The sequence below is a fragment of the Cygnus atratus genome, chromosome 14 (assembly GCF_013377495.2).
Source record: "Cygnus atratus isolate AKBS03 ecotype Queensland, Australia chromosome 14, CAtr_DNAZoo_HiC_assembly, whole genome shotgun sequence".
Classification (NCBI taxonomy): domain Eukaryota; kingdom Metazoa; phylum Chordata; class Aves; order Anseriformes; family Anatidae; genus Cygnus; species Cygnus atratus.
In genome coordinates this window covers 2,109,660-2,398,017 of record NC_066375.1, presented here as the reverse complement: position 1 = coordinate 2,398,017, position 288,358 = coordinate 2,109,660, and the positions used below count along the sequence as shown (strand labels likewise).

At 43.8% G+C, this 288,358-nt stretch overlaps 3 protein-coding genes across 14 annotated transcripts; all 3 read right to left on the bottom strand.

Moving 5' to 3' along the window:
* Nucleotides 1-65,697: 65,697 nt before the first annotated feature.
* On the bottom strand, nucleotides 65,698-190,882 carry RAPGEF6 (Rap guanine nucleotide exchange factor 6). 4 transcript variants are annotated; one of them, XM_035560757.2, is made up of 31 exons: nucleotides 190,604-190,751; nucleotides 166,970-167,040; nucleotides 166,303-166,359; nucleotides 164,853-164,936; nucleotides 153,179-153,248; nucleotides 147,524-147,667; nucleotides 116,294-116,425; nucleotides 108,765-108,948; nucleotides 107,790-107,926; nucleotides 106,634-106,792; nucleotides 105,924-106,076; nucleotides 105,239-105,403; nucleotides 103,794-103,901; nucleotides 103,233-103,436; nucleotides 102,381-102,489; nucleotides 100,216-100,459; nucleotides 99,752-99,909; nucleotides 98,689-98,703; nucleotides 96,416-96,656; nucleotides 94,871-95,254; nucleotides 92,635-92,846; nucleotides 91,619-91,742; nucleotides 89,575-89,598; nucleotides 86,743-86,963; nucleotides 84,207-84,398; nucleotides 82,823-82,957; nucleotides 81,319-81,432; nucleotides 78,008-78,233; nucleotides 75,537-76,048; nucleotides 71,414-71,725; nucleotides 65,698-69,816 (listed from the first exon to the last, which is right to left on the bottom strand). In XM_035560757.2, exons 1-31 carry the CDS (start codon nucleotides 190,670-190,672, stop codon nucleotides 69,791-69,793), a joined length of 4,986 nt encoding a protein of 1,661 aa, XP_035416650.1. In that variant the 5' UTR covers nucleotides 190,673-190,751; the 3' UTR covers nucleotides 65,698-69,790. The 4 variants fall into 4 exon arrangements, with proteins under 4 accessions (XP_035416650.1, XP_035416653.1, XP_035416651.1 ...); XM_035560760.2 differs by lacking the exon at nucleotides 89,575-89,598; XM_035560758.2 differs by lacking the exon at nucleotides 98,689-98,703.
* An 11,844-nt stretch (nucleotides 190,883-202,726) lies between these two features.
* On the bottom strand, nucleotides 202,727-269,213 carry FNIP1 (folliculin interacting protein 1). Of its 6 annotated transcripts, XM_050713631.1 has the most exons (19): nucleotides 256,344-256,693; nucleotides 255,790-255,941; nucleotides 240,032-240,158; nucleotides 230,994-231,137; nucleotides 226,717-226,817; nucleotides 226,390-226,464; nucleotides 225,835-225,926; nucleotides 223,286-223,369; nucleotides 222,215-222,286; nucleotides 221,335-221,470; nucleotides 220,587-220,788; nucleotides 219,693-219,778; nucleotides 214,040-214,186; nucleotides 211,860-212,029; nucleotides 209,468-210,893; nucleotides 208,938-209,106; nucleotides 207,520-207,717; nucleotides 206,996-207,111; nucleotides 202,727-206,058 (listed from the first exon to the last, which is right to left on the bottom strand). In XM_050713631.1, the coding sequence occupies exons 2-19, from the start codon at nucleotides 255,795-255,797 to the stop codon at nucleotides 205,980-205,982; spliced, it is 3,432 nt and encodes a 1,143-aa protein (XP_050569588.1). In that variant the 5' UTR covers nucleotides 255,798-255,941; nucleotides 256,344-256,693; the 3' UTR covers nucleotides 202,727-205,979. The 6 variants fall into 6 exon arrangements, with proteins under 6 accessions (XP_050569588.1, XP_035416655.1, XP_035416656.1 ...); XM_035560762.1 differs by lacking the exons at nucleotides 255,790-255,941; nucleotides 256,344-256,693 and adding an exon at nucleotides 269,053-269,213; XM_035560763.2 differs by lacking the exons at nucleotides 255,790-255,941; nucleotides 256,344-256,693 and adding an exon at nucleotides 247,432-247,573.
* Nucleotides 269,214-273,390: 4,177 nt separating this feature from the next.
* MEIKIN (meiotic kinetochore factor) lies at nucleotides 273,391-285,215 on the bottom strand. 4 transcript variants are annotated; one of them, XM_035560754.2, is made up of 13 exons: nucleotides 284,839-285,215; nucleotides 283,094-283,181; nucleotides 282,804-282,882; nucleotides 281,845-281,905; nucleotides 280,852-280,998; nucleotides 280,268-280,387; nucleotides 279,987-280,023; nucleotides 278,684-278,745; nucleotides 277,917-278,011; nucleotides 277,387-277,569; nucleotides 276,949-277,029; nucleotides 275,898-276,021; nucleotides 273,391-273,580 (listed from the first exon to the last, which is right to left on the bottom strand). In XM_035560754.2, the coding sequence occupies exons 1-13, from the start codon at nucleotides 284,996-284,998 to the stop codon at nucleotides 273,534-273,536; spliced, it is 1,284 nt and encodes a 427-aa protein (XP_035416647.1). In that variant the 5' UTR covers nucleotides 284,999-285,215; the 3' UTR covers nucleotides 273,391-273,533. The 4 variants fall into 4 exon arrangements, with proteins under 4 accessions (XP_035416647.1, XP_035416648.1, XP_035416649.1 ...); XM_035560755.2 differs by having other exon boundaries at nucleotides 276,949-277,026; XM_035560756.2 differs by lacking the exon at nucleotides 275,898-276,021.
* Between the last annotated feature and the right edge of the window lie 3,143 nt (nucleotides 285,216-288,358).

Sequence of the window (288,358 nt, the reverse complement as noted above, 5' to 3'; positions counted from 1 at the left end):
GGTGTTTAAATCTTCATTAAACAGATCATTCCTGTAATAAATATTCACAAACTATTTTAAATGCCTTAGTGGGTGAATTTTAAGCTATTTAATCATTTGTCCTATTTTATTTACTACATTTTTGGTTATATCATTACATGATTTAATCATTAAGTGACAGGGCAAGGCAGCAGCCCCCACCATGTGCTAATTGACCATAGAAATCACTGATATCAAAATGTATTAGTATTCCTACTAGGACTGTGCAAAAAAAAAAAAAATCATCCTGTGCTGACAAAACCACCAATAAGTTGTTATTCTTATTACAGAAGTAAAGACTGGACTATGGACTATGGTTGTACAGCACGGTTTGTGGTTACCCTTAGCCGTAATATTTGAGAGGCAGCCCCTGGTCCAGGATCACTAGTTAAAAATAGCCAGGTATGAATATAAGTAAATGCAGAAGTTACGAATATAAGTAAATGCAGACGTTACTATGGCAGCTGGAAGTGCTGCATATACAGATTATAAAGAGGTGTAATAAATACATTTCACAGCATTTTCAGTCTTATGCAATGATGTGTTTACTGCTTGATTATTTTTTTTAAGTATCCTCAGCAAAGCAGATGAGCTAACTTTTACTTCTGCTCCCTTCCTTTGGTGACCCTTTCAGATATGGCTCCCTGTGTCTTTTCCCTCCAAAGGTAAAGCATTTTGACTCCACAGGACGTGGCATAAGGGCATGCCACCTGCAGAGGCACATCCAAATGGCAGCAAGGAACGGAATACACTACTGCGCCTCCTTTCCAACTTGCCACATTGCAAGCTTGTCCTTTGATGCTGTGCTTTCCCTAATTCCTCCCCAGGCATGCCGAGGCTAACCTCTGCTCCTTCCCTCATGGAAAGCCTCATGGACAAGCAGGATGATGGCAAATGCGAAGCCCAGGAGCTGAAGACAGCTGTGGCTGCACAAGGTAACTCAATGAGAGCTCGACCAAAGGCATTGCCCATCACCTGAAAAGAAAGAAACGCACAAGAAAATGTTTTGGAAGTCTGATCCTTAGAGACTTTTTCCCTCACTTGGAAATAAATGGGAAAAAAATCCCTCTCACAGGGAAAGGAAGGAGACTCATAAACAAGGCTGCAGTCTCCGAGAGCCTCGTGCCTTCATGGTCTGGGCCCCAGGGGTGCCTTTTCCCAGCCAACCCTTATTATCTGAACTAATGCCCTGACTGGCTTCCAAGTAAATAAAAGCCTTATCTTACTCTCCGTGATATAGTGTGAATAGCTTTCTCCTTGGACTATCTGTTTCTTCTAAAATATAATGTGATCACTCTGTTCTGAATAATATTTGTTACAATAAAGTCACTGCAGATGAATTAGACCACCTCTAAACAACTCTGTGGCAGGACAGAGCTGCAGCCAATGTCCCTTTTCTTCAGCCTCCTTGGGATTCAGCAGCTGTTACTGCACCGTCCCATGAGACATGATAGTTTAGGGGAAAAAAAGAAAAAAAAAAAGTCCTTTGGGAAACAGCACTGAAAGCAGATAATTTAAGTTGGTCTGTGCTGTCACCCCCCACCCTCAGACTCTCTTCTTTTTGTATTTTTGCACATCTGCTGTTATTTAGCATTTTATTTACAGTACAGGAATGCCTAACCTGTACCTGCCAATGGCCAGCCCTGTAATAAATGGCGGCGTCCCCCTGGACTGATGGGTTCTGCAAGTAATGAGCAACGGGAACGGAAACACGAGCTCATTAGTGATCAAGAGAAAAGGGCTTCATTGCCATTTGTAGCAGGATAAAACAGGTGGGTATTTAAACCTGGCTTTGCACCTCGCCTCTCTACAGCCTCATGTGCAGGCCGACACGTCAGGCAGCACGGCCCTGCGGGTGCTCTGCTCCTCAGCCTGTCGGAGCCTCTCCCACCTCTGTTTTCTAATTAGCATCTTCTCACTGCACTTACAAACTTTTTAACCTTCTGGCAACGAAGCAAGTTCCCCTCCAAGTGTCATCCCCTAATTTGGCCAACATCGTTCTGGTTTTTGATGGAAAGGTACCAAGCTGGCACAGAGGTCTGTAACCGGGCCAGCAGAGGAGGGCACCACCAAGCTCCACCAGCCAGTGCTGACAGCACACAACCCGCCGTGGCAAACGTGGATGTACTCTGAAGGGCCTGAACCAACTGAACGCAATTCCTCTGCAATGCATTTTGAAATACTTGACATTAAAAATGCCAGGGGGTGCTGGATGCTAACACAGCCGTCACTGCGGACCCAGCAAGGAGCAGCACAGCCCTTCCCTGCCCAGCAGCTCCGGTCCCCACCATGCCCTTGCAGACCCAGCCAGGTGTTACCGAGGGTGGCCCTGTGGGTGCGAAGGGACTGGGAGCCCTCCTTCTGGTTCCACCCTGGCAGAGCAAGCCTCACCACGTTGACTTGATGTACGAGCGAACGGGGAGTGGGAAGAAGTAAGGAAATTTTAGTAAAGATAAATAGGATTTACAATGCTGTCATTTCTAGCAACTCTGGCGTTTCAATTCATTAAAAGTCCAGACAAATTAGGTGTTTGTATTCATTTAAAATAATTTCTCCTCTTTGACCTAGCTTAATTTATCATTTCACTTCTTTCTGCTGTGCTTAGGAAGGCTGCTGTTTAAGTGAACCCAAAGGAATCTATGAGTAAAATATTAAGCAGTTATCGCTAACAACATGGTACATTAAAACCCAGCACCATAGCTATAGCTTTCCTACAGCTTTTTTTTTTTTTTTTTTTTTCAAAGCCAAATAGGAAGTATTCTCCTACAGATGTCAGAGCTGTATTTCTTCAGGTATTAAAGCTCAGCCACCTTGTGAGTCTTTTCACAACTAACACATATCTCAGGAATTCAACTGTAGTCACTGCAGAGAAAAACCAGCAGCAAAGGGGAAATCCTGGACATCATCATAAATTAATACTGATTCAAATAATTTTTTTCAACTTCTCTAATAAAGATCTTCCTTGGCCTGTGGTTCTGCCATTTTATATATATTTGGCAATTTCATTTGCTTTTATGAGTTGCTACATTTTGTGATGAAAAGTGCTACCTTTAATGTTCTGCAAGCAAATTTGTTGAGAAAGGAGAGGCTGATTAATCAACACGCACCTGCATGAGTCTTCCGATCTTGGGACATGGAAATGAATTTCTCTCTGTGTCAGCGCTGGATGTACTCTGAGAGATCCAACACAGAGTAGCTCTATGCAGGCAGCCAAATGCAACATCCCTCTTGTCTCTATTTCAGACACAGACACAGACACAGATTTCTAGGTTGGAAGAGACCTCAAGATCATCGAGTCCAACCTCCGACCTAACACTAAGTACTCCACTAAACCATATCACTAAGCTCTACATCTAAACGTCTTTTAAAGACCTCCAGGGATGGCGACTCCACCACCTCCCTGGGCAGCCCATTCCAATGCTTAATAACCCTTTCGGTAAAGAAGTACTTCCTAACATCCAACCTAAAACTTCCCTGTCGCAACTTTCGCCCATTCCCCCTCGTCCTGTCACCAGGCACGTGTCCTGTCACCAGGCACATTTCCTTCTCCATCAGCAGAAATAGACACTCTCAATGAAGTCCAGTCTTAAGCAAAGGCATAAGGAATCCTGCTAAGTGTTGGTATCTTTTTCAACTGGTGTATTAATGTTGTTTTCAGGTGGAGAGAGGGATAAGGAAAAGGTATGAGACTTCCCCATTTGTTGTCCCTGAATAAATCAGAGACCAAATGGAATAAACTAGCAAAGTCAATACAGATAAGGTGATGGTACTAGTTTATTGCAGTGCTTTCTGCATAACAAAAATAAATTAAACATAAAATAAAAAAATAAAATAAAATAAAATAAAATAATATAAATTCTAAACTGCAACTAGCATCAGAAAAGAGGAAAAGTCTTCCACAAGTAGCTAATCTGGACTGCACGAGCATCATCTCAGAAGATTCTTTCCATGCTGATCCTCTCCTCAAGGCCAGCAAAAGCCATTACCACAGTTTAATAATAACAGAGCACATATAGACACGTACCCTGCACTGGAAAGCAATATGGCACTGCTATCCAAAGCAAAAGGAATCAGCACAAAGGAGCAAAAAAGGAAAAAAAAAAAAGTATGTACCCATACTGTGCTTTGGTAGGAGCTACAGCCCACGCACATTGCTCACTTGTGAGGTAGAAATACAGTGAGAAGTTCCAAAGAGAAAGAAGTTTTATATAAGGCATAATGAAGGTTCAAAGGTAAGATGACTGACAGCTAAAATCACTTCCTTAGTGTTGTGTTCCTTATGTATATACATTATATAATCAAGTGGTTCCCTGAAGATTATGTGGATTTTCATTACATTTAGTGGAGTCTGGACACAGTATCCCCTGTTCTTCCTACAGCACCAACGTCTGTGACATGGCATTGTCACTGTTTCAGCCTGTCCTTACTAGCTTTACTGTCCTTTTTAAAGAAGACTTTATTTAAATGTATGTTTCTGCTGTTCACGGCCATGAGTTTCCCAGGTGAGGAGGTTGACTCCTCGTGTCACAACTACCATCTGTTGACTGTCTGAGACGTTCAGGGGGCTCTTTCCATGTGGTCTGATTCCTGCCTGAAATCTGTGCTCCTTCCTTTGGATGGCATCCAGAAAACACCTGTGATTTTTCATTTTGAAATACCATTTGCAGCTTGCTACATGCTGACTTGGGAGTTAAGCGATCTGTGGGGAAATGAGTGACACCAGCATGAGCAATTTGTTATAATGACTCAGAAAATTACAGGATAAAATGTAGATATCAGCATTACAATAAAAGGAGGGCTCACCCGTTCTCCCGTCAAGTGTGTAAGACTTTCTGCTCAATGCCAGCACGCCTGCATGAACATGGAGCACATGGCGATGGGCCACACCACATTTCGCTGTGCCTTCCCCAGTGGGGGATGCAGCCCCTTTACCCCAGCTCAACAGCCTGCGAGGCTGAGGTCAAAGCTGTTAGCAAAAAGCCAGGACCTCAGGGAGCAGGAGGGAGGCGGCTTTTTATCAGATTTGGAAGCAAAATGGTCAATTAGGTGGAGAGGAGAGTTAAACAGGGATTAGTAAATAAACAATGTTTTGGCCATTAGCTAAGCCTATGAACCGCTTGGAGCGCTCCGCTTGGTTGGCACCATGGTGTCTCTGTGATGAAGGGACACGTCTGAGACGTCACATCAGAGCTGGGCTCTAGCCTGCAGAACAAGCTGCCAAGAGCTGCAGGAGGTGGGTGGGTGCCAGGAGGACAGGGAGAGCACCCAGCACCCGCAGAGCATCGCTGCACGCAGCCGACACCATCCCACAAGGCTCTCACGGCTGCTTTGGACGTGCCTGGGTGTGAATACTGGTTTCTTGTCATGCTCAGGGCTCAGAAAGGGACCTCTGGCACACTGGCTTGTAATATCAAAACATTTGTGTAATAACTGAAGATCAAGATCACCCCCCTATTAAATTAGATAGCAAATAATTAGATAATTTTAATTTACTTTATGAATCTTTTAGAGAGTAAACTGCTTACAGACAGCTAATGCAATAAACTTACTTTATAAGCAGAGAGCAACATCTGTTACAATGAAGAGTCTGCAGCACACATTAGGATTCTGTGCATGCCCAGCAGTAGTTAGAGTAAATGTATCATTAAGTTGGTATCCTTTCCCATTCAAAGCACACTTTTCAAGATTTATGTACTGCAGACAATAAGATAGCAGGAGAATCAACTTGGCTCTTCTTGCATTCCCCCCAGTCCCATGGCAAGATAACATCAGTAAAAAAGAGTAAGGCAGAATGTGGAAGTTAGGTCACTTCCACTCATGGAAATATATGTGTGTGTGTATCTATCTATCTATCATGTATGTATATTGTTTTCACCCCACATGCATACAAGGGCAAGGTAAAGCCAGACGCTGTGCTAAAAAGGCATCATTAAGGTCACAATATCAACATGTCAAAAATCTGTGGGGGTTTGTTTTTGTTTTCTGACAATACACTTTGATGTCAGAGATGCAATTAGAGGCAGTGGCCCAGGCCACTGCCTGCCCAATGTGGGCAAAATCCTTGACTAATGTGCCTCCTGAAAAATCTAAAATACCCCAGCTGACTGTATGTGAACTGCATTTTTTTCCAAATCTTTGTAAAATTAAACAAATAGATGTGACAGAAAGGGATGCGCTTGATACAGAAATCTTAGGCTACGTGCCTATGCCAGACCTGAGATGTGCTAGAAAAGATACTTGGATGAAGCAATGAATTTCAGGGAAAATGTTAATCCAAACATCCACCTATTCCTAAGGTACAACGTTACCACATTTTCAAAAATGACCATTGATTTCTTAGGTGCCCTCAGTGTTGGAATGTTAGAGGAACCTGTGTTTTGGAGGATGGATGCTTTAATGCCAATGGCACAGCCTGTCTGTATTTGTAATTGAACCAGCAGCACAATATAAAAAACAAAACTAAATCAGCCGAGAAATGCTATTGTGCATCTGAGCAGTAATAGAAAACCACATCGTCCCTTCGGGCAGATGAGCATGGCACTAAAGATATCTCCTGATGACATTTATGTGAAAGTTGCCTTTTTATTATAAAATTAATCTACCATGTCAGTCACACATACAAACCCTGCCAATGGTCATCACACTCCAAGAAAACAAGCCTTGCTTGCTGCTGGATTTTGCTGACTTTCTCTGTTGAAGGAGAAGCCAACAAGGCAGTACTGATGGGTTTGGTGATCAGTTTTTCTGCCTTTGTAGGAAAGAAAGACAGCCCCCAGCACAAGTGCTTGATGGGGATGAGACTGGGGGATGTCCACAGCAGGTCAGCTGTGCAGAAAGACCACTGCTTGTGTGCTTTCCCTGGAAGAAGTCACTCTTTTATTCCCTTTCTTCCTCCTTATAGGGTCTGGGACAAGTCCCAGTGAGGCTCACTGAGAGTATGGATGGTTTGTGTCACCACCTTCAACTTTTGTCAACTTCTTTGCCCTGAGAAGTTTAAGATTTGGGGAAGAATGAACGTGAACTGCATGAAATAAACTAATTTTAAAATTTAAACAAACAAAATAAAAACCACAGGAGACAACACATCACTGCATCACTGTCACTTAAAAACAAAATCCCCTCCCAATACTTTGTACATGTTGGAAAAATCCAGCAAAGGCAGCTGATTCACCCTTCCAGCGAGAGGTACGGGAGAGCTGCCCTCCCTGCTGAGCCCCAGGTAAGATGCAATCAAAGCTCCCTTGCTGCTGGAATACTTGCTCTGCCTGAGGACACAGAGATCCCGGAGTGATGGATGGCCAAGAAACTATTGTGACAGTGATACTAGTACAAGGTTACTGTACAAGTTGCTTTACACGACCTTTAACTGCTCCTTGAATGTAGAGCACCAGGCCCTGTGATGGCCAGGAGAGCAGGACACAAGGAGCTGCAGCCTTGCAGCCTTGCAGCCTTGCAGGAAACAGAGGCTTTATTTTGGGTCTCATTGTTCTTCCAGTCTTGAAAATGTGCCCCTTCCCAAGAAAACAAGCAAACAAACCTCTCAGGAAAGCTTACATCTGTCCCTCTGGAGTATGGCAGATACCTTCCTTCCTCTGTACTGAGGTTCCTCCACACTGTGGACGGATGTCAAAGGTTTGCTTGCGTGATCCAGAAACAAGGAGGCTGGAAGATACTGAGGTGTCCCTGACGCTCACCTGGGGAGCATTAGAGAAGGTGCATGTCCACAGCCCTAAGCACAGGCACATCTGCATGGACTTTGGACCTTTATCAGGTGCAGCTTTACAAAGTCCACACATTAGCCTAGGGACTCTGTGATCACAGTGCGCCGAGGGTAAAAACTGGGTTCGATGTGTGGCTTCACACTCCAGATTTTGATCCATTATCTGTGGTTAGGTCAAGCGGCATAAAAACATGCGTAAAGTAGCTGCCTCAAAATAGCTTTCAGATTCATGGGCCATCCAGAAAACTGCAGGCTCCCTGCAGTTTCTGTATGTGCAGAAAACCCTGCACGAGCCACGAGCTGTGACATGAGCTGCCACGTGGGCAGGAGGTATCGGTGTAAGACGCACTGAAAATTTGATAACTGGATTATGCACAAGAAAGAATTTCCGGAGGGGGTAGGGGGGTGGAAATCCACATCTTCTCTACTGAGAAAGATTTCTAGGCCAATCTCATTTATCTTGCATTCATCTGTTAAGTAAATATCCATAATATATAAATGCTAGTGTCACTTTAATATCCTGATTAGCATGGTACATCTTTTCCTCTGTCTAGGTAATGGTGAAAGTCATACTAATTGAAGTAATGTTGTGTGTCAAATGATATAGAGCTGATTTACTTAAGACTTGGATGTCTAGTCCAATTAACTTCCAAAGTATATTGCACCGAAGTTCCTTTTTCTGTCTTTTATGAAATATAACACATAAAATGTATGTGAGCTGCAAAGACAATCTGCCAGCCAAAGAAAATCTGCCAGCCTTCTCTTACATTACCTCTCCATACATTCACTGACCTTCTGCCAGTCATTTTCAAAGCCTGAAAAACTCAAAACAGTTATCCTCTGCTCCTGCAATAAATTCTTACCTATTTGCAAATACAAGACCAGGGCACTTTTTGCTTCAGATTTCAGGCTTTTCTGTACACTGCGCAGATGTTAGAGCAAGCAGCCATTCAAGAGGGAAAAACTGTACATGGAAAAAAGGATGCGAACCATATAAAGACCATATGGCTGAATGAAATAAGATCATTGTGCATGAATTGCTTGTTTAACTGTTCTTGGATGTGTTTATAAACTACCTTTACAAGTCACAAAAAAGCATCACTCAGGTGGATTACCATTGAAAGCCTGGCCTTATTAACATCCACTGTATCTTGTCATTTGGGCTAATATTGCTGTAATATATTGTACAAACCACTATATTATAATTTATACTATACTTTTTACTATAACTTTGTGGTTCAGAAGTGTATTTGAAGAGTGGTTTACGTGACAATCAAGTGTTTATTTCAGGCTGAGTGAGTGGGATGAATAATGCAATGAAAGGAAACATTAACTGGGCACCAACAGTAAAAAATTGAATTATTTTGGCCACAGCAGTTTCTGATGAAATAAAATAGAACAAAATATTCAGTGGTTGGATGGATATCACTTAAGGGTACAGAGGGAAAAAAAGGTATGGAAAGATTAGAATCTTATTTCATTTGATTCTTAAATAGCAATATTATTAGTTCAGTTGCCAGCATACTGCTCAGATCTCAAGCCTATAAAACTTAACTGTAGGAGACCTTATTCAGGCTCTGATTCGAAGCACTTTATCCCAAGGTGCAATTCCATGCTCAAGCACCAGCCCACTCCTACTCAGACCCACACTATCCCCAAAGCACCGAGCACTTGTCCACACGCTGTGCTGTGCAGCGAAGGCAGCACACGAGGGCTGTGCCGTGGTGGTGTGGGGGCTTGGCTGAGGACCGCTGCCACCACCCTGCCCCAGTTTTTGCCCCAGCCCCAGTGTTTGCCTGCTGCAGCCCAGCCGCCCTCAGTGTCTAGTGCCACTTGAAATTCTCCTGGTGAGCCACAAGAAGGAACAAGTAAATATTTAATCCACTGTCTAAGTCTTAACAGGTAGTTCTGACTAGAGGTATTGAATTTCTATCTGGGAAGACGATTTGTGTGCTGAGAATATCAGAATCTGATGTTCACACAGGGATGTTCAGAACTGCAAACTCTACCTGGAAAAATACTTGAATGACTAACATTTCAGCTCGCCTTTTAATGACTCTTGCCTAAGCTGATGGTGCTCTATCAGTATTCACACAAGGGACTGGGAATGCCAGGGAAGCTGCAGCCGTACCACGGCCTTGTCAAAGCCAGGAATGAAGTTGACTGGCACCGCTCAGCCACCAATAGCAATATAAAATACAAGTGGATCGATAGGAGCTGACAGAGCTGCAATAGCTTTGGAAGTGCAGACGTGCACCCATCCGGGTGCTCCAGCACAGCGCTGGGTATCAGGCTGGTCACGAACGGGACCGCACTCCCACCAGCAGCATAACCTTCTGCAGGACAGAGGTGAAGACCCTCAAGCCTGAAGTTTCCTATTTTTAATTAATTCTTTCCATTGCTTTAATTTAATAATTTGTACTTAATTACCTGTTCAAAGGGGGGGAAAAGAACGAGGAGAAGCAGATGTTGCCCCCTGCGGTGTGTGGAACAAAAAAAAGCCATGAAAACTCACCCGTCCATCTGATTGCTTTTTTATTAGGTAGCACAGATGCTGGGAAGGTGGTGAGAACTGAGGTATGTCAAAACATTAACTTCTGTTTTGTGTTGTTGCTTTCTTTCTTTTCCTTTTTTTCATCCGTATTTGAATTACACAGTTAAAAATAAGATGGAAACTAAGGTAGCAAGCCCTACTTCTCTTCCAGCCATTAAATACAGAGCAAACACCTGTTTTTGTCTTTTTTTCTAATATGAGAGAGGAATGTGACTAGTGACTTTCTGCAATAAAGCACTGACTTCTCTAAAGGACTTTTAAGCAAAGGTGTATTTATGTACTTTATCTGTAAAGGGTCACCGTTTCTACTTCATGTAGAAGTTCAAAGTCATAACTGCTAAAAAAGGTGCAGGACTGATTTAATGCATGTTGACATAAATTTAAGTTTTGCCCACAGTATCTGAAAACTTTTCAAGACATGCAGCATCTTCATGTATCCTCTAAGCAGCTAGGTATGGGTTGCAAATATAAAATTGTCATAAATTGCAAAACATGAAGCAGGAATGCTGTCACATCTGCCCTAGACAGGACAGTGAAGACTGGATAGGGAAAAGATCTGTTTGGTTTACGCATTTTTTTTCAGGTTTGTCAAGCAGATTAATAGATTTAGAAGGTGTGAGATGGTGTAGCAACAGATATATAGGTTAAATGAGGAATGGCCTCTTCTGAACTTGAAAACCTATCAATCCATTTCTAGAGCTCTCTGGTCACAATCAAACGAGTTTAATATGACACGAATGAAATTGCTATAACTGTCCTTTGATTGCAAGTCAAATCACTGCAAAATGAGGAAAGCTGAGAGCCTGATGGCTGAGCCTGGAGGAAATACCTGGGGCAACTCCAGAAACAAGAGCAGAGTAGCCTTGGCCATCATTTTGCTCTTAACCTCGTCTCCTTCTGCTCTGCCGAGAGAACTGCATCAGGCTCCTGGCTTTGCCTTATAACTTACAGGCTGTGATTTCCTCACTGGCTCAGCAATGTCTGTCTGAGAGATCACTGTCATCAGATTTGGCAGAGACCCTCTTGTCAGGACATTTATCCTGCAAAGCAGTTTGACTACTTCTGCTGCACTTTCCCATCTGGAAGGCACACCTATCCTACCTGTTGTCTATGTAAGCAGCTTTTCATCGACTTTGGTTTAACCAGTCAGAGAGCTGTGTGAGTGATATTCGCCCCCAGCTCCAGGCCATCAGGGATGCTCAGACCCAGAGGTTTGCAATAGATTTGTTTCTGGTACGGAGAAGAGCACATACTGAGGAGGCAGCCTGCAGGCATCAACTGGAAAGAGAAAAGTCATAGCTTTGCCCTGGGAAAGAATACAAGCATCACAGTTTTAGGGAAGAGATGTTCATTCTGCTGGAAGAAAATTATACTCCTTTCTTCACTACAGAAGTATTTCAGATCACTAAAATATGCAGACCATTTTTGTATATTCCACAGGCTCCAAACCATAAACATTTACAGCTGAATGCAGCTCCATGGCAGGCTGACACTGGTAAAGGAGGCTAGACCATGACTTCTTATGTAAATAAGCCTATAAAAGTCTTGATTTTTTACATGAAAATCAGATCTGCAACAACCGTTCTGCCTCAGCTTTGTGGATTGTTTAATTCCTATGTACACGATTATGCGGTGTTACCATACAGAGAAGGCATTTTATAAACCTTTAAATGATCAATCAGTTAAATAAAAAAGCATCTCTGGTGATGCCATACTAACTTTTTAGGAAGTGCCTCATCCTTCTGTCATTAACTTAATAAGCTTGAATAATGTTTTCACAGCAATTACCACCAGTGGGTCAATGTCTGCTATTAGCAACTTTCCTCCATGGATCATGAACATAATAAACCATGACAGCCCCAAAAGACAACATGTGTCATAAGACTTTCTCCAGTATCAGTGCCAGGCTGCTTTAATGTGGCACTTATTGTGACAATAGATTGTCGAGGATCATTCAGTGCAACAACAATTTATTGTCTCAGTGGGAGTTTTCTCATTTTGAGAAGTTCAGCAAGCTCTGTAAGTCTGTAAATTATATCAGATGTAAGAGGAAAGTACATCTATACCAAAGTGTTTTGTGGCAAATAAAAGTTGTACCTGCTCTGAAACTGCTTTTTCAGGCTGTTTTTCCTCACCCTGCATTGTTACCTTTTGGCATTAGTTCGCATGGGATCAGGTGGGCACAACATTTCAGGCTTTAAAGCATTGCCTCGCAGAGGAAGTGCCAGTGAAATGTTTCAGAACAAGCAGTACTTGGCGGCTAAACTTAATTAAAAGCAATGTGATTTAAACACAACACCTGGGGGTCACGTGGAGGTTGTGGAGGTTAATTGTAATTGTTACTGTATTACGATCCAAACTCAAATTTTCATTCGTTGTATGCAATAAATCCTACAAAGTCAGGTTATGAAAAAAAAAGCAGCTCTATATACAAGGCATGCATCATCTCTAATTCAAATATAGGAAAGAGTTCAACAAACAGCAGTTAAGCCTCTGAACACCTTTGTGCAGCTGGCAAATAACCCATTTTATAGGCTGGTTAAGCTGATAGTGCAGATGATGTGCCGGACACCCAGTGACTTCGGGGCAAGCAGGGGGCAGCCCCCACACAGGGCTCCAAGGAGCCAACCATGCGTACCCCCTGTCCAGCAGGGACACTTATTGTGAGTGTAAGGTGACTAGGAAACACAATGCTAAAAAATCTTTCATTGTAATAAAAATGAACATTTTTTCTCATAAATACATTGTTGAGCTTTTTATGTTCTTATGCAAAATATGTGCATGGACAAATCTGTCCAGAGAAGTCAAAACAAACTCTTCCTGAACAGTGACAGGTGGCCCTTATAGCCTGAATGTCCAGCCCGGAGGGTCTGATCCTCTGGTGGGTGGTTTGGAATAATATACTCACGTTTTTAACCACCAGCCCTTGCAGAGTGAAACTTAACCTTCTCCAGCTGGGGAAAGTGAGCCAGGGCTTTCAACAGGCAAAGGAGCTGCAAGGGATCAGGCCCCTTGAACACGATGCACCCTTTGTGACGGATCGCACTAAGCCCACAGCAAGCAATAATGATGGATTCCCTGAAAAATATAATTTTACTGAATAAACAAACAAACAAACAAAGTCACATTCCTACAGAGTGTGTGGATAGCATTTGAGGTATTGATTTGAAAATAGATTCTACGTTCATCTTTAAGTTCTTTTCTCCTGCCATTTTGAAGTACCAAAGTACCACGAAGTACCATACAAGTCCATGGTTGGTTGTGCAACACACAGAAAATTATTGTATTTCCTCTGCAGAACTTAACATGATTTGTGCAATCATGGGTTTGAAAAGCAAACCCCACCTCTGTCATCCCTTCTTGGAAACATTTCAGTTATTCCCAGTTTCAATTATTTTAAATTTCACCAGTGTGATCAGCATATTTAAAATTCAATCAGCCTTCTAGTTTAAAACATTTCATGTGTGTGTCACACTAACAATCAACAAGAGTCCTGAATTTAACATCTGTTCCTACTAGTAAATGGTTTTAATTTGAGAATTGAAAAAATATATAAAGTAATTACTAGGCACTCAATCACAATGAATAATGTGTTTGCTACCAGCAGTTCTGTCCTGTCAGCAGAAACTCTGGAGAGGCAGAGTGGCAGAAAAGTAGTATTGCTAGAAACTGGGGAAAAAAATCAAAATACCGGAGTTGGGAGCAGTCTCAAAACGGCTGCTTCGGTGTCTGCCACTCCTCAGCCCCCCCAACACCTCCTCAGCAAACACCACTCATTTTGCTAGATGCTGACCCTTGCGGGTTGCACCAATATTTACTCTGCAAGCAGTAAATCTGGTTGACTTGAGAATGAAAGGAAAATAAAACAGTGGTCAAAAGGTCTGTGAGCTATAGAGCAATCCTGCCCAGCCTCTGCCATGTAGGAGGATGTGATGCCTGCAGAAAAGCCGTGCCTCCATCCCGCAGGCAGGGAGAGCAGTTTGGCAGTCCTGCAGAGGCTCCGCTGCAGGGAGCCGGGTGCCTTCCAGCCCCTCGCTGTTGCTGCGGCTCCTGGGGAGATGCTCTCCTCCTGCCAGATCCACAAACAAAACACCATGCCTTGAAAAAGGGAATAAAAATACACGTTACAAACTTCAAAAGACAAATCAGTTTGTCTGATTTGTTTTGCATGTGACTATGCAGGTCATACCACTTGTGTTTCTTGTGGAAATCAAAATTCAAGCATAGAATTCTGTCCTGAGCACTGAAAGCTCTTATGCTGAAGATTGCAGCAGACCAGAGGCATTTTTACCCTAGGCTTTTGTGGAGAACATAGGAGTGGATGCCAACAGGTCTCTGGGAAAGCCTGGACCAAGAACACACAAGCCAGCAGATCAGACAGGAATGTGCTTTTTACCTAAAGCAAAGCAAGCACATTTTTATCTCCTGTTTTATATCACTGCAGGTAGCATTAGCACAGGTTGATGCAGTGGATTTATCCCCTGAAGAGCCTTACCCCACTGTTTAGTCTAGCAAACAGCACACGCCGCTGCCTGACACACACAGCTTGATTCATTTTACGTGTTTGTTCTTTCCCGAATCACTTACCGGGGAGGATTTATGACTGCACCGTGCACCAGACGGGGAGCAGCACGCACGTGGTGCTGGTTTAGCAGCTCTGCTGGCAGCTCCTCGAGTCGGGTGCATTGTGTGGGATGCAGAGCCAGCAGCGTCCACCACCACCTGAAATGCTTTGAGCAAAGCCCACGCGTCATCTCTGCCCTGATGCCCTGCCGGTGTGCATATTTGACACTGGCACTTGATGGGGATTGTGGTGGTTGCTGAACCTTGCGAAAATAGAAACCGCTTACATGAAGCTGGGGGCTGGCTCTCTGCTTAACTAATCTTCTAGCCATTAGAAATGATCCCTTGAAACCTGCAAATGGATAAAAGTGATATCAAAAGCCATTATGCCTGCCACATTTCTATTCCCTTCCTATAATGCTTTATTTCTGGTTCCTGACAGCCAGTCCCATGACAGCTCCAGGAGAACCAACCACCATGCACCTACAGGCGCTTACGGAGACAGGGAAACGTCCCCTTCACACTGTGTGCCAGTGAAGTGTCCATGAAATGCCTGTGGTATCTGGGGGGTTACCAAAAGGGCCATTTAATGTTGCTGCTAAATGCAAAGCACTCTACAAAGACGATATAGTCTGCGCAGCACCACTGACCTTGCTGGGATAAGGTACGTTCTTCTTCTTTTTCACGTCATCCTCAAAGCCTGAACACCAAACTGCAAAAAGAGGCTGCAAAAAATTCCCCATATGGAACTTCAGCACGCGATGCTGAGCTGGAAGCCCACTTACGGCCAGTGACACAACAGGGCAGGGTTCTGGCTGTTAGACCAGGCTGAATCACCTACCATGATCACGGCAGCTCATGAAATCAATCAGATTTTCACTCAAAGGCAGAAAGATACCTGCGTCATGGTGACCCAGCCCTTGGGGCTGCTCCACGGAAATGCCTTGTGTGTTAAACCCGTGCACACACCGCAGGACAGAAGGCGATGCGATGTGCACCGGAGCACAACTGATGGCACTTGTCAACTCATTCATCTTACAAGTGGTAATTTTAATAATTCGCGGTCCTTAGAGAAATTACCAAATCCTGTACAAAATTACCAGTTTTTAAATGACCACATCCCCCTCAACATTTCTGTTATTCCAGAAGTAATATTTTTCCTTGTAAATGCCTAATTCTTCCATTGCAATTATTTTTGTGATCATCGAGCAGCAATTAAATAATAAAGCATCATGCCCTATACATTCTCTCTGCCACGAACATTACTGATGCAAATTCCACTGAAGGCAGTGCAGAAAAAAAGTCATCACTGCTTCCAGCTCATTGGCTTTAACCCAGAAAAAAAAATACATATTTTATAGAAACATCTTCTGATGATTCAGTGTATATTGAGGAGGAAGGGGAAATTACAGAAGAAAATATGGGAGCAGTTCCAAATTACTGCCATTATACTGATGTCAAATTAAAGCTCCGAGCCAATAGATTGGTTTGGAGTGTCTAGAAACAATTTCTTTTTTTTTTCTGCCAAAATTCTGTTTTGTTGAGTTTAACACAGACATCTTTTACTCGTGCCTAGGGAAATTACAGAAATAAGCTTGCATGGGACTTGTTACCTAACAATTGGTGCTTGTGGAGCTGACAGAAGCGTGACTGGATGCCATCACACAGCATGATACCTGCATGAGACTAACCCCGTCTGCAGTGCTCCGTCAGCAGGTGCCCAGCCTTGGTGTGATGCTCATGCCTGCAAACCAAACCTCGGCTGTGCTGTAGGGGGGTGAGGCTGCTGCTAGCACAGTTATGTCCCCTGAGTGCACCCATGGGTGCAGCTACCCAGCACTGCACAGGCTTGGACATTTTCCCAATATCATTTGGACCCATATTTTAGCATTCTTTTTTATGTTTAGCACATTCGCAGATGTGGGGAAATAAATATAAAGAAAACAGCAATTATTTTGTAATACAGAGGTGGAGAAAACAGATTCACTTATTTTTGCCTCCGAAGTGAGGCAAGTATTTCGTGTCTCACTCTTGCTGGCAATGCTCCATTCAGTTCAGTTCATAATTTAGATGTATGATTTTGTGCTTCAGATCTGCTCAGTCAGACGCACGACACAATTCTTAATTATTTCAAAATTATTTAAATGGAATAACAAATCTAGTGTTTGATGTAACATGGCTGCCTGACCCAAAGAAATATACGGACTATTATCATGTTTCCCAAGTGGATTTTTTTGCCATAAATCAGTCCCTAATTATTGGCTAAACTTGAAATGATTGCTCAGTGTAATTGTGATGTTTTGCCACATTGTTTCAGACAAGAACAATACGATGCTCCTGATGAAAACAAATGTTCAGATTCTACTTCCAGGCCAAAATGCAAATGTTGTTGGTCTGATGGTTAGGATTATAACAAACAGAAGTGACTTAAAAAAAAAAAAAAAAAAAAGGCTGGGGAACTTGCACTACTTATTTTCTAAACAGGAAAACTCACTAAATGATTTGATCCAATTAATGCTTTCCCCATTTTCTAACTGTTAAAGGGAATGCTATAGAGATATGCTTCTGTTTGTTGTTGTTTTATTTTGTGTTTAACTGGGTGGGGAATTATTGTTGTTCTTTGAATGTATCTTCAGGTTTGTGTTTATATGTATCTCTGCAGAACCCATAACAAAGATCACGGTAAATGCAAGCAAATGTAGATAGGCCTGGTAATGAAATGGTATAGCCATGAGCATAGGTTTCTGGTTAGAGGAAAAAACAGTGCACCTTAAACATGGTTTTAAAACATTCCTCTATAACAATTCATCTCAAAAAAAAAAAAAAATGAAATAAAATAATAATTAAATAAAACAGAACTGCAAATCTGGCACCTTATAAGTCTAAGACAACATTCTAAATTCAAACTTAAAGTGGTGAAGTCCTCTTTAAAGACTCTAAATTAAAATTTAAAGTGAAGTCCTCTAAATTAAAAATAATGAGTGGTAGTATTACTGATTTATCATCTCTAGAAGTATATTTTTTCAAGTACCTAGTTAAACTTCAAGTAAGCTCCTCAATTAGAATGCCTTTACCCTCAGGGCAGTTCCCTAAATGCGTGTTTCAGTTGCTTTTAGGGATCTAGTCCGTGCTCTTTCTTTGATTGATCCGGGAAGCTAAACAAAGAATAGGCTGCTGCAGCATGAGCAAGGATGAAGAGAGCCAAGAAGAAGACATGAAACAAAAGCTCTGCCCTCAATCCTGCTCTATTTTGTATAGCCTTGTTTAAGTATCCGAAGGGAGGGTGTCAAGAGCATGGGGCCAGACTCTTTTTAGTGGTGCCCAGCGACAGGACCAGAGGCAACGGGCACAGATTGAAGTACAGGAGGTTCCAGCTGAATATGAGAAAACATTTCTTTACTGGGAGGGTAACAGAGCACCGGCACAGGTTGCCCGGAGAGGCTGTGGAGTCTCCTTCTGTGGAGATAATCAACACCCACCTGGATGCCATCCTGCGCAATGTGCTCTAGGTGACCATGCTTGGCAGGGGGATGGAGCAGATGATCTCCAGAGCTCCCTTCCCACCTCGGCCATTCTGTGATTCTGTGATAACCTCGAAAAAGCTCCTCAGACTTCTACAGTATTTGGGATGAAAAGAAGGGTTCCTTTTCACTTGCATTTTAATCTGCATACCACTTTTTTTCTTACTGTATTCTTATTAAATGTAAATGTAGCTTTGCCTACATAATATGGTAAAGCATGCCTCCTTTATTTGTATTATATAAATATGTACACATACACAAAAAGAAAGGGAAAGAGCAGCTCTTCACAAAGCCCTGCCTTTTTGTACTGGGCTTCCTGCCTGCTTAACCTGAAGCTATGGTCTTTGCAGAGCACCTGAATTACTGAGGTATGTAGCAATACACACTGTGACCCAGAGTGCAGGATGAAGCCCCTTCTTGCAAGTAATAGTCTGAGCTGTCCATTTTTAAAAATGGAAAAAAATATATATATATTATGTACTACCTTCAAAATAACTATGCTTGCTCTCTCTCTGACAAGTTTACCTATCTATCTAAAAAGAAGAGTATATCTTAACTATGGTCTCTTGAGTGGAATCCCTTCCAAAACATAACAAGCCATCAGTGAGCTACAGCCCGGGGATGTTACCTCCTGTGCTGGAGCCGTGAACTGAAGCCGTACGCAGTGACAAAGCAGCGATTCCTCCAGAGAATGCATTGCCAAACCAACACTGAAGCTCCCAATTCTGCCACTTAAATTGTGGAAGAAATAACCAAGTGACTTGCAGAAAATGCAGACTGACTAAGTCTGCAGTAGTTTATCTGTCGGCATTCTATAGGAAGTGAATGTTTGTAAACAGTTGCCAAAATGAATTCACCCCTCATTCTCTTAGATTTACTGTTTGCTTTCGGAAGTGTAGAGCGTGAACTAGTCACGGCAGCAATTATCAGCAGACTTAAAGAAGGAAAACACTTAGTGGGTGCAAATAAAAAAGGTTCTTTTTGTCACTATTGACCATAAGTTGTTTTTCTGAAATGTTCCTTAGTGAAGCTCCCCTGCAGCTGGGCCTCAGGGTTGTGCATCCCCAGTGCTTGTGCTCCTGGCCAGGACCTGCCTGCAGACCTCCCCACTAACTCCACACCGCCCAGCCCGAGCCCAGCCCTACATCTTTTTGCAATTCTGCCTCTGTTGAAGGCATTCACATAGAAATGATCCGTGCTAATCTCACTCATCAACAATTACCAGGGCATGGGACAGTAACTTTGAATTAGCATGAAGTGCCACTGTAATTAATTTCCAATTGCTGTCAGCAGTCCTTTTATTTATCGTGATTTTTCTACCCCTTATCCCCAGCCCTAATTTTGGCCTTTAGCCCATCAGTCGTGTGACAGTTGGTTCTATGCCATCCACAGCCCTCCTGAATTTCTATTACTCCCAGAGGCTGTGGTAGGAGTTGCTGTGTGACAACAGCTCTGGCTCCCCAACTTCTGGGCAGAGTGTTTCATATCAAATTATTTTTGGCATGTCTGCATCGACCAGCAATGCTGATACAGGGGAGGAATATGCCCCTGTGTGGGGGGGTGGGTTGGCCAACAGACTGACCTGCGGTGGACATGAACGCTGGAAATACAGGCGCACACAGAACTTAGCAGCCCTTCTCACACATGTGCACATTCACACAGGCAGAATTAAAGTCTTTACAATAGCAGACGCAGCCAGGGAGCTCAGCAGCTCAGCCTCGAGGCATCCTTGCTTGGCTGGCATAAGGGGCTCCTGTGCAAGTGACCACATTGAGCAACAAAAGCGTTTGCTGCGAGCAAACCCCTGTGTCTGCACTGCCATTTTGATGAATTTATCAAGCACAGTAAGCTTTAGTTCATTCTTTGCCTGTGCTCCATGACAGTGACAGTGCTTCATGGGCATGAGAAGTGAAGTGTCACCCTGCTGGCCCCAATGTGCCTGGCTTTGGGGACCGCTTGGCACCCACTGATGCCAGCGCTTGCCCTTTCCTGCACACCCCAGCAGGAGAGCTGATGGAAGTGAAGATCAGAAACTGCAACTGCTTTGACTCCTCTTTCACAGGTACATACTCCAGTCAAAATGGCTGGTTGTTTAGTTATTTCCCCATTACATATGATACAGATCTACTCATGGGTTACCTGTTTCAACTAATGTCAACCTGCTATGGAAAATGTGAGAGAAAACACTTCATTAATTGACTTGCCTGAGATCAGCAATCAACATGACTAACCTACCCTTCACGACCAGAAAAATACAAATTGAATCATTCCTGCAGCCTTCATTTATGCACTTCCATCCAGGTGCAGAGAAAACACATTTCATATTAAATCCAAACCACATAGTGGACACACATTTATATAAAAGTATTAAATTGTTCCTATTTATAACATAATTCTGGATGAGATTATAGATTCCTGGCTTGGATTGACTGCAAAGAAGAAATTCTCCATCCTGTGACTTGATTAAAATACATTATGAAAGGAAGATGGCAGCAAGGCAGCATTTTCAAGTTCGGAAAAAAGCAGCCGCCTTGCCCTGCTGAATGTCCTTTTGAGCAGCAGGAGCTGCTTTAGCAGACTGCAGCTTGTTTGCTGCTCACTCAGATAAGCCCAGCTCCAGAATGCCACATTTTCCATTCCACATTTCCATTTAAAATTCCTGTTTCATATGCTATTCTGAGACCCGTTACTTGCAATCTGGATCTTAATGCAAATATTTAAAGCTCAAGATAGAAACAGGAATAGCTAGCTTGAGAAACTGATAAAGCATTAGAAAGCCTTTTATCTTCCCAAGTTACCATTTCACATTTGATTCAGCATGGTAAGTAATTGTGCATGGGCCCGTATGTGTGTTCTCATTAATGAAAATAAGGACAACAAGAACAAACAGCTGAAATAAGTGTCAGATGAAAATCTAATTTTTAGTAAACAAGTATGAGAACATTTCCCACTGCTTGGCCCCAGGGGGCTATGAGTGACAAGAGGGGCTGATCCCTACCCTGAACCCAAGGGCTGCAGCATCCCTCAGCTTGCCTGGGGACTTGAGCCTGCTCCACCGCCTGCATTGCCCAGTTCAGGCTGGGTTGGATCCTGCACCTCCTGCTCGCCCTGCAGGCTCCTTCCCACTGCACTGCAGAGGGCTCTGGCTGCTGGAAGTTGGCTTTAAAGAAAGCAGCAGCAGCCTCGCTCCTCACAGCACTGGCCATGCTGGTTGGAAAGATTCATTGCCAACAAGCTGTTGTTACCTGCAGCATTTTACATCAGACTCCCCAAGCTCCTGGACTTGTCCTCTTCTCCCTCTTCCCTTTTCTCCCTTTCAATAGCACTCTCACAGACCACGGTTGTGTCTGTCTTCCCCCCATGCAATACTCTGCTTTGAGGAATAGTGATCGCCATCCGTTATTGGCAGCAGATAGAGACATGATAAGAAATTCAATTCAGGTGGCAAGCCAGGGCAGCAGAGTCAACACAAACACACCGCGGACAAAACACTAACCTGCAGATGATGCTGTCAGAGAGGAGACTGCCACAGCACGCTTCTGCCTGGAACCAGTAAAACAGAAACATATTTCAGCAGATGAAGACATTATGAGGCTCGGCCCCATCCTTTGCCACATGATCTGCAACATCTTTTCCCCTTGGGAAGTGGTTTTGTGTGTGAAGAGAGAACCCAGTGCTGACACCCACCAAAGCCAAAATGACCCAGCTCTGCCTTTGCTACTTGCTTTGCCCGGTGCCTCTATGGAAGCACGGACCTGCAGCGGCATCCAGAGAGCAGCGCCGAAGCCCAGCCGAAGACCCAGCAATGGGTCAGAGCAGACCTGCTTGCTCTGTCCTGGGGGTGCAGCAAGGCCGGGGCTCTCCTCCAGCAGCACACAGAACAGTCTTGCATCCTTTGCTAAGCACACCACGGTTCTGTGCATCTGTGACGGTTTTGCTACTGCTTCCTGTAGCTGTAGCACACAGAAACGCAAAACAGATCAGATAGAGGATTTCTCTTTATACCATATCTGACAGCAGCCAGACCTCGGTATCTCTCCTGAGAATATACAGACCCAAGCACTGCGCCTCATCCCCCGAACTTGACCTCCTGACACTTAAAACCACAGTACATGGCTTGAAACCTTTCCCAAGTGTTTGTCTCAACCAGTTGTAATTTTGGGCATCCCTTGTAGCCATCAGGATCATCTTCCTGGTATCCCTGGATTTTGCATTTCAGATCTATGAGAGAATTCAGAGGACTTTCCTGGGTTGTATTTTCAACTGCATCTTTCCTTACTGAGTTTACAGCCAAATGCCCCTAATGTTGCTTTTATAGGGATAATCAAAGATATGTACCGTAGCAAATATATCTCTAATAAAATGAAATGTCTGAATTGAATGAAATGAGATTCTGTTGATATCTTCAGCTGGAAAATCAACCCACTTCTTCCTAAATTAACCTGGCCTTCAGTCTCTTAACACCTAATTGTTACTTCACTGGTATCCACTAATGGGCTGTAAATCAAAGGAATGCGAATGATAATTGGAACTGTTTAAATTCCTTATTGATTTGGTTCAGTAGTTTTCAGCTTCCTGAGTCTGGTTCTGCCAATGCACTGTCTGTGTGCATGCATGCGTGTGTGTCAGTGTGTGTGTGTGTGTGTGTGTGTGCGTGCACATGAGTGTGCCTCTGAGCATGCATGCACATACATTTATGTTCCTGGCATACTTTTTATACTCATGCAATCTATGAAATTCAGCTGGGGAATATTCAACAAGTGCTAAATCTTAGTTTGGTGATCAAATCCTCCAGATCTATTAAAAATGGCATCTAAATATATCATTTCTTTGCAATTCAATATTCGATTTTAACATTCCAGCCATACCAGTCTCCTCATCTGGCTTCACTAATGCCAGCTAGGTTGAACTTATGTTCAGTGTAAGCACTGTACATAGCTAAGACCACAGGCTCTGACCTGGCATCATGCTGTGTCTGCAGAGGTACAGGTGCAAATTCTCCCTGCCCCAAATTTGAAGGGACACCTCCAAAGCAGGAGCTTCTGAAGTATTTTCTTCTCTGCTCACTGCCCGCACAGCATATGTTAATTCAGATTTTAAAATAGGTACCTTTTAAGAGAAAAATGAATTGCATGTTATAAGAGAATATGATACTCCCAGCAGCATCTCCAGGACCCACACAGGGTTGAGAAACAGAGGGTTTCTCTGCATAACTGCGCGTTGGATATGTTTATCTGCTGAAATGAAGAGAGACAGCTGAAACCAAAAGGTACCCAAAAAGGTAACACTCATAACACAGAGAGATAAAGGCAGTGTCATTTGCACATGCAGACATATTGGAAGGAATCGAAAAATTCCCACATTTTGTCTTGTTTGGCACACAGATGACAGCCGTGACCTGGTGAAGCTGCAGTGTGCATCTAGCCTCCAGCCACCCCACGCAGAGGTCGGTTCCCGTGGGCATTTCACCTCCCCAGTGCCGACCTGCCCCAGCTTCTTACCGCAAGGCACAATCAGCCACCACAGCCTGACCTGCTCCATGCTGGGCTGCTCCTTCCTGACTTCTAGAATGCCCCAAAGAATAGCAGCAAAAAGGAAAGGCATCCCTGTGCATTATCCTCTCTGTACATAAAGGTACATTTTATGTATTTTCAGACATGCTTCCAGCCCTGTCTCAATGCGAGTACTGATTGAACATTTAAGTAATCTCTGTTTTAACACACTCACTCCCTTTATCAAACACAGCACTTACCAGTGGCAGGTCAGAGCCAGCAGATGCTATGGAGACCTCTGTGAGCCTGAGCCCACACTGAGGCAGATCGCTTCATGCAGGGAGCAAATGCCCTTCAGCCAAGAGTAACAGGCGGTGTGCGAAATGACACAATGAGAGCTGAAACTGAAGCCAGAAAGTGCACTTTTACACTGGGCAAGGTGAGAAAAATTAAACATTTTTTAATGCTATCAGTAATTAGGTTTGATTTTTTTTTTTCCCAGAATGAGGATATATGAAATATGGATCATGTTTCTCGTGTGCTTTCATTTGAGAAGATAATAGAGCTAATATAGTGAAGCATACTTTGAAGCATAGTGTCTTGATCTCACCTGGTTTTAATTAAAAATATTGCAAATATGTCCTCTGAAGCATTTTGCATTAGTCCTGTCAGGTCTTCTGGCAAAGCCTTTATGCAATCAAAAGGTGCTAGGCAAGTTTAAAGTGAATTGGTGTCTCCATCCTTGGCAGGGTTTACTGAAAATAGTAACATTTTTATGCACTGAATATTTTCTCAGTCAAGGCAAGTTGGATATTTTCTATCAGATTATCAACAGGTGGTAATATGTTGATATTCTAATGCTGCTGAAATAAAGATATCATGAAAAGTGCAGTGTACGATTTTTATCTCAAGGAAATCTAATGCAATATGCCACTTCAAATTTTAGTTATATGGCCTTACACCATGAAGAACAGTAGGGATTTTGGCTGCATCATGGAGCATCTTCCAGGCACAGCTTTTTGCAGCTGCATGGCATTTCAACCTTACTTTTTCTTTTCTTTTTTTTTTTTTTTTTAATACAGCATTATAAGACAAGTATTATTAGTGCAAAGAGCTTTAAAATCAAAGTACTCGAAAGTTTAGAATACTGAGAAATACATGAGTCCCTAAAGACTGCACGCAGCACCAGGATGAGCAGCAGAGTGTGCCTTCCCTGCCATGTCAACAAGTATTTTCAATCCTTGGAGAGAAAGCTCCACAATTACATATGAGGGAAACCATCTAGGCAAGTAAATACTCAGAGATTTCCCCTGATGAAAGGGCATGCTGGCTGTGAGTTCCTGAGACAGTTCAACATCACTTTGCAGTTCAGGCAGGAGCTGATGAACAACTCATGATGGGTAACGAGGAAAAAAGTTCATTAATTAGAGAGTTTGGAAGCCTTCCAGTGGGAAAAGGGAACTTGGAGTTTTCCTGTTGATGTTACAAATGATCCCTTGCAGTGAGAGGGTTAAAGGAGACGAGACGAGACATGTGCAGCACATAGCAACACACTTTTGTTGCTGGCAGATTATCTATATAAAATGCCAAATATTAAAGTACCTATTCCCTGGGCTCTAAAGGGGAGGACTTCATCTCAGTTTGTTTGCAAAGATAAATGTTCCCTTACGTCACAGCTCAATCACAGAGCTAGCAAGTGGCCAGGTGAAAGGGAGAGCAGGTCTGCAGAGGGAGGGGAGCTGCACAGGACAACGCCGAGGAGCATGGGCACCAGGGGGTGGTCTACACCTTAGCACCAAAGCACTTCTCCAGCTGGGTGTTTTGCCACAGACCTTCCTGCCTGTCCGTAATGAGGGAGAATAAAGTTGGTATTCACCCATCAGCACTGCTGTAGCAGCGAGATGATTACAGGAATAAAACCTGCTCCGTCAAAAGAATGGATGGCCACCTACAACCTAATACCTACTGGTTTTACTGAGCAAAAACACTATTAAGGATGATAAGGCATGGAGACTTATGTTATTGATGTCTTTGCTGCCCGCCTGTTCCTCTGCAGTGGTGCAGCAGTACTGCTCCTTGCAGGAGGCAGAACAAGCAGCAAGCACTACCTGAAACAGCCTTCAATGTGCTTTTGCTGCTCTTAATCCAAGGAGATTAAATTAAAATAAAATAAAAGCAAACCAGTAACACAGCAGGATGAGAATCAATTTTGCTTTAAAATGATCACTGAAGCCTGATATAAGCAAAAATATGATCAGGTTTTGAGCTTTTCCTCCACAGCCCTCATTCCCTGCTAGGCCTCGTGGCTCTGAGAGCCCCACAGCTGGCCTCAGACAGGGCACAAGGAGCAAGGCTTCAGAGCAGACATAGGCAGGTAGCCAAAATTGTTCAAGCCACATCCATGTGCATGTGGCCGAGCCCCTTCCCAGCCTGGGGAAAGTACTCACGTCCTCTGAGCACACCCCGGTGTCCGCTCTGGCACCCCAGCGCCCATTACAGTGCCTGGGGTGAGGCCTCCTTGCTGCTGACGAGGACTTTGGAACAACCAAGGAGAAGCCGAGCTCCAAAGAACTCGTTACAAACGTTAAACTAATTTGCACCATCTGCATCTTTGTAGCATTTATTATCTGCCAGTTTTCTGGCAAAATTATGTGACAGATAAGCTCAAAGAAACAACATTTTGCGCTGAACATCCGCACAAACAAAGCTATGAAGCCAAATATGTGCAGCAGGAGTTTGTTTCCAAGCGGTATGCTCCGCCGAGGAATGGGGATCACCAGGAGCTCAGCTCGCCCCCCCTGCAGAAATGGCTGGTAATGAAACAACCCTGAGAAAGCCTATGCAGCTTTGAGGAATTATTTAAAATGAAGCAATACTTAAAATCAGCATCTTTTTTTGGTGGATAATTCACACACAATAAGGAGGACGGGATTTGTCAAGCAAATTGTTCACTCAATAGAAGCTGCTAAAAAGCTTTCCGAGGTCACCAAGCCATTTTTAGTCTCAGGATGCCTTACGAATATTTCTCTAAGCTGCCTGGCTTCCAACCAGCTGTACCAGCACATCGTTCCACTAGATGCGAGTTAAATTTGCATTGTGTCCTAAGATAATCGGAGTTGTGATCATTTGCATGAAACAAACACTACAAATATTTAAATAAATAAATACCCTGTAGTTTTATGGAAACATGATAACTGTGTAATTAATTCTTCTCAGGCACTGCGAATTTCTGCATGATTTGAACTGATGATTTTGGTGTGTAACATTCGAAAGAGACAGAAAAAAAAATCAGTTAAGGTGGAAAAGCCCAAAGAAGATTTCCTTTTGATGGTGCTGGTGTCTCACCACTGAAACCAGACGAGGTGGGCACTCAGATGGGCTCCTACCTTGTTCCTTGATGTCTTCTGAGTGTCCCCAGCCCACGTTGCTGACCAGGAAGGAAAGGTGTCCACATCTTGAGGTCCTCAGAGACCAAAGGTTGAAACATGCCCAATGGGCACCCCACCCTCCAGCTGGAATATCTCCTCTGCTGTCTTTCATTCAGTGAACCATTCTATGATTCTATGATTTTCTCCTCACTGATCCTCCTGAAATGATAAAATAAATGGCTTTGAGAAGTCTGCTGCAACGCTGTCCCACTGGAAGTTCCACCTGAAGACTCACTATTTCCTCAGCCGCTTCCACATGACCCAATCTCTGGGACAAAAAAGCCCCATTTGGATCTTGAATTCTCCTTATTAATAATATCTTACATTACATTTGACAGCCTCTAACTGATTCTCTGACGTTTATATGGCAAAAATTTCTGGCAGTGTTATTGGCTTTCCCTTTTTTATTAACTGCTCTGGCTGGCAGCAAAATCCCCAACAGAAATGGATGCTCCTGGGTGAATTTTTCAAAGGTTAGATCGTCTCATGCTGATGCAACGTTTTTGGCATTATTCAAGAAGACAGATTAATCACTTAGCTAGACCTATATCCTAAACACGGGGAGGGGGAGGGGAATTAGTCAGTTGCTTAAAAATAGGTTTAAGCTTTTAAATATACCTTACATAAATTTAGTCCCTGGTAATGAAGCACTGGAACAGGGAGAGCAGCAGAGAGGGAGAATGACGAAAAGAAATGGATGTCCATTACAAGCCCAAAGAGAATGAAGCAGCACAGAAATGAATGGAATGGAAAGGATTGCTGGTGAGATGGAGGAATTTTTTATTTTTTTTCTTGAGAAGAATGCAGAGGCTGGTATGAGAGGTACCAACCCTGCAATTGGTGGTAATTCACAGCTTCTGAGGATGCTGATGCTCACTAACAAGTGGATTCTGTATGTTATTCTACAAAGAGCTCCAGTTTCTCCCACAAACATACTGCTGTACTGCATCCCTACAGTGCCAACGCCCAAGCAGAAAGACATGGGCCAGGAAGAATCAGCATACGAACAATTCAGAAGAGTCACCATCTATTGTAACTCTGTGTCCAGTCCATTAGTCCAGCTTGCCCTTCTACATCCATGAAAATGTAAAACTGGGGTAATAGTTACTTTTTGCAGACATTTATAGAGAATCCAAGACACCATAAAAGAACTTAAGATTAATGGTCTGCACTGAGATAATTAACTACCTTGATAGTAGAGACCCTGGCGATGAGTGAGATATTCCTGAGAAATGTCTAATGAAATTAGTGTTGTTGAATATATTTAAGGTTAATGGAAAAAATGGAGCAAGAGTCATGACAGCCATCCAACTTGAGCATTTCTCTCCTGAAATAACAATGGGCCACAGAAGCCTTTTAACTACATACTAAATCCATTATCTGCTCCCATTCGAACCTCTCATTTTGAAGGTAGCAATGGCTATTGACAATCTGTCTTCCAAAATTTACACACTGAAACTGTTTGTCTTCTGTTTTATCGTTGTGTACTGGGGAGGCAGATGGTCAGACTGCTTCCCTGGGTGGGCAGTTTTATTGGCAACACAAAAAAACGCTCCTCACTGCACCTTCAGCAGGGCAGGTAAAATAAAGGAGCTTTTTTCATCTCTGATATCTCTTCTTGAAGAATTTCTACTACACTTCTGCTCCAGCAGTTCTGCCTTCAGAGTGATTTCTGTTGTCTCAACAAGCAAATGTTCCTAGCACACTGACTTAACCTGAGTTTCTTGAGATCCAGATGACATCATTTCTACAGGCAGATGCATGATTTCTTTTCCACAAGGTTACAGTGCCCCTGAGATGCCTGTGAGCAGGCAGAGTCGAGCATTGAGAAGACAGCTGAACATTTCCTCCAGCACAGGTGGTCTGCACCTGGCAGTGAAGGCACATACTTGGCCCCTTTCTGATGGCAAACTTCTGATGTGGGTCTGGGTCTTGGTTGTTGTATTCACACAGCTAAAGGACTGACTAAAGTGCCTAAGGAATACCCCAAAGAAAGAAGCCAGTTTTCACCTCCTATGACTGACAGCAAACTTTGCTACAATAAATAGGAAAAAACATCATACAGAAGTGTAGCAACAGCAGGCCAGTCTTTCACTTCAAATTGAAGAAGTAATAATATTCAGCGTGATGAGTTAGGACTTTAAGTGCTCCCCAATATCTTCCCCCCAGCAGCACATCGGCCCCAAGCATTCCGTTGTATCCAGACTGCACAGACAGCTACACAACAGCAAGGCTTAATGAGTGCTGTCCATGATATGAACAACTATTTGGGGAGAAGACAGAAAAAGGAGGATAGAAACACTGGACAAATTTGAAAGACTGTGCCCAGAACACTCTTCTGCAAGACAGTCACTTCAGCTGGTTTAGGGACAGACTGGAAAGTTTGGGTACACTTTTATTTTCTTTGTGCATTCACTCTAAACTCGAGGTTGGTGAGCTGAAATCTGTCGAGTGTAATGAAACCTCCTAGGATGGGCTGTGGGACGTAATACCATTGATTTGAAGCCTCAAGAGATATCCCTCAGAAAGAAGGGGGCTGAGTGGGTCTCTTACCTCTCAAAATGTAAGGAGCAGCTTAGTTAAGAGCTGGCTGGGGGCCTGCAGCCCTCTGGGCAGGATGCTCAGGCTTCTCCCATGCCCTTCCCTAAAAATGCAGTCTGTCAGCTTACAAAGTTCACCCAAACCCTGTACAGAAAAGCTCTTCTCTCTACCACAGTCTACAGTGCCCGAAGGGTGTCTGACCTCCCTATTTCCCACCGTTGAAGGGCAACCCCTCTTTTCCCTCCAACTGGCCTTTGGGGCAGAGGGGCACAAGTCCATCTCCTTCCCCTGGTTCCCTTCCAGCCCAGCTGTGGATCACAATCAAGGTCCACCTGGCTGAGCAGCACAGACTGGCCCCAGGTCCTTTGGCTCTTGGAGGTCAGATCATTGCTCCCTAACAAGTTTATCTTCCATCGCACTGAATGCTCTCAGCTCATAAATTGTGCAAAGGTATATCTTGACAGGTGAAGTATATTTTCTTGTTGCTGAGCCATGGTGGAGCTCATCTGTTCAAATCATCTCACAGATTGTTTACGTTCCCATGACAGGGTTCTGTTCATCACTAAGTCAATATGAGGTCCAATTATTACGGTCAAATGACTCTTAACTCTTCAGGCAAGTCAACCATTGATCTCTAAAAAAAAACCCTGACGCTACTTGAGTCTAGGCCTCCACATGACCTCCAAATGACTGGACAGAGCCGCTGTCCCCAGGGTCTCAGGCTGCACCTGTTCATGGAAAGTACCAACACCACTTTATCCAGCCCTGATCTGGGTTTTGTTGCAGGGCTCTTAGTTGAAATGAAATTTGGCTGAAAAAAAAATATATTTCAGCTCATGCACAAAACCAGTCAAGGCAGCATCCTGCAAAAATCTAAATAAAGCAATTCTCTTCTGTGAAGCAGCTCAGAGAGACAGAGCTGAGAAAAGAAAGCTTTTGCCTTTCCCTTCCATGTGCATAAAGAGACAGATAACGGGGTAGTTTTCTTTATAAACTTAGAAGAATCACAAGAAAAGTGCTGGGGCTTTGCTTAAATTACAGAGGTTTATTTCTATCACAGAACAAAGCTGACGTGGTTTGTCTTCCTTCCAGAAATTAGTAAAGTAGCCAGCAACTTAAACTAGATCATTCAGTATTTGTCAGATTAGTGTAAATCTCTTCCCAACATGCAGGACAGGACAAGAGTAAAATTAATAAAAAGAAGTGAGTGAATACCCAAAGTTATATATACTATATTTAGAGTTTGAAGACCTGGTATAGACTATACTGAAATGCTCCTATCAACTTGGTTAGATGCTGGACTACTCTTGGACTACTGCAAGGATATTTGTAAAAAAATAAATACAAACGAGCAGTTCACCTCCTATCTCTGATCACTACTCAGAACAGAGAGACTCACTTATTATGTGAAAGTATGTATTTTAGAGGAATTTATAAATCTTTTACACTCATAGGTTACTTCTAAAAAAGAGGAATTTATCACAATAAATGGAAAACCAAAATCTTAGTACCTTTTCATCAGAAGTAATGAAGAAATGCATTTATTCTTTACTCTGCAGATCTCTTTGTTTCAGAATAGACAGCCCTTTGAAAATGCTGTTGTATATTTGTTATGGCAAAGACATTTCTTTTTCAGATTCCCAAATATAAACTCTTCTATAATAAAAAAAAAAAAGGCTCTCCTCTTGTCCCTGGTGTATTTTGCACAGGATACAGACAAGGGGAAATGCATTCTCATTCTTCCCTGAGGTACTGAAGACTTTATGCTTCAATAATTAATTTTTTACCTTCCTGAAGCATACTTTGTTTCTGTACAGACCTTTGCTCAAGCACACTGTGCATTACAACAGAATTTAGAAAGCAGAATCTACCCTTCATTGAGGTGATAAAATATCATGCAAAGAGAAGAGTTATCCTGTGCACAACCATACTTCCAGATATAATCATAAAATTCAGCCAAGTACTCAGACTAACCAATAATTTGTCAAGTTTCATTTATTTGTCTTAAAAATGTTCAAGAGAAGATGTTGAATTTATTCTTGACATTTCCCCCCTGTAGATAATCGCTTGCATAAACATGGTATGAATATTCACTGTTCAAACCTTAAAATTTGGATTGTCAGTTAGTTATATAAATCATGGCATTATTGCTTTTCCTTCATGACATATGTAACTAAGCAACAAATTGAGAATTTAAATACTAAATTTAATACATTCTGCCCTTTTCATGGTGATAAGTGATACAGAGATCTCAGCTCAGCCGGAGGTGGGTCCTGCTGTCCTAAAGGTGGAGAATCAGACAAACTTGTCAGCTCAAAATCCAAATGATACCACCTATTCTGGTTCAGAATTCACAGAGCAAGAACCATTGTCCTGGCAAGGCTCAGTTTCTCAGTTATTCCTCAAAGTGAATTCAAAATATCAAGAGTGGTTTCAAGACTAAGCTTATTCTTGAACACAGAAGACCATGCAGGAAGACCTACGTGTTCGCAGACACCACTTTGGTGCTGGCTGTAAACTGCCATAGCAGCAGAAAGAATTTAGAACTGTTGCGGTTATTTGCGATCAGAAATAGGACGTGCTAAGACAAAGAGCTGGAAAAGCTGCAAAATGAGGAGCTCTCTTCAAAAAGGTTGGAAGAGACATTTGTCATTTAAAACAAAAATTGAAGACTTCTAAGGGAAAAAATGGCAGAATAACCTTAGAATAAGAGGTATTAAGGTACTAAAGGGAGTAACCTTTAAAGCCTGCCTACAGAATGGATCCCCAAAGTCCTGAATCATAATAGCAGAGGGGAGGAAGAGAGCCTTGAAATAAATGAACATTACTCCAGAAATCTCCCAGAGATGACAAAAAGTGCAGAAGTTTCATGCTAAACTATTTTATTTCTTTGATAAAACCTGAACTCTTAAGCAGCCTGGAGTGTGAGAGGAAAGAAGAAAGAAAGGATAATAGGAGGGGAAATAAATCTCTTCTGTTAAATGCATTCAGCAGTGTAGCGATAGGCATAGGATTACGCTCAATTTAATCTCAATAGATAACACAGTCCAGGATATTATCTGCAGTTTCCTCAAAAATCTCCTCTGAAACACAGCTTTTGCATTTCTTTCTGCAGCAGTAGCTCTGCCCTGGCTGACTTACCACAGCACTCTGCTGTTCGGTTTGGCCATCTACAAAATGGGCCTTGTGACACCACACAGGAAGAACAGTTTAATTTGGGGGACAAACAGAACTAATGAACAGGGAGGCAGGAGTTCAGAGCTGGTTAGTTTGCATGGAGTCCATCGATAAAAACCAGAAGGTGCTTGTTAACCAGACAAGAAGATATAGAAGGCAATGCAGGACAACCTACCCAAAAATCAGCTATTTGCCTTCACCTACTTTGTGAAATCTTTGCAAAGCTGAAAAACCACTCACAGTTTTGCAAAAACAGGTTGCAATACTGTATTTGTAAACTTGCGGATTAGCACACCTCAAAATGTGCAATTCAGAGGGATGGGGATAGGCTCCTGGCTGCTCTACCTGACGATGCTCACTGCATGCAGTCACTGGGAATGGGTGATCCTGGTGGAACTCAGGAGCTGTTTGATCTGAATTCACTTCTCTCACTCACATCAGTGAGTACTCCATGGCAGGGTTACGTCCCCTAATATCTCACCCCCAGCTGCCTCATGTTCCCAGCTTCTTCTAAAGTTACTACCCAGATACTGGACTAAGATTATTTTATGTGATCTAATAACACAGCACCAAGCATGGGATAGACAAAATAGATTAAGAAGATTAGTTTTAGTTTTATGGCAAACTTCCTACGGGTGCTTAATTAACAACATTATAACGGCTAATCACTTGGTGGTTCCTACCTCCACTCATTTTCTCGGTGACACAAGGGCATGCGATAGGGGTGAGTGGCTGTACCGTGTCTGCTTGCGATAATCTGTCACTTCGCAAAGGGCTGTGGTGCCATTAACTGGGTTAATTGGGTTCATAATTGTTGCCAATCTGGACATCTGTGCTCAGCTGCTGCCACTTAAGAAGAAAAAAGAAACTAAACATGAAATGCTGTGGATGAGAATTTTGCCCATGGATAGTTCTTACATCCCCAAGGAGTCTCGGAGGGAAAGAGGATGTGCAGAGGACGTGTATCACCCTCTTGGCTGGCGATATTTTCCTAGTTTCAGAAGTTATTTCCAGAAAACAAGTTTCCAGAATGTGAGCCCCCGGTTTCCCAGAACAGATGTGGGGAAATTTCTAGGTAAATAAACTGGACTGAAATGTAAATGAGGTTTGGAAAAATATATATATATCAAGGGAATTCTTTTAGCTGGTAAAATATATATTTTAAAGAAATCTTCAATATTGAAAACTTCTCAAGTTCACTACATTACCTTTCACCAAAAAAAACGCTGGGAGGAAGAAGTTATTGTTTTCTGGCTCACAGATCAAAAATGCTCTCTCCATCTTTCCAGCTAAAATGGGCATAGGATGAGGAAGCCTTAATTACTAAGCATAATAGCAGATTTACAGATAAATGGTAATTTAACTTAGTGTATGTATTGAATTAAACAGCATTCTGTGAAAACTCCCAACTAAAGTTAATATTATCAACAAAACAAAAAAAAAGAGAGGGGGTTTGGCTTTTTTTTCACTGTAGCTAACATTTAAAGTATAACTGTTCTCTGTGATTGACGTTACATTTTAGATTTTTTTTTTTTTATCTGCTTTAGAGAGTGACACTATGCTATTTCATGGGATTAGTGATTTAAGTAATGTGAGTAGGTTGGTTGTCATGATTAGCAGAAGCTAAAGCAAAGCAGCATTTGCTAACTGCAGAGAATTGAGACAGTGTGGCCAGCTGCAGCGGCTTATTAAATGCATAATGAGCTCAGGCAACTTATAAAAGGAATCAAAATTCTGTAACACAGGGAAGCAAAGTTCCTAAGTACCAGCATATTCCTACAAGACTTTGAGGTGACATGAGATTATTATGAAATATTTAGTGAACAGACACTTAACTGAACATGAGTATGGGAAAAGGAATTTAGGGCAGCAAGTTTTTCTGAGAAGAATTTCAAAGTTTGGCTCTCAACAAACCAATATTTGCACCGTGATGCTACTGGGGGGCTCTGCTTGGGAACCAGCCCCTCTTCTTTCATCACGAACCATTTTTTCCAGCCACCGAAGTATCACCATTTGAATCTGTATATTGCTTCTGGAGATCTTCTTTAGCTCTCTGTCATCTACTATACTTATATCTTATATTCCCCCAGCATCATAATATTCCCACTTTAATCAGACCCTGCTTTGATTTCAACTGCTATCCTCCTGACTTTGCCTTACAGACCTTTCTCTCTGCAGCTGCTGCCTCTCAAAGAGATCGCAGCACGCCTGCCTCCAGCCTGCCCGATTCATTTGATGAGCTTGCTACTGGTCTGCAATGTAAAACAATAATGTTTTCAGCAACTTTTCAGTTGTTGATTTCTGCAAAGCTTACCTGCATGGCAAGCTCTGATGGCTTACCTGCATCTTCCTGGACATGCATTGCTTCCAATAAAATTAGGCTTTGGTTATATGGGATTTACGTGGCATGTATCTAAAGAGATACAAATCATTATCTTTGGAAAATGAGGCACTGTTTAAATATCAACTATGTGGGCAGGGGTTGTAAATCTCATCAGACAGTGTAAGAAATTGGAAACAGCTGTAGGCAAGTGAGAGCACTGCCAGAGCAGCTTTATCAGGGTTATCTGTTTGGGGGTTTCCCTTGCAATCAGGCAAGAGACTCCCCATTTCCATCAGTTTGCCAATGCCTCGCTGTTTCTCAAGCACAACAGTACTTGTGTCATCCAGTCAACCAGAGAAACATCCCTGATGCCTGGGTGCTGCAGGGATCCTTCTGCTTTATGATCGGGCTTTACAACTCTAAAGTGCCTCCTGCCTCTCAAACTGCCTGTGGCTATCTGGGGGCACAGGGCGAGACTTTATAGAGCATGGCACAATGTTTAGATTATGCCATCCTCTGAGAAGGCAAAGAAGTAAAAGACAGTGTGATTGCTGCTGCAAACTCAGAGTTGCATAGAACCAGAGCTCTGGTCCCATTTCAGCAGTTAACTTGCATGGCACCGTCCCAGGAGCCTCGGATCATTTGCACAGTCTGTTGTGATCAAAACCCTCTAAAACATTGTGCTGAGAAAGTTGTCTCAGTACAGGGCAGAGAGGACACAGGGCAGCCATGACATAACAGCCATGCCAGCCAAGGCATGGGGGTGACAGGCACGGCACGTGAATCGGTGGAGAACAGCAAGCCTGCACTTAGCACTGAGTATTAACAAAACTCAGGCATCACCCCCTTTCCGCTCCTCACATATCTTTAAAAATCCTGTTCCCTAATGAAATTCAGATTCTGGAATTGCTGATGGTCTGCAAGCAAAAGGAAAATATTAATTTAGCCCAGACTCCGTAGCTTTGTGCTTGTTAGGCGATTCTCTGATTTGGGGAAATAAGTGCTATCTCAGGGTTTTTTAACCATGTTTCTCCAATAGCAATGAAAAAGTTTTTTTCATTTCCTTTTGTGGAGAAATATATACAAGCTAGGCTAGAGGAAGGCCTCAGTTCATGTAAAACGTAGGAAGATATAATGGAAGTTTCACAATACCTTTTCAAAGTACCCTAATCCACATTAGGCAGACTATTTCAGCTTCTGAATTCTTTCAACCTTTCCCTGACTTTCAGTTAGAAACTTGTGAAATATGCTGTTTTTATGATTAGAGCACTGTCATATATAGCTTTGACTTCAGTCATTCATTTAGCAAAAAACCCTTTGTCCAGCCAAAGAGAATAATCCCATCTCCACCTGCTTGGGGAACGTCTGCCTCCGCTCTTTGGCTGGCCAGCCGAAACTCAGGGAACAGCGTGCCACTGATCTTTCATTTTCATCCTATTCCTCCCAACTCAAAGTTAAACAAATTATTTTAAAATAACCAACCTGAAGAACTCATTCACCGGCAGCTGATGGAAGAAAATTTCCTGCTTACACTGAAGATATTATTCCAGAAGGAAAGTGGCAAAAGAGACATTACAATTCACTTAGAGACACGCTCACATGCCAACAAAGGCACTGCTGAGTGCAGTCTTGGATTTCCATGAAAAAGGGGAAACTGAGTGCTTTGGGGTACTGCGACAGGACAGTGCCTTGTCAGGGGCTTGAACGCAAGCCAGAATGGATCCCCCTGCAATGAGATAGCAGAAATGTTATCATAAAATGTGCACTGCACTCTCTCCAGATTTATAGGCCATTAGAAAGAAATCTTACATGTGCTGTTTTGTAATGGTGCCGGACTTCCATTATCTTGCTCCAAATACACAGGTCAGCCAGCAGCAGCATTCAAGGCAACAGGAAGCAGGCCTCAGCTCTTATCTCCAGAGGATTTGTGCCTTTCCTGCACACACAGTCCAATACACACTTGATTTTGAAAGAAAGCCTTTGGTTTAAGCTGAAAAGGGAAAAAAAATGTTTGGGTTAATAATTCTGGGCTTCTTCTCACAGTAAATTCTCCACTCAGAGGAAAAATAGTATGGTCAAAAGGTAGCGAATTAGCTGCAAAGGGCAGATTTTGACCTGATAAAATTGGCGTGGCTATTTAGGGAGCAAGATTTCATTAGAGTTGCTATAGCAATTGGAACAGTTTGGCAAAACCTAATGAAGGATTATGATAGAAATAGAGAAGGCTATAAGCCATCAAAGCTATAGAAACAGAAGCTTCAGAGGTTTCTGAGCAAAATCCCTCTGGAAGTACACTGATCTCCCTGGAAGATATCACACTCATTTCAAACATTTCTCTGGGGGATTCGCTAAGCAATGATTGCAATACAAAATGGAGTGCCCTCTCCACTGCAGTTATTCGTGGATTTTCTCCTCCGAGAGGCACACTTTATTATTAAATGCTTTATAATAAAAATACTTTGCACTTGCATGGCACCTCTCATCACAGAGCGGTGCAGAAGTTACTCCTGATGCTGTGTTAACGTCCTCAGCACAGTACTAGGTACGTCCTGTGGCTGAGCAAATGGAGCTGGAGACATGAAGTGGCTTCACTCCAGCCTCCCCAGGGACGAGGCAGGGATGTGCATGAAGGGGGGTTCCCGGGTGCCCAAATAAACCTCAGGTGTTTGAGCAGGGATACGGCAGAGCTCTCACCCATGCAAGGTGCCCCGATGCTGGGCACGCGCTGCAGAATGACCTCTGGCTCTGGCTGAGTTCCCGCTGTGCTGCGATGCCTCTCCACGGTGGAAAATCAAAGCTGCCATCCAGCAGGATGCTCTCACCCAAATGCTGTGCGGGGCCTGGAGTGTTGCTCAGCAGCTGCACAACAACAGGCATTTATTCCATTCTATGATGCTCAGCACAACCTCTCCCACCAGGGGAGAGGCTTTTCCCTCTGATCTGAGACTAAGAAGGAGACTTACCCCCGAGCCAGCAGAACGCACATGATGGGCAGCCACCCCAGCACGCACCGAGCTGCTCCGGCTGCTGCTGCTCACCCATGGCAGCAGCAAGGGAAGAATGTGCCCTGCAACTCCTCCAGCTCTCCGTCCATCCAAGTGCACATTGCTTTTGCCTCTGCTTTCACTCAGGGTCCTGGTTTCCTATAAAGGAAAAAACCGTAGTCAGCTTTTGGGATGAAGAACAGCACTGATTTTAGGTGCAGGATTTTAGGATCTTGTGTTGAGTAACCACATCAGTCAGCTGTTAGTGAGTGTGAATGTGCCTAAGCACCAAAAAAATGTGTTTTTTTTTGTTTGTTTTGTTTTGTTTTTTAACATTAACTTCATGGCTGTCAGGAAAAAAAAAAAAAGAAAAAAAAAGTTTGACACACTGGAGCCTTGACATGTCACGTCAGTATGCTAACTGCTGTGGTACCTTTACATCGCTTCTGAAAAATGACCCTGAGACTGCCTTTATCAAACAGATACAACAACAGGCAGAGAATCCGCTTGCTGGTGCCAGTACAGAGGGCACACAAAGCACAGTACTCTCAACAATTTGCTGATGGCTGTGCTGAAACTTTGGGTGATGTCCAACTTAAACCAAAGCCATGATTCTACCAGGTACTACGCCTTTAACTATAGTCAAGAAATAAAGCTCTTGTTTTCTGACTTGGAATGTGTCTGATGTTGGAGTCCTATCTTATTTTATCCTTCCTTAAATACTTCAGAGCTAGACAAAATAATGAAATTTTAATTTTTAAATTTTAATTTAATTTAATATGTATATATATTTTGCATTAGGGCCAGAACCAGCACAGCTGGGGAAACCAAAGCAACATCAAACTAGGCCAGTAATTCATTGGAAAAGCCTGTATGTGGATTGGCCATCATCACACATTTCCTAGCAAGATATGAAAATGTACATCTGATACTCTTGTCTCCTGGAAAAGCCTCCTGCGATCTGCAGTAAGAGCCACCTGGTTCAGTAGCACTTCCCAAGCCTCCTCCATGCAGCTGGTGAGGACGTCGCAGAGCTTGAGAAATGCTGGTTGAAATTCACAAGTATGAGCTTTTAATCTCCCTCCAGAAACTTTTTGTTGCTGTTACCTCTAATAACACCGGCTATTTCTCTTTGTCATATCAGACGTCTAATCCCTCTATCAGGTTTGAGTCCTCAGTCTAAATGCCATGCCATGGCATTCCCACTTAGCATTTAGGCTAAGGACTCAGCACTGATAGAGGGATTAGACATTTTGTATCACCGTGTTCCGTATTCTAATATGTTTGAGGTCAGAAAATGATTTCCTTTGTGCACTGTTGGTTCGCTGCCTTTCAGTTTCAGTGCAAGTTGCTTAGTGCTTGCACGAAGAGATCAGGAGAATGGCATTTCCCAGCTGATACAAAAACATAATGTACTCTCGAGCAGAAAATGGAGAGGAAAACACATGCTTTCCATTTTGCACAATTCATCCAACTTCATCTATTACTCCTAACAGCCACCATAAGCATGTGCACTGCCTCTCTATCCAGTTGCATCACAGTTGGTACAACAAGGCTCAGCACTGAATGTCACTTCTGGAAGTGAACATTGATAATTCATGTTTCACATCATGTCTCCCTTGTTCAAAAAGAATAACCTTAAAAGAGGTTCAGAATCTATAAATTCCTGCAGAAACAGACTTAATTCATGCAAGGGCATGAGCAAGCCCCGAAGAAGAAAATTGTGGTGGTGTGCATGTGAAACAGGGTTGTATGCTGATCATCTGCAACACTTTGTCCACCGAGATTACAGTTTTTTATCAGTTATAATATCCTTCTGGAATGATTGTTTTTTGTTTGTTTTCTGAGTTAAAATTCTTATGCAGCTATTACCAATGAAAGAGAAAAGAGCCACGTTTGTTGGAGAGGCTACAGTTCTGCATCATAATATATTTCACTTTTTCTTTCTAGTTGTTTCTTAAGTCATTTTAGTTTTGGTAAAAAGCCATTTCAGGTCATTTGCAAACAAAAATCTAACACTCAATACAATGCTATCCTGATAGCACAAACACGCTTCCTGAAGCGTGAGGCAGTCTGAAGAAACAAACCCAAAAACTAGTGAATTGGGAGAGAGAGATCTCGGTTGCTCTCCTTTGAAGGGGTGGAAAGGGGAGCCTTTCCAGTGCTCGAGGTTAGTGAACTCAGCATGGGAAGTTTTTAGCCTGTTTCAAGAATGTCAGTGGTGGTGATTGAAAAACATGTGCACTAACCTCTGCATTCATGTAAAAAATCACCGAGCTGGTCCCACATCTGCTCCAAGGGGCGACACGGCAGCAGGCTCCTGGTGGTGCAGTCAGGCCCAGTCTGCTCTGAGAAGGGTTGAAAGGAACATAAATGGTAACAATAAAAAGGAAAGCTGTGAATCCTCCCACAACTGGCCACTCTAACTTCAGAATAGGTAAATACCAAATATGTGCTATTTTAGGGATTCAGATCTAAGCAAATATTGTTATTTTCATTCATATGATCATGAAACTTCTCAAAATTTATGGTCTTAAGTAACAGAAGAGTAACCACATACCACATTATCATCTGAGAGCAAAAAATCTTTGTGGATTGAAAGCAAATTTGCGTGAATATTTGTTACAGGAAGAACTTTGAAAGCGTGAACAAAACAAATTCATTTGAATTCAAACAGCTAACACATATCTGCTACGGCTACAGGAACACTTTCTCTCTTCCACCAACCCAGAAACCAAAGGAAAGTCAAGGGGCCTCTGCTCCACCCCGTTTCTTCTGATGCTGAGCAGTGATTGATGAGAAGTTAGCTGCCTGCAGAAACAGCAATGTATCTCCCTGCTGATAAACTGCATGGGTGGGAAGCAGATGGACTGCCATGCAAGCAAGAAGACCTTGAGGTGACAACAGCTTTGGGCATGACGGGAACTACCCAAGCAGCTATTTTAAGACATTGAGCAATTCCTGTTGCCGGGAGCCGATGACATTGGGATTTGGAGTCGTTATGCATCAGCTTCTCTAGCAACTGTGTATGGCTTTTTTACATTGTAGTGGATTGATAGAGAGTTGTTATCATGAAAGCATTTAAAAAAAAAATAAAATACCTCTTCCATGGACTCCTGGCTTCATACGAAACTGTGCTAGCACCACTCACCACAGCCTTCATGTTTGCAAGCTGCTCTCACACCTCAATATCTCTGCTTTCTTGCAAGGTCACTGGTACAACCAGAAGTCTGAACACACCAAAGGAGCAGATGATTAAGGCAGGTATTCTTACGGGCCAGCATTAGCCCCATAACCCAATCTTTTCAGCCAGGCTCCATACTCCGTGAATGGCCGGCGTAAGTTGCCCACTTGAAGAACCTTTCTCACTCCACTGACCAGAGAGGTGCACTGGCAAAGCCAGACTCCCTTGGCAAAGCTTCTTCCATCTGGAGTGACTTGAAAAATACAAAGAAACAACAATAACAACAGGAAAAGAAGCAGGAAGCCTTGATTCACTTAGAAACGACAGTCAGAGCATCTCCCAAACACTGTTCTTCGTTCTCCTCCTGGCAGTCACTTGCCGAGTTTCACTGCTATTAATGTTTCCTACTACACTTTGTGTGTCGGGTCACCACCGAGTAACAGGTTACAATATGCTTGGCACAGGCTGGAGAATCTGGGGTTGCACCATCAGACAGCCATTTTCTTAGAACTTCAAAACAGCCAAAAATAAGAAAAAGTAGCATTTGGGGAAGTTTTCAACATATGGTTACATGAGCAAACTTAAAACATATGGACTATCAAATGTGCTCAAGATGTGTAAGAGCCCATTCAGTGATCACCAGTCAGTTATTACACGAGATTTCATGCAACTAGGATTTCCTTTTCAGTTTCACAAACAGTCCAGAGGCACTTCATCCACAGGAGAAAAATTAGAATTCACCTTCTCTAAAAGGTATTCATTAATATGTTGCCTGAGAATATGAACGGTAAGGAATTTACCATTGGAAGGATTTATTATCTTTGGTTCTGGTTCTAAATAATATCCATTTGCTACCAAATAGAAAAAAAAATCAAAATATGTATTTAATTTAACTTCATACAGGATGCACAGGAAAGCTGGTTCATCCATCCTCCCTTAAAAATGAAAGCGATAGTAGGTACTGTTGATTATATTGTTCCACTGGGAGACAGAAATAAACCTGAATGCAGAAACTTAAATCACCGCTTTCAATTTACTAAAACAAAACAACAACTGAAAGAAATGTTGAATCTTCTCTTTTTATAGCAATATGCAATGTAAAAATGCAATTCATAACTGTGAATAAATAACTGGTGATAGTAGATCTTTTGTAATGCCAAAAATTTGTTACATAAAGCTGCAACATTTTTACATCTGAGAACTAAAATGCTTCCTTTTGCCTTAAGTATTACAGTGAACCAAAAGAAATTATTATCTTGGAGGGTGAAACTAATGTGTAGCTTGTAAGAGGATAACGCTACACCTTACCTGTAACACAATCCAAAACAAAGATGTCCATGGTAACTTAGGCATCAGATACCAAGACAGCTGCAAGCAGATAGGTTAGCAACGTGGATTTTAATGTCATTTGTAGATTATGAACAACTTCTATGGGCAAGCCAGAACAGTTTCCAGCACAACTTGCTTAGCCTTATCATTTCAGCAATAAAATTCAAAATAGATCTTTTTTTTTTTTTTTTTTTTTTGCACATAAGTTTCACCCCTGTCCCTCCAGCTTTGTTTTTGCCGTTGTCCTAGGACTTGCCATCTTCTCCTGGGAGGAGGTGAATGCAGATGTTGTCCTTGCCCTTCAGCTTTGCTCAGCTCCAAGGGCTCTCTATGATCACTTCAAAAATGTCAGCTATGGTGTTTATGTCAGCACTAGTAAATCAAGAAATAGAAAAAAAACTGAATTTCTCCAGCCGCGCACCTGAGGTTCTCTGATCTCACTGCTGGAAATCTGACCCTGCCCTAGTAAAGGCTCACAAACGATTCACACAGAGCACCTCTCTGGTGGGTGCTCTGGATAAAATTGTTCCCTTCTGTTTCTCACCTGGAAATCAAAAATCATACCAGTGACCAGGTATCATGAGGGTTTGAAGGAGAAAATAATACCAGAAAAAAAAATATATATTTTTATAAGGAAAGCACAGCTGTGTTGGAAGGAGCCTAGCCCCCCTAGGGTAGCGATCCCTCTGCAAGCACGGATTAAACCATCTCCTGTATGTCTGCACCGGCTCCAGAAACTAGAGGTTCTTTCAGCAAATAGTGTGCAATTTCTGCCAGGTTGTCTTCCCTGGGGAGAACAGCTGGGACTTGATACCCTTCGGTGAGCCGTTGCTTACAAGGTTCATTAGCACTTAGAAAGAGTGCATAAAAGTTTGGGTCTTGCCTCTGACACCCTGCCCATGGGCACTGCCGGTCCCCACAGACCCCCGCTGGTCAGTGGCCGGTGTGGTGCTGGCCCCAGCCCAACGCTGCACAGTGCTGTGGTGAGAGCAGCATCAAATCTGGGCTGGAAACAGGCAATGAGAACAAGAGGTTATGCTGTTTGGAAGTGGCACGGCCAAATTGCACCTAGTGCACCTGTCTGTGATTGCCGTTTCCCCATTCTCACCTGTATGTGGGCCATGCATCCCTCATCACCCGGTTGCTCCCATTTTCGGACTCTCAGCTCCTCCAGGCAGTGACTTTTTCCACGTGCAGACCAAGACGGGGCCCAGCTCAGCTGCCCTCCAGCCACAAGCACAACACAGAGGAGTTTAATAAAGGCTGGCAACCTCTGATAGAGCACCTCTCCCCCAGATAGGCAGGGACTCGCACCGCCATGTGAAAGCACTGAAAAAAGAAACACAAACAGAAAGCTTTCAGGCAGGAGAAACCACGTCCCATATTCTTCGAATCTGCTTCATATTATAAATCACCGGTGAAGGTGATAAATGTGTGCACTTAAAACAAAATACACGCTCCGCGCAACGGGGCTGTTCAGCATAACAAAGCAGCCTGAGGGCAGCTGAGCTAAAACAAGCGTGTTGCTCTTACTGGCATTTCTCGGGGTCTAGGCAAGCGTGCAGCAGCAGGGTTTCCCAACCTGCTGCTCGGTTTCGGCTTCGCCCCACCGCGTGTGCCTGCAGAAGTGCACAGGGCAAGGCGCTGGGCGTGCGAGGCTTCCCCAGGACCCAGCCTACAAAGCTCGCTGCAGGCTGGCAGCAGTGCTTGTCCCTCTGCTACAGGCGCTCCCCACGAGCCCCTTCACCTCGTTCCCTGGAGGGTTACGTGATACGGGAGCGATAATTATCTGGTTCTGTCTGCTGCCGTTTGCTTTCTGTATTCCATTCCAGGGCTTTTCTTAATGACAACGTCTTTGCTAATGGACAGCCCTCCCTGCTGCCCGTGTAGAGCACCTCGCCCATTACACCTGCTAGATGGGGTCTGGCACCACACAGCAAACAAAATTGAATTAAACCTTAGCTGTAAAGTAAGCAAGTCTTATTACACCCAATTTTACAGTTGGGTAAACTTACATACTGGAGACATTTAAATGACTTTCTGCAGCATTACAGAATGAGCTGGCAAAGGCACAGAGCCTGGAAAAGTCCAGTGCTCAGTCACTGCTCTGCCCCCACCCCCTCCCCCCCCCGCCGTGAGAAAGCAAATTTATTAAGCATGTGGTTAATGTTAAGCTTACGAGCAAGGGGGCATTAAGCCATTACAAAGCTGCCTTCCTTAAGCGCGCCAAAACCCTGCTGCCAGCACCAACAGGATATTAATCGTGCCTTCCCCCAACCCTGCGGTCCGCAGGCAGAGGTGATTTATCACCTGGCACTGAAACGAAGTGACATTCACAGCTTCTGACACAGGTGGAGGAGAGCGCGCTGGGTCGGGGGACACCGGGGACCTGTTTGACCCCAAAACTTAAAGGAAAGCAACCGTAAAGCAAGTAAAGGAATAAAAAGTAGTGCTGTTGTTAGAAGAAAGACAGTGCTGCGAAATTCAGCTGTCCATTGTAGGGATACGAGACATCCCAGGCGGTGGCTTCCTTTACAAGTTGTCTCCAAAGCTTAGCTACTCTGTAAGCACCAGGAAGCCAACGGCTGGGAGATAACCCTATGGGGAGATGCAGAGGAGCACCGGGGAGCAGATGACCCTGTTTTCGAGGGGTAGAACTAGTCCTTTGATTGCTCATGGAGCATGGCTCATGGCTGTCTGTAAACAGCCGCATTTCCCTTTCTAACTGCCCAGTTCTTCCCCTGGTTCCATTCCATAGCTCTGTGGTCTCACCTGCTGTCACATCCCAGGTCACGAAGTTGCCACCAGGTTACAAACACTGGATTTCCATTGCTGCCAAAAGAAGCAGAGGGAGCTGGCCTGGTCAGAAAGGCAGCTGAGGAAAAGTCAGCAGTGGGGAGCTTTAAAGCCAGATTATTCCAAAACCAAGACACTGATCCACTGGTGCAGGTGGAAACTCCCTGAGATGGGAAAATGTTCTCCAGCTTAACCCGGAATTTGCAGAGTACGCAGCATGTGTGGAGCCAGGCTCTCATACCTCATTTCAGTAATAATTAAGAACTTATGACACTGGGAAAACAAGAACTAATTAAACGCTAAGAGAAGGGAGGCCACTGCGTAATTGGGCTACGGATATGAGGCCAGAGCCCATGCCCAGCTCTAGATGTAAAGCACTTGAATGGGGTCATGGCCGTGGAGCAGCGTTTGTTCCCACATGCTCTAGCTACTTCTGCCATCCTAATTGAGTTTTGTGCTGAAAACACACTTCTTCTGGAGGAACAAGAAAGGGGAAGGACAACTCCTGGCTGTCGTCCAGGAAGCTTGAGTCATTTCAACATCATCCTGAGATTTAGACACTAAAATGAATTATAAATGGACCAATTTTGCACTGCTTAATGGAGGTTTGTACAAGGTAGAGCAGGGATTCCAGGTCTCCTGCCAGCTGGGACAGAAGCCTTAGGGGTGCTGTGCATTTTATAACTCAGGAAAAACTCATTTGGGATTCCTTGCTGACAAATTCAAGGTGCCCATGAGCCAGATGATAGTCCTTTTACTTACAATGACATAAGCCTGAAGTAAGCCCACTAAAGCATGAGAAGAGAGGGAGGAAAAGGAGCAGCAAGAAACAGGTCACAGTGATAACTTTGGTGCTCTGTGGAGTGGGGGGGTGAACCCCACTTTGATTTTCAATCAAACCCAAATGTAGATAGGCAAAGGAGGCTTGTGCAAATATCATCTCGGAGCTTGAGCTCTCCATTCTTGTTCCATGTGAGGTGGATTTAACAAAAATCCCCATAATTTTGTCACCTAGCAGAGCCGTTTGGACTGGTGAGGGCACGGGTGATGTGTTAAATAGGGCTGCGCCTTGTGCTGGCCCCAAATCACTCAGCACTCATCATTCCCATCAACTTCTGCTGGAGCTGTGGGGCCAGCTCTTCGGAAATAATCACGCATAAGTTATTCTACCAAGGACAGCTGCACATCATGCTATTACAATTTTCCCCCCACTGACTTAATAAAGAGCGGATGAGGAAATGTCATATCATCTAAAGAACAACACCTACTGTTGTTTTTGGAAGCGTGGCCCATTTAGTTGGGCGCTCAGCCCGACACCCCAAAGTGCACTTTGAAGCCTGAGGTGACATCGCGTCCCGAATAGGACTTGTCGTTTAAATGCCTTCTCGATGCATATTACGCAGAGGCAAAGGAACGAGCTATTTCAGCACGTGAACTTTACAACTAGAAAAATCAAGCACATGTCAGTACCACTGCAATTTCATCTGCTCTCTGGTCTCCACAGCATATGGTCTGATGGTGCTATTCCATTTTCTGTCCCTGGGAGAGCAGTTTGAAACTGAGAGAAACAGCATGGTACATTTGAGTTTATGGGGTATTAAAAGGGCTACAGTGAATGGCAACCAAGGCACAGAAGTGAATTATTTATAGTGCAATTGCACTTTCTCCTAAACTACCCTTCAGACAGGTCAAGCCTCGGACATACACATTAAGACCTTGTTAAATCCAAAGTCAAGGCAGTATCCTACAATGGAGACATCCCAGTATTAAATTAGACTGTGTTCAGGTAAAAATCTTTCAAAATTAACACTCTGGGAAAGACATTACTCAGCTCCTGGCTTAAGGACACATATTTCATGTAAACCTCTCTTTTTGGGTGGGATCTCCTACATAACATGACCTAAGGAGAAGATCTCTCTATTTTTGCAATGTTAGGACAAAAAGATACTCCTTTATTTTTTTCCTGGTAATACTGAATGTACAAGTTAGCCAAGACATCCCTTTGAGCTCAGGTACCAGCGAGGTCCACAGAAATCTGTTTTGCACAAAAACTGGAGCCAGTTCTGCACTGCAGAGAGCTGCAGTGAATTGCTGCACTATTTTCGTGCTGCTATGACAGGGCTGTTGCAGGTAGCCCTCCCAGGCAGGCAGGGGGGGTCTGGGGCGAGAGGAGGTCTCCTGCTACCAACACAGAACCCAGACGCTGCTCAGCAGCCTGCAGAGCCTCTCTTTGTGGGTAGAGGCTACATTCGCCAGGCTGGCAGCGAGAACAAGAACTGCCTGGCCAATAAATCACGATCCCTATGATATAGGTACTACAGAAAAGGGGTAAGAAAAGACCAAAGCAGAGAGTTTGCCTTTCACAGGCTACAATTCTCCACGAAACGTTTATATAAGGAATTACTTCTCCGCCTACATTTTCTATCCAATTTCAGCCAGTCACGGCTTGTCTGCAGCCTGTGCGCAGGCAGGTGTTTCAGGCCCTGAGGTTAGATTTTGGAGCAGGGCTGGACACCACCACTGCCTTCGTTCCTTCACATCCTGAGACATCTTCACAAAACCCCATCCCAGCTGGTCTGTGCCCAGCTTGAAGGATGCAAGCGGGACATTGGCCACCCAGCCCCTTGTGCTACGGAAAGAAGGGGACCCGGCTATTCCCACGACGAGAGCCGGCACCGCGCACAGCCCTCCTCTGCCTTGGCCATAAGCAAGCAGAGCAGAAATACTGTCTCAGCAGTAAACTAATGAGTGCATATTTTTATGAGACTTGATAGCACATTAATTGATTTTATTGCAATTTATGGCATTTGCATAATGATGTGAGTCAATATGAAGATAGTGAAGCGGGAGGTTATAAAAAGCATCTCAGAGTCTCATTCTCAAGGAGCAGAGCCCAGTCCCAGTATTTTCACATCTCAGTTTTCTTATTTTGGTCATGCCGTTGTTTTGCATAACTTTCTGAAGCACGCAGCAGCATTGTGCCGATAGGCTGACTACAAATAGCATCTAACAATGCTACCTAGGAAATGTCTGATATCATCAACAGATAGATTAAATCTGTAATTACAGGATTTTAAAACCAAGATATCAAATTTGCATTATTAAATCCCTCTGTCTAGAGCCTCTCCATCAAACCAACAATCTTTCTTAGATAACAGCTACGGGAGAGGTGCCACTTGTTTAGGCCAGCTGATTGCATTGCTCTTTTTCTCTTTGCTTCCCATGTCTAAGCAGTTGCAGTGGCACACAGCGACGCAGCCCTGCTGCCTGCCTGCACCAGCTCTGCCATGAACCTTCGGTCGTGCTCTGGCACCAGAGGCCCAAACCATCTCAGCATTCAATTCACAAGCCACAAAGGTGATTAAAGGGATAACATTATGACTTAAATGCAACTAAAAATCTTGTTATCGGTGAGCAAGTCCTTAGGTTAAACAATAAGGAAGAGCTTATACGTTGAATCAATGCAGTGAGGTTCCATTTGAATGGAAGACGTTATTAGAGTATTTTTTTTCCAGCACTGATGGCACAGCAGCCCGGATCTATAACCGCATTAAAAGCAGTGCTCAGTAAGCACAGCCTGGCCAGCACGATGCAAAAGGACTGCTAACTGGGAGCGTTGCCCACAGACACCCCTTGTGAGAGGCATTTCTGGCTTGGCAAAAATCAAACAGCCCCACGCAGGAGGGGTTTCCAGTGTGCATTACAACCCCCGGTTCCATTCAGTTCTGAGTCAACAGGATTATGCCAGGACAGATTTCTTTTTCTCCTAATGGACTCCAACAAATGTGAATTGTTGGAATGAGAATTCTAATTATAACGAACAACAAAAAAAGCTGCAATTACTGCTTGTTAACAAACTTGTGGTACTAATTAGAATACCTTTCAGCATTATACCTTGATGTATTGTTATTACTATTATTACTATTCATCCTTTCTAGACTCTCTGGATCCTGTCCCACATACAAATATCCAACAGGTCAGAATTTTAGTAAACACACTCCCACAGTACTTCCATGCCACATTGCAGCCCAAGGATTGTTTCTAGAGTACCATCAATTAAAGTAATTAAAGTAATAAAACACAAAAGAAGATGTAGGAATTAATCAAGTCTAGATCAAATCCAAATAATTTGGTTGTTTTTCCAAGGGCGTAAATACTGTTTTGGTGCTAACACCACACTGGTACCTGGAATTTGGCTTTCCTTAAAAGTAAAAGCAGCAAGGGGCAGAGCCCTTGTCTCATACCTCAGTAGCTAGAAGGACACCCAGGAGAACAATGAGCAAGATCACCCCCAACATAACCAGCTCTCACGGCAAATATCATGTCACCGCATTGGTGAGGACTGCAGAGAACATCTTGTACCCAAGACCACGAGGGGACAGGCAGGGTCTGCCCAGTGAGCGATGGGCACATCTCGTCCTGCTCCGAGGGGACAGTGCTCAGCCACCGAGCACGCACCGGCATCCCAGCCAGCTCTCCAAATTCTTTGCTGGGAGCTTCATATGATCAAACAACTTTGTCCCAAATTAAGCTGCCATCTTAATTAAATACAGAAGTTGAGTGAAGCCCAGAACTACCATTAGTCAATACTTGGGCTTGCTCTTCCAACTGACAGTCCAAAAACACTTTTAATCTAACAACCCTCACAGCATCCATGTGACTTAAACAGGTTTCACTATACTCATCTCACAGATGAAAGGTGCAGGGGCAACAAAACAAAGTGACAATCCGCCATGAGCCCAACTTCAGGTTAGGTCATTTAGCAGAAGGGGTGCTGGGACAGAAAGCAGAAACCCTGAGCGAGGGGAGGAAAAACCCATCCCACAGCTCCAAGACGGGAGCACTTCTCCTTCCTCTCCCCTTGGAGAGGATGGGAGTCTCGAGTCACTACATGCTACGACTGGGTGTGCTTGTACTCTGCACGATAAAATTACATCTACAGATGGTCTAGACAAAAAACATAGCTAATTTTAGCTTAAATAGAACCTCGTGCATGTAGCTGGGGAAATAAAATTAGATGCACTTTATGTAATTTCTAAATTATCTAAAAGACCTTACTCTGTAAATAAATATCAGCCAAAACCTAATCTTATGTTTCATACGATGTGGTTTAGTCTTTAGTTCTTTCATGAAATACCACACCTAGGAAAGAAACATATTTTTTCTTTTTTGTACATCTACCCAGACACATTTAGAGTTGGGTATTTTTTGTCTACCTTGTAAAATCCCATTATCACACAGTAATGTGTCCCTAGTACCCTTTATAGATTATTTTTCTGCTTTTCCAATTCCATTAAATAATTAGTGGTAATTGCCCTAAGCAAATGGTTACCAAGCAATCCAATACTGTCAGTAAGCAATTTGTGCTTTTGAGATGCCCTTGTCTTCACACGCTTGTGTCAGCAGAGCCCGGAAGAGGACAGCCAATATGAACACACACTGCACCGCTCTCCAGATTCATGGAGGCAATTAGCAGCAGAATCCGCTTCAGTGCCTGCGGTTCTGGCACAGGTGAAAATACCGGAGAAAAATCTGTAATGCTCGCAAGCAGTTCTCAGAACTGCCAGGGTGGGAAGAGACTGTATCCGGAGAAAGATGCTTCACCTCCTCCAGCATGAGCAACAGCTGAATTTTCCAAAACAACCACGAAAGCTTCCAGCCTACACACTTATTGCTCAAAATACCAGAATCCCTATTAATAATTGAAAAAGCAGTGCTGTGATTCTCCTCTGCATATGAGTCTCCTGTTAGTCTGAACTTTTGGTTTAACATTTTATAGCACTTGCACAAGCTAAAAATAAAAACAAAGCGGTGACTCTGAGTGAGAGAGCCCAAATGGGCTGTGCTAGCCTCAAATACACTGAACCACCAAAATCCAGTACGTGAAAACAAAACCTGAGCTGTATTATGAGCGCAGCATTGCAATTCGGGACCGCGCAGCACAAGACTGACTACGCAGGCTGCTTTAAAGAGCCCAAATGGTGAACATCTGAGATTTTCAAGCCTGCTTCTTGTGGAAACAACAAAAAAATACACATTAAAGGCGATCAAGTCTTTATGCCATTGCATACAATGCCAGAAACCCAGGCTTACCTAGAATACCTCTTCTCTGGGATTAATTATTTTTATTATGGACAGTGAACCTCAAGATCACTGTTAGCAGTCGACAGGTGTGAATGGTAAGTGCAGTCTGTTACACTCCAGACAAGAGGCAATTTGCAGCTATTAAACAGCGGTTTGCAGAATAATGATATTGTTTGCATTATTCAGTACCTTCCATAAGAAGAATTCAAAGTTCTTTGCAAATAGGAACTCTTAAAAAATCCCGTGTGGGATTTTTTGCAGACAAGCCAAGAGAGGCAAAAACTGCATTCGACTTCTTTGGACAAGGCTGCACAAAGTGGCAGTGTCCCTGCTGTGACGAGGACTTGGGATGCCATACTGGGGCTCAGCACCCAGGACTGCTTTTAAAATAATGCATACCCTTCATTTATCACTACCGTATTATGACTTAATTCCCCCATGCTGCTCACCTATTGCATGATCACTTTTTTCCAGGTGTACAAATTCTCCACTGCATAAAATATGTTTTAGCAGTTTTCTGAAAGATATTATCACTGTTAGTCCTTAAATAGCATGGATTTTCAGCGCTGCCATGTGCTACTCTAATTTATGTTTTGACCCTTCAGCTCTTCAGAGATGAAAATCAGAACCTTCTAAATGTACTGAATAAATTACTGTCTTTATAATAAAGATATGACTAATATAATTCTAGTCAATTCAGAATATTCTGAAGCATTGCTCATGGCACCACTTCGAGATAAAAATAAATGTTCAAACAATTTCATACTTCAGCATAGTGATATCTCTGTGATGCATCATCCTGGATCCACACAATTATAAAGTAAAACTAAAGTGTATTTTAAAAGACCTTTTCCTCATTTCTCATATATGTAAAAGTCTCATCACTCATGCATGCACGATCCCTGTAATTGCAGAAGTGACGTTGTAGCACTGCTGTTTTGACAGCGTATTCTAAGTAATTTTTAATTCTTGAGGGATTATTTCTCTCTCTCTCTCTTGTTTACTTATTTTTATTGTTTTTAAAGGCAAACCTAATAACCCATGATGTGCTGCTCCTAGGAACACACATGGATCTTCCTAACCACCACGGGGCAGATCACCCTGCCCCGGCACTGTGATGTTCACCAGAGCTGAGCCCTGTGCCCCAGGGGGCTCCACCGTGCTCATGTCCCACCTCTAGGGCAAAGGAACTGCACTGAGAGACAAATTCAGAGCAGGCGACCTGCTCAGCAGGTGCTGTTGCCTCGGGTGGGGCTGATGGAGAATAAGAGGAACAAATCCTTTGAAATCATCAAAATACATGTACAGTGAGGGTAGTAACCAAAGACACCTACCCAGGTAGGTATCATCACTGCTCAGCACATAAGGCACAGAAAGTGGGCATTATTTCATGCTGATAAGCATTTTATAGTTATATGTCAAACCTCTCCTTTGGATTTCTGTAAAATCTTATCAAAATAAATAAGTCATTTATATGCGGGACCGTATAAACACTCTCCACTCTGTCTTTGTCTTCCTGTGAAACCGGCAGGCTGCACTTGCCTCTCAGCTGCCTGGGTAAACAGCTTGCTAATATAACCAATATATGTGATAATATTCCTAAAGCATCATTTTACAAAAGGGCAAAATTGTTTGACCCAAACAATTCCCAATATGTTTTATGTGTTACCATTGATAGAAATTTCTCCTGCCTTTCACTTCAGCGCAAATGAAAAAAAGCAACTGCAACAAAAGCCCTTTAAAATGCATGCAACAGGAAAGAAAAAAAAAAAAAAAAAAGCAAATCTCCAGCTCCAGAAATTACTTTCTCATTGGCATGGACAATTCTGAACACATCACAGCTCTGAGAAGTTCTGGTTCTCACTTCAGAAACTGCTCAGATCTGGGAACATCCGTTTTATCTGAAGGTTGATGTGCCAGATCAGTGCCCGGCTCAGAAAGCCCGACGGGGAGACGTGCAGAGGTACGTAGGTGCCTGGAAACGCAGATTGGCACCTCGAGGGATTTGAACCAAGCGAGAGCTAGGCTGGTTCTGTCAGCTGCTGTAAGATTCTTGTTGGGGCTTTGAGCAGCCAGCTGCAAAACCTCCGCGGAGCCCAGGGAGCCGGGCACGGGCTGGGGAGAGCAGCCGAGCTGAGCCCACCCTCGTCCCCGGCCCCGCTCACAGCCGTGCACCCCCGGCACAAGGACACCCCCAGCCCAGCTCACCTGCAAGTCCAGCACCATCCGCGCGTTGCAGCAGGTCCTGCAGCTGCATGGCCTGGGGAAAAAGCAGAAAAATATGTGAGTGACACATATCCAGTGGAGTCCTGGAGCTCCGTCATCTCTTCAGGAGATGCCCCCAAAGGCCACTTGCAAAGTGGAAGCTCTTGGAGATGCCCTCTGCATCCATGGGTCGTCAGCTCCTGTGGGCACTTTGCTAATGGGCTCTGCAGGCTGGCGTTAGTACACCTTAATGTCTTGGCCAAAGAGTGGGATTTGTGTCACTTCATCCACAGTTATGCAGACAGCATTTAACAAGTCTAGGTGGAGCGGAGCACTATCTGTGCTCCCCGTCATCCTTGGCCCTGCCATCCCACCCTGCCTCAGAAGCGGTGCGAGCAGCCGCCACATGGCACAGGTACCCCCTCAGGCTCCGCATGAGGCAGGAGGTGACACAAGACCTGAAAATCCCACTGGTGCTTCACACGTGTGTCAGCTGTAAGGAAATCCTGTGCAAATCTTCACCAAGGAACACATACATACCTGTGTAGCGATCCTAAAACTCCTTGCTGTTGAGTGGTGGTCCTGTTAGGGCTCCTGTTTTAGCAACAAGCCGTAAGCCCGCCACTGCCTTTCCACTCCAGCACATCAGCGGGACGTTGTCAGTCAAAATCAGTTCAAAGTAACGAAGTGCCTCTCTTGCGTTAGGAATACCAACTCAGCTCAGGAAGAGGCAAGGCTGTGCAATGACACCGTAGGGCAGGACAGCAGCAAGGGCACAGGGCAGCAGTGAGGCAGAGGCTGAGGGAGCCCTTCACATCCAGATTTGGGAGCTGGCACGTTCCCTGTTAGTTTGGGGCACAGACCAAGCAGCATCTCCTTTATTTCACACCGGGTTTTTTTCCTGCTCCACGTGACCAAGAGCAGCCTTGTGATATCTGGCTCGCTCTTAGGAAGCGCCTGCATCCGCAGCCCAGGACTCTGCTCCCCTCTCTAATTGTCAACAACGCGTCTGTGCCTAAATCCAGGGCCGGTGCCAAATGGCTCTGAGTTTGCATTACTTTCAGCTGGCCGAGAGATCTTTATTTCTGTTTTATCTTTCTCACAATGTGTGCCACAGCCCAGAGACAGAAGCCTGGCAGCGAGGAGCCCTGCATCCCAATCAAGGGTCTGGCACGGAGCAGCGATGTGCGGAGAATCCTGAAGAAGAAAACTATATAAATGCTAAGTACGGTTAACCTTCCTTCTCTCTACCCTGCAATCTCCACTGAGGCAAATTTTTACATGCTTAATTTTCATTAATAAAATCAATATGTATGCACTTGCACATGTACCATTACAAATTAGCTTTCAAAAAAAAAATAAAATAAAAGGTCTGCGTGTGAGTCTCTTCCCCACAAATATATCCTTGGAAAACATTTTCACTGGTTGCATTTTTCTGAAGATATTCAGCCACCCAAGACCTTGAAATATTCTAATTCAGGTGTTAAACACAGTCAGTTCATTTCCTGATTTATGTTTAAATAAATGGCCTCATCTTTTTAAAGCTAAAACCAAGAGATTGCAGTTATATTAAAGGGTAGTATTTAAGCGAGAAAACAGTTTCTCTTAGCATTTATTTTTGTCACTATTGTAAGCTTTCTGCCACAAGGTTTTTTGTCCTTGGCAGAATGAAATTTAATAAGCCATAATGTCACTGATTTGTCTAGGTTTCTAATGAGGCTGGTCTGAAAAGCTCTATTCCTTTATACTTGCATTTTCTTAATGAAATAAACTTTGTTCTCCTCCTGTCTTCTTTTCTGGGGTCTTTCATCCACTATTCAGCTATTCTTGAGCTTTTCAGCCAATTTCATAAACCACAGCATAGATGTTGCCAGATCAAAAAATGCTGCATTATCACCTCCAATTAAGCAATCGGGCTAAGTGAATTCACCAGAGAATAGGAGTGCCTTCAGATCCCTCAGCCCAGTGCCTCCACCCCCTTTCAGCATTAAATTTCCATTTCTTGGGTTGCTGCAGATGCTTACACAGATGTGATCCTGGGCTGCAACCCTGCTGTCAGCTGTCTGAGAGCTGCCAGGGCAGGAGGTTGCAACAGCCCTTCAAGGACAGCCCAGTTGCTTTGGAGGAAACCTGCACTGTGTCACAGCTTCTTCTCCCAAAAATCCGCACACCTTTACCACCCCAGTCCTCCACCAACATATCTTAAGTCTCCTAAAGCTACAGAGCTCTGTGTGTGCAGCAGTGTGCTTGTCCTGCAAAGGGTTAGCCCTCAGGAGCAGCGGGATAGGGAAACGTGATGCCTTCCGAAAACCATCACTGGCCTTCCAGGGTCTCCAGCCACTGGCGAGGGCAGCTGCCATCCGCTCTGCTGCAGGAGCTGGCCTCTGGGCAGGGTCCCAGCTGGGAACAGGCAGCCAGAAAATGCAATATTTTGGCCAATAGCAGTCTGGTGGGGGAAAAACAAATATGGTATTTTACATCTCTTTCTTAAAATGGCCTTCCCAAGGTATCTTGTTTCTGGGGCACATACACACGGCATGGGGGTACTCAGCCACGCGACTCCTCCAGAACAGCCGTGGTGGGCAGGGGGGCCCCGCGTCCTGCTCATTCCATGGGAAGGGGAAGGGCAGGCAAAGGGTAGCATCACAAACAATGGTAACACGCCGTGATCGAGTGCTTAAATCATGTTCTGATCCTAAATAATTCATCCGGCTGGGAGCTGGATAACCAGAGGCGAGGAACCACGGGAGCGGTGCCGGCTCTGGGGAAGGTCTTGGCCTTTTACGGAAAGGAAAAAACTTTTTACACTGGCCAGAGGGTCGAGAACCTTCTCCCTGCTTACACCTACTACCTACCTTGCCCAAAGTCTAAATTCCTTCATGTTAAGGGCTCGCAGGGCTGTGCTGGGGATGCTCTCACCAGGGCGCACCCGAAATGTGCCCCATGCCCCATGTCTCCACAGCGTGCAGTTCCCTTCCTTCCCATTAGCAGGGCTTTAAAATATCCCAGGGCTCGTCTTTGTAACATTTACAAAGTGCCCGTTGAAGTGCCATTCGTGTTGAAAAGCTGCCTCTCTCCGTCAAGGCTTCCTGGACTAAACACAACAATGTAACGAACATTGGCCATTAATAATTGAGAAAAACTCCTTCCCTGCGTGTTATTTTTCATCAGAATGGTGTGTTATTAGTTTATAGATATATATTTTTTAGCTGAAGGCTTTTTTGGCAGCAATTTGGCCTTCACAATAATGGACTTTACTGTATGTAAAGCCTTGGAAAAATAATGTTTTTGAGAGAGACTCAATAGTGAGTGAGTCTGGTTTGGAGAGGGAATTTGCTGCACAGTGCAATAGAAGCACAGTGCCATCTTTTGGGCTTACTGGCCGTGCCACAGCGTGGCTGGCTGTTGAGACACATGAAACTGCTTGCCTGCTCAACAGATAGATATAGGGTTGGCCTTTGCTATCTCAGAAAGTTTTATTTTTCCTAAAATCACAATAATTTGTGAATTCAGTAAACTGCAAAGGAAAGATCATTTATCCTGGAGGTCAGGGCTCTGCTCTTACCGTCCGTGCCATGCTCAGCTGCAACCACACATTCATCTTACACATATACTACTTATACATGTATTTCTTTGGGTACTTGAAAAGCATCGCAACAAAGAATATCAACAAAGAATATCCCTAGGATCTCACCTAGCTGAGACTGCAGCTGTAAACCAAACAAACACCACGAGTATCTGAGCAGCATTTCCAGCAATTTTACGAGTGTTTCAGCACAAAAGTTTTGCACAGAAGCATGTGAATTTAAAATTAATATCCTCTTTTAATTTTTAAGGAATGCTTCCATTCTATTGCCAGTTGTCTCACAGGGTACACCAGAAAAAAAAATCAGAATAGGTCACCTAGAAATAAAAAACATATTTTGTTTATTTTTTAAAGTATGTGCGGGGACTTGCAAGGATCCTCCATAAAAGCCATTTCCCTTCTTTTGAGAACAGGCTGCCTTTACCAAATTTACCAAAATTTCTTTATAAGAAATTGCACCTGCTGATTATTTTAGGCTGTTCCTGAGTCATGATTTAGAGCCCCCACTCTCACTGACCGGGGCCCCACACCGCTGCTCCTGCAGGCACCCAGCCGGGGGTGCCGCCTGCTCAAGGGGGGCAGCAGCCGAGCCTCCAGCCACGCGCTGCCCCCTCCCAAAAAATGGAGGAGGCAAAATCCCTGACTCTCAGGCCTGGCTTGACAAATTGCCAGGGTTAATTCCAGTGCAGGGCTCTGAAAATCAGGGAAGAGAACCTGAGCCTCAGCTCTACATTGAATTGCTGACTGATTAAGGGTAATAGGAGCTCAATAATCTACAGCATGAAGAGGTGAAACTCCCAAAGAGCAGCACAGGATCAAGTTATTATGCTTTCATTGCATAAGAGTGACTGTAGCTTTTAACCAATATTTCTGTATATATGTCACCTTTTCCTTTCTGGTCTCACAAATGGGAATGTTCAAATACTTTCCTTTTTATGCTATAAATCTGACTTATTCGAAGAACTTGGTAAATGTTTATCTCACTGAGAAAAGGACACACCTCAGAGCACTTTCTCCAGACCAATGAACATTATTCTACAGCACTGCAGTTCACTATGTTATTTTTGTTTACTAGGGTCATAGAGAAGAAAAAAAATCCAGTTTTGTTCAAAAGATTAGGAGTTATTTGACACAGAAAAAGTCGTAGGTGAGCCAGCATCCAGACATGTCCTGCAATTAAGATCTTGAGTTATTGACTTCACATTGACATCAGGAAGTCTATTAAATGCTGCTGTGGGCAGTATGTATTTGACATTGTACAGGTGCACAGCACATTGGCAAAGCATCCCAACGAACGAAAAAGCCCTACAAAGCTACAAAAATCCCCTCCAGCTACAAGAGCAGGACAAAGCCACATCTCGATCTGTCAGCACAGGCTGCTAACAGTGGTGATGGAGAGTCATCACCAAAGGAAAATCTCTGTCCAAAGGCAGATGAAATCTATTAAAAAGCCGCAAGAGCACCCCAAATAAATATGTATTGTATCATGCATAGATATAGCTTAAAGCCAAAACAAGGGAAGCAGTCAACAGACATTTACCAGTGTCATTTCAACCGCTAAGCTTTGTAGAGCTGCGTTTAGCAGTTCCTGTCCCATGGAGGAAAAATCATGGTCCTTCACAATTTAACTATCTGAATCTTCCCTCTTTACAGAGGTTTTTATTATGCTGCTTCTTTAGGCACCAGGGTTAGTTTGGTAGAGAGTTTTCTTTTTCCTTTTACACAGATAAGCTCATATGGGGAGTTTCCTCTGACCTTGGAGACATTACGACTAGCTTAGCAATCATCTAGGATTTTATTCAAGCTTTAAAAGCGAGCAAGAATGTTTGCACAGACATCACGGGTATATAGAGCCAGCTTCTGAAATGTTTGTCCTATAAAGACTCTAATGACATTGTGCTGGTTTTACTACTGCTGCAACACTAAACCGTATCACAACTGATACCAGACTTCTGTGTCTGTAATGAGTGGCATCTGCCAGCAATACCCAGCGCCTGATTATCTTGCTTAACCTTCACTTCCTAGCAATTAGAAAAAGCAATATTAAAATTCCTCCCTAGGCATTTGCTTCCCAGAGACAACAATGTGAAGCTTCAGAAATGCTGTTAGCTTTTAAAAGAACACAAACCAGAAAAAAAAAATAAAATGCAAAAAGAGAGAGGAAAAAAAAGCTACATCAATAATTTAACCATTTCAAATATTCCACTGTTTATTTGTTCTTTGGATAGAGCATGTCCAAGATCTTAAGTAGCCTTTAGAAGCGGCAGCTTTTAGAAACAAGCTCCCTTGAATTAAATGCAGCAGCTGGAATAGAATGGTAAACAACTCCCCCGTAAGCTCTACACAAACTTCATGCCACAGGATCTTTCTGTTTGACTCTCTGTTCATTTGAATTTCATAAACATGAGAGTGGGAGGTGTGTCTTCTGGGGGATGAAAAGAAAACCAGATAGGGATCAAATATTGCTCTGATGCACAGCAAACATCAGCCGACGTGGAAAAGGAGCTTAGTGCGGATCCTATCCATAAGGCAAGCAAATTCCCTGCAGCTCACAGAAGATGTTGCAATGTAAAAGGATTGCAACGGCTTATTTCTCTAAGAATAGAAAAGAAACCCTTAATAGATGCCAAGGTCCTCCGCCACATTCCAATCCCATATGTACAGCTTTCCCCCATGCGACCACTGGCATCAGCAGCAGGGAATGAGCAGTGGGGTCACTCAGCCCAGCCCCGGTTCCTTGCAGCCTCTTGGTGCCACACGTTCAAGCGGCTTCAGGAACCAGAATTCCCATCCTCAGGCGTGACTGGTCTTGCAGACCACAGGTGCTAAAGTGCCTTAGGATGCAGATAAGCAGTGATGGGGATGCAGAAACTGCCGTCCTCCCACTGAAATCAAAGATAGGCATAGGCCAGGGCCAAGTGCTTTTTGGAAATGTACCACAAGTACTGGCACCTCGATTTGGGAGCCTACATTCACTCAAGCACTATGGAGAAATCTGAGTTATTTGTTGTGCTGGGAAATATTCCCCGGCATCCGAGCCTGGCTGACCGGCCATGTGAAGCGGTGCTTGGGTGCTGGAACACCACGGCTGCCATCAGGGCCTGGGGTGGGAAGGCTGCTGGCAGCAGCGGAAGCCACCTCTCCCATGTCACCACAACATCCAGGCCTCCCAGCCCCACTGGTGCAACACGGACACCATGAGGATAGAGGTGCAGGCACCCGTGCAAGGCATGTGGAGCCGAGACAACACAGCGAGTTCAGATGAGCAGCTTGAAATTTTGTTCACATTTACTCCAAGTTTGGCCTCCCAGGAGGCTGACCAGTTTTAACACCAAAGCGGTGTCAGTTTGGGATTAGTGCTCCCAGTTCCAAAATCCTCATAAAACACAGCACATGACAAGCTGGGAAGGGCTCTCTCATTTTGCTGTGCCGTTCATTGCCATCATCCTCCCTGGCTGATGTCTGAAATTGAGACAACAAAATCAAATGAGTAGGAGGGGGATGGACACGACCTAAAACCATGAAGTGTGTCAAAGCGGATTTTATTTTGTCATTGAAGTGCTTGATTTTTGTGAGAACCAGAACCAGGATTTAAGGACGGTTGAATGATGTTGAATGGCGCTAATTCCCCTTGACAACTTCGCTAAGCATGTTACGGGCTCACCAGAAACCGGTACGACTCGGCCGCCCCTCCCTCCCCCTGCCAAAGCTGAGCTCAATCAGGAAAATCTTGGCGTATTTAGTACACCCTTGGCATATAAGGTATATTTGTACCTTATGCACTGCTGCTTCACTTGAGACATATGTGGAGCAAGGTTCCACAGCCAGAAGAGGCTGCTTTTCTTCAAAAAGATGTTAGCTGACAAACAAAAAACAAAAACAAAAGGTGAATATTAGAATCCTCCCAATTTTGTTAAAAATGGCTTTGCATCTGTTGCAATCCTGCAGGAGAAAGGCATGCTGAGCCCACAGGGAAAGCTTCTGCATGAGACCTTGCTGGAGGGGGGCAGGATGGGGACAGGGACAGGGCCATGGCACAGCCGGGCCCCTCAGCGCTTCCCTTTGCCCATCAGTGGCCACGCACAGAAATCTTTGCCAGGCCACAGTGGGGAAGAAGCGGCTCCATTCACCCACAGCACTTAAAATTCACCCAGCACCGACATGCTGCCAGAGCCCAGAGATCCACACCCCGGTGTTCCTTCGATCATTTGCAATAAGCGGAACAACTGTGTCGGGCTTCATGCTATTTCCAAGGGCTGCCTGTCAGGGGATTATCGATCCGAGGGGTTCTGGCTGGCCACACATCGTTTGCTCGGTGACGAAATGTGACGTCCCTGCACAGGCCCGGTGGTGGCTCGGCAAGGCCCGGGGGAGCGGCAGGCCCCGTCACAGGGCAGGGGGACATGGGGAGCAGAGGCAGCTGCAGAAAGAGCAGCAGGGCCGCGTTTAATCACTTCCCTTGGCTGACTTCTAATTGACCAGGTTTCTCTGCTTCTGAAGGCTGTACTGCCACAAAAGACCAGCTCTTTAGTTTTAAAATGTATAATTGGCTGACAATTACGTACTTTCAGTATGTGCTTCAGTCACTGAGGGCTCTTGGAGCAGCAGAGGCCCCACGGCGACGTCGCTCTGTGGCGGTGATGAAGCCGCTGCCTCCTCCTGCCCCCCGGGCAGTGGCACTGCAACAGCCCGATGCAGCAAAAGGGCAGCAGAAAGCCAAGAAATTTCTTACTTTCTGTCACTGCTATTATTTTTAAAAGCATTGCTTTGCTAATGGTACAGAAGGTGCTCCAGCACCAGCAGGTTTCCCATTACTGTCCAGCAGCATTGAATTAAGCTCGGGCACAAGCGTGCGATGAAATGGCTGAGCAAACCCAACAGAGAGAGGATAAAATAATGCCTCCACTCCACACCCTACTTCTGCATGTCCTTGCTTACTTGTTTGCTCTTTCTGATGTCAAATGTATTGTTGGAGAAACATACGGCCTTGTTTAGAAGTCACATCTCCAATTACATTTAATTACCACTGCTGTAAAATCGAGGGTGACTTCTATTAAATCTAATTACTTCCCCCTGCAGATGGCAAAGGCGAATGGCCGAGGTGCCTTGCAAGCAGCACAGCTGCTTGGCAAGGTTCTGAGCAATGCCAGGGGAAGGAGCAAGCAGGGAGAGCCCTTGCAGGGAGCACTCCTCATGGAGGGCTTCTGGCACCCCCCATGCCTGGGGGTCTTGCAGCACATCCAGGCACTTGTGCACAGCCAGCACCCCCAGGGGGAAGGCATTATCTTCTCCCCAAATCTCCCCTCTGCACAAGACCTTCCTCTCCAGTAGCTTTTTATTAGTACAGAAAATAAAAAGAGAGAGAGCAATGAAGGGAGGTGCAGGTTTCCAGCCCGCTCCCCTATAGCTGGGCACCAAAGAGGCTAATAGATAAGTTCATACAGGAAAACCCAGGACATTCACAACTAAATTCATCCCTGCAGTCACGCTTTCAGACAGCACATGACAGCTTTCTGTTGTACCAGCCCATGTCCTCAGCCTGCAAATCCTTCAGACAAGGAAGGGCTGGCTGTTCATCCGCCCTGACATCAGTGCTGTGCCCGTCCCAAAACACAAGGCACCGAGATGGAGATGAGGTGTGCTCACAGTCCTGAGCCAGCAGGTCACGGAGTCTCCCAGACCATTTTTTCCCTGTTTCACAGGCTTTCCCCACAACCATTAGCTGCAATTCCCAGAGGACAGGGACAACACTGGCGCCTGCCTTGGACAATGACTTTTGCTGGGTACGGGCATCGTCCCTGCCGCAAGGCAGATGTTGGCTGCTCCTAAAATCTCATGCACCTACCATCCCCAGGACCGTTGCCCTGTGGCTTTGTTTAACACGGGTCGTGTTTACTAATAGATGAGTTTGAATTTATAATAAACTTGATGGTGCCTAACTGATAGGTCTAAAAAAAAGCCAATTATCTGACACTGTCAGCTATGATCCTAAAACAGATGTTTGAGTATATAAAATTACGTCGTGAGGTTTGAAATTGCACATACAATTACAACCTTCATTTTTATGGCTGCTCATAAGTGTTAAATGCAACTAGATCTACAGTTGAAATTCAGTTATTAACATTTTTCTTCATCTCTCCCAAGCCAAGATTGACTTACAGAATTGGCGTACTGGTAATTACTCTCCTCCTCTGATGAATACAGAGGAACGACCGGAGATGTTTGTGGGACCTGCTTAACATTCGTCTCGTGCAAACAACTTGTTTCCTCCTGCACTGCCAACAGTGTCAGCTCAGCTACAACAACCAAAAAAAAAAAAAAAAAAGGAAAAAGAAACAGGATCAGCTCATGTCATCGTGTACCTCCAGGAAAGTTAAAAATACCGTGAATTCTGCCACAAACCACAAGAGCTGATGCCACAGGTCATGACATCGTGGGCTCTAAGTGCTCCTCCTGAATCGAGGTCAGCTGAAATATTTTTTCTCCAGCCTCAAAACCATGGGAATTAGATGCTGAGGAAGGGTGTGGTGCAGAGACTTGTTGTAGCGCTCCTTGTGCTCAGACACTGCCACTCTGGCACATTTCGCTCCCTTAATAAATGGTAAAGAGCTGAAAACCTCTGACCAAGCCTGGTCTGGCCTACCCCAGCCATGTTCCCTTCATTATTGAAATTTCCTCCTTTAAGCAAACAGAAAACAGTTTGCATGGAGGCAGCATCTGCTAAATGAGCAGTCGTTTGTGCTATGAGCGGGGATTAATCTCTTTTCCTATCGACTTTGGAGGGACAATTCTTGGCTTTTCCTTAAGCACATGATACATGACATTACTGCAAAATAACAAGCAGTTACTAATTCTTCCCAGTAAAATTGGACTGATACTTGCGCTCCAGCAGAAAACTAGAAAATACATTAGCTGAAGACACTGGGAATGCAACTCAAGCTTCACTCAGCAGCTGTTTGAGGCAGTGGCCGTTATTTCAGGTGATCTGGAGCAGATGAAAGGTGAAGCTCCATCAAGGCAAGAAGCTACACGCTGCTCCAGCAGGTGCTTGGGATCGGGCAGCTCTAATACAAATGTCTGGAAAGGGAACAGCGAGGACAGGGTGAGAGATGCAGTGCAGCACGTGCTGTGCGTTGGGCTTGGAAGGAGGCAAGAGAGGGATCGGGCCCCAGGTCGGGATCCCATTTGCTGCCCCACCTCTGCTTCTGCAGCCATACCTGGTCAAAGCGATTCTAGACAAACAGGCAACAAGACCGGGGCTTGCTTTTTTCTTTCAGAGCGACTAAAAGAAAGAAGAAAAACACGAAATTAAAATAACTTATTAAACAAGAGCGCTCACTAATGAAACTGCTGCTTCTTAATTTGATTTTACAAAACTAATTGCTCATTCAGTGTGGCCATAATGGCATTAGGCTTTCCAATAAAACCTGAGTGCTACCTGCTGCCTCTGCAGATTTCCCTAAGAGCTTGCTCATGTTCCTGCTGCACCGCCCTGCGGGAAGAGAGCTTCAAGCCGCGCTGCGCCCACGGCTGGAGGACAGAGCGATGGGATGGGACGGGAGTTACACGAGGACAGAGGGATGGGATGGGAGTTACAGGGTGAAGGCTCGTGGGGGCAAGTCGGGAGGAAAACCAGCCCCTGCAGAGGGAGCCGGGCTGGGCACCCCCAGCAGCTCGGGGGGCAAGGAAAAAAAACATATTTTCATCTCTGTGCTTCCAACCCCCCTTCACTGCCCACACCGTTTTATTCTACTCGTGTAACTGTTTGCAAGGCGAACTATGCAGCCCCATGGGGGTTCTGCACCAGGCTTTGTGCTGCACCCAGCATTTGGGGCTTGATGGGGCAGCAGCAGCTCTTCTGGGGAAAAGGGGGGGACATAAGGCCTGGCCCTGTGAGCAGAACCTCTCACCCCAGTGTCCCCAAAATGTCCCCACTGTGGCATCCCACCTGTGCTCCCATGGGACAGGAGGGGACGCTGACACTGCCGGGTGCACCCCCACGTACACGGGGTGCGCTTCCAGCCACTGCCCCCATGTACAATTTGAGAAGGGGGAGGCAGAGCCAAAACCTGGGGGCCAGCACTCACTGGAGGACAAAATCCCGTGGTGGCTGCTCCTCGGCGAGCCTGGGGGCAAGCGATGCTCCCCAGGCGCTTCACGGCTCCGCATCGCCAGCTGCCAAAAAAGACCTGCTGGAAACTATTAATGTATGTAGATTGTTTATTGATTCCAACATATTAATAGATTGGATAATAAACAGTACTTTTAAACATTCTCTTAACCAAAAATATAACAAATATTTACAATCACTCAGTAAAAATACAAAAAGCATACAGAGGCACTGTCTTTCTAAAAGACATAAGTGTAAGAGGTATCAAAAAATAGGAGACAAACATTGCTTGTTACAGAATACTTTACAATCACTGACTTGTGCAGTACAATTGCTATTGGAATATCATTACATCTGTGCAGTTTTGCCAATATGCTCACATATTTAGAATTTAATTAATACCAAGCTAAACTGCATTCCAGGTATATCAAAAATAAAGATAAAACAATAAAAAGCACAACATAAGCAAAGGCAGGATTGGGAATTCAAAGTAGATTGCCCTCTATACAAGCATCCTAAAATATAATGTGTAAAGCTTTTCTAAAGAGAGAGTATCCCTTTTTTCTTCTGTTTTTGCACAGGCAGTGGGAAGCTTATTCTTTAAAAAAAAAAAATCTAATGTTTTATAAAAACTTAAATGCCAGTTTCACGTTTCCACTGTTGCCTGCAATCAAGTGACTTGGGAGATGAGAGGCCCAGCCCTCGGGGAAAGGGACCCTCTTGGGGACACCCCGGGCAGTGGGGAACCACCGGGGCCTTGCGTCCCACCGCCCCAGCGCGGCACCGCTCACCTCTGGGCTGCAAATCCCGTGGCCACCGATGAGCCAAACGAGCTGGGAAGCAGCACGCAGCCAGCCCTGAGCCCATCCTGTCCCAAATGTGCACGCTGCAGAGATGTGCACTGCAAATAAATACCTGCACATTTCCATCTCACGCTTTATATCTGTGGGGGATGTCAGCAGCACTCAGGGGCTCAGTTATCTTCGTTTCCCCTTTCTGCAACTGGAGAGGCCAATTAAAGTTTTCAAAATTGCTTTGCTCTTTTTGTGATTTGCTTGGAAGATTAAGGTTTATACAGCATAATGAAATACTGTATGTTTAAATCACAAATAGCCGAAATAAGTCTTTCACCCACAAGCCACAAGCAAACAAACAGAAGAAAAGCAAGCAAACGGAGGTCTGAGAGTGGAAGAACGTGACAGTCGGCATTTCAGCTGATCATCAGAAGTCAGAGCAGGGATTAAAGGAAGCTGGCAGAGGCACTAAGCCAGGAGTCTGCGACCCAGAAGACATCACTTGAATAAAGCAGTGTACAACAGGTCCTGACCACGGTCTTACTTCCATTTTAGTTACAAAAAAAAAAAAGGGATAATGTCTCTTCAAATCCATACCAGACACACTACATTTGGCTATCGGCCCCGATCAATGTGATCGGTTGATTTTAAAACAAACAAACAAAAAAAATCACAGCAAGGACAAGCAGAAGCAAGCCACACTGTGCAAGTCAGGAGAAGCAGAAGTAGGAGCTCATTTGTCAATAGTTTATGCATGACTTATTTACACTAGCTGTATTGGATATTAGGAAAATATGATTAGCAAGAATTTCGCTCACTTTAAGAACTTCTCAGTGTCCTGAAAAGTCCTGCAGAACAGACTGAGGCTGTTGATGTGCAAACACCAAGGTTCAATGGGCGATTTATTCACCTGCTCTCGCTGGCTGCCAGAGGCGGCCCCAGCCCCACTCTCACCAAGGACCAGGAGCTCCCCGCAGCGTCGCAGAGAGCACTGCCAGGCTCTCCGGGGAAAGGGAAGCCGCTTGGACCACAGCCCTTTATCCCCTGAACTTTTGTTCAACAGGCTGAAATAAACGGCAGCTCAACATCCGAGGTCATGGAAACCACATGAGTTAGTTCACCTGGCACACAACGCGTGATTTCGGATGAAACACGAAGCATATTGCGCACTCCACGGAGAAGTTAACAAGCAACTACAGCTTGCAGTGGGATTACTAGGACTTGGATTTATATCCCACAAAATATCAATTTAACAGTTATATTATCGACGTTATATGTGCTGAAAATAATCACCCTACCCTGCATTGCTTTGACACTTACATTAATTCTTACTCATTAAGGCCTGTGCAGGTTCATTATATTCATTAAGGCCTCGAAAAAGCAAAATGCATTTTATTATGATATACCTCAACTAATTTTTAATATCGTTTTCCAACGACTTGCTCCTCAGATGCTTGTGCCAAAAGTTAACACAGCCAACCACTTAGCTGTGAGTTAGGCATCCCTTCCTCAGCGCTGCTGCTCCTGACCGACCGACGTCTCCAGAAGAACAACCCACGGGGGGGTACCTCCAGCCCCGCGGCAATATTCCGTCTGGCACAGTTACGGGCGCAGACGCAGGCGTGGCCATGCACATTCACCTGGTAGTATCAGTCCCAAGTTGCTATGGGGAAAGCACATCAAAGGCTTTGGGTTGTTTTTGGTACTTTTGTCGTTTTCTGAAAATGTTGCATTCACCTTGCACCCCCCTGCACACACACAAAAAAAATCTTAAAGCTTTTCACAACTATGGATATAGAAATAATTTTTGAGGCACTGTAAAAATGACAAACATCTTCTTTCTAGCTTAGGCTGTAAACATCACAACAAAGATTTACAATTAAATGTTTAAATATATATTATTCACACATTCATGTCCAATTTAACACTAGAATGGGGCATCATGTGCTCGAAGAAAGAAAGAAAATGCAGGTATTTCCAGTTTTACCCCTGTGCACTCTGGTTGGCTAAGTAAAATCAAAGATGCAATTTACTTGACCATAGTCAAACTAGAGGACTGCGCGTTAATACTGGCGGTATGTAAGTCAAATTTCATCAACATCAGTGCCACCAAGATTTTTACCTAAGTTTTTAAACAATATGTTTTGAGATCATCTCTATTTTCCAGATGAACACAACCCATCATAAAAGACATTATACTCACATCTAAGCACTAAAGTCATTTAAGGTTCAGTTTCAGAAATTTTAACGTGACTGGGGGGGGGGGGGGAGAGGAGGAGGATAACCTTTGTACCTAAATCCTCTGCAACTCTGGTAAAAGGCCAGAACACGTGGGATGATCTTAAAACCCACAACAAACAATTCAGTTTTGGATTACAGCAGCACACTTTGCATGCTGAACTCTGCAGGGCAAAACCTGGTTAAAGCTCTTTTGGAAAAGCTTCAAACTCACCTAATAGCTCACTGTGAGCTAAAGCTTCCACATTTCAAAAAGATTATTTAAATAAGGGAGGGGAATGCCAACTATTTCCTTAGTTGGCGGGCAGCTAAAAATTTCCTCCAAATACTTGAAGGGCTGAGGGGTTTTGTTGTGTTCGTTGCAGGCAGGACCAGCAGATGGCAGTGCTTCCATGGCTGACGCATAACTTTGCAAGGCTTTTAGCTATATTTACAAATCGTACATACCCCAAGCCATTCTAAAACATACGTATTTCTGCACCTGATAATGTCCCGTTTGGTAGGCCTCTAGTTTTGTGTTTATTTTGAGAGCACAATGGTTTACACTTAACTAGTTTACTATCACACTGATTTAATCTCTATATTAGCCAACCAGAGCACTCCCAACACGAAGGAAATTCCCATCAAAAAAATTTAAATTAATAAATTATTTTCAGATACTGCAGTAATGTCCTTCCATTTTGCTGACACTTTGAATTTTTTTTTTTTTTTTAAAGTTCATAAAATAACACTCTCCGATTTATATAATGGTCACGTAGAAAATAATGACAATGGAAAACTACCAAGGATTATATGGTATCATACAGAAGAATGCTTCCAATTTTCAAGTGGCCGTGACAACCAGTCCTCCCCAGCGCACGAAGCCTTGTCCATCTCAGGATACCAACGTCAGTACCCAGGTAGTCAGCACGCTCCTTGAAAATGGTTTGCTGTTTTCACAGGCAGAAATAGTTTTGTAGGCTGTGGTAGACTGAAGGAAGGTAGAGATCTATGACCCGACCAGTTTGATCTTGTCCGTGACAGAGGCAAACACAATGACTGAGGTTAGCAGCAGCAAGGCGTTAGCGTTCGCTAACAGATTCACGTGGTCCTTCTTCCCACGTCCCTCGTGTTCTGAAGTGGTTTACATAGATAGCCCGATGGTTAGACTGCTGATACTTGTTCATCTTCTGCAAAACAAGAAAAAACAGCAAGTTATTCCATCGGTCCCCTGCCTTGGATGCAGACAGAACAGAACAGTACCCGGTTATCTGACTAGAGCGGTTCTGTTAAGACTTCACTGCTTCACCGCAATGCTTTTGCTGTCTTAACAAGTGACCACAACGCACTAAGTATCGCCATTTAACAAATCCTCAAGCAGTCTGAGGTATTAGTCATATAATAAATATGTGTTACAAAACAGAAAATCCCATATGCTCCAAAAATTATTAGCATGCAACCCCCAATATCCCCAAAGCTACTGACTTGGGAGAAAAGCCAGTACGTTACTTCCCAACATGCAGTGATCACTGTAAAGGCTTTCCAAGTAAAATTAACCAGACACTTTAAAAACAGTAAGAGAAGCACATCTAAAAGTGCATGGTTAAATTTAGTTTAGAAAAGGTTGGATTACAATGTTTGAAGCAATTACTTCCTCATTTTTACATCAAAAACGTATAATATCACGACCGAATTGATGCTGGGCAATTTAAAAAGTTTTACCCTAAATGTGAATTGCAGTAATAATATATATGTTAAACATTGTTTACATGTTATGGAGGGCCAAGATAGGACTATTTTGCATCAGAAATTGTTTTAATCTAGATTCCACGTTCATTTTGAGTCAGACAGGTTGAAAGAAATGACCGCAACATCCTAATAAAAAATTAGTTCATTAGAAAGGGTGCAGAGAGATCATATCAGTAAGTATTAAAAGTAAATCAGCAGATAAACAATTAGGTGGTAATTCCTCTCACTTCAAGTTGGTTTTGACAAGAGCAGTCTTAAAAATCTCTTGCATTTTGATCACAAGATATACGCTGTGCTTGGCAGCATCAGCTCTTGCTTCAAACAAGATCGGGGAGACTTCAACCAGAAGAGACACTGGCAGGCCAAGGTGGGCTATAGTCAGGTTTTATTAAATACGCTTTTCAGAAAAAAAAATTTACTGCTATTTTCTTCAATGATTTTAAACTCATTCTCCAGAAATTGCTGTTGAGGATTAATGCAGCTAAGTGCCAGCATGTTAGAATACAAAGGCGAGACAAGTTGAGAATCATACAGAACACAATCAAATCTGAATTCAAAAGAATCGATTTGGGTCACCGTCCCAGTGCCATCCTAAAGCAGTGGGACATCAATTATTTAACCTAGGCAGGTTGGAGCTTTTCTGCATGCAATTTATAGCCTGACAGTGTCCCTTAAAGTCATCACCACCACTAAAAAGAAACACGTTTTAAAGCAAAAAGCGCATCTACATGTTCTTAAGCATCTCATTTGGATTTGGGAGGTCTCATACATATCAATTAAGTGTTTGGTATCAAGATGTTTTTTCTAAATAGAAGATTTTTTTAAACATGTGTATATACACACAGATATATATACCCACCGCATATATGCGTGCGTGTATATACACACATACAAACATATTTGTATATTCAGAGATCGATAAAGATTCAGTCTCAAAGAACAGCTACGAGAAAGCCCAGAACATCATTGTGAGGTACACACAGACCAGATTTACACGGCGGTTCACTTAACATCTACCGAGCCAGATGTTTCACCTACCATCCTCTTCACTATCTGCGTCAGTCATATCTGCTAGTTTAGGGTTGGACGGCTGCCGACTATGCCACTGAGGCATCTTCGATGAAATACAGGCCACCGGTTCGCTACTGAGAGATGCTGATGAAAGTCTAGAGAGGTCACTGGGCAGCATCTTTGACCTCTGCACTGCCACACTATAGTCGGGAGGTTTTAGGTGTGGGTGGTGGGGCGATCCTTCCTTTATGTCCGCTAAAGAAATCCCCATATATCCCGGAGGGGTGGGCGGAGGCTCCCTATACCTATCGTCCTTCTTAGGTGAGGTGACACAGTACACTGGCACGAGAAATAAGCAATGGAAATGTTAAAGGAGAAAACAAAGCAAACAAAACATTAAAAAATCATGAAATGTTACAATGGCAAAACAGAAACTGATAACAAAACGCAAATGCAGAAACACTAGTTATAACGACAGCAGCAGATATTTATGCTTTCATTTACGCTTTGTACTTATTTCGAGAAGTCAGAACAGAACCAGTGAGCTCATCAGGCAGGATGCCAGCGGAGCAGAGCAGGGCTGTAACCACCTCTGCACGCAGCCTGCAGTTACTGCGCTCCTCGTGCTCCCTGCTCCTGCGGCACCGCTCCTCCACAGGGTGCTGAAGAGCTTCAAGGTATCAAGGGAGAGCCAGCCCAGCAATACTACAGTCTGCTGTAACCCTTTTACAGGCCGGGAAACTGAAACATATGAAATTAAGGCAACTAGCCCAAAGTTATTTTGCACAGCGTGCTAATAGCTGGCAGTGAGGACTGCAGGTTGACTTTGACCAAAAGCCAGGTCAGCAGCTTAACAGAAATTCATTATAATAAAATATCAGTGTATTCACGGATGTGTAATAAGACATTAAGCTATCAAATCAGCTGTGCTATAGGAAGAAAAAAACTAGTATCATGTGAAACTCCTCCTATGAGGCAAACTGTAGATAGAGTCTGCATTCATTAGTTTGAATTTTGTAGTAGTAAATAATGGCTTATCATATACATACTTTAAATTATTTTAATCTATATCTTAAATTATGTTCTCTGTTTACAAGTGATGAATAACCAGGAATAGTCATGGAAACAAAAGCCTTTGGAAAGGCTCCGTTATACCTTCTGCAGTCAGACTACCAACAATAGTATTTAACTGTAATGTCCATCCCACATAACTCATCTTCCACCTTCCTTCCCCATTCACTGCTCGTTCAGATCCCACTGGCTCTCAAACAAAAACTTAACTTAGTAAATTACCTCCCCTCCCACCCACCCCCAGTTCAGGGGCTCATATGCATGTTAAATTGGGCTTTTTCCATGTGCGTGTTGCAACAGGATAGTTTCAAAGGTAGGATAATTTACAAATCTGTTAGTTCAGTGCATTTGCATTCTTCCTATGGATAGATTTAAATCAGCTCGCTTTCTTTACGGTTTCAATTATTTCATCAACTGTAATATTTTCTTATCTTACAACAAAGTGAAAGAATGAAAATAAAGCAGTACTTTGTGCTGGGGATATGTGAGATTCTGGGTGTTAGTAACAGGAATGAGCTGGTTTATACCTGATAGCTTTTACCTTCATGCTTAGATTATAGTAAAATATACAAAACTGAATTCATGTAGTATGAGGTTTAACAAATACACATGGGTAGAGGCAGAGATTTATACTACTGATTTACAGAAACCATTTTCAGGTAACTAGCGCTGAACTGGGTCCCTATGAAATAAATGGGAGGTGAAGGAGGCTTTGCTCTCCCTGGAGGGATGGGGAGTGGCTGGCCCTCCTAGCAAGCCCCTCTTTGGTCTTGAAGTAGTACTGACAGGTGGGTATATTCTCCTTCAAAGGAGAAAGCTACATCTGTTTCCTAGAGCTAATAAATAGTCTGCTGTAATAAGTAAAGTTGGAATAATGTGCACTTTTGCAAAGCTCTATATGATAATATTTTACAAATGTTATCAAAATAAAACATTCTAATAACACTTAATGTCCACAGCACTAAGTGTCGGTAGTTTCTGTCACCCACCCACAGCTCCTGGGGATTACAAAGCCCCTCCACAAGGAGCTGCATTGCTGGCTGCAGGTCCTCTTCCTGCAACTTCTTAATCCTCTCCTGTTCCCATTAAAATATTCCCTCCTTTAAAAAAAAAAATATTGAGTCTTTCATCTTTAAACAAAACAGACTCTCAAACATTCTCCTGCTGCCTGTACACTCCCAGAAATACAAAAAAAAAAAAAAAAAATTCTTTCTCCATGTGTGGTATCACCAGGTGAAACACTGGAGTGCAGAATGCAATCAACTGAAGCTTAGATCATTACTTGGGAAATCTGTTACAACATTAGGAACTGCTAAGAAAAATCATTTAATAATTACAACTAAACTTAGGCGATTAGAACAATAATGTTACGGTCCATGTTCCTCATCTTTTAAGCAAAACCTACTAGAGATGCAAAACTAAGTATATCATGGACCCCCTTCAAAGCAGCTGATCACCTTCTCAGATAATTCACTTTATAAAGAAACGTCACCATTCCACACTTTCTTGCTGGTAAAGCAAAGGTTGCAGCGAGACACGCTGGGTGCTGCACAACGTAGAGGTGTGCACGCAGTCAGCACGCTGGCTGTTCTGCCAAGACCACATTCTGGCAGCACTGTGTGGGCAGTGGCTTTCCAGCTCTGTTTCAAAGGTTTCAGGCAAGAACGTAATGTGCCAATTCTTTTGGGGGACTATCCAACACCAGCTCTCATTAAGCAAATGAACTGAAGATTCTTGTTTTGTTTACAATATTCTGAATGCACGTAGTCATTACAGACTCTAGTAACAAGCTGTGTATACAGAATAAGCAAATGGTGAAATAAAGCAAAAATATCTTTGGCATATTGTATGATGATGCATAGCTATCAGATTAGCATTTGCAAACCAGAAATCATATCCACCTGTATCAGGTCTCTGTTTAAGTAGGCATATGCATGCTCTACTGGAGCACACGGCTGAGAGTTTCTTACCAGCGTGCTACGACTGCATCAAGGAGACAAGCTATACGGTGCAATATACAGAGTTAAAACCAAGAGAAACAGCTGTGAGCTATTCAGGACATGCTGTCTTTGCTAACATGCCATGCCCTAAGACAGCTCAACAGCTCACGAGCAGTTCTGAAAGGCGACAAGAGCAAAGTCCATGCACAGGAGAAAGCTCAGGGCCAGCCTGCTGCAAGGCTCCCCCACGCTGCCTTTCTTCTGCAAAGCAAGGAGGAGGAATGCAATCCAAGACCTCCACCCTGTGTGCAATGTTTGTTCAGACAATTACCTTTGATAACATAAACCCTCTAGCAATCTAGGCAGTAATTAAATTGCATTTCAGCTGCACTCTTGGCTTAGAGTTTAGAGAGCTTTGCACTCCATGTTTTATCTTGTTCGTAACCCAGTTCCCTTTGTTTCGGCAGTTTGGCTGCTAAACTCACTAGGACAGTGGAAGAACATCTTGCTTGGTAAAACTGCACATCTTTGAAAAGACATTTTATAAGTTTTTCTCATTTTGTATGAAGCCAAACTGCAGCTGTGTGCCCAAATAAATGGCAGTTTAACATAGCAAGGATGGGAAGTGACTCTGCTTTTCCCTTGAGCCTCCGGGGACAGAAGTCCTGTGGATGAAACGTGCCCCAGCTCCAGAGGTGGAGGTGCTTTGTACCACTCAGCAATCACACTCTTCTCTCTTAGGATCATGGAAAGTCTGTATTGTAAGGACTCTTCAAGGAGCTGTGCTCATTGCTCTTTACCAGAGGAAAGTCTACAGTGATGAGGGCTTCCAAAAACACCCCAAAAAAAAAAAAGGTCTTACTACAGGGAGGAACTGCCTGACATTTTCACAAGGACAGTTCTCCTGCAGACCCATAAAGTGGCTGGGAAGTGTGCTGTTTTATTATTTCAATTTTCCTAATGCAAGGGAAGGTGGTTTGAAAACACGCTCTCTGAGTAGCATTCTGATTAAAACCACATGTAAAGCTGAATTTAACATGCAATCCAGCCCCCAGAACTGCTGATGTCATTTCTTAACAACTTAATATCAAAATGCAAAACAGATGTAGAAGCTTCCACAAGCCGTTGGCTTGGCTTACCTATCAGGCCTTTTTCTGTACTCGAAGTAACAGTTTTGTAAGTTGTGTCAGTGCCTGGTTTAGAGTCCAAAACCTCCGTCTGCTCTGACGTAGAGTTCTCCAGCCCCCTGCGCTTAATCGTCCCATAGTTTGTCTCATACGTGTCCGACAGAGAGCTCGAGGAGGCCCAGCTCTGCCGAGACTGATCGAGCTCCACGCTGGCTTTTGACTGCCTGTTGTTTTTGGAAAAGGCTTCGGAATATAAATAAGCCTCCTCTGAGTAACAGTTTGTGGGATCAACTTCAGCTATAGGTCCGTCCAGCTGGGTGTGGCGGTAGGAATTGAGGAGATCCCAGCTCTTCTGGTTTGGGATATTCTGGAAGTTGTCATGTGAGCTACTTGAGCATGAAGTCCAGCTTCCCCGGCCACTGTCTGCTGCCTCTACTGTGATGTGGTCGTGGGAGATCTCCTCGTTGCTCATGGACGAGGTGAAGGCCATCCCTCTGATCAGAGCGGGCCTTGTGATTGACCAGCTGCAGTTGGAAACAACAGGAATCAGAAACTCATTAGCATTTAAAACAACAGCGGTGTATGCAGACAATTACCTGGTTTTAGAGGCAACTGATCTCTGGTTTTAAAACCGGTATGCAGCAAGGCCAGGACACATGCAAGCCCAGCACAGAGGTGCTGTTGTTCCTGGCTTGTTAGTGCATGCTGCAGGAGGGCAGCTCCTCTTTGGAAGAAGGAGCAAGTCTGCAGCAAGCACTAAGAGGCTTGACCCCAGACTCCTAAAAGCCTGGTCCACAGCAGCTTTCCTCTATCAACTGCAGCAAGACAGCACTTGATAGAAAGCAGAGGTGTAATTACGTCTTGGTTCTACACCACTTTTTCTCTGTACTTGTAAAACAAAAACAAAATAATATACTTGTGTTCAGAATAAAAAAACGCCTTTGGTCAAAGCACGTCAGAGTGAGGTAGTTACATTTCAGTAGCATTTGGAAATACTGGGCATAAGTGACTTGTGGAAGGGATCTGGAGTGGCAGAAATTCTGAAACCTCAAAAACTAAATTTCTTGTTAAAAAAATGCCTTTTTGAAGCTCTAGTCATTGTCAATACATAATTAAGAAAAAATAAATAAAGCCAGGGTTGCACGAGTTTAGAAAACAAGAAGTTACAAGTGCTAGGCATTATTCAAGTCTCTTAACTATTTCAGGTTACGTTAACAAATGCATGGAAAGCACAACATGAAAATTCAACACTTTACCTCTCCCATTTATTGACACACTGGGAGACAGGAACATTTCTTAGATTATGTGCAAACAACTTTTTTTTTTCCCCTTGCTTTTCTATTTTTTAAATTCTAGCATAAAATCTGGTTTCTAACCTCCACAACCCCTTGAAACTAAGGCACAGAAGAGCAACCACAAACCTTGAACAATCTGCCTTTGATTTGCAAACAGAACACAGTTTACAGAGCAGCAACGTCCTTGGCGTTGCGCTCCAGTTCTGAAGGCGGCTTTGCACATCCAGAAGGCAAGGTGCCAGTGACCCAGTGCAAGGGGCATTTCGCTCAGCACACTGAGCTCTGCCTACACTCAGCATCTGTTATGCCTTGTAGAAAAGGGAATTACTTTAGGTTATGAAGCGCACTTTTTAATGCCCATTTTAGCACAATGGGATAAAACATAACAATTTCTTAAAGGCTGTATCACCATGGCAAAGCATACGCCAAGTTCTTTTTACAGGGGAGAGAACTCTGCAGAATACTGGTGTATTAAAATCAATCATACAGAAACAACACACAGCTCCTTATAGTGTTCGGTCATAAAAGGATTAGATTGCTTTTAAAACAAGCTGTAAAGACTAGAAACGTAAGGAGAATCTCTCATTGACTTGAAGCTGCAACATCTGAGGACAGAACATGCTATCCCAAGGAGATTCCCACATACTAAATTCTGTGGATCAAGGCTTAAAATGTAGTAAAACAAAACCAAAAAGCTTCAGTTTTAAGGGGCACCTCAGGATGCGTTTTCATTGCACTAAGGTAACAAGACCACATGTGCAAACTCTCAGGAAGACAGCGGCAGCAAGCTTCCACTCTGCCTAGGCAAAGAATAATAATAAAAAATCCTTAAAAATCATATTAGAGTACGTTAAGTGACTGGTACTGCTGACTGAGATACTGTTGGTATCCTGTTCTTGTTCTGCTCTCTCAGTACCTCACAGCGAGTGATTTGTTAGATGTCATACTAGCTTTTAATACATTTGCAGTCTCCTGCAGGAGACATCCATCTGAACCCCAGTGATGCGAGCAAGCTGTTGTTTATCCACGTAATACCATACGTTTCATGGGAAAATGTGCACTTCCTATACAGAGCAGCCAACACTCCAGCTTCTAACAGCTTAGAGTTTGTAACTGCGCCCTGCCAAAAGCTTCTTTCCCCTCTCTTACGCCACAGGACCATGTCCAGCCTGACGCAGCTTGTCTCACCCGGGGCAGGGCTGGCCGTAGTCCGTCAGCGGCTGCGGGTGCTCCTTTCTGTCCGCCCCCGTGGGGTCCACCACCGTCAGCGACTGGGACAATCCCCTCTCATCCTGCAGCGCTGCCGACATTGAGTCCACCGAGCAGTTGCTCACGATGCTGGATCGGGATGAAATCTCGCTGTGACTGGAGTCCGAGAAGTTATCGGATTTCGTGGAAGGTATGAGGGCGTAGCCTACGGGAGAGGAGGAGAGAACATCTCTGTCAACGAGATCACTGGGTATGTCAATGGAGCATTAACACACATATCATGGATATTTAAAGACAAAAAAACACGAAATTCTACTTGCATACAAACAGTCCAGTGAAGTTTTTACGGTACTAAAGCTTTTAGCATCTGCCAGCACCTAGTACTGCAATTTATTAATGCAAGCTGAGCACCCCCCATAACCTAGCTGCAACTCCACAGCCATCCAGACCATATGGTTAAACCAACGTCAACAGGATCAGCATTTGCAGCACGCACAGTGGGTGGATAGATCAGATCTTTCCAATCTTACAAGTACTCAGTCCCCTACTATAAAAGCCATGCATTCCCACAGTTTCCTCTGGCCTACTGTCATGAGAGACTCAAAAAAAGATTTTGGCAGAGGCTGAGGAGATGCTGAGTGAGGTAAAATTGAGCTATTAGCACTCAGGGATAAGCCATATGGTCCATTTCAGTTTTATTATCTGTTCCAGAATTAACAGATCAGGAAGCAAAAGTGGGAAACAACTTTGGCAGGAGCCGGACCAGACACCAGCACTCCTCACGCAGAAGGGAAACAGCTGAAGACCTCACCAGTTTCAGAGCAAAACATACCACACTTTTTTTCTGCTTGGCTTTGCCCTCAAATAACTTGTTTCAAATACAAATGATGTGTGTAGCCCCATACATCCAAAACCTTCCACTAGTACCAGTAGTAGACATAAAAAGTGCTGCTTTATTAGGGTCTTCCATGGGCTCTGGTTACACGTATCCTGTATACTCCTCTGCTGGCACAACTAAGGTGACTCAGCTTGGGATACCTGTCCCTAGACCATATTAGAAAAAGCATTCAGTATGGACAACTTGATTAAATCTTGTGATGACCTCAGAGAATGAGGGATAGAACTGAAATGACTTGAATTTGGCAAAGTGCATCTGTGCTGGTCTGAGGGCAACCACACTCTGAGGGCCTTCAGGTTTAGGGACTGACCCCGGTCCGGTGGGAAGGGGCTCGCAACTCAGGAAATGAGGCATTATGTTGTTTCATCTCTCTTTTACACCCCAAAATGTCAGATGCTCAGATTTCAAGACTGTTGGAGCATTTATTTATTTGGATAAGTCCATCTTATGGGCAGAGTGAAGCTCGTCCTCCTGTACCGTCAGGCGACAAATTCAGGAGATGTCTGGTAAAGCCATTTGCTTTGCTTTTTTTAAAAATATTTTGCCTCACATAACTCTGTCCCACACCTGTGGGTTGTTCCCATTTGTTTGAGGGCAACAGGTTCTAGATTAATAACTGTTTTGTTGTGTTGTTTTTTTGTTATTTTGTTTTGTTGTCTGTTGGTTGTTTTCTGTTTGTTTGTATTTAAATATTTTTTCCTTGAAGTTCCCACTGAGTTTCTCTATAGCAAATCCACTGCATGTCAAGTTATACATCCCTGCCTTATCCTGCCTTCACTGAGAAACAGACTACAATATGCCTTACATAACGTGCATAAAATTACAAAGTTAGAACCTTTATTTGAAAATACTGCATCAACAACTGCTTCATGTATAGTTAAATGAATGTATGTAAACTAATCAAAATATTGCCTGCCTTCTTTACAGGAGACCATATCAATACACAGTTGACAAAGTCCTCAGATTAGGATTTTTTTTTTTTTACACAATTTCCTGCCAATTGCTCAATTTTTCACTTCATTTTTACCTACCTGTGCCTTTGAGCTGGACTATCATATATTCACATCAATTGGATGAAAATGTGAAGTGATCAGGCAATTGAAAACCATGCCAGTGGTTCACACACCTTAATACAGAAGACCGACGCCATCAAGTCCACAAAAAATAACAAAGATCATATAACATGGCACCTAGAGCCACTGGCGTACATGCCACTGAGCATACAACTCATAGTTTGAGAGATTTCACAGTTTAAGCTTGCTTATTGCTGTACAATTGTAAGAGCTCTAAGAGCATTAAATATCATCAATATTATCCAACTAGAGAACTGACAAACTTATGAATAACAATAAATTTAAGACTAGCGTTTTTAATGTCAAATTTTAGTTTCCTTTCCTTTGGTAATATTACCTCATATTCTTTATTTTGCTCTCTATAATCAACACCGCTGTACTACAGTTAAGAAACGTTCTCACTGTGTCCCTTTTAAGACACTATTCTTCAAGTACCTCAAAGATCTGTAGAACAAAAGGTCTCCTCTGCGTTAAACAGATGAGCACTGTCTGAAAGCTGAGTCATTAAATAACGGCACACATACATAAACAGGCTAAATGCAAATCTTTGCCGGGCTAGAAAGCTTAGCAGAATAAGATGCGGCCAATGCAAATATACACAAACCCCACCAACGCTGGAAGTGATCATCTGTTTTACATAGTACAAAGCACTACTTTCAGTCAAATGTAAAGAACATTACAGAACTTTCTGTTTCACTGGCATTTGCAAAACAGTAAGCAACAGAACTCACTGTACCTGTTCCTTGATTTTCTAAACTTCACATTATTTCCTTCACTACACTGCAGGGGTGATTAGTTATACTGACACAAATATCTTCTATTTTTGAAAAGGTGAACAGAAGTACATTAAAAAGATGAAACATATTTTAACGAGCCTGTATGCCACTGCATAATGCTAACATAACTTAGGTTACATGAGTGTATCTCATATGAAATGGACATCATAGTCTTTCTTCTAAAAATACATCAGACAGTCTTCCTTCTCCTTCTAGGCCCCATCTGTAGACAGTCACATGTCAGTAGATTGCTGTTGCTATAGATACTTGCTGTGTTCAGAGCATCACTGTCTCTGTCCTTTTGTTTTTTGCTGCTTTCTGAGGCTTGACTGTGCTCTGTTTCCCTTTTTGCAGTAAAAGCTGTTCTTTCCCTGGAGAAGCTTCTTTCCCTAAGTCTTCCAAACAGCAGTCCCTTCTCTCTCCTGCGCTCATGCTCAGCTTCTGCCTTTTCACTCTCATCCTTTCCTTCTCCCTTTTCACTTATGTCAGAACTGCCTCTTGCTTTGACAATCATCTGAATTTTCTTTTGTAAGTAAGCCCCACCTATTCCGTAGCTGCGCTGTCCACTGTTCTTGTTGCTGGTTTCACTGGCGAGGGATGAGGAAGACCCAGAGAGATTCATCTGACTGCAGTTATCCGACCTCTGGATGTTACCAACTACAATGAAGTGCACACAGACAGATCTCGGTAAGTAACAACAAAAGCAATGTGTTGATTTAAAAAATAATTCTTCAGTCTTATTTGCACATGACTTGGGTACAACTTAAAAGAAAATTAAATCTCAGATTTAGTGAAATGTGTTTGTGCCTAAAATTATGTCTTCCAGCTGTCTGTGAAGCACCTAATTTTAGTTCAATAAGCCGTTAACACTACACACACAACAGGATACGGATTACCTTAATCAAATTAATTCAGTGCTAAAAATAGGCGAAAAGCAAGTTGAATTAATGAATAATCCCCAAAGAAATAAAACGTTATTTACAAAGAAACTCAGCAAAAATAACATGTTTATAAGAGAAATATAAGAGAATTGGAATCTCAGTGGAACCAGGTTTGGCAATCCAAGGAGTTAAGGCTCTTGTACATATGCTGTGTTTAAGTAAAACAAGTGACATTCTCCTAAGGGAAACAGATCTTGTGACAGCCAAAGTGGACGGGCCAGCACGATCTCACACTGCAACAGGTGAGAAGATGCAGCAAGTCACCATGCCATGCCATGCCATGCCAACCCAGTGGCTCTGGGCTGTCAGTGAGTCAAAAGCAGCGCAGCAGGGATGGAGAAATGCCTTACACTGTTCAACACTGACCACACTGGCTGACTAGAAAGTGGTGTTAAGAGATTTCAAATGAATTCCCATCCAAGCTTGACTAACGATGAAGTGATGCAGGTCTTTTAAGATGAAGATATCAGAAAAAGGGATTCTTGGGGCATCATGATAGACAGGGATATATACAAAGCCCTGTGCACAAGAACATAAATATGAATAACAACTCTGGGATTTCGACGAATGCACTTCTTTCACAGCTATCAAAACCATCTGTTGTGGAGAACTACAATGGTATTTTATCGCCAGCTCCATCTAATCACCCAATAATCCAGCTACCTTAAGCAAAAATGTAAGATGTCACAACCATTGCAGTTTGCATGCAACCTCGTTGTCTTCAGGAAATCCCCAGGTCTGAGAATCATGTTCACCTACGTGGTCACCTAGATCTGGACTGATGCACTGGTGGGTGTCAAAGCACCTAAGACCTATTGGGAATTCTGTCAGAAGCACTTAAGCTGTTTTATTGAAGTTATTCCACTCCTTACACATTAGGTCACTTTTAAGGCTAAAACATATAAACACTTTGGAAAATAATGTCTATTATTAATTGACAGAAATGCAGGGCTTTATTCTTGATATGAAATAACTTAATTGCTGTCTCTCTTACATGTAATTACCAAGGAATGTTCCACACACTGTCACACTGTTTTTTGTAGGGCACTGGCACAAGCTCCTCGGACAGATGCTGCACACTGTGAGCACTGATGAAGCACACGTACCTTTGCGTGGAGAGCCCTGAGGAGAAGCCGGTGGGCTGGAGTGCAAAGAAGATGCCATGGACATAGTGTCTTCTGTCTGCTTCTTAGTACTTACTTCCTCAGATAAGCTTAATGACTTCTGTGGAGAACCTGTACCTATAACAACAATGGAATCATTTACTACGTATTATTCTTTTTTCAAGTTAGCAATATCTGTGGCCACAAAAACATCATCGTGAACAATCACTGAAGTATTCAACAAAATGGGAACGGATGCTTGGATGAATTCTGCATGCCATGATCACCGATGCTGCTACTGCCAGCTGCTCAACTGAAATGTGTTGAAACATCCACAACTGGAACCATCCCAACAGATACTCTGGCTGTAGTTTTGACAAAGGACTGAGAACTGTGTAAAGCACAAAGCTTGGAGGAAAACCTTGCCCATGACACTGTTGGGACAGCACTAAAAACAATTTTCGTCATAGCCAACAAATGCATTCAAGATCTTCTAAATCAGAAGTTCTTAAATCAGTACTTGCAGGCACTATACAAAACACAGCACAATTAGCAAAATCAGTTTACCACAGTAATTAGCAAACTGATAATTCGGTATCTTTTGCTATCTTGCAGAGGACGGTGGTAAAGAGTTCATTAAAGTTCTCAGTTTGCTGTATTAACACTGAACACTTAACATAAGAGAATGAAGAAATACCTCTCAACAAAGCTTCTGGAATATATCAAGATGCACAGGCTTTCAAGACGAGACTTGAGAATAAACAGTAACTACAACCACTGTTGTAACACATATGCTGCAATACACTTTTTTCTAAAACTATTTTAATGAACATTGATGCTCAGTGTATCATAGAATCATTTCCTATCATTTACTAACTGCAACTAACTTTATTTAATAATCCACCATTTAAAATAACCTTACCTTTTAAATGACCCAACAGTTATGCAAATACACCAAAAGCATTTTAATTCATAATACTGCTTTGCAACTGGCAAACGTAGAAACAAAAGAGCTCACTAGGAACAACTAATAACAAGTGCTTCTCCTTTTGACAATAAGGTTGTTATAACTGTGTTCCAGAGCTTAAAATATTAAATGCATTTGACTTGTTCCAATAATTTCATCGAGAAGTATCATACTTCATTTTGTCATGAAAATAAACTAACTATGCTATTCTATTCAGCTGAAGCATGATCTCTTTAGAATGTAGGAAAACAGAGTAACAGACTTAATGCTGTATATCTGGCCTGTTCAAGAGAGATAGAAAGATCGCTTTAGTTAGAAGTCTAAGTCATTTTCTTAAACGATTAACTGAGATACATGCATAAAGAGGTCTCAAATAATCCACCCAGCTACAAACAGTTCCAGATAGCTGAAGATACTCACTGAATGTGACATGATCCTTTGTCAGTCCCTTCTTTCTACTGGGATATAAGTTCACAGTTGGAACCTGAAGAACTTGACTCATTCTGTTTTGCTGATGCTGATGTGCTTTAGTGGTTTGGCCGATTGATCTCATGGGTACTGGAGACATTTCGGAGGATTTCGCCCCTCTTCTCTCACTTAAATTCTTTGTCACTGTTATGGAAAAACTGGACATAAATATCTTGCACTTTGAACGGTAGGATTATTACAGTTATTCTAAGCACCAACAGTCAAAAGCAACCATTGTATGAAGCAGATAGAACGTTCAAAATGTTTTGTATTCCAAACATTCCTAGCTTGTTGCACTGAAGAGACAGGTGCATGAAATGACATTAAAAATACTGAACTCTCTGAAGTGTCATAGAAGTACTTCATCCAAAGACAAAAATATGATTTATTTCTACTACAATTAAATTCCATATTTTAAATGCTTGTACATAGGGCACAAAAGCTTAATAGCAACATCTCCTTCAAAATTACGTAATGCCACAGAAGGGAGAAGGAATGGTTGCTTTGCATCCAGCATCAAACCTTTCACTAGGTGGCACAATTGATTTACAACGCAGGAAACTGATTCAGTTTCTACTTTAATTACACAGCAATTAATAAACTCTGAAGTTTAGGCCATCTGACTTCCCCTTAAATTATCTTGGAAATGCGTGGATTGCAGATTAACCTCTGCTCATTGTTTCTGCTAGCAAAGGTAGCAGAATTTCACTTCTGAGATGAGTGGGCAGCTGTACACCTCCTACTTTTCTGAACGTGAGTAGAAAAAGTTATCTGCACAAAAACCATCTCCAAAACTACATACCAGGATCCCTGACTCAAATCTACCCCATCAGAATTTATATATATAATGTGGGCAAATACACCACGTGCAGAGCACCTCCCCCTGGAACATTATATTTCTCCAGCTCCAATGGAAAAAAAAAAATCACAAGGAGATGCTCCCCCATGCTCCACATCCATTCCCCATTCTTTCTGCTAGCTCTGCAAATTACGTACTTACCAACCTTCCCCCCCCCACCTTTTTTTAAATAGGTACTTTGATAATATGACATTCTTCTACATTTACTTGCAAGTACATTTAGCCTTCATTTTCCTTTTTTGAAGCTTAAGAAAAAAAAAAGGACTTGATTTGCTTAACTGCTGGGAGTAAAACAGTCAATATATATTCTCAGATTTTAACTTCCAAATATCTATGGCTAGCACTGTACAAACAATATTTATTTAAATCATATTTGCCTAATACAAAAGAATTGAAAAATAACCTCATAACATTTATATTCGTCTCCTGGGCGCAATACAACCACCTGTTATGTATTCACATATATCATCTATTAAGAATTCATCCTGGCATGCTTTGTTTTTTCTACAGCGGGAAAAAAAAGAGTGCATAAAAACACCATTACATATCTTCCATTACCTACGTAGCTGAACAGAGCACGAGAAGCATACCTCTATCAGCATATAGATGCCTTGCATCTGCCTGTGATGTCCTGCGACCTCAGGCATAAGATCCGTGTGAAAACACGATTTAACATTTTCAAAAAGGGAACTAAGTATGGCCTTTTCCTATATCACTGCTATTTAAGAAGAAATGCATAGGGAGGCACTTTGGGAAATAACAGGAATGCACTCCTAATACTGAATAATGGAAAGGACCTAAAACCTTATCTTCAAGATGTCGTCATCTATTCATGATCTTAACTTATCTCATCACAGATAAAATGGTATTTGAGGACAAAAAGGACTTAAAATGCTGCAGTTGTACATCGGACAAGCATGAAACATTATTTTGATTAGTAAGGTTATTACTGTTCTATTTTGAGACAACTCCATGGTTGGGGCATTTGAAAATCTCTAAGAACCAAAATAAAATGAAATTACCTCTTCTCAATTTGAAATAAGAATTTACTGCACTGTGTAAGAGAGCAGATAATAGTTTTAGTTGGACAGTTGCACAGGACTTCAAATTATGAAAACTTTCCTGCTGTAGTCCTCTATTTTTGACTGTCAAGCCATGTCAATCCCATCAGTCAATACTGACTTGACTTCTGCTTCTCAGCAATCTTTGTTTATTCTAAGCTGTAAGTCATTGCAGTTTATATTGATTTTGTCTCTTCATTTTCTTGCTGTTCATATGGTAAACGTTACTTTTATCCTTCCTAATTCTGTACAAGGACAGCAGGGCAAGAATATAGCTAATGTACTATTGAATTCCCTTCCAGACTGCTAAAAAGACATGGAGTTTAAGAACTAAAGGTCAAAATTAAAAAAATATCATTGAAGTTTTCTGAGCTCAACCAAGACCAGAATATAAATGCTGGCTTGCTGAAACCATATTAGTTAAGATATGAATTGACAAACAAGCTATTTCCTAGAGCAATTTTTCTTGAAGGGAGAAGAGAAAGATCTTAAATGAGTGTTTCTAGGGAAGGAACAACATTTTCACCAATTTGGTGGTAATGCCGCCCTTACACATCACTATACTTACGAGTGCTATACGCGGGCTCACACTGCAGTGACAGAATCTGGATCTTTTCTTCATCTGTCTCCACGTTCAGGTTGGACAAGTACTGCTTCACCTTCCTCGCCATCTGGGCATCCTCGTACAGCTTCTTGGCGTTGAGCAGCGAGCTGCGCCGGGCTCGCTTCTTGTGAGCGCCTCCCTGCACATCCAGCATGTTCGAGTTCGTGCTGCCCTGGCTCAGAGACCTAGAAAAGAAAAGAGCAAAGCGGTCAATTTTCGGCTCTCGACAGCAACGAGGAGCTTAAGTAGCACACCCCAAAGCAGATTAATAATCTTCAGTTAGGGCTAGTGCATGCTGATGCAAATGAGTTAAAAAGATGAACAGCATTAAAACAACAGTTGTCTTAAAATGTTCTGGTAAAACTGATAGCAGCAACTGGAGCCTAGGAAAGGACTGCACATGAAAGTGTGGAACTAGCAAGGACGAGGCGCAACACTGTGTAAAGTACCCATTTTGCTCTGCTAATGAATCACAGGCTTGTTCTGCAAAACCCACGCTATTTCTGCAGACGGTAATAGTGGATAAACTTGATAACTTTGTTGGTTTAAGGAAGCTGGTACCCACTGTATGCTTCAGGCTTACGTCAGAAACTTCTTACAATCCAGCTGACTACACAAGTGAGTGACTACTGTAATCCTCTTAGAAAACTGAGCTTCTGACTATGCTTAAGTAAGGAAAAACTGTGTTAAATATGCAAAGTACATTTTGTTGCGCACTTAATTTCTTTCTCCAATTAAGTAAAAACCCCACAGAAGAGCAGCTCATTAAAAATCGTATCCCAACAGAGGTCAGGAAGGCAGTGATGACACACATATACTCAGACATGTATAGACTCACAATTATGAAAGACAAAGCTCCTGAATACACCTAATTCTGAGCTGCCAATTCTATCAGCAACTGAAGCAAAACTAAATCAGTCAACTAAATCATTAATGCACATCAATCACTATTCATGGCTGTCACTCCTGTTTACACTGAATCAGTGACCAAACAATTGACCTTGATATAGTTAAATATACACATCAACTCTGCTTCAACTTTAAAAGTCATATGGCCACCTCTGTCCTAACCAATTTTATTTTATTTTATTTTAATAAATGGAGATCACAGAATTAACTTTATTTTCAAGGGCTAAATTCTTAGTAAGGTTACTTATCAAAATCTTGGGTGCATTTACAGAACCATAAGTGGCAGACTAAACAAACTCCAGCAGAGAAGAACTGTAATAGCTAAGAGTTAGAATTAAACATATTGTTTGAATAAGCCTGAAGTATCAAACACACTAAGTTTAAAAACAAAGAAATGGTGGACGACACCTGCCTGCAATACTTTGAGACATTCAATAAATTAAACTAAGAGAAAATATAAGCTTAAAAACAGAGTGGAAATGTATAGCTTAATTAAATAAAAAGCTACGACTATTGCAGGCAAAGAGCAAGAGATGTCACGATGGACTGTTGACACCCATTCGAACCAAGGAGTCACTGATCTCCCCTACAGGTAACTATTATCTGTTCTATAGGAAGATAAATTATCTTTCTGTTAACGATATATGTATTTTTTTATTTCATAAGTACACCATTTCTTTTAAATCTAGACTTGACTTTTTGAATCATTTTAATTCCATTTTCCTTAAAAATAATTTCTTATCACTGATTTGTGCTCACAGCAATCCCAAAGGCTAGAGATCACCAACCAAACTACTGGGAGGAAAGGCAGTGACAGCAGGACGGGGTGCTTAGAGGGGTCCAGGCACTCTCTTTGAGAGCGGCACTGGGTGCAGGTGATCGCTGACCACCGACCACTGCTAGCCCAGCTCCCCCTTGGGGGCATCTACAGGATGCTGAGCTCACTTCAGGGACTGGCATCCCAGCCTGCTCTCCCCTGTCCGCCTAGCACAGACACTGCTGCTGTCACCCTCACTGCTGGCAGGGTAAGTCTGAGCCTGGGTGCCCGCTGCTGCTGAACGGCTCTGCCACGCTAAGCTTCCTCTGAGGCTTGCAAGGCAACTGCAGCAAGAGCAAACCGCCGGGAGCATTCCTGCATCCGTCCTCCCTGCAAAATGCTGGCACGCTAAAGCAGAGCTGGCTTTAAACCAGATGCCCATAATAAGTAAAGTAGCAGAGTTTCAAAGTGCAGAGGCACATAGGCTGAGGAACACAGATAACAGGTCGTGTGCAAAAACACACATAAGAACACACAAAATATTGCTACCGTGTCATCTTAAAATCACTTGTTATGTGGAAGTGTCAGCTACTTCACTAGGCAATCTTTTTACTCCCATTTGTAGTCATTTCAAGAGTCAATCCTCACACATATAAAACTTCAGTGAGGATTCTGGTGTATGAAATGTGAAATACATTTTAATATATACTAAAAACAAATAATTTGAAGCTTAAATTCAAACTTCAGAAGGGGAATTTATATATTATTATCACAATTCATCTTTACAGTTTAAAGTGCGTAATGGCTTAAAACTTTGTTACATGTAAAGACCACGTTATTTATTTCCAAAAATAGTTCACCTTCCAGTATAACTGCACAGCAGCTTTTTTCTTTATGCAGTAAGCCAAAACGCAAAAAACTTATCCAACACACAGAAGCAACTCAGAATCTTTATAGCTGCAGTATAAAATTGACTGTAAATCCCTTATTCCTGTTTTCCAAAATATATGTATTGCAGGGTTAATAAAATGCATGCTGTATTTCAGGTGCATGCACTAACGAGGAGGATGCAGTATGTTAAGAGTTGCATAATCTTTATTTATCTTAGTTGCATTCATCTCTACACTTACCCCAAACTTCTCCACCTCTTCTTCCTGTAAGCAAGAGCCATATACATTGAAGCATGTATTTGAACAGAAAAGCACAGGAAAAAAATAAAACAGTTGAGAGTCAGGAAGAAAGATGTAGACAGGAAAGAACAGAAAAGAAAAGATCTCTATACAGCAAATTCTTCTCACACAACAACACAATGTTTTTATGGAATGCAAGGACAGGACTCGTTCAAACACTTCAACATGGAAGAACATCTATCAGTTTTTTGTTTATTTTTAAGTTTAAGCTCCGAATTTAAAAACCAAACTCACGTTAAATATTCTTGTTAAGTATGTCCCGTAAGTCAAACTCAATTTTGATGGAGCAAGCAAAGGCTTTTTAACTTATTCATATTGTAGAAAATGCAATTGCATTAACTTATTATATGCATTAGGACCACAGTAAATGTATGAGAAATCATCAGCATTCGAGTTTATGATGTTATTTTCTCTTGATTGCTTGCTGGAAAACAAGCTGTTTGCCAAATACCCGCTGAAAAACTAGATGCTCTATATTAATTGGTAATGAACTTGTTAGCAAGTCTCATGTTACCACTAACAAACATCTTTTCTTGTTCATTTTTAATCTTCTTCAAAAACATTTGTTGGTGCTTCATAACACAAACTGATAGATCAAACACCAGAGGCAATGAAAATGAATATAAATGATGAAAACATGGAATTATTTTCGTTTAATCTTTGGCACTATCGCTAGTATTAGATGCCTATGCATTTTATGTCAGTATATACATTTTAAATTATGGTCATTAAAATGTCTTCTGTAATTCTGAAAAAGATACTAAAGGGTAACTATTTATCTACTACTAAACTCAGCTAATGATTAGATTTCATTAGGTCTCAGAAGGTGGAAAGAGAATCAGGGAAGTCTATTTATAGATCAATTTCATCTGCAAACATCACGTTTTCTAAAAAGCAATCGTAATTTACTGATAAGGAACTTTATAATTTTATGTTAAAAGGGAAGTTTGGGTAGTTCAAATACAAGAGCATGAAGGTGACCCTCTGCTTTGAAGGGAATCCATCTCTAAACAGTGTTAACAAGGGATCTGTTATTTTTGTCTCATACTTCTATCTGACCAATCTTAATCAAAATTCTTATGTCTGCCGATAGCCAGCCCTGAAAACAAAAACCAAGCAGGATTCATTATCATCTGGGAATCCTGACCATTATAAGACCGCAGGGAAACTGCCTCTGTCTCCAGTGCAGACACGCTAAGAGGCTAACAGGCAACTCGAAAGGTTATCCTGCTGTTTTTCCACGCAGAAGCTGCAGCGATTCATGGTCCCCAGCTCCCCATTTGGGCTGCACACTGAGGCCACAGAGGTGGCATCGGGATCCTACACAGACACAATGGGGCCGCTGGTGCTTTTACTTCAGCCAGGAGGAAGCAAAACAGATCCAGGAAATTACTTAGTTCCACTAAATATAATCTAGAGCTAATCAACATCAGATTAGAAGTCGTGGTGCTTTTACTCTGCAGTTTGTTAACACAGAGCCTGATGATATCACGAATAAGGAAAAAAAGGAAAAATTAAGACAAGAAAACACTCTCCACCTGCTTACAGCCTCAAGATACAAAACGTTATGTAGGTGGAGCAAGCTGTGCTTCAAATAATTAAGTTACTTTTTTTTTTTTAGAAATACTTTATCATTGAAGTTTTTTTTTTTTTTTTTAAAGCAACACTTCAGATTTAGATATGGGTGATTTCTGTTTTGTTTATATATGATTTTCATCTGATACTACACCTCTCCCAAAATTCTACTGATTAATATTTTATTGAGCCTTTTCTCCTTTGCTTTATGAAGGCAAATTGTTTTAGTAGTCATTAAAAGTAACTCCTCGGAGCATCTATCAGCTATAACTTGATAGATTTTGGTTCTGATGGTCAGTGTCAATGGTATGTTACACAATGAAATACTAACAGAACAATGCACACGCAAACCCAGATCCCTACCCACTCTGAGACACCTTCAGTCCTACTAGCTTTCTAAATTGCACACCTTTGTCTGAACATTACGGCCGGATCCATGTTTGCTGAGGTCATTCTGACAACTTGGCGGATTTCTTTGGCAATCATCCTGAGTTTCTCGAAATTTACCAGGCCATCCACTTTAGAATCATTTCCTGCGTAATTAAACACACACAAAGAGTAAGAACACTTTTTTCTTTTTTTTTTTTTTTTTTTTTTTTTTTTTTTTTATGGGCAATGTGTTTCTGGTCCCCCACATCAGCCTTCCTCCCTCCCTGCCAACAAGACTGCTTTAGTCAAAAGAGCAGGAAAACAAGAAACTTTGGCAAAACACAAATGACAGTTAGGCCCACTCACACTATCCAGCATTGTTTTTGCTAATCTATTTCTGAAATAACACGTATTAGTGGGAGGAAAGAGGACCACATGACCTATGCCCAAATTCATTGACTGAGATGTTAAAATCATATAAATAAAACTGACATCAACAGCATTCACTTTATGCAATTAGTTAAAATAGTTCTGAAAGATCAAAACCAAGAATATGGTATAGTTGGGAATGCTTCACCTTAACCGATTGTGAACAGAACTCTCTGTAAGGAGCAAAAAACGAAATGTTTAAACAAAACCCCTTGAAAATGCTGAAAGCAAGAGTAGGAGGTGTTATATCATCGTAGCTGTCTGAAAGCCACAACATCGAATGAAAATCTAGAAACACTGCAGCAACAAGTTTTTGTTAGAGAAATACATTTCTTTGGTAGTGTGATTACTAGTCAGCACACTCACCAACTCCTTCATCTTAAACTTTATCATAGCGATTTAGCACTGCTTTCAAAATTTTAAAAACACAAAATTTTAATTTTTGCCTGGGATCAGTCTCTTCTATTATGCACGCAATTATATTTCATTTTACTCCTAAAAGGGATGCATCAAAAGCACCGCACCAACAGCACCTTTCTTTTAGGCATTTGTTGAATCAGGGAGCAGTGAAGAAAGGGCTAAATGCATTCAATACCTGGTTTATTATTTCTCCATGTTTGACATTACCTTCATGTAGAAATGTGATATCCTTCTTGACAACAGGGAAGAGTGGAATAATTGGAGGCTGCATGCTCTGACTGCTAAGGATGTTGCGGTATTTTGCCATGTTTCGAGATGGATCAAAAAGATCTTGAAGGTCTCTGAGGTGCTTTTCGTACTTGCTCGGTAACTTTTCCCAAGTACCTCTGAGACGAGCTACCGGAGCTAGATTTAACCCGCTGCAAGGCAGACACATTTCATTATTAGCTGGTAGTGGAATCATTCATTCCCTTTGGTAAGGAAGTGAAGGGTTGTGGGGGCTTTTTTAGAGATTAAAAACAGTTTTCACAAGGTTAACTGAAAGCTGGGTGGATGCCAGGTTGCAAGTTCATCACAAAAACACTGCTGCTCACTCTTGTGAGCAAGCAAAAAAGAGAACTGTAAAAAGTGTGACTGTTCCTTATTCACAAAGTACGACTTTCAAGTCAGCTTGCCAAAACAATCCCTCTATAACACAGCACCAATGCCCAGTTAATTTAAGAACCACTTCTCTCCTGTAAAAAACATATACCTCAAAATAAGGACAAAAAGGGTGAAAAATTAATGAGGTGAATACATGGCTGCTGTAGCAAGTGGAAACAGGGCACAGCTTATCCCAAGCAGAAGCTGAAAGATTTAAGAGGAAAATGTTTGGAGCATTTATAAATAAGCACTGATTGAAGGCATTATAACAAAGTGTAGCGTATCTGCTACTTTTAGTTCTCATTAAGTAATAACATCCACAATTCGCTTGCTCCAATAAAAAAAAGCTATATCCACCCCCACCATAATTTGTTACCAACTCTGCCCAAGAAATTTGGTAACGCTTGCAAAGTCCCTGTAGCTGCAGCACTGGAAAGTGACAGTCTCCAGCATTCATTATCAAACCTAGAATCATACAAATATTGAATTTACTGTTTTAAGATTCTTTTTTCTCATTTTGAAAGCTTCAAAAATTTATTTTGTAATTGTTTTTTTCCATAGAGTTCTCCCCGTGCTATTGTAAAGTCACAAAGCCTTCTCTCACATGAAAAATCTACCATACGCCCCCCACAGCTCCTCTTACTTATTAAGAAGGTATCTTCTTATTTCACAAAACACATGGCATCGCATTAACATGAAATGCCAGGCAGGAAAGACAATCCCTGTGGCAAACGCTAACAGAAACATATTCCTCTGGAAATATGGGCAAAACAAAAACCTAATCCATTTGCTGTTTTTTGACCAAAGACCACTTCAGTCACAGCATCACGAGGCTGAACTCAGGAGTAAGAACAGCCATTTCTCCACATAGAATAAACCACGACAGCTTAGGAAGCAGGGAACAGAAATTGCACTCAGTATCCACGTTTGCATTCACCAGGTAATGAGTAGCCACAGCCCTCGTGGTTGCTTGTACAGTACCTTTTAAGGGAATTTATTAATTCTTTACTGTATAACTAAACTAGCATCATTCATTACACTGGCTAGACATGGAAGAAGATATTATAAAATGGTATTTGCAAAGATAGTACTGGTGCTGGGATACAGCATGAATCCAGATCTCTGTCTGATGAATCACAGTGCTTTTCTTTTTTTTTTTTTTTTAAATACAATCTGGCTATCACATAATCGCAAATAAAGGAAATGTTGGACTCATGCTGTTAAAGTCAAAGCAGCAGCATCTAGCATAAATCAGAAGAGAAAGTCTAAGCGTGCAAATGAAGAGAAAAAATAGAGAAGCGAGCAGATGACTGGAAAGAATGAGAAGGAAAATTAAACTAAAACAAGACTGATTTGAGGAAGTCCTTACAATGAAAGGAAGAAATAAAATAAATCTCATCATTGCAGATATGACTCAGTGCACACTGAAAAGTAACAGTGAGAGAAAAAAGGGAAATTGGGTGCCAGAATCATAGAAAATGGCAGCAACTTTCAAGCAGGTCCCTGAAGTTCCTCAAACAGCACTTTTGTCCAAATCTTCTCTTTCCCTGCTACGTGATAGTTAAGGAAGAGACAGTCATGTGAGCCACCGCAATGAGCCTGACCTTCAGAGGTTGAGGAAGGAGAAGAATGCAGTGACAATACATCTTTTTGTCCAAGCATTTTGAAAAGCTTGGCAATTCTCTCAAAACTACCCAGCACCATCGGTAATATGTTCAAGATACACTTTTTTTTTCAGTTTAGATCAACAAAATTGCTTTTAACACCAGAAATCAGATCTGGCAAATGGGAAGTACTTTACCTTATAACCGCAAACATGGAATTGAAGTTCTTGCATTCTCGACAGTGGAGGGCGATTTTAATGAAATGCTTAATAATCTTCATTCGTTTGAGTTGGTTGGGCTCTGCGAGAATTTCCATGGCAACCCAGAATGTCTCTTGATTTATGACATCCTCAAACTGCTTCAGGTGAGCATTTCCTGTTTTGGAGTCCAGCTTATACAGGTCATCGATGTATTCCGTAGGCTCGATGTTACGAAATAATTCAAAGTCTCTCATGGAAAGCTGAGTGGCGACCTCGATGGTGCTGAGCTGGAGGAGGGAAATTTGACTCTCTCTCAATAGCTCTTGGGCATCCTCATCTGAGCATAAGGTCTCGGTCTCCATATTGTTTTTTAGATAATACCTATGAACAAATGAGTTGCAACAAAATGTTAGAGAGACTCTTCAGAGGGTTTGTGAGCACAACGACATTGAACTATAGCAATCAGCCTGGATATTACTGACACCACAGAGGTGTTCACGTGAGAGCATTTCCACCTCGCTGACGTTCGAGAATAAGAGGCAAAGACAGAGGCAGAAAGGGACAGCACAACCTTTGTATTTCAGCTTTTATAAAATACTACCATTTCTGAAGTAAAAACCTCATTCTCCAGCACTTCGAAAGCTGTTTTAGTCTACTTCCTTGCTAATGTTTTCTATGCCATACTCAGTAACACGCTGCAGTTTTCACCTTCAGAAAAAGGTCAGTTACTTTTCCATTTGTAAATTTAGCAGTAAAATAACATTTTAAATGCATGTTAGTCTTGAGAAATCTCTCATTAATGTATTTCTCCATTTCTTACACAAATTCAGTGTGGTTTCTCACATAAATTTGTATGACATATTAATATTTACATGAAGCTCACAGTATTCAGGAAATGAAAATGTCGCTGGAAAATTCATTTGCATGGTCCAAAGCAGTTCACTTTCAGACACACAGAAGTTTATTCCTCATAAATCTCTGTTGCCTAGCAAAGACAACTAAAGATTTTTTTTTTTTTTTTTTTTTTTACTGTAGTAAACCTTTTTCTGGTATGGATCAGGACATCAGATAAAGCTGAAGCACTTTACATTTCTGAAAACTTTCATAACAGTTTACATAAAAATGGAAGAATTTATCTCAGGTTATTATCAGTTCATTGCAACATGACATCATTGAGAAATTAATTGTATGCTTTAATCCTGAAGTACACATGGAAAGAGTCAGAAGAAATACAAGTTTTCTTTTTAAGTGTAAGCCACTATATTTGTTATCCTAACCTGTTGACCTCAGTTGTCATCAAGAGAGCTTGCTGTAAAGTCAGGGAGGGGTTTTTGCATATGGAGAAGGAACGTGAAACAGGAATGAAAGAGGTGAAGGGAGAGTAAGTTACTGACATTTACTTGTCTGTTCTTAATAGACACCTATTTTCATTAAAACGCTGTTCATTAAAACATCATTCCCCAATGTTTCTTTTGGATGTTTCAATTCTAAAAGGCAAAGTCAAATAAATCCAAACTGAAATCAAAACAAGGGTGCCTTTACCGTCCATTGAGTTGAATCCTGTCAGCTAATTTTGAGAATTGATCTGGAAGTCTCCGCTGTTTGATGACTCCCTCAGGGCTGACGGACACTTCGCAGAGGGAATAAGTCTCCGGGGCTCCCGTCAAGTTGAATTCGTGCACTGCGTGACTCACAACCTCCTTCGCTGTAGTGTCTTTGCTGATGATAATGTAACAGCTCTGCTGATCTGCTTTGAAAACTCTTATTACTTGGTCTGGAATGTCTAAAATAACAGAAAAGCACCTTTAACATATGAACCACTGTTCCCGTGAAAAGACAAAAGGTCATTTTCTCTATCGCTTGATAAATATTCATTTAAATAAACACTCTTTTCAACAAAATTTGAATGGAAAAAGAGGACTTCTCCTCTCTGCAATTCCACAAGTGAACTTACATATTAGCTTATTACCACAAAGCACAAGACATCCACATGTCATATTACTGTCCTGTACACTGTCCTTCCCAGCATGTCAAAAGATTTGGAAGCACTGTTCCTTTTTGGCTCTTTTGTCTTTGTGTGATCCAGGACTGACACAAGTGCCCCGAGTGCTCCTCCTGTGATTGGGAAGCTGTTGAGCACAGACGTGTGCTGTGGGCAAAGGAACGTGGAGGAGAAGGGAGATTTGGTTGCTTTTGCATCTAGCTGTAAACTTGCTCTCTCAACCTGAAGACGCTAAACTAAGCTGCTGCCAGCAGTTAATTCTTTTGCTAGAGCACTTATTTATAACACATTTTATGAATTATAAATGCTTCAGAGAACAGCTTTATCTGGGGCATCCTACATCAGGAAACAAATATCTAAAGAAACACACATTTAGTTTACAACTTGATGCTTGGAAATAGTTATCTCCATTAGAGTTATTACAGAAGATTTGATTCTTAAAATCCAGCTGACCAGGGGAGAACAAGTTGTCAAAAGTCAGGGTGCACGCTAAGTAAAAGCTCATGGGAACGCCATTTTTTCCCTCCATAAAATCTGACAACTAGACATTCATGGGTTTTCTGCAGAACTGAAAAGGAGGAAGGCTCTCACCAAGCCCTCAGCCACATCCTCCAAGCTTGCAGCTATCCAAAAATCTATGTCTGATGTGAACGTGTCATTAAGTCCCGTATCAGAGATGCCCAGGGCTATTGTAGAGGTCTTGGCTGTAATAACCTTCTCCCTGTTATTTGACCAGCCTTTAATAACCTCAGTGGTAAGTGCCATGCCCACAGACTGTGGCTAGCCAGGCAGGGTACCAGATGCCTTGGGGAAGGCGGTGGGAAGGCAGACCCTGCCCGAGGGGACCAGCATCCTGGGGCACACTGTCCTGTGCTGGTGTCAAGCTTTACACTGAAAAAAAAAATCTGACTGAAAACTAATTCTACTGTTTCGTTATTGTGACTACCACATATGGTCATACCAGAATAGTCACATTAATGGTTTGGGGTTAGCTGACGTGAATGGGGGCAATAAAAGGGGAAAATAAGCGTTACACGCTCATTTCAGAGTGAAAGTGGTGAGTGATACACTGAATAATTTGGGAAATGCCGACACTCGTAAAAACCATCAAAAATTAACAGAGAGCCAAAGCATGTATATCATGGTATTAACATACCTAAAAATCAGAACACACTCAAGTTTAATGCCAAAACTGCAACATAATATGCAATTGGGAAAAAGAAAAAAAAGAAATCACCATGCAACCAAATCATAGAGTATCTTATAAGTACCAGTTTATAGAAACTCGTATGACAATCACGTGACAATCACAATCTTTAGGGTCTTTTCTTTTAAGCAGGTAAATATTAGTACAACTTTCTTTTCTACACATGATTCAAGTCATGGCTACAATACAAAACACATTTCCAGTTTGCATGCAGAAAGTTTTAGTTATACAGAGTCCAACAAAACAACAAACTAAACCTCAAGCTACATTATCATCCAAAACTTCAATTTCTATAAAAGGGATGTAAGCAATTTCATTCTTGTAAAGCAAGGTCCCAGCGAGGTAACCTGCCAAAGGTCATTCAGTGGTTCAGTGGCAGAAATGGGAATAAAATGCAGGTATTCACAGCCTCAGTCCAGCAGCCTGACATGAGACTACAGCGCCCGTAAGGTGAACCTACAGACTCCTTTTATTAAAGGGAAGGCTACAGGGCACATGACTACCTAATGTCCTGACAGTATAACTACATCAATGCAACATGTTAGGTCTAATAGGCAAGCCATGCAATATTAAGGTCTTCAGGATGCCATACATCAGGATACTTACAGTAAAACCCAACAGCTGCAGGCAGAAAAGAAGAAAAAAATTGTGTCAACACCAAATCGAGACTTAGATGTTTACAAAACTTATCAAGTATGTATTACATGGTCAGAAATAATTTGGTTTTCTCTGCTGTTCAAAAATGACTGTATACTTGTTCTAGGAAATTTGAAGTAAAGGTAAGGACCAGTTATCCACAGCTCATATTATGCAGTAACTTATATAGCATTAAATGAATATTCTTAGAGAACACATGAGTAGCTCACTCATGCAGACAGCAAGAAACTGGATTTGCAGGAAAAAAAGGAACTTATTTGCTATGGATATTTATGCATTTGATAGGATATATTTGTCCCTTTTAAAGGGGAAATCTGCAAGTTTACATAAACATAAGTCGTAGCCAGAAGGCACTTTACAAAATATATAATTATGCACAGAACTTACATCTGAAATAGGGAAACATGATTCTGACTTTACATGTTTACAGGCAGCTGCATATAACAAATACCTCCTGCAGCCACCCCATAAATTGTGTTCCTACAAGTACCAGCAATGGAAGCCCACACTACAAATCTCAAAACACTTGCCAGTTTTTCAGACATACAACTGAATGAACTTAATGTCTGTAAAACACTAAAAATTAATAATGCTGTGTTGGTACTGCAGTTGTTTTATTCTACCTGCCATACTGCTTGAAATAAATATTCAAAGAAGGTGGATGGAGAAGTCAAATCACCAGGATTGCTGATATTGGGCAAAGATAAAACCAGACAGGCGCAGAGGAGGACAACCTGCTTCCACCAGAGCTCTGGTAAATCAAAGATACTTATAGGTGGCAAAACGCATTTCTTTATAAGAAGAAGCTAGGCCTCACATTACAAAAAAGCAGGCAAGTGGGGTTTGGGCAGTTTGCATTTTCAGTGAATCACCAGTTTGGACCTGTTAGGATCACAAGATAAAGAGGTAACCGCACTAAGCATGTTTGAAGCTGGTAAAAAGATGCAACTCCACCCCGCAAACCAGCTGCCTTATAATTATCCTATAAATCAAGCTAACACTGCTGTTTTACCTGATGGATTAGAGAAATCCAGGATGCTAGTTGTAGGCTGCAACAGGTCGGGGCTACTGGAAGAGAGCGTGCCCGGAATAGGCATGATGGCCAGGCTGTGCCGGCACTGCCGAGTCCCAACAATGCTGTCATCCTGCGACTGGCTCACGCTACCGTCACTGCAAAACAGGTTTGTTTCGATTAGATGTGTGAAGATCCTTATATTCATCTCGGGATGAATGAATTTTTGAAAAAATAACGGCAGTCATGTTTTAATTACACGTCGTAGATGGGCTTTCGAAAAAGAGAGGAAAGCATATCTGATACTGTTCACTGGGAGACAAAAGATATTTTGGCCTTGTTCTGCAGTTATGGGTCAGATTTGCTGCATTTAAAATATAAGAAAAGCAGCGTAGACATGACTGAAGATACTAAGCAGCTTTATTAAGGAAAAATTACCATTTGACCAGAAGAGTTTGACACACCTGAACAGTTTTGGAGGCAAGATGCTGAATCGAGTCTTGTCTAAAATTTTCCTGATTCTGTTTCTCCCACCAGATACAGTGTTTGCTTTCATTTTTTTGTTTCCTTTTTCACGGGGAAACATCTGTTCCACATCTCCAGGCATATCTGGGATGGAATAACGGTTGTTTTTCTTTTCTGCAATTTTTGGAATATGTGGAATTCCATTCTTCTCTTGCCCTATCCTGCAGAGCAGCTCTTTAAACACTGTAAGAAGAGACACAAACATTGTGATTTACCTTTGCACACTTAAACTTTCACATTACATGATTCTTTCCTCAAACCACATACCCACAGAAAAAGTGAACCAAAGAGTCCAAAACCAAAAACGTAATGTATTGCCAAGCCAGGCTCTGTATTACATTTAGTTTTGATTCTAAGGGTGTGGCTCTCTTCCCGTTTAAGTTTTGCTCTGGAGTTCCTTGGCAGAAAGTGTAACCCTAAATGTTTAATCAATATCATGAACCACTCTGCATAGCAGGATTCTCCCAGCTACTTTTGAAATTAGCACATACCACAGCAAATTTAAGAGCTATTCTACCCTTCACTAAGATCAATAACAAGGAACCATTCCGTTCACATCAATCAGCTCTATATATTTATTGATTTTTTTTGTCTGCATCTTTTAGGTAACAGAATGCAGACGCTTCCTCAAGAACAACTTCAGGATGGACTGATGTTTCCTCCCCCCACACACCTTTTTGTTTTAAGTAATACATAAGGTGCATCAAATTTCCTATTGCATTTATCAAGCTAAGCCAGTCTATTACTGACATTCCTAGAAGATGTAATTCTATGGAAAAAAAATAGTCTTTGTTATTGTGCTTCTTCCCACAAATAAAAGATAAAAACAAACTGTTCAAATTGGTTTACTAACACATAATGTTTTGTTTGTTTTAAAATCTTTGTCAGAAATTTGTTATTTTCTGTTGAAATCATGGTACTGGGAAAACGCAGGGCTGTACAGAGCTGATTTCCAAGATGGTCCCTAGGAATAAGGCAAAAAACGGGTCTTTATCTATACTCGTAGTCAAATTGCATATTTCTATTACATAACACAATTTATGGCTATATGTCTTCACTATATAAATTCACATATAAGAATGGTGATTGCTCATTGTTAGCACCAGGCACTCAAAAGGACAGAATAATAAGTATTGCAGTTGAAAAAAAAGCTTCGAGACGTGAATTCATTAAAACATATCAGAGAAATCATCTGGAAGTTTTATCAGCTAGCAGGAGAAGAGGTTAAAATCCACTTGCACGTAACTATCACTGCCTTGGTTGCAGTAATGCTTTATTTTATGTTGTTTGATATTAGACTAGACCACTGATTACAGCAGTCTTATGCCTCTTTAGAATTATGATAATAAGCAACTGCTAAGATCTTAAAACTTTTTAACCTGCACAGAAATAACCAGAAAATCATAAAAAGAAAAGAAAATCCATACAGAACAAGGGCAGGTGACCACAGGAAGAAAATAAGAGAAGGAAACCATCATTAGCTCTCAGATAAAACAACTACAGAGGAAGAATCTGTCTTGTACATATTGTCTCGTTCTTTCTGTAGCTATGGTTATTCTGTTTCCTGAACAGGATTATGGAAAAAGAACAGATGGTTTGACTGAGATTTTAAAAGAGGTTTAATATGTTTATACTCACACTGACAATTAAAAGCTAACATTTATATACCACACCACTTTTTATATTCCCTCATCGATTTTAGATATAACGGCAATTTGTCCTACCGTTCTTACAACCATTATAAAAAGTTTTATGAAAATCCAGTTTTACATTTTTGCTGTTTCTTGGCAAAATATTTTGGCCCAGATCCCTTGGCTCTGCGTCAGCCATATCACATGAAGGGACACTAAAGCCACTTAAGCAGTCATTTGAGGATTTCTCAGGGCGCAGAGAGCTGGCTATGCTGGCCTTGCGCCACCCCATGTGCAAGTCTTTGGCACACGAAAACATATCCGAGCAAACGGAGGCACAATGAGGGGACTCCTGCACACTCTTTCACTTCTAGAGCAAGTTGGAAGAAAGCTGAAACCCTATTGCACTTCTGAAGCCAGAAGGACTGGAATTTTTAGTCACATACACAGGAAAACATGTAAGGTCTACTCACCAAAAATGTTTGTTTTTACAGTAATGGAGAGATGAGTATTGTTCCTCAAGATTTCCAGAGCTTTCACAAAGGTAATATTCTCAAAGTTCTGTCCATTTACTTCCATTATCTTTAAGAAGAAATACAAAATGAACTGTTACAACAGCTGTCTATAACGGAGTTACAACAGTTACAAATATAAATGTAATAACACAAGCACATTAAAAACTTTCCAGAAGTTATCATATCATATTTACAGTAGTTGTAGCATGAAAATATTCCTTGTAAAATCACGATTTGGATCACTTCAGTAAAGCTGCATCCTGTAAACAAGCCAAGACCTCCATCACTACCTGCCAACTACTGTAACCAAATTTATCTTCTGCAATAGGCACACCATTCCTGCAGTTAGGAACTGCAGCTCTAACAAAAGCAGCAGATCACCAGCTGCAGACCTGATGTTATAACCAAAGGGCAGACCTGCAGCTGCTGTGACCTGAGGCTCCACCAGCCTCAAACTGTGATGCTGCATGCTAGATGAGAAACCAGCCAACCAAACGATTTGATGGCTTCGACCTAACTACAACTCCTTTAAGAAAGTTTCCTGAAACAACCACAACTTGGTTTCTTTTTCCACTCTGTTTTTGAAATATTTCAAAAACTATTTAACAGAAACACATACTTAACAGACAAACCTAGAGCTGAACTGTGGTATCAAAATAGCGTGATGTATAGAGAGAGGGTTTTTTGTTGCCGGTGGGGTTGTTTGGTTGTTTTTTTTTTTTTCTTTTTTACTTTTTACAGTCATTTGAACCAGATTTTTTCTTTTTAAATCAAAAGGTGGATGTTTAAAATTAGCTTTGCTCTTTTTACCTGATCACCACGCTTAAGTCCAGCTTCTGCTGCTTTACTGCCCGTTTCCACGGTCTCTACGAAAATACCAAAACCCTTGTCACTTCCTCCAAGGAGGCTGAAAAAGAGAGGTGAGTCTCTAGAAGGCTTTTGCAAGGTAATTTGTCTCCATTTTGCCTTGGCAGCACAAGCAATATTCAGCAATCTGAGATGTCCTTTCATTTTCTGTAACATAGAAGACATAAAATGGAGCGTAATGTTTCTTTTATTAGAAGTGGAGAAACAGTTGTTTAAAAAAAATAAAGTGCCAGAAAAAGAAATTATGATCCTACGTATTCAAATCTTACTAAATAAACTTTGCATTACTGCAAAAGAGGACAAAGATGCATAAATGAGTGCCATATGTACTATCTTATAGGAGCTTTGTACCTAAATTTATATTTAAGAAAAAATACACACATGTTAAAAGCAACCCATTAACTGCTTTCATATAAACTAAAATGTGTTAATCCCTGGTAACACATCGGAAAATGAAAATGCATAACATCAGAAAGTGTGACAGTCACTCTTTTTTGCTCCTACCGTATTTTCCAAGTTCTTCTCGAATTCTTCCAGAAATCGAGTCATAGCAGGGTCACCTTCAAAGTCATTAAAATGGTTGTTCACCCACAGTAAGACCACTCTGGTAACCTGAAAAAAAATGATGCATAAAGGTATTTTTTTTTTTTTTTCTCCTATAGGGTTTAATCTATAAGCAAAGAAGAATACAAGGACATGACAGAATAATGTATGACAGATTAATGCATCCGTTAACAGGAGCAGAAACCATTTGCACTTGAAATCATTTCCTGATTTCCTTTAGTTGTGAAGTCAAATGAAGAACTAAGAAACAAATTTTTGTAGCTAGCTGATTACATCACCTAGTACTTACTGGTGCAAAAATCTATCTTCGGTTATCTCTTCTTTATGCCATTTATTAAATGTATCTTTTTAAAGCATCCTAATTACCTCCTCTCCTAGGAATTTTCTAGGATGTATGCTGTAATAGTAAAACAAACAAAAGACCTTTCTTCTGATTTTTTATTATTTTTTTTTTAAGTTAAATGTTTGGGTTGCTTTTTTATGTGCTACAGAGTTACTACCATTCATGATAAAGACAGTCTGGCAACTATTTTATCCATCCATTCTATTTTAAAAAAAAAGTTAATCTGTAGCAGCTTCTCTTCTAACAACAAGTGATTTCCTCCTTTATTTGCTAAGACAGTTTTTCTTTACTTTCCTTCTTTAAATTCCTGTTCTTAAAAAGCAGTACTTGCTAAAATGTGCTGCATGGAAAAAGGGGTGAAGCAGTAACCATAGGAAAGGATCCCAGCAAATTTTCTCCACCATAAAAAAAAAAAAAGTGCTGTTTTGATAGTTTGAGTTTCTTTCAGCTCAAATCTAGAACATACAAAACTGCTGGCTAAGAATTTTACTGCTGTGATTTTCAACAAATAGGCCATGAATACAAGTTCCAGGTTAGGTATATTTTTCATGCATGTACAGCTGCACAGAGTTGAACCTGGTTCTATTTACAGAAGCGTTTTTATCAGCTTCATCTGTCTTGAGCACAGTTTACTTCAAGTACACTTTGTAATAAGCTGCTCTAATAAAATGGGCTCAATACACTGAAAAGCTCTACAAAAGAAAATTATGGAAGACAAGCATAATGCTGCTGTAAGAACAAAAGTAGTAAGTTCAAGAGATCACGAACACAATTTCTGAATTGCTAGTGGAAAAGGACTTCAGAGAGACTGGCATTTACATCTTAAAATTAAATAGAAAATAGTATTTACCATTCTGCAGAAGAAAAGCAGTGACAAACCTAACTTTGGAGAGTGCAGGATTATTCCTTGATATTACTAAAAAAATACTTGGCTTTAAATTAGTTCATTTAAAAATAGCTGCAGTATAACGCTAGTGATACGAAAAGGAATCAATTTGGAGAAATTTTCATTACAAATACTAATCTCTAGTCTCAAACCAACCTTATCCCTGAGGCTGTCCACCGTGAACCACTCCAACAGTTTATTTCCAACTTCCAAGGGGCTTGTTAGAAATGTTCTGTACGTTAGAAGGAAGTCTTCAATGTAAGTTGGATCCACAATAGAATGTTCTTCTATTAAGTGCATGATGAGTCGCTCAGGTGTTGCCTTAAAAATTAAATGCAAATAAAGCTGATATCTCCCATCACTACCTCTCTCTAGAGAGTACCTCAGCATAAAACCATGTGAGCAGTACACGCCTTTTCCAATTTTCAGTTTTATAAAAATGAAGGAAAAAAAACCTAACATATTTAAATCAAGTCTTCAAGCTTCTCCCAGACCAAATGTTTTGCATAGCTAATAATGGGCCAGAACAATCAGTAACATCCCATAACTCTGTTTATAATAAAATTTCAGTTCTTCTTCCAAACTACAAAAAAATGGACCAATACATAAGGACGCACAAGGAGTGCTCCCAAAACAAAACTCAATATATCTGACGAACAGGTCTAGCTGTATTAAAAGGCAGATGGAAGTAGATTTGTAGAATAATATAAATTCCTTTGAATTAAATCTTTGACGTAAGACAGATAAAACTGATCGTGTGTACTAGTTTATTAATAAATACAATTTTGGTTTTAAAGGTTTAATAGATTAACATTAACAGAAAGCGTGGGAAGAAATTCACCTTGATAACTATGTGTCCTTTTCTGGTTCCACTGCGGTCCAGCTCCCTGTGCTCCTTTACCATAACAATTTCTCCTTCTTCCTCGACTTTGTGAGTGTTTTTTTCCACATGGTTCAGAATTCTCCAATAGTCTTGCTGGGCTATACACACAAACTGCCCCCAGGCAACACATGATTGTTAATAAATGTTTAAAACATGAATGTATCCCCCTGCCCTATGTCTGGGCTTGCTTTGATGGAAACACCATTGCACAGCATTTGTTACCAGCCCCAGTCTGTTCTGCTCAATTACATGAGAAAGTTGTAAATAGAAGACAATGGAACTGGTCACCATTTTACATTTCCAAAAGGTTATTCTCAATAGGTTGAACATATAGAGAACAAAATCTGCAAGAAGTGGAAATGTCTATTTTCTGCTTATCTGTTCTTACTGCACGTCAATCACATACATAGCATGACTAGGGTGGACTAAGATTACATTTCAGCACAAAGTAGAAGTTCCTGTTTCTCACATAATAGCAGTGTGAAATAAATCTCAGCTACTGAAAGAGGGTACAACTAATCTAACAGCAGCAGAGCTCGTGACCCATCAAACACCAACATCCTTTTTTCTGCTCCTGAATAAAGATCATGCCTTGAGATACAACTAGTCTGCTTTCTTTTGTTAGATGTTTAAAAATATGAGGTAGTTTTATAGAAATGTGATCGTACCTGACAATCATCTACTTTGGTTCTGACCACTCCATTCATATACTGTTTTTCCAGAGAGGGAGTAATCCCAAAGCTATTTCCCATACAGAGACTCTCACTCTTCCCATCAGGATAGCTGATTTCCACTGTGCCGTTTAAAATAACATACCAAGAATCGAGCTAGAGGGAGTAAAAAAGCAAATTAAAAAATGAAGCTCATTCAACAGCTTTCATAAGCTGTTCCAACACTCCTATCTCAGAAAGGCTTATTCTTGCAGTCTCCAGTTTGTTGCCACCACAGCTTTGCAACGTTTAATTCACTAGAAATGTGCACTGTAAGGCAAGCAATAAAGCTGAGTGAAACAAGAATGCTTTTCAGCATTCTTTATTCGTTTCAGTATTAATTCAGTAGGGAGCAATGCTGGTGAATAGACTGCTTTTTAATTAGCGTGCTAATTGCTACAGTATATTTATACTATTTAGTGAGCACGAACACTCTTCCCCCACATGCCCACTTGGTCACTAACAGAGACTAGAGTCCACACAGTCCTCGTGGAGTGATGAACTGCTACAGACATTCCAGGTTTCTTGAACAAAGGACAGGGAAAGACTTCAAGGTAACGATTCAGAGTACCTACATTGGGAGCCCGACCACTCCTTTGAACATCTGAATGTGGAGAGAAACTGCTTCTAATTTAGACATAAAGGTCATAATCTATTAGATCTGATTTGTTTAGATGTTAAGTTTATACATTGTTCAAGGATACATCTCCATGTTGGTATGTAAAAGAAACTATATTATAACAAAAGAGTTATTTTACCAACGGAAATGATGCATTCTTCTGTGCTACGGGTAAAACCCTTATAAACAAACTCTTTTAGATATTAGCACTTAAACTGATAACAATCCACAGCATGAACTATAGAACGCTGCTGGTTTTGTCCATCTCAACCATGCTGAAGTCCTCAACAGGGAAGTCCGTTAGATTCAGCCTGCATGTTACTAAGTGATGGACTAAGGTTTGAGGATTTTGGAGGTGAGTCATGGTAAGAGAAAGACTCCCTAGCCTTCAGGTGCGGGAGTGGTGCAGAGAGGGGGCTCCCAGCCCCCTCGCCCAGATGCCCTCGCTGATCTTCTACCTTCGGTGCTCAAATCATGCTGTGTGCAGTTACTTACTTCTTGTCCATCTTCAAGTATGATGGCTCCTGCTTGCTCTACTACTTCAAATATCATCACTGAGCAAAGTTCTCTTCTTACAGACATAGTCATGTTTGCAAAGGCCGGGAGTTGATGCATAAATTCCAATAATTGCTCTGTTAGACAAAGGAAACATTGGTATGAAGACTGCAAGGCCCTGGGGCTCCTTAGATACCTTACCCTCCCACCGGTATATTAAACCTCACTTTAATTCACGGAAGGAATTGCTCAGTGGTATTACAATCTCTTTTAGTGCCTGCAGCTGAACGAGCCCAGTATGCGTTTTGTTGGCTCGGCAGTCCTGATCGGGCACTGCTCGACTCTTAGGGCAGCAATCTAGCTAAGAGCACAAGCACTTCAACTACAAACATTTAGGAGAACAAAAATATCCTTACAGTACACTAATTATAAGCTTGTTAAGAGCATGAAATGCTTTTCCAGAGTTTAGAGAAATAATCAGAAGTATAGCATAACCCAAATTTTACCATTAAACTAACATCAATTTCTAGTTAGACGCTGCAATAAATTAATTTCAAATGTTTTGCACAATTAAGCTTATGTAACTTATCTTACTCCAGGACTAGTACGGTCTCTTTGACATTCAATGATTAACTCTATAGTTACAGGCAGTCAAAATTACATTGCTACCCTTATATCAGCTGGCACAATAACTGTAATACTTAACATCTTACGAGTCTCAAAGACTAGTTTTTTGTTTTCTTTTGTTTTTTAAATACTTAGCTTCTCAGAACAAATACTCTCTCGGATAGTAAGAGAAAGATCATTTCATTTACAGCATCACTAGAACAAAGCAGTCTCCGGAAAGCATCATCCATAATTATGAAGATATACATTTAACATCAACTCATTAAACTGTTTACATACATGCTTCTCTCACTGATGATATATGATATAGTTTTATATAAAGATCTTTTTTTTTTTTCCCCCCCTCACCAATATCATCATCAGTTTTATCTGCGGGCTCTTTCTCAAGGCACTCTCGTACAACATCTCGCCCCAGAAGTGGATCTGAAGTTCTGTCAATATCTTCATCTTCTTCTTCTTCTTCATCTTCAGAGTCTACAGGTGCTTCTGGAAGACCCGTTAAATCAACATCTCCCATCTCACTTTCTGTAGCCTAAAAAGAAGACATCCATCAGACAAAGAGTTCAATGTCTCCAGTTAAATAGCAACACCATGCTACAGGAATTATGATCGCAAGTTCTGAAAAAATTAGCATTTGCTCTCTTTACTTATGACGCTCCCAATGAACTACAGGCAATGTAAGACCATTGATACCAACAGTGTCACATGGAGGAAAAATAACCCAGGGTGAGTGGATAAAATTAAAGGGATTTGATTGATTATTCATTTCCATATTGTAACATGGACTTTCATCCTGGCATACAGTTCAGTATGTCAGGTGGAGAATATAAATATGAAAAAAAAAAAAAAAAAGGAAGTAAGGATTACTACTTCCATCTCTGCTGGCTGACTCTTACTTTATAGCATTTGGTCTTTCTTGTGAATTCATGAGAGCAAGTGTTTTTTCAAAATTCAGGAGTTAATATTGACCAAATAATCATATAATTCAGTAACAACGCTGGTTACCCAATGTCTGTAGACACATTTCTGCTGTCATCAATAGATGGCAATATAGACATCACGCTGAGCAGACACATGAAGCAACAGTATAGGATAAAGCAATACTGGCACCAAAAAGCAGCATCACACAAGAATCGTTTGCAGTATTTTTTCATGTAAAGTTTAAATGATGTAATGGAATGAAAATAGCCTTCCAAAACAGATGGAAGGCAAGGAAAAAAACAAAAAGTAGTTTCAAAATTTCAATTTCCACAGAATACTCCTTCAATCACTTCTGTTTAATTTAAGCCAGCATGAAATTCATTTTTCTGTTCAAATTCAAAAATTTGAACAAGATGTGTCACTTGGAAGTATAAGGCAATTATACACAGACTTGCAGAAATTGCTTTATTCATTATTATTATTAAGCAAACACATTTACACTGATGATAAACTAACGAACTAAATATTCTGCATGTTCACAAGACCTCCTAAAAAAGGGTTGGTTTTGAGAAGGCATGCTAGCATGGACAATGCTAAAATTTCCATCACAAGATCACCAAGAATGTTTTTATAACTTGCTTGTTGTCACTGTGGCAATTCAGATATTCTTTTGGCAATGAGAGCTACACCCTTACACTTTTTCTTATTTATTGTCATTATTGATGTAAACGTTGAATTTTTTTAGTGCTAAATGTAATCCCTCAAACTAACATACAAAATATCCATCTATTGAACAACAAAACCCTGGAAGAGGTCAATGAAGCAACACATAGTCCACAGCAAATATGACACTGACAGAATACTAACACAGCAGCATTTCTAGCAACAAGATCTTCGCACAAAATTGATCAATGGACACCTATTTTAAAACTTCTTATAAACAAATTCCCACTGGCATTAGTTGGACATATATCTTTTAAACACTAAGCTCTATAATTTCATTTTTTAAAGTGCCGTCAGTATTACCACGTATTCTGAACACGTATATTCAATTTTGGTATATTTGCAGAGGCACAGATTTGAGAAGATAAAAACCTAAGTATCTATGCCCATATACTTGACTGCCAGTCATTTTTGCAACCAGGGGCAGAGTCCCACTAGAACCTTCCCCCACAAAAAAGTCAGAGCATCGTTCATTAACACCAATTCCCTGACGTACCTACAACATTTCACTTCCAACCACTTCGAGCAAACGGCTGGAGAGAGAGCTATCAGCAAATGATCACACCACAAACCAGAGCTGTTGCAAGTCTGTGCTCCATTTGGCACAACCAAGGCCACTGCGAGCCCATTTTGATGGCTGAATATTAAAACGGAGATAAAACACTCTTTGCTCTTCTCAAGTTAGAACTATTTCATCAATAACTCAGTGACAGTTACTAATCCTGTCTCGTGCCTACCACTTGAAGCTCTAGACATGACATAAGTAGCTGGAGTGCTGAAGCACTGGTAACTGCTTGGGAAGACTGAGTGGCATCATCAAAACCAACGCTGTCTGATTAAATCCCAGCAGACAGCACTGCCTCCATCTTCCTACACACTCCATGCTGCTCTCCTAATGCAAGTCCCAGTACTTGGACAGATGGAACAGCACTGCCTTCTTTTCTAGGCAGAAAAATATTGAGTTTTAGATATATCATTAGATCTTTGAGTGTGTCCTCATTTCAATAATTATCCATCAAACCTACTAAAAAAGGATTACACGATTTAACTATTTCGTTCAGAGTAGGGTAACAATAAATAGGGTTAAATCTTTTTTATTATTATTTATTTATTTTACACTACATCACTTCACTGGCTTATGTAGCTCACATTAACAGCTTTGGAATTAAGCCGAAGTGCAAATTGTGCTTGGAGAGCCTTGGCAGCACATGATCAGTACAGCATTTTATTCAAGGACTTTTCTAGCATTTCTTCATCTAAACAGCCACAATTCATATTATTTTTTTCCAGGCAGAGTAAGAGAAAGTACAATAGTGATTCCCATTTTAATTATTGTAAACTAAGGTGAGAAAATTGAGGATATAGGTTCTACAGGAAACCAACACTTCAAAATTTGCATTGTATATCCTACATAGGACAAGAAACCAATCTTCTGTTTTCCTGATAGATAAGTTATAATTTGATCAAGCTACAAAATAGCAGGTCCTTAAACGTTGTTTTAAAGATGATATACAGATGGGCCATGGAACAGGGGCAGGCCAGGCAGCGCTGGAAGGAAGCGGAGAACTTTGCAGTGCCTGCAGCAGTAGCTGTGCTCCCCACGCATGATGCTCCCGCTGCTTCCATTATCAAATATCAGTATCATTCTTAACAGAAAACTTATGAACAACTAATTTATAAAGTGTAACCAGAAACTCCAAACTTCAAATTTTGCACAAATACAGATTTTCAGGACTGGGTCTCTAGGGCAAAAAAAAAAAAAAAAAAAAATCTATTGCCAAGTCAGCAGGAACAGACTCCAATGACGTGTTACGTACTGCAGTGGGGAGTTAATACTGGCTTGCTGTCAAAACACTTGTTTGCTCTTTTAAAAATCACACCGTTATTACTTTATACACCACTGCAGATTTTGCCAGTTAACGTGTTTAAGGAGACAGATGCCCTATACACTGGTTTGGGAGCTAAAGATGTAAGAAGCAGCCTTCAAAACGTTTTGGTGATAATGACACATATTCCACTACAGTGTGTCAGAAACATACACTGACAGACAAAAGTATTAAATACACCACATGAAGGATTTCCTGTTCTGTGATAACTCCGCATGATACAGTATTTTAGTGCTCGCAACTCCCGACACAGCCTGCTATTAAGAGCTTGTTTCCTTGTTTTTTCTCCCCCTTTCCTTCCCTTCACGTCAATTCTTTCATGGGAACAGTGTCCAAGACTTCTTACAGAATTGATAGAGAAATCCTTAGTAAAGGACACTCCCTGATGCATATTTTATAGATAATCCATTTTAATATCAAATCCTTAACCACAGCCAGAATTATTGCTGGGCAATAACGGTGCTGCCCACAAGTAATATATATTGCCAAAGTGACAAATGAGAGATGACAGAAAAAGAGAGAGAAAAGAACCACTACGCAGACCACTGGCAGAACTAAACAGATAAGGAAAAATAGATGAGAATTTGTCAGTCAGTAGGAGAACAGCTTTGCAAGCCATCGATAAAGGCAACGAATTCATTACACTGTAAGGGAGACCATGCCCACCGACATCTAGCAATACAACCTGGACAACCTGCGTTACTATTGCCAGTCTCCTTAAAGCCTACTCCATGAAAGAGTAAAGGAAAGTGTTTGCTCTGTGCAGTACCTGCAGGATGACTTTTCCCTGAGGATACCTGTTACGAGTCAAAGGGGCTGTTTGCAGAAGTTATAATCCCTCATTTCAACTGTTACACGCATAACTACACAGCCTCCCCTAATTCTATCTAAGCACCCAGCTTGGAGGCTGAGCATATTGTCAGAAATGAGATGCAGGAAAAGAAAAAAACGTATATGCAAATTAAATTTAAGCTGTTCTAAAAATTGTACGAAAAAACTTTTAAATATACATATACACACAAATATATACATCCAACAAAAGGTCTGCAGTCTGACAAAAAGACCTGCTTCGCAGTATTCCAAGCAAGCTGGAATTTGCAATATACACATTTGGACATTTTACCACATAAAGACTGAAGGCAGACAGGGAGCAGTAATGGTACAGGAGAAGGGAGAAAATATCTTCATAAATTTATTTTCATAAGCAACTAAGGGTTTAATACAATATGTTCACAGCAGTGCTTACAGGCAGAACTCATTTTCTGCCGATCTCACCTTCAGCTTTACATTCATTTCCTGTTTAACATCCTGAACTGAGATGCAGCTGGAACAAGTGAAACCTCGTTTCAACACTATCAATGAATAAAGTGTACACAGATGAGCTGAAAACCTTTCCAAATCTCAATACAAAATGTTTCATTCTTTGGCTCCAATCAGTTTCCTATTCTGGAATTATGCTTGCACTATTTACTGTAAAAATTAATGTTAAGATGTCATTAATTCAAAAGGTCACATCAAGACTACATTAATAAATATTATTCAAAAAATACTGTTCCTTTGCTGACAGTAATGATAGTCCTAGAGAGTTTGGCATGCAATAGATACGAAACCGACTGCAAAAGCAAAGCAACATTTTCCAGTTTATGACAAGCTGTATTTTAAGCTACCAAAAATATTTTCAGCTACTAAGCCAGTACACTACAAATTGTTGTGAATATCAGGGAGCTTCTCCACCTTCATAATACCATAATGAATCCTGGAGAGAACTTTTTTTTTTAAACCCTTCTTTCTGATTTCAAAATCTGCCTATATTGATGTGTCATTGCACATAATGCTGAATTAAATGCTGTGCCATGACTTTATCACACAACATGCAGTTGAAAGTGGGTAACAAACAATAGGGGACGAATCCCAAACTAACTGTTAATGTTACTGCGATAAATCACGGTGAAATACCCAGCATTCTTGACAGCTTACTATTTGCACGTTACACATAGGACAAGATATGAAAAATGCTTTAAAAACTTAACAGGGGAAAACATAGCTTTTTCTTTTTCCCCCCCATGACATGTCTGTTGCACGTCTTATCTTCATCCACGGTGTTTATCAAATGCTTGATTCTCCAGTGCTGTCTTTAGAAATTAATGACACTGCAGCTAGATCACGTATTGCTGTGATCGTCTTTGAAGATCTCGCGTGAGTCTGACAGTGGTGACCTGCCTCAGACTGACTCAGAATTCTCACCAGAATTTACAGAGATCTGTGCTCCCTACAAGCTGCAAAAATAGATGGGTGAATGTCATTGAAAAGGAGATTCCTACTGAAAGGTCCTCACTCCTTCCAGTTAGTATAAAATCTGCACTTATTTTCACATTAACTAATTTCTAACTCCTCCAGAGACATTTCACCACTGTTTATGTTATAGGGCAGATAAATATGCTACTCCATTATTTCTTTTATTTATGTAATTCTTATTTGTTTAACAATTATGATCTTTTGGCATTTTCTGAAGAATAGGCATGCAACATTTCAAATGCATTTAACCACACATGACAAAGTATTCACTCATTACTGGAATGATATTTTCTTCATTAATAATATATTTCAAGTGCTTTTTACTTACAACAATCTTTCCAAACCACTCAGGTAGACAGGCAGACAGAAGACGGTCAGGAAAATCGCCCATCAGCCTCAATATATAGATGTTAGGGTACAATACCCAGACTAGTTCTGTTGATTTTGACTAATTATTTTGAGTCAACAGACTTGATTCCAAGAGAAAAAAAAATTCAAGCTGTAGAATAAAATCTTCCTACGCTGCTGCTCAGAAATCAAAGGTGCATTTTGAAACCATCATCTACGATGCAAGCTATTGCTGCCCCAGCTGGCAGTGAGCAAATCTAAAGATAACAGATTAACAGTCTAGTCTCTCTATATTTTTGTCCTACTTGATGCTCTAAAAGGATTTTTGCTTCTAATGTTTTATCTTTAAAGTTAACTATGAATGCTTTGCTGTAAATAAGATACAACACCAACCTCTGTTTCTGGTGTGGAAACAGTACCCGAACAGTACCCATGAAAAGGGAACAGGTGTCAAAGATCCAGTTACACCTACATAATGCTAAATAGTTGCTAAAGATTTGATATTGTAGTTAGTTTTCAGCTTAAAAGTGGAATAGCTGTGCAGTTACCAAGACAAACCCAAGATGACCACCCTCATCAACCAGAATGAAAGACACCCATGAACCTAGCTCTGCGATTTGACACGAGGCAGTAGCTCTTGTTCTTTTATAGACAACACACCTAAGTTATCTCTGGATTTTCCTCAACTTCTATTCACAACAAGCAACACTGGAATTTCTACAATCAGTTGGTGCAGAGAGCAGGTTTATGGCCATGCTTCTGTTTGCAGAACAGGACATCTTATTGACAACAAACACAGATAATCAAGGAAGGAAGTATTTGACAGGCACAAACTGTTTCATGAAATTTGTACCATAGTCCAGCACATATTAAATGTGACTTTTAAAAGCAACAGCACACTTGTTGGTATATAAAGATGTGAAAAGTATCTCCCCGTGCAGCGCTTCACCTCTCCCAGCTGGGGAGGTGGCACCTCACCCCAGCGACACAGGCATGAGCAGCAGCAGCAGGAAGGGGAGCCGCAGGTAAACAGCCACTGTTTTGCTTACGGAATGTTCAACTCCAATTTCCTTCCTTCCAGAAAAAAATTAATAGGAGCAAGACATTCTCAATATTAACAAGACTAGTCAAAACCAAAGCCTAAGTCTTTGTTACATGTGATAAGGCAAGAAATGAACTGGAACCAAATTCTTTCCATGTGTAAGTCCAATGCTAAATGGTATAAAGATTTACTACATTTATTTATTTTACTGCAACTCCACTCATTTTTCACTATAATTTATCATCTGTATAAACTGTGATTAACCAGCATTTAATAAAACTATAATGAAGTTAAACACTGACACTGATGTTCACCTGCAAACACTGTAATTGCCACCCTCTTCTAGTCACCATCACCTAGCTCAGTGCTAACAACACTCACGGCAAGGGAAAACACGGAATGAATTGCCATCAGAAGCAGAATATGCAGGTATCATTACAGATACACTTTTACAAATTCTGTGCAACAGCTTCTGACACATCCTGCCAGCCAACAGCAAAAATAACAAACAAACTTAGGAAGTGGAAGCCTGACCTCGTGTTTTCTGATAAACAGCCGACACCACAGCAGCACAAAATGTTACCCAGAGCAATTAGGAAGGGCAAAATGCAATTTCCAGCTGGGGGAGGAGAAGAAAAAATAAGAAACAAATGCAATTTTACCTGATAGATATCAGACAGGCTGCTGCTCCCAGAATCACTGGCAATGCTACATCCAGACTGGCTTGAAGGGACGTGAGTCACCTGAGGATGAGGATTGTCTGTAAGATGCATCTTGGTAAGATCAGCTGGAAGCTGCAAGTAAAATGGATTTGGGGAAAGGCAGGGAAAAAAAAAGAGAGAGAGACATAAATCAGATTTGTTGACAAAGTTATCTGTAAAACCTTTGTTACCTATTTGAACATTCACTTGTGCGTTGACATGTATTTTGAGAAAATGTTAATTTAGACTAAGCTTGCCCAATCATACTTCTCATCTTATATAACTGATAATGATTCATCTTTCTATGAAGCAAAGGTCTAGCTTCTTTACAGCTCGCTGATACACACCAACAGAATTAGGAGCCCATAAGATAACCATGAGACAGTGCCAGCCAAATAGCTTACAACTTTACCATTAGCTTATCCTGCAATCCAATATGGAGCTGGATACCTGTTCAAAAATGCAAGCCTTTAATTCAAGAATAGCCCTAGAAAACATCAATATACAACAAAGAGTTAAGTAATCTAAAACAAAGTTTTGGTCTATAAACTGCCTTTTTTTTTTTTCATGACGGTGAGTACAAAGCAGGGATATTATGTATTTCTGGTACACGCAAATACAATAGTGCTTCTATTTTACCTATCCATAAATGAACATGCATATAAATACGTAAACACATTGTACTGTATACATATACATTATTTGGTTTATGCTCAACTGAATGAAAAGAATTGTTTATATTGTATTCCTTTAAAAAAACGTTCTTATACAGAAAAAAAATCTGAATTACTCTGGCAGCATCAACTATCACGATCAAAGGGAAAAGGGGAAAAGGCTGCTTCTGTAAAACAAACGAAATTCCACACGGAAGCGTCAGCCACTAGATAAAATATTCAGTTCTACTAATTAAAGGACAGCATTGTACAATTGTTGTTGATCCAATATCATCCTTATAAATGGCGACTTTTAAGTAAGAGGAGCACTTTATTAAACACTTGTTCACAGATTTGTTTGGAACCATGACTGGTGCTGTAGGTCTCAGCCCAAAACAAAAGGCTGAGAGAGGCCTCTGAGACACACACCATAATTTTGGTTTTCAGAATTGTCATGAAGACCATGGGGGATGTTGTGACATCTGTCATCCCCAAGTACATTCCCAGTGCCAATCGTCACTCAAACCTGAAAACACAAAAAGGCTACAAAACTAGTTTTCAATATGCTAATATCTACAACAGTCCTGTTTTGAATGCATCTTAATTTCAAAAAGTGCAAGCTATTTGTCCTTCAAATCAGTACTTTTACATCCACATGTATTTGGAAAAGGAGACATTTGTTTAAAAGGTTTGAAAAGAAAAACATTGCTAAACTTTTATAAACTCCATTTAAAAACAACACAAAAACCCACTCCAAGCGGTAGATATAAAGCAGCAAACTTCATGCAAGCACAAAGGAAACACAACACTTTGAGGACTATGTTTAGCCACCAAAAAGTTTTAGAGACTGAAAAAATCTATTTTCAGGACTCGAGAACAGAAAAAAGGTCACAGCGCTCAGCTGACGAAACCCAGTGCGGCGGGGCAAGGAGCACTCGTCACGCCAGCACACGCGGGAGGAGCTGACGTACGCCGCGATGTGACCTCTCCAGCAACCGGCAGCGGCACGGAAGCGAAGCGGGACAAGCTGAGAATTAATTTTAGCTGGGAGTGCCAGCTGGCCTCACCTGAAACCCAGGGGGTACTTCTTACACCGCACGTTTTTGTGCCACAATTGGAAAAGCACCATCCATCTCTTGCTAACGGACGGGCGGCAGCAGGCATTAGGCTGCCTCCCCAAAGCTCCCCGAGCCGTGGGCATCAGCTAAGGCACCGAGGAGGCCACAGTGTGGGCAGAGGCTGCTCCCCTGGACCTCCTCAGGACACTGCCTCCACTCATGCCACAGGCAGATGCTGCCCCGCTGCTGGCCTGGAAGGATGCAAAGTGCCCAGGAGCGAGGTCAGTGTGTCGCCTACCAGGGAGGAGGAAAGGCAGCAGCAAGCCAGCCCGTGACGAGGCAGGGCTGCTGGCAGGCACCGACCTGCTGGAGGTTGGCATAAATGAGAAACCCAGGAGTTTTAGGAAGTGGCGGAACGAATCAGCCTGGGTGGATTCACTGCCCCTACCTCAATGTGACCATGGTTTTGCTGTGTGCTCCTCAGGGGTCCCCGTCCTCACCATCTCCCTGCTCCGACAGCCGGACGCAGCGCAGCTTCTGCCAGCGGTCTGTCCAGCCACGCACGGGCTCTGGTAGCACCACTTGACACCAGGCAGTTTAAATTAAACTATCTATCCAGATTCCTAATGATTTACAAACTTCCAATACGGCTCAAGCAGCACTGCCCCAGCAGTCCGTCTTCTCTAACTCTGTGTACAATTTAAGATCCTTGTGACAAAGGCCGTTTTATACAGCAAGGCTGAGAGCGACTGCTGGACCAAAACGCAGCTCTCACAGTGAGAAGAGAGTTGTGCATGGAATTTGTCTGTACTTTTCATAAATACACGCTGAAGACTAGCTCAAACCACCAGCACCGTTCCCCAAGGAGTATTTTTGATCAAGGCATTAATCACTTATAACTGATCTCCGTTCCCCCGGCCAGCACCGCCATCAGCTCCCATTGCTTACACAGTACACGGGCGTCTGTGATGCTCCTGCTGGACTTCGCAATGTGACTGTAAAAGACATTTCGTGCAGGTTAATGTAAGGAAACGCTGCCATATCTCTTTAAATCGGAGAGAGATATAAGGTTTATTTGAGACGAGTGACCTTTAAAGTGCTGCTTGCCACTCTGCTCAATCTCCCAAAATAAATCACAGCTTCTGTCTTTTGTATGTCATTTTTATTACCCAAACCGATTGTTCTTTCCTCCAGAGCTCGCTAAGCAGCAATACGGGGATCGGATGTGTTTGTACCAACATGACAGCGGGCGCAGGAAGGACTCGTGGATGTGGTAATGAAGTTGCTCAAAGTGCTTTAAAATTGTCTGAACTACTGGCAAAAAGCATTCACTTATTCAACTATGATCTCCACATGGGAGAAGCTTAGAAGCTTATTCCAAATGCATCAGTAACTTGAAAAATTATGTTATGGAAACAAGGTCAAAACAGCAACATTCACCTATGTCCACATCAGAAACTTTCAGAAGCGGTGTGTACATATCCCCGGTACCTTCTGGCTAGTCGTGTGCCACAGTACCCGCAGGCAGGAAAACCCTGAATATCTGTGAAACTCTCAAGAACGATGGTTTAGAAAATAGATTATTCACATACCACTTGAGCTAATAACAATCACCATCCGCCTTCTACCCCAAGAAATTACAGCGTGGAACCCAAATCTGAGCTGCTGGCACAGCCAGTCCTGCCACAGACGCCCCGCACATCTCTGAGCCTGACCTTTCCCAGCAAGGGACATTTAGCACAACCCCCCCACTGAAACGGCATCCTGCGGCTCCGAGCTGCAGGGAGAGGAAGCGAGGAGACCAGAAGTGGAGGAGACCAGAAGTCACAGCCCACACAGCCACCTCCAGCTCTGCCCTCCCACGGGGCCAGGAAAGTACAGCCAGTGACGGCGCTCCAGAAGAACTGAACCAACGGGGCAGTTTTTAAGACATTGCAAGCAGCGTATGCGAGCTGCTGAGAAGGAAATAAACACTGAGTCCTTCAGAAGCCCGTGCCAACGGCAGCGTGTTTTGCCACACGGGCTCGGAGGCGACAGCAGGCTGGGCTTCTTCTCCCTGAGAATCTGCGAAGGAGGCTTCTGGCGGGTTCCTGTCCTTGGGCATCCTTGTAAAAAGGATGGTCCTGGGGGAAAGTGTGGAGAAACCCACTGATGTCAAGGGCAACGGACAAAACCCAGGGAGGTTGCGTGGGGAGAGACAGGATTGAAACGGGAACGGAGGAACCAGGAGGGGACAGGGACCCGACAGCACCCACCACTGCGTGAGGTGTCCTGGGGCAACGGCTCCATGGTGCCATGTGTGACACTGGGGGACCGGCAACAGAGCTATGTGGACCTATACAGATGCTCACTGGTTTGCTAAAATCAAGCTGAAAATGGTTGAAAATTAAAGAAGAATGAAAGAATTGGTGAGAACCTAGTAATACAACATAAAAGCTACAAGTGTCAGTCATGAGCAACTTTAACAGCCAGTAACTTTGTCCAAAAAGAAAAATCCCACACAAGAACAACCCTATATATCCCGTAATCTGCTTCAGAATTATTCATCTCCTAATAAACCATTCAAAACACGTGCTGCATTTCAACCACTTTGTTTATTGTGAGCAGTATGAAAGAGAGAAGAAGTAAGGAGCACCCCACGGACCGCAGCGACCCCGCACTGCGCCCGAGGGCGAAGGTTCGGTGGGCTGGTGCTCCCTGGAGCCCAGCTCTGCCTTCTCGCTTTTCAACAAGGTATACTTCCAAAGGCATACTTTTTATGTTTAAACAGGCAAGGCAGGGCATCTTGATCTAATACAGAATTATCAACTTCCTCAGCCTCGTTTGATGACGAGGGCAGAGGCTCGTTTGATACGTGATGATTTCTCCCAGGACTGCTGAGGTTCCCGACAGCCCCAGCCAAGAGCCACGGCGTTGTTGCACCAGCCAGGCCCAGAGACGCTGCGCTTCGGCTAGAAATGGAGTCACCTACCTCACACAACATGGAATCACGCCTACACACCCCAACCAGACACCAGACATTAGAGAAAATTGCATATTCCTTCCTGTACAGCAGGCACCACCCAGCAAAGCCTCACCGGCTGTGTTTTTACAGAGAGGCTTTTGCAGTATTACATTCACTAACAGGGAACTCCCCAGGGAAAAAAAAATGTGTTGGCAATTCCATTCCCCACCCAAAATACTCCTTAGACTTCTCAAAATCTACCAGCTACTGACCGAAGACGACACAACAGCAGCAAGAAAAATAACCTACGTGGAGAAGCAGTGCGTTCAATGGACTTGGTTTCAGTTCTTTACACAATCAATGACACCAAGCGTTGTGTACATCATGGGACAGTGGACATTTGGATATTTCTGGTCTTACCAGTAAAACGACCCATTTCCATCCCATCTCAAAGTTGAGATACTTCATGCGATTGCTTGGTGTATGAACTGGGGCCTTCATCTCTAAGATTCATTTAGCCCTATGTATTCCTCTGACAAAGTGCTAACATAAGAGGCAACATTTGTCAGCAGTGGAAGGAGAAGAGCCATTAAGACCATATGCATGCGTGTATATATACAGACATTGCAAAAATCCCTATATTATTTTGTGTGACAGATCACTTACGTCTACAATTGCATTTTAAATGGCAGCAATGCTCTGTAGCACGCCTTGTGCACTTGGCAGCACACACGCAAGGCACACATCCTCTTCTGCATCTTTCTTGCACAAACTTCTCGACAGAAAGGCTGAATCACATAGACACCTCCTAAAATGTTACAAGTCTTCGGCTGTTCTGGGGCATATCTACTCACACATTACAGTACAATACTGTCAGCCACAGTAACTATTTTTTATTAAGAATTAGGCCACTGTCAATCGATTAAGTAGTTGTCACATCCAAGTTTTTACTTTGTGCATCTTCCTGAAAAGTTTACTTGAGCTTACTTTGCCAAAGTAAAACAATAATTTCAACATAAAAACTACAAAGCAAAAAGCGTGCTTTAATTGCTATACCTCGGAAAATGTTGCTTCTCTGTTTCTAGTTCAACTTCTAGGAATGGAGAAGTACTACCCTAAAAAGAACCACAAATTAAAAAAAAATATGATTGAAGCGAAACCCACATATCAATTCAATTCCAGATTTTCCAAAACTATGAGGTTACAGCTCTATCTTGTAAAAAGACAAAAAGAATTAGTTCTGACAGAAGTAATACCACCCCAGATTTACAAAGGCACAGTACTTTTCCTCCACTGCCACCAAACGCTTTGCAGCAATTTGACGACACTGAATTTTTACACGTACAAATTTCCACTTTGTTTTCCAGCTATCCAGCGCCGTACTGAGCTGCATCTCCCTTCATCGCATTTGAAAGTATTTTGTTTTCCAGACATCCAGTCTGAGGTGTCTGATAGCCAAAGATGCAGGCAAGACAGCAAAAACTACTGGGGTGTTTGTGTTTGAACAAGGATTTCCAACTAAAATTCATTTTCTAAATGAGTCTTTGTAATTAATTTAGTTTCACATTAATATTTATATCCATACCTATGGTCACACAGGCTATACAAGTGATCTGCCAACTTTCTCCAAGTCTCATGTCTGTAATTTTTAAATTAATTGGAGAACAAATTCCGACGTACGCTGTATTTCACAAGCTAGCAGACCACTTCTACAGCCCCGAGTGCAGTGCGTCTGCAGTGACATTCACTTCCTACGTAAACACCATTTACTCTCAGCAGTGAAGTCACACAGAATACTTGGGAATTAAATTAAAAGCTAATTTTGGTATGGCAGATTTTAAGGCCGCACATGCCCTGTACAACAGAACAAATTACGGGATCTTTTATGAGATGGCCACCAATCCACTCTCCAGAAGCACGCTGAAGATGAATGTTAGCCTGAGGATAAACTTCCCTTTACGTGCTCCCAAGGAAGGCTCTGCCTAAAAATTAAGGCTATAGAAAGTCATTGCAGAGCTTATACAGAGAGAAAGCAGACATAATTTGTAAGTTACTACTGGGCAGAAGTTAACACGTAGGGGGGTAAAGTGAGAGTTTTGTCCCTCTGTTCCCCATTCTTTACAGGGAAAGGGCTGAGAGCCTCCTTCAGAGCAGGGCTCCACGCTCCGCACGCTGCAGTTCCTGGGGGGCTGACATCAGAGTCTGCTGGTACCTGTCCTCCTGAAAAGCTGCTTCTGTGAGTTTGCTCTGCAAGTTTGGAAAATAAGTAACAGCATCTCCTGAAACAGTTTGAGTAACCTTAAAACACAGGTTGGAAGGGCGTATACAAAAAAATGGCAAAATAGCCTTGAAAAGAAGGACAAAGGACCTATGAATTATCTTTTGCTACATGTAAAAGAAGCCTCATCCATCGTGTTTCATGCTGCATTAAGTGGCACGCTTATGAAACGTGTTCAGAAACATCCTGCAGCGAGGGCACTGACCAAAGGACTCACCCCAGAAAAGAACTGCTACAGGAAGCACAGTCTCTGTAAAATTCTCCTGCTGTATAGCATCCATTAAAAATGGAAAATACTGGAAGAAAAAACTGACAGTAAGGAAGTAAAAGTTTCAGCTTGCCCTTTATTTGATACTCCTTGATAGCAAAGTGTTTCACCAGTTCTCCGAGGTCGCTGTCTCTGAGCTCACCACGGATCGATCCCGGCTGGTCACAGGACAAGCACCAGCCTCAGACACAGAGGGAACACACTGTCCTTCTACAGGCTGCGTAAGCAAATCTTCTGTCCTTGGTTTCACAGGCTGTCAGCAACCTTATACCTTATTTTCTTTTTCTGAAGTTCCCTGAAACATTGCCAGCTCGAGGAATATCCAGAAACAGGGCGCTGATTCCCACAGAACAGCCCCAGACGAGCTGCGCGGCCCCGCATCGCACGCACCCATCACCCAGCGCGCGGTGCAGCACCCACCTCTCCCCTGCACCCCTATGCTGCCTAGCAATCCCAATTTTAAGGCACACATTTATTATTTTGCTTATCGTTTGTGATTTTCCATTAAAAGGTTTTCACTGTTTTAAGTTGGAACCCATTAACACACCCTTAGGGCATTAACTGTGATTGCACTCGGTAACCCCTGAGATTTAGGAAATGCTCCCACTTGAGCTCCATCACAGCCAAGTGTTTCAAGGGCAGCAATTTCCCTTTCTTGGCTGATGCAGAAAGTTCAGGCTGTTACAACCTGCCAGTTAAAAAAAGCCTCCTTCCATCCCTTCTCATGCCTTTTTTTTCATTGATGCCCTTGACTCAAAGTCTTTCGTAGAGTTACCATTAGAACGAAATAGTTCTGCCCACATTTCTTCATTTTCATTCCCATTTGCACTTCCAGTCTTTGGATATCCATCACCGAAGTTTGCCATTTGTCCTCACCGCTGAAAGCTAAGACATAAGACTACGAGCAGCCTTGGCTAAATAACTACTGCAGAAAAACTGTGACAAGAGCCACCAATGCGATGAGTTGCGTTCCTCCCACATCACAGTCATCACAACCCAAATCTGGTTATTTTAAACGCCTTGTGATCAAAGACTCGATCACGTTAAATAAGCTCCATATAGAAAAAACTCCCTGGAACTGGCAACCAGCTTCCCTTGGTCCATACCTGCTTTGAAGCAGCAGCTGACTGGCTCTGGCCAGCACCAGAGCACCGCTCTGGATTTCTGGTAGGCACAGGTACTTCTGTAATTTCTCTGTTCAGATGCCTTGCTAGCTGTACCATCAGTAAAACACCGTTTTCTAGCATTTTATTCGCCAGCTATTTTGGTGGTCTCACTTAGTGCCTGCAATTCAATAACCAGTTAGCTCATTTTCACCAGTTAACGTATTTCTTTAGTTAGTTCTGTTTTTTCTTCCTACAACAGACTAACCCAAAAAACACCGATGTTCACTCACACACACATGCAGTCAGCCTCTTGCCAAGCAAACCTCTCCATACACCACTTTTGTTCTCATCCATCCCATTTATTCCATCTGAAGAGAAAAACGAACACTCAGTATTTTTTTCCTTAGCATCAGTAAGACAAATATCTCGTATATCCCGCGAGTAAAACCATGAGAAACCACTGATCACTAGAGTGAAGTTATTTTTCAATATTTTCATTAGCCCTTTTTTCTAGGTAATTTTATGTAAAATTAACTCTGGTTTACGTGCTCACTTTTTGCGTAGAAGCCACAGTTCCACTCCAGTTTAGACATGTGTAAGCATAAAACACATGCAGAGCTGTGCTAATGGGAGAGGAGAAAGTTGCTCCTCTGAGGACAAGGCGAGCCCGGCTGAATTACGGATGCTGACATCACCCACCGACTTACTTAATGCAAACAAAAGCATCTCCTCAAAGACCACAGATGTTCCGCCAATGGCACAAAAGAAGATTTCTTTAGATTTCTAAAGAGCAGCACTGATTTTCTAAAGAGCAGCACTGATTTTTATTTATTTATTGGCTCCACGAAGGCAATGATCAGTCCTGAAGTTAAACTCCCGAAGCATCCAGCCTTCTCCTTGAGTGACAGCCGCCCTGCCGAGAGCTCAGCTCAGGGGGTGGCAGTCGCCAACTGATGGATCAAATATTTGCCCAACAGGTTCAGCTGAAAGCCCGTAACCTTCAATAACATCACGCAAAGAAAAATGGTGCCTCTCCCAGCTCCCGAGTCCCCCTTTGTAAAACGCACACAGGATGCACTTACGGACAGACTTTTTTCAGACCTTGTTTCAGCTCATGAGCTGCGGTGTGTACTCACTCCAAGCACTACCCACAAGCATCTCAAAGAAATAGTGACCAAGCCAACACCGTTCACAACAGCCTCGCAGTGCCTTGAGAAGCATTCCTTGTAGTCTTCCTAAAATAGCCCCAGGCTTACAAAAGAAAATAGAAAAACCAAAAAAATACACACAAAAAAATACAACCCCCTAGAGGCTGCTCTATGCCCCCAGCAGCCAAGAACTTCTTGGTCTTTATGGCTCATACCATGCAAAGAAAACAAAATCCTCAAAAGTGTTACGTTTCCTTAGTAACAATAAGGTGACATGAGGACAGAATTTCAAAGTAAATTCTGGTGTTGCCTTAAACTACATACGTAATGCAATTTTAATTTGGTTTTCATATGTTTGAATTATAGATCACTGCTCCGCTTTAACTCACGATAATGCTCGGCATCTGACACACAAATATCTTGGCTTCGGAGAAGGAGGGGCTTTGGCTGTGAAGATGCTCCTTGGTATGAAAAAGCGCCGATGAAACCCCATAATACCGGGAATACCCAACATGTAAACACAAGCTGCAGTTTTTACAACCACCAATTAATACAGAGCAACTATTTTCTGGCCTAATCACAACGTAGCATTTGTAAAACGCCAAGAATTATGTTCTGTTATTATGAAAACGTTACAATAAGAACTCAAAAAGACGTTTTCACTGCTCGAGTTCAAATTTTGCTGTTTGTTCTTGCCACTGGAAACTCATTACAGGACGAAGAGCAGCGCTGGCTGGATAACTACTGCGGAGAAGCTGCAGCAGCAGCCAGCACGGCGATGAGCCGTGCGAGGAACCTGAGGTTCAGAGCCCCGGCAGCCCCGACGCCTGGGGAGCTCGCCTCCTGAGACGGCGCTGCGGGGCATGCGGAGCTCCACACCTACACTGAGCTTTGTCTTTGCCTAATAATTTATGAACTCCTATATACACTGATTGGTAAAATACCACTGTGAGGACGGTCCCTCCTCGCGCACCCCGGGGCTGATCCGTGCTCTCCTCGCTGTAGGGCCAGGCGAGCACCAGCCATGGGAGGCATGGCCCATGCAACCAGCACGCCATGGACGTGCCAATTCAGCTCCGGCTGGGGGCTGCATCCCTCGCTATCCAGGCCCCCAGCCCCTCCGGAGAACAAAGAAGCACCAACCTTCCGTCCCCATCGTCTCTGCATTCGTACAGAAAGGCATTCGTGGAAGCGAGAGGAGCACAACGGGGTGGTCCCGAGTGAGCTTCTGGCTGTACGCAGCACCGCAACAAAGCCGGTTTAAAACAAAGCCCAGGAGGAAATAAATGAAAAGACAGATGTTTGTTTGCATATTAAGAGCCAATTTCCGATAAAAACAATCCTTCAGGAAAAGGCTGTTTCTGTTGAAAGTACTAAGATGTGTGCTTGCATTTAACATCAAACTCATCGTACACTGGAGTATGAGAAAATTCATGTTTTTAGAGTAAGTGGCCTCACTGCTCATATTAAACCTTTTTTTTAGTCTTCATAAATTGTCAAGCAAAAAGCGCACGAAAAAAGTTTTACTTAAAATATCATGCAAGTTGTTTATGAAAACATGGCTAAAAATCTAAGTGTAACGGATTGCCACGCGTCAGCCCAGGCCCTCGAAGGTCTCTGCGAGCCCTCAGCTCTCAGGTTGCACCACGAGTAACCCAGAGGCTGTGCTCCTGCAGATCAGTTACAGCACAGAAACGAGGCAATCCTGCCGTTGCAGGGGGTGGAGAGGGAAAAGATCTGGAAGTATGGAAAAGGAGAGGCCTTAAATGTTTTGAGGAGCTGGCCGGAACTCCAAAAACCTCAAAACAGGACCAAACCATACAAACCAAGCGGCTAGGAGGTGAAAGAACCATCAGTGATTGAAGAGCTGAGCTCACAGGGCTGTCAGAGGCTGTGTGCCTGTGCCCAGGAGCTCAGGCAGAGGGGTGATGAGCACCCATGGGTGGCACCCACCCCAAGTGACAGTGGGGGCTCAGCACCGCTGAAAGCTGAGCTGGAAGCTGCGGGCACAGAGGAGGTGCAGGGGAGAGGTGAGGTCAAGAGGAAGAGAAAGATGCTGTCAAAATCAACTGAAAAAACAAAGCAAAGGGTCAGTTACTCTGTTTGTACCTAAAACATTTAAAATTCATGCTGCCGGGGCTACGTTTCACATGAGTGCATTAGCAAAGACGAGGATGACATCGAATCAAATCAAGGAGCCACTATCCAAGCTCTGTTTTTCTTCCGATGAGCTGAAAATAATCTTTAATTGCGTGAAGTTTTCAGCTCAGGATCTCAGAGATCAAACTGATGCCCTTTGAAGTCGGAAGATGATGTTAGACTGCTTTTATTTATGGTTAACTAAAGCTTGCATCACATCCCTGCAAGACAGCAGCAGAAATGAGAATAGGACTGCAAAATGACTTCCAGTTTTCTGCTCTAACCCCAACACAAACTTCTAGGGAGCAAACTTACCTTTTGTTATTATGTTTAGCATTAACAGATTTTATCTGAACAGCGGAAAGAGAACTCAGAAGCCTAGATAACCTAGATAAAGGAGAAAATAAGCTGCTGTCTACTGTTGTTAGACAATTTTAATGTGCACCTGGGATCTTAAATGAAACTGTTTCCCTTCAGAACCGAACACTTTAGAAGCTGAGAAATTAAGTCAAAAATCACTTTCTGTAAAAAGTACATTATCTCAAAAAGCATCCCTTTTAAAATATCCTGCATAGACACGTTATCCGATCACTTCCTATTTCCCCTATCAGACCCTCCTGACACACAAATAGGGTAGCTATGTATGCGTTCTAGTCTTGGGAATGTGACTAGGCTGTGCATGAAATTTCTGTCACTGGAGAACCCTACACATCTAAATCCTTAGGCTTAGAACTCTTTAATGCCAACTTCATAACGTGCCTGCGTTTAAGAGTCTAATATCAGAGAGTGCATTACAGCCAATTTAGCAAACACTGAGAAAGTTACAATCAGAATTATAAAGACAATCAAAATCTTGTGGAGATGCATTTGAAATAAGTAATTTGTTTGCATTAAAATAATGTGTTTGTATCATAGGAATCCTGCTTAGCATAAGCTGAGTGCCTCATTTGCAAATATACCCTGTCTGCGGAAGCAGTCCTCTACTTTCCTTTATGTCCCTCCAAAGTCACAGTGGCTTGACAGCTGGGACAGCTTTGCCACACTCCTCACTGCTCATCATATTCACCACATTTGCCAAAGGATGCCTGCATCTCTCTGCATTTTGTCTTCTACAGCCTATCACCCCAGGGAGCACACAGTCCCTAGGGCAGAGACCATTTCTCACGATGCGCTTCCGACGTGGGGCTCTGCTCCTGCGCTGGTACCTCCGGACAACCGACAGAAGGAACAGCCAACATCTTCCTGCAGCAGACAGTGATCATTGTTGGACACCCTTCCAAATATCAGTGCAGCCCTGAGAAATACCATTCACCTCCACCAGGCTCTGCACAACAGGGCTGGATGGCTCGGCAACCAACCTTCAGGTGCACTGCAGAAATTCATCCTCCTCAAAGTCTTTTTTTTCTTGGTTTATCCTCCTCTTAGCAGCATTTTATGCAGGAAAATAGACTGCATTGGTTATTTTACAGATGTCTACTGCATCCCTTTCACTTTTGGAAGCCAAAAGGCACAGACCCCGCTCCCAGGGGTGCACACAACACTAGCGGGCATGGACACCCCTTGTCCCCAGAGCTCCCCTTCCCAGGGGTGCCATCTCCAAAAGGCAGCTTCCCCTGCACCTATGGGTAGCCATAAAAAATGATCCCCATGTTCTCCTTTATGCACCTTCACAAAAGCTTACCTTTCTGATTAGTCACAAGGAGTGTGACTTCACTTTGCTCTGATTAAACAGAGGCAATGCTCCTGGCACATTCAGAACAGCTATAATTACAACTGAGTCAACAGTCCGTTCTCAGACTGAGGTCTTATACCTCGCTTTAAAGGCAACTCGGTTAAAAAATCTGGGACAGATACCTGCAAGTCTACAGAATTCTGAATGTAATCACTGAAAAACAAATGGAAGATCAGATGGTCACTGCTCTACAGCAGGAAACAGTTCCAACTACAGAATGGGATTATAAACTACTTGACATTTACAAGTTAAAAGTTACAAGCTTGCGTATTTTAGAAATTCTGAAGTCAGTTATTTTACTAAAATATGTATTATTATAAAGCACCCATCACACAAACAGATTTATGGAACAAAGCTTAGATCAAAAACTAAACAGAATGAACTCAGATATAACTCAGATAATCAGTGTGTTTAATCCTATGCATACTTTTCAGAGTTGCAGAGCATCAAGAATTGATGAGTTCTAAAAGTCTTGGGAGGGGTTGCAGGAATTTTGGGGAGCTTTGTATGGTTTTGCAGAACAGGGCTACAAGGGGTTCTCCTGTGTTGGTTTCAAAGATGAACAACTTTTATCTGTGGACTGGGATGCTAAACCAGTTAATAAGTTTGCATCAGCGAAAAGAAAAGAAAAGAAAAGAAAAGAAAAGAAAAGAAAAGAAAAGAAAAGAAAAGAAAAGAAAAGAAAAAGAAAAAAAGAAAAAAGAAAACAAAAGAAAAGAAAAAGAAAAAGAAAACAAAAGGATACATCTTTCTCCCCAACATTTTATAGCATTTCATTTCTGAATAGCAAATGAGTGAATAAATGGCAGCAATCCACTGGGTATTGTGCTGACACAGGGGTCAAAAGCCCTTCCAATTATTGTTATTTCCCACCCTCCACAAACCCTTCTTTGACCACAGGGTTTCTTTTCTTGTGGTTTCTCACTTAGGCCCAAACTCTCCTGAAAGAGCAGCCTCAGCTGAAGCACAAACGTGACTAAGCATTCCCAGTTTTTAAGCAATATTACACGTCCAGACCTTCTCAACAAGGGCGGTGCGGACTAGACGAGCTTCAGGAAACCAATCCTTTCGTATTTAATGTCTACAGACTGGGAAGGAAGTAAAGGAATCTACACATATACTGGAGACTCAAACGATGACACAAACAGGCCACAATTTGCCAACGTGACCACTGAGGCTAGGAGCCGTCATAAGCACACCAAGTCCCTCTGCCTTCCCAGTCCCGGCTGCTCCCCTCGGCTTTCGCTGCTGAAACACGCACAACAGCCAAGATGGGCCACAAACATGGACCCGTATTCAGGTATTAATGGTGGCAACTGCACTTGGAAACCCCAAATCCCAGCATTTCCCACCCTTCCTCCCTGTAAACAGTGAGCTTCCATTTACATTGTCAGATGTAAAAAAAAAATAAGCAGGGAAAAAACATTATGCCCGTGAACTTCATGCACCCAGCTGGACTTGTCTTGTGCCTCTCCAGGCTGCTGCATCGCTTGGTCGCTAAAGCTGAAGGGGCCTCAAACTTTTGGGACCGAAGTCAAGAGCAAATTTCTTGCTCCAAAGTCACTGCCGCATCTCATGATCTCAACCCACTGCCTCCGAGCACTGCTGGCTTTAACACACAAGAAAGTTGCACGATCCCTATTCTAGCCTGCAGGAGCTTCTGCAACATAAATACAAAAACTGTAAGAGAAAAGGTATATTTGACTGGCCTCAGCATTTTAAGTCAATTCTTGTGTCTTGGGTTACTGTACTAGTAGCAGTCTTAATAAAACACCAGTCACTCCAGTAATTTTCTGAGAAAGCATACCAAACTGCAAGAGTCTGACAGTGTGTGTATATATATATATACATTCTTAATTTAAAGGCTTTTATCTCAGTGGGTTGGTTTGCTCGAACGTTCTAGATTTCATTACCTTCTTTAAAAGAAACACTATTCCCCCCCCAGCTTCACAAAAATCCTGCATCTTCAAACAGACAAAATAATTCATGTCCTCTAAAGCTAATTGTAATTACATAGTTTGGCTAAATAATTAACTGATTCCATAATGATGCACAAAGGAAGCAAGCAGTACAGTTTCATACAGCTTGAAAAATCAGGTTTGTATATCAATATTTTCCAGTTATCAATAAAGACAAACAGTCATAAAAATGTTATACTTCCATTATACTTGTTTATATATTAATAGGCTAAAAAGCAAGCTTTACACGTTTCGTAACAAAATGGCATTTTTATACTTCCTGTTAATCTGTAAGCTCTTAGCGTATAAAACAATTTCAAGATTTCAAGGTCCCCCCTTCCCGTTCAGAAATTATTCTGCCAGAACAGTCCATGCACAGCCAGAGCCCAGCATTTCATCCGAGCAACACTCGGCTTTGGAGAAGTGAGCATTTGCACACACAGCACCACAGCTGTCAATACATTTCAGAGAAGTGCATCACAGACAAAATCGTACTTACTTTGGAGGCCCACGGTTGCAGGCAGTTGGCATAACATCGAACAAGAAAAGCCATTTCTTAGGCTGAGAAAAAAAAGTTTCCTTCCTCAAATAAAAGTCTCAGACGAAAAATATTTAGCAAAATCCTCTCTGGATTCTCTTTAAAAATCATAAACCAAAGCAGCAAATATACATGTATGCAACTTGTCAGGCTTGAATTTCACACTGAATTCGATTACAGCTTCTCCTGTGTCAGAGTAGTTTTCAGTGTTGCAGTGAGTTAGCAGCAGCAGAAATTCCTATAAAAATGTTCCAGTTTTAACAAGCACATAAATTCAAGTCAAAGTGTTTCCTAGCTTTTCAAATACAAATATCCATAGGTTCCCCCAGGCACGAGGCGCGTACCCAAAAAGTGCTGCTGAGATTGAATTAATTCTGAAATGGATTAGAATTGCAGGTTAGAGCAACAATACATAAAAAGGTGAGATAAGAATTCTTCAAATTCCTTTTTTCTCTTCACTGAAATGCCTTTACGAGTGGCTTATCTTCAGGTTCACTTTTCGGAAACTTCACATTCATATTGTAGATCAAATTTTGCAAAGGTTCTTCAACATCCTAGGCAATTCAGGAATCCCACGCCCTGAATATTAAAGTTTCTTCTTTATACTCTTGTCCATCATAACTGCAAAATTGAATTAGTGTCCAGACCGTAGCTCCAGGATATATGCTCTAACAGGTTTGCACTGTGGAATGTATTAAAAGCCTCTGCAATACAAACCCTTTTCTCTTTTGCCCCCCCTCCTTTTTTTTTAATGCAGTTTACAACTCCGCAGTGTTGCTTAGTATTCTAATGCATCAGCCAGATACTACGGTTAATCCACGCCTAGCTTTTCCAATTAAAACACTTCTGTAACGCACGACAAAACAGTACGTCCATGGCTACAGCAAGACTGACTGCTGGAGTCCTAATTCCTACTATCTTTGCTTGCTTCTCAGCAGCTCCCTCAGGAGAAGCTCCCATCGATTGGATGCTCCGCAGCAAGATGAAATATCTAATAAGGAGGAAAGAGAGTGGGAGGGGAACCGAGCTAAAAGGATGACATCACCTGTATAGAAAGCCTTTAGAAACTGCATTAGATCAATTGGCTACTGTATCTGCAGATGCAGCCAGCAGAGCATCTTTATTGACCTCATATAAACACACATATCGGTACGACAACTGCTCAGCAAAACACCCCTGCTCTACATTACATTTTATATCGTTTTAGGATCTACAAATGCATATGCTGTAGCTCTGAATATTCCTCTTTTTCTAAATCAGCTCAAAAACCCTGAAGCTCATAGATCTGTTAAGGCTTTCAACAGCATTTAGGTGAATCATTTCTCATCTCTGCATCCAAATTTAGAAATAAGAAAAGGTAGAAAAAAAAATCTGCAGACACTCACATGTGTGCATGCATGCACAGATACACCCATAATCAAACGATTTCTGCTTTTATATACATGTCATACAGGAATCTCAACATTTCTGTCTCATCCTATATACCCATCAGCAGATCTTTATCTAGAATGAGAAGTAAATTCCTCACTGAAAGGTGATGTTTCTAATAGTCATAATTTTTAGTGGGTTTGAAACATGCTAAAAGTTATGTTTTCTTCCTTCCAATCAAGACCAATTCCGTTTATAACAGAACTGCCTTAATTCTGCAGCAGCCAATTTAGTTTTATCATTTCTTTTTGCAACTAAAAACTGGAATATTTGTCAGCAGCTCAGTGCCTTGGATGGCAGCCCAGCCTGCTGGAGAGCTGCTCCGAGGAAGCACCTACGAGATCCCACACCTTTGAGCTGGGACTGCCGCGATGCTTTCAATTCCTAGAAGGCAAATGTCTGCTGCTGCTGTGCGAGGGGAGGGGAGGACGGGAGAGCACAGGAGCAGGAGCAGAGGGTGCTGGCTCTGTTAGAGCCGGTATTTAGTTCTCAGGATCGTTTACTTCACCTGCAAGAAGGGGCACTCACTGTTTCCGTTTTCTTCTCTTTGGAAAGAATTTTCACCGCCATGTCTTCCTATTCCCCGTTTGCATCGGACTCGAGGTTAATTCTCCAAAACCGAATGACAGCTCGAAGGCCATACCTTCCGCGCAGAAGAGCATCTTCAGAGAGTGGCCTGGTGGCAGCAAGGGCCAAAAATCCTTCTTTTGGTTTTGTTTGCTTGCTCTTGAATACAGAGTTGGGCCATTTGAGACGATCCACAGACAGCTATTCCAACGGACGGACACATGGAAGAAGATCCCCACACTTCAGAAGCCAAGTTCCAGCACCAGGACACCCCACCCCGACCCAAACCAAAGGCTCCATTCAGCAGGCAGCCCGCAGTTGAATTCTTCCAGGCGTACGACCCAAGCTGTGACCAGAGCTGGGCCTCAGCCCAAGGGAAACCCCTCCCCTGGCACCTTCCGGAGCTGCCTTAAAGGACAAAAATTAGCACTGCTGTCTGAATTCACCTAACCACTGCCCAACAATGAAACCGTAATGGATGCAGCCAGGCTTCATAAAAGTAACGGGGTTTAATTTATATCAAAACATAAAGGAAAAATCGAACTTTAGTCCTGCTCTTGCAAAATTTGCAAAGCCAACGTCTGTTTTTAAAAGCTGAAAGATTTTCAGATCATTCCTTTAGCTTTTGAAAGACATTACACCAGCTACATAAATAGCTGTTTCCTTTACTGTTCCTTCAATACTAAACAATAGCCCAGCTATCAGCTTCAACTCACAACTGTATTGCATCTTTCCTAATAATTCGTATTTTTTCCTAAATCAAAAGCATCTTAAGCATCAAATACAAAGCCACACTGACAAATTTTCAGTAGCAATGAACGTCCAAATACTTCCACACAGTGTTACCTGTACTATTATAGTTACCACCATCACAATTTATATCAAGGAAAAAAAACCAGCCAGCCAAAGGAAACCTCTCCCTGCCTGCACGCACACCGATAGCACACAAACTCTCCCCCTGAACTAACCCGGGCAGATATTCATCTCCCGGCTGCATTTTAAACCCACTGCATTGTGCATGGAATTCAATCCACTAAAGGTTTTGGCGGGGATGCCATATTTTACAACTACTGTAAACACGAGCTCAATAATGGGAACAAAATTCTATTTCCTTCTAGTTTTGCCTTTAAGTGAGGATGACATCATCCCTCTGCCCGCGCCGCCAATGAGCGCGGCGGCTGCGTCCCCGGGGATGCAGCCAGCTCCTGCGCAGCCCAGCCCGCCCGCGCCGGGGAAAACCTGACCTAATTCCAGGCTGGAGCTTTTGGGGCATCCCCCCCACTAATTTCTGGGTTTTAATGCATGCATCCCTGCAGCCCCCGGCTGCCCGCAGCACGACGCTCTGTGTTTATGTATATATGATCTGCTAAATGGTAAATCCCAAACCTAAAGCAACTTGGAGGTGGAAAAAGGCAGATACAAAGACTGCTCCATGGCGATCGCAATCAAAATGCTTGTGAGGAACAGGCAGAATCCCAGGCAGTAAATCGCCTTCCTCGTTTTAAGCAGGATTCCAGGTTTTCAGAGAATCTTAAGGGAAAAAAATCTTTGGTATGCAGTCTTCGAATTAAAAAAGGTCTTTGTCTCTCAACACTGGTTTCTTTTCACGCTTGAAGCATCACTCCATATGTTTCTATGCATCACATTCCCTTTATCCTCCCATAATACTATCTGAATCCTCCCGACTGTTAAATAAATCTGCATGTTCCAATTGTCTAACAAGGCTAAGTCACTGAAAAATGGGTTGTTTTTAGAAGGGCAGGAAGGCCTTCCATAATTTAAACTCACGTTCGGTTAAACAGGATTAGAGTCTCCTCTCATTTAAGAAGACCACAAACTGAAGTTCCACAAATCAGAACGCGTTCGTGGCTGGCAGCAGCGGACACCCATCGGACAGCACTTCTCCCTGATCAATCACAAAACACGAGCCCGTTGCGCCAAGCCCGCGGCGAAGGCGAGCGCCGAGCCGAAAGCCATCGCTGCGCTGGCTGGGGATGCGCAGGCTGCCGGCGTGCCAGCCGGCTTGCTGACTTCTGTCCCTTTGTCCTCCGACCGAGCCGCCCGCTGGGACGCTGTCCCTGCGTGTCCCCCAGCAGCAGCAGGCCCCCTGTCTGCTCCCCCACCTCTTCCCCTCCTTTCCGAGGGCAGCAGCGAGCGCAGCGCCCTGACTGCGGGCCCGCCGAGGGGGCTGGGGAGGGAGCCCAGCTGCTTGGAAAGCAATCTGTCACCCTGCACGCTCAGGCAAAGATGTTTCAGGCTAAAATAATTCATTCTGGTACAGTTTTTTGCGAGCGGGAATTGCCAAACACAGCAGCCTAATGCAGAAATATTTTAGGCATTAGTGGCACCTGCATCAAGAGGTTATTCCAATATATTTGAGTACTTTAAATCTCTTTGAAAAGGCAGGCGATGGCGAGCGGGGAGTGCTGTGCGCAGCGCCAGCTGCGGCATGAGCTGGATGCGTCCCCATGCTATGCTGGCAAAGCTTGCTTGATTTAGTGTCACTGGCATGCTTCTCTGATTTTTCCCCACCATTTAACTTCGGTATCTTAAATGAATCACCGTACTTTGTGGCAAGGTTAGCCCCTCGTTGGGGCTTCTCAGGAATTCCTGTTTAAAGGAAAAAAATAATAAGAAAAAAATACAGCTCTCCACCCTGTTCTTGACCCTTTTACACAAATGGAGGCAGCGAGAGCGGTGCTGCGAGCTCCATTCCTCCTTCAGGGTGACATTACGTGCTGCAACTGCTTCCTTCTGTACATCACTTTTCCGCAGCAGCACTTATGAACACGCCGTAGAAAAATCCTGCTGAAAGATCTGTAGGATTCATAAGTGGTATGAAAATCCGATCCATCCTAGGGGAAGGAGGGAGGGGGAGAGGGAGGGAGCGGAGCGGGAGGAGAGACTGTCATCATAACTAAAGTGATGTAAGCTTCTAAATATAGAGCCAGCAATACAGAAGGAACAATAAAAAGGCACCATGGATTCAATTTCTCCATCGCTGTCGTACCACCCCAGCCATCCTTTTTCAGCTGTTGTGTTAAGCACGGAAAGGTCATCTCCTATTTGCAGAAATTCAGATTTATACGTTTTATAATACTTTCTTAAATACGTTTATAAATTACAGCTCTCCCCTGCAGATCTCTGCTCGTGCAGTCTCCGCAGAGCCAGGCGGCATGATCAGCATAGCAAGCGAGGACAATGTCGGCACGTAGAGAAGGGGGAAGCCCCCTCCGCCACAGACTCAAATAAAAAGTTCCTTGCTACAGTTTGAACAGAGGTGATTCATACCACGCTCCCCCCCTTCCTTCCTGACACCTCATTTCGGCAGGGGGTGGGGAGGTTGGGGAACGTACACAGCCCAAAATTCCCTGGTGATGAGAATGAGTGGACACCAACCCCGAAAGCAGATGGGTCGGTTTGTGGGGCTGAACCGCCCAGAGATACCAGAAGTACAAAATCTCTAATACCTACACCAAATTTTCACAAGCACTTTTGCAGTTTTGCTCATTAAAACATTCCCCTGATCTAGCCTCAAAACTGAAATCAGAGCCCAAACCTAACACTGACCTGAACACATCGCGTTTGTTCAGCTGACACCTTACTGGGAAGTCGGACAGAGTTTCAGATTTGGAAACTGAAAATCTCACCAACGTATATACTTGTTTTCGTCCTGGAAGTCACCTACGTTTTGCAGTTGTTATGAAATCAAACATGAAGTATCCCTTTTTCTTCCCACATTTATAAAGCTACATCTCAAGTTCAATGATCAGGGTAAGGCTATTCAGACCACAAGGTACCAGCACCCCTCCCGCAAGGAAAAGGCTTCTGATTAAATGACCTTGAGAACAATGCATTAACTCCACAGATGAGGTTATAATCATTAAAATGCCGCTTCCAATGCTTTTTCTGTCATTTTTCTGGAGGATTAACACCAAACTGAAGGCCTGCGAGCAGGAGAGGGCAGGAAGGGTTTGACTCCTCCTACCACTATCAGAGAAATTTGGGGATCTCTCTCTACGCGAGGCTGATTTTAAACAGTCAGCTTTCATTTCTTAGCAGACAGGGTACCCAGCCTGCAGATTGCATGTGACGTGAATCTTATCTCAGGCACGGCACCTCACAGGCACTTCTAGCCAGGGGCAGAGCCGTGTCTGGAGGCAGCGTGGTGCTCTCTGCGTGCAGCCTCTGTCACAAGCTGCTCCTGGGCTCCGGCTGACCCCAGGCAGGGGGAACATCGGGGTTCCTGGCCTGGGGCTGGGCCAGCACGGTGTTCCCCAGCCTGGGAGGAAGAGAAGAGAGCTGCCCGTGGCAGGGCTGCCTCACAACCTGCTGCTGGCCCTTACCAGCAGGTTTATGCACAGGGTGCCCACAGCACCAAGCGCGGACCCGATTACGGTCCAGCTCTCCTGAAACCCAACGTGTAGGGGAAGCATAGCCCAGATCCTTTACCACACGAATTGCTTCACAGCACGGTGATTTCCAAGCTTTCTCAGTACCTGGCATGATTCAGCCCCTATTTATTGCCTTCACAAATGGAAAGCTCAGTCAGCGACAGGACAAGGGGGAATGGTTTTAACCTAAAAGATGGGAGATTTAGATTAGAGGTTGGGAGGAAATTCTTCACTTAGAGGGCGGTGAGGCACTGACCAGGCTGCTCAGAGAAGCTGTGGGTGCCCCATTCCTGGAGGTGTTCAAGGCCAGGCTGGATGGGGCCCTGGGCAACCTCATCTAGTGGGCTGGAACTAGGTGATCCGTAAGGTCCCTCCCAACACAAGCCATCCTGTGATTCCATGAAAGCTGACTATACTTGTGGAAATTTTTCCTTAGTATCATTCAGGTTCTCTTCTGCCTCTGAGAACAAAAGAGCAGAAGAATCCCAGCTATCCTCACCAGAGCCACAAACTGATCTTAGCAGAAACAGCAAGGGCTTGGCCAGAGGACATACCTACACTGCAAGTTGACAAACCACCATGCATTTCATCACAGCTGTTAAACAAATTTTAAAGGGCACAAAATCAAAATCATAAAAACAATACAAGTGTCTAGTTTGTTGTGGCTACAATACCTCAAACAAACAAACAAAAAAAAGCTTTAACAGAAGGCAACAGAAGGCAACTCTGACTTGCAAGAACAAAGTTCCAGGAAGGAATTAAAGCTACACTGATTGACCCATTTAGTCAGAGGCTTCAAAATCAGCTATTTCAATTATTTCATCGGTCAAATATTTCCCCATTAACAAAAGTTTCTACATATCAAATGTAAAATTACAAATGCTGTTAAGAGTCATTAGAAATAGCAGTCAGTTCTAAGCCAAAACCAGACAGATTCTTCTAGCTGTTCTCTCATACAGACAGTGGTTTCATGCCAAGTTTTTCAAGGAAAATGGTATCCAAATGCTTGCACTATGGACCAACATTTTCTGATGATGATTTTAACTGAAAATTGTTCCGAATATTCTCAAGTCCCCAGCTTTGGGCCAGAGAGCTTCCGCAGAACATTTGTAAGTTGACGTAAATTTCCATATTCTAAATTAGAAGAACATTTTAACTTAACAAAGTTGAAGACAACAGTATCACAGTGCTTTAATGAAGTCCTTTAGTGTACGTGATATTCAACCCAACAACTCAAACTCCCAACTCCTCAGGATAAAATACAAAATGACTTTCCACAAAGCTGTTCCTCTCTAAGGCATAAGCCCACAAACAAGTGAAAGGCTGACTTGGCTATAAATGAGCACATAAGCAGGCTGCTTACTTCATTACAGCACATTGAACAGAAACAGCCCAGGTGGACGGCAGGAAACAAAGATTCATGCCTGCTCCCATCCATCTGCACGCAGGCGACCAGCTTGCTGCCTACTCCCCCATCAGTTTCTACAAGACACCACTCACATGTCATTTCAAAACACTGAAATAACAAAGTAATGTTAAAAAGAAGGATCTGACAGCACTGCAACTCATATACAAAAGGTTTTGAAGTCCCTGACAATGCCTTATCAGGTACATAGCACTGCTTTCTACCATTAACCACCAGAATGACATTACACAGCTATGAGCAGTGGCCACAACACTTGCACATCATTCTCAATCTATTTTGCATAACAGGCTGCTTATAAAGAATTAATGACTTTGGAACTGCCACCCAACCCCTTAGGGTCCATCAAAACAGAGATTAACTCTCTGAACATGCTACATAAAATATTTTCTCAGGCATTTTCCAAGGAACTAAGTTAATTTCCACGATGGTGTAAATTTGTCTATGTGGTGAAAGGATAAGAAAGAAACAGATAGCCGATTACTGTGTGGAGAGCACTTTAGTAATTACATTACTTTTTATTTGTTATGCATGCTAATTTGCAAGACATCTAGATTTTATTTTTATTCATTGATATATTTAAAGATTCTTCAGCCACAAGCTGCCATGGAACAAAACCAGGCACAACAGCAAATCCCAGCACCAGCTTAGGGCAAGGTCTGAGCAGCTCCCTGCTTCCATCCCAAAGGCATGGGGAGGTTTCCCTCAGGACAGACTGTGCTCAGGATCAGTTTCCCTATCAATTTTTAGCATCTTGTTCAAGAAGCAAGGCTCTCGGCGTGGCAAACCACAAAGCTGTCTGTCTGTCCTGCAACATCCTGGCTCACAGCAAGACATGCTGCACACCACCACCAGCAACGCAGCCAGACCTGAGAAAATACAGGTGCTTGCCTAAAATAAACCCTCCTTCGTTTCAGTCTAAGCTAGTTTCATTTTTGCAGCACTCTTCAGTGTTGTTCACAGCTGCACGTGTCACCTCAGAATTGAGGTGATTTCTGTAATTCACAGTTTATGTATAATCTGGTTGTCACGTCTGTAAAATCTTCAGGGAAACTCCTGAATATAAGTTTTGAATAATTACAATCCACCTCATTATGGATAAATTGGGGTTTACATACTGCATATGCTATTTAAAGAAAGAACTCAAGAACGCAGATTTTAACAGAAGGGCAATATTTTTAGTATGTATTTACTTATTTCATGCATAGCACATCAAAGTCATTATTCTTCAGAAACCTTCAGACACTTGTTAACTGGCTGGGGCACGACCAGGGGCCTATGGAAATTACCAGGAAACGTTTGAACACAGGGCACACGAGGGCCGGTGTTTTTGTAATGACCGCCACAACCAGCGACGGGCACACAAGGCGCCCTTGGCAGTAACAGGGCCGACACCACGAGCCGGCAGAATCCACACATGAAACAAAACCTAAGCCAACATGCTTTTGGTGGCTCCCTCCTGCTTACAGAAGGGGACAGATGAGCACCACGGTGGGGCGAGTGCTGTTGCTGAGCACCGGTAACCAGCGGGCCGAGGAAGCAGCTGCCCTGATGTCATTGCACCTCAGAGCTGCTCCTCTCAGACGTCATTTACAGCCTCGCCCCCAGAGCAGCACCGATTTCCCTTTCCAGAAAGCTGGGCCTCGTCCCCTCCTAGCCCCATGCCGTGTCCGCAGCCCCACTGGCCTGCTCCGAGCAGCAACGCGCGGCCGAGCAGATGGCTTTATTTAGACGTGGGCCACCACAAAGCTGGAGCAGGCTGCTACAGAAGCGAGCACGCTGCGGCAGCAGCTTCTTTTTATCGCAGGAGGAAGAGGAACACAAAATGGCACGAGCACAGCAGGGCTGCCGGCAGCAGTTACGGGGGCGAGGTTCTCACAGAGGCTGTGGCCGGCCTGGCTCAGGGAGCACCTGCAGACGCTGCGGCCTGTGAGCTGGGACACGACATACGCCACCGAAAACCTAAGACAAACTGGAAGAGAGAAAAACCTCCATCATAGGAACAGGGCAGGAAGAAGGAACCTGCACGATCTCTGTGCATTGCACAACACTTCCAGAGAAGTTGCCAACTGCAGGGGTTTCGGTACCCACCAAGTACACAGCAAGACTCGTGGATTTCAGCAGGATTGAAGTTTCTTTCCGACTCGTTAGATAATAAAGCCAAAATTGTCAAACAACAACAAAAAAAGTGACAAAAAGAGGAAGTGGGAGGGGATAAAAACACATTAAAAAAACAATGAGCTGGAATCATCCAGCTATAAAACAGCTCCAGAAGTGATTTCAGCTACTTGCAGATTAGCCACAGCCTCACAGAAATTAACTACTGATGTTCCAAGTAAACGGATGTTAGCTGATGCTGCATCAAGGTTTAACAAAAGGCATCTGGAGGCTTGCTGTAAGTCAGTATTAGTTGGTTTAGATCAATAAAAGGTACTATTTCAGCAAATCTACCTGGCAGTTAAAAATAGATTATAAAACATCCATAACATTTAAAAGGGAAAGGATCAGTGATGGGAAAGAACCTAATGGGTTTGCTGCAATATATAAAAATGTGATTAACCCCCTACAATTGTGAGATACCCTATACTAACCGCAGCCTCTGACAGGATTACATTAAGTAATGATCACAGAACAAGAAACTTGCCACTCAAGCAGTCCTCCGGTGACAGACTGCTCTGAAGATAAATGCTTCTACAAGGTTCCTGGAAAAATTTTACATGATGTGGTATTAAGATACTGTCCTCAAAACTTAGTATTATAATAAATCTCTTAAACCTCATCGTCCTCTTACAAGAGTTAAAAAAAAAAAAAAGTAAATTTGCATGTCTGAGAAAGGGAATTACTAATAAAAGTTTGCTAGTAATTTATTTTGTTCTAGGATGAAAAAAATAAATCATATTGTGATCACAACTCAATGGAAATGTGTATTACCTCTTTTATGCACTATTTTTAGAAATACAAATATTCTTCTCAAAAACCACAGAGAAGAGAAACCGTCAAAAATGTGTGCAAAGATTTTAAACTCTTAAAAGATACAAGTTTACAGGTTTGATGGTCACGGAGAAATTTGTATCAAATTGTTAAACCCCCTTTGGTTCTGCTCACTGCAAGAAATATAAACACAGAATTTACCGTAACTCAGGTTTTATTTTGTAATAGTAAATGTTTCAAATATTTATCTTTACATTCTCAATATTTGATCCAAGATGAAAAAAGCAATTTAACTTCTAAACAGCACCAGAGCTAACATTAAACATTTCTTCCTAGAACTGTTAATGTAAAAAGTCGTCTGTTTTTAGTCTGGCTGTGGGTTTTTGTGTACCTTCTGTACGTTCACTAAAGTTTGTAACAGAGCTGAACGAAGATGATCAGAATTACTTCTTTTTCTTTTGTAACGAAAAAACGTAGTTGCATTATTCATTGGCTTGATAGCTAGACACAGAAGTAGGAATGACTAAATATTCATTGTAGCTGTGATAATGCCCTGCCGCATGACCCTGGTTACTGTCTGGATTCTTATCTATGTTGCAGACAGTCATATGCACAAAGAGTGCCTATCTCCAAGAAGATACGCAACCACACTAACAAATAAGCAAGAGCAGGCGTAATTAAGACCAATGGCACATTTATATGTAATTCACTAAGTCTGACATGACTTTTCTCCAGATGACTCCAACTACTGGACACCTTCTAGTGGGAGGTGGCCCTGCCCATGGCAAGGGGGTTGGAATGAGGTGATCTTTAAGGTCCCTTCCAACCCGAACCATTCTGTGATTCTATGACTCCAACCTCACTTTACCCCACAGCCAGGACGTCACCCACAGTGACATACAACATGCGGATGCTCATCAAGTGATGAAAGCAAAAAAGACAGGGGCAAAGAGATCCCACGTCACCGCAGCGGATGCTCAGCCAGCCTCGGGTAGACAGCCACTGCTGCCATCACCCCAGGCAGCAGTGCTATTTCACATCCTGGGAAAGGCACTTGGGAAGCCTTTCACCAAACTCACATTTATCCCCAGGGTACTGCTGGCAAGGCAGTAGCAGGAAAAACCCTGCCACTGCTACTGGGAACCCCTGAGAGCAGAAACCAGCCCTTGGCCAGTTCACCTGCTTAATGAGAGCAGGTTGAGCATCATTTGCATGCGTACTGTAAGAAGAAATTCATGCCATTTTGCACTTTAAAGATAGAAGCAGAAATATAAACCTGTTCAGTATGAGTGAGAAGAAAGAGAACATTGTTAGTGTACATTCGCTGTATTTTCCTCCAAGAAAAAAAAACTTTAAAAAAAACTTACTCAGGAGGCAACCAGTGTTCTTGTGAAGCACCATTGTTGTATGAACCATAAAAACATAGTAAAGGAGTCTAAAGAGTAACTCCTTCATCAAAGAAACCAACCAGATGATCGACTTTTAACATTGAGTCAGCTGTCATTCAAGCAAAAGAAAAAAAAATGAAGATACCAGTAATAATTTGAATGTCAACTACCCTGAAGTTATACAGTTAAACTGAGTATCTGGGCTCTTTCACTTAAGACACATAGGAGGAAAAGCTTCAAATATGGTAATAATAATTGAAAATATTAAAGAATCTGCACACAAATATTTATCTCATGGCCAACCACAGGGATTTCTACAGAACTCATTCCAACAAGTAGTAGCAGGGAGCTCCATGTGAGAAGTCAATGCAAGCTCATGTCACAAACTAATGGGTAACGTTTCATGATTAAGGTGAATCCTTGTTTTTATAAATATTAACCGTACTATATTTAATGAGCAGAGATTTACATTTAAAGGAGTTAATGGAGATTGCATAGATAATTGCCCCTAAACAGAAGATATCTTGTATTTGCTTTTAATTGTCAAAGGAAAAATTCTGAGCTGGGATAAAGCAACACCAAACGTCAATACCTATAGGATGTGTGTTTTCTTTAGAAAGCAGAAAACCACCTGTGCTTGAGCAAGTAGGAGCTCCAAAACTTAACCAGCAGCATGTTGTGTACTCTGTAGCATTGTACCACTGGAGCCCACACAAACTCCTTGCGGACTGTGCATAAAGTACCAAGCCCTCTGATCAAGCAGGGTTCACAAAAGGTCCATCAAGCCACATTCAGCATCTGTCAAAGAGCATCTAGCAACATGCTGGAGAGTGAAATAAAATGCTGCATTTATTCATTAGTATTATGCCAGAGAGGAAACGTGCTGGCAAGTTTGTAAACGGTTTCCCCACTCTGGCAGAAATGTTATTGTAAGTTCTTGTCAAATAGGAGTTTCATTCAAAAACCCTCCTCCTCATCCTGCCCATACTCCAACAGTTTGAAACACACAGTTACCTTATAAACCCTGTTTTTCAAAATCAGTGGGAACCAATGGACACGTATTAGCAGACTCCTATAGGTAAGAGTTAAACCCAGGCACAGAACAAACCATATACCTCAGGAAAAAAACATTTTACCAGATTAAAACGGAATATGGAAAAAATATAGGCATCCTTTGTTTTGTTTACTTGTCAAACAGGCAGCTGGGTTTGATTTCTTAGTCATCTGTTGAGTTACAAATTACTTTTCGCTACACCAAGTGCTGTGACTATGACACGTTCCAATTAGGAGTTTATAGGCTAGGAAGCAAGGCTTGGTATTTCAATGCAGGCTGCTGAAACCCAACAGCTAGCAGGTTTTGTTTCAGAAAGGTGGTCTCCTGCCACTTAGCACTCAGTCATCCAGGAAAACACCTAGCAGTGTTAACAGGACTCTTTTATAATATTCCTAACTAAGTGACAAAATCAGATTTAGGAGTATGCTGCTGATTTATGAAGTTTATAATGTTTCCCATCAAACAGTGATCAAAATATATATTTTCATAAATCTGAGGAAGCCACCAGATTTGCAGCAAGAACCTGTATGTGCAAAGACAGACACATACTCCACGTGGTTGTTAACATAAGAAATAAATCAACACAAAGAAGAACCCTAACAAGGTCATCATTTGTTGACTAATCACAATCCTGCAAGAGCAGCACACTGACTCCTTGCATCAATAACTGACAGTCTCTGAAATCATTTAAGGAGGCGTGTAATTTCGTAGTTCTCAGACGAGTCCCTTCTCATGCACCCTTCCAGGCAAGCAGCGTAGCAAGCATCAGCGTCAGCTACTCCTGAGGTTCTTTTCCTCCTGGCACTTAAGCCTAACAACTATTTTGTGTGTGCTTATTCAATGTTACAGAAACACCAAGCAGCGAAAGAGGGAGATTTTCATATACAGATCAGACTCAGTTCCTCATAAAGCCTTATGTAAGTCATTCAGCCCAGAACCTGAGGATTCAACATCTCATTTCATCAATAACTAATTCAGATTAATTAGCAGTGATAAAAAACATGCAACAGTTCTTGAAATGAGATGGCAGAGGATGTTAAACTTCAAGTAGCATGTTCTTTTCCTGTCACAGCAATGAGAGCTTTTCTGCTTAGCTGACAAATGCCAAAGTAACCTTTACCCACAGAAAAGCTAAAGCTGTGGAAAGTCTAAAAATCACCCACCTGCATTACAACAGCTAGCAACATGCAAAAAAAACAGCAGTTTACTCTGAAACAGAAAAGATGTCTGAAGTTTCTAGCTAACTGCACACTTTAGATATTCTGAATTTTAACAACTAAGAAAGGTTTTGCACCACATAGGGAGATGAAAAGGAAGACAGGAGAAAGGGGGAGGAACTGAATTTTTTTTTTCTTTTGTGCTTGAAGACTAATCAAAGTTAGTGAATTTTAGTTAGTTTTTTAGGTTTTTTTTTTTTAGTAATTTGAAGTTAGTCAATTTTAGTATTGTTTTTCAACTTTTGATGTTCAAAGAAAATCAAACTATCCAGAACAATTATTACCAATGAAATAATTTGTCTAGATCACATATAAATCCTGCTAGTAGCAGGAAGTTTGTACGTGAAAAATAATGGTAAAGAGAAACCTTCATAAAAGCATTGTGACCTCGAAACCACAGCTGTACGTGCCTTCACACAGAACAGATTATGTAGTCTGTGATGTGTTTTTTTTTTTTTTTTTTTAAAGAGTAGCAAACGAGTTGCCATTACTCTGATGCCTGAATTACCATTATGCTAGTTTTGATCACGTAAATGTGACAGAGTATCACGATAGTGTTATTACTTTATTGAACTGCATTTGTGATTGACTCAATTCCAAAACATAGCCTAAATTTATTAGGGACAAAAAGAAAACCACCAGCTGCTACATCTTACCAAAAGAACTCCAGTTACAGCCAACAAAAAGCAAGAACGACCGTTTCTCCGTCCGGCAGAAACATTAAGATTGATTTGCAACGCTCAACAGAAGACCCATAAAGCAAATAAACTCTTTTCAAACTAGTGCCTGAATCTTCAGCTACCGCCTGGAGTGCTCAAATCCAAAGTACTCAACTGTTCCCCAACAAGAGGAATGTGTTAACAAATACGACAAACGCGAACCATCTCATCTCGTCTCATCTCACCAGCTTTCCTCAGCACACGGAAACCCAACAGCACAACGCCAAGCAGACGGGGACCAGACTCACCGAGATGTAGCTGCTGGCATCCACGTTGTCCGTGATGGTCTGGCGCTCGCCCCTCTGGTTGATCTTCCTAAACCTTCGACGGGACTGCCTGAGCGGGACTTCTCTTTGCAGGATGTTTTCCTCATTGTCTTTGGAGTTCTCCACCTGAAACACACGTTCAGGCTCCTGGTTAAACATCCAGTTCTTCCATAGCACTGAGAGCCGATGGAGTCGTAGCAAGCTCATGAGGAAGGAACTAACATAAGTTCAGAACAGTTAAACTTTTCTCAAGAAAACGACTGCAGACACTTTGAAGAACCAGTGCTGCATGTCTCAGAGCGACGTTATTACAATGAGCCGGAGGCCACAGTTTCCTTCCAGGAAACAGTTTAAAAAAAAAAAAGTACACGTATCCTCTGAACAATGTCACTCACCAGCAGAAACTCGTGTGCACCCACACATATTATACAACCTGAGTTATACACATTGCTTATTTCAAGAGTGTCTTCAACACAGAAGTTAAATCGTTTGCATATTTACAATCTGCTTAAAGCCACTGACTGCCATTCTATTTTTATTGGTATTTTTTCCAAACGTAACTTATTTTTAGTACCAATCACAGATAAAAAACTTAAAACATTCGAAGTGTTTGTTGTTTTTTGTGTGGTTTTGTTGTTCTTGTTTTGGAAATAGCCCTCGGTCCTACTTTCCCTATGCCATTCTCATTTCTAATCATTTCCAACAGATTATGAAGAATTAACTGGATCTTCATTTATATCTTGATGATAAATTTTATTTGCGACTCAACATTAAGAATAAGCTAAATTTATCTTCTTAGTAAAAGCCAACTTTTTATCTTTAAGATAAAAAGCCAGCTTTTTATCTTACTAGTTACGATTCCTTTTTTCTATAAAAAGCAGTTCCATCCCTCCTCATTTCCTTCTGATGTTTTGGAAAAATACATCCTAGCAGGAAACAGAACAGACATGCATGCAAATAGGCTGCAGCGAGGCAAGAAGCTCCTCTACAATACAGTTACTCTGTAGACATTTCTACTGGCTTAAATGATTTTTTCTTTTTTTTTTTTTTTTTTTAACGTGCTTTCCTAAGCTTAAGACTTAGCACTGGAAAAGACGAAGAACCTTCATGTTGGCTTATGCAGCCCTCCCTTTGCACACTTGTGTAAGTCAGCTCAATTAAAATTCAAAAGGTATAAAGGAACGAAAATTAGAAATAACTAACAGGTAGTAAGAAACTGAAAATATCTGAACCATTCACCAAAGCAACATCACATCTACTTTCCAGGTTGCTTTTTCCAAACAGCCAGGTCTACGTAAGGTCAAAGGAAGGCGCAACTGACAGGGCTTACTTTGTGGGTTATTTTTAATTCCAGAGAAAAATATACACTAACAACATAATATAAAGATACACTGTTTTTAAAAAAACAAAACAAAACACCTAGCCTCACACCACATTTTATCAAAAAGCAAAAAAAGTGAAAAAAAGCGAGGCATACAGGCAGACAACACAACTTTACACAGGCCTTCTAGCATCTTCAAAAAAAGTGTTATGACTGTGGGTACTGCAGCCCTTCCTCATGCAGCAGAAAACACTGATTTCTAGTCAGCAATACCATTGCTCAAATTACGCAGAAGGCTTCCCAAAGTAATGAAGTTTGGTTTCCTACAGTTACTCTATTAAGTAACCAAAATCATGTTGATTTTGTTCTGAATTTTGTATGTGCTACGGGAACTACTTCAATAAACACATTACTTCCCTTTTCTTCTGGGTTCAGTCTTCCAGGATCATGCAGACTACAGCAAGTCCTCCTCCAGCACAGCACACTGACCCGGGCAGCGGAGGCTTCCCAAAGCTGCAGGACAACGACCAGCCCAACACTGCGGACCTTGATTATATTAAAGCCCCAAACTAAGTATTTTTAAGACTAAAGTGAACACTTACTGCAAGATGAAGCTATTTTTCTTCCATAGTTTTAACTGAAAGCTAAGAAGCAAACATAAATATGTGATTTGTTAGCATAAGGGCAAAACAACCAACTGCCAGTGGAAACTCAGAACTGAGACCACCTGCTTCCTTCGGTTAATACCACGGCTGTAACCGACAAAAGCAAAACAAAAATCAGAGCGCCAGGAAAGACCTTTACACCACATAGCTTCCAATTTAGTACCACCAGCAAAATCAGCATTTTGAGCCCAGCCAGCCACCAGACTGTTTATGCTCGTGATCCATAGGCATGCACACAGCTGGTGCTGGTCTGCTGCACGTTAGCAGCACTGGCAGCAGGCGGTGCAGGGCAGGGTTCCCGTTTGCTGTGCGTCACTCGGCCCTGCCTTCACCTGCTTAAAACCAAAAAATTCTGCTGGTAGAGTTCACATTCAGCTTCCTCACACTGCCCTGAGAAGGGTGACGACTCCTACGGAAGAGTTCTGCATCTCTGCGGATGCTGCGTGCTGGGGCCCCAGCACTGGAGCTGAGGGACACGGGCAGCATGAAGGACCAGGGCACCAATGCTGCTGGTGGCTGCTGCCCTAGCACACTTCTGGGTATTATTTCATTTCCAACACGTAATAAAGAGTCTGGAACAGCTTGCTAACTGGCTAGTTTCTAATCAATGGTGTTGTTTCATTATCCTTGAATTCTGGCAGCTGCAGGATGCTTCCACGCAAACAGCTTCACCCACAATGCATGCTGCCATGAAAAAAAAAATAGAAAAACAAATTGAGGAGGATCGCGTGATTATCCTCAACTTCACTCCGCAGTTGGTGCTAGCACTGAAATAATTTCACCTCCAAATATCACGCTGCTCTTCTGAAATCTTACATTTGAATCTAAAGAAGGAAATGAAGACACCAAGGAACTGTTGTTCCACAGAAGGAAGACTTCAGTGACTTCAGTACATGGAAATATGCTGCAATTCTGGGCCATTTTCTTAAGTGATAAATGGCCCTATTATTAATTCAATAGATTGTTCAGCCTCCAAAATATGAGCTACAATGCCTATTCACACACTATCTGTTATCCTCATTAACTTAAGATGACCACATTTTATGGCCTTTAAAATGGGTCAGTTCCCAAAGGATTCCCATTTCAACTGATTTACATTCTAGAAAGAAAGAAAAGGAAAAATCAGTCAGCAGCAAAAGCTGAGAAGGGTGTTCTTTAGGTAGGTTAAACCACTGATGCTTTTGCTTGAAGACAAATATTTGTTATGCAACATACAATTTGAGGTGCAATGCATATTAAAAAGGAAAAACTCCTGGCAAAATATAAAGAATTAAGAGAAAGTAGTAAGAATTAATCAGGGAAATGAAACTCAAGTGCACTTTCTGTCGGTGCAGACCATTAGCAAGGTGCGTGCCACCACGCTGATGCTCTTTTCTCACCCCACTGGAAGGCCTACATAGAAAAATGAAAGTTATTAGTACCTTTAGCTAGATTTACCTATAAAATATGAATGACTAGAGACTTCCAGTTCACTGATTTTCCTACAGAAAAATGTGCCGGGTTCCAGAAAAGAATTTAAGGTACTTTCAAGCGTCTCTATGCTCTCACTGGAATTTAGCTACAGTTACAGAAAATTCAAGAAAGAGTTTTGAGAGAGGACAGTTGTCCAGGTTGTGCATTTCTCTCCAGGAACAACTGGCAGGGTTTGGCAATGCTGACATGGACAACGCCAGCTTCTCCATGACCGTGACAGGGCACTCCTATGAAAAACCTCATCACAGTTTTAGATCCCCGAGCTACACACATGAAACTCTCCAATTTCTTCATTAAAATACTTTAATAAGTTCATTTTCTTTCCAGTAGTATGCTCTATGCAGAAGCTACTCTTTTATGTACATCTTCATGTTTGTTTGTATTTTGTTTTTTCCTCTGTTGGTTGGGTTTTTGCTCGCATTTTTTGTTGTGTTTTTCCTCTTTAAATACAACAATAGCAATAACATATATTTTGCCCATGGAAAATATTTCATGTAAACCGGCAACTCCACTTGCAGCGGGTGGGTGAGTCACCGGGCAGCCCTGGGAGCAGCGACATACTTTCCATGCTGCAGACTCCCCACTTCAAACAGCGCCTGCACCACAGTCTACGGGATTTTCGCAGGAAGCAGCACACCAGCTCGATTAACGTCTGGAGCGCCAGTTCTGTAAGCAAAGAGTTGTGCAACTCGTTTGTTAGTGAAATTAGTCTGAGCTGTTGATTTGTTTAGAAACAGGCCAAATTCCTCGGTCGGCTGCCCCAGCCTGAAGGGCCACAGACACGCAGGGTTCCCAGGGGACAGGCGAGCAGCACCGAGGCACGGGGCTACGCTCACCAGCGGCAGTGGACATCCGCGTGCTCAGCACACCAAGTCCTCAGCAGCTGCTCTTATCAGGCAAGAAAGCAAAGAGGCAGCAAGGAACCCAAGTTCCCAGGGCGTTCATGTAGCACGGCTGCACAGATCGCATCCACGCGGTTCTGTGGCACCCCTCAAGGCATAAGTTGGTCCCAGACCAGACTGGGTAATTTCAATAAGCAAGCGACAATTTCACTTCAGAAGACTGAAAGAGGCTACTTGCACTCTCACCTGTGCTTACTTCGCGAGGTGGCAGGCTGCAGCTTACAACTGTCTGCAGCAAAGAACATTACTGATGCTATCAAAGCCTTTGAGCAGAATCAGACCGACACTGTGCAGAGAGAAAGGCACAGAGGGCACCAAGAGCTCTCCGTACAGGACGTCTGTGACGTCCACGGCTTTAAGTATACTGTGAGAACTGAATTTCTCATAGAAGCTGAATATTGACATACTCAATGAGTAACACATCAACAAATATTAGTTTTAATGTCATCATACCCAGACATAAGGGAGCTAAATCAGTAGCAGCCTGAAGATCTCAGCCTGCTTACAGACACGCAGCCCCTCGGTACAACAGGCATTTTTGTTCCAGCTCTGGTAGCAGCATCTCAAACTCAAAGCTGAAGGAGACCTTCCTGTGTCCCAGCCACACTGCTAGGGTACAACGTGGGTCTGAACCACGGAAAAGCAATCCTAACATTCCCTCTGCCAACAGTGTGCATACATCGACCCGAGAGCTGAATCTGTAAGTACGTATGAACTTGGCAGTGTGTGTAAGGATTCTGGAGTAGCAAAAAGCAAGCTGGATGCAGAAAAGGTTGATGACAACTAAGTTGAAAGCCCTCTCCTCCAAGCTTGGCTAAGCACTCCTACATTCCTTCTCCTCTTACCCAAAAGACTTCACACTGCGTGGAACTGCAAAGCTGGGACTAAGAGCGCTTTTCCTACCAGACACTGTACTGCTGGCCTGGCCAGTAAAAAGCAATGAAACGGGGCGGAGTGGGGATAGAAATAAAATATTCAGGATAGAGTATTGTTGCCTGATTCAGGAATGCTCAAGTCAGACATAACTGGTAAGCTTCTGGAACACAAGTAAACATAATCTTAGGAAGAATGACACAATCATCACCATCATTTAACCATCTAGATTAAATGTACATAGCTATTGCTGTTACGATAGCAGCCCTAGGTATAATTGAAATCAAGGCAATTTTACTGCAATTTTTTAGAATACTTTACAATAAGCTTCCTGCTATAAGACACAGAAAGAATTTGCTGAAACCAGCAATAGATTTAAATACATTTGAAAAATTTGCCTTACCACAATCATTTCTGAAGGCTCCAGTATGATACATTCGCATCCTCGTTTTCCTCCAGACTGCTTGCCAAAACTACAGAGGGATGGAAAAAAAGAAAAGGAATGAGACAAAATGAGACAAACAGCCTATTTTACCTTTTCATTATAAAATGAATTGGCAATGCTGCACCTTACGCTACCCTTCGAAATTTGAAAAAATGATGAAATTATTGTATGAAAAATTCTAACAATATAGTACCATTACATATTTTTTAATTTACTCAGTACCTCTCATCGCAGCCTGTTATGTAAGCCTAAATATAAAGAACATTCTTTCATAAGATCATTATTACTGGAGATACACGAAACCACTCACCATGCATTTCAGTGTTGACAGGAACACATTAGTAAATGTTAATTAAGCATTAAACAGGCCTTGTAAAAACAAATATATATAAAACTGAAGAACTCAGAAGTACATAGCATCTTTAATCAGAGTTCCCTCAATTGCACATCCCCCTCTTCATCCTCGCAGCAAACAACAGGCCAGAGCCTCTGCTCAAATCCGAGCCTCAACCTGGGACCTCCGCACTCACGTTGCTTCTTGAACCACCGTGATGGGTGCTATTTGAGAAATACAGAAAAGCATAAATGCCACAACGTGATGGACAGTGTAATACAGCAACTCAGGAGAGAGGCTAAAAGCAATGCAATGTGCTTCAGCTGATCACTCCAAAAAGTTGCTACCATCAGGACACCTGAAGACCATCACGCAGTGCCCCTGCCACAAGACTACAACCACACAGTGGGTGTCCCTCAATCTTGCCTGTAAAAGAGACATTTGATTGAAAACAGAAGCCAAGAAATTGCTTTGGCTACCAGAGGTGGCTTCAGGAGAATCAGCTCTGGAGAAGGCACGATGCCGGCAGACACGGGGGTGCTGGAACCAGCAGCAAAAGGAGCTGATACCAGCTGGATGCTGCTGGGCTGGTACTGGGGGCACTGACCAAAAGCCTCTTAACTCACATAATTTGTGGCTGTAATAGCATCTGGCGTCACATACTCAGCCAGTTTGTCTTCATTACAGAGCTATCAGCTCGAGCTAGGTATGCTTGACCTACCCCACACAGCCTTGCAAAAATGAAAGCTATCCCATACAGACTTCAAGTTAGAAAAAAATACTTGATTAACAGCATCCCAATCGGATTAGCAGTTCTCTAGTTAGAGCTGCTGTGTTAGGAACTCAGGCTGTCAACAGCAATCAACATTTAACACTTATCAGAAGAAATGACTGAAGAATAAGTTAACTTGAAGTAAAGATTAATGTTTGAATTAAAACAAGGCTAAAACAAATCCGGAGACAAATCCTAACAAGCGGATCAGCTCCATCAGTTTTTACTAAGGTTACATTTGGAAAGTTCATCTGAAACTTCAGCCACATAAAGCATTCGAGTTACACAGCCATCGGTACAGAAAATATCCCCTGAAACACTATCACTGAGCAGAAAACTTAAAAGACTTACACTTCCAAGCTTTACATTACGGGATCATACAAAAACTTTTCTAGGTTGCATGCATTCTCAGGAAAGGAAGTTAAGCCGTGGAACTAAACTGTGAAGTCGTTCAAGCGAAGCTTCACGTTATTCCAGCAAATAAATTATCAGTGTAATCCTAACAGCTGTCAGGACAGAGCGCTGCAATTAGCAGGAGCACAGCAGTTTAAGCTGTCAAGTTTTGATTTTATTAATGGTCTACTGAAAAAAAATCCCTAAATGAAATGACTGCTATGAAGTCATAAATGACAACTGGAATTTTCTTGCCCCTTGCTGCAGAAGGCCAGAGGAACACAAGTTCCACATTGAAACTTGGTATGTGCTGCGTGTCTATAGCAAGCAGCTGGGAGGGGAATTTTTCATGACTTCATTCTTGCTTTTCCTACACAGACATGATACAAGCATGACAGTTTCTGAATAGTTGCAGTAGATCAAAACTCATGTTATTATTTATCCACAAAAAAAAGTGAAAACAACCTTCCGCGAGTATCATTTGCATTAAAAAAAGTTACAGCTCTAGTTCTACTTCATACAATAGAAAATTTGAGACAGCAGTCCTGCAAACAAAAATCTGAGAAGGATTGCACGCAACCAGAAGATTTGACTTCTGTATTTTTAATAATTATCAGTTTTATCACAAAACTGATTGCTACTTTTTTCACATTCCCAGTAGTTAGGGCTGTTTTCCACTGAATATTCTTCAAGCAAAGCATTTTTGTTGTATACAAAACACTTTATCAGACTACTAGAGGTTTGGGAAGGGTTGCAGTTTATTTTACATAAACACATCCATGAAATTCAGGTACTGTCAAATTCCCCTCTGTTTCTGTTGCATCATTTGTTAATTAAGTAATGAGGGTACACAGAAACGATATAGGAAAAAGAACGCTGCTCAGATCAAAGGTCAAGCTCTTGGCACTATCATTTCTGGTCCATCAAGCACTTTACAACAACTGGACACTCAGAAAAGGATTATGTTCCAAAGACAAAACCCACCCTTCTAATCCTAAAGAACAAACTACTCATATTTACAAGTCAATAGGTCAAGTTTAATTACTTCCAAGTGCGCATCATGTGACGTTTTATTGATTGCACCACAACACAGCTCTCAGCAAGAGGAGGCATGGCGATGGTTTTTCCTCAGCCATAATCACCATGTTTTAAAAATACCAATTTTTAACACTCTCTGTAATGAACGTAACCAACGTGTTTTGGAAACATGGATTTTAACTTTCTAAATTACTTATTCCATATCTTGACTAGTATGAAAGCGATGTCAGCAAGCCTCTTAATTGATAGAGAAGCTATTTCACTAATCTGCCAATTTTAAACAACGCTCAAGAATAATGTTCATTCCTACTTGTCTTATGTAATTACACAGCAAAATGCGTAGAATAAACAGAAACTAAGCCCTGACTAACACAAACACTCCAAGTGGAAGAAAACATGAAACCAATGGAAATCAAGCTTTCCTTACAATACAGTAAATACCTATGTCAAAGCACATACACCAAAGGTAAAACTATTAAAACTTTTAATGGCCTGATTATTAAATTTTTTAATAAAATAATAAATTATTAAAAAATATATTTTAAAAATATTTAACCAAACGTATTTTTATGGATTCTTAAATTTAAACATTATTCTATAGCTTCCCACCGTCAGAAGCCCAAAAAGTTGGTCGTATAAGTTACATCACAGTTTTTATTTATAATCTTATTGTATGCTCCTGTCACTTAATACTCATCTATTACATCTGCATCGTTAATTCTCAGACACTCACTCACTGGCTTGCAACACGGTCATAGGAAAAACGTCTTCCACATATCAAAGGCAGCTTTGTTTATGCCTGATTTATGTGTGCCTCATTAACAAGAAACCTTGTTTTCCTCCTGATTCACTGCTATTCATAATTAAAAATGCTTAAGCAATGGCATCACAGGAGAAAGGAATGCAAGTTAAACTGGCAGGGTATCGTGCATCAACCACTAATGGGCGTTCAGGCCATGGGATCAGACCGGAGCTACCAAAACATACGAGCCCAGCACACCAAATAACACGGCTCTTAGCATCAGCTGTTTGACCCCGTTCAGCTGTCCCTTCTCCACTGCATGACTTGCTAATACAGATAATAATACAGATAAAGCCACCCGTGACTAAAGCTCAACTCTACAATCCTAAACCTGCAAGCGCTTGAGCATCTGCTCAGCTTTACTGCGGTAAGGGGACTGACCAGAACTGCTCACTGGACAGAGCCTTTGCTACTGCAGAACGCTGATTTTCAGTCTCGTGCCCACTCCCAGGAGCACTGGCATTTTAACACAACCTAACAATTCACAACAAGGACACTTCAAAGCTTCCTTAAGGCACAAGAGCTGTTATAACATGCCTTGCTTTAACACTGCAACCTACTCAAAAACCCTACAAAATGACGTATTTTGAATATAACAAAGTATTTCTTTAAATAGGTTGTACAAAAATACTTCAGTTTTCTAAGCACAAATGTCTAAAACCGTTTAATATCCAGCTGTTAAGTGACCTGAGTATTTGGTGCTGAAACATCTGGAATTTCAAGACTTACAAGTTTTAGGAGCAGTAACCACATTTAACTTGAAAATTGCTCCACTTCAGTACACTGGAGTTATTCATTACTGATGGTTTTTCATTATGCAATGCTCAAAATACAGCAGACACTTTAAAGGTAAAAACACAGCCTGTCCTGACGGGTTTTCAGCCTACAAACACAGATGGAGATTGAGACTGAATGCCGTATTATTTGTTTGAACACTAATTAGCAAGCATCTCCAGATTTAAAGTATTCTGCTGCATTCTGAAACAATGTTTTCAGATCTTTCCCACATCAAAGCCTTCAATATAGAGATGTCAGGCACTTGAGAATTTGTTCTGTATTGTCCAGGGACTAGAAAATCCTAAATTATCCTGGCTGTTTGAGTTGATATTAATACTGCATGTAATTATTGGTGATTGTCAATAAAGCTACCTGCAGCAACAAACACTCTGTGCTGTATTAGGTGTAGGACTGGGCTAGGACACTGATACACCAGTGCAGAGCTATGCCAAGAAACGTGTTTGTAAGTGTCTGCAGATATTTTGTTTTTATGAATATTCTCCTCTCAAACTGCCTGTCAAACAGCTTTCGGGAACACAGCGAGAAGACAAATTGTACTTTTTGCCACTGCGAAGAGAACCCAGCGACCTCACGCATCAAGTCATCTCGCTCCGCAACCTGGCTGGGTTTCTGCAATGCACAAACATTTCTCACCGAGTACGCGCTTTGGCCCGGAAGAGACGAGTCGCATAAGAAAAGGAAGCGTTGTCTGGGTTGGTTTTTTTTGTTTGTTTTTTAATATGTAGAAATAGAAGTGCTTTTTCACAAGTCAGAGCTCATTCTTGATTTGAAAAGCATTTCATTTTTCCTCTCCTCAGAGTGCCTCTATGCAAGGCAGCTGTTCCAGCCGACATCCAGGACAGCTCCTGCAAGGTAGCTGCTGCTCAGCCCCAAGGCAAATCCCCCATCACCTTCCTCAGCTACAGCTGCGTGTCCTACACAATGCACTGCAAATGGCGTGGAACAACCATTTGTATCATTGAACCCCAATTTAAATGCTCTCACGCAGTAATTTTAAGCTTAATTTCCTCGTCATTGGCCAGGAAATAATAAAAGAGGGGAGAGCCTGCCTAGCCTCGAGGTACGCAATAGCAGAGCTGCCGTGTTTGCACGGGGGAGGCAGAATCCTCCCGTCTCATCCTGCGGTCGTGGTGTCAGACACCAGCCCTCACGGGAATTTCTGTTTTTTCGGGGCATCTGCAGGGAAGGCTTACTCTCCCTCGGTGGTTCTCAGGTCGACTGCCACCCGCGAGGCTGTGCTACAGCTGAGGCTCACTGCAGGCAGGGCAGTACTGGGCAGGGATCCCATCAGCGCTCTGCAGCAGCGAGCTGCCAGCACTGCCCCTTGGTTTCCAACCAAGGAACAGCCCCAAATGCCCTCGGTTTGCAAAATTAAGTAGATGGGGAAAGAAGTTAGAGTAGCATGGCTCAGAAGTTACATTAAAGAAACAGACTTCTTGTTGTCTGCACTCTTTCCAAAGGGGGAAAAAGAAAAATGAAGCAACATATAGGGATTGAAATCCTTCACTTTTAATGGACAATTCAGAATGGGTAATAGATGAGCTAAAGTCAATAAAGGGTTAACACAAGTGTTTTCCTCATTTGTGTTACTGCTTTTTAAATTGGCAAATGTAGGTGCAGGGTTTTCAGAGATACCATATGCTGTGCAAGTCCTGAGCATTTCAAAGTAACTTAATTATAAAAATATTACAATACTTAACTTCATCAGAAAATGGTCTAAAGGAAACCTGAAACCACAAGATGTGTGGCTGAATGCAAAATACCGATTTCAATTAATGCTCAGTCATCAAAAAGCATTTCTGCATTAGCTGTCAACAATAGCAACATTTAGCAGGTTTCTCTCTTAAGCTTGATGGAAGTTTTAATTGGGAATGATTTTGGAGGCTGTAGAACACACTACGCGATATGCAGGCTGCGAGCTCAAGATGTCTGTCCTAATTACCTTGTACTCTGAACATGATGATGCTTTGAGGCAGCCAGTATCTTACCTACCACTTTCTGTGAAGCTGTGCAACTATCCCTGGCCATGTGACTAGATAGCCTTGATAAAAATATGTTTTGGATATTAAAATGTTGCACATTGCCCTTTGCTTCCACTTTCACATCTCTTGGTATTTAAAAGCCTGGGTATTAAAAAAAAAATAAAATAAAATAAAAACATTTCTGTGGTGCAATTATCGTCTCCAGCACTCTGTGAAACCTCCATAGAGCACCGGCTGGAAGAAACTACAAATAAAACAAAAGGAAGAGACTGGAGTGGGGGACAAGACAATGGGATCATTTAGTTGTTGACAAGTCTGAACGCAGTCCTTCTTCACTACATACTTTTGTGACTTTCACAGAAGATTATTCAATGCCAGAAGAGATGCACCATGTACTCTCCTTGCTTTGTAACGAGAGCAGTGCCTCCAGTAAGAGGCACGTGCTTCAGAGAGCAGGACACGCGTCCCCAGCCCCTCACCTACAGCCACAGACAGAGCATGGACACAGCAGGCACACCCTGACCAGGAAGCCTAGAAGGAAGGACCGGTGGCAGAAAAATGCCAAAATATGTTTCCTTGTCAGAAGCTGGCAACACAGGAGCTCTGAGCTTCTCACTTTTTCACTGAAAGGCACAAATACTAGTAACACAGGTTTTACAAGTAAAACTGATTGGTGTTAGATGATACATTTGAGGTATAATACATTTGAAAGCAAAGTTACAATCCTCAAAAGTTAAGATTTCTAAAAAGCAAGAAAGGTAAGATGTGCAAGTTGCAAGTTCTTAATCCTCTATTCCTATTCACCAGCACTGATGGTCCTGTAGAAGCACAGAATTTTCTGTGCTGCTGGTACTGTCACATAAAGAGTCTGAAAAACTTTATTCTGCGACTCGCAGTGACTGTTTATTATGAGATTGTTATCCGCAAATATTAACTTCATAAAAAAATAAGCTAAAATAATTTCAACCCAAGCCACTATTCATAAGGCAAAACCCGAGTTCCTCTTTCATTATGACATTTTCTCTTGATTCAAGCATTTGTGCCTTCTAATTTTACCCCAGAAGAAAAAAAGCAATGGCTTGTCGAGTCCCTGGCACATCCACAGCTCCCGGGAAGACGCCATGCCACGAGCAGAGCACGAGCGTGCCCCAGCCCTGGTCTCAGCTCCGCTGGGTGACTTCCAGGCAGCTCCGAGTTTCTCAGATGCTGCTGACACCTCCCTGCTGGCTGCAGGGAGCCCAGCGCAGCCAGCCAGCCCTCTCCTGAGCCCTTTATTCTCTGCCTGTGGCCCGCTTGCTCCAAACGCCAGCTACCTCATCTCCTTAAAAATCAGTCTGCTTCAACCTCCTTTTCCCCTGCTAGGCATCCTTGAACAATCATCTTTCCAAAACAATCCCTTTTATAATTAATTAGATTTGGGAAGAAAAAAAAAAAAACAACACTTTTTTTTAACCAACAAACGCACTACCTGAATTTAGGACAATAACACTGATTTACTCCACTTGTGAGGTTTCAGAAAGGCTGTTCACAAATTTCTTGGAAAGGCTGGGAAAAGAGAAGTGTTTGTTTTCAGTAACATCTTGAATGTTTCAAGACTTTGTCTTTTTCTCTTCAAGGTTCAATTCTCACAGCTGTAGGAGGCTGTCATCCACATAATTGGCTTCAAAAGTTCCTCCAGGTCCTTGATACATTTCCTATGGCTAATCTTGCTGTGAGTAATCTCCTTCAAATATCCTGCTCAAATGAATTATCTTGATTAACAAGCAAGGTTAACACAAAAACTCTAGCTTGCTGACATGATTTTCCTTGCACAGAACCCCCCACTCCCGTTCTTTTGTTCTGGCCATTGTTCTCGAATAGAAGCATATTCTTTTCCTGCTGTACCACACCTATTGACAAACCCGTTCTCCAGGCACTAGGGTAATCAAGGCTGTGTCATCTTTTTACCTGGTATTAATGATTGATCTGCTTCTTATCTAAAAATAAATAACTTACAGAGCTTCTCTTATCATCATTATCAGTGTCAAAATAATTACCAGATTTTATCCTACCCGCATGCAGGTCTTAGTCCTCCAATTTTCAAGCCAATTTCTGAATTACGACTTGCACAATAATTCTTCCAAGTTGAACAGAAAGCCTTTCTCAAGTGCATGTCCCTCCTCATTCAAGAGCCTACAGCGAGTCGATAAAGCAGTGGCTGCCCACCTTCTTATGCCTCACCTGGGCTGTGCCTCGTGCAGGTTTGAATCTACATGTCTTACCTTTTAAAGATCTGTAGAAAAACAGGAAGGTTTTTCTGAGCTCTGTTGACTCAGAAATAACCGAATGTTAAAAAAATGGATGAAGCCAGGCATGGAAAAACAGGGGAGCTTAACCAGTGTGTTAGCTAGGTTAAGCTAACAGTGGTCTACTGAAATCTCCTCCCATCCACCAAGGAAACTGCTGGGCAGATGGCAGAACAGGGACAAGTGTAGTGGGAAGGTACCAGAAAATGATCAGTCACCCCCTTCCAGTCCTACTGCTGGAGACCACAAGTGTCTCACTGATAACCAACTCTACCAACAGTTTCTCAAATAATTATTAAATAAAAGTTACCAAGCAGTTAATCGACAGTACAACCCTGATTTTGAAGAACAATAACCCAATAAAACAGATGAAAACAATAACTGTTAGAAAAAGGGGCCTTTAAACCCCCTGTTCCCAGGAAATTCAATGCCTTTAACTGACACACACCAGTATCTTGTTTCTTAAGGCTTATGAAAAATTGCTCCAACATTCCGAGCAAAAGAACCCTGAAACATACAGGAGTTCCTTAAACATGAAGTTTGTCAAATGCTCCAGAGGAAAAATAAAATTGAAATTGCCGTGCCAATGTTACAAACGTAATTGGAAGGGAGGGAAGTTACGAACTACAGACAAGGATTGAGTTTCAAACTAGAATCCATTTGCTAACTATTATCTGTTACAGAAAGTGCCTCTGCCTACCCAGTTCCTCCAGACTGAGAATTATTCAAACCAGGCTCGTGACCTTTTCAAAGCCCTAGGCAGCCTCCATAAAGCCTAAATTCTCATCGCTGGTATTTATAACCTGCCTCACCTTAAGAGCTCTATTTCGGTCCTCACCCATTTTCCCCAGGGATGTCTCAAAGCCATCATCAGTCTCCTGCATCACTTCAGTGCAGATGACACCCGTCTCTAACCTCTCTCGCCTTTGCTCACGTGTTGACACATTTATACCACATTCAACAAATCCAATAGCCGGGCTTTAGCTGATGCCTGTGTCTGAGCTGGAAGCCACGCAGGAAGCCTACCAAAAATGCCCTGGCTGGAAGGATGCCTCCACTCCCCTCAGCAGCCTCAGAAAACTTCAAGCGTGATTTTGTTTTTGACTCCCTACGCTTCCGATCACTTTACTGTTGTAGGAAGAATAAAAAAAACACAGATAAATCAGTATCCTAAACAAATTTCTCTTCCATACAGTTTATGTTACTAAGATCAGACAGGTATGTAGCATGACATGCTCCTTAGGCATGAAGAGCACAGCATCGAGTTCTTTATCCAAAGATTGTTTGAATAGACAAACGTTCTTCATATTATTTTTTAAAGCCATATTTTTCCCTTTTCCATTAGGGTAAATGACATTGCCAGAGGTGGTTAAACATTATTTTCTAGAAATCAATGCACAGAGCAATACTAAAATACAGAAAGAGATCTGGGGCAAGAGGGGGGAAGACCACAAATCAGCTCCACTACAATCAATTCAGGTAATTTAATTATTCTTACTATGTTATCAAATTTGAATTTAAAAAAAATCAATAATAAAAAAAAAAAAACTATTTCAAAGATGCTTTACACCTAATGATACGCTGCAGGTCATTTCCACTCACCTTTCTGCTCTCACTGCTAAGCAAAAGTTAAAAATAATAGAAACAAACAAGCAAAAAAAGTTACTTTTGTTTCCTATAATACCCAAGGGGATGAGAATGAAGGCAATGCTGTGTTTTCTTACAGACGCATATTTAAGCTTCCTTTCAGAATGATTTGGTTGGGGACAAGGAATAATGCATGTGTTACTTTAAATGTAATTACACAGTGCTAATTACAGTTATGAAAAGAACACTCAAATTATCCAAGGCACTGTTTCATATGAAAATAACCCATAAAGGATTGGTGACTGCAGCTCCCTCAACTACAAAAGAGTAATTTGAGGTATTTAGACCAGGAAAAGTAACCAAACTTTATCACATTGTTACATGGGACCATAAATAAAAATTAAATAAAGAATCATTAAGTTATAAGTTGAAGTTGGACAGTGCAAGTACGTAATTTAGCAAAGCAGAAAGCAAGTTGTGCTCTTCCTTCCCCTATTTTCGTGTCCAAGCAGCACTTCCCCTTCCCCATCTGTGTTCCGGGCCCCAGGGAGGGCCAAGGGGGACTGGGACTGGTTTGCTGGTGGCAAGACCAGAGCCAAAAACATTGGGGGAAACAAAAAGGTTTGGTTTCAGCATCCTTTTGCCCACCTTGACTCTTCACTAGTTAACTATAATTTTAGCTTATCTAATTGTACACGTCTGCATTTCTACTCCAAACCTTTAGCATACCAAAGCTCCATTTTTCCCCCCGCTGCGCTCTGTTTCTGCAGGGCTGGAGCAGGAGATGAGAGCACGCCAACGAGCACACCAGCGGACATGGCTGCAGATGGAGCTGCCCAGTGCCCGCAGGAGATGGAGCCCACCACAGAACCACCGCCCCGGAGGGAAAGCCTCTCTCTTGTCTGATGGAGGTAGCAACACTTTTTATTAATCTCATGAAAAAGTGCCCAAATTGGGTACCAAGATAAGTCAACTTAAAAAAACAACACACTACTGCCTTGCCTAGAAGTGCAGCTTGAATGCAAATAAGCAACATGCAGCTTTGAGATACAGTGAAGTAAAAATTCTGAGTGAGGTACAAGGTTAAGCAGAGCATCACAGTGCAGCAAAGTCCAGCTCAAGACAAAAACCATGCTTCAGTTAAAGCACGCCACAATTCTCGTTGTGCTTCAGCTGTAAGATGCAGTCAGATTTCTGTCATATGCTCTCTGGAGCCAACACCACTGGCCTCTATTCTCTTGCTTCATACAAAAAAATCACATATGTCATTAAAAACAATCTCAAAGCAGGGGCAGAAGCTGTGTGATCTGCAGTGGTGTTTTTCAGACAAGGAACTCTGAGTAACTCCTGTTGTGTGCCTGTTTTGTATAAAGGGCCCCCAAGTTAAAAAGCCTAATACAGATTCTCTCAAACCAAAAAATCCAGCCTAGCAAGACTTAAAAGTCATCAAGTGCAGTACTGCATGCAGGCAAAGCGGAAGGGAATTTAAATGAAATTAGCAGAACGCTTTTTTCCACTATTCAACTTTAGAAAAAAAAATTGAAAAAAATTTTAAATGGAAAACGTTACAGTAACATGAACATTCAATTAAAATAAGATCTTGGATTACTTTAAACAATAATAACAAACAACGTTATATACCTGCAAGGTGGTAAAAACATGGAGTCCTTCATGAGCACAGAACCGGAAAGCAGTATATACCAGCATCTTGCAATAGTTTCTGAGCTGTAAGAAAAGGTACCAAAACTCAGTGACATCTACTTTCTCTTTAAAGCAACTCAACAATAGATTACCGAAAATGTTACTGTAGTAAAGTAAGTATCGGCCACCTTGCAAATTTAGGTACGTGGACCAGAAACTTAAGAAATTTGAAGGAACACTACCAGGAATTAATTTTTATTTTCTAAACAGATCTACATCCAGAATGTTTCTTATGCCTTACAGTTAGATTTCTAAGTGATATAACTGTCAATTTTTAGCAAAACAAAACTGTTAAATTTTAGTGAGAACACTTAGTTACACTGAAGGTGTACGTAAAAGTACAAACACAGGAATATTTTCATTCCATGGGAAAGTTGATTAGCATGTCACCACGGACAGTTACTTTAAATCAACCTGTCAGGCCGTGTGGATAAAGCACAAGACTCATACATTTGGCTCCTGCTTTGCTCTCCTCCACCTCCACACTTGCATTGTGTGCCCACACAGCGTGGCCTCCCGCTGCGTCCCTCGGTCCTAGATGGGGGACAGGGGACTTACCAACCCTCGCACCCCACAGCTGCGAGCTGCAGACCCACACAGATGCTGCTGTGCTTTACTGCAGGGGATTTTGTCTCTTCGTGGGGCGCTGCACCGACGCTTCCCAGCTACAGCCTCACGTCACCTTCATTTACAGCATGCAACTCTGCACCTACACCACGACCTGGTGCCGGGAAGGGTTTTGTGGCACACACACCCATCATGAGAACCAGTACGTGGCATCTCTTTAACTTAGATCAGGTGTGCTGGAGGGCGTGCTTCACACTGGAACTAGGATTAGCTGTGAGTTGTTAAATACACCACAGCCAATGCTAACATGTGAGGAACAAGCGTATTTGACTCCCACCAGGAACCTAAAAAGAAGCTAAAATACCAGTTCTAGTAATTTAAGATTAAAAAAATAGTTTCTTTTTTTTTTTTTTTTTTTTTTTAAAGTGTTTGAGCTCCATTCTCTGCTACAGGACAATGCTAGCAAGCCACCAGGTTCCCACTCGGCAGCCAGCACCAGGGGAAGAGTGCCACCTACTGAGCCATCGCCACCGCTCCCACCAGCCACCCGAAGCAGCACTGATTGCTTTTTTAATTGATCTGGTGTGGGCACAGACACCCCTCTGCTGCCCACGGACCTGTGCTATTAATTCGTGGGCACCTCTCAATCATCAGCGTCCTACTGTCATGACAATCACCTCTTGTCAAAGCTTTTAACTGGCCCGGCCAAGCTTAAGCATTGTAAAGTCTTGTATTTACAATTACTAAGCGATATTAAAACATGTAAAACAGTGGTTTTGCTTACACTTCTGCTGGAGAACTCCCATCAGTGATATGTACTTACCAAAAGAGAACTTGGTTGCCCTTGTACCTCTCGTAGCGGGCACTTGATGACATTATTCTAAGGAAGAAGAAATTTAATTTCAATTTTAATCCCCAAAGATCATAAGCCATTAATGATCACATTTCAGCAGAATCACTTTAAGGCTTTGAGACCTCAAATTCAACTCTTTTTTGTTCTAAAAGAAAGGATGTGCTTAACCATAAAATTCAAATTATTACGGTGTTCTTCATTACCCAAATAGATAACATACAACTTGTTCTCTAAGTGTTTAAATCACTCCTACGCATTGGAATTACCCATAGCAACAGAACTGAAGGAACTAAAATACTTCCAACGCACTTTTTGTGCTTTGTTGGCCTTCCATTTTTTGTTCTGAGATCATCTGAGTGTCTGCGGCATTAAAAAGCATTTGCAATCCAGTTAACACAGGGTACTTTCTACAAAGTCCTTTGCAGACATATGGCAGTAAGCCCTGCCTTCATTGTTATCAAAGCTAGTTAGTTTGGATTCAATGCCACATTGCTGCAGTGACTTAGCTCAGCAATGGACTCGGATAATGTCCTGCCACCCCAAAGTGCAGGCCGAGGAAAAACCTTGCTCATCTCCACAAAAACTGTCTGCATGCCAGCTGTGTTATGCGATGCTAGCTAGCTCCATTGTACTTTACCTTAGCTGGTGTTCCCTGAAGTGAGAGAGTATGTCCAGTCCATGAAGGAAAGAGTAGATTGTATTTAAGTCCTAAAAAGAAAACAAGGGAAGAAAAAAGAAAAGACATGAGCAACTTCATTCACAGCATCTAATCACTTCTGCGCTACTTTCTAAGGTTCCAAAACATGTTCCACAGCCTTACAAAACAATTCTAGAGAGGAACAAAGCCTGGATCAGTAGCTAGGTTGGGACATGCACAGGCTTAGAGAACCCTGCTCACACTTAAGCTGCTGAAGCAAAAAGGGCAAAGTTCAGTTGATGCATAAAGAGTTACCCGAAATAGATTTTGAAGCACACTTATTAGAAACCTCTCTGAAAATGGTTTATATGAATGGATACTGCAGCAAACGACATATAGCATAAACCCAACAGCACAGTCCTATTCCTCCAGGATCAAAAATCATTGAAACATTTTAATGACTCTTCTAAATAGGGGAAAAAATGGCTATCTTACTAAGTTACCTTGCTAATAGCAAAGAACACTGGAGAAAACCTAAGCCACGTAGTCTAGATACGATTCATAGTGCAGAGAACTACAGTACCTTCTCATAATAAGAACATTAGGTGTGGACATGAAATATTTTTCCTATCTGAGACCCAGCTGGTATCCCCATCACAAACTCTGCTCCATCCTACTGCCTCTAACTAGAAGTCAGTGTTAGAAGTTACTCCAAAATACTCTTCGGCAAAGGCGAAGACAACGTGGAGTTCGATTTGTCCCCCACCTCCTACTATGAAGACTCAGCATCACATCAGAGCCACCCGATAGCAACCATGGAAAAATGCAACTTTTCTGAAGCAACAATATTAAAACTTGCAGACGATTTCACTTTAAAGATTGGACTTTATATAGAAGTGGCAATTAGAAGAAGCAGCTGTTTAAACTTCTCACTACACAGAATTCTCTTTAGTCACAAAAATATCTGTGCTGATGGTGCAGGCCACATGCTAAGAAAAAGCTCACTAGGGCTATTCATCACTTAATTTACTATCCCGAACAGGTGGGCTGTTAGCATTAAATACATGCACAACAAAATCATTATACGCCATGCAGCAGTCTCTTCAGCTTGGCCTCGGAAAACATGCTCTGAATTTTCAAGTACTGCATTTATACAGTGTTTACAAAAGATAAATCAATACGAATGCTAGCCTCAAAGTTTACAATAGATTTACTTTAGAAAAGTTCGTTGGCTTAATAGTCAATGTTTAGAAATATAGCGGATACAGACTGTTATACCAAGGGAAAGGTCAGATGTAATTGCAGGCCATGTAAAACCAATAAAACTGATTTTTTTTTCTAAATGTCATTACCAAACCCATGAAAATTAAACAGAAGGCCTGAATGTTTAATGCTGCATCTATAAAGCATCCGTTTCACACCGCCCAGTCTCGTATTAACCCTCAGCTGTGAGTTACCACATACTTGATTTTTGTAGTGAAACACCCACGAGTGCCAGCTCCAAAACAGATCCCCGAAACAGATCCCAAACACAACCCTTCTCGGGGTGAGACCCCAAACGCGACCACCAGGGCCTGTGGGCAGCCCCGGGGCCACTCGAGCCCCTGACAAGCTGTTGAGCAGGAGCCGCACCAACTTCCCTGACAGAAAACGCCCAGCACCGAGCTGTGGAAGAGGTATCCTTTGACCACAGAGCACCCCCATAGTTAGCAGCATCTTGCTAGTTAAAACCTGAATGCAACAAGAGAAAAACAAAGCCCCCTGGCTGGCTCTTCCTCCTCCACCTGGGCCCTGCTCGCCCCGCCAGGGATGCTCCAGCTCCGGCCGGGCCCGGCCACAGGCAGCAGCAGGTTTATGACCAGAATTTTTCACTCATTCCTACGTGTTGTGTCTACACATGCTTGCCTACATTTCCTTCTGAATAATTTAATTGAGACAGTTATAATGATGTCTTTTAAATGTGTTACATTAGCAGTCCTATTGTCATGAGTTACACAGCACTGTAAGCGGAATAAAAGCTCGTATTCATGCTTCACAACAAAGTTCAGGCTGCACATACAAAAACCGACCGCATCCTCAAGGATTATTCCTCACACCTCCACAGAGCAAGTTAGTCCAGCACACCCTGGCCGTGGCACAAAGCAGCCTCAGCATAAAGGGATTCCTGCCCAGAAAGCATCCCTCATCTCAGGGACATCCAGTCCATGGCAAAGATGGAAAAAAATAAAATCAGAGCAAGGGATTTTGGAAGAGCCGTCCCCACCATCAGCCCCACCGGGTGCCAGCAGCACCAGACCTGCATGGGAGCACATCTCCCCCAGGTTGTGTCATCTCTGCTCCAGCACAGCGTGCACCCATGCAACGTGCTTTAAATGTCATGCTGACAAAGCTTTTGTTCGCCTGTTTGTTTTCAAAAAGATCCTTCACAGACAGCCAGGGGAGTTCTTCCTTCTCCTCACACACCCCTGCAAAATCTAATGAGGGAGGTTTACCCGCAGCTCAGTTTTTCCAGATAATGTAAAAATTTCACACCAGTCACACATGGGGTGGTTTCCTCCATTGCTCCCATCTCATTTAATTATTTTCATTTCCAACAAAGGGCAACGAAGCTGGTGAAGGCTCTAGAGAACAAGTCTTATGAGGAGCAGCTGAGGGAGCTGGGGTTGTTCAGCCTAGAGAAGAGGAGGCTCAGGGCAGACCTTATCACGCTCTACCATTACCTTAAAGGAAGCTGTAGTGGGGTGGGGATTGGGATCTTCTCCCGAGCACCAAATGATAAGATGTGGGGAAATGGCCTCAAGTTGCAGCATGGGAGGTTTAGGTTGGGCAGTAGGAGATATTTCCTAACTGAAAGGGGTGTGTGGCATTGGAACAGGCGGCCCAGGGAAGCAGCTGGGTCACCATCCCTGGAGGTCTTCCAGAAACGTGTAGATGGAGAACTTAGTAGCATGGTTCAGTGGTGGACTTTAACACTAGGTTAAAGGCTGGAGTGGATGATCTTGGAGGTCTTTTGCAATGTGAAAAATTCTATGGCACTGACAGCACTGGCACAGCATTTGTGAGCCCACGTGCCAGGCAGGGTTTGTACCCTTGCACACCCACCTGGACACTGCCAGCCCAGCTGCACAGCATGCACTGCACACGAGAAGTCCTTAACCACAGCCCCCAGTGCTCCTTTCACCAAATCCATCTTATCAAGCCAAAAACAGGATTAGAAGCGGTTATTTTAAACATCTGATCTACGCTGCAGCACCGGTTACAAACGCCAGACAAACACACAACCACAGTACAAAGGGCAGAGATTATTTCTGCAGGTAGCTATCCGTTATGGAGAGAAAGTGCTATAAAAAGGACGGTACCAAAGTGCAACAATAAATGGGAGGGGAGCAGAACTCAAAGATCTCGCTGAGAAGTTACAGATCCTTTCCGTACAATCTTACATCTTCCTGCCAAAACCCATCCGAAAAGCAATTACTGACAGAAAAAAAAAAAAAAAATTCTCCACACACACAAAACTAGGGACCAAGGTCAAGGTGGTTTTTTTTTTATTATTATTTTGTAATCTTTATTTTCAGAGCCTTTATCACCCTGAAACTAAAGCGTGGTATCTGCCTTGACATAGTACAGCCAGACGTACTCCTCAGTGTTCAGCAGACAACTACACCTTGTCGCGTGTAGTTCTGCAGGAGCCAGCTCACGTTTTCTGTCCGCCCAACTAAAATTACAGCTCCAGCGACCCACGGGAAGGCAGGGAGCTGGGCAAAGAGCAGAGGGGAGCATGCAGCTGCTGTTGGAGACCGACAGGAGCTGGGACGTGGTCGCTGCGTGCACAGCAGCCCCACAGGACTCCTCTTCCTCACCTCCTGCTCTCAGTGCAGAGCTCAGCAGCTGAGTGCCCTCGTTGGGAGCAGGACAGACACCCGCCCGCCGGACAGACGCCAGGCAAAGCCACGAGAAGGCCCGGAGAGCCAGGAAGTGGCGAAACAACTGCTACGTCTGCAGAGCAGAGGGCACGACGTCTTCACACCCATCACGTGCAGTGTTGGGCTGTGTGGGGAACAGCGTGCGTCTAGGCAGGAGGGCAGAAATCAAGGGAGGGCTCTGCCGGTGGCACTGCTATCGCCCAGCTTCCGTCGGCGGCAGCTGTTATCGCCCGACACACGCATCCTCCCGGCACAAAGCTGAGCCGGCCGCTAAGCCAGAGAAAAACGGGGAGATTTCAGCAGCAGCATGATGTTGTGTAGATCAGCCTTCTTTTACAGCAATGTCCTTGTCCCAATGCACTCTGAAGGGAGTGAATACTTGCCCACTTCTCCTTTTCCCTGCCAGATGCCTGCTCATGTAATTACTACAAGACGCCACAACTGTAGTGCAAGGAAAAATTTAAGAATCACCAGCAGCATGCATTGAAAACCCATCACATAAGAGCAAACCAGGTAAATATAACAATTACAATTCTGCTTAGCCCAAAACCGCCCCCAGCAAGGAGGGCATCCCTGCCTCTCTGCCACCCGAGCAGTCTGTGTCACTTCCCTGCTACACCCTTTTCTCTCCCAGTCTTTTCCCTTAAATCCTGGGAGCAGCTTTACGGCACTTGGGATGGAAGATCCAGAGGAATGAGGGTGGTCTCAACTACAGCGTTCTGAACACAAAGTTTTCTGAACAATAAAAAAAAATCCAGCCAGAGCAACTGCAATTTGCATGAACCCCATTTATTCGCTGTCAGGCAGAAGTAAGGCTTCCAAGACAAACTCTCCTGCAGCATTAAGAGTGGGCACTTTGGAATGAGAATGAAATTATTGCATCAAAAGTAAACATAAAAATGAAAACCTGATGCTTTAAATGATGTGACCCCAGCCAGGTGTTCTAGTAACACATGATTACATTAAAACACTAAGCAGGAAATCTGTTCTATTTCTAAGGAAAACGGAGTAAATTGTTCCAAAATGACCTCACTGTTGCAAGTTCTGATAAATCTCACGAAGAGCCATCCTCAGCAGTTGCACCGAGCTATCAAGGAGCCAAGGAAGCCATAAATCCCTCCACAACTCCTCCCGCACATTACATGCTTCGTGTCACTTGCAAGGTGACACCGGGACCACGCAGCACTGCCACAGAGCCAGGGCTCAGTGATCCAGGGGATTTCCTCCAGCTCCCACATGCGATGCTTCGATCAGCAAGTCCCGGGCTGCCGGCTCTCACACGCAGACCTGTCCCTCAGCATGGCGCAAAACCCATCCCTCCGTCCCACCGCAGCACGTTCAGTTCCTGCTGCAGGAACGCACGCTTGGCTCACTTGTGGCTCCTGATACCTGGTCTGGCTGTGCTGACGAGCCACCAGGGCTCCCCACCCGCACAACAACCTGCTTCTTGAAGCACACGGCATGGCTGACGGGGTGCTGCATCCGTATTTCTGCTGGGGCAAGAAAAGACAGCTGCCAGGATGCTTATTTTATATGCTTCGGAGCAAACAAAAGCATTAGTGTTTTCTGAAGGGGTTACAGATTCATCTGTATCACAGACAACATATTAAAAAAAAATTCTGCCTTTGAAAGGACAGATAAACCATCTGGTAGCAGCTGTAAGACGCATTCCACTGATGTTGAAGAGAAGCCCCAGGTACGACAGTTCGGGGGGCAGGAGGCTGCATGGCTGCAAGCTGCCCCAGCCTCCGCGCTGAGCACCAAGTGCCACGGGAAAGGAGGCTGGAAAGAAACTTCAGCAGGATCCGACGTACATTCAGTATCAGGATAAGGATTTTAACACCCTCTGGAACAGCGGCTGAAAGTCTCTATATTAAAATCATTATTTAAAATGCCTACATTTCAGTAAAGCAAACTGAAGTAGTTCTTGGAAAAGGGACAGCAAGCTGCAAACAGCCAGCTCCCCTCCAGCCTGCCGCCTTTACTGGCGTTAGTGAGTCAGCAGGCTCCTTACATAGAGGGAATGCAGCTTTTATTGGGAATCCTGTCAGCCTCAATAAAGACTCTGTCACCCGTAGGGGGGCGTAGCAGAAGAGAGGAAATGTTACTCAGCACGGTTTATGGTTTTCATTGCTTCCCTTCCTGTTACTTCACCGAAGGCTGAAATCTGCGCTGTTTCCTTTATCCTCTGTTTAAGGCCAATTGTAAAAATAGTCCTCCCAAATTCTTTCCTGATAATGTAATACTCGAAACAAAAATACAGAAACACGCCGGAGTTGTCCAGCCCACGTTCCATATATTCAGAGATGGCTGTCGCAAATGCACCGACTGCAGCGATGCGGCTCCGGAGCCCCGTGTCGGGCACAATCCCTCCCCGTCCCCATCTGTGGGCTGGATGGAAGGAGATGAGATGACCTGGGAAGACTCTGCCTGCTCAGTGGCACAAACAAACTTATAGTAGAAGTCAAGAGAAGTGCTAAAAACACCAGCTCCAGGGGCCTTCGTTGAGAGCTGCACAGCATACTTAGGATACTTTGAAGGGAGCCGTAACTCTATTTGGCTGGAGGCCTTTTAAAAAATTTAAACACAAACATTGAGGAATTATAAGGGAGAATAGATCGTTTAATCAATAACACGAATGAAAGTGTTACCAGGAGACTTTAACTTAGTGTTTTTACCATAGTGTTTTGCAGAGAATAACACCGTTTAAGTAGCACTACTAAGGAACAGAGCGTAACCGCGCCACACAACTTAATGTAAGAAATACCAAAAATTCAACAAGCCAAAACTCACTAACAGCAGACTCCTGCATGGTCTTGGGTCACCCTCAGACTGCACTCAAGTATCATTCGTATAAAGTAAACTGGCCCAGCCACTTCAGAGCCATACGCTATTAATCAGCAAAAAAAAATAGCATATATTCTGTAAAGAAACTCCTGTATGGAACGTAACAGGTGATGCTTTTCTGGCCTCGATTACCAGGCTACCCACTATAGGGATTTTAGAGGCATCCTCAGTGCCCAGCTGAGGAGATGTCAGCCTGCTATCTTTATACAGCAGAAAAATAAAAAGGGACCTCATTTCTCTGTTGTAAATCCAGGAAGCACGTACAATTGACAGCATCAGTTACCAACATAGCCACAAGCAGGAAACTGAAAATCTGGCTTTTGTTTCTCAGACTGTCAGAAATAACATTTTCAGGCTTGGATTTTTATTTTATTTTTTTTTCCTGCAAATGTAGCAAGTTTCTCCAAGGGGCCAAAACAGTTTGTCTTAAATGCATTTCCTTATAGCATGCACACATGGCTACAGGCACAGACTTCAGAACTACATTTCACCCCCAGGAATAGAAGTATCCTCAATAAAAGTTGAAAAGGCCAGATCTGGTTTGAGAACAGAGGCCCTAAACCCACTATTACAGTTTATTTATAGACTCGAAGTACCTCCATTCAACAACATATTTCCAGGAGAGGAAAAAAAAAGCAAAGTACTCCTACATGAAAATAAAACAAAAAGTTTCTCTGCTCCCAATAGCTCCCACACCCAACGCAGATAAACACCCTCCACCTAAGGACCCTGGACTGTGTTGATATAAGACTCTGGTAGAAAGACAAACACTCGAAGGAACGAGGGAGGGAATTTCTCTTTTATTATTATTTTTACTGCTGTTTCATCACACTGAGTCAGCATTTCTGGAGCCCTGACTTTGCCCCAGAAAAAAAACTTCCTTTGGATTTTTCAGAGCAAATACCAAAGGCCCCAAACTGGAGAGACGGGAACATCAAACGCCAGCGCTTCAAAGCCAGCAGCTTGCGGAGCGCTTTGAATATCTGAAGCGCATTCAGCCCTTATCGTGGCTCAGAACAAAAGTACAGTTATGAAAAACTACCTTTAAGAAAAGCATTACCATAAAGTTCCCAGACGCTCATTACTTCAGTTTTAATACATCTTGCAGATTTATGTGTTGATACTAGAAAACCAAGAGCAAGCTGCCTTGAGAACAAAGCTCACAGTTCAATAAGATGGGAAGCTCGGGAGATCCAGAAGTAGTCGCGATGCTCACATATATCAAACAGCAGATTTTTCTATCAAGCGTTTTTGACTAAGAGCTCAAAGACCCTAAGAGCAGCACAAAATCAGCAAAGCAAAACAAGCAATTTCAGGCTTCAATCAACGCCCCACTAGGTGAGCAGCTAACTACGTGTCGGGATCCACAACCTCCCTGCCAGAGGGCAAGCATCCCCCAAGTAACAGTGCTTGGGTTAAACCTTTTTTGTCTTAATTCCAAGGACATCAGCTCACCTGGTTCACACAGACATTCCCTACTCCTTTAAGAGGAGGAGGTAAAAAAAAAAAAAGTTCCAGCACCTAAAAATCTCCTTTTTCCTTTTAAGAAAAAGGAAAGAATCGGGTAGGGAAAGGAGAAAGTTGATTCTCACAAGAAGTTTGGCACGGAAGCCTGGGGAAGATGAGAAAGGAGGTGGAGGATGAAATCCAAAGGTCGATTCCATGCTGACAGTCCCGACGACTCGGGAATACGTCTGCGTGCAGCTCGCTCCTGTGAGAATCTGGGCTGGGGGCATGCACGCGGCCGTGCTCGTGCAGCACAGCATTGCTCTTGGCTCCCTTCCTCCCTGTTGGACGGGACCTCGGCAGCAAACATCACCAGCAAATTTCCATAGCTAAGCTCCATTCAACAGGTATCTCAAGCACATAGGAAGACTAACAGACAGAACAATATTTTACTGCTGCTTGTCTCCACTGTATTAATCCTAGGATTTTTATACAAATGGATAAGAACACTCCGCAGTTTTTACAATGGCACCTTTATCATTTTGCAATATATCATTTCATATTTCTTTGCAAAAGCAAGCAAAGATCATGTCTGTCAGGAAATTAAGTCTTGCTTAATAAATAACACTGAAGTCAGAATAAGATCTCTTACCAATAGCAGCCTGAGTCACCCTCGCAGATGTAGGTAATGGAGATGAATACAGCCCTAGGAACTGTCTCAAAACAGTTGTGTGCAACAGTAAAATATTAAATTCACCACGCTGGTTCTGACTAAAATACTTTGTTTTCATTCAGCATCAAATATAACACACCAGCAAGTTGTTTTAAAAAAAAAACAAACATGAGACTGAGAAGAATATAATTGCAGAATAAAATATCACATGAAAACTGAAACTCTCCTACAACCTTCTTTCAACAAAACCACCGGAGGAATAAAAAGAATGATCGAACTCCAGCTCCTTTATTCCCATAGTACTACCATCAGGAACAACGAAAGAACTCCTGAAGAGGACAACATTAAGATGTTTTTAAGATGTTTAGCAGCAACTCCTCCTCGGTCCCGGTACAAGGGCACACCAGGCAGTGCCCAACGCAGCAGTCCAGGAAAGCTGCTGCAATTCTCAGCAATCCGTCCCTTCGAGAAGCTGTAAGTTACCTGAATGCAGATCCCTACAACTAAATTCTAGTACTGCTACAACTACAGCTTCCTCTCACTTACACAGAAGTGCTAACACCTGTGTATGTGTATGCATGTATTGGCAGATACACACACACACGCCCTTCACCAAACCAAAGAGTGCAGTCAGTAGCTCTTGGCACCTTTGCCTGTAGCAAAAAAAAAAAAAATCCACCAGACTTCCCCAGCTGCTACACCTCAACGCAAGCCACCACAGCAAAACTCTCAAAACTGACTCTGAGACACTGCTATAGGATCTGCTTTTGTGGTTTCTCAGCAATACCCGGGTCAGAAACCACAAAGGAGCTTAAGGATCCAAACTGAGGTGATACTCACGTATCTACATCAAGTTTTAAGTTTGAAACCAAATGAATACAATTATCAGAGGTAGAGGTATCTTCCCTGGTAATTACAATTGATCATTTATGCATACAAAGTGAATACCTATGGAGGTGTAATAAACCCACCTTTAGTATCACCTCAAAACCCACCTTTAAACACCTCAGTATCTCAACACAGTGCTAAAAAGATGCCTTCTGTTTGCAAAACTGCCATTATTCGCTAAAGATTAAAATATACCCAGCGCTAGCTTAACGTGAGCACCAAGCAGGTTTCTAAGCAGCAGCGCAGTGCATTAATTTAGGACCCAGACCTTTGACTCATCGGCGCACCCTGGAGAAGTTAGGTGCGGGGCGATGAAAAGCAAAGCTGGAAGCAGCAGCTAAGAGATTACAACACGATGATAATTGAACAGTCATGCTCGTGACAGCAGAAGAGGAGAACGCATCCTGCTTTCCCTCTCACCTCCAAAAGAAACAGAAGGACCCTTATTGTAGGTCAGACATTTTATATATTCAATACTACTGAAAGTCAGGCACAAGTCTTCCTGGGGAGCATTTCGTTACCGTGCTCGAGCAGCTGGCCCACAGCAGTGCTTCCTAGGGCACCCCGTGCCTGCCAGGATGACCAACAAACCTGTCACCTGCAGCGCTCCTCTTGGTCACACAAGCACTCATAGCTGCAAAATGCTTGGCTAGAGCTTGGGAAAAGAAATCAAAGCAGCGTTACTGGTCACAACACTGAACGCTGAACTCTGCCACCTCCACATCCCACGTAGCCACAGTTGCAGCATGTGCGAGACCCAAGCGAGGCAGAGGGGAAGCTTTCAGCTGTTGTTAAGGACATGGTTGTGACCAGCTGTGGTTGTGCAGCACCACAGAGCCCGAGCTGTTTGCTGTAGGTCTGCTGCACTCCGTAAATCCCCCTCTAGCCAATGCATACAGGGGAAAAAAAAAAAAAAAAAAGAAAAACAACACAGCCCTGCTGAGCTGTGAGCTCCACCCATGAGAGCAGCCCCATGGCACAGGAGACAGCCTGCCGGGAGGCTAGCACAGACACGCCAGCTAAGAAATGCTCCCCAGCAGTCACACCAGCTGGACTGTGCCCCTGAACATCCGTACAGAGATCGCCCATCAATTAGCAAGGACTATTGTGCCTTTAATTCAGGTGTACACGTTCCTGGACCGAGGACTAAACGAGGCTTCTAAAAATTCACAGCACAAGGACCCAGAAATTTGAGCAGCCTCCCTTTCCTTGGGCAGTGCTCGCTGACATAATGCTGTCTTGTATAAAGGAAAAAGAAGTTACAGACAGACGGCCAAGTTCCACAAGTGAGGTTTTCTGGGCAGATGGTGTTACGTACTTACACTGTTGCTTCTGTCTCAGAAGCCTCAATTTTATAGGTAGAGCAGTGATCCAAAAACATATCTTCTCCTACAGCTTAAAGCTTTAGCTTGTACGTTTATGTGTTTGTTTTTTTTTTTTAAGTTTTGTTTGTTTGTTTTGTTATGAAAGCTAAAAAAAATGCAATTAAAACTCCTGTTTTAGGGAGGCAAGGCACAATGCAATTAATTCACAGGACACCAAAGCACAGGGAAATCTCACATAGAAAAAGGTTCAGGTAGCAGACAGACGTAAGAGTGTGTTCTTCCAAAATCCTGATATAGCTGGATGACGAATAGAGATTTAAAAATAATAATTACTGACCTAAGTCTCAGAGACAAAATAATTACTGGCCAAGTACTTGATATCACAGTGACACATACTACTGAGAAAGTAAGTGTGATAATTTAGCTGTCTGAATGTTCCTATCTCAAAAAAACACTTCCATGCAGCTCTTACTTTGTTAATAAGCCCCTACACCTCACAGCACCTGAAAATTCAGACTCTAAGCTCATAACAAAGCCTTGGCTATGGCAGAGATCTCTCATGTGAGATGGACCCAGGAATAACTAAGGAAATCAGAGTATGGTTGAAATGGTGTTTACGGGTCACTGTCATGCTAAAGGGCAAGCCTACTAATCCCACCTCAGCTCACTCTCGTCGTATTTTCCCATTTCCTCCTCTAGAGCAGCACTGTCAGTGACCCCGTTTACCCGTAAGTGCCCCGTAAGTGGGCAGAAAACTCACCCACCAGGACGGCGAGCAGCTTTCAGTTGTGTTAGCCAGCAAACCTGGGCTGCCGAAGGAGCAGCAGCGTGCGGGGCAGAGAAGGACCATCTCTTTCAGCACCAACAGACCATGGCATGCATCAGTTCAGCACAGTCTGAAGCCTCCACCAGCCACCTTGTGAGTCACATGTAGCGTTACGTTATCTACAAAAGAGTTTGCTGAAGGAAGCATTACTGCCCAACACAAATGGAAGCAGAGTTTACTGGACAGGAGGTCAGTAGTCTAACCTAGGGCTGCCAGCTTCCTTCCTACTGCAAATGGGAAACAGGAACAGAAACTCCTTCTGCAACGAGTTGGAAAAACCACTTCTACTTTGCCAAATCACGGCAGTCTACCGCTAGGCTTGGTAATGACACACAGAACCCTGAAAATAACCCAGTAAATATCATCCCCAGATAACCCACAATATCGAGCAGCCATGGACAAGCACAGCCCTTTGTGACAAGGGCATAAAAATCCTCCCAGAGTCAACGTTCAGCAGCCGATGCAATCCCAAGACCTTTTAACTCTAAACACACAACACGTTGCATGGGCAGACCTCACTCCCCAGCTCTCATAAACGCAAATTGTCTGGGTGAAAAGTATTATGACAGCTCTGGAACTCTTTCTTTGTAGAAATTCACATCTGACCAAAAAGCCAATTTCTGCAGGCCTGCAACGCAACACAACGTAAGAACTCTTTCCCTTCAGACCAAAAGGACCAACGTTTGAGGCTCAGTATTCATCAGTCTTTGGAGAACTGGATTGTTTAAATGTCAACGCTTTAATCGGGCACAAAAAGATTATAAACAAAGAGAATCCCTTTGTTATGGTGTTTTTTCCCCCTATTCTGCGAGAATTTTCTAGACACTCTTGACAAGCTAAAAGATAACTAATAATTAGCAGAGCTAAGGAACCTAGAGAAACCAGATGCAGAACGCTAAATAATTTCTGCATGCTTCCTTGAATTAAGGGTATTTCCAAAATACTGCATTGAAATCATCAAAAGGGGAAGAAGGGTGTATCAGTTTCATCAAACAAAAGGAAAACCCTCTGTATTTTAAGCCTGAGGTCATTGGAACAAGAAGACCTCCTAGTTTTAGAAAATAGCTTGTCTGGCAACGCTAACATTAGCAAAACACTGTTATGGCAACGACCAGCCTCTTACAAGAAAGGACATCAGCATTCCTGACATCCTTTATAGATCAGTTCTTTAATATACTTCCCAATGAAAACAAATTTTTGCACGTGCTTTAGAGGGTGGGAAGAGAAACTCTTTAAACTAGAAGCTTACTCGGAACGTACGGCCCCCGAGAGCATTCGGCTTCTTCGCCATTGACAAGACCACCACGAGCCACCTCTTAATGCCAAGAGACTCGTTTCCACCTGGCCATTACCAGCTCTTTGCACTCTTAGTATGTGAGTACAAGCACACTTGCATGCAGCGTTATTAGCTGGCACTATGAGCATTATCTGTGCTTGAAACAGCAGCACCCATGGCTGCTTGGACAACTGCCTGAAGATATTTGGCTTCTCTCCTTCCCCTCCTCAAAAAAAGTGCCTGGGCACAAGTGGACTACGCCTGGCCACTTTCACCCCAGCATCCGCCAACAGCACACATCCAAGTTCTTTAGGACCGAGTATTATCATCTCATTCTTTATTTGTGCTACAGACACCCAGATGTCCTTATATAAAGTGATTTTGGCAAAACTAATTCTCCTACAAGTATTATGGAAAGGCTCCTCTGTAAAGCCTACACAAAGTAAGTTTTGGTATACTACTTGAAGAGATTGTTTTTAAAAAGATAATTATATATTTTTTTATGATGACTTGTATTTAGTATGGTATTTTAGGGCTTTAATACTGTCTCTACAAGGAATTAAACACCTACACATCTTGACTGCTTGCCCTCCACCCTTTGCATTTTTAGAGAACAAAAGCAGAACAGAAATGTATTTTTCTTCCATTTGGCAACTTCTCTGAATGCCAACAGTACTTGCAGTTCTTTCCCACCTCCTTCCACACCCTTTTCTCGCCCTTCCTTACTATTCCAGCATCTCCAAGGAGTTCCTATTGCAAGGTTAATCATGAGGCAACTGGGCTTGTCTTTTAGCTCAGATGAACAATTTTGTAAAACACGCCCTACTCCAAAGTCCCTAAAATTCATTGTTTGAATTCAGGTAATACAATAGAAATTATTTTTATTTTTCTTTTTAGAAAAACGTTACATTACACACCCAAATTTAAATCCATCACTGCCAGCTTTTTGTTGAATTATTACTCTGCAGCTGTAATCAAGTACATAACCCCACAGCATGGGGAAAGATAGGCATTAAAGGAAGTAAGTTCAAGAAAGAATTCCAGGACTGCGTGATAATTTCTGGTTTCACTCCCAGAGCTGTCATAGCTGCCATTAGAAATGAAAAACCAGTTTTTCAGGAACAGTGACTGGAAGCAAGGATAGGAAAAGTAATCTTAGGGCAACACCACTTCCAGTGCTCCCTGGGAAATCACTGGGAAACTGAGCCGCCCTGATGCACTCTAGCTTCGTTTGCTCCTTTAGCAATGCTTAAGGTTTGGATGATGTAGAAGTCGTATTACCTTCCAAAAAGAACCAAGAGGAGCTTCCTGCTGGGAATTTACAGGCACCAGGTTACCTGGTCACTGGCCTGGCCTCAGATCGGCAGCCAAAGACGTACTGCTGCCCACTCACCGGCAAGAGAGCCCCATCATCACAAGCCTTCAGACAGCAATATTCAGAAAGAGAGAGTCATTTTCAACCTCCTACAAGCTACGTTTACAGCCATCCTATCATCATAGCTTAGAGAAATGGGCCTTGCGATATTTTTAATCAATAATGACTTCTGACCTAGTCTGCAAAATCACGTCTGTTGAGCCCCCAAATCCCTGTTTGCTGTGAAGACGATCACAAAGCAAGCTGCTGTCATCTCTGTTCTTCGCAGTCAGGAGTTTTGGGATCCAAATTGTCACTTTGGCCAACAGCTTGAAAAAGATCCACAAATATTCTCTGCGTGAGCTTCCAGCACGCTCCGACAATCACGCTGTGAAAACAGTGAGGTTCTGTTTTACAGTAACCTCCCAGTCACAAAAGCCGTGCTGACAACTATACCGTGAAGCCAGAAAACCCCAGAACCACTGAGAGGGCCTTCAAAAGCCAGCTTCTTGGAACAAAAAATAAACAAAAAGAATCGGACGGATGTGCATCAGAACATAAGAGGGTGAAGGGAAGAGGAGTGAAGGACGAGAGGGAAGACTTAGTGCTCCGCAAGTCGTTTCACAGGAAGAGTGAGAGCTTGATGTATTCTGGAGATATTTAATTAAGTATTCTTACCAACACCCACACCAGTTTCTCAAATTCCTTTAACCAACAACCAGCACTGAATCAACAGGCACAATGCTAATGAAGTGGAGCTAAAGTATCTCCCTGTATTCGGATGGTAACAGAATGTAGGGCTTAAAAAATATGGCAACAACAAAAAGAGATCAAATCACATGTGGTATAGGACTTTCAGACAAATCTGTCCCTACAGGTGCCAGATACGGGCACGTTAAGGCTTGACACAAAGCACTCAGGAGCATTGCTGCTAGGCCGAGGGAGGTTTCCACAGCCGGCCCTGCAGGGCTCAGCAATGCCCCTGAGGGCTGGAGCACAGCCCATGCCCACAGCCACCATCCTTCCTCCTGCCACACAGTCACACCTGCTGCAAGAGCAGGCTAAAACATAATTTCCTTTAAAATCCTTGTTTTACATCCATATTCCTGAAAAGGTACCTAAAAGCCATACACATGGCATGTGATAGGTACCTGCCTGTACGTACGTGGCACAGTTGCACAAAGTCACTGATTACAAAGCCGGAACGTTTTCCTTACTGCTTTTGTTGTGGCCTTGCGTCCTCCAAATGAATCCCAACAAGCAGGAGCACAGGAAGGTGAGGCCGTAGCCAGTCATGTTTTTGTATAACTACACGCAAGACAAATAATTGTGTTCTCGTTACACTTGACCAGGATGTTCAGACTCCACAATTCCATCAAGTTTTGGACACGAGGGATGCTGGAAGCCACAAGCCCAACTGGCAACAAGCAGTCTGCGCTCTCTGGCCTTACCAACACCACTGCTCAGCCTCATGGCTCCACCTCAGGCAGAGAGCTGAGCCGAGACACAAGCCAACGCTCGAAGACACCCTTTCGCTGGTACCAGGACCACACTCTTACTCAGCAGCTCATTTCCACAAATCAGAGCTGGAAATTATGTCCAGGAGACAAACAAGGACAGAGAAGAGGCTTTTCACCTTGTCATGTGTAACTCCCTGACTCACCGAGCACAAACCCTGAGCAGTCTGCAAACAATGCTGACACTCATGAGCCATTGTCCGCAGAGTTATTAGGGAGCTGTAATTTGATCTCCCCTTGAACACATACATGCTCCCTACAGCAGCCTTCCCATTCCATGCAGGAATTCACATGAGTCACGGCACATGGGCAGCAGTCAGGAACCCAGCGCTAAGCAGCAAACCCAACTGGTTCTGGCTGACCACTGAGCAGGCTGAAACGGGTTGGAAGGAAGCGCCAAGGAGCTGACTTAGGCTACATAACCCTTCAAATTCTGCAGGCAAAACCCAAAAGCATCACCCAACACAGAAGCAACATCTGTGCCCTTCCACGCTTACCAGGCCAGAGGTGGAGATGCTCTGGATTGGGAAAAGCAGCAGTTACAAATCAGCAAGATCCATGCACAAGGGCTGGGCTCAGCAAGTCAGGTCCGAGCAGCCAAAGACTCTGCACAGCAGGGAAGGTGGCACCACACAGCCCTTCAACGTACAGGAAACTCTTTGGAAATCGGCGTGACCGCAGTCAGGGCCGATGCGTCACACCACGCCGACAGCCACGGCACTTCCAGGAGCACACCGACGGCCACAAACCCCACGTAAGCACCCGAGAGCTGAGAACGCCCCGACAGGGCCTCCTGCCAGGTCCCAGCCTCCGACGGGAGGACACAAGAGCGTTCCCAGGTTATTCATCACCCAAGGTGGTGCTGATAACAAACGTTCAGGTGGATCTGCTTTTCCAAGTTTTTATTACAGGTTTACCTTCTCTAGCATTTCACCCAGCTTGAGAGATGAAAATAAAAACAGGCAGTTCTATTCTGGATAACACGCTTCCCCCCATGCACACCTTTTAAAGCAATTTTGGTTCATAAAATTGTAAAATTGTTGTGAAAATAACTAATCAAGAACTCACACACCTGCTTCAGAGCAGTTTACAAATCAAAGTTTCCATCCGAGTTTGTTTATTCCTTTCACTCCTGCCCTAGTATTCTTCTCCAGGACAGTTTTCTACACCCTCACCCACAAGATGGGTTAATACGGAAACTGACGCTAAACACAAGAAATTCACCACCCAACAAACCTTCACATTACTTACTTGTTTAATATTAAGTTCTTTGAACACGGGAACTTTGTTGGACAAAGTCTAAATTTAAGCAGCATCTATTCATTAATGCTATAATGACACTTCAGTAAAGCCACTGTATATACTCAGCCCTAAAACAGAATCCTGAAAAATGATCTATTTGGCTGGAACCTCGAACCTAAATTTGACCCAACTCAACAGGCCTTAACTGTTAAGAACGCTGGAAAAAATATTTATTTCTGCAAAGCAGAAGTGCAGTTCCTGCGCAGGTACTGCCAACAGACATCTGCACAGCTCCCAAACAAGAAGCCCTCCTCTGCGAACACCGACGGCGCTTTGTCCAAAGCTCAGTGTGGTGTTATTTGTGTCTGAGACAAATAATCAAAAGACTAATATGAGCAACGCTTCAGTCTTGCTGCTGAACGAGCAACAAAAATAAGCTCAAAAAATTGTCAAAAATAAACAAAAACCCTAAGAGACATTCAACCTCTTACAGCTGAGTATTTACACATATTGACATTTGGTTAAAAACTGGTAGATGCTCCAATATTGTACTTCGGTTCACTTGAAACAACAGATGGATTTTATTTAAGTGCAACTAATTTAGGACTGATTTCAGCTTCAGAAAGTGTGTCATACTTGAAGTTCCAGCTAGTGATAATCTGAATTATTTGGGTATTGAAACATATGTCAGATTTAGAAGCACTTCTGGCCAAGAAGCAGACAAACCAACTGTACATCCCAAGTGAGGAAAACAACTGAAGAAACACAGAAGAATTCCCCTAAATTTAAGTAAGACTTTGCTTTCCATTCTGGTGAATTCCAAGTCAGTCCTACGCTCAGCCACGACAGATTAACAATGCAGGGTTAATTTTAATTATCCACAAGAGAGATTGTTCCTTGCCAGTCCCTGGAAGGGGGGACACCACGCATCACCTGCACGTCTGACTACTGGCATACCTGCATCAGCTGGTCTGTGTGAATTTTTGGAATAAAGGCCTGAGCAGGGTCCATCAAAGAACATCATTCTTGATCAACTCGGATGTCAAGGTGCAACTTCCTAACACACGGAGCTGGTGGCTAAGACCCAGGTCTCCCAAAGCTCCGAGGCAGTGTTACTGGGCTATGCACAGTCTGCAGGACTGTCAGTGCTGCATTTATTATGAGCTTAACCGTGTTCATTTAATGAGCAGCCTGGAAAAAAAACTGCATTTTTATTTTACTTTCAGCCGAAAACTACACAGCAAGGAAGTTAAGGAGGAAGAGAGGTTTATTGCCATTTCATTAAAGTAATAAAGAACGTCAGGACCTGCTTCATGAACTAGGAAACTGCACTCTTCTTGTGAGGAAAACCTCAGTCTTAAGATCCATCTGTCGCCAACATGATATCCACAGTGTCACTTCTCAGGTATGACTGCTCTGAACTTTAAATAAGTGACATAAACCCAAAGAAAAATCTGGTGTCACCTAGGCAGAGCCCAGGGCCGGGGTGAAGCACTCTCAAGTCTCTCTTAAGCTGCAGCTACTCAACAGTTTGGCTGATGAAATAAGTTATTTTTGTGTGTTTATTTTCACTCTGTGTGACTAGAAAATCAAAACTGTATCTGTCACCTTCACAAGGCTGCCTGTAAAGTACTCATAATTATATTACAAGGCTTTATGTTCTTGTAACTGTAAATAATAATTGTTGTCGTATGAGTACAGAAAGGCAATCTGCATGTGGTACAGAACTCGCCAGCCAGGAATTTATTAGTAGTTAACTACAGGCATATCCGTATGCGTTCGCAATCTCCTTCCTGACCCAGAGATAACCGTGTTCATTTTAGAGGTTTCTTCCAACTTCCACACACAGTCACATGCCAAGAGTACACCAGGTCTCTGCAAGGTAAGTGACAGAGGTAACATAGCACAGGTCAATTCTTGATGCACAGGCTGGGAGTCCCTCTTAAAAATGCACCAAAAACAGAGCCACAGAAAAAACTCCAATATTTTACACTGGGTAACTATTGGTCTTCTTCAGTTTGAGCTCTGAAATTGCTACTTGGATGACAAAGTTTTAGAAAGCACCAGCTACAAAAGAACATATCACTAACAAAAAATGAGAAAGAAAATGTAAGACAGAGGTTAGGTAGTAGAAAATTACAGCAGGAGTCAGGTTTCCATCATTACTCTTTCCCAGTTTTGGAGGCCCACATCCTAACAGTAAGGAATTTTTATTAAATACAAAGCAGCATCTGCAACTTCATTTAATTCAAATCTCTTTTTGGGTTTAAGATAATTGCAAGCATCTAGATTTTGCAGAGAGTCTACAATTCTGATTACGTTAAATGGCTATTCAAAAACAACACTGTTGTTACATTACAATGCTAAAAGCTCAGTGTGAACTGCAGAAACAATGAATTTTAACAAAGGCTAATCCCATTTCACCTACTGAGTTTACAGAAAATTATTAAAAAGGATGAAAAAACACTTCAAAATACCAGTTATTTCTGGAAACAAGAAGCAGATGTTCTCCTCTGTTTGGCTCAGCTGTGCTACAGTACAAGAGTGCCTTTGTTACGCTGTCAGCAATAATTTATTTTATTTATTACAACCATTTTATAATGCCCATCAATGTACTATTTGCGCATGATTTAGATTCATGCGGATATATTTCTCTATTTATAAGAGATCAAGAAGCATCACATACACACTCCAAAAAGCAGACTCCGTTATGACACAATTGTGCAAATTAGTTTCTTTCCCTTTCCACTGTATTAATAAAGAGGGAACAGGAAGAGGAGGAGGAGTTAGTATTGCCAAATAAAGTTGAATTAACATTAATCGAGAATTGCTGAAACAAGACATAGTACAAAGTTAGGAAAATACGAGAGCTTACAGTATAAAAATAAGCTAACTCTTTGAAGTCCAGTAAAAGCAAAGCTTTTTCACCACGGATAGGTAATATTGCCTAGAACAAAGTCATGAAGAACTGAGAGGAGATGACATTGGGAAAGGGTTCCAATAAAGATGAAGACAGCATGCTCACAGGAGTTAAAGGAAAAAAAAAGGAGCATAAGTATTTGCTATTTTGCCCTATCAGCCTTGGAGACCTTATCTGCTGTAGGCATTAAACCACTCCCCAGCAGACTAACATCACAGCCTTTGTACGGATCAGATAAGCAATTCTGGGCCTCGAAAAATTAAACCTTTAATGAGAGAGCACACATGGTGGCATAAACATTTGTCTTTCCCTCCTACTGCTTTGAACAAACAATTTCCTTCTATTAAAATACTCCCAAATTACTAATTTAATATCCCCACTTGTGACATAAGGAACAGGCACAAAGATGTACAAGACAAAGCTAAAGCCGCGCATGGAAGTACACAAATCCCAAATTCCCAGCCTGCAAGATCGAGAGGATCTACATGTGTAAGTACTCCCACATTTAACACCACACAGACATCAGCATAACCCTGGAAGACAAATGCAGGTATTCAAACATTAAACAAGTTTTTTGTTGTCGCTGAATTTTTTTTTTTTTTTTTTTTTTTTTAAGTGAACAAGCATTCAACTAGCAAAAAAGTTTCCTCTATCTGACAGGACAGTGCGCGCTGAAGGATTATTTGTTGGGATAATCTGGTATCAAAACCATCATCTGGCACAATCCCCGCATGTTCTGCGCTTTGAGGCTGAACCCTCGAGACAGACAGGCTGGTAGGCAGCCTCAGCACGCTGTCACAGCCGGTTCTTTGTAACCTCTGAATGACACGTTTTCGAAACGTGGGACTGGAATCCTGGGCAGCCAATCTCACATGCACACAGCTATCAGCCTACAAGCAAACACTTTAAAAGACTTTCCACGAGCACAGCCAGCTCGCACCACGCACCTATATGAGTTTACAGTGAGCCAGGAGAGGGGGAAGCTGCTCATAGATTTCCCAGATTTAGGTAATACCAAAAAAAGTTACTAAATAGAGTAACAGAATAGCCATTACATACAGATGTATTGTATTATTCAATGCTAGCTAACCTCCAGGAGTTCAAAATCCCTCCCCAAGAAATTAACAATTAGAGCACACCAAGTATCTGAGCAACAGCTACCAAAGAAAAAAATCAAGTGTGTACATGTCTAATATGCATAAATTACCCACTTTAACAATTAACAAACATCGGAATGTTACCACAACACTGAAAACTTGCCCTAACAGAGATTTTCCAAACAAAAATATTTATAGCAGCAAGAATTAAAATTTTGTACTTAAGCAAGCCATCTAGATAATGCTCCAAAATAAGCAAGTTATTAAAATATTTTAATATCTCCCTGCTTAGCTCCTTAGTGCTTACAAATTAAAACACTTTGTCAAGAAAGAGTCCTAAAAATCACAGTCACATCCATAATCACACCACTCACAAGCGAAAATTGACAAGGGTATTATTTACCTGTATTTCTCCAGAGACTGCCACAGAGCTGATAGTTAGGAAGCACCAGACCACGCTACTAATCAGTGCCGCCCCAACCCTGTAATTTGTAACACCCAGGTGAGCTGCTCCTATAAACGGCAGGGGCAGAGACAGAGGGGGGGAGCAGAGAGGGACTACAAGTGACTGGAACTCATCCAGACCAGGAGCTTTGGTTCGCCGTAACATCTCAGCTACGGTTTGGGAATTATTTTTTCCCCCTGTACAACAAGGGGGTGGAAGGACAGGGGCAGCCCCACGCAGCTGAATTCACAGCTGAATTCACGTGGGAGGCGCTGATGATACCTCTCCCCGGGAGGAGGAGGAGGGAGAGGCGAAGTCAGGCTCTTTGCCCGCGCGCCGCGGGATGCTTCCAGGCAGGAGTCACCGCCTGGCGCACCCCTGCCAGGCCCGCACCGGCTCTGCGTGCCTCCAGGAGGAAGCGACAGGTCAGGGTGCGCGGCACAACTTGAGAAGTAAAATTTAAAAAAAAATAAAATAAAATACTGTTGCAATTGCTTCCTCTGGTTCCCTTATCGCCCCGTACCCATCTGCCATCGCACCCAGCAAGGCGGCAGCGGGGTCGGGCAGCGCCCTGTGCCCGCAGAGGGACTCCCAGACCCAAAGGGAAAAGCTTTCCTTGGGACCAGGGGAGTTTCTAAACCCATGTAAACCGAAAGTACCCCAAGAAAACAGAAGCGATGGGACTGTAATTACCCGCTCAGCAACAGGCAGCAAGAGCAGAGGCCCCAGCCCTGCCAAGTTTTAAGTACGTGTTTAACTTTAATCACGAGTAGGCTCGCTGGTTAGTGTCTCTAAGTGCCTGCCAAAAAAAGGGGCCAGATTAGCGAGGGAATTAAGATTTTTTAAATCATTTTTAGAGGTGCTATTAGTCAGATTAGCAAAGGGCTTTTATTTTTCTAGGATTTCCCCAATTGAGATACCTCAGCAAATTCAGACCTGCACACACCTCTGGTGTCAGAGCCCAGGGGGACCCGCACAAAGCCACGCGAGCCCCGAGCACAGCACCAAGGCGCTGGACACTGCGGTATCTGGCAGCTCAAAGTTACACGGCTACGCGAAACTTGTATTTTAAGGCAGTTTTAACCCAAAGAAGGCGGCATTTCTACAGAATACCACGACAATTGTTCGAGTGGAAAATCAGGGATGCCTATCACAAAAAAAATCCTTCCCAGCCAGGAGGCCTGGACACAGGGAGCAGCAGCAGCAACCTGCGGCCACGCCGGCCGAGCCACCCGGTGCCGGGTCACGGCGGACGGAGGGGGAACAGGCACAAGCCATGCAGTGAGGGGAACGCTGCCGGGGGAGGCGCAGAGCCGAGCAATGGGGAGAAGAGGTCTGGGGCAAGAGCGGGCTGATAGGAATAAGACAGAAAGAAGAGAGGCAGGCGCGGAAGAGCGCTCTCATCATTAATGTAGGGAGCAGACACCCGAGCAAGAACTATCAGGTGTCCCAAGGAAAGGGGTGCTGCGGGGGTCCCCATCCCACAAGGGGGTGCCCAAGGGGCTCTGCCCCGGGTCTGTAGGGCCGGGTGCCCTGCTCTCCCACCAGCACCACGGGGCAACAGACGCCTCCCCGCCCCAAAGGGCCATCCCGCGGAGCACTTCACACCCCCAATTCCTGCACACATCGCAAAACCACGCCGAGGAAGGCAATTTCTCACACCGCCCCCAGACCCGCCAACCCCCCCCGGACCCCGGAGCCCCCCCCCCCCCCCCCCGGGCTCATCCCCCGGGGCGCTGCCGGTGCCCGGGGAAAGCAACGCGGGGGGGGGGGGGGGGGGATAGGGGGGACACGGCCCCGCTCCGTGCCCCGCAGGTGTGCACCGGCCCGGGGGGCGGCTCCGCGGCTCGCTCACCTCCGCCGTCCTCTCCGCCGGCTTCTTCCGCAGCGCCTGCTTGGCCCGGGGCTCCACGGCCGCGCTCATCGCGGCGGCGGGACCAGAGGGCGGAGGCCGCGGTGCCCGGCTCCCGGCTCAGCAGCGGGGCTCGGGGCAGGTGGCCCCGGCTCCCGCCGCCCTCCGCCGGCCGCCGCCGCCGCTGCCCATCGCGCGGCCCCAGCGGCGGCCGGGCCGTGCCGAGCCGAGCCGAGCCGAGCCGCGGGAAGTTACCGGCCCGAGCGGGACTCCCCGCGCCCCGCCCGAGCCCCGCAGCTCCGCCCGCCGGCCGCGCACAAAGCCACGCGGGCGGGCGGGGAAGTTGGCGGCGCCGCCGAGCTCCGACCTTCCTCCGGCTCCCGGCCCGTGTGCGGAGCCCGCCTCGCCTCGGTTCAGCCCCGCCGCCCCCGCGGGCCGCTGCCGCCGCCCCGGTTCCCTGCGCCGCACTCCCCCCCCCAGCCCCACCGCCCAGGGGGGAAAAAACGCGAGAGCGGGCCCTTTAACCAAAGCAATCAGCAGGAAGGCCGAGGGGCGGGGCGAGAGGGAGGGGCGGGGCTCAGGAGGGCCCCTCCCCTCGCCTGCCGCGGGGCGGGGCGGGGAGAGGCGCGGAGGGAAGGCTCGCGAGGATTGGGAGGGGCGCGGCGCATGCGCGGGGCGGTGCCGGGGGGTTCCCGCCCAGCGAGGGCTGAGGGGGCTGAGGGGCTCCGGGGCCGGCCTGTGGGACGCGCCCGGGGGCCTCGGGGCTGGGCTCGCTGCAGCCGTACCTGGTCGCCTGCAACGGCCCCTTTTCTGCGTTAGTCCCGTTTGGGCGTCAAATAAAACACACTTCTCCCAGTCACACAGTATTTCTGGGCAGGGGTGCCGTTCTCCTCACTAGCACAGTGTCTTCGCTCCCGTGCTCCTGCCCGCAGCGTGTTCCACAACCATATTTAATAAAGTAGTTACACGTTTAATAAAATCTTGATTCTGACCTTTATGGCTGTGGGTTCAGGCGCTGAGACCTCAGGGCAGGCCTTGCGTGACACCAGAGCCTCAACCCCTGTGTGGCACAGGTTGAGCAGTGCCACAAAAGGCGCTCCCGGGATCTGTGTTTCAGCCCTAAAAAAGGCGCTTAAATTGCTCAAAAGGCCCTTGGGTTGGCAGCAGTGGATACAGGCCCATTTCTACATCCCCCGAAGGCCTGCATCTCCAGAGAGGGCTGCCCCTGGGGACCACAGCCCTGAAAGACTTCCTTCCTCACGCCAAGATTTGTAAAGCCATGAGATGAAAGCCATGCAGGCACACAGCTTGTGTTTGTACTTCAATGCCCTTTTTTTTTTTTTTTTTTTTTCCCTCTTTCCTTCCGAATAAACAAGAGTGTTCTTGTTTCTTCCCTTTCTCCAGTATTTCTTCCAGTTCTCTTTACCGCTTGCCCTTTATGGCACAATTGTCTTTGTTGTACTGAAGGTCTTTAATGGCCGTTCCAAGCTGATTTATAATATTTCTAGTGTTTCCTTCAAAGACAAATCTGAGGAAATTTGACATTTCCTTAACTGTAGACCTTTTTGGTGTTGTGCCTAGTACCACTGCAGGCACAACGACAGTTGAATGGATGGCCCTGGTCTTAAAAGCAAGTATTCATAAGATCACAAAGTCATTACACTGTTTCTGCTAGGGACAGACAATGTAAGATGCTCTCTAGATTGACCATCAGGTAAGGACAGGGTCTCACTCTCATAAAGTCTACCGAGACTGTATTTTTTTTTAGTAAATTTTGAACTGCAGTAATAAAATTAACATTCCCAAATACCATGCCTATTATTGTTCCAAAGGTCAGAAGTTTGTACAAGTTCTTTGGCAGAACATGTTATCCTTTTTCAACTTTTAATACATAAAATGTTATTTCCGGTAGTGTGGGAATCTTCCGAGATCCCCTGCCAGAAATCCAAATCGAGGAGAAGCAAGTGGAAAAGAATTGGAGCATGAAGCCTTCTTTATTAAATGATTATTTTTCTTTCTTTTTTTTTTTTTCTTCATGCTTTCTCTTTCTTCAACCAGAGATCTAAGAGCGAATCAAGTAATTTTTCTTTATCAGCTCAGTTTATAGTTGGGTATCATGTAAAAGATTAGTTAATATTCCCCAAGTGCAGTTGACTGAGAAAAAAACTTAATGGAAGACAGAACGAAATGTGTAACTGAAATCTATGCCATGGAGGTTCTCTGGATCTGTAATAATTTAAATCCTAATCCTGGTTGTTAGAAATTAACTCATTCTACCAGCTATTCTAGCTGTTTGGCATTTCTGCAACCAAAATAATGCAGAAATGGGCACTCGACCTGGGAATAAAATTAACGGCCTAAGAATCCCTTTCTCTTTTTCCCACAAATTCTCTTACGTTTTGTACACCAGCCAATGGAAACGTATCGAGCAGTGTATGTAGAGGTACCAAATAGGATCAAAAGCGTCTATTCCCATTTAATTGCTCGGCTCAACTGGCTCGTGAAACAAGACTTTCCTCACTCCAAAAATACCTGAATTTGGATATGTAATGGCTGTAATAGCTGCAATTATTCCAGGGGCTATTTCAGCTGTCAGGTTTATTTTCCCAAATATCTCGAGAACAATGGAAATGAGTGTCATGATCCTAACTGCTTACTGGTGTTACAGCTAATGTCTCCACATGGTAAAGCCTATGTATTTAAATACAATTAAGAAGCTTTCACGAGTGAGTAATTTCAGGGCTGGGATTAAAGGATGTGGTCAAGCAGGATGCCTGTTGTCTGTGTGGAAGGGAAAATCTGCTTCCCTTTTGTCTGGATTGTATCACTACCCTAATTAAGCATCACCACATCATATTTTATTTATCAAAAAATAATAATATGTGTAGCCTTAACATATAAGAAGCAAAGGTGTGCTGCTATTTATACAGATAAATTGCAATCTAAGGAGATTAAATGTTTCTACTTCAAATGTCTGTGACTTTGAAAAGATCAGCTAAATTACGTAGTGCGTGGCCTCGTGCCGGTGTGTGCCTTCAGTCGTTCGGTTTCACCGCCACCTGCAAAGTTGTCTTTTCATCTCACACCTTTCACCGTCATGCACACATCTCAGATTCTTCAGGGTAAAATTTAATTTCCTCACCTCTCCCAGTGGGAAAAATACACAATCATCATACACCAAGATATTTTTTCTTGTATTTTCAAGTATTCTATACAATTCTCGTTCCCATGAGATCTATTATAGTCTGCCAATTTCCTTCTTTGCTCTCCAATATGGCTTTTAGGCTATCAGTTTTGATTTCTCAGCTTTAAAAAAAAAAAATCCCCTGCAGAGATTCATTCACATCATTGACAAAAGGCTGGTTAAGTATGTGTTCACCATGCTGCATGGAAAATACAAACTAATTCTCTGCCTGACCAGAGGAAAAACAAAATGTTCTGGGATCCCCCAATGGGAAGACACTATTCAGACTGTTTTACCATATTTGCTTATTCTGATGATTAATTTTCTGTGTTTGTTATGGCTCAGTAAAAGTGCCTGAAATGGTGAATGCACAGAGACAGTTGGGAATTTCGTGCGAGGGCACTTTTTGCAGGGCAGTTACATTTTTGCAATGTTGCGACGCTGACCACCTACCTGCACAGATAAGAATACTGAGCTCCTTTCTAAAACAGCCTTTTGCCACTCAAAATTTCAATTTCTGAAATTATGTCCCAGAAATTGCAAGCTTATACATCATTTTTGCAAAATGAGGTGTGAGTATGAAGCGGTCATTTCGTATTCTACCACTTACTTTGCCCCTTCCGAGGCACAGCTCCCCAGTTTCAGTGCAAAGGGTAACGGTAAAATGTCAAAATGCATTAGAATTATGGGATCTTTAACTTCATCCTTCTGCTGTATGATAACAAAAATTTTAAACCTAAAAACCCATCTTTCCTCTTCTCGTCAACTCAACACTAGCACAGGTTTCCTTTCCCACACACATTTTCCCCAAAGGCTGAAACTAGAAGGCCACTTACATGCCAGCAGCTACAGAGGTTGTTGTTGCAGCCAAACCTTTGCTTTTCAGCCCTGATCATCGAGACAGGAACAAATGGGAAACCTAACAATTTTTAAATACAGGGCACACGATGTTTCTCTACTTATGCTTTGCCTCTGGTGACAATTTCCCTCGCTTTTCACGCTCCCCGGTCCCTGCTGTTCCCCAGGAGCTGAGCGCTGGCGGCGGGCACGGGGACGGGGATGAGGAGCTGGAGCCGGAGCTGCTGTGGGTGAACGCGTCCTGTGGAGACGGTGGCCGGTCGCTGTGCCTCGGTTCTGGCCAGCTTCGGGCATTTCTTCTGGCTGAGGGCAGCCGGGGGCATCTCCGTGGGCTGGGCTTTGCGGTGGGGATGGGAGCCAGCGAGCGGCCGCGCTCCAGAGCCCCTCGCTCTGGGTGTTGTTTCGGGCAGCGCCTACTCGGTCGTGCCTTTGGGACCGCAGTCCCGTGCTAGGCACAGCCTGCTAAAGCAAACAGCGACTGAGGTTATTTGCTGTTGGCTTGCTAACGTTTCTGTGAAAACAAAGATGCCCATTGACACGGAGCCTGAAATCTGCCAGCGAGGACAGGGAGCGCTGCTTATCTCAAAGCCGTACCGGCTATCCCATGGCCAGCAGCGCTTGCTAGCATGCAGCTCCTCACCTGCCTCTGACATTTCCACGTCCAAATGTGAAAAGCCACCGTCGAGAGGTGCGTTGCCCTCTGGTGAGTCCCTCGAAAGGTTGGGCTGCAAGTCAGAGGGGGACGGCTGGGTGCCCGCCGTGCTGCCAAAGGGCCGCGTGCCAAGGGCAGCAGCCAGGGCACCAGGCCCTCCCATCTGCCCCGTAAAGCAGCGTAAGAACTGACAAAACCATTCAAAGTTGCTATAAAATACCGTCTGAAATAAAACCAGCTGATTTGCTCCGAGCCAGAAGTTTTTACCCCAGCAGAGACACGCACACCGTAGTGGAACAGCTCCGTTTCCTTCTGTCTGAAACAGGCGCTTTTATCGAACGGCCTGTCTTTCTCCTGCCGTTTCACTCTTTCTGCACAAAACCTGGACATATTTGATTCCAGCCTCAGCACTTTGTTGGCAAAAGCTAAAAGAGCATATGGACCTGTCTGGATATTTGAGGCATCCAGCAACAGCATACAGATGTCCAAGCTCTAGGCTGAAAAAAGCGAAGACGAGGGAGGAGGGGGAAAACCTGCCCTGACAGGAAGCAATCTGGAGCCAGTGACTCCACATTTGCATTTCCTTTGTTGTTATAATCAAGTTAAAACCTTAGCTGAAAGATATTCCTCATTTATAGGAAGCCTCGTGCCAAGAGCCACCAGAAAAGGAAGGGTGGGCGAGAGAACAGGCCGGGCATCGATAAAGCTGAATACCAAAAATCAAAAGAAGAACGGATTCTTTCCAGGGATAACCCTGCGCCAGCAATCAGTGGCCAGTTCAACACATCTGATTCTGAAATCTTTCATTACTTCCTTAATTAACGAAAAATAACCTTAATTAATTTCTGGGTTCTGCTTAGAGTTGTACATTTAAAGGTTGCAAGATGATTTCACAAACACTGGCCATTTTGCGACTGTGACCTGTTGTAACCCGGAGAGAACATGTAATGTTATTTGTATTTTTCTCCTGAGTAGCTATTTTCAGAGGCAAAAAGCCAAACACTTGCATAACTCAACATTATCCTTCCATGTATCTCTGACATTTGCAAGTGGACGACGCTTTGGCTGACAACACTGAGCCCGCAGAAAACATGGTTTGCCTACGGAGGGCAGCCAGTTTAAATATGATAAAGAGTAGAGTAAATAGGATTTCAGTCCTCCCCCCCTTTTAAGCAAACGGAGTAATTCTCCGAGCATGTGGAACGATAATAAACAACCTCTGCGCTGCCAAATAACAGGCCAGCAGTCTAGACTTTTTCTCAACTTGCAATCAACCCGATTAAGAAATTGCTAATGACCGCCTGACAAGCGATTTCTCCGCTTTGTGCAACAGAAAACGTGCTCCTTGTTGGCGAAACGCTACGAGAGCCATTACACTGCCTGAACAGAGCCCAGGGCCGAGGAAGACTCCCGGCGTTTCCTCGCTGCTGGTGCCAGCAGCCACGAGCCCCTCGCAGCCGCGATGCATGCTCTCGTGGCCGGCCCGGGTCCTGTACATCCGTAGGAAGAGACGTGTCCGGGTGGTTGTGTCCCTGCCCGTGTGTACAAACTATAATTTGATTACGAAGAAACGTTGCATAGTTTAGGAGACTCAGAGCAGGCCTGGGAGCCAGGAATGCGCTGTGAACTCATTGCGAAGCTATGTAGGCCAAAATTCCCTCTATTGTCCTCTGGTTTTAGTCACATCTCGATGCTGCTGGCCTGATTTTTCTGATGAGCGGAGTCTTAAAAACAGCTCCCACTGACATGAGTGAGCTCGCAAGTGCTCGGCTCCTGCACGCTGCTAAATTGGGTCCCCAACACTGAGGCAGCCCTCGTCAGCGGCAGCTGCTTTTATCACCTCTCCGCACGATGACAGACCTCCTGGTCATCCCCTCTGATCTGTTCTCTGGTATTTAATGACCCCGTAGAGCTAATGAGACGTTTGGTTCCCCCCACGCAAGCACAACCACACGGGTGCGATGATATCAGGCGGCTCGGTGAAACCATTAAATCTCAGGCATGCGGAATATCCAGAAAGTTCCTGTTTTCTGCATGGCGGTCGTAGCCTTCAATTGCAGAAGCGTACAGCGTGCTCACATGTTCTCACAGCAGAACAAACTGTCTTCTGCGAGCAAAACCCTGTTTATTTTTAACTCCGAGAAGATGTGCGGATGACTCTCCTTCCACTCGGTGTGGTTTTTCCTCCCTTCCTCCCCTTGCTAAGTCTCACGGCAGTTCTGCCTCGCAGCAGATGCGGTGGCAGGACGGTGACTGGCGGCGGCGGCCAGCGGTGGCCTCTGTCCCCGTCCCCTGCAGCAGGCACCGCGGGCTCCCTTCCACCTTCAGCACCGAAGAGCCCAGACAACGTCCGTCCTTTCCCAGCTGCAGGGGGGGATGCAGGAGGGTCAGGGGCACAGCACCAGCTCCCGGAGGACCCGCTCGCTGCTCCTTCCAGCACACAGCGCGGGCGCAATGCTCGCCGCAGACCCGGACATCCCACCCCAGTGCCGCAGAGGGACCTGCCTCGCTAGGAGGCTTCACCTGGGAGCGACAAGAGGCAGCACCCGCGGCGTGCACCGGGTGGATCTATCGGGTGGGACAACAGTGATGACACCGAGGCAGAAGGAATTTATTTCGATTTTTAAGCACTCCACCTAGGTGAAAGCTGAGATGCAGCTGTTCCCTGGCCTGAAATATTGAAGCAGTGATGGAGGCTGCTACCTGGGTGTCGGCAGAGCTACGGCTGGAGAGGTCTTTGCTGTTTCCATCAAAAGTGGAACGCGATGAAATTCATGCAGAGATCTGCCTGGCCTGTGGACACTCACTTCGAGAAGCACTGCGGCACCAAGAGCAGTATTGTCAAGGAAAGAGATGATTTTAATAATCGCGTGTGCGACGACTGCAACTGAACCAGCAAACTCTGACTCTCCTGGGCCATGGAGTCGGGCTCCCTGTGCTTTGACGCCGCTCAGAGGAGCTGCCCTGCGAGCGCCCCAGCTCCCCCCGGCCCCCAGGAACGCGCTCAGTGGCATCCCAGCGAGCTGAAAGCCGGGGGTGTTACCAGCACACATCTCAGCAGCTGAATTCTTCAAACTGTTCTAGTGACTGATATTCTTCTCGGAGTCTTGGCCAGTGGGCAGATTCTTTCCACAGATGTCTGCGTTGCGTTTAAACAGTTGGGTTTCACTGCTGGCTTTGTCCAGGGCAGAGCTGCCTCTGCAGCAGAAGTGTTTTCTTTTACATAAACACTCGCAGTAGCAGTTGCTATTTTGTGAACTACTAATTGACTCTGTCTCCAGGAGAGAATTACAAACGAGCTGCACTTTTTAAGAAGAGACCGAGAGAAATGGAAACAATTTGTGGGCTTGTAGTTAAGGAGACCTTGAGGTAGCAGGAACCACCCCGGAGATTTTTCCAGTTGCGGTCTAAAAGTGGGATGCACACAAATGGTAAAGGATCTGCAACCGAGAACAGCAGCGAGAGTAATTCAATAGGAAACTGAAGAAAGCAAAGCTCTACAGGAGCTTGCGCCCAGGAGGCAGAGGAGGGACAGATGGGAACCACCAGCGGGGCCGGGGCAGCTCCTGGGGCCTGGCACCGCCGACGGTGAGCGGTGACGGGTGCCAGCGGCAGCACGAGAGGGGAGGTGACAGCTCCACATCCCTCCGGGAAAAGCGGTCCAGAAATCCTTGGTGACAGCACGGGCACGCTTCGGCAAGGAGGGGATGCAATCCTGTTGGAGAAAGTAATTTCCTCCCTGTGACACCAAGACCGCCACATGCTCCAGTAATGATGCTCAGCTGCCTCCCCACTGGATGGTCCGAACAGGAAACAGCCGAGTCACGAATTAATTAGAGATGCCTAACGAGCTCCCGTGCTCTGACTGCCAGCGGTGAAGGCGGAGGGCAGACACCGCTGATGGAGGACGTTTCCCCTCCGACTGCCCCAGCTGAGCGTGGTTACAAACCCAGGGCCTTCTCCTGTGTATGTGCGGGCTCCCAGGAGCGCTGCCAAAAGCCGCGGCTCCTCGGCGGGGCGGGGGGCAACCTGCCCCAGGAAGCCGCGCGCAGCGGGGTCAGCAGTTTCCCAGCAAGCAAGCCTGGGAAAACACAGGCGAGGATGTGACAGCCCGCTACGACGTCTTTGAAAAGCTGTGTTTAGGTTAAGGATTGTTTCCTCCTCCCCCCCCCCCCGCCCCCCCCAAAACGGGAATGGGAATTCACGGCTGCGAAGGGATGCAGTCGGCCAGATGCAGGGCGGATCTCTCGAGCTGAGGATGGGGTCTCAGATTTTAATACCGAATCACTTCAAGCCTTAGTTCTTAAAACTCTGTTTCCATGGGAAGAGCCTGGTTTATACTAACCTATAATTTAAGAAATGGTTTGCAGATTTAAACCATATTTTGAAAAATAAATTTGCCTGCAGGCTGATGGCTTTTGCAGCCTCACCAGCATCAGAACAATGTCATGTGAAACGACAGAGATCAAGACCTTTATTAAACTGTTTGAGCTGCACAAGAAAAACAAGCCTGTGGAATAAAGCGCAGATCATTAATTATTGCAGCACAAGCAGCACAGCTGTAATTATCTTGTTCGCTGAGAATATCTCCCTCCAGTTTTATCAGGCTTCCTGGTAATGCATGCAAACAGGAGCCCTTATTCTTTCTGCTCTTTTGGTAGTGATCAAAATTAGGCAGGATTTCTAGTTACAGCTGCTATTAATAAATCTACTCCTTGAAAATTTGGTGCTTAATTCCTTAGGATTCAGCGCACTCAATAAGCTATTGAAAAACGTAATTGCCCATGGCTGTGATTTTGAAATAATTATAGAAGAATTACCGCGTCTATTCTTTTCGAATGAATCTAAACTCTCCGAAGTGAGAAGTGGCTCTGGCAGGAAAAAAATCAAGCTCACAGCCTTCTTTGCACCCTCTTCCCCAGGTCACCCTTCACAAGCACCTCTGCAGCACGGTGCTGCCCGTGCGGGCGCTGCTCAGCACCAAAGCTCGTGCTGGGGAGTTGAGGAGCGAAACGAGCCCCAGCTGAAGCAAGCTTCTGGTTACAGCGGTTGGAAACCGAACAAGAGCAGCCAAAGGCGGGCAGCTGGGGAAAGTTCCCCTCTCTCAGCGCTTTGGAAAGTGCGGGATGGGGGAAGCCTGGAAACAAAGCCCCCAGCACCGAGCAGGGCCCTGCTGGTGGGGCCAGAGTGGGAGGGCTGTGGTGGTGGCTGCCCCCGATCCCGTGGGCGCTCGGCTGGTAACGGGCCAAGGCGAGCCAGGAGCTGGCCTGCAAAGGGTTTGTGGAGCTCTTCAGGCCACGTGCACCTCACCGGTAAAGTCTCCAAGCACAGGAAGAGCTACGTGCTGACATTGTTTCTGGGCATTTTTCTGGTGCGCAGTAGTTACGGGTGCTGGGAGCGCCCCGTGCCCTGCCGAGGCCGGCTGCCCCGGAGCGCAGCTGGAGCCGAAACGTGCGCGGTGACGCCCGCCCCGCCGAGCAGATGTCTTCAGCTCCAGCTGGGAACAAACAGCTGGAACGGACGGAGGTTTAAAGTACAACTCTGCTGCTGTACAAATATTTTTGGTAATGAAAATAAACAAAGAAAGGGGCGTGACATGGTTCCTTGTGCTGCTATGCTTCCAAGGCGGCGATGGGCTGCAAGAGAGCAGAGGACCCGTGCCAGACCCAAGGGGGTGGCACGAGGCCGAAGGCTCCCCGGGAGCTGCTCCTTTCTAGGGGCATTAACGCAGCCCGTGGGATGCACCCGGCCATGCGGGACGGTCAGCAGATGGTGCCATGGCAGAAAATGCTGCCCAGCCGCGGTGCCTTGAGTCCTGCCGGGGCAAGGAGGGCTGCAGCACCTCCCCAACACGCCGTCCCTCACTGCTGCTCCCGGCCCACGGCCCAGGGGCATCCGCAGCCCCACAGGAGGCTCTGTGGTGGCACCGCCTGCGTGCCAGGGGCAGGGGCTCGCACCGCCAGCTTCGGCACCGAGCGCCGATCTCCAGGGGCATCAACAGGGTCGGGGCATTCGCCCGGCACCTTCTGTGCCAGCAGAGGTCTCAGGGCAGAGCCCACGTTGCTGGGGAATCAGGTGCTGTTCTAAAAGCCTGCAGAGATCCTACCAGGATTTGAACTCGTGGTTCTTTGTCAAAGCTGAAAAGCAGCGATTCCGGGAAAACAGCATCTCCAGCGAGCTAGCGACACTTCCCAAATCCAAGCACTGATGCAGTTCGAATTGCCTGTAGCAATAGCAAAGATGATTTTGTTGTACACAGGCAAGACAACAAGAATATGCAGTTGGTGTACGAAGCCTGTAGCTGTTATTGTAGCACATGAAAAAAGTCAGGGGATGGCTGGAACAGAATGTGCACACTGCAGAGCATAAACAGAGGCGTTACTTTCAGCACACAGCCTCGGAAAGACAGGCGCATCCCCAGGGTGTGTGTTTGCATTTAACTCCAGTTACAAGGCCACTGTTTGTAATGGTAAACGCTCAAATTTGAGCACCACATTCGCAGAGAGAACACAAGAGGGGTTCAGGACGAGCACTGTGCTCGTGCAGACCGCAGCTCATGCAGAGCTGCCTCCCACCCTGCGCCCCCGGAGCAGTGCCGCTGTTCCACTGCCCTACGCCGCACAGGACAAAGCCACCTGCTGCTCTGCGGAGTCGCGGGGAATCGCACAGGGGATGAAAGGTGCTGCGGCGCTTGCACACCTGCTTTTGGCTAGGCAGCAGTTAGTTAACGTCTCCTTTGTATCAGGAAAATCAAGGGAATTCCAGAAAAGGAGTAATGCATGAAAAACCAGTGGCTGGCGAGTGCTGTATCCCTGTCTGGCTGGAGATCTAAGAGGGAAATCAGTTCTGGGCATTACCATCAGCATTTTCTGGACGCTGCAGTGATTCTATTGCTGAATTTACTGCTAACATAATCTCTGGCCAAACACCCACGCGGAGACACATGATCCCCACTAACCTCGCGCATCCCACGTCAGGAGGACACCTCATGATCATCTGCTCTAACACAAAATTCTCCGTGCAAAATTCTCTTCTCTTGTAGGGAAGTAATTACAAACACCCTGCTAGGGGGACAATCCGCTTCGCAGGCAAATTTCGGAACGACGTACAGCCCAGAGAGAAGAGCGCTGCTTTATGCACACATCTCTTCCAGCACCAGCGAAGACGGGACAGCCCCTTTGCACCATTTTTGCTGCCCCTTTTTGCACCATTGCCATTCACAACTGAAGGGACAGCGAGCACAAACCTCCATCCAAAATGACCAGTTCCTTGAGAGACCCCGAAGAAAACGGCTGCAGCACCACGAAGCAGACCCAGAAAGGGACGTGTGGTAAGGGGCGCACAGATGTCAAGCCTGAGATGGTTAGAGCTTTTAGTGTCACCAGCACGCTCTTACTGCAAGTATAAAAAAATACACAGAACATTCCAGAAATAAATTGACATACTGTATTTATTGCACAAATTTCCCCTAAAATTGGGAATGGTTATTATAATACAAGTGCACATCTTGGGAAATATATACAAAAACAGAAGAGAGAACAAGTATGTACATTTTACCCAGCATTTTACAAGTACCACCATCTAAATAATTTAGAGAAAGCAAAAAAATTGTCATAAAACATCTATAATATCTCATAGGGAAAACAGAGGCAAGGTGTAAAATCCTTTCTTTGAAATATTTTTTGTTCTTAGCAGCCCAGTGTTTGCCAATTGAAACAAAAAACGTTTGCCAATTTGTGTGCCTGTACACTTAGTTTTCAGCCAGAAAATTAAGACATGTTAATGGAGATTGATAATAGTGGAACAAAAGAAACCAAACGCATTAGTCGTCTATTCACATAAACAACCGTGATATACTTTTTAAAAGCCAACGCTACAGTCCTGTAAAAGATCCCTTTTTGTATTATTTACCAAATCGACACACGTACCACGTTGTTCACGTACCCTAGAAGTTCACTTCCAGAAAACCTCCCCGGCACACGACAGCTTCGTTCGTGTTTTCACCACAACGGCAATAAACAAACACTGCCGGGAGCGCCGCGCGGGGCCGCGGGGAGCCGGCACCCCTGGGCACACGGCGAGGAAGCCGCATCCGTGGCCTCTTCGCCTTGGAGTGACCAAACAAATCATTACGCCGATGTTAATGGCTTGTGTCAGGCAGAAGGCAGCAGAGAAGGATGCCACTGAACACCAACTCTCTTCTCAAGTTAACGCTAATCTCAAGCTGTGCAAGGGCTTCTCGTGCTCCAGAGTCAAATCCGCTTCAAAGCGCTACCCACCATTTGCCTACTGAAGGTTAAATGGAGAGCATGATATGTCCTGTCCCAACGCACTGTAAGCACAACTGCGAGGCGCCACGATGATGGCGTGGAGCTCCCAAACCACGTGCTCAGGTTGAACACATCCGAGAACACACCGCAGGCAGCAGCAGCAGCGCATCCGCCGGTGGCTCCGGCATCGGGACCACGGCGCCAGCACCCGGCAGCACCGAGCCTGGCGGCTCCGACACGATCAGGTTATGGCTGCGGACCTATGCACAACGTTCAGAATCGGAACTATCGGCTACGCCATGTGTCAGAGCAAAGAGTTAAAAATTCGGATTCTGAGCTCAATCCTATATTTCCTTAAAAATGTGTTTACACAACCGGGCCCCTGCATTTTGTGCTCATTCCAAAAGCCAGATGTAATACAATTGTGTGGCGAAGAGAGGACGCTTAAAGAATAGGGGAGAAACATTTCCTTAGATCACACAATAAACACAAGTTTCTTCCCTGCAGCAGTCAGCATTAGCTTTTATATACAAAAGAGTTTCAGATGACACTGCCTGTATTAAAGTTGGGTTTGCTCGCTAACATCGACTCTGTCCTGCATGGAAATTGGTGCAGGTTTGCCCATGTAGGTGTTTCCTGGAACAGAGTCTTAAGTTACAGATTTCAAATATCACTGAAAAACCACCCTGGGTGCAATCTGGCCCCAGCAAAGGAAGGAAGGAGAGTTTTGTCATTGAGAGCAGTGGGGCAGGGATCTCTCCCATTGTTTTCAAGTTTATAAAATGGTTAAAATAGATTGTATTTAAAATAACTCTGCAAACAACAATAGAAGGCGTGCTATGCTATTGAAAATATGATTACAGAATGACATATTTGTAGAATCATTTATGCAGCTTAGTGACCAAGTGAACACGTATCTCCTACTTCTGTGGATAATCCATGAAGCCCAATACACTGAATGTAATCAATGGAAACAGAACCAAACATCAGCAACATGAATTGGCTGCTAGGACAAATAAGCAAAGAAAAGCCCATAATGAAGTGTCCAGTTAAACTGAGGTAGTAGAGCCTTTGAAAACATAATCCACCTACCACTGGATATTTACATTACTTACACCAGATTGGTTCCATCAGCTATTCTTACAACTATTGTATATACAATGACAAAACGGTGATGGCTGAGTAAAGGAGAAATGCTGAGAATAAAATAAACAACATTTCCTGCTGGTAATTACACGAGCGAGTAGAAAAGGGATTAGAGCCATCTGCATCGAGGGTATACTTTGTTCAAAAATAATTTTGATATTACTACTCTATGGTGTAATCAATGTTCATTTTTTGTAGAATGGTTTTAAAAATATATCAATTAGTTACCTGAGCAATTAAGGGTAAGAGTCTGTTCATTTTTTCCCCAATGCTTTGGTACAATTACTTCTAGCTCGTTATTTCAATAGCTGGCTGACTGCTGTAAAAATAATATGATGTTGCAAGAACATTACAGACCATAAAAAAGTTAGAGGTAATAGTCATGTCATCCTGGGGGCCCCATGGGGAAACTTCAGCCAATGTGTTTGTTTTTTTCCCTAACATTTTGATTATGTTGTCAAAAAAAGCATCACTTAATATAAAGCAACATTTAAACATTATAAACATTTAATACTGGTTACGACATCCAGCCAAGAAAGAGAATCTCCACCTTTAGCTTGCCCGTTGGCCTCTCCCTGCCTCCTCCCTGTCCCCCTGTCCCCCCCACTATTCCCTCTCCTCAGGAGAAAGATCATAAATAAATTTTGGAGCTGAGTGTCATTCATTAATAAGCTTTTTACAAAACAAAACAGTCCCCCTCCAACCCTTGTTCTTCCTCTGGGAAGTATCCAGAACTTGACTACTAGGTGAAAAAGTAGAAGTTGTTTACAAATCATTGTAGCTTGAGAATTACAGATCTGAACACGATCCTAATCGATATAAGCCAGTCTGAAGACAGCTGCTGCCTTCTCTTGTTAAGTTTATAATTGGCAATAGCATCAACTATTTCTCAAAGCAGTTCTTCCTTGCGTTCCCCAGTATAAATTACAGTTAGCCATTGTGGCAGAAACTGATAAAAAAAATGCAGATCTTCAGCTTTTGCTAAGATCTTCACTTTTCCGTGGTTGAACTCTTGGGCTTACTCATTTTCCTTTTTTCCTTTCTTTATCTTTTCTTTTTTTTTTTTTTTTTTTTTTTTTTTTTTTTTACAAAAGACCGAGTGGGAGAGGAAAAGTCTCCAAGTGTTTGCACGATGTGCAGTCATATATGGAGATGGCGCAGCTCAGCGAGCAGGCTGTTTCAGCTGCTGCAAAGAGAGAGGATCCAGAACAAGTTGTCTTCCACTTTGTTTCCAGGGGGAAAAGGTAAACGTCTGTGCCCTCTGGCATTTCAGAGTAGTATCTGCGCAACATACGGAGAGTGAGTGCTTGCTACAGCTGCCAGTAAAGGGAGGTCGCTGGATTCAATCCTGAAAGGAAGCAAAAGAGTCACATTTAATCTGACCCAAAACACAGCTGGGCTGAACAAGTGCATTAGTAACTCTGTTGCCTGCTCAAGCCCCAGTGCTTGTACTTGGGCTGTGAGTGTGCACAGCTCTGAGTGGCAGGACATTCCCCGAGTAGAATTAAAGCCAATCGTGCTTCTCTCCTAATGCGGTACTGCCAGCTGGGTTATAAACTCCAGCCACCGGGTGGTTTTAGCATCCACTCCAGACGTGCCTGCTCAGACTGACAGGTGACAGGCCTGCACCGGCACCGCTGCGCTGCGCTCCTACCTGCCTCGTTTCTCACAGGGGCAACAAAGAGGTGAGACGGCAGATGGAGGGAGGGGAACCAGCACATCCCCTCCTGCCCTCCAAGTAAGGGCAGCAGCAGCTGGGGAACAAATCATGGGAGCAGAGAGCCAGGCTCAACTCCTGCCGCTACCAGGGAACCCTGGCACAGCGCTGCAGCTGCTCCCCGTCGCCAGCTCCGTGTGCCTTGCTGCTCACCCTGTTCTCCTGCACAGAGATATTCAGAGCCTTCCTATAAACACCCTGTAAATAGCTCCTCTGCCTGCGCCCCACGCCCACGGAGACATATTATGTGCCTTACATGACACGGAGGGTGTTTTCTGCCATGCAGGGAAAGTCAACCTGGAGGACTCGGGTGCCCCACGTTGCTCAGTGCTCACTGACCAACTAAGGAACGAGTCCGATAAGCTCTGGAGTGCTGAGCCCAGCTTCCTGCCCGGAGGGAAGAGACAGAGGCTGGGGGGTCCTCGGGATCAAGCAATGGCTAAGGAGAAGCCTGCAGCCATGGGTGATTTATGCCACACCACGGTTCCAGTCCCATTTAGGAATCCATTTTCTGTGCTTAGAACAAACCCAGGCGGAGGATTTGGCACCAGGAAGTTAGTGATCGTACCCCAGCACAACACCCAGCTCTTTGACGTGAACTCTCATCTGGCCCTTGAGATATTCAGACAGCATCTTGCTCTTGAAATAGAGCTCCTGCAGCCGATCTTCCAGGTGCATAACACACTAGAAAGCAAAGAAAGACGTTGTGTCAGGGACAGCACAGCGCCGTGGCCAAACTGCACACAGCCTCCAAGCAGAACACCCCAGACTCCACACATCTACTGCCATTTCTTTGCCCGTGTCTAGGTGAATAATTAGTAACACATTAGCAGATCTTTCTTTACTGGCAAGACTCCCACTTTTGAGCAGAAGTTTTTTGATTGCTTTCTAAATCAGAATTAATGAGACAGCTGTCTTGAATACAGAGCAGGGTTTAAATAGACAGCTCAGGCAGCTACATCAGGGGATGTGCTGGCTACTGAAATTGTGGCTATGCACAACTAAACTGCTCAGAACCTTACAACATCTTTAACCTCTGAAGTGAAAGGATGCTTTAAGAACATCACCCCCTCGATTTTCATTCATACTTACAAAGTTTGGAGACAAATTATGCTTGTAAAGCTGAAGAGTGGAATGAAGCAGGTTAGAGACGAGACTGGAGACTAACACTTCTTTTCCCAGCTTGTTATCAATCATCCGTCTCTGGCTACTGGCCACTTGCACCGTCCATTTGTCCGTGTCTGCAATAATGCAGACGGCTTCTGCAATCGGCTCATCCAGAACAGGATGCTAGAAACAAAAAAAGAATAGCAGAACTCTGAGAACAACAAATGACAATGTCTCTTCACAAAGCATCGCTACCCTGGACAGCAGGGGCAGCATCCCAGACACCGCCTCATCTAAGGCACGGTAACGTGCTAAGAATTGTGCTCCATCCGTTAAAAACAGAGCTTTATTGTAAGCAAGGCACGGTCTTGGAAAGATAGTCCTTATCAAACATTTTATTCCAGGCTCGTGAGCGTGGCACTGGCTGATAATTTTATCTTTTGGTATTTGATATAGAATTCTGACTGAATATAGGTAAAAATGAGCACTTATTTAAAGTATATTTTAATATATTGTTTGTATTTTAAACCCCTAAAACTGAAAGCACCAGAAACCCAACTTGCTTTTGAACACAGCTGTGTTCAAGAGGCCAGCTTTCTTCCCACTTGGCACTGGTTTGCTGTCACAGGAGGGCCAGCAGAGGGAGCACCCAGCTAAGCCTGCGCTCAGCTCGCCTCCTTCCAGCACGTTTCGCCTCCTCTTCAGAGGAGGAGCCAGGGAGGTTTTAAGAACGGAGCACAAGGAGCCTCAGTGCATCTTGTTGGCTCATTAAGCCCCGCCAGGACTCTCGTTTGATATCGGTCTCCCCTCTCCCCGCAAAGCCAGCACCCTCAGAAGCTGTGACAAGCCCGAAAGGAGCTGGTGTCCCTGCAGGACTGAGCGCTGCTGGTGGCCTCACCGCAGGAACACGTCGTGCCCCACGAGCAGCAGCACGGTGGCCAGACGTGCACAGAAGGGGGATGTCCTGGGGGAGCACAGGGAGTTCAGCACAACCCCTGCAGCACGACTCCGTGCCTGGGAAGGGACGCACAGCAGCCTCCGTGTTTAATCTTGCTCAGCAGCATTGCATCCTGTGGGCGCTCGGCTGTCAGCGGGCTGCAATGTCTGCAAGACTCCAATTTCTCTTAAGGCTCAGCACAGAGATCCATCTTCCCAAGGCCACAGGCCTCTCGGGTGGCTTCTTCAGCATGAATTTAAGTTTTTGTGCTCCAGATTTGCAGGGAAATAACAATGTTTTTCAAATACATTAATTGAGAAACGAGAAAAAAAATGGTGATCTGGGAGTGGAGACAGCTGAAGAGAGCTGTGACAGTAAGCGTTTCCCCTTCCTGCAGATCTGTGGGTTTGAAAACATTTACCTTTCCTACTGCGACAAACACATTTACCAAATATAGCTTAATTACCTGCACAGCATGAGACAAATCTGACACCAAACAGTGTCTCAGCTTTTCATCACTTCCTATTCCTTGCAAAACGAAGTCAGGGACATACGATGAACAGTAGCCACCCAGTAAGGATCTTCCAAAATTGGCAATACTGGGCTGGACAGAGTTCACTTCAACTAATTTTGACCTGCAAGAAAGGCATATCAAGGAGATGTACAATCATATATATCAAATTCAGCTTTCAAAGAGGTTGCATTCACACATTTATCATATCTATTTTAACTTCCATTCAAGCAATTTTTAAAAAGAAACATTTTAAAGTCGGCTTTTGCAGTCAGCCATTGTGGAAGAAAAGGATAGGAGCCAAGATCACAATGCACAATTAATATTTTTTTCCAGACCACTGATCTCTCCATATTCTTTTACAACCAGCAAGCTCAAGAGACACTTTTCCAACCACTGATGCCAAGTTAGCCTGCATTCCTCCCAACATGTGATGTAAGAGGCTGCATCTTTTTTGGTCTCTATTTCTGCTGAATAGTACTTACCCGGGAAAAGGAATCTCATATTCTTCTGCCCAATCTTCTTGCTCTCCTCCGTAATAGTTACTGCTTGGTCTGGTTAGATCATGACCAGCATCCTCGCTCTCACTGTCACCCAGGGCACTATCTGAACTCTCATTTCTTGGAATGTCCCAATCAATTCCTGGGGCGACCTTTTTCTCTGTGTTTTCTCTGTCCCCATGGGGGACACGAATAGAGATTTTCTCTCTTTGGTCCTGCTCAGCAAAGCAGATTTTGTATGTCTCCTGTTGAACGGAGTCCATAAATTTACAAAATTCGCTAGGTGGTTTGCTAGTCTTTGTACACAGGTTTTTAGAAAACTCTAAACTACTGCTGTGAGCAAGAAGGTCCGTAGCTGCTTGCCCTGGAATATCATCAATAGTCCGGGTTTCAATTGAACTGTCATCAGTAAAATATTCATCAAACAGACTCATGCTCTCAGCGTTGTATGGGTTTGGATTCCAGCTCTGATGCTCGCTAACAACTTGAGGAAAGGGTTCGGTTGTCCCACAGTCTCTATTTTGGTCCTCACCAGTTTGTTTAGCTTCACAGTTCTGATCAGCAGACACTCCTTCCTCCGCTGCTGGCGGGCTGTGATGCCTCGCAATTTGTTCCACTACTGCCTGACTTCTGAGCTCGATGTCTGAATCAGGTGACATGGAGTCTCCGATGAGGAAAGTCACCTTTGTCTGAGCTTCAGCAGCACTGCAAGGAAACGTATCGCAGAAGAGCTTATCTGGAGGCTTCTTTTCCACAGCTATACCGGGTGACCTTGTTGCGCTGACTGCCTGGTTGCCCGATTCCAGCGGGTCTTCATCCCTCCACACATTTGCTGTTGGCTCTAAACCAGATTCTGTCGATACACGTTTTTCTGGTGAAGCCGCCCCTGCGCACACCACGCTCTCCAGGTTAGTGTCCAGGCAGGTTCTTGATGGCTTAACATCAACAGCATCTTCCTGGCAATCATCAGGAACAATAGTTCTGCTCTCGTCTGAAGATGTTTCCAGCTCTACCTTAGGAGTGTTTTGCGTGTCTTCTCTCTCTTGCTGTGAAACACCTTCTATGTTTTGTGCAAGGGAAATCGGACATTTGCAATATTTACAGCTACAGTTGGGAGTTCTAATTTCTTCAGACTCCCTCGGTAGCAAGTTGCCCCTGTTCTTGTGCATGGTGACAAGCACATACTCAGATTCTTCTACTTCCCCTTTCTCCAGCGTGGTAGTTATAACAGTTCCAGGCATGACTATGGCTTCATCTTCCCCATTTTCTAGAAGATGTGTCTCTTGAAGTTCTGAGCATCTGATGAAGTAAGTGAGGAAATAAAGCAATCTCTGTACCAGGTCATGCCTTTTGCCAACCACAACTGTTTTTGCTAATCTCACAGGGGATCCAATAGCCCCATACAAGTCACCTAGAACAGGAAATAAAACAGACAAATGTTTTGCATCTTTAAAACAAATGATTCCTCTAATGGACAACTGTCGTCCATCTTTCAAAGGCCAAGCCCACAGCAGAAAAATACTGAATCAGAAGAGGACAGCTACGCCAGTATTTTGGTTTTAACATAGAGAATTCTAATGAAGCTGCTGGTATCGTATGTAAGATGACACGCTGGTAGGGAGACATCTGATCTCATCTATTAGGGAGTATTTGCACCACCTAACTTCAGTGCCTGGCTCTGGAGGCTGGTCTCCCAGGTTCCTTATATAGCTAGGGAAGAGAGGAAGCATCTGCTCTGAATTACCCTGGATAGTCTGGAAACTGGGCTGAACTTTTCCCTACCAAAAGAAAGCTGTCAGTAGACACAAACCTATGCCAAGAACGAAGGCAAAAAGTGTCAGTGGCAGCTGCATAGCTGAAGCCTTCTTCTTTTCCTTCCCCTTGAGCCCTCCGGTGGGTCATACGGGTTTTTTGACAGCTTGGAAGACTGGGCTCCAGGTTCACCTCTGCCTGTTGTACTGACAGTATGGCCACTTCTCCTCAAAAGATGAATTTCTTCGATTTATTCTTTCTAGAATCAGGCTTATTAATAGCAGCATCCCAAAATACCAAAACGTGGTTTCTTTATACAGAGAGGACAAGGGAAGGACCAGAATCCTCCATCATCACCAGGGCAGGTGACCTTAAGAGACCTGTCATAGATGACTAAAGAGGGCTTTATTTTTTGGGTGCCATTTTACAATTGATATTGCAAAAAAATACAGCATGTATAAAAAAATACAGTGAATACCTCTGAGCCTGAAATACATACTTTTGTTTTGAGTAGGAAACAAAATTTTTAACGTGGGGGGAAAAGAAACAAGCATCCATAAAAATCACCACGCTTGTACCCATTTACACAGCGCTTTTACATGATTTGGAGATGTTTGCCACATACCGAGCTGTGCCCACAGCGGGTTGTATGGGTGAGTTTTGGCCAGCATGTCCACGCTCTGGGAAGAATGCTTTTCCAGGAAGATTCGTATAGGTGGCTGGCCGTTCGGCATGACCGTAGGGACCCAGGCCAGGTGGTTAGTCAGGACTGCAGTCAGTAAGGCTGGTAAAAACCTGAAAGTAAGATGTTGAACAGCATGTTTTCCAGGTTAAACATGTTAAACTGACAGCACCTCCATGGTCTGCATGGGCCATGGACGGCAGAAACAGCCTAACAAAGGCAGAGGACTTACTTTTGGTCCTCTCCCACACCTGCAGAGCTCTTTTTTAGAACAGACATCTAAAGTACAATGAAATATTTTAAACTTGTGGCAACCCAGTTCCTCTCTTTGGCAATAATTATGCGACTTCCTATTTTGAAAGCTCTGTGTTGTAAAACACCTCAAAACCGACTTCTGTTGTTCACTGTAGGAAGACGGTGGCACTCTGTGGCCTCTGTGACACGACCGCTCCAAGGTGCAGATCCCACATCCTTAAGGTCTGGGACTATTAAATGAGGAGGAAGGCTATGATATTTGCTGTCATATCTGTAAAGTAGCTAGGTACTGTATTGTTCTATAAAACTGTGATGCAATTTAAGCACGTATGGCTGCTCCTTTTCAGAACTACCACCCCCCAGGTTCCCTAATACCATCAGTAAAAGAAAGAGGTCAGCCTGAAAGGCTCTGTCCTTACACAGGCAAATCAGTTTTCACCAGCTAGGCAAAAAAGCTTTCTGAAAAGTGTTGATTATGTGATTTACTGTAGCAACAGAGCACAGTTTCTGCTGCCAAGGAGGACAGGACAGCCTTTCCCTCCCAGTCCCCCTTCCCTGCAGGACGAGCGTGTGGCAGCTCAGCCCAAGATCCTCCCGCGCACCGACAGATGGTGCTGGCGGCCGCTGCAGCAGCTCCAGTGCCCAGGGAGGAAAACAGACACTAAGCCTCAAAATAATGCTGTTTGAATATTTGACAACTATCACAATCCCTACGGCTTAAATTTAGCCCTGTTTCCTGAGCAGAGACAGCCACAAGAGGAAAGCAGACTTAAAACCAGATTGCAAAGGGTACAGGGCTTGATTTTCCTCTGGCTTCCATCAGTGTAAATCTTGCTATATTGAAAATAAACCAAACAAACCCAAACAAATGACCATTTAAATGTAAATAAGAAGCACAGGGCTCAGAGTGACAGGGACTGAAAGAGGCTAATCCCGGGGAAAAGCTTCCAGTGCAGCGGGAACTTGTTTTAGGAAGGCACATTTGAGCCCCTCACAAATCCCTACGGTTTCTCCCTCACACTGAGGCAGGAGAAAGTGCACACACTGCCCACTAACTGTGACCTCCCTGTCTGGGGGAGGGAAAAGATGACAGAATTACCCCGGGTGGCAAAACTGAAGGCTCTGTGAGGAGCAGCGGGTGCCACCTCCCCTGCAGCTGCACCTTCCCCACCGCACCACAGCACGTTCCCCTGAGCTAACAGCTGGGCTCTCTGTTCATCCCCACTGAGCTCCACATGTTTGTGCTCGTTTTAGGATTTTCAGTACAGACAAACACTTAAAAAACTTCCCCTATTCATGCCCTGGGGAAAGGGGATGAACTGTTGACAAAAGAGTAAATTTATCAGATTCTGCTGAGTTTATCAAGAGCGTTCTCCTTCTCAGTTTTTAACAACTGCTCAGGGCTTTGTCCAGAGGGCAGAAAGGTGAATGCTAACGAAGCAAACTATTTCTTTAGGGACATTTTACAGAAGTCGGGTTTAATAGCAATTTGCGGTCAGACAGCATTACACACGTGGCTCTCTCTTACTGAATGTCTAACCTTGCTCATCATATGATAACCGATTTTGAAAGGTAGATGAATGCATTTCACAAGGTATGTTCATCCCCTTCCAGACATACACACCCATCACGCGCTTCCTATGGATGCGTTTCAAATGTTTAGCCTTTACCAGGATTTAGAGGATTATGGAAGGAGGCATTTAATGGAGGTACTTGCTTACTATATTTCTGTTTAAAAACTAATGCATTTATGGATGGCCTTTTGATTCTTTCTCACTTACTACCAAGATTTAAAAATTGATCTAAAAATCGTTTAAAAAAAAAAAGGCATAAACACATATACATGTAAAAACTAAAATCCACCATACTGGTTTTTAGCAGCGTTTTCCATCAAGAAAGTGAATTCCTTCATGAAGCGATGGCACAGCTGGTTCTTCTCCGGTGTCCCCGACATCATAGTAAGCCAGACGGGCTCCCCGATCCGCGGCATAGTGTAGAGGTTGCAAATGGTCGTTCTAGGAAAAAATAAATAAATCTGGAATTAAACCAGACAGTGACAGGCAGAGATCCCTACTCAGATAATTCACACTCAACAAATCCACGCTCCTTCCCCTTGGGAGAGCGACACCTCCCAGGTACGTGGTGCATCTGAGCGGGCCCACCTCGAGCACAGCGGTGGGCATTGACAAAAGTCAGCGGCTGCCCTGCTCTGAATGGACGGAGATGAATGATTGCTTGTTGTGGTTGCTTCCCTGCTTTCACTACATTTCATTCAAAACACAGAACTCCTCCATAGCTGATTGGTGACTAGTGCGAATTTATGTGCATCTGCTTTATAAGAATGCCTTATAAATGCCTTTATAAAAACTTCCCCCCTGCTTTAACAACCGGTGCCTCTCCTCGCCAAACCTACCAACACGTGGCTTTGCAGGGAAGGGGCCCAGGTCTCTGCGTTAACTTCAAATGCATCAGAATCAGTTACCCCACAGCTTCAGGGATTATGCACCTACCCACATCCTTTTTGACTTCAGAGAAAACAGTAAATATATGATTAAAACTCTGGTTTTGCAGCGAAATACCAGGTTAAACCCCCTCAGATTACTGCTAAACTCCTGATCTAAACCAAATTATGATTTTGCTCTAAGCACAACGCCTGCATTACGACACTACGCGGAGCTACGTTTTCATCACACTAAAAATATAAGCCTCAAAAAAAAAAAAAAAAAAAAAGAAAATCCAACAAAGGAAATGGCTGATCGATTCAGGTTTCTGCCCACCTCATGTACTGCTTTTTCTAGAGGAGAGACTTTCGTTTTACAGGACATGGGTTTACGTCTAGGAACACCCCTGATTTATACAGCTCCTCTCTGGACATGCTGGCCTAAAATTCACAGACACTTCCAGAACTGAAGCAATGGCTGTGCACGGCAGGCAGGCAAACACTCTCGAGCAGCAGCTGCCAAACCTTCGGTGGCTGAGCGTTTAAAGTGAAAGCCTGCAGGAAGCAGAGCCCCGTGCACCGAGGCTGCGGCAGGACGGGACAGGGCGAGGAGGGCAGGCGGCCCCTGGCTGCTCGGGGAGAGAGAGGCTGGGCCCTTCTCTGCCTTCTTTTTTTTAGCATTTTTAGTTAAAAACATCATCCACACTACGTGCTGACAACAGTCAAAATCAGCCCAGTCTTCCTTACAAGCCGGATTTTCTGACAGCTTCCCACCGGAGCAGGAGGAGAGGCAGGGAACCCCCTGGGCTGGCTGGGGAGGGGGAAGCCGAGGCCAGGGTCGCATCCAGCAGCCCCCCAGCACCCGGCTCAGCACCGGGCACGGGCTGGGAACGCAGCGCCTTGGTAGCAGAGAGCTAGGGCTGGAGATGGGATTACCAAGAGAAAGCTTTCTGTTCACAGCCCATTAACTGGAGCGGAGGGTAAGGAGGCCCTAATAAAGGGAGAAACCCCAAGACTGGGAATTTCGGAGCTGGACGAGTTTCAAAGCCCCAGACAAGTATCAAAATGTACACCGCAGACACAGCTGACCAGAGAAGCTGAAGATAAATGAAACAACTCAACCTAAAATAAAGCTCGTTTCTGCTTCCTATGCAAACTAACCGCGCCGAGCCTCTTGCAGCAGGCAGCTCCGCTGTTTGGAAAAAAAGAAACTACTTCTAAACTAAACCCAACATATTAAAATATTTGTTTTCGTTGAAAAGATAGACCGGGTCTTGTGATTCGTTATTTACTATTCTGGTAACCCTGGCTGCATCTGCAGCTGATAGTGTTTCCTCAGCGCGAGATCAGATTGCACTGGCGGGCGGCCAGCAGGCATGTGACTGCAGCGCAGGGAACCCTCGCTGCCGAGCAGCCTCGGCACACACCAAGGGCAAGGATTAATGCCTTCCAGCTCCGCGAGCACGCAGGGAAACGCTCTCCTTCGGCTGTTAAAAAAAAAAAAAACAAAAACAAACAAACAAACAAAAAAAACAGAAAAATACCAAAAAACAAACCAATAAAATAAAAAAACACACTGCAGGGAAGCTAACCACATTAAAACCCGCTAGCAATTAAAACTGAAGTCGACCCCTCCTGACCATCTGCAGCAGCAGCCCCCTCCCCCAGCCGTGCTCCAGCACCCCCGTCCCCGTGCACACAGGAGACCCTGCTCTGGTGGGGGCTGCAGTGCATTACAAATGGTTGAAATTTGGAAATGCTTCAGGGAGGCTGAACCCAGCACAGACAGGAGCGAGGGCTGGTGGCGCGCAGGGGCTGGGGGGGCTCCTCAGGAACCACCGCTACACCTAGCACACCTCGCAGCTCAGCACCAACCAGCCGAATGAAAACAAGACCTAAACAACCTCCTCCCGGCAGCCCCCTGGGGTTTCACATGCCCTGCGGGTGCAGATGGCTGGGAGGCGAGCGGCACGGCACGGCACAGCCCAGCCCAGCCCAGCCCTGCTGCCAGGCGCGGGTCAGCTGCTGCCGCTCGGCTTCCTGCTGCGCCGGTGGTGCGGGACGGCTCTGCCGGTGTTGTAGGACCCACGAGGCAGGAGCTGGTGGATGCGGTGGCCGGTGGCTCTCTGCAGCTCCCCGTCCCCACCAGCACAGCGCTGCTGCCCCCAGCACGGTGCTGAGAGCTGCTCTGCTACCTACCGGTTGCGACGCCGTGACAAAGCCAAGCATCGCTTTGGGTATTGCTTCCAAAGTGAAAACACGACATAGAGCGGCTGTGAATTTGCTCGCTACCCTCCTGCCCTCAATTTCCCCCCCCCCTTTTCTTTTCTCCTCTTAAAAATGAAGCCAACATGGAGCACAGGAACGGGGCTACCCCTAAGGGCTCTGCTGCCAGCGCTGCCCAGCAAAACCCACCACTGTTCACAGCACCGTAAGCTGCTTAAAAATTACTGGCATAAAATAAGATCAAACGTGGCTGCCAGAAAGTGGAGAAAGGTGTTTCCCTAGGCCTGCATCCAGGACTTCCTTGCCAGTCTGTGTCTCTGCCACGCAGGTATGAGCCAGCTGCACGCGCAGTGTTATCGGAGTGTGGCACTGGGCTCGGGGACTGGGGGAGTCGCAATGTTTGTTTCGTAAGTCATGTGTCTGCACATCTGACATCCAAAGAGTTTTAAGCCTTTAAGTCAAGTGTTAATAGCTAAATCCATCGTTGCTTTACAAAGTGAAAAGTGTCGCAAAATGACTCATGGCGCAAGGGTGGGCCTGGGGCTGGGCACCGCGCTGATGGCAAACGTGGCGATAGCATCGATTTGTGGAAGCAGCCAAGGCCTTTCAGGGAAAGCAGCTGTGTTTTCCTTTTTCCTTTGAAATTCCATTTTCAAAAAAAAAAAAAGTTCTCCTTCCAAAGGGAAAAAAAAAAAAAAGAACACCTGCAAGGAGTTAAAGCAGCACAGGATTATGTTTTAGAAACACCAACCCACTGCAGTCAGCACCCTTCTTCCCTCCAGCGGAATTTGCTTAAGAGGGTAGAAATCAACACAAGTCTCAGGTTCACCAAAGGACTCGGGCTCCTGACTTCCCCGTGACTTCAGTGGGAACGCAGACGCCTAAAGAGATAATAGTGGCCTAAATGGGTTTGCTGAATCCGTGCCAAACCAACTTTGCATCCAGCCTCTGGTATTTAAATATGCCTTTTTTTCTTACTATAGGCATATTGCTTTGCTTTGAAAGGCTCCTGCATGGTACAGGAAGGCTTCCTATCGGTACGAGAAGGCTTTCCTCTCGGTGAGCAGGCTGTGGTGCAGGACTCGGGGCCGTGCCAGCCTGAGGGACCAGCCGGGGGCACCGGCTGCCTGCCCGCCTCCCAGCGCGCTCCGTCAAAAAACAGAATCGTCCAAGTCTGCCGCCCCGGGAAATCCATTTACACAAAATTAAACCGGGTTTAATTTACCTCGCTACGCTATTAAGGAGTAATATTTGTATAGCCATGGAAACCTCTGCACCAAGTGGCAGTTACACACGTGCTCCCAGCGCGGGTTACGCAACGGCCGGGTCATGCGCGGGACCGCATCCTACAACGCTCGGCGAGACGAGACAGCCGACCCTGGGCCCTGGAGGGGATGGATGGCACAGGACACGGGACGTTACCTCCCTGCCCTGCAGGGCACAGCCCCGTGAACCTCCCTTCGAGGAGGAAAAAGCCAGCACGGTGTTTTCAGACTCATTTTTCCTGCTTTTGACTCTGGACACAATGCCCTCTCCACCACCCTGAGAGCGCTTAGCTGGGAAGGAAAAAAAGGGACAAAGTCCACCGAATGTATCTGGGGGGGGGGGATGATCTGGGGGAAGTTTTGGGAAAACAGCTGGGCAGATGGTGTTATCAGGGGATGGGAATGCAAAGAAATTGCTCGGGGTGAGAAGGGGGAGGAGAGGAAGAAGAGAACCGGGAGGGGGAGCAGAGAAGCCTGTGGCTGCTCAGAGTTGCTTAACCCGTCCCAGGCCCCCTGGGCAGAGTTTGCGGCTCTCAAAAAGTTTCGAGCTCCCTCTGCTCCGGTTCTTGGCACAGCTCATCCCATCCCGTTCTTGCTGTGGGCCCACGTGCTCTCTGCCTTGCCTCCTGTCCCTGCCGAACACATCCTGTGCCCTCCCTCGACACTTCCCTGGGGGGAGGTTCTAAAAATAAGAAAAAAAATACTGTGCCTTCCTCCTGCAACACCACCTATTTCATGGCATCCAGGTAGCATGCAGCACTACAGAAAAATGAGTAAGAATGTTAAGTAAAATGCATCCTGATGACAATTTTCTTTGTAAAGCATCAGAGCCTTGTCTTGTGTAACGTCTTTAAGAAGTAGCTCAATGCTGGTTGTAAAAGGAGGCACGCTGCCACTCCCATCTGAGAGGAGATGAATCACTTGAAACAGACGGATTTCATTTTATTTCCCTCCCCATTACTTAAACTATGGAAAGAACACACAGATAAATGCCAGGGATGTGCTTATCTGCATTACTTTGTATATTAACTGCTGAACAGAGACTCTCTGCAGGTACTGATAGCAAACAGTAGTGCATTTTTCTGTGTGAAGATGATAGTCCTCCTTCTTAGTAGCTGGTTATCTGAAACTCACTTAGAGCAAAACTTAGAGAGGGGTAAACGTCTTGTTTTGTTCATACATCAAGAAAATATCAACTAGAGGAGGATTTCCCTAACGTGGGCTTGCAGTTATAGCCCTCTCGCTGGGTCTCAGTTTAAGAGGTTGCTGGGAGCTTCATTACCACCTAATGCACACAAAACCTTGGTCACTTGTGCCCTGCTCATGCTCAACCCTTACGGACACAAGCACTTGACAAAATCTAAAACCACAAACAGAACAGAATGGCTTGCTATCACTGATACATTTATGGCACTTAACTTTAACAGAAGACATTGGACATCGTACTTTTCTAGAAGGTGTCAAGAACATTTTCCCTTTCAGACAAGAACTCTAAGGGCTAAAAAATCCTGCACTAAGGAGCAGGTCCTTCTAAACCACTTCAGTGCTTTTGAAGAAACAGACGCAAAAGATACAAGACAAACTGCTCACCTGAATTCATTAAGGGCATCTACGATTCTGTTATATGCCAAACTCCGCTGACTGGCATCAGCTGATCTACGACTCATTTTCATAGCCTTGAAAACAATCATTAAACAGATAAGTAACACCAGACATAGTTATAGAAGCACAGAAAATGGAAAACAAAGTCATGTGTTTGACTTTATCTTCCATGGAACCAGTCATGCAAATAATTTTTTCTTAAGTGATAAAATGATGGTACAAGTGCCAACTTTCATATCTGAGGGAAGATAGGTGAGGCACATGCATTTGCAGCCTCTAATTCTTCAGTGCTTTTAATCATTCAAGGCATAAAAGAGGTCAAAGTTTTTATTGCAGTGGTGAAGTAACCACTAAGTATTTCCTAGAAGAAAGATTTGAAGCAAATCTAACCACATGGTTGAAAGTTTCCTACACATCAGAATCAGGGGCTTAAAACAAAAAGGAAAAAAAAGCATAGGGAAAGTGAGAAGCTGATATTTATTTACTCTGGAATATCCTAGAGATAGGCTCTTATCCTGTAATCCACAATGCTCAGATACAGCTGAAGCAGGGAGGTAAAGGTGGCCTCAAAAGCACCTTTCCCCCATGGCTGATCCTGGGCTTGCTGGGAGCCAACACAGCCTAATGACTGTTGTAGCTTTCAGCAATCCCTGTAGCACAACGCAACATGTCCTGTCCTCACCCCGTGCTTTGCTTTTGCTAGCAATAAGAAACATCAAAGATGTTGTGGAGCAAAGTTCCTTTCTGGTGCAGTTCCAATAGCAGGCAGCAAATTGATCCCTCTTTTGTAAACCAGTAACAAGAGTCAGAAATTAAATCTGAAAGGGCTGAGGGGGAACGTATAGCAACACAAGTGCAAGAATCAAGAGAGACTGCATTTACCTGTTCTATTGCACTCTTCAGTTTGTTCATGTGACTCTCAAAAAGTGGAAAATGTGAGAAGAAGAATTCATTAAATTTGTTGTTCTCATCTTCATCTCTTGAGAGTGAAAAAATAACTCCAATTGCTATCTTTTTCTTCCTAACAATTCCTGGGCTAGGACCAGAGCTGTCATCTGACAAGTTAAAGCTTTCATCCATGGACCTTGAAGCATGGAAAAAATAGAAAGTTAATGTAATCCACTGTTTAAAGTTGTACCTTGGTTTCCTGTGCAATTAAATTCTAGAACATTTAACTTCAACGAACACCATTTGTTTGCACGTGTTGTCAAAGCAATAACACCCTTCAATAACACCCATTTTGCAATTCTTTAAAAGCAATCATTAATTAATCCTGCAATCACAAAATTTGGAACCAGGTTCAAAGCATTTGTGGGATTAGAATATGGCATCCTAGTTCTCTCTTACCTCTGCCAAGAATTTGAGTAGGATTTTAGGGCTTCTCATCCTCAAAAGTACAGCCTACAGGTTTATGTTTCGCTAAAGGTTTTCCCATTAGTGCAAAACAATGACTGGCATGAAGAAAATGGATACTGAAAAGGTCAGGTACTGAACTGCAGCCTGACTTACACCTTTGTAAATGCCCCACAGAAAGCAACAGCAAGAACAGGTGTATATATGCAAGAGCAGAATCAAGCTGACAATGGTAGAAAATTATGGGAAGCAACCAGCAGTATCACGCCCAGCTCACCATCGAGGGAAGACCCCATTCTCCAAGCTGGTAGTCTGACTGCGACGCCACCGCCGCTGGTAGCTGCTAGCACAGCTTTTGTTAAATGAAGAGCCCGGAGATGGAAACGGAGTGATGAGCAGACTGCTAAGAGACGCTGCAAGAATAAGAGCAGTAAATAAAAATCTCTCCAGGAGAAAGAATATTTGGAAAATAATACCAGCAACTTAACTATGACCCTGAATATAAACTGGTGTTGCTCATCAAGAGCCTTCTCTTTTGCTTATCAATGCTTCTTATCTAAAAATAACCAGTTTATAACAACATTAACAAGCTATACAAGCACTACAAGGGTGGGACAGTCCTGCAGTTTTATATGATAAGCAACATACAGGCTGCGCCTTGCTCCTCAACCCCAAGCATCGGGAAATAAATTCTTTGTAAACAAGAGTAACATTAATCACATCTTTTAAAGGCCTTTCCACCCTCAGTGCCCAATATCCTGAATGAGGGCAGGGAGAGGTACTGTGAAGGCAAACCCATGTTTTAGCATTACTATCCTCCTCAATTTGGTAAAGACATAACAAGCGTTGTATAGAAATACTGCAACTCATTTCAACATTTAATTTGGCTTGTTTATTTGCAGTATGCTTTAATAAACTGCACTGCTGTTCAGATTAGCTCTGTGACGTTCCTAATGGAATACCCTGGATGCCTAAGGTATTTGTCCATACATATTATGTACACGTTAATGCTTACATATAACAAAAAACAACGGTCACATTTCAGGAAAGCTATTTGATGATGTCTAGATGTCTCAGTAACAAGACAGATGACTACCTAGTCAATAGTACTTAATATTTTCAGAGTCTACAGGGTTAATACACAGAACTGACATTACCAGATCTCGCTATACCACTGTCTCTGTCCTCATTCTGCTCCCTCCCAGGCATATCCATAGGGTTGCTGTGAACTGTAAAAGAAGGAACACCAATTAGCAGGGGAATATACAGTTCCTTTCTTGTTTGCAGATCTCCGTGTAATTATTGAAACAAAAACATGCTCATTAATCCAGATCAACAGCACTGCACAAGGCCATCACCAAGAAAGGCTGCTTAGCTGAACAAGCCAAAGCACTTATTTGAAAAGCTCATATGTAATTTTCTGCAGTCCATACACCTACTTCAGTACAAACTGAACCAGGCTCACTTTCACTATTTCTTAACATGGGTATTTTTCGATAAAATTTTAGTCTACCAAAAAGATGTTAGCCACATAGGTAGCATTCAGTGTATAGACCAAAAAAAAACCACAAACCAGTATCAACAAGATTTCATTCATATACCGGCCTTCTCAGCTACTATGTATATAATTTTAAAAGGATTTTACAATGATGTCCTGAAGAAAATAAATACTTTGAAATTGTGAGCAGTGTATTGGCTGTTCATCTAAGCCATAAGCTATCCAGATTCACAATCTGCATATAGAGAAGATCAAAAGTGTATCAGGCTTAACAGACTTAAACGTGATGTATTTTACAAATATGCCTGTGAAATAGAAGCTACTCAGCCATGGAAATAAGACCCAGACACTAAAAGCAGGAAAAATCCACTTTGTATCAACCTAGGTTACTTTTAGCTTTTACAGTTTGTTTGAAAGCAGTCCAGATCAAAATAGCTTGACACTATTGTGAAATATTATTTCTAGAAAGATGAAATCCTGTATTAAATCTATGTAAGTTTTCCAAACAAAACGAAGCAAAAAAGCAACCAAGCAGCCCCAAAGAGGACTATTTAAATACCTGCTGTCCTCAGGATTTAAAGCATGTATCCAAACAGATAAGAGAGCAGAAATCACTGTCCATTTTGTATTAAAAAAAAAATAATCTTATTTCCAGGGCTGCACTACAAATCCATGTTTTGTCACCCCAGCTAGACTAGCCACACAGCACAGCACACAGCACACTGCAAACCTGCAAAGAAAGAGGCGCTCCGGATCAGGCGGAGCGGACCTTGTTCAGAGAATGCCCGCCTAGGGCTGCAAAGCTGTGAAAGACCTACATGGCAAAACGTAAAATACACATGAAAGAATGAGGTTAGTAAAGCAGAACAGTCTGTAGGGAGGGGGCCAGGGCAGGGAGAAGATATAAGCCAACATAAATGCAGACTAACATACGCAGGAAAATAGGTCTTAGGCTTAACAAGAACGTTGAGTCAAGGAGTATGGCTTATAGTTGAAATGCACAGTACGTATAGAATAAAAATAATAGAGCCAGCTTTACACTGTCTCCCATATAAGGATGGGCTTCTGTCCATGGGCTTTTATTTATTTTATTTTTCTGTGTTGAAAATGATTAATTTATGCAGGCTTGAAGCCGAACTTGATCACAAACAGGAGATTCATCTCAGAGCACAATGTTTGTTTTAACATCCACACTGGGGGGGTGTCTGAGGAACGCCGTGGCTGAAGGCAATGGGGGAGGAAGGGAGGGAAGGCAGGCATAAATTCATCTTGGTGGAACCAAGAGAAAATTACAGGCCGAAGTAGCTGTTCTGAGAACAGAGACAGTACATCGGGGTAGTGAAACGATTGTATACAAAATAAAATGTTAGCAGTCCTAGCGGTTTGGATTAAAAGTAACACCGGACCATATACATACAAGGGGCAGAGTGTATTTACTGTACACAGAGCTGGAAGAAATAAACGGGTAGTTTTAATGAGTTAATTGCCAGTCCCTCTCCCAGATCCAAAGCTCCTGCTCAAAGTTTACTGACTACAGAAAACGTGAAGGCTGCACTCCCACAAAGCTCCCTTCTGTCCTCCTGGGTCTTCACTCCTCATTAGAGGAAAGGCCATGACTAGCCCCCCTTTTTTTTTTTTTTTTAAACTAGCATATCTAAAAAAAGCAGCTTGTAAATAGTTCCCAACCAAAACACATAGAGCCTTCTCCTATCACAGCCTGGCAAGAGTCGGCGAGTCAGGAGCAGCCTCTGGTATTTAGCAGAGTTGTCAGAAACGCTGCAGTTACAGATTAACCTCTGTGCCTGCCTTACCCAAGGTTCCCTCCGCGCCGAAATGGGAACTGTAAACAAACGCTCTCCGACAGCCTGAGAACCGTGCGGCTCCATTACAGACATTTCAGCATCCTCCTCCAGCAGCCCCCTCGTCGCTTCTCGCGGGGTGCCCAGCGGCTGAGCCCCGCGGTGCTCCTCCTGGGAGCGCACAGCCGGCACCGAAACCAGCCTCGGTCCGCGCCTGAGCCGCAGGGCCCCGGTTTGAGTTTGCAGTTTATGGCACTCTGGTCATACAACGAACACTTCTGCCAGCACAAACCACAAACAAAACCTTAGAAATGGACGGGTTCCCTTCTGTCATAGATGGGGCACCTCACCCACACCTGCACTAGTGGAAAATCACAACTGAAGTCCGAAAGGAATGCTGAATATTAAAAGAAGAAGAATGCATATATATATATTTTAAACTTTTCCGACTTAGTAAATTCAGGAAGCACCTAACAGCTTCTTACACTGGCTTCCTTCATAAACGGACAAGTGGGAATGATTTTAATGAGGCATACAAGCTCTTCAGTTTGAAGAGCATTTAAGCTCAGGCTTAGCTTCAATAATTCTACCCCGTGCATTGAAGTCAATGGGAAGGAGAGCAGTAGACACTTGCATCCAGCAAGAATTAGGACCATGGAAGAGCCAGAGACCCAGTTAGGGTAACAAAATCAACAAATTCACTCCATACCTCCAACCCTAGAACAGTATATTTTACAGACAGCAATATTCTATAAGTTGTAAAAAGAAGTCCCTTATTCCACCTACCATAAAAGACATTTTGTTTGGAAAGCAGATCATCTAAACCAAGGGAAAGGGAAGACGTGCTTCCACCTGAGCATTCAAGTACAGTATCTTTACTATCAGCTCTACTGCCTCCATGGGGAAATGGGGAAATTCCACTCTGTTATCTAAAGCTTGTGAAGCCTTCACCCACAGCACTTCCATGACGGCTGAGAATCAAAGATTCCAAATCAGTTTTCAATACTGCTTAGCTTCAAAGATCAGACCAAAAAAAAAAAAAACCACCATCCATCTAATCTGATCAAAAACTAAAGTGCAACTGTGCAAGGTTAACTTTGTACGGAATATGCAGCCACATGTGCTAAGGTGGCCAGAGTACAGAACAGAATGGAAATTATTAACAAAAACAAAATTGGGGAACTAAGCCAGGAAGAATCAATCCTGCCTCATCTAAGATGTGCTGCTTAGAAGTTCTACAGACTGTTATTTTCCAACATATTTCTCTATGTATTTTCACATACACATGCATAGCTGCATATATTAATCCACTGTCAATTCCTTGAATTAATTTATTCTCCTCCTAACCTCATCAACATTATTTTTCTGTAAAGTTCTTAGCTTCCCTGATTTTTTTATTTGATTCTACTTAGAAGACTTTCATATTCTAGAACATGTGATTACTCAAAGATAATAGGAAATAAAATCATTTTGTAATTACCTATATTCCCAAGAAGTCCATTCATAATTGTACTGTGGTCAGGCTTTAATGTATTGCTGTCTTGATTAATGAACTCAAGACTGTCCTGCAACCTAAAAAATCCGGAAAATAAAACATACAGCAAAACCTGTGATTTGTGTTTCAGTTTAATACAGCGTCACTTCATTATGCCTCAAATGGAACAGACAAGGTAAGAATGCAGACTTACACTAGAACAAGCCACATTCTGGGGTGGGTCAATTAACACACAGAAAGCAAAATATCAAACAGTCCAAAGCCTGATGTTTTTGTAACATCTTTTTCTTCATCTTGGACTGAATTCCCCAACTCCACTGTTCTGTTCTCATCCCGTCTCCTCTGTGCCTCACAACAGCAAGCTCCAAAGGAATGGCTCATTCATTCGCTTAAAGCAAACTGAGGTGAAGACAACCACAAGGGAAAGGTGAGGAGACCAGTGGCAGGATATAACAGATGGCTGTTTTTCCAAAAAAGGTCTTCCATGTTTTTTACATTCATCTGCTCATAAGCAATAGATAGGATTTCTAACGGACTCACGTATTCAGACTTCCATAGATGCTGCTTCCAGTGCGAGCTGTGAAAACTTTGCTGAGCATGAGCTGAGGAGGTGAGCTAGAGGTCAAAACGGAAGATGTCAGTCAGAAGCAGTGCCAAGACAGGCTTTTCATTTCCATTTCACAACCCTCCAGATTTTATAGGCCTAAACACAACTTAACAACCTTTTGTGTCCAAAGTGACATCAGAATAGCTTTAAAGCAAACCAGAAATTCCTTTTGCTCTACCCTTGCAGCATTCAATTCATTCTAAATTAGCACTGAGGATTAAATCTTCTGAAATGACCAGCAGGAAAAAAATGAAACTTACCGGATCTGGTGAATTTTCAATGTGGAGCCCTTATAGCTCATGGCCACAGAGCCAAACATCATCTCTCCAAGCATGTTAGCATCTGAAGAGCACCGAGAACCCTGAAAAAAAATCCACTTTTTTTTTAGGCATTTTAGAAGCACACTTCCATTTAAGGCACCATAAACTGAAGTAAAACAGGCCTTACGTAAAAGATGAACATGCAAAATCTCTCTCCCTCTAACACTGTCAAACACACTAAGTTGAACAGTTCAGTAAAGATAAGGCTAGAACAGAAAGTGATCTTCAAATGGGCTGTGCAGTAAACCACTAAAATCATCCAACACACCTACCCAATCTAGGGCAGCGGGGCAGATTCAAGCTGCATTGAGTCAGGGGACTAAGAAGCTTAAAGGGTGTGATTACACACTTGGATGACACAGAACCAGTAAGCCTAAACCTCGTAACTGGGGGACAAGAGGCGGCACAAGTTCACTGGTGCTCTTACGCAGACTGCCCACTGGAGCCAAGCTGGGCCAGCGGTTTCTCAACAAATATTGATTTGTAACTTAGCCATGGATGGTGTTCTGTGCTTGAAACATCTTTCTCTCATGGTTCCTGGTACCTTCTCCTGCGATGGTACCAGGGAAGAGCTGCAGCTCTCTGAGCTACATGCCATGCTCGAGATGAGCATTTCCTGCTAGCTGGCTGGCCAGAGCCTGCTGTAAGGCACGCTGGCCAACTACAAAGGAGGAACGCCACCGCACAGGATCACAGGCTAGATCAAACGCCGCAAACAAAGCCCTAAAATTACAATGTTACTCAGGGCAATCAACTGCAGATGACTGCTCAGATGACAGTCATCTTATTTGTATGCTGTCAATGCCTGAGATTACCGTCTCTTTATCCAGGGCTGTTTCTTCTCTAGGCTAGCAGCATGCTAGCACTGGCTCTCCATTTGTGCCTTACCCTGATTAATTCAAAATATCGTGGTCACGCACTCACAGAGCTCAGGCAGCTCATAGATGAGATACTTTGGTACTACGCAAGAGAGCTCTGAGGTGTGTGATAACTCAGAACACTTCCTCAGAGCAATCTTTCCAAAAAATGTTCTTAAAACCAGCCATGGAAATAACTTTGTTCTTGGAAAATGCTAGGTGACGTATCTCCGTACCCCTTATCAAAGCTCTGAACGCGCAGGATCCTCACTTGGATTCCTAAATAGGCTTGGAATATATCTCGATGTTTGCCCAGCGTCAGACAGTGAGCTCATAGCACAATCAAGGACAGGGTGTCCACACCACGGATTCCTACCAGGAATAAGGAGTGATATGGAGATGACCACTCAATGCTAGCCCGCAGAACAAGGGCAAGAACAAGGAAATGCTAATCGACCAAAAGGCAGCACACTTGTAACACTCACTAATTTCCAGCTCTTCTCAAGCACTCTCAATTAAGATGACAGTCCTTTAACAGACATACTATTAACCTCTGAAGTCTGCTATCACTGCAAGAAAGATAGGGGAGATCTGAAAGGAGCAATCAGAGTTATAAAAATGAGGATGTAATTGCAAGGTTTGCTCATGTTCATATGACAAGGCAAAATCTGATCGTTAGCTGAGTCACACAGAAATTTCCACCCTTACTTTCCAAGATGCCTTACTGCCTAACTGTCTAGGTGCACTGTAGGCAGTACTGGAAAAACTAGACTTGAATAAGTCTACCCCAACCCAGAAGCTCCGAGGAAGTACAAGAATGAATGTTAATGGCTCTGGGAAATGATGGGTCTATCAGCATCACGAAACCTCGACGCGAGGAAACTACCAATTATTACAGCCAGATATTCTGATTGCTATTTTTTAAATCTGCTGCAGGTCTCCAATTGAAGGGCTTGTTCTGAATAAATGTCAAGCCCTTGATGGGTCAGTTTTGGTTTCTACTTTCTGCTAGTGTGAAAAATCTATTTCTACAGCTGAGGAAAGAAATGCTTGAAAGTAAATTATTGATTTTCCTTGTCAAGAAAGCAAATTAAAAAAAGCAAGTGAAAATCTGCTGCTTTCAAATTTAATTATAGGGGTTTCCCTTCCCTCTGAAAGACAGAGGCAAGCAATGCTGAAGGCAAAGAGCGTGGTAAGATGCACCCATGGTCTCTTTCAGTCTGGCATTTCATCTACACTTCATGGCAACTATTAAGCTATGCATAACAGAAGATGCACGTCTTTAATGCACTCAGTATGGAAACACTGCTCCAGCTCAACTCCTTGCCTTTAAATCTGCAAAATAAAGGTCACTTGAGACCAAAGTAGAGTGCAATCAGCTGAGGAAGGAGGTTAAATATTAAAAACTCAAATGAAAAATAGCCAAGGAGCATCTGGTAAAAAAGGGCAGAACCTCCAGCATTGACAGCTTGGACACAAACCAATTCCCTAGGTCGTATTTACAAGCTCACATTAAAAAAGATCATAAAACACCAGTAAGTGTTTGTTACTGCACATTAGCATATTGGAGGTAGTAACATTTGCATTATTTGGAAATTACTTTTCTTAATATAACACCTCAAGCATTTACTATTCCATTTGCTGTGCATATTGTCCTATTAATAGCTAAGTACATACATAAATTAAATATGCAATACAGAGGTAAATCTCAAATGCTGTGATCAACAATTCTGGAAGACTTTCAGTCCAGAAGTAATGCTAGCGTAATAATGTCCAAAACCTTAGATTTCACCTTCCGAAGAACTATCAGAATTGCCCATCCCTTGTCAAAGTGTACCAAAACAAGGAAACAAAGAACTACGTAAACGTCCTATTAACATTGTATTTTTGGACTTCCATTTTATACCATTAAAAAAAGCAACAGAAGAACTTATAAATACTGCAAACCCATTAAGCAGCTTCCGAGGGTACAAAATAGAGTAGTTAGAAGACAGGAAATACCAGGCTGACGGACGCCTGGACGAACTTACTAGGGCCCTTTCATATACATGATAAATTACGATACAGATTTTATCATGTAGTAAAGAACTCTTGTATTTATGGACCTCTGCTCGCTTGCTGAGGAGGCCTGGAAGGAGTACTGGCAACGCAGTAAATAATTTACAGCAAATACCCTGTGGAAGACCAATTTAAGCTGGAAGATTCTCGCACACTTTCCGAGCCAGACACATGGCCACACATCAGTTCACTTCGGTAAGATTTTGACCGGGAGATATGCATGAGGAAGTGAGGACTTAAAAGGGAAAACTTTCCACAACTTTAAAATATGCTGCCGTGCAAACCACTAAAATTAATTTCCTTTAATAACGTTGAACGTTGTTTGTAGAGAGGCTGCCCAGCAGGAGAGAGGATTTCTGGCTAGTGGGGGGACGTCACTTTTCTTGGTCGCACAATGCACGGAGGAGGTCACCCCGTGCTGGAAGGAAGCTGCAGACAGAAACGTCTCTTCCTTCCATGACCGCGGCTAAATGCCCTTCCAGGAAGGGAGGAATGGAAAACAGACCTTCAGCCACCTTTTGAAACTGTAGAAAAGAATGTGATGTGAAAGAGAAAACAAGAAAAATCTGCAGCTCGCCAAACATAGCGAGAGCTAGCACGACAGTGGGAAAGTCAGCACCAAAAGCTTCTTCATTTCTATCTACAGTAGATGAAGACATCAGTAGTACTGTACTTCAGAATACGTCGTGGAGATAGCAGCTTCCCTCAAACACACAATTACTTCATTACAAAGAGTGGAAGGGCTCAGTTCTATTTTAGGATGGCTTAATATAAAACACTTGTGATCCATGGAAGGGGAGATGACAGAAATATATCCGTGTCAGATGACTCTAGCTACTCCCAGAGCCAAAATCTCTTATGTAAAATGTAACTCAAGTGTGCTGAAACCCTCGTTATAAAGCTGTTACACAGACAATCCCTTCACACAGCATATTTCTGTGTTGCTTCCCTGGCATTTAGCTATCAAGTAAAATAAACTACCCCACTGATACCCAGATGGGATATTTGTGCCAAGTCTGATCACACTGACTGTTATCACCTAGGTCATAACAAAGAACAAACGTCACGGAGAAGCTTCTGCTATTGAAGAACAGTCCTCAGAGACCCAGCTGATTGGTTTTAAACTTATTCAAACCCAAGGCTATAGAATTAAATAAGAATCAGCCAGAACCAAGTCCAAGTTTGACTAGAAATTGCTCTCCCCAGCCAGCATTTAATTTCAAGCATTTAAAAACATTCGGTACCTCACCTGTTGTATGTATTTGACATAGTTATACAAAAAAAAAAAGGAAGGGAACTCACCTGGTATTTTGGGCATTGTTCTTTTGCATCAGAGAATGAGGAGGACGAATTGATTGAACTATCCAAGGAAGAAGAGCTATCTCCTCCGGGCTTCAGTTGGCAACATTTCCCAAAAACTCGCACCTGAGCATCGCTGCAGAGTTTCTGAAACACACAACATATGTGCCACACTGAGACCCCCAGCCACAAAATCACTGATTAGTGCAATGTTTATTGCACTTACCTGTCTGGGTAAGACATTTAACAGCAGAATGGTTTATGCGCCAAGAAAACAGTTAACAGAGTATTTGTTAGCATCTCTTGCAGCCTGGCTGTAGGAAAGAGAGCTGAGCTGGTTTACTTCCAGTTAGCCAGGAGCCAGCACATCACTCCAACCCCATTTTCCTAAGCAGACATCCCTCTCTGAAGCTTTACCCATCTCTTTTTTAGGCCCAGGATTAGGGGAAAGGTGGGCACCAAAGTGCTCAGAGGACGGCAACAATAGGCTCCACCTGTTGCACCCCACTGCCTGTGCCCACTGGGGCAGAGGTGGCAGCGGTGTGCCGTGCACGGCCCGCACCGTGACGATGCCAGCCAGACCACGCCACGACGCAGCTCCCGATGTACAGAAAAACGCCCGGACTGGGAACGGTCGAGCCAGAGCAACACAGAATTCGGGAGAGATTCGTGTGACAGGGCTAAGTGGGAAGAAAAGGCGTTACTTTACGGATCTCTTCCTAGCTGTGTCCACGTCCCCATGTCTTTCAGAGCAGTGGCACGGAGGAGACCCGTTCCCTTCCTTTTGTTTTCAGTATGAGTGCTCTGTGAGGCTGAACACGACAGAGCTGAAAACCACAGCTGGTGTTACAGAGACGCCAGAGGAGTTCCACAAAATGATGGAGAAATGGTCCAAGGGGTGATTTCTGATGCGTGATTCAGACAGAAAGCACAGCAAAAAAGGGAGCTAGAAGGGCTCGGATGGAGCTGGAACTGAAACGTGGGATCATCTGGGTGTAGGAGTGCGACCCTACGCACAAAACTTTATCAATACTGGCACTGGAGATGCTCCACCAATGTTTTGTTCGAGATTCAAAAACCTTTATGACTTCACCTGCGAATCCCAGCAGCCCGAGCAGAATCAGCCCACGTTAATGCCATTTACAGCAGTATTAGGCAGCCCTCTGCACCTAGAGATCTCAAAGGACTGTTCGTATACTCATTAAACTTGGAAACACCCACGCAAGGTTGACATTATTTACATTTGCTAGTGTGCAGCACTGAGAGACAGAAATAGTCTACACCGCTTAAAATTACATAGTAACTCTGCCCTGAGACTTTCTCAATTAACATTTCCGATACAATCTCCCAACCAGTAAGAGCACGCTGGAAGCAAAAAACACCGCAAGCAAGGTTCAAAGGATTGAGGGAAACACCAAAGTGCCATTACGGGGCATAGCTTCGTCTCCAGGCTCACAAGTTTTCATCACGAGCTCCCACTTCAGGCAAAAATATAAGCATGTCCCAATCTTTAATAGCTAGAAAATAAGGGCAGAATAGGGAAAGTGTGAAACACCCAGCTCATAAGGGTGTTAACTTCGTGTCTCTGCTCCACAATCAGCCACACGTGTACAAGAAGACCGCCCTGACTGCTGGGGAGGGCTGGCAGATTTTGATCAGGGACAGGATGGGGATCCCACAAGTCCAGCCCAGGCTGTGCAGGTTACTGGTCTGTCCGTTTGTCTTTTCCCCTTCTGCGTGGAACACCTTAGACACCAGGTGGCTTTTACTTGGCCCTAAGCATGGGAAGATTTAGGCAAAGCAGCGGAAAATGTCCGGGATTATCGAGCTCCCCACTGCACTGCTGCTCCAATTATAGAGCTGCTGCCACAGAGAGCCTGGAGGAGAAATGTGCAGACAGATCAGCAGATCGGTGGCAGAGGGGAAGGAAGCATCCACCAGCCACCGAGTTCTGTGTTTTACTGCCACATACACCCCCCACAGTAGTATCCTCTCATTACGACACGCTGCGAGTACGTTGAATTCCTGCAATATGTGGATTTGCTAATGGCAAGTATCTGTGGCTCGAGCACAGTGCACAATGGCTGGAACATGTGAATGATAATCATATGACTGCAGTAGGAACTCGTGAACTAGAATTGCATTTTATCTCTGACACAAACAACAATGTCCTAGGCTAGGCAAGCATCATGTGATAAAACCACATAAGATCCACAGGGTTACAGAAGCTTTTGCAGGCAAACCACATTTCAGCTTGCATTTTCCATCAGATGTTGAAAGTTCCCTCTAAAAAGCTCCTATTGTGAGTGAGCTTCCTTGAGACTGTGAAGCCAGTAAGTGCATTTCTACAAGTGACAAATGTTCTGTGCACTAGAAGAACAGGCTTAGTTTGCAAATTACTGACATTTAACTAATTTCTTTTCCTTTCCACTGCATTTTTCCGCACAGCAGCTTTCCCCAGATCCACTGGGGAGTCTGGTATCTTGAGGTAACAGCTGCCTAATCTAAATAGGAACCAGGAAAATAGTCACTTGGTATCTGCAGTGGTATTTATTGAACCAAGACTCCTGTGAGGAGTCTGTAAAGGTCAGGATCTATCAGATACTTAACTTTATGGAACCTCTCAAACAGTAAATCCCTCCTAAAACGCAAACCACTGGCAAACTTTGGTTGTTGTGCTGTTAAAAACTTACCATGTGCTCAAGAATAACCTGTTGGACAGTGAGATCAAGTACCTGCACTGCCCCTCTCCTCCACTGTCACTGACTCCAAAGGTCAATGCAACTTTAGGTGCAACCAATCTCAAGCTAGTACGCAACAAAGGAGTGGGGTTACTTGCATTCCAGTATAATATCTGAAACATATTCAAGCCAGGTTTCCAAAAATAAAACGGTAACCAAATTATTTAAGAACTGTATAAGGAAAAAATTTCAAAACTCTGGATTTTCTTTCCAAATATATAGTTGCAGTAAAGCAGCTCTCTAGGCACAGTGCTGCTGGAGTGCTCCGAAATGCACATTTTGCTGGAGAGCAGCACATCTGCTGGAAGGATGCTGCGGGCAGCTGCTGCTCCCAGCTGCCACGCTGCCTTCCCCACTGCGGCCGTGCTCTTTGTTCCTTCTCTGCCAACTCTCTGCAGATACCGACAGCTCCAAAGACTTCCCGACAGGCACAGTTCTTACATTAGAGGTCATAATCTGCTGAGAGTCTTGGAGACCTACCAGGTAGTACTGAAGGTAACGTACAGCAAATTGCCTTTATAGTAAGGCAGGGTACAAAATAGGTTTCTTCCACGGTTCTGCTTCTGGAATCTCTTTTCTGCACCTCTATCAGCAAAGACCTTTAACTCCTTGCCACCGTGCCTATAAATTCCCCAGTGAGTGGAAAGAACATGCATGGTGCTGTGCACAGGAGGAGGAGGCAGAGGAATTTCCACTGAGCAAGTTCTGGTTTGGGAATAATAAGACAGTGAAAAGGAGCCTGGTGCACTGAACTAAAACCAGGCTCTGTGTGTGTGTGTGTGTGTGTGTGTGTGTGTTAGGGGCTGTGAGTGACAGAAGGAAACAGAAACGTCATCGTATGTTTTACACTCCTCTACCTCTCTGCAACAGCCGGTGCTCAAATACCACTGTGGTGGTGGCGATAGAGAAATCCATGTATTCAAATAAAGCCGCCATTCTTCGGGAACTCTGTACCCCATTTCTAGAGCACATCATTCAGCAAAGGGAACTTCACAAGGCTGAAAAATTACTCCAAAATTGATAAGTTAACTCCTTTGCTTTATTTTTTGGTCTAAATGTGTAGTTAAATGTGTGCTTCTGTCTAGGACAAGAGAGTAGCCTGAACAGGCGCTCATTCTTTCCCTTTGAGTCCTGCTGTAAAAATCCAGGTATCTTTCTTAAAGGCAGCTCTCAAGCGCTGCTTTCTCACTATTTCCAGAGTTGCCAAGTTCCTCTAGTTGTCACCGGTGAGTGTAAGAAGTAAAAGGACAAGCCGCTGCTCGCCCACTGGTGTTCTGTTTCTGTGCAGAGCTAAGGTGGCAGGGCTCCGTCTCTGCTGCTTACAGCTGGGGGCTTTGTCTGCTGGCCCTGACTCGCTGGAAACCTGTCCACTGGGAGCGAGATAGAGACCGGTCTTGATTTCACACAACTCACCTAAAAGCAAAGGGCTCGCTATCCGATTACTAATCCCTCAAAGCAATTTACTGCTCACCATTTATCCAGCACTGGAGTGTATTAGAACACGTGGCTAATCCCCGCTTGTTTAAAACAGCATGCCATTTTTCTGCTTTGGGATAAATGTGACATTTGGAGTGAAAGAAATTGCCGCAGTAGGAGATCAAATATCATATGACCTTTCAGTTATATTATCTCGAAGGTAGAGACAACTAGGTTACATGGCAAAACGAACTTTTTGCTCTCCTAATCCAAACCCACTCTTTTTTTTTTATGGTTGTACCTCCAGATCTCAAAGCGTGCACCCCTGGCCCTCTCTCTCGCTTTCACTTCTTCCAAACAAACAGCTTCTGAAAATCGTCTTCTGTTGCTGCATCCTGGAAACAAGCCACGGCCCTTTTCCGATTCATTGTCTTTCCCCCTTCCCAGCCAAACCACTCCAGCTCTGGATGTGAACTCAGCACAGCGCACAGCTTGCCTCTTGTTTTCTTTTCTCCCTCCTCTTCCCCTTCCTCATGGTCCCTCTGAACACCTTCTTCCACACTTTCCTCTAGGCTGATCTTTAGACATAGAAAATCTTTTAGCTCCTTACATGTCAACCGGCACTTCTCTTCAGTCAAATCCCTGGCAGTAAAGCCACCTCGTTGTGGACAACACAAAAGGAAAACAAACAGTTAAACCAGACAGCTAGAAACCAACCCCATCCTCAAACTCATTCAGTTTAAGGAAAACACCAAGGCAAGGCTCCCCTCCCAGCTTCGTTATTTACTCTGCCCCTCTCCCTTGTGGACCATTCCTGGGGCATCCTTATCCCGTCTGAGTGGCAGCCCTTTCTGTTTCAGCTGATCTTTGCACCATTTCTATGACATAACCTGTGCATGCAGCAGCAGCAGCGCAGCGAAGTACTCTAACAGTCTTCGCAAGGGTTCACACGAGCAGTGGTTGGCTTCTTGGTTGAGAAGCCAAGCACTCAGGCAAGGGCCAGGAAACGCAGGGTGAGGGCTGAAAGCTCAGCACTGGCTGGGCCACCTGGTGCCTGCACCCCAAAGGAGTTGTCTGTCACGCTTGGCCTGAAATTCAACCCTCAGTGTACCTGTGTTCACGCCTGCTATGGGCCTGAAAGCTGAGCACGGCCCAAGAGGGATGCACGTGTGCAGGGAGGTCTGGGCCGGACCTTGCACGGACACGGGGAAACGAGCAGGGAGGCGAGACGGGCGAGGGGGTACGTGTGAGCAGGATGCAGGCGGGGAGACGTCACAGCAAAGAAGAACAGACAAACAGAAGTGAGTCTCCCAGCAGAGATCAGTCACAGGCCGCAGTACTGTCACCTGCGAATCAAGTAATGCAGTCTCCTTAGGAACCAGACACTTAGCAGCACGAGGAACAGACCGGGCCGCAGTTCCCTAGCGGAGGATTTGGAACAAACCCACCGGCTTGCAGCAGAGGTGCATCCCCATCCAGCGAGGCAGCCCCGGGGACGTGGATGTCTGGGTGGGGACCACGGCTGTGAGCAAGGGCGGCAGCAGTGCCCACTTCTCCTGTCACATGCTGCCCTCGTACACTCAGTATGCAAACGCCTGTGCTGAGACATCTGCTCATGATCTAGTGTCACAGGGCTGAAAAAGGCAGTCGATCTCTTACGGGATCCCCTGACAAAGCTAAAAGAGGAGAGTTAGCTAATTTTCGGTTATTTGTGAGGAAAGATGCAGCTGCCCAGGCGCTGCACCAGGTATCTGCTTGCAGAGCCCGGCTCATCATTGGCCATCCCCTGAAAAGTGGGGGAAGAACCTCCTGTGCTTCGTACCAAAAAAGGTGTGGGGCTCTCAGAGGGGAATCTGCCTCCCTCCACATGCCAAGTGCCCACAGCTGCCTAGCACGGCTCCGTCTGGGTGGAAATGCCTGGCACAGCCCTGGGCCAACATTCCCGGTGCCGAGTCACCAGGCGGCTTCGCAGCTTTGCTCGTGAAGCTTAACTCTATCGGGACCCAGGGAAAACATCACGTCTCTGCAGCGTGTGGCAGAGCACGGGCACCTGTTGTATCAGCGTCCCCGAAATGAGAAGTGTGCTTAACGAGCCCACTGGGAAGCAGGGTTATTTACTTGTCATTCTCTCTCCAGTCCTGAAGTCCTGGAAAGAGATGTATTTTACTGTTGCTACAGAGATTCTAAAATTAAAACTCCAGCAAATTTACAATCTTTTAGAACTATTAAAATATTGTAACAGCAATACCAGGAACCTCTCAGCTGCCTTCTGTCTGTCTCTGCACAGTAAGCTCTCGCCAAATTCTTGTTTACCTAATATTTAGCTCTATTGAAGACAAGAAGAGGCTGATTTAATGTCCAATGAAAACACAAAATCCTTATTTGTTTTATAATCACATGTCCCTCACAGAAAATATAGACTCAGTAATGCTTTATTAATTAAAGCCTAGCTTGGCGTGAGCACAAACTCTGTGGTTTTTACTCCTCAAGAAGTTGAAGCCTAGTTTTATTTCTTTAAACATCTGCCTCTGGACAAGTTTGCTCTAATGCTCCTTGAGTTTTAAAACCAGTCCTCCCCTTATGGAATTCAAATGACCGAGCCTTGGTGCACTGCACACACCTCCTGACATACACTGAGTTTTGATATGTAAAATATACAATAGAGAAAAGTGTATCGGATGTTGCTGCAGGCATATAATTGCTTTCAATCAGACACTTGTTACCGATCTCAGAAACAACAGAGGATAGGAACTGAAGAGCCCAGCTGCCAGCACGGAGCAAAATGGCACCCGCTCAGCTCTGTGCTCTAGACGAACCGGTCAGACTTTAAACAGAACAGCCTGGCCACCGCTGGGCACTCTCACAACCTCCCCCTTGGTGTGTTTGTAAATCCAGAGGTATAAATCACGGTAGGAAATGGGGGGCGGGGGGAGAAGATGCAGAAAGCACTGCCCTTTGTGAGCCGCTAACAGATAGCCTTTCACAAGGGAGAGCGCCCGGCCCACACACGTCTTGCTGCAAAAGGGCAAGAGTGCCTTGGAATGTGCTTAGAGCCAAGATCTGGCTTTGTATAGGCAGGGTGTGTCTTTGCTAATGAAAATCATGATAAAGAACAAGGAAAATAAACAATGCGATTCCTTGAAAATGGCCAGTGTGTACTGCTAGCTGTGCAAGGCTGTACTCAGCTTGCAGCGAGCTGAGCCGAGGACTCATGCACGTTTTCACCTGTATAACATTTCCACTATTGAAAGTTTTGTTTCTTGAGGAAAGTTTTGCCTAACATTACATTATCGGAATGCTGCAGAAGGCACATACCATAGCAAGTAAAGGTTTTCAATATACTCTCTTTCCAAGTCTCTTAGTAGCACAAAAAAGAATGAAAACGTACCAACTTACCAGATACAATTAAGGGCACTTCAAATACTCTGGGAACAGTCTTCCTCCACCAGCCTCACATACTCATATCAAAGGGAACGTGAACATAATTTATTCCCCCTCCCCGCCTTCCCCTTAATGAAGAAAATAAAGAGGAGATAATACGGATATTAGCTTCATTATCCGCTGTTTGTTCTGTTGCTACTGAGCTGCCACAGACAACTAACTGTGAAATAACCCGAAACAATGAAGTTTGCAAGTTAACTGTGCAAGTACAGATCTATCTTACAGAGGCTTTGGGCTTTCAAGAAATCAATTGAAATATAGCAAGACGGTTCATACTGCACAATGCCACTTTTATTAATGACGAAATGGTAATAAGCAAAGCCAGCAATTCATCGCAATAAACCTCTTTAAAGATCTTCTTGAACGTTTGTTCAACTTGCCTTACGTCACACATTCTTAAACAGAACTAGGAAATCAGGACCTCAATTCATGTATAACTGTGCTAGCACAGGCACAGCGGAAGCCTGGAAGCTGGTGTCTTATGACACACAAATCGGCTCCCTGAGGTTAGGATATGTGGAAGGAGAAAGAGCTCAGAATCACGATGGGAAGCATAAGGCTGGCAGCATCCAGCAATGGGCTGGGGGAATTTACAAAGCAGGATGAAGAACCTTCTTCTGGCTGTAATCCAATACCCAACACGAAAACCAGGGCTTGCAGGTAACGCGTTATTTTATGTTCTCCTGCTTCTGGAACCCAGTAGGTCCTAGGGTTAAAAGCAGCTGTGATCATAAATTCCATTTCACACAGTGCTCTCTGCTTGCAGAACTTAAAACGCTTTGCAAATGTTTGTAGAGATGGTGAAAGGGAAGTTCAAAGCAGTGAAATAAGTTGTCCAACCTCACACAACCACTTACAATAGCACTGTGGCTAGAAATTAATCTTCTGGCCAGAGCCCTTAGAAGGAAGTATCCTCCTCTGACTGCATCCATTACAGTTTCAATTAATAGATTACCATGCAAACCATGCCAAAAAAAAAAAAAAAAGTTTTCAAGTAACTTTGTGTGAGAGCTGTCAGCAAAGCATGGGAACAACAGTTGGCAAAAGCTGACCAAACAGGACATGAGAGGACACGGGACCGGGAGGACTTTCTGACTCAGAACACAGATCCCGCAGCGGAAAGTGTCCATGTCATAAAAGCTTGTCAATAAACATCGGATTATGCCCTGCCTCTGCCTCCTAGCATTGCCTGCTGCAGCCCCGCGGAGGAATCCTTCCCTTGGAAAGAGCAGAAAGTAGAGAGCACAGGAAGAAGAAGATCACTTCAGTATCTAAAGCTGTTAAGAGTGAAATCAGTGAAGCCTGAATAATTTGCAACTTCACAGGCATTTAAATATAGCCCTGCATAAAACCGATGTTAATATGGCTAAACCAGAACATTTGTACTTTATCAGTCTTATATTAAAAAATACAGAATACAGCCACGTAAATCGCAATACTCACCGACACCGAAACGTCCTCGATTTTTCTTTTAGCACTCGAGTCAAACAAGACATTCCGTCCTCTTCTCTCGCAGTCCTGATACACAATCAGTCGGATCTGACTTGGGTCAAACTCCGGCAAAGGCCAGCTTTAATTAAAAATCAGAACACCAGAGAGATCAAATTACTACAACTCTTCAATACACTGTTCTTCCTACTTTATTTCTATATCCCACTTTATTAAAACATAATATCCAGCAAGTGCAATGTCATTTCATCAAACGCTTTGATCCTGTAGCCAGAATTGTGCCTTTTTGAATTTTTTTCCCCTACACTCGCAAGTAGCCAAATTACAGTGGCATAAAGGGCACCACTCTGCTACAGCCATTGCACGACGATGCATGCAGCGTTATAGCTCTCGTGCTCTGTCTTGTGGTACTTAACGTTTTCCTCAAGTTCCAGGTTCCTGAAGTCAAAGCCATAGGAGAACTGCAGTAACACACACGTATAGAACTAACTGAAGAGTTATAAACGACGCTGAGACCAGGATATATCTGTCACGATGCATGAACAGACAACCACGCATAGCTTGGACCTGACTACACTCAGGTCCTTGCTATATTCAGAGTCAGAAATAATCTCCACTTAAGCCACCGTGATTCAAGGCCGTGTTACTGCCTGGGTCAGCAGAACACCCTCAGCAGCCCTCTTCTAACACACCTATTCCCAAACTGCTCCGCAGCCAGTAACGTGGAGCGGGGCTCTCCCAAGCCTCTGCCTTGCCTCATGCCGCTGACTTTGGAGGAGCTCTGCAAAGGGAGAACTGGCAGGGCTCGGGCTTAGCTAGCACGGCATATGCTCACTTTTATAGTTGCACCGCAGCCATCATCTTCGATTTCTAAGGCCCAGAACAAATGGCTTTCTATTCTAAGCAGAACGGAAAAGGACACGCGTTGTGACACCAGAGGGTATGTTTACAAACAAACAAGAAAAACAGTAATAGTAAAAAAAAAAAATCATCCCCCAAATACTGCCAACCAGCCCAGCAAGTGTTATTACGCTTGGGCCTGGGAATTCATTTTCACTCCTACCTGCTCGGTGCTTGGCAGACAGGAAACAAGATGCCTGCTCTATCCACGAAACCAGGCGGAATCACCTTTCAGCTACTTACGAGCCATTTCCTAGATCAAGTGAAATTCTATCTTCCTTATCCTTGGCTTTTAGGCAAGCAGCACTAGCACGAAACACCAAGAAGTGAGAAATGAGAACCTGGAACTTTCCAGCCACTAACGAAGGATACCGGCTCCAAGTTTACGAGAAAGAGCAAAAGACTTTCAGCAAAAAGACTCCTGTTAATGAGAGTACGGAGTAAAGTAATCTTGGCATGCTAGACTCCAAGACCACGGCAAATTTTACTCTCCTCTGTCCTTCTAATTCACCAAGCAAAGTTTTGTTCTCTGCGCCCATGCCTCACGTCATCACTACGCTAATGATGATTTATAGCCAACAACTTCTACAATAGGTCACAGCAGAGAATCAATTTGATTGCCAAAGCCACGGATGCCCATCAGAAGTTTTTCAGACTGCCCAAGATAAATTCACAGGCCTTACAACTAGAGTAGTCCTGGCTAGGTGAAACTAAGCACCACTACATACAGTTACTCAGCCCCAAGAGAGGAAATCCATTTCCTAATCCTCTCAGCCCCACCATTTAGCAACAGAAGAGAAAAAACAGAAGCTGCAGAGAAGATAGTGTGCAACAAATGTCCAAAGCAACTTATTACAAGAAAAATGCTTGAGCAACTTGAAACTGAAATAACTCGGTTTAGCTTTGGGGGCAAAGAGCCCTGCACCCTCTGCCTGGGCACCGAAAGCACTGTCTGCAGAGGGACACGGCCACACGAATTGCTGACCGCCGCGATCCGAGCAAACTGAACCAAAACCCAAGCACGATGGCATGCTCAGAGCAGAGTTTACATTTAGCAGGGACCCCTGCTAACGAGCCCCACCTTGCATTTCAGAAAACGTAAGAAAACCAACTCCACGCTGCGTGAGGCGTACTTGAACGGCTGGATGGCAGCAGAGCTGGGGAGGGCTCCTTGGAGAGCCTGAGGCGGAGCTGCATGAGGCTGCCGGCTAACCTGGCTTCCCGGGGGAGCCATCTCCTCCTATTCAGCTGAAATTAACAGAGGCCTGGAAACTCATCGCTCGAGATAAGCCACTGGGGGTCCTATAAAGAAGCGGTACAGGACAGTAATAACAAACTGCTTGCCAAAAAGGTACTGCCACTTGCCCCACCCTTGCAGAACATTTGAGTTTCCTTCACCCTCGGACAAAGGCCTGTCTTCCATTACCTCGTACTTCTGATATTTGACTTTGAAATTACTGGCAAAGAAGGGCAGTAGCTGTTCCAGATCGTAGGGAAGTCTACTTATAAAAAGCTCCAAGAGCAGATTACACACCAAGAGGAGAGAAAGCTAAATATAAAACCCTTGCTGTATTCGGAAACATATTTGATCAAGGTAACAAGAGCTTGTTTACTTCTCAGCTTCTTCACATGACATTTCAACTTTCTCTAGACAAGTATTTAGCAGATATTTTAAATCACAATTTGTGATAATTCCAAATCGCCGCTATCTCTGTTACATAACACGGTCCTCAAGCACATTGCAGCCTTGCAAAAACATTCCCTGGCAATAGTGGGCCACTTCCCAAAGCAGCAGAAACTTTGAGAGAGCTGGGGGAAAGTTCATTCAGACAGACAGTAAACACGGGCAGCCTGGCACCTCCGACTTGCCCTGACCACCTCATGGCGAGGCACATTTTGGGAGGAAACGGAACACGGAGCTGCTTTGCTTTGGCTGTCAGCAGCCTGAAAGCACCGTTAAGCTTGCTATCTGGACAGATTATCCCCAGAAACGCACAGATTCCTGCGTGCAATACGCAGGGCACGTTCTCAAAACAAATAGAACAGGGCAAAACTCCAGCGCTGCTCTTCAGCCGGATGGAAACTGACCTACATCTTCTGAATATAATTAGTTGTGTTTATAAATGGAAACTAACTTTGACATTTAGCTGATGTTTTCTCGAGGTTCTTGCAGAAATCTAGGAGCTGGAGAATCAAATGTTCCAGTAACGCTAAGGAAAGGTGAGCCTCCACCTCCCGTGCTGTTCTGGATATAACAGCTGTCTTAACGAGGAGCTTTTCCTGCATCACCTGTCTGTTGTTGCGTGGTCTTTCCTTGGAACTGACTACATCCAAAAAAATAAATTTCACCCTTTTCACCAGTGCCTTTGCCACAAAGTTAGCACTGTGAGGGCAGAAATAGCAATAAATCATTTCTGAGCAGGTCCATATAGATATTCAGAAATATCTATATGAATAGAATGGGGTACGAATCAATAACATATAAATGGTGGGTGGGATGTTTCAGAAGCTGATCATGTAGAAACCAGATGTCCCAGCCCCAGGCGCGGTGGAGGTTGGAGGCACCTCTGAGTGCCCTTTGCCCAGCCCCGTTTGCCCAGCCCGCGTCCACGCGGCTGCTGGAGACCCCGAGGAGGAGACCCCGGCACCTCTCTGGGTACTGCACCGGGGCTCCGGCATGCACAGGGCACAGAAGCGCTGCCTGGTGCTCGGGGAACCCCCTGTGCTCCGGTCTGTGCCCTCTTGTCCTGGCCCTGGGCACCACTGAGACGGGCCCGGCTTTGTCTTCTGCATCCCCTCTCCTCATGTATTTGTATGGATCCATAGAACCTCTTAACGTCTGAAAAAAAATGCAAAGGAGACTAAATTCAGAGAATTACCAAAGGCTGGTTGGATTCTGGGTTGGATACTTGGCTCTGCTGAGAGATGTCACACCAACAGAGTGAGTTTGGCTGGAAACTGCTGTAATCAAGTCATGTATGTAGCTAAAATGGATCACAAAAAAACTGGAAGGCCAGGGCCCCTTCCCTCCCATGTCACGGCTGCACAGACACTAACGCAGGCACAAAGCACGGAGGGAAAGGAATAACTGGGGACAGGAGAGCAAACTTCCATGGGACTAGCAAGGAAATTATTAGAAACTAACAATAATGAAACCACGGCCTGAAAAATGCTATTTTAATGCACGCTCACACTTATGCCCTACTATTGGTCAGCTCTTATCTCTCTTTCGCCCCACTTTGTTCTCCTGTCTTTTTGCACCTAACCTCCAGGAGTATCTGCAGACTACATGAGCAGATCCTTCACATGTTCCGCGACATCTCCACGAATCGCACGGCAATCCAACTGCCAGTTCTCCCCAAGGATGGATTTTCTGATGCATCCAGTTCCTGGAATTTATTACTGCCATAGACATTTGTCAGCAAGAGGTAACTGAATGGCTTTAAACTGATACTACTACACTCCGGGCAAGTTTTAATAGATGAAAAAGCAGACACAGAAATCCCTCGTTACCACGCCACCAATTAAAATACGAGGTTTTTGCCTGTAATGGAAAACAAGTACATTCCTTCCTCCTTGCTTCCACTACAACATGAACAGTGCTTTTTCATTAAAATAAGGGTGTAGTTTAATACTATTTCTCCTTCTGCTCAAGACTTAACTTTTGAAGCTATTTCATATTAACACAACTTAGGTAGTATCTGATTACTTCTTAAACAATTAACACAGATATTTTAGTATGCTAAAAGAAAACAATGCTAAAAGAACAACTGAAGCAAACTGATCAAAATATTAATCAGACAGCAATTGTAGAAGAGTTTTCTAAAAAGTAAAATTGCTCAAAACAAGACCCCGACTAATCATCGAAAAAGTAAGTTGCAACTATCTAACTATTGTTTTCCTACATCATGTTACCCATAGTTATAAAAATTGCCTGGTGATGAATCACTTCAAACTATTTTTAAATGCATCTACGCAAATGATATTTATAGTTTATGCTAGCTTATCTGTTCTGCATGTTTTTCATGTTAGCACCTTTTTAAAAGGCTGACAGGGACAGCCATGGCAGAGCGGACAGCAGGTCTACCTTGTCTGCGCCCCCCTCGTGGGCTGGGCCCAGCAAACCAGCAATAGTAAAACACTATGTGGAAGGAAATGCTTTCCTTCACTCCTCTCTGATGAGCAGCCGAAGAGAGGTCCAGGGATCTGAGAGCTTATCTGGAACACCTGCACATGATGGTCTTCACCTCTGCTGTTACAGTGGTGCTTAGACCCAGGCAACTTCCACACACGCATCCTTGTGTTGAAGAGCTTGCACTGGAAACAGGAGCCTGCTCCAAGACGTGCACTGGGACACTTCAGATGCAGACTATCCGTGAGTTTCACAGATGCTTACACACACAGAAGCACGCTCACTCGCACATATACGGCCTGGTACTGTATAGGATCCTGCGGCTGCTTTGTTAAAGGGAAGGTGAATGGAAGCATGAGGCAAACGGCCCTTGTCTAGCCCAACCACCGTACCATTCAACTCTCACCTCTGAGATGCCTTCTGCAAGGGATTCCCTTCTTCTGCCCAAATTCCTCCGCACATTTCTAGTATCTGCTACTGGAATTTTTTCTTTGAGAAGACGCAATGAAAGTTGAGTCTATAGGACACGCAGGGAGGGTATTCTATGCAATTTAATACCTTCTTATGCATTTCAATAATTCCCTTATTATTTGACCATGATTAAACAAAGACAACAGTGTAGATCTTTCTGAAAGAGCGCAATTAAATTGAAACCAAAGAGAACAGCAATGTATGGCAAGTTAACGATGCTTCCAGCTTTGGAAGACCATTCATTAACAGAGTGGTTTTTTTAGAGGCATGGGCAAGTTATTTATTTTTTAATAGGAACACCTGAAATGCAGAAGAACATTATCTGGATTCACGCGATAAGGATGATCCAGACTGCATCACTAATTTGCAAAGCTGGCATTTTCAGCGAGAGACTCCATGTAATTGCTAGTGACATAACATGGCCATAAGGCTGGGAGGAGGAAGGAGATCCCTACACTAGAGAAACCGCGGGCGTATACTTAGAAAAAAATTTTGCAAGATAATTGTCTTTATAAGAGCTGAGGTCACTCCAGGGTGTTGTGGTGAATGCCTGCTGATTCTGCAGGGAAAGCTGGTGTTTGTGACTTGACCAAGGCCACCGCGGGAGCCTGTGACAACTGATTGCGAAGGAGCTTACCGAGCACTTCGGGTGACGCTGCCCTCTATCATTCTGACCTCAGCCGGGGTTTCGCAGAAGTCAAAGGATTTGTCTCTGGGTAGCCTGGAAGAGCTGACAGACAGCGGATCGCCTCAGGGACAACCGCTCACCACTAGTACCTGCTTTCATTGAGGGTGTGTTTAAGGTTTAGCACAAGGAAATAATGTTTCTATGAAAAATTTTAAAAAAAGAAAAAAGAATCCAAGCCACCTCCTTGCCATTTCTTGAAGGAAGGATGAGGCGTCCACAGGCATCGTCGCGCTGCAGAGGTCAACTCTATGCTAACATCTATAAATCTGTCTCATTCAGTTACCAGCTTAGCAATCCTCACCTTGAGTAGCTGCACTACTTGAGATCCAGGAAACTTCTGCTGCTTGTGCTAAGCACCCTTTGTACACTAGGCACAGTCAGCCAGATATTTCACACTCGGTGTAAGAAACTTGGACCTAAACATCAACTGGCTTCCACGGTCCCTGGCTCTGTCCAGTCCTGTAGCTGTATATGAAGCTGACTTCAGTTTGTTCTCATTTTTTCTCCCCCTCTACTAAGTCACTCGGCTCTCATTAAGATACTTAATTTATACTCTAAAGTCTAATACACGAGCCAGATGTCTTTCCACAAGCAAAAAGGTGTATATATTACTATACAGGTTAGGTGCAGTCTAGTCAACACATTAATCATAACCTGCAGCGTGATATCGAAAATAAGTAGGCTGGAAGTTTTGTTAAAGGCGTGTAACACGTTCAGGAACTCTGCAACTTACACGGCTTCAGAACTGACAGTCAGTCTTAGTAACTCGATAAAAGATTTCGGGGACTATTTCATGCGTGTCATTCAAAAAGCACCTGTTCGGTTTCTAGATGATTTAGGCACATACACGTGTGCAAACACATGCACGTACGCAAACACAGGCTCTTGCTCTTCTGAAATTCAGTATAAATTTCAGTAAAATTATTTTAGTAAAAGACAAACGAGAAACACTCCCTTTCGGTTAAATGCACTAGCGTTACACACCGGGTTTTACATTATTCATTGCGCTCCCTTTTGCAGAACTACAAGGCAAGAACCCACTGAGGGCAATAACCCCCCCTCGGGGCACTGGGCACGCAGCTGTGGGCAGCAGCATTAATCCCCGAGGCTCCAGCAGCCTCACATCTCGGGAAAAGCCCCGCTTTCCTCCCCACGAAGCCACGAACCCTCCGAACGGTCGGAAGAGCCGCGCGGCGACCGTACCTGGGAAGCATCGCTGTACCCCCCCGGGTCCCCGCCGCTCGGGGCAGTGCCGTGCCGCGTCCTGCCGAGCCGTGCCTTGCCGTGCCGAGCCGAGCCGCGCCGAGCCCGGCCAGCAGCGGCCGCCAGCCCCGGCCGGGCTCCCGGCGCCGCGGGGCCGGCGGCCCGCAGGCAGCCTCCCGGCAGCCGCCCCGCCCCGCCCCGCCCGGCCCGGCCCCTCAGGGGCCCCGCGGCTGCTGCGGGCCAAGGGGGGGCTCGGCGAGCTGAGGGAGCGGGGCGATAGCGCCCAGAGGGGGCTGCCGGCCCTCCAGGGCTGCACGCGTGGCCTCCCCTGGGCCCGCTGCCAGCCCGGGGCCTTTCTCCTCACGGTGTGGGCAGCGGGGAAGGAGCAGGGCGTGTGAAAAGCGACGCGCGTCAAAGTGGTCAGCGCCCATCTCGGGCGTACGTGGGGCTAACCGCCCGCCTTACGCGTTCCGTGTCCTCTTCAGACAACGATCGACAAATGGACACAGGCAGGCGACCAGCACCACAGCTCCCGCTTCCCTTCTTTCTCAGCATCTGAGACCCCACCGGCTTCGCCAGCGCTGCAGACACAGAGGCAGCAAGAGACCCACGGCTCTCCTGTTCCCAACACTAAGTGTGGGGCTACGGACGGCACGCAGCGGCTGAGCTGATGCCCTGGGCCATGCACTCCGGCCCCAAAACCCAGCAATGCCAGCACCCCAGGTGCTGTCCCCCCGGCCACCGAGCTCCTCTCCTGCTGCACATCCCCTGGACTCAGTCTGTGAGAGGTCCCTAACCTACCGGCACCACGGGAGTCTTGCCATTGCCTTTTCTGCGGCGGTAATATTTTTGTCTTTGGTGCTGTGTGAGGGTTTTGACACAAAAGCAGTGAAACTACGACATGGAGACTTGGTTCCAAAGCCAGAACTATGATCTGCTGCGAGCACAGGTGTTTCGGGGGAAATTCCTCATTTAGAAACAAAGTGTGGAGACCTTGATCCCACAAGGACGGACACCACAGACTTGGCTTTTCATGTGTGAGTAGTGCCAGGGAATTCAATGGGATTACTCACATGAGTAGGGCTAAGCATGTGCGTGACTGCAGGACCCATGCCTTAAAGCCAAGCCTTGCCTTTAAAGCTTAAAATGCCAAGCCTTGGGACCTAGAAGCAACAGCATTTGACCTCTGTCTGCTACCTCCTTGGTGCAGCCAAAGGAATGCGCTGTACACAGAACCCTCCTTTACCTGTGTGGCAAGCGCACTGCTCTCTAAAGGTTACTGATGTCAAAAGTGACCTTTTTCTTAGAGATGCAATAGTGAGAAGTTCAGTGTGATGTATTATGTAAACATTTATTTACAGGAGTAACATCTAAAGTTTCCATTTTACCTCAGGGTAACCCGATGCACACTGAAGACAAGTGCTTTGAAAGCAGACCCAGCCTCCATCCAACAACTGACCAAGAAAAATTGTTGGAAGGAATTCCTGCTCCAACCCAGCCACAAAGCCGACAGGCAGCGAGCAGGGCTTCAGCCTCAGCCACATCAGCGAACATTTATCGCTGGGGGAAGGACTGGTGCTGCTCAGAGCTGCCCCACCTCCGGACCCAAAAAATAGGCAGCCCTTTTTAAGACCAGATGTGCACCACGCACTCCTCCAGGTGAGCACCCAGGCAGAGCAAACCTCCTGGTCACCGAGCTGGACCAGGGGAGAGACCTGCTCAGAAACACCTGATGCTAAGTCTCTGAGGACAGGGAGATTTTCTGGGCACACCTGGAGGTACGTAAAGTATTTCAAAGCCGGGTCCAAGCCTGCACTCAGATCCTAGACTAGGATCTGAGGTGGTGGCTCCTTATTAAACATAAGCCAAAATCCTCAAAACTGCACGGAAGAAAAAAAAAAGTTACTTTCTTCATTTTATCCACAGGCATTTCTGAAAACTTAATTTAAAACTACAGCAAAGGCTCATATGCAACTTTTGGGTATAAATCAACTGTTTTTAAAGTCAGCAGGCAACAGTTTGCTCCAACCACAGGCTAAAAAAGTAATGAAATGATTCATTTTTGTTCTCTGCTGCCTTAACAAGTTTTCTTAGTCTTTCTCCTGAAAGAAGGCTTCCCTCACACATGTTGTAAAAGCACACAACAAAGAACCAGTAACTAAGCCAAGAAATGTTTATTGCTTAGTAATGCATGAAGATAGGGGCTGGAAGCCACACCAGACAAAAAGAGAGAAAACCAATTAGGAGTTTATTTGAAATCTGACTAGAAATACTTGGATACCATTTCTCTACAAATATTTGCCTTAGTAGAATTACCACTGAGCTAGACTTTAAAAAAATGTGCTTTCTGTGCATTTTTGTATCCCTGCAAAAAAAAAAAATAAAATTCCACTGAATTCCTCAGTGCTGGAGAGGAAGAGTGGCCAGCATTAAAGCACAACTCCTCTGTATACATACCTGCACATACCACAGATAGGCACACACAAACACAAGCCCAGGCAAAGGTCAGTAAGAACCAATACGACAACAAAGAGCACTGCAAGTAGTCCATAGGTTTTTCAAAATCTAGGCGTGATTTTCTTTAAAGCAAATCAGATTTTAAAGAAACGAAGTGCTTTTGATATGTGATTTAAAAACAAGCAAACAAGCACACACTTAACACCGGAGCAAAGCTTATAAACTCTCTACCCGCAGGACTCTCACTAGCATCAGGTCTCATGACTGGGATAAACTGTCTTTACGGGAGGCATAAAGGAGCATCAGCATAAATACAGATCTGTCTCGGAGCATTCCTGGAGGGTGTGATATGGAACAGTTCTTTGTTTTAAGAATGTGGATACTGAGACCTCAGCAGCTCGACCATCCCTTTACTGTTGTAATTTTTCAAGTCATGATAAAAGATGCTTAAAATAAAAATAACTAGCAGAGTAAAAACTTGATGCATGGTTAAGCTACTGGAACGTTGGTGTTTGTTTTGTATCACGTTTCCAATTGCCATCTCCTATAAATAAGAGACCAAACAAACCTCCATAATACCAACTGGTACTGCAAGACAACAGGGCATTTTCCCCCCGCCGAACAGTTCTGGTATTGTGCACCCTCGGGTGCGCAGAGCAGAATAATCTTTCACTGCAGCTATTAAAAATAAATAGCTCAGCATTGTGTGTGTCTAATGAAAAGCTGGGGAGAAAATAGACGCAATACACATTTCTCCTGATGCACACAAGTAGCTGTTGGAAATAAATGATTTTCTGAAATCTCCCAGCATTGCCCGGGCTAGCAGAGGAGGGCTCTGGGGGAAGTCCCCCCTTCCTCCCCTAGCTGTGCTGTGGGATTCTGGAGATGTCAAAATAGGTTTTTCAGCCTTTAAATCCAGACATAAAACTAACTTTTGTTTTCTACCCCCTCTTCAAAACACAGATGACAACACGACACCGGGTGACACGCAGCACCTAGCTTTGCCTGACACGTGGGAGTTTCCAGCAGACAACGAGGCGCGCTTCACGCAAGAAAACCCGCCTCTGTGCCGCACGAGACACCTGATGCAACAAGAGCACCTTGGTTAACAATCCTAATATTCTCATTTTTAATACACAAACATTGAGTTCTCTGTATTTATCTTCAGCCTGAAGTCTTTAAGGCTTGTATTTTCTTCCTAGCAACTGTAAGGACTATGGCAGTTTGTGTTTCCTTTTACACAAATGAAAACCTGAGGTTCTCACTGCGTTATTTCAGAATGAGACACAACACAAAGCTCTAAGGTGCACACACAAATTACTGACGTGCTCCAGCTATGCCTGACACACCATGCGGTTTCTGCTCCAACACTGAATTTAATTTAACACGTTTAAATGGCCGTTTTTAAAATCAGATAGACGTCTCAAGAAATAAGGAACTTCTGCATTCTGGCTTTTTAGCCTTCAAACGGCTGCTTTTTATTTGATTTTCTTGATGCTTTTCAAGCCAGGGGCTGGGCAGCTGTGCCCAGGTGGGCGAGCGGGGCCGGGTCCTGCTGTGCCCACGGTCCCCAGGGCAGCTCCCGGCTCCCACTGGCCCCAGGACAGCCCCGAGCCCCCCGGCCTCGCAGGCCAGGATGACCCCTGGTGGATAGCTTCAGCTGGGAATACGGCACCCTGCAAACACCCACGCAGCCACCGCTGCCTCGGTGCCAGGGCGCAACGGCAGTAACTCCACTGTGGACCAGGCTGTGGGTGGCACGGCCCAGCCAGCCCCATACACTGCCAGAAGCCCACCACGGTGTCGGGGTGGCGGTGGCCCTCTGCTCATGGTGCTTAGGGCACCCTGCTGTACTTGTTGCGTGAGCTTTTACGGGAAAGCGTTGCCTCGGTGGTGGAAGTAATAGAGCCTGAAGAGGCAGCGCGGGGCTTGGAGCGCTCCTTGGCGGTAGTCCACCTCCGCGTAATTGATTAAGGTGGCTGCACTTGTGACTGAGTGAGAATGGAGAGCCCAATAAATCTCCAGATAAGTATTTGCTGCTCAGATGTGGAAAGCGACTCTTAAGGACCCTTTGTAACTTGCTGCAAACAGAGGCATTACAACTGATGTTGAAAACATCCAGAAACCTCCCCGACCACTCAGGACAGCTTACTGTACTCCCTCGCGCAGCAATCGCATTTTCAGATACAGCAGCAGGAGTGTGAAACGTGCAAGGAGCTCAATTTTAAGCCTGCAGCTCAGTCATCCCCGGCCCAAACTCGAATCATTCGCATTTCTCAGAAATTTTGTCCAGTGCTTCCAAGTGTTCTCTTTCCCCTACGCCAGCTCTCATTTATCTGCACAGACAGCACTGCTTTCTCTAAGGTTTATGTGAGCTTTTTTCTTTAAAAAAGAAGAAAAAGAAAAAAGCCGCAGCTGTTCAGGGTTCCTCAGAGAAGAAGGCAGACAGATGTAAGTAGTTATTCTCCACGGATTCACAATGATCAGTGCATGAGCAGCATTTTACTCTGTCCCTCATGTGACTGTTTAATTAGGTGTTGATTCACTCAGTCATGAGACACAAGGAAACAGGGCTGCAAGCCCTAACGTCAAAGGAAAAGTAATGCCTGTTCTGCCAGTTTCTGTATTAGCAAAGCACAAAGGGGACATCCAGTTCTGAAAAGCAAAACTCATGTTTCCTTGCCCATAAGCCAAACCATCGAATCACTTCAACCCTTCCGCATGAAAAAGAAAATACACTGAGCTACGCTGGAGGAAGCTGCTTGCAGAGCCCCCATTTTTCCCCCCCAGGAGAGCCAAGACCAGGCTGAACGCCTGCACTACAAGCTTGGAGCTGAGCAAGCCCTGCAAGCAGGGTGCGCCCTTGTCTGGTGATCCAGGTCCAAGCTTCGGGACACCATGCCTGCCTTTTTTTTTTTTTTAAAGGAATATTAGCCATTTTGCTGTGCCTTCCTTCCCAGCTGTAACACCATTTCTTATTACCAAAGAGCTTTTCTGTTATGGGGTCCCGTCGCCACAGCAACAGGCTTTTAAAAATATCAAAGAAATTTTCAGCACGTGGTAAACCAATTTCTCAAACTCCGTATATTTGTAATAGGAAAAGCTGGAGGACAATTATTTATATGAACTCAGTCCAACTGAAGCTTGATGTACGGATAATCCCCAAATACTGCTTTCAGCCTAAAGCCTGGGTTTGCACGTTGGACTTCGGCTTGTTATGTTACTGGGTCACTAACAGAGTCACATAAAACCATCAAAGATGATCATTTTTCCAACAAAGGCTACCTTTCAACTCGCTGTGTCACCAAAACGCGTTAAATGCCAGAAGCTTTTCTCCCAAAGAACGCGACATTAACCCTTCAGTCTGGAACATTTTCGATGTTGTGTTCGCCGTCTTACCCCCGCTTGGGTAGATCTTTCTCAAAAAAAAAAAAAAAAAAAGGCCCTGGATCAGCAACTTATTTAAAACACATGCCTAATGCTAAGCACATGAGCGGCTGTGTTGGGAGCAATCAAACTCCTCACGTACTTAAAGCAAAGCACATGGCTGGAGCAGAGTGCTGACTCAGTCCTATTCCCCCCTCGGATTTCACCAAAACCCCATCTCGGTTACACAGGAACAACTGCAAAAAGCAGGCAGAGGGTAACTGTACGAAGCAGCGTAACAAAGCAGTGCTTGTGGAAGGAAATCCCAGCGTGTGGACGTGGTGCACCATTACCTAGAGCTGGGTAAAGCCACCAGTGCTAGCGTGTGACACTCCCGGGAGCCAGGCCCCGGGACACCACCGGGACAGCCGTGCCGCTCGTGACCCAGGCATCCTCTAACACCTACAGAAAGCCCGTCGCGATGCCTGGCCCAGGCCTGCAGCTCCAGTTTCTTGCTCCAGGGACAGCTCCGCGCCGGGGAGCCCTTAGCCAGCCTCCTCTGCTAACCCCGCTGCACTTCAAGGCGAGTGCCAGGCCGACCCAGAGGCAGCCAAGCAGGACAGCGGGAACACCTCCACACCCAGGAGGAGCAGGGAGCGGCCACACGGAGGGCATCGTCCCGCAGGGGATGTGCTGCTCTCCGGGAGAGGAGCCTGCTCTGGCTCGGCTCCCGCTCGTGGCCGGAGCACCGCTCCCCTACTGGCTCTACGAGTCGAGCGGGCGCCTGCTGCACTTGTGGAAGGGCTGAGATCTTGGTTTGCGTGGCTATTGCAAGAGCCCTAAGACAGCTGCGAGGAGCCGAGACTGCTCAGCTCTCCAAGGCGAGAGTCATGCTGCTCGGTTGTTTTCCAAATTAAGCAGGCAAAGGTGACCTGAAACTATTTCAGGTAGATCTATATAGAGCAGACAGACACTGAAGGCGCTGCTCGACTTCACTTTTATGTAACTCGTAAGGACATGAGGACAAATATAAAGCAGATGCTCAAACAAGCCACCCAGCCACACAACTTCATTTAACGTTAGCAAAAAAACAGCCTGTCAGACAAACGGCCCAGCCTGGCAGCCAGCGCACACGCACTAGGACCAGGAGGTTTTGGTGCCCTGAAGCAGAAGAGCTTTTGAGCATGCTTCCAGCTGGGGGTCCCACTGGCGGGGGTCCCGCTGGTTTTACAGGAGCTGCTCCATCACCAAACCGAGCCGAACAAAGTCCTCTGCTGGGTCTGCAGGCCAGCGCTCACCGCCGCTCGCAGTCCTGTACCCTACCTTCCTGGTGTCCCCTTCGGTTTTCTAGGTCTTGCTCCGTGCTCGCAGCCTTGGGTTTCTAAGAACGGTAGGACAGTACAGGACTGCCCACTGTCTTGTGATTTTTTAAAGAAAAAAGAAAGGAAGAATTGCAGCCTCTAGCACATCGGGAGGTGGGACCAGCTCAGGGCTTCTCAGCCCTACATCTGCCTTTTTGTAATTACGCACAGTTTAGGAGGGACACAGCAACTACCAAATTAGCTACCCATACGGGATCCGCTGTTCTACCAGCCCTAAGATGAGCCCTTCAAGTTAAGGGACTGAAGTATTTAGAGCAGATATATTACATACAAAATACATTGTCACTCTTTTTTAGATAGCATTTATTCAAAACAGATAAAAGGCCTAATTTTCATGATGAAACAGACAGCGAGTTTTTAACTCGGGAGGTTCCTTTGGGGCAAAAATTGCAAAAGAACTCACATGAGATTCCAGTGCTATTTATCCCAAACCCTAATCCAAATCTAATCCAGATCCAGGCTCTTCAGGTCAGTACTATACAAAAATAGACTTGAATGTCAAACATGCTGAGCAAGAGCGGAGCAAGGCCAGAATGGGCTTTACGCAACGTGTTTTAAGGAATCACACTGCGGTCCCAATCCACTCTGAGAGGTATTCAACGGCTCTTTTGTCCCTTGCATGTGATCCGTGCACTTGGCTGGGGTCAATGAAAAGTCCAACAGGAGAGCGCTATGCACTACCGCCAGACCTGGAAAACAGCAGGGTTGGATGGGTGCTTTCTGCCTTGAACTTCTAATTATGCTCTGCACACCACCACAGTAAAAGGAAGACTACGCAAAGAACACGTATTATGCTTTAAAATAGTTTAAAAGATCAAAACCAGAAAAAATGGACTTGAAAAAAATACCATGTAATAAGATTTTCAAAAACTTAGTAAACCTGAGACACCTGAGTAAGGGCTGATATCCAGTGTCAGCCAGCTGAGCATCCAGCCCCCGAACAAAACTGACCTCCTTTACAGGTGTCTTGAATCGAATGCACCGCACGATTTTATAAACTAGGCTGGTGTTTAGCACTTATGCATGTATCAACAGCACTTTCATCGGTTGGATGCCCGTTCTGTATTTCTTCATGAGGAAGGGCCTCCAGTGACATTTTAATAGACTCCAATGGGCAGGAAATTCTAGGTGTTTGAAGCCTTCAAACACACACCTGTCCATCTAGGGGGACTTTCCGGTGCAGAACAGCTCAACTGGCCAAGTCTTACTGAAAATTCCACTTGACAGATCCGTGCAAGCTCTGAGCATCTTCTGGAAACAGTCCCCGCATGCCCACATGGCTTTTCTTACTCCTAAAGTCTTGGTCTGCGATAAAGAAATGGCAGGTTCAGATCCACGTGCCCTCCCTGGGTATCGGCACTGAGGCCAAGCGCACCCCTTCCTCGTCACGGGATCCTGCTGTGCACGTGCTCCGAGCCAGCTCTGCCTCACAGAGTCAACAGGAACGCCTGATAAAGCCAACATTGTGCCACCGGGAGAGGCTGCACTTCATCAACACGTCCACCGAGTTCAGGAACCCCCTTTTTGACAGCGTTGGGGAGAACGGGGTGCAAGGCACCCTGAGGCAGCACATCCAGCCAGCAGGCGCAGGGGGAGCAGCTCCAGCCTCCTGGAGGGGCTCCCCTGGGGCTGCAGCACACCGAGCCATTCCCAGGCGAGCTGCGATCAGCTCAGCATCAGCGCGTGCATCTTCTGTGGTTCACATACCTCAGCCTGACACGAGCAAGACCAGCTATTCTCTCCTCTCATCCCTATGGAGCGGCACGTCCACTCTGCTCTCTCACCCAAAAGCGTTTTCTTGCCTCATCTCTGCTCTCCTGACTCGGCCCATCCACACGAGCATCTGTAAGATGTGGGAACTCGAAGAAACCTGGCGCTGCGGGTACCCTGCTGCGAAGCAGTAACAGCACCGCATGAAGCTATTTATTCTGCTGCATCAACAGGAAAGAAATATCACGTGCTGGACAGCAATAGCTGTCAGTGCCACCGGGATATTTCAGCCCGGGTTGTTTTTTTGTTTTGGAAAGGAGCTGTTGGCAAAGTAATCGCTCACTTGGCTCTTTCTTTCTCTTTTCCCTTCTCATTCCAGTGCGTGTCATTTAAAGTGACACAGCAGTGACCCCAAACAGGATGCACCCAACTGCTTGTGGCAGGAGGAGGAGGGGACGCTACAGCGCTCAGGGGAAACCTTCGGAGAGGAGAGGCAGCACTGCAGGTCTCAGACAGGACAAAACTAAGAAAAGAACAGAAAAATGGAAAAGAAAGTGATCTGGCCTTTAACCCTTTTATTCTTCTGAGTGTGAATACCAGTTTCCAAAGCAGAGGACCCAAGAGGGTCAGTGACACGATCAGGAAGAGCACCACAAGGATCAGGGAATACCAAGCCCATCAAACGTGTGCACCAAGTCATGGCAGCGCCCTCCAGCTGCTTCCAGCTACGCTCACACACATGGATCCTTCTCAGCGCAGGGCAACTCCAAAATGCCACCGCTTTATACTCGTTACACCCACCTCAGCATTTCCAGCCTGACTTTTCTCTGTTATGCTCAGCAGCTGCCACTGCTCGTGTCGCACCTTTCCCTGTGCCCCCTGCACCTCTCGGTGCTGCTGCCCAGACGTGGAGGGAGCCCAGGCCAGGGCCAGCACCCGCCGGACCCTCTCCATCAGCAGACCCCCGCGGTGGGCTCCAGCTGCTCCCGGGCATCGAGCACTGCACCGAGCAGGCAGGGCACCGTCGCTTCTTGGCTGGTGGACAAGAGAAAGCGATCGAAAATAAAGATTAGTTTTCAAAAAGTCTTCCCATCTCTTCCGCTGCCAACATCTTAGCTCATGTTTATTCAGCACCTATTATCGCCATAAATCCTCACACTGAAGTCTCACAACAATACTCTTCTGATCTAAGGAGCGAACGAGTCCATCCAGCATGATATTAGACAATTTAGGCCTATCTGCAGTGTACACATACACCCAATTTAGCTCTCTCACCGCCTGGGGGAACACACAAGGCCTTACTACAAACCAGCGGGCGCTCTGCTGGCCAAGGCTCTCACTGCTCAGCCCTCTGCGTCGTGTCGCTGCGGGCGCACGCACGCTCTGGCCGCGGGCAGAAAGCAAAGATACCGGGGAATGTTCTGAAGCACACACATATATGTACACACACACGAGACAGAGGTCTGAGGACAGGGTCTTTCTTGCTCTCTGGGATCTCTTTCCTTCCAGCCTACATCTCCTCTTGCTAAGCTCAAGGCTGTGACACCGAAAGCCTTCAAACCTCACTGAGTTATGCCGAAACTGAGGACGCTCAGCCCCTTAGAGGCCTGTGCCTTTTTGTATTTGTGTTAATTTCTATTTGCTTCTCTTTTAAAATATGTTAAATAGAAGCAACCTCTTGTCAAACTGCCTGTTCCCTCTCCGTGCACATGGCTGAGAAAACTCCACTCACGAAGTCCCCTCCTCTGGCACAGCTTTTCCTCCAGCGCAGGCGTCACCGATGTCACCTCCTAGGTGCAGTTTAGCTGATTTCTCTGGTGGCTACATATCGAAAAGACCAGTCTTTAAACAAGCGTATACCAAATCCAAGTGAGTAACTAAATAAAAACGACTTCAGACGTGGTGGTAAAGGGAAAACGGCATTTAGCACATGCTTAGCTCCGGAAACCTTACCGTCTGACCCCAGCGTGGAAAAAAGGCTTACGCAACACACAACCAGAAGCCACCAAGCAGCTCTGTGACTGCTTTCATCGAAAAGGTAATGTGATGACACGTTTTAAATAGATATGCTTTCAGACTAACCAAAATAACCAATTTGGAGACAACTGTAAATAAGATACTATGAAAAAAACACTAGAATTTGAAGCAGGTAAATTAAAGTTAGCCTTATACCAAATCGGTATTTTTGCTTATCTGAAAAAGAAAGCTTACTGAAAATTTTGTTCACATAAAAAGTATAATTTTGTTATAACCTCATAAGAATTTACTTTAAGCTGTTTTAATTTTTTGCTCTATCAAGCCCATACTTTGCCACTATGTCTGTTTTGGAGAAAAGAAAAAAGAGGCCATCAGTTCATGACTGGTGCCTCCTGCATGCCTGGGAGATGCACGCAGTTAAGAAACCAACGTGCTTGTTTTCACAGCTTCTTAACCCTCCACGCTGTCAGTAGAACAATTTCCTTTTCTACCAAGAAAGTAATTTCCAGTAACTCATAGCAACTGAAATATGTTTAGGTACTGAAGGAAAAAAAAACACACACACAAGCCAACACAGCACCTTTCTCTGACTACTTCAGTTTTATGTCAGAGCTGGGACTGCCTTGAAATAGTAGGCAGGCAGCACTGCAAGCCAATTCACTGTCCGAAGACTTGACACGTTTCTTTCAGTCTGTCTTTAAGGGGGTAATGCTGCTCTTTTTCCTGTAGCAACAGGAAAATTCTGGCAGAAAAACTGCCATACAGATTCTGATGTTCAGATAACGTCATTCAACCAGAACAAGCTTCTGAGGAGACAGCGCTCACCCTGTGTTTTGCAACTTACGTTCCCTGTGCACACAACCACCCACAGTTCATCGTCTGTACCCACTTTTCATTAACACCTGAAGTAATACCACTTTCCTACCAATTCCTAGTAGACAAGGAGTAAATAAACCATTCAGCTGAACTCTCCAAATTGAAAGAACATCTTCTAGGTAGGTCTTCTTGGGGGGCATCACAGCCAATAAAATTTTTTAAAATAATCTCATTTCTACTGGATAATTCGTTTGCTGACAGCTCAAATGCTTTCTTATGACATACCATCCTCTCTCACAGCTGCCCAAATCACAGCACACTGTGCTGAGCCCACAGCCTCTGGAGGCCTGGTTTTGCCTTGGGATAAAGCTGTGCAAGGAAGGTGCAGCAGGCGAGAGAAATCTGGGTAGACGGTGTGTATTTTGGTTCTAGCCAGAAAGCAGAACCACCCAGCAAATGGAGATCTTGATATTCCAGTGTTCACAGTAACCCGGGAGTGGCCTTTCTGGTGGCTGTCCACAAAGCCACACAGCGGGTGTCACCTCCCAAGCCGCCCAGACTCCAGCTGTCCCCACGTCCCTCCCGACGTGCCCGCCGCAGCACATCGCCCACCGGAGCACCGCGGCCACCAGGTGCCCGAGGGGATACCCAACGGCACACGCACGACTTTCAGTAAAGGTACAGAAACCGAGCTGGCTCGCACTTCTGTTCTCACAACCTCCATCACACATGACCGAAAACGACCAAAAGGTTCAGAAATTGCTAAGAGGGCAGCAGCAGCAGCACTGCATAAGCCACCGCTTCCATAAGTACCGAGGCTAAAAACAAAAACAACAAAAGCGTACAGCAAGGCGACAGCTCCTGGGGGCGATGCTCAGACAAGACACTTTCTCTGTTAAAACGGAAAATGACACAGGAATTTGGGCAAAGATACTGCTCTGGCTTGAACAGGCGCAATGCCAGGATCTTAAGTCAGGGTTGAACCGAGCTCGAAGTTTCTTCATTTATCTACTAAAACAGATGGCAAAGAACTGCAACTTGGCTCCTGTTTCTTTCCAGTTATATATCACACAAACTGAAAGGGTAGAGGGTTTGTGATATAATAAAAAGTGTTAAGTTTTGTTGACGTTTTAGCTGGGCGAGGGAAAGACACTGCTAACGAAGCACACATCTGGATTTGCGTCAAATACCGTGAAGGGGCAGAGCACAAACAGTACCTGTATTACAAGAAATAAGACCATTTCTCTGATGGATTTTACTCATTTCAGGTCAAAATCCCCAGTGACGATGTTGTGGAAGTATCCTGGAGAAACAGAGCCGATCAGCGGGGTGTGAGGATCATTTCCATGCGTCGAGACAGCTGCTTTCAGCAAAGCCCAGTGCTCAAGCTACCGATGCGGGGCTGCTGCTGGTTCACTCACCTGCTCAGGCTGGAGTGGACAGGAGGTGTCTGCAGCACAGCTCGTTGCTACTAACGGACACAGACAGCACTGCAAAGAGCCCCTCGCGTGTACAAAACGAGGGTTTCTTCCAAGGCCATAGTTTCAAAGAGAGAGAATGCACAAAAGGCTGAGGTTACCCAGGCTATCGCCCCGAAGACATCAGGCAAGGCTGTTTAAAATAAAGAGCTTTTGGTGTAGTCAGGCTACTTAAGTCCCAAAGCTTAACCATTTGATATCGGCTACAAAATTACTTCTTTCAGAAAAGACAGGAAAATTCCAAAGTAAAAATTCCGCTGTACTTGTGGCCACGTGCTGCACACACACACTGTTAATATTCTATATGCAGTTTGTGTAGCGTTTTGTATAATTCACGTGTTTGAACAAGTTTCTCTGTAGTGCATTGTATTCTGAATAATAATATCTACAGAAGCTATCAGTTTCAGAAGAGGAAAAGGTTGAACTTCTTACGTAAACGTGCAGAATTACCTCAATTAAAAGCTTTGGTAGAGCACCAAGCAACAGCACAATGCATTGTTGCAAAAATAAATAAATCATTTTTGATACAAAGACTACATAGTAACTGTTCACACTTCTACCAGAGCAGAACACAGTTGAGCATATATTTTTAGAAATAAGCGAGTAACCCTGCAGAAAGGACTGCCCCTCTTGAGTGGGATCTTTATGGAGAAATTCCTTAAGCACAGCAACATCGCGTACATTTTGTGTAAGTTCCTCCAGAGTATTTCCCCTTTGTGAATTCTGTTACTACTCGGTACAAGGTGGAGCAGCTGGTGCATTAGCAAGTCATTTACGAACGACTAAAATTACTTCCTGTTTTTAATGGGCATAACTTTTTTTCCCCCCCTCCAGCAATACTATACAGAATAAGGTTTTCTATGCACACCACGCGCTCAGACTTTTGTCAAGTGCTTGGAGACGAGCTGTGCTCTCAGCTGATTCTGGAAGTCCACCGCAGCCACCCTGGATGTGCTAGCGCGACTGAGCTCTGCATTTTTCCTGACGTTACTCACAAACATGTGATCTTGCAGACATTCTGCTCCAGATGTAGCAAGAGGAGAGCGCACAGCCTCCGAGCATGAAACCACCGTGCGCGTTACTTTCCACTTGTACAGCACGTCTCTACAGCGGTCGCCTCTTGCATTAAACCAAAATTACAGCAGAAGTTTCAGGCTCCGAGTCACATTGGGCCGGTTTGTTCCAGAACAGAAGCCTGAATTTGTCCAAGCTGTCACTAGGAGCATACGCTTACTCTGAAGTGTGCACACAGCAAAGGATAAACCCCTATGAAAATACAGGGAGGGCGACCTGTCAGTCACCAAAGAAGCTGATCATTGCAGAAGAGCAAGGTCTGGGACCTGGGTCAGGTCAAAACACCTTCGGTCACCAGAAGACAAATGGTGGAACTGCTTCAGAAGAGAAGGAAGAGCTCACAGTGGACAAACCGGCACAGATACCTCTTTCTGCCCCCGCGACCTTGTCTAGAGGAGGAAGGAAAAATCGGCACCTGTAGCTCTGCAGAAACACCTTCTTTCAATGCTTGCCAAGTCTACTGTAACACACACATAAAGGAGCATTTTTATTCCAGTACAGCTACACATACGCACAGGGACCATGACAAGAAGCCTCCCACCGTGGCGATCGGGTGCCAGCTCACCTCGGCTCTGCGGCTGAGCACAGGAGCAGAGCCCATCTCACGAGACCTCTGCTTTGTTTTTTGGCAGCGGGGCCCCCTTCAGATGACAGGGGCACGCCCCAGCCAGCAGAGATCCCAGCGCTGGAAGGCACCGCACGGCCCACCTGCTGCAGCCTCTCCTCAGAACCATTTCTCACTTAGAGGAAGGAGCTGAGGCGCTGGAAGGGGAACAGAGAACGCCACCGCTCTGGGAGCAGCGCAGCCGGCTGGCCTCCAGCACCTCGTGCCATCCATGGTGAGGAAGCGGCCTCGCCACGTCCTCCCAGGGCTCTGGAGGCAGCGCCAGGCCCAGCCAGCACAGGAGGAACCGACATGAAGGGCGCTAAGGCAAGCTCAGGCAGGGCCTGGCACCCAGCCGTCCCCAAAGCATTTGGTCCCTGCGAGTTCTGCGGTCACACACCCCTCACACGACACGGTGCTGGTCCAAATTAACTCCCGGCACCGCACAGTAACACAAGAGGACGGCAATCACCCACTGGGCCACTGAAAACCTGCCCCTGTCTCACAGGGCAACGCTGCTCCTCCAGGGACCACACAGCCCCAGCTCCAGGCCTGACAGACATTTCTGACAGACTTTTCTCTGGGACACTTTGGATTCAGCAGCCCATGCCCACCTGGAGAAGCACCAGGAGACCTACAGACCTCCTTCTGGCTTGGAGACCTTCACCAGAAAGCGTCAAAACCCCGCCTGTCTCCAGAGGAGCTTACTGGCAGCAATTCATTTGCATCTTTCTCCTTCCTCGACGAAACTCGACTGAAAGCACTGGAAGGTATGTAAAAGCCCAGATGACAGGAAATGCAAAACAGAATTTGGCAACAAGAAGTCCTTTGGAAAACAGCGATATATTTCAAAATACAGGCCAAAGTCATCGTAGCAAGAGAACTGTGCATAAATCAAACATCTATTAAAAACTAGCTGCACTCAAGCTAATGAACGCAACCAAAAAGCCAAAAACTCTTTCAGAGATATTACAGAAAAGGCGGACTTAAAAAAAACTTAAGGGACATTAAAAGGCAGAAATGGGCTTAATAAAAACACAAGAAAATTTCTGGATTTGAATCATCTTAAAAATGATGGGACAAAAGCTTTTCAAATTCACCAGATAACTGGAAATGATGAAAAGCAGGAGCAATTATAAAGTGAAGTCCAGCTAAAGCTCTTTTTGGAGGTGTTAAGACTTTGAGGTGGTAATATTCCAGTAATTTTACAGCCCCGGTGAAAAATTTGTGGAATGCCAGAAGTGAACAAATATCAAAACACAGCATTTCACTAATAGCAGTTGTTGGTCAGACTGGCTGCCACGGAACAGCTTGAAAAAGCCTCGTGAGGTGCTGTTAGGCTAATAAATTTGCAGGCTGTGTAGAACTAACATGGCTGTGTAAGAGACTTGACTCCCCAGCCTTGGGCAGGCTCTGGTGCAGCAGAAAAGCTCCTCACTGGGTGGAGTGGGATACCTGGTTTGCTGGAGGAGGTAAATTCAGTAGGAGCTCTGGCAGTGGTTTAACCAAGCCAAAACTCCAAGATGTATCTCAGACTTTGGCTCTGATGACACCACGGTGTCCAGATGCTGCTAGCTCTGAACTCCTGAGGCTTCTAATAAAGCTGTACCTAAAAATTGCAGAGCAACACAGTAATCTTTGCTGGTTACCCCTGCTCTGAGCACAGGAGGAACAAACGCAAAATAGTCCCTGCAACGATACCACACCATTTACGTCAGTGCTAGCTACCTTCAGAAATAATGCGAGCACTTACCAAGAAGTTCTGTGGGTAAAACTTTGACTGGAAAAAGAACGTAAAGACAACTTTCATGTTCCTCCTTTACCTTACTCCAGCCTCCCTCATGAAAAGTCCACTGTAACATGTTGCTAGCTGTCTCCAAATCCCTTTGCAGTGTAGATCACTCTAGAAGAAAGAAGCTCCTGGCTTGAGAAGCAGCTATGCTGTTGTAAGAAAGCGCACAGCATTCTTACTGTGCAAGGCCAACAGCTCTGCAGAGGAACTGCCTGGTGAGGCACCCCGGTGTCACACTACCCACTTCCAGCTCTAGGTTTATTGCAATTCCCTTGATGAATCCAGCTGCCAAAAATTATGTGAAATGAAACAATTCTCAGGATACCATTTAAAGTCACTGCCACAGAGAAATAAAAGGAGTCTGGCCTGATGGGGGATACTTGCCTAGACAGACCTCAGGTAACACTACCTCGCAGCCAGCCTCAGGCCTTTCATCTCTCATGAACCAGGCAAAGCACCACCAATAAAGGAACAGCACCTCTTCCAGAAAGACCCCCAGAAAGCACTGTTCCAGAATGACTGGAAATGGCCTTCTCCATGTAGAAAGAAAGTAACATTTAAAGTTATTTACTCCTGTATTTTCCCACTTGGAAAGCTGCTCTTGTCCTCAGAAATACCCAGAAAACCAAAGCAAACCCCTAAAGGAAGAACGTACCCAAAAAAACTCCATACGGTTGGTAAGACTCGAAACTAGAAGGGGTTCTTTCAAGCTTGAACAATTACCACACAGCTGTACCTCTACAACAGGTGCTTTAACAAGAGCAAAACAGAGTTTGCAAACATCAGTGGAATGCCCCTCGGGGTGAGATGGTTCTTTAGAGCTCCCTAGGTTAAAAAAAAAAAAAAGACACAAACTTTTATTGAGGTTCAGTGTAAAAAGAACTCCTAATTAATAATCCCGCTAACCTCTCGCTAGGTGGGAAGGATGTCTAGATATCCAAGAGAGCAAGCACTTAAACTTGATGCACAGGACGGAAAGAAGCACTGCATTTCCACCCACCCATAACCCCAAAATGTTCCAGTACTGTGATTCCGTATTACAGGAGCATCCCTCCCCCTCTGGAAGAGGTTAATAGTACTGCAACCCCAATTACTGTCTCAACAGACTCACCCGCACACAAAAATTCTGCTGCAGCCCTTACAGCTCTATTTACCATCGGAAATACCGTCCACAAATTTCACAAGTTAGGAAGAAACGTATCTTAACAACAAAGACATAAACTGAGACCTCTCAGCAACTTCCTGAGCTTTGGGCTCATTCTACCGAGTGCGTTTTGAAGAACAAAACGATGGTCAAGGTATCAGTGCTTTTGCAGCTCCCTCCTCTCCAAAGCACTGAAGTGCACCGCGAGGAAGCCAAAAAAGAAATACCTGCTTGTAAGCAGCTTCTGTGGCAGTCGGGAATCCAAGCGCCCAGTGGAACACCGTGTGCGCGCACACAATACTCAGCAGAAACCTGTGGCTGCTTCTGCTTAGTTTAAGGAAGTTTTTGAAAGATTGTGTCCACTTTACTGGGGAGATTGATTAGAAACAAGGTTTCTAATAGGGTTCATTTAATTGGTATTTAAAAATGTATACACATTTTAGACACTTGTACAGCACACGATTCACACAAACAGCTTTATGTATTTTTATAACATGAATACTCTGCTTCTGAAATTCTAGAGAACAGCATACCTGCAATCTCAAGTTCCTAATGACCGTAACAGCCCAAGCCTGGGCTCGGCTAGTCCCGTCTCCTGTCACCAGCAGCGGCCACTGCCAGATGCTACAACACGGCCAGGGGATCCTATTTATAGCAGAAGTTGCCCTCGGGGAAAATCCACTCACGTGAGTATTATTTGCAGTAGACAGCTGGTACTCTACACCTTACAGCTTAAGGGGTTGTCTCTTCTCTAGAACACTTGCAGGTGTTCCTTGTAAACATATTTTACTACTAAAACTTTGAATGTTTTTGCTCTTCCTGTGAATGCCTCACTGTGCAGAGACATTTCAGCATAAGGACCAAGTCTGCCAACTGTCCTCAGCCAAGCTGAAGGGCTGAACTACCAACATGTAGTGGATCTGTTGTGACTTCCTGACAGCGCTTCCGTAACATAAATGGCTCGTGTATGTGGGGAAAAAAGACCACAAAATGGGAAATCACCAAATACTTCACAGTTGCTAACTCACTGGTCCCATCACAGAGCTGTTAACCACTCCACCACCTAGCTCTGAAGGACCTCCGGTTTGGCTGGACTCTCTCTCAACACCCATCACAGACAGAAAGATTCTAAGCAGGAAAAAAGATAGTAAAGAAAATACTTTGCCCCTGAAAAGCATTATGTTATTTTTGAAATAACGTAAGTTCAGATAAGTAGAATTTATGCCCTAGTAAATTTTCACAATAAGCCCAAATAAAATGCAAAGTATGTTCACAGACAAAAAAAAAGCATCAAAATCATCCTTATATGTTTTGCTATACTGATATCATGCCAGAGTAGCTAGATTTCTCTCTTTAACATTTTAATCCCTAAATATATTAAGTGAATTCATGCATTTTTTATGGGTATTCTAAAGCCTCCTCAATAAGAGGACCAAGCTTTCACAGTGAAGGCAAACAACAATAACAGAGTTCACAATATTTGGAAAAAAGTTCTGTTATTTAAAACATAAGCAATAATAATATATCAACACAATCTTGTACCACTGAAATTGATGAGAGTGTTGCCCTCAGGTTTGCTGGAAACACAGGAACAGACTAAAAATCCAGAGTGCTTGCTTCCAGTCTCTAAATTCACAGCCGTAATAAGTAATGGTCTGTGTTTTGTGCATTATCCAAAAGTTTCACCAGTAACTGATAAGGCCATATATAGCGAGGATTAACTCAAGACTTATCCCCATTTGGAAAACAAAAGAAGCCATTAGGCAACATGCCTAGAGGGCATCTGTATTAGTCCTCGAAATATAATACTTGGCTCTTGTAAGAAAGAGCCAGGTCTCGCACTCCCCCCTGTCTCCACCAGGAGAACCATCAGCCTCCTCTTGGGATTTTACACAGGTCTGCCAAAAAATAAATAACAACTGCAAATTCACTGGTTGCTGGTTGACAGATCATACCACAAAGCAAAACGGCACTACGCAAGCGGAGGAGGGTAAGGCAGACAGCGTGACATATCTTTTTGAAAATTCACATCCAGTTTGGCACAGAACGATGCATGTTAAGAGGGAAGAAGAGACGCCTCCTTGCAGAGTACTCACTTTCGCTTCTTTCAACACAGGCGTGATCCCCACACTTCTGCCCCAGGGTCTGCATTGCAGCTGTTGAATTAACCGCCAGTCTCCATACAAATTCATCATTACCAGAAGTCTTAACAGGGTGGAAAAGGCACGGCAATTATAGAGACCAGCCCTAGTGACCCTCCCCATCAAGGGTCCTGAGCCCAGTATTCAGCTGATTTAGAAAACTGGATGACATGGACATAATTGCAGAGTTTTGTCTCTTAAAAAATAATACAAAAAAGAAGAAAAAAAAAAGGGACCACCTTCCAGTAAATGGCAGGGAGGCGTGGGAGCAGCTGTGACCAGTGTCTGTGGAAGGCACGCTGTAGTTGTAACAGCACCGGACCTCACGCAGCGTCCAGCCATGTTTCCTGCCTGTGTAAGGACACCACAGACCCGTCGATACCGGGATGCTTCGGTTACTGAAGTTATGCTCCTGACCACCTGAACTGCCGTCTGAAATTCTATCAGGGCAGCTACACATGCCACCACGTAAGCTGAGCGCATCAGCCAGGTATCTCCCCTTACAGGGCAACCCAAGGGCTGGTCATCTCTGAGCCTGGTGGGTAATAAATGTCAGGACGGGATGGAGGAGTGCTTTATGACATTGGTAGAAGAGTTTCAAGACATGCACAACTCTTAGTAGCGAAGCGCGTTTGATTTGAATTCGAGTTGAAAACTTTGCACTTTAAAACGATTTTGCAGGCTACCTTTTGGCCACTCCAGCCAAGACTGGGACCGCATCGCCTTCCAGCGTAGCAATTACCTGTCTGTGCAACAGCAGCACTTCATTTCGCAGCCACAAAAAGCTCCAGTCCGTGCCCTAACCTCTGCACCGAGCCCTGGGTGACGTCTAGGCCCCGGTGCAGGGGTGCCGAGGGAAACGTCCCCCTGCACACAAAGAATTTTGGTGGACCACCAGAGCCCAGGCTGTCCCTGGCGAGGCCACCAAGGCGCAGGCCGCTGTGATGGGGGCAGATCCCAAGCAGCCCCAGGGGCTCGGGGCAGCAGGACGGGTTCTCCTGGAGAAAATACTCCCCTCTTTTTTTTTTTTTTTTTTGCCTGCCGGTGTTGTGCTTGGCACCTTTCGGTGGATCCAGTCGTGTTGCGGTTAGATCACGACAAACCTCACACGTAACCCCTACGCTTGGCTTGGCTGTAGGGGAAAACTCGGCGTTTCCAAACCCTCCCCTCCCGCACATTTTTCAGGTTGCTCCCTGCGGATCACCAGCCGCCCGCCCGTGACAAGCGGCATGGCGCCTCCTCGCCTCCCCCCCCGGCCCCGAGCATCCCCCGGGGAAGCCACCGAGGGCCCCGCACCGGCTCCGGGGGCCTCTCAGCGGCCCGGGGGGGTGCTGCAGGCGGCTGGGCGGCGGCGGGGCACGGGAGGGGGGCTCCGGCTCCGGCCCCGGCTCGGCGCCCCCGGTGGCGGGGGACGGAGCCCCGGGGCCAACGGAGCGGGCGGGGAGGCTGAGGGGAGCCGGGGAGCGCCGCCAGGAGGGGCCCCGCGCTGCCGGGAGAGGGCTGCGGGGGAAAGCGGGCTGCGGGGGAAGGGGCGCTGCCGCCCTTCTTCCTCCCCTCCCCTCCCCTCCGCCTCCTCCTCCTCCTCCTCCTCCTCCTCCTCCTCCTCAGCCCCTCAGCGGGCGCAGAAGTTCGGGGGCGGGGGGGGGGGGGGGGGGCGCAGGGCGGCCCCGGCCCGCTCACCTGAAGACGCAGTCGTCCCTCGCGTCCCTGGCGGGGGAGACGAGCCCGTGCTTCTTGTTGAAGAGCTTCTGGAACAGGGTGGGCGGCATCTTGGGGCCGCCGCTGCCCCCCGGCCGCCGCCGCCGCCGTCGCCGCCGCCCGCCGCCGCCGCCGCCCGCCGCCGAGCTGCGCTGAGCGCCGTCCCCTCGCGGCTGGTTCCGCCCGCCCGCCTCCATTCGGTGTCACAGTCATATGACGGCCATTAGTCACCCGCCGCGGCCGCCAGGGGCGGGACGGGGAAGGAGCCGCGGCCCCCGAGCCCGGGAGCGCCCAGCGGGGGGAACGCGGAGCCCGGCCGGGAACGCGCGGGGGAGCCCCGGGGCTCCGGCGGGGGCAGCGCGGGGCAGGGCGAGGCGCGGCCCCGCTGCCTCCTGCCCGGGGAGACGCGGCCGGGAGCCCCGCTTCCGAGCCTCTCTCAGCCCCGCAGAGGCTGTCGGAGCAGCGTTCCGCTGCTTTCCTGCGTTCTCGTCTTCTCCGTTAAAGCCCGGAGCTGCAGGACCCCAGCTCCTGCCCCCTTTCTTCTCGCCCGGCCCCGGCTGGGGGCAGCTGAAGGGGCCTCTCCCGCACCGCAGCCCCGACAGAAACAGCGCTCAGCCCCAGCCCTCCGCGAGTCAGGCGACGGGAAGGAAGGTGGACCGCAGGCATTTGCATGCAGAGGAAGCCATCATAACAAATAAAACATCCGCCTGCAGAGCGGCATCGGGGACGTGATGCGCTGCGGTTGAAGCCAGAACAAATATAAGCAAAAAAAAAAAAAAAAAAAAGTTCGATAGATTTTATAAAATCAAAAGGAATTGCAGATTTTATTTAATTATTTATTTTGCAGAACTGTTTATTAATACACCTTTAAACGAAATGGCAACACTGGATACAGTTAACAGCCTCCTTCACTGCCTCCCTCTGTAGACACAAGACTAGCAGAAAGCTAATTAATTAAGAACTGGGTAAACAGAAGTGATTCATTGCTTTCCCTAGAAAATGGAATTAAACTAAGACATAATGTTACTATGATGTAACATTAAATTAAAATACTTTTAAACAAGGATAGTTTAGTGGGTAACACGTGCAGGGGATGGTTCTGTAGATAGATGTAACCAGCCACCTGGAGGAACTCTTGCTTTTCACCTAGTAGAAGTTGATGATGATTATAATAGAAACTAGGAATTAACGTTCAGATGCATCTTTTCCCCTTTGTTCTGTATGCAGGATACACCTGCCTGCTGCAGATATACAGACGATTGATCTTTAGGCTTTCACATGGTGAAAGAATATAATACCTTCAAAGTCGGCATAGAAATACAGTTTCAAATAAAACCTTCAAGTAGGGAATAATACAAAATCATAGAATTTGGCCAGGAAATGCAACTGAGCTTTCAACAGTTTCAAAATTTACAGCGTTGAAGATTCAGCTAATCTCAAGTGCATTAAAATTCAAGTTGACAGCGTCCCTTTAAAATATTAATCTGTTCCCAAAGCTCCTAAATTAACAGCAAGGGATTCTGAAGCTTGGTTAACATACCTTAATCAAGGTAGCAGACATGATGGACAGTAAGAGAAAATGAGATGAATATGTGATTAACCATCCATTTTCCTGTAAAAACCTCCCCACAGACAGATCCTTATACCTACACAAAAAACATGAGTTTCAATTTATCTGTCCAGTCTGCATCGCCTTGGGCATCGGGCCTGGCCTGTCTTTACAGAGATTATGGACCAAGATATAGAGCCTCTTGCATATTAATGGCTTTACACTCCAACAGCAGGCACACATACCCCCCTAGCATTTCAATGAAAGAGAAAAAACATCTTTCATCATCTCCAAGCACTTTGCCTCCCGTAAGTACCATTAGGATCAAAAGTAACTGAAAAGTATTAATGAAAACCTTCTTAGAGTTTTTTTTTTTTGTATAAAACATTTCCGAAACATTCGTCTACAATACTCATTTTCTAGTGACAAAGCACTATCACAGCTCTTGCACAGACTGACTCACTGCAATTCCTTTCAAGCCATTAAGACTTCATCATGTCTAGGTCTGTGACAGAGCAGCCCTATTGATATCGAGCGGACTTCTTTCCTGAATCACTGCATAAATAAGCTCTTACCGTCCATTAACTGGCTGTGACCCATAACTTTTATCCACTAACATGGAAGAGCCAGTTTCCACTGTGAATGAAATTTTATGTAGTCATTCTCCAGTTTGAAACCAAAACATGGGAAAATGCCTACCCTTTCAGAAAAGGGGAACAAGAGGGGATATTGTTGTAGCCTCAAAATGATTAAAATTTCCTTCCCTCAGGCAGAGCGCTAGCCTTGCAATTAATTATACTTTCTCTAAGAGTCAGACAAAAAATGAAAATAAGAAGCAGCACTTTCGTAACTGAAGGGAAGGACAAGAGAGATCGTGGTTCATGATATTTCTGTCTTCCTACATAGTCCCATCACACTGAGAAAAAACAAAAGCAAAACTCGGCAATTTTCAGGCTGTTCCAGCCAACTCCACAGTTACACAGTTGCTTTTTCCTCTTGCACTCTCCAAGTAGTTTGTCAGTCTATTTCCTGAACAGAAACTAAAACTGCTTTGGGGACAAAATACGTTTTTTCCTAGGACTCCGAGAATAACCCTTACAATAGACACTTTTTTTATTCTGGATCATCCTTTACTTGAACAATCATCATAATCACAACTAATTAGATACATTACTTAATTTTCCTTAAAGCTGCACCAGGGAGCTAACCTGCATCTCCTAGGGGCTCTAAATTCTTGCATACCTAATTATCAGCAGCTTAGCATTTGTAAGAACAAGGATATCGATAATTAGAAGCTTTCCTGAGAGGGCTCCAACAAGTTACTGGCAAGTTACTTCTCTCTGCTAACGCTTAAAGGAAACATAATTTAATGGCACCATTTTTAACCTTGAGCCATACAATATGTTTATACAGTATTTGTTTATAGACTAAACCTATAAGCATCTATCCATACTTGTTTCTGTCCCAGAGCAACAAGGCTTGAGGTCTGAACTTGCACAGGTATTTTCAGAAGTTGTCAAACCAATTAAAGTTGGGGATTTTGTGTCTTCTTGACATGCTTTCTGGAAACATGGAAATATCTTCTGCGGCATGCAAGTTCAGGATGATAATACTGAGAAACAGATTTCAAGATGTCTAGGAAGATAAACTATTATTTTAAAACATGAAAAAACTTCCTTTATTTCTAGAAAAGAGCCTGAGCAAGGGGTGTTGTTAGTGAGAACTTTGTAGGGATCCAACTTACTTTAACGTGCAGTAAATGCAAGTGGAGAATAGCTGTGTTCTTGTCAGTGTTTGAGGTGTTCGGCACACTGAAGAATGACATCTACAGATTAACAATCCACAAACTGAACTGGAAGCACTGGGAGTCTAACCTATGTGCCAAGGAGCATGAGCATAACTGCAAAAATCCAGAACACCAACAGCCACTGCTTGACAATTCGTCTATGAAGGGTTTTTTTTGTTGTTTTGAATTCTTGTATTCATGTAAGGCACCTGCTTGCTCTGCACAAGTCTGAAGCTACTAAAAGACACAAACAGCTGTTCATCTTTGACTATCAGATAGGCCTTCTGAGCCTTTATCCACAGAGCATATAGCTCCTTATCCTCAGGGCATCAGATCAACCTCTCTGCCAAGAAATTATATTGTATCACAGCATAAATTCAGTGTTGAGATTACCCACCACACAAACAAGGCTCAATAGACTTATGAGAATACGATGTCATTGTTTCACCGTCGAAATCCATCAGTATCAGCCCCAAATTTGCACCACAAAATGAAGGATCAGGTCCACTGATACTTAATACAAAGCAGTTCCAGACTGCAGATATAATACAAAGTTAAGCCAAGAGCATAAAGAACTGCCATCATGGGAGACGTGCATTCTCTACTTCTTGATTGGGAAAAAAAAAAAAAAAAGAAAAAAGAAGTAGGGAAGTAGAGAGCAACCTGGGAACATGATGGGGACGGGAGGGAAGAAATCGTAAGAAGCTACAGATGACTGATGTAAGCACCCCAAAACTGGGTATTCCTACCTCAAGCAGAGGTCACATCTTTAAATGCCAATAGCACTAAAAAAAAATCTAGAAGTCTTGGCACAGCAAGAGCCAAAAATAGATCCATTAATGGAATTTGGTCTGCTGTCCTTGAGTCACGCTTTTTAAAAATCTAAATGAACTAAAGAAGCATCTTTATGGAGTTTTTAAAAAATAATGGCCAGACCAAGATCTAGTTGCTTGTACAAAAAATTTAATATTAAAGTGTTCAAGTAAGGGATTTACAGACTTTCTGCAAACAGTATACTAAGTTTCAGATAATGTACATGCCAAAAAATGTGGCCATTAATTACTTATTAGTACTTCCGTTTCACCTCCCTTGGCTTCTTCTGTTGACTCCTGCTGAAACCCAGAAGCCTCATCTGCGTTTACAGTGGATCCAATTTTTGGTACTTGTAATAATATCTGGGAACAAGAATGATAAGTTAGATGCTATTTTCAAGTGTAAGAGAAGGCTTATTACTCTGACAAGCTGTTGAAATGTTTAAGAAAATTTATTTATAACTTGTTTGGAGTAACCTAAATCTTCTAAGTCAGTTGTCAGTGAGAAGAGAAAAACAGTTTTGAGCGTACGTCCATTCCTAATGAAAAAAGAGTATCACCCAAAAGACTCCTCAAGTAGAGATGGAAAGAACCAGCATACAAAAATCCCCCCACCCTTAATCAGTCGAAGTTAATTCCGACTCCCAGACTCTTCTAGAGAAGCAGTAACAAAAGAACAAGTTTTGTTCTGATAGCAACACTTTCTAAGACCCACTCGCCTACCAAGTATGACCTATGTTCAGTATTGCCACAATTCTCTCAGGCACATGACCTTACATCCTTGTCACACTGAGTTCCTTGATCTGTACGGAAGCATCACATGATTGCCATTAGTTAACACACACACTTAAAGCACTTCCCTGCATTCTAGATGCTGCATACACTCAAGCTGCGTTAAAGCAGGAGAATATCTGGAGCTAGGAACCTGCAATTCCATCGAAAACTTGTGCATATTCAGCATTTCTGAACACTATTATGCTTATACAGCATCACTACACTGGATTAAAACAGCATATATGACACATGAATACAACTTGCAGACACTGTCTGTAAAGAACTGTTTTAAATTTAAGAAGACATATGCCATCCAGCGGCACACTGAGAAACTTCAAGAGAGACCAGAAAGGGAGAGAATTTTAACTCTGTGGTAGCAATGAGACGATTCTGTACACAGTTCTCATTCTTGTTTTAAAAAAATCTAGGAAGTGAAGAAAGGAGCTTCCCCCTACGCTGAGGGTCTCAGAGAAAGAACAGAAACCTTTAGAGAGAAATAGACAATCCTTAAAGAAAAACATAGCCTACTATATGAACTACTTTCAGAGAAAAAATGTGGATGCTAAAGAGCTCAGTTTAGCTGAGAAAGCCGTAAAACCTGCCAGTGGCTGAACGCTAAAGTCAGACATCTTCACCTTAGAAATAAGATAAAGGATAATAACTTACTAAACAAGTTGATTCTAGAGAGTCTCCATATGAAGCTCAAAGCAATGAAGCTCAAAGTTGTGTACAGGAGCACCTTGAAGAGGCGCAGATATTCCCAGTGTTACCTAGTAGCACCTTCTGTCTCTAATGATCTAGCCTATGAAATGGAAACACTGCTAACAGATCTGAATGAACTGAAGCTAAGTCAAAAAAGCAGAAAGTAAACTGGAGATGTGCAACACAATGTCTTGTTCCGGAAGTTTAATCACAGCTTTGAAGACAGATCAGACAAAAGCAGCTTTTCTTAAATACCCTCCAGGGACAGAGTCTTTCTATACAAATCTCTCTTTCCAAAAGCTTATATGTTAGTTTAAATTAGCCATATTGAAGTGCAAAGCTCTAGTTTTCTTCAGAAGAATTCACCTTCAACTTGTCCTGTACCTTAATCAGTAACTTAACGCCCAGTGCCCCCTTAGGGGCCAAGAGCCCAGTTTTGCTGAGCCCTGTATAGGCAAATATTTTATAGCACGTGTCATCTGCTACAAGAAAACGCTTAGCAGAAGTTTCGGAATATCTTGTCTAACAACATGGAGAGTGAAGCTAACATTACAGGCAGGAAAGAGGGGTTGTTCAAATAGAATTTGTTCAGCAGAAAATTGTCAACCAGCTGATATCTTAACAATGCCAACTAAAAGTTACTCCCATGATAATGAAACAGAAAACACAACAGTTTTATAAAGAAGTTGAGATGCCAACTATGTATTTGGCAAAACAGGTTCTGTATCATCTTATTGACTGGGCAGCGGGAGAAGCAGCTTTAGGTACTTAAAAGATAAACAGATGATCAAGACAGATAGAAAGTTATTGGCTTGTGAAGACAGATCTTATTTTAGTATTACTTTCCAGTCCACACTGTGACACTTCTACAGGCCAGCTGGGGAAAGAGTCAACCACCTGTAGTGAGACGCAGGCAGATGGACAGTTTGTGAGCTCTTCCCACTGTTACACTGGCAGGCGTAGCCTTTGTACTCCTAAGACTGGCTGAATTGATATATCGAAGACCCTTCGAGCAGAAAGTGTTAGTGTAGTTTGTCTGTAAGTACTACTACGGGAAAACAGCGTTAAGTCAGGATTTGAAGTTTTCATGGCGTTTTAACCTTTAACCCTGTGATTCTTCCAAATATTCAGATTTTTAAAAAAGCCTTTAAACACAAATAGATAGTTATTATTTACACAGTGAATCAATTCTATATTCCATCACCTTCAGGCACTCCTTCAGGAAGGTGGAACTTTTTTGTGTTAACTGGAATTTGGTGATGCCTGGAAGACCTATCACCTGGTGAGGTTCTGACAATGGAGCAGATTTCTTTTCCAGAACACAAAGGCTGAAAAAATAACAACATTTCATTCACACAACTATTTAATAGTACTGTACATACTAGCACGTAAAGACTGGATTTATGGAGTGCCATAACATTAGAACTCTTTTCTTCTGGACTCTGAAGATCATTTTCTTTTTCTGAGCTCAGAGATGCACAAACAATTTCTTCTGAATTTACATATGGACAGGGGTATTCAGGAATAAGTTTTCCCCTGATGAGGCTGGTGACAAGCTAAGCTATAGCTCCATCAAAATACAAAACATGCAGCAATAACTGCCCAATTAAAGAACAGACAACAATTCAAATTAGATAACATTTGTTGGCTCATGTGAAAGATGTTCTATTGCTTCGAAAATGTGATTTAGGACTCCAGCCTCCTACTTTTTGTTTTCAGCCTGTAACAAGACCCTGATCTTCTCTATCTGTTAATCTAGTGCCCATAAACTGAAGCTCATTTGCAACAGTATATTAAGTTCTACAACTTAAATCCTTCCAAATCACCTGGTGCTAAATAAATTTATCTTTCTCTTTAAAGTTTCCCTTTTTCTACAAAAATCACAGTTTGCTGACTTGTTGGGAGCTATGGCGTGAAAGTAACAGAGACATTACTTCTACTCCCATACTGACAGAAGTGGTAGCACTACTTTTACTGACAAAGAATCCAAACTGGCATTTAAATAGCAAGTTTGTTTGGAAAGAAGAGGTAATGGGAGTGAGGCTAAGTGCTGTTTTTCCATTAGAAGATGTTATAAAAATGCAAAAAAATATATACCTAAGATTTTTTCTTTTCTTTTAAACTGTTCAGCTGATTGTATTTAACAGTTTGTTGTGTAGTTTGTATCGTACCATCAGCATAGCAAGAATTGGATTGTGCCAAAGACCATTTTGTTTTTAATCATTAAAAAAAGGTATAGCAGGATACACACTCACATCTAGCTTTGCACGCTGAGCATAATCAGTGTTTTCTAGGGCTTTTTTTTTCTCCATGATCGGCACAGTAGAATTCATTTGCTAAACAAAAACAGATAAGAATTAAATACAAAATTCTTGTCTACTCATTATTATTCCTACAGTATTCCCTTAGTAGACTATACTGCTTTATAGCAGCTACATTAAAAATCACTAACAGTTCTTAGCATTTAAGTACTGAATTCCAGCTGTTTGCTTTTTGTCTCATGCACTCCAGAATTAAGACAGAAAACCAGTTTATTGCAGCCCAGAAAAAATACTTTTGAGGTCCCCTTAAAACTAGAGGATAAAACACTTCCTAACACTTTTCCTATTTAATTGCTACTTTTGCCACGATTCAGAATTCTCACTTCAATTTCATGCCTTTATTCATCAGCAGAGCACAATGGAAATACTCACCACCACAGCATCTGTCTGTCTGGATGGCAGTGCTTCTGCTGTCACCCCCACTGATTTGGCTGAAACATTTGCTGGGACAGATTCAAGCTGACTGAGTGATGATGCATCATCTTCTAACGGATTAGAAAATTCTTCATTTCTCTTGCACTTCACCCCTCTGGGTTCGGCAGTCTGAATGTCAGGCTAAAGGATGAAACGGTTATACTTCATGTTCTAAAGCAAATCTCTAAAGCCTGGTAAACACTAACAAAAGGAATCTTAGCGTCATACTCGAGCTCTGCACAACTGGGCTGGTAGCAGTGACACAATCAGTCTGAAAAACAGTGAGCCCAGGGGGCGCTACTGGAGCTATCCAGAGGTACAGGCAAGCCACAAGCTGTGTCTTCGCTATGTCATGGTCTGCAAGCACCCCTTGCACGGGAACTACACTTGAATGCACATCAACAATTTTAGGTGGGGACTTCCACCTGTACAAGGAAGGGGCAAGTCGTTTGCGTTACAACCTAGCTGATTTATTGAACATCTTTCACCTTTCTTTCCGGTCCTATTGGTGAAGAACAGCGCACACCAGGTTTTCGGTCTGGAGTTCTCTCTCTTGCAGTTGTAATTTTACAGACTTTTTTTCCTGTGAAAAATTTCCAACAAACAAATTAATTTTGAAACGAAGACCACAGCTGCTCTTCAACCCATGTCCTACAGGATGGTTTTTAAATAGGGATTGTTCCAAAGCCACCCATACAAATACCTACTTCAATATAATTCTTATCTGCCTTTCTCCCTCCCCCCAACAGGGCAGCTTTACTCCTTTACTCTCCCTTTCCTTGGGGAAATAAGGTTGTTTATTAATTGTATGCTCACGTGGTTATTTACTGCTACACACACATACTATGGGAGCAGAGGAATTGCATAATCACTGCAGTCTCTGCCAGTGGCAACTTCTGCTGCTATTACAGTCCAAATTAAGCAGAGGAAAATTATGTGGTGCCTGGGCCAGAGCCAGAACTGCATCAGTCACCTTTCTGAACTGTAGTTACAGGAGGGACTCCTCACCCTGTTTGTGAAGGCTGATAGGAGCTAAGTTAAAGTAAGTAGTATGACTCTAAGAGTTTTGTTGCTGGATAAGTTAAATAAGAAAATGAATTTTCACTGAGCATCACAGGTGATTAAATATAAAAATGCAGTTTCATTTTTTTGTCACCCCCTAACAAGTTACTTAGAACCACGTCTTATCTGCTTGAGATTTTCAACTCACACTTTCCCTTCTAGCTACTGTTGAGCTTACCCTGTGATACTTTACCTGCCAGAGTCGTTGAAACACTTAATTCTGAAGAACCATCACTGCATTTTGATGGTCGCTTTCTACGGGAAGAGAAAAAAAGTGAACTGTTCTGAATAAATGTTAATGTTCATAAAACAACATACAAGGAAATCGTAGAAAAATATAGAATGAGTGAACGGGGTCTTTAAAATTACTAAACACCCTTCACAGTTATTTGATAGGTTATGATCTATCATCAAGTAACAGCTTATTCTGAAGATACTTGCTATTTAAAAGCTACAGAAGACAGTCACTGAAGAAAAGTACACAGCGTTGTAACATGCTAGGACAGAACATATTTAAGGAGGATGCAGGGGAAAATTTAGGATCACAATAAAATTCAAATTGAGTTGTGTAGAGATCTGTAACACGGCAAGACTATATCAAGATCATTTACACAACATATGAATGGAAACGTCTGTGTGTAAGACTGGAAACAGCAGCACAAGCATTATAAGAAAGGATATCATTCCTAGAAACAAATATGAGGAACGCGAGTCTATGCCAGAACCACAAGGCCTGCACTGTGGCAAAGCCAGCGTACAGAAGACTCTGTGAAGACCATGCGTTGTGATAAAACCACAGCACAGTCGATTTGCCAAAAGCAAACCTGGCATCCTAACAACAGGAGGACAGCAACAGGGTTGCAGCACATCACATATACCGTTCCTGTTAGGGAAAAATACATCCCCAATAAAACAAACAAAACAAAAAATAGCGGGCAGCAACCTGGCCTAAGATTTCTGAAGGCTGAACTCAGCAAGATCCTGAAGCAAAGGTGGGCCCCCATGTTAGCTAATGACTGCTACAGAAAATAAAAGATCTGCCAAAAACTAATTTTGTCCTGGGCAAGCACCGAAAATAAGGAGCTGACAACAGGCGCTCCTCATAGTCTGTACTGCACAGGTAATCCTGACCAGACCACCTGGGCATACCCATCTTGCTGTTTGCAACTGAATGAAATCTGACAAAGGGAGTATAAGTGGGTAAAAGCAACTTATTTAGGGATTTGGCAGATACACACCCACTTCCATAAAATCCCGCACTGGGTTTTCTTTCACCAGTTTCCCTACAGCTGCAGTACTGAAAGAGAAGTCCATAAAGCAAGCTCATACCTGCTTGTCTTAATGCATCAATTTGAAAGTTAGTGGGGACACAGGCAGTTGAAACTCACCAGAAGTGTTTGCAGGATCACAGGCTTATTCATACTGCCCAAAATATCATGTAAAAGAGGAAAAACCTAAGCATTCAGGTGCATCAAAGAGTCTGCTTTGCAGATTACCTTGTGTATTGGTCTTGAAAATCTTCCAATACAGGTTCTAAAAAACACAAAATCTAAACTTTAAAAGAAAAAGCTAAGCAAGCCAGACAGTGTGTATGCTAACAAATTATAAGTTATATAGCAAAATATTAAAAGCAAATGTAGAACTCCAACAAGAAGCTATTCCCCATTCCTCAGACATGTCTTAAATAAAATGATCGATACACATTTTATACAGGTTCCCTGTATTACAGTGAAATTTGTTTCTATATATATTATTTAGTATTGTAGAAAATAATTACCTAATATTGCTGAAAGATTTGAGATCTGTGGTATCTTATCTATGGCCACTGCTTTGCTGGAGTCCAGGAGCGTGGAGTTCTTGTATTTAATGAAGTCCTCAAAGTAAGGATTACTTCTCTCTGGACACAGAAGATATAAGTGCAAGCTTCCCATACTAGAATTGAGTGAGTTACTAAAATTTTGACCAAACCGAGTTTCTAAAATTTTGACCAAACTCTCATTTGCAAGACAATAACCTTAAAGCAAAGTGAAAGCATTGTCTTGGTTCAAACAGATGCAGAAAAGTTTGGGAGAAATTTGTCTCAAAGGTTGGCTGAAGGCAGATTAGCTGGTCGTTCCCTACAAACAGCTTGTATTAACAGCAAATACTTTAAGCTTACAGTACAATTCAAATTATATCAGGTCCTGATTCACTCTGGATTGGAAGACCAGATATACATTTTTCATATTAAGCACAAGTTGGCTCATGGCAAAGATCTGACCTGGTGCATCACACCAACAGAGACCACTAGTTTTTCTATCGTAGATAGTTCCCTGAATTTTTATGGCATCAAACACTTCAAAAAAAAAACAGAAGTCTCACCTAAACCTTCCTCATCTCTGAATGTTTCAGGGGATGGACAACTGTTCAGGCTTTCACTTACAGCTGTGTTATAATCTTCAGTTGAATCTGTATCTAAACACTCCAGGAGAAACGTTGAAACGCCTGTGGGAAGAGTCATTCCTGTATCTGGAGAGAGAGGCAAAAAAAGAAGGATTCCAAGCCTTGTACAAACCGTCATGATTTCCTTAGCTAAATTCCACTCCCATGAGAAGTTAAATATTATCAATTCAATATTTTTATACTGATAATACAGTTAAAAACAAAGGACATCCTGACGCCTGTTTTATACTACCATAAGCTACCAGAAGACACCTTCCTTATCCAAGGCTCACCAGAAATACCTGAAGAATTTAGCGTCTGATAAGGTAATAAACCTCAGCCAGATTTATTTTCTGAAGAACCATTTAGAAACAAGCTTTTAAAAACGAATGTTTGAGTAAATTGAAGAACTCATGTCAACAAGTAGTTCTGTCAACAATAAAACCAAGATCATGTGGTTTCAACAGGCTGGACTCAAGACTGTCTCAGGTGTTGTAGCCTTCCCCTCAGCAGGCAATATTAACAGCCTCTTCCCCTCTCTCCTCCCTTTTTTCCTAATGAATAAGCTAGACAGTTCTCTCAGAAGATTTTAAAATAAACACGGGCACAGGAAGTTTGAGATCGGTAGTTTTTAATTGCTAAAAGTATGCTGGCCACGCAAAACACCTTAAGTACAAGGTACACTCACCTACTTGGAATATTTCTTGTGCTGTTTGGGCTGCCTACAGTCAAGTCATGTGAACCAAGCACATGCTGAAATAAGAGGCAGAAGTCTAGCCAAAGATCACAACACCTTTACTGTCTCATAACATACAAGAACAGCACACCAATACTTTTACAGAAATATCATTAAAATTCAATAATGATTTTTTACACTTAGTTTTATACAGATACAATGTATTCTGTAAAATAACGTAGTATCACCATACTCACCTGAAGTAACATCAGCATTTTTCAGACTGTCTCTACTTTCAAAGTTGATTATCAGAGATTCCTAAAATTAAATGACCAATACAAACAACCTAAGAAAACTGGATATAGACAAATAAATGCAGTTACACGTATTCCTGCATTAACAGACAATAAGAAACATACTGTCTGGTACTTTATCACCTAAACTCGCTATTCAGAGCATGATTTGTAGCACTGTTTTCACGTGCCACCAACAAATCTGCAAGCTGACTTACAGTTCTAAAATCCATAACCAATATCCCTTAATTTGATCCTACAGTCTTTGCTGGGTGAGAATTCCAGTGACGTACTGACATCAACTGAAGTTACACGTTAGAGCAGTGGAGTAATGACTTTCCTTGTCTTGATTTTTAGTTAGGCACAACTCATGCTGCACGTTTTCAGAATCCCAGACTGTTCCTATAAACACAGACAACTTTACATGGTTTACACAACATATTCTATGAAACTAAGCGTTTGCAGGACACGTAAATTGGTGGACTCTAAGTGAGAGCTTTTTTTTTTTTTTTTTTTTTTTTTTTTTAAGAAAAATACTTAAATCACTATCACTTCAGGCCTTTGTAGAAGATTTCAGTTCAAACGCGTGTTGACCTATTTTTAATGCAACTGCAGTGTTAACTGTCCTGGAACAGTTCTGCTCAAATCATGCTCAGTCATCTCAAAATTCTTTGTTCCAGTTGTACAAACGTGGGGAATAGCGCAACAACAGTGACTTGCCAAAGACAATTTGCACTGGTGTTTTGCCATGCTACCTATAGCACCAACAGCTTCTGTGCTGGCCAAAACCACAGGAAAATGCCACCAAACTAGAGGACCACGTTATGTCTGAAAAATACAACTCACAAGAAGCTCTGCTTGAATAGAGAAAGAATTTAACATCACTTTTCAGTGTTAGGTAAATAGCAAAGCAGCATTTTCACCTTCAGCGGTACAGTGCTGTCTTCTATATTCTCCTCATTTTTTTCCAAGCCTGGTATTTCTTTGACATTCGCTTGTATGCTGCATTTGAAAAAAACAGAACAGAGCTCAGCTCAATACATGGAGCTAGAGGAAGCTGACATAAACTACAAAATTTGTTTATGAGCTGTCAACAAATAGCCTGAGAAATATCAGTGTGCCAGGAATTCAGTCTGTGCATCTCCAAGAGGCAAGACGATATAAATTATTAGCTAGTGTTAATTACGGTGCATTTAAATGTATTCTAACAGACCTTTGGTTGGATGAATGGCTCACTTCGGTGACTTCAAGATTTTCTTTAATTTTTGGTAAGGTTTTCACACTGGATTTTCCCTTCAGGCCTAGGGAACGAGAAGTATTTAGTTTGGCAATTTTAATGTTAGAATTCAACTGAATATTTCTAACTACAACACCTTTAAGCATCTTAATCTCTCTTGTCCATGCTCACAACAATTTTTGGCCCTATTTTTTCACAAACAGGGTGAAGTCTAGATTTGGTTTATTATTTCTACCCAAGCTTTTTTTTTTTTCATCAGTATATCAACAAGACCAAGAACAGCTGCAGGTGTTTTAGAAATCTGTTAATTAAAAGGAAAACAGACCACCTTGGAAGTGACCTTTGCTATACCAAGCCTAAAAGATCTTTGAGTCTAACCTGACTTTAAATGGAGTTCCTTAGTAACATCATAATCAACCACTTCTACATAAAAATTGGTCCTCACTGTACATAATCCAAAGGTGATGACACACGTACTTAAGAAACAGCAAATTACTTAAGAAACAGGCCAGGCTGGATGGGGCTTTGAGCAACCTGGTCTAGTGGGATGTATCCCTGACAGCAGCAGGGGGTTTGAATTAGATAATCTTTACGGTCCCTTCCAACCCAAGTCATTCTGTAATTCTCTGATAAATATCAGAGACACATTTTAATATCTTCAAGCTAGTTTTAGAGGTTTCAGAGCTTTATGTTTTATTTTCAGTAGCCTAGAGTTTGAAATGGCCTAACTTTTCTAGAGTCGCACTTTTAGGACAGCAAGTTAAAAAAGCATCTCCATGCTAAGAAACAGGTCTGACGTGCTGCCTTGCCCTAGCATCGTACAGGGCCCTTTAGCTAAAACTCCCTGGGTTTCAGGGCTGGACAACGTACGATCAGGACTCACCCCTTTCCCTCTTTCTTCCCCATACACGCCAGTATAAGCGAACAGACCTCAGCAGCTGCCTGCTGCACGTGGCCAGCTGTGCGAGAGAACCAAACGCCTCCATGAGCACGAGCCAGCAGAGCATGGCCAAGACCAGAAGCGATGCTCACTGCACCCTTTAAACTCTTTAAACTCCTTTAAACTCTTACCCATAGACAACTGAGACCTCCCACATTTACGTTACCACATTTACGTTACGTTACCTTCCCCATTTACGTTAGCAAGTCCCAAGACTACCATCAGTTTTTAAATCCCGTTCTGACCACATTTTTTCCCTTTAAAGCCTCCAATTCCTAACAAGAGATCGGCAAACTTGTATACTACTGCGAGGCCATTCCTTTCGAGGAACGGCTTTAAGCAAATTTTTAAAGCCTTCCAGAGGTGGGCAGGGGTTTTGTCACGCTGTTTCCAGAGGAAGTGGTTTGCTGGCCAGAAAAAAAAAAAAAAAAAAGAAAAAAGAAGTACCTTACGAAATAGAAAACTCCTTTTTATTACTCACTAATGGCTAGTACAGAGCAGAGGGCCCTGACCCCTGACCTGCTCTTCCCAGGCCGTGAGCCACAGGCAGCAACAACCTGCTCGGGCCACAACCAGCGAGAACCCAAACCAAGCGCCCCCGGCCGCGGGGATCTTCCATCGCCCTCCCCCGGCGGCTGGCCCAGCCCGCACAGCTCCCCTACCCGCCTCCAAAACTGCCGCAAAAACCTCAATTTTGGGCCAAACACCGCCCCCGGCTCCCCTCCCCAGCGCCCCGGCAGAGCGCCCCCCGACATGGCGGCGGGGAAAGAGCGGCGCTTACAGCCGGGCTGCGGCCCGCGGGGCGCCGCGCTCCCGAACAGCCGCCGCCGGCAGGGCTGCAGCGGGCTGGGGCAGCCCAGGGCAGCCGCCCCGCCGGGCAGCGGGGACGAGCAGCGCTTCTTCCGCGGCGCCTTGCCGCCCCGCCACCGGCACCGCTCCATTCCCCTCCGGGGCGGCGAGGGGCAACCCTCTCCCGAAGCACCCGGCCGCCTCCAACCGCCCCCGGGCGCCGTTGGGCCGGGACAGCCGGGGCACGTCTCGCATGCGCGGAGCCCGGAGCCCCCCCGGCCCGGCCCGGCCCCTCCGGTCCTCCGTGAGGGCAGCCCCGGGGCCCGCAGCCCGGCGATGCTCGGCCGAGGCTGGGCGGGCGCCGGGCTCGGCTCCGCCCGGGCTGAGGCGGCTGCGGGGGAAGGGGGAGGGTTGGATTTTTCTGGGCGTTACATCAATAAACATTGGGCCTGAGGGGATTTGTGCCGGGCGGGTGATAAATTAACGTCTCGGGCGGTTGTGAGGATGGAAGGGAGAAATGGAAGCCGAGGGGAACTGCCCCCGGCTGGGCGCGCCCGTAGGATCAGCCCTGGGGCCCTCAGGCTAGGGACACCCGGGAGGTGTTGGCAGGCTGCAGCTCTGGTGGCTGCCTTCCGTAAAGCGAGCGCCAGCCCCTGGTTTCTGGCGAAAAATGAATCATCAGAAAGTACCATTTCCCATGAAACTTCCAGCCCCATCCCACTCTTTCGTCTGGTGGCTTTGACTTGTGTGCTGATGCTGCTGCTCAGCTCCTCTGACCGCGACTAACAAATCTGCAGGCATATTTAGGTCTGTGACACGCCTTGCAGCCAGAATCGTGTACGTTATATTCCCTTTGGTGATCAGACCAGATGCTTCAGCTTGTGTGTATAGAGAAGAGGAATCTCGTTGCTTCTTTAACAAGGCAAAATAAGATAATTCCTTGGCATTACTGGATGACCAGCAAAGGGATAGATGCAACTGCACGCAAAAACTGGAATAGAGGCTGAGTGCTTTTAAAGTTTATTGTTTTAGACACAGTCTGAAAAAATACTATGCATTCCCAATTGTCAATTCATATTAAACAAGCATATACATTTTGTTATATTATTATTGATTTAAAATAAAAAAATGAAACCATTACAGAAAGACTGCTGCACCTTCAGAGGACTTTGCAACTATTTTTTCTTTTTTTTTTGTAGAAGATTGCTAAAATCAATCTCAGGTTCCAATATTCCTTTGGTTGTTGTTTTATTTTTTTTACAACATGTTTCGTATAGGCACACATTCTGAATTACTTCATACAGAGGACAGAGTGCTGGAGTAACAACCGATTTTAAAAAAAGAGATTTTATTGTAGGTCAGTCAATGAGAAAATCTTAGGAGCAGTTCTGAGAAATGTGACAGTTTAATTCTTTACAAAAGTTTCCATAGATGACTTTTTGATATACATGCTAATATACCAAAACGGAAAAATTTACAGTTGATTATTTTTTTACACAAATGTATATGTTATATTTTGATCCCTTCACTTTCAGTTGAAAATAGAATAGGTAACACTTAGGAAAATGCCTCATTTGTTTGCTGCTTGCACTTTGCTAAAATATATAACAAAAGCTGAAGTGAAGTGAAGGGCTTAAAGGGGCTCTAGATGCCTCAGAAAACATTTTATTTTGGAACAATTCCACAGATCTAAAGTTGTATTCCTCCCAGTTATTACAGGTATCCAGATCTCTCCTCCAAAAAGAATAGGTTCAGCTTCTTCATTTAACAGGAAAAAAGTACAGAGTAGAAACCATTAAATGTGCAAAGTACTGAAGAATGTTAATTCCATGAAGAAACAAAAATCTAATTCTGGTATCAACTTTTTTTTCCTTTTCCACAGACAAAACCAAAATGAGATATAGAAACAAAGAGTATGCAGATAGAATTGCCTCTAAATAAAATGCTTTGCCAAATTTTATGTAAGGCATCAAGAGGTCTTTAAGTAATCCATTACCATGCAAAAATAGTATATTATTTCCCAGTTTACATTCATCTTGTAGCAATTTATTTACATATAGATCACCAGTTTGTGCTTTTAACACATGGAAAATAATTATAATAATAATAAAATTAGTCGATTTGTTTCATTCCAGAAGATTGTATAAGTCAGATTATTTTGTTATAAGCAAAAAACTCATATCCATGGCAAAAATGACATTGGACTTTACTGATGCAGATACGTACTTACTAATAGTGATGACAGATGCAAAAAAGTACTTTATCAATAAACAACTCACCATTTCTCTCTTACCTGATCTATATCAACTATTTTAACCTGTAAATGTGCCTTTCAGGACAGAAGAATTCTGTGCATTTCTGCCAACATGGCATTAAGACTGTCTCATGGTTTCTGTGCACACTTTTGTGTGTCTTTGACCATTTTGGTGGCAGAATGGTATTTTGTCTGTGCAACATATTGAGCAAAGAACATACAAAATATATAACTAAGCAATATTCTCTTCCTGGAAAAAGTATGTTACTCTGATTTTCATATACAAGCACTGGAGGCAGTCTTCCAGTGATTTCACAGGCATAGCACCAGGCCCAGGAAGAACCTCCCATTTTTAATAGGAGAATACAGAAAGTCGCAATCTGCAGCACATACTACAAAGCCTTCTGGGGAAAGGGGCTGTAAAATTACTTTGTCACACTTGACTGCTCAAGGCAAAGGTGTTCTTGCACGAATCCCACCTGCAGTACCAGAGCAGAGCTGTGCTGATTTTAGTGGGCTTGTGTTTTCTCACGTACTTGATGAATGCCGCAATGACAGTAGTTAAAAACAGTCATCTTTAAGCCATCAAGAATAATGCTGTTTACAGAGAAGCGTAACATGCGTTGCTGTTTCTGCAGTGGCTCTTGAGTCTCAACTCCTTAAATAAGAAGTGTATTAGAAATTAATTTTGTAATTGGTTATCTTGAGGAAAAAAAAAAAAAAAATGGTTGCTGTACAACCCTGGGGGTTTCCTTGGTGGTCACAAGAAGTCCATCAGTTTAAGAGAGCTCAAAGAAAAACAAACATTCCTGGAATTTGAAGAGAAGCATGTTTATGCCTAGCACATGCCTTGCGCATGTACTCATGGCAAGTTTTAATCCCTCGCAACATTTGTTATGGTTGTGGTGAGAGAGTCGTCGGCAGAGGAAAATCTGATTACACAAGAAAGTAACAGAAACAGCTCTTAGTTTATTCAAACAGCTTTCCACAAGCTCTGAAAATATTCACACTTCAGAAGTGAATTTCTCTCAAATTTTGCTTCATCCTATTGTGGTCCGTATTTTTTCTTTTATTATTGAGTAACAAAGCAGCATTATACGCTTACAGATAACAGCCATCCAAGCCTTAAGTAAACTCGTATTCGGAGCTTCCCTGCTTACACAGAGTTCAGTGGTCCGGAAAAGCCTGGTAAACTGAAATCACCTTAGGAGAAAAGTAAATCAATTTAGGTGGCAGAAAAAGGTCAGTGGAAAACAGC

Bases quoted from the DNA above. Each gene is read 5' to 3' on its own strand.
- RAPGEF6 (XM_035560757.2), bottom strand. From the start codon at position 190,672: ATGAGCGCGGCCGTGGAGCCCCGGGCCAAGCAGGCGCTGCGGAAGAAG. The intron at 166,360-166,969 runs GTAAAGTACAAT...CTTCTTCCTTAG, and splicing joins TTCAGGGAACACCAGCTAAG to AATAATGTCATCAAGTGCCC. The intron at 103,902-105,238 runs GTTGGTTTGAGA...ATTTTTTTTCAG, and splicing joins TGGACAGCCTCAGGGATAAG to GTTACCAGAGTGGTCTTACT.
- FNIP1 (XM_035560762.1), bottom strand. From the start codon at position 269,141: ATGCCGCCCACCCTGTTCCAGAAGCTCTTCAACAAGAAGCACGGGCTC. The intron at 226,465-226,716 runs GTAAGTTTCATT...TTTGACCTCTAG, and splicing joins TTGAAAATTCACCAGATCCG to CTCACCTCCTCAGCTCATGC. The intron at 219,779-220,586 runs GTAAATGCAGTC...ATTGTTTTCAAG, and splicing joins TGAAGAGTGCAATAGAACAG to GCTATGAAAATGAGTCGTAG.
- MEIKIN (XM_035560754.2), bottom strand. From the start codon at position 284,998: ATGGAGCGGTGCCGGTGGCGGGGCGGCAAGGCGCCGCGGAAGAAGCGC. The intron at 283,182-284,838 runs GTAAGCGCCGCT...CTCGTTCCCTAG, and splicing joins CCGCGGGCCGCAGCCCGGCT to GCCTGAAGGGAAAATCCAGT. The intron at 278,746-279,986 runs GTAATCTGCAAA...CTCTTCCCGTAG, and splicing joins TTTCAAGACCAATACACAAG to AAAGCGACCATCAAAATGCA.